The sequence below is a fragment of the Lytechinus variegatus genome, chromosome 5 (genome assembly GCF_018143015.1).
Source record: "Lytechinus variegatus isolate NC3 chromosome 5, Lvar_3.0, whole genome shotgun sequence".
In the NCBI taxonomy this organism is placed as follows: Eukaryota; Metazoa; Echinodermata; class Echinoidea; order Temnopleuroida; family Toxopneustidae; genus Lytechinus; species Lytechinus variegatus.
Window position 1 is genome coordinate 14,097,007 of NC_054744.1, and position 257,517 is coordinate 14,354,523.

Below are 257,517 nucleotides of genomic sequence, written 5' to 3' on the forward strand. Positions count from 1 at the left end.
TGTCTATTTTCAATTTATAATGCACATATATGGCCAGTGATGACTCGGAAGTATGATTATTGCTGAACTGGTCTGAATTTTAAAAGCATCACAAAAAAAGGTTTATGCATACCTTAATAAACAAAACCCTTTTTAATATGGCATCATCATATTTACTCATACTTTATTGCTGTAATTTAATGATGTGACAAAACATGCACTTCATTACTTTTCTAAAAAAATTAAACTTCAAAGAGAAGCAAAAATTGAATCAACACAATGAAATGATTGTAGACATGTTCATATTATTCTCAACTTATCAAAAACAGAAGATGATTTTTCACCCAATTGTGCCATGCAGAATCACTTGAATTATGCTAATTGTACAGGAACTACCCAACCCTAACAGGCAATCAATTAGAATAAGTTTTACATGATTTTAGCTTCTTATATTCCAAGCAAAGAATAATAAGTCAAATCAAGTAGAAATTACTCCCCTAGTACTGAAATGATCTTGATAATAACAATGATAATCTGCTTGGAGGCAAGAATGGTATTGACTAAAAAAAAATCATGGGTGAGCTTTTAGAAATAGTCAATCAAATATCAAAATTTCAAAATCTGATAAAAATATATATTGCATGGAACCACATTATTCCTTTGATTACCAATACTGGAATAATTTGGTGCTTGTTTGCACGGAAGTAGTCAAGGCCGGTACTTTCGGGTCATGATGCGGCTGGAGAAAACCTTTTCCCCATAGACATTGTATACACAAGACTTAGGCCGAGGCCAACGCAAAGGCCGGCAAAATCTGTCCTTGACTACATCCCTGCTTATTTTGAATCCATACCAATCATTCAATTTTAGCATTCAGCAACATGACAGAAAGAGATAAAAAAAAAAGAAAAACTTTATCATGTTCTTCTTTCTTCAAATCCTGAGCAACCCCATCGATCTTTCAATTTTCTAATCAAAATACTGTTGAGTTTTAAGAGTGTACCTTTGCTCTCTCCAAAGCTTGATCAGTCATCCATGTCTCCATAGAGCACGTAGTCTATTGTGACATCATTGTCTGTGACAGGTATACTCTCGCAAATCTGTTCCTTGAAAGCCAAGGCAATTGTAACCGGTTTGATTCCAGATTCCTCCAAACATCGCTTCTGGTAGATGTCATAGTATCCCTTTCCTCTCCCAAGACGATGACCCTCTTTGCTGAATCCAAGGCCAGGGACAATAATCAAATCCAGACCTCCTAAAAAGAAGAATGAAATTAATCAAAGATTTCAATATAGAAGGCTATTCATTGGATGTAAAGTTAATGTAGTTAACACTTTCTTAGGAATGGAAGACAGGAATTATTATTATTAACATTCTATAACTATGAAAATAAGGTTTCACCATCCATACAAGATCTTGAGGCTATTCAACATTATATTTATTTAGCCAAAATACTATAAAACTAAAAATCACTTTACCAATGATCTGGTGGATGATACAAGCCACAAAAATGATGCATATTTTTTAGTGAAATTAATAATCAAATTATAAAGAAATGGCGAGATCCTGAAATCTTCAAAATGATAATATCAGATATGTGTTTGGACAGACATTCACTTGCCAATCCTGGAAGCCTCTAAAACAGAGATCAAGGGATATATCCTAATGGAAAATTCCAGAACTTCATAACATGTTCTAAAGACAGACTTTAATAAAGAATATGGCAACACATAATTCAAAGGATATCAGTTTCTCTTCCCAATCCTGTCCTGTATGTAAAATCAGGAATTAGAGATAAAACAATACCATAGGACAGGCAGACAATAATCATAAACTTCCAAACTTCCGCAATGTTTCTTGTCTCTCCACTTTCAAAAGTTTTCTGAAAACTTGGTTATTCACACAAGCTTTTAGGTAATCGTATCCCCCCCCCCCCCTTTTTAGTAGGTTTTCTATCTTCCTTCTTTTCTTTTCTTTATTGCGCCATGTGCATCTTTTTATGATGGATATCAGCGCATTACATATGTTCATATTATTTTGATTATTATTATATCAATTTTCACAGGAACAAAATGCTATGTGAAATTATGATTTTTTTCTGAGGGTAAGGAATTCATATTTTGATCAAAACAAATGCAGGAAGGTTCTTAATTTGTTTTAAAAAGAGATGAACCAACCTGTTTTTAGAGCATCTTCCCTCTCATCATCATCAGCCGGCTGCTTGATCTTCCATTTTGTTTCTGGCAGAGCTTCATAATCCTCCATAGAGGTCATCCTCAGCATATTCATCTTGGGACCAATGTACTGAGGAATGTAGCAGGATTTATTCTGGGTGAACATGTTCTGAAGGATACCAGTCGTGTCCACTTCTTCTTTCTTCATGGCCAGGTAGACTGATATCCGCTGGCTTTTCTGGTAGGCAGGGTGTGACATTAGCTGCATCGAAGAACATAATGTGTAAGATATGTCAACAAAACTAAGGTTAGATTACAATGAATTCTCGCAGGTAAATAATCCTTTCGTCTATGGTCAATCATCAGAGTGATTAAAAGGAAATGAGCTCAGCTAGATTATACAGACCCTATGTAGTATACTAGTATATTCACTATGATGGTGAGTTCATGGCCTATAGAAGAGGGGATTTTAAATATTACATATTTAACTTAGACTTTTCACAAAATTCACCAAAAAGTGCACAAAATCCTTCAAATTGATTTTTTTTACATGCCAAAGTGCCCCATTAGAAGCTTGGTCGTTCCACAAAAGGCCCACTTTCGAATTTTTTTCTGTATAATTCATTCTCCCTATTGCGGCTGAAATCACTCAAAAATATGTCCCTGCAGTGTTTTGCTCTCATTTTATAACATAGGGAAAATATCATGAAAAGTTGTACTAAGATATCAGGTAAAGTATGTAATCTAATGTATCTAGTGTGGTGGGGAATTGCTTTAAAGAATGTCATTCATTTATTCAGAGATGATTCTTCTTCTAGTATGAGTAGTGCTTCATCCAATCGAAACTCCTCAATACATTCTGAGGAGTAGTCATGCACAGTGCTGCCTTGAATTTGAGGAAAACACTGGCGACATAGAAATTCATGTCTACTGAGACAAGGGCTTGGGTAAATGGGGAAATAGTAAATCATACTTGATTATCATCTAACATTCCAAATTTTAAATGTGAAGTGATCATTGAATCTTTCTTTGGGAGTCCAGAACATTCAATATGCAGTGTTTTCATGTTTCTGACATGGTGTCAAGTCTTGGTCTGCTGGTAGATTTAATGGCAGCTGGGGCAGGCATAATATCAAGTTTGGTAAAAAAAAAATGAAGACCTTAGCATATCACCTAGATCAACATAAGGTCTAGGCAAAAAATTGTTGGCACAAAACTTAGTGAACTTTTGCATAAGGCAATGAAATTTCAGTTACATGGAGCATCGATCAGGAATGGCTCCTTCTTACTACTACTTAGGATACTTAGGGAATATACTGAACAAAGTCATTCTCTGTATTCAGTTCCAAATTCCTTCTTCTTCTTCTTCTTCTTCCTCAGCTGATCTCGGAGATCTACAGACGCTATCGTTGGCGAAGAACAATAAGAAGCAAGATGGCGGCGTAAACATCAAGCAAGTTTCCCCGTCTTTTCATAATATTTTCTTGTTTTTTTAATGAATTCTTGTTTAAAAATGAAATATCATAGAAATGTCAGGAATAAAGATGTACGAAATTTACATAATTTAGGGCTAGATTCATTTATTTCGATTCAATAGATCTTAAGTTTTAGAAGAAAGTAGAAATCGGGGGCGATAGTTCTTGTTTTTTCGTGGCACACACACATGAATGGGACGCAATCCCTGGCTCCGTGGAGAGTAAGCCTACGTTAGTAAATAATTTTTACTCTCCAGGCACTCATTCTATGAACAAGGTTATGATATAACTCTATAGCTCTCCAGGAGCCTCCTGAAGAGTCGTTGCACGTTGGAGAATAAATTCAGACAAAAATTAACATGAATTATAAGATGGCTAAATAATATGCAGCTTGCTGATTGGTCAAAGCGTACCACGTAATCATTCGTGAAAAGTATCCCTGCACACCCATGGGATTTTCGCGCACCCAAATTGTCTAACCCACGGTTCAGGCGCATGCACCCAAATTTGATTTAGATCTATTTCATTATTTCTTTCTCATATAAGGTGCTTAATTGCGTTCGAAATTACTTAGCCATCTTATAAAAGGAATAACGCATTTTCCCGTCATTGTTCAGCGATATGGAGTGCACTTGAGGTTTCTTCTACATGCTCAAAGAAACCTCTCGTGCACTGCATACTCGCTAAGTAAACTCCACAGAATGCGTTATTCCTATTGAGAGGTGAAATTTATTAGTTTGTTATCACTTTTATCAGTGATATCATCGCCGGGTGCAAATTGCACTACTGCCCAATTGTCGATCACATTTCTACATTCATATGATGCTTAGAAAGGACAGGACGAACCTACAATAGTCAATATAACATGTGAATGGCATAGTCATAGCATAGACACGACATGAATTGCAGCATCTGGGACCGATAATAAATGCGTCGTCTGCTAGTACAATCTCAGGTAAAATATTTGTCTTTTCCCTACAGAATTGAACATGTTTTATCGCTTCACTAACCTTTTGTGTTATGTAAAGAGACTGCCTGACCTTCTCTGGCTCAGAAAGAGCTTTCAGTCTCTTCTTTAGCTCTTGTCGAAGAAGATTTTTCGCTTGATGGATAGCCTCCATGACTTAAACCGGATGTCACTCAGTCTCAGAAAAGTGCATGATGGGATCGTTAAACCTGTAGATGGCGCTAGACCAATGTTTTCATGGTGCGAACTTGCATCAGGCTTTTTGCGAACACAAAATCATCATAGACCCATTCCAATAAATAAAATGTTCTTATCTTTTAAAATTATAACCATATGAAAGCGTTGGATTTTGATGAAATGTATCTATACCACAAAAAAAATGAAGATTCATAAAACTTCAAGGCTATATGTGCAAGAAGAAATTCATCTTCACCACTGTTTTGCAAAGAGTTATTAATAGGCATTGCATATTATGAGTTGAGAATGTGACTCCTCTTTAATCTCTTGTAATTTGATAACAGGAAGAGTTTTTTGCGTGGAAAGAATTATTTCTGTCTCCTCTGCCTTTTCCCCCTTTATGGTGTTCTCAAAATCACAATATTTTTAGTAATCAATGTTTGTAATACAGCAAAGCTAGTTCTTTGACTGGCCACCGGTAAATGTAATACGAGAGAAACGTTTTCTTTCCATACATCACCCCCGTGTTTGGTATATGGATGGATAAATAGAGGGGCAGCACACTGATCCCCCGGTCTACCCACCCCCGTAAATCAGCGGCCTCTGACATAGAGTGAGAGGGAAGGAATGAAGTCCGCAAAAAAAAGTTAGGCCTACATTAAAAACTTTAAGTGCAAGTACGTCCTTTTTCAGTTATAGACAAACAACACTTTCTCTGAATGAGAAACTGTGAAAAGGGAATTATATTTTAAATATTTTTATAATTTTTATATTCAAATTTTTTGTCCCTTTTCTTTGTTGAATAATTTAGCTTTTGACTAATTCCATTTTACCTTCGTTTCCCGCTATTGTTTGCCACCTTGTCATCTTTTAATTAATTTCCCATCATGCTATTGCATTATACTAGGCTTAAGTTTCGAACTGATTTGTTCTTTCTTAAATGTTCTCTTCCGTTCCTCTTCCCGCTTTCCTTTCTTTTCCATTTAAAAAAATATTCGTTTTCTCATCATTTTTCCCTTTCCCTTTCATCCTTTCTTTTTTCCCTTTCCCATTCTTTCTCCCTCCCTTTTCTCTTTTCCCCGTTTTTTTTATTTTCCCGGTGCCGCCGCAGGGCCGGCAGCTTGCCCCCTGCCCCTTCCGCCTGTTACGCCACTGACTGCAGCCTCCGCCTAGATAGGCTACCCCATACCCAGAATACAATTCCCAAATACAACTTCATTGACACAAAATACACATTAACACGTTATGGCATAATTACATAATACAACAATCTTTGTATTTTCCTATTTCAAGATTCAAGTGTGACAATTTTATAATAGTGGTGAATACGTTGACGACTTATCATGTTCAACTAAATCATGGCAAAATACCACTCAATGTCTTTTTCTGTTAAAATGGTCCTAATTTGATAATATAGGCCTATACCAAGGGCCTAAACTCAAGATGATTTCAACACTGATCTTTATGAGAGGTGCTTCACCACGCAAGCTGCGCCCCTGCTTCCGGCTAGAGAAAGGAAAAAAATGCGCGGGGGATTGTGCCCGCTGATATGGATCCGGTATCGTACCAGATCCATATTGGTATGAATCCCATCTGAAGAAGTATTGGCTCATTAAGACACCTTTTTTGAACAATTGTCCTATTTGATAAAGTCACTCTTACATGTGGAAATTTACAAAAGTTTTACAGTCCATATGAATCATCGTATTTCGCAATCAAAATCCAGTGCAGTTCTACGCCGCCCGGGTTAGCCCCGGGGTTAGCCTTACCTACTGAAAAAAAATGAAGGAAAAACTAGCTCTGATATAGGCTTACTCATGCGCTTCTGTAATAATTTTTATTTCAATTATTTAATCTTTAAATTTTCTTTATTTCTGCACGAATGCCACAGATTTCTTTCTGTCTGGTTAACTTCCGAATCACCCCCCCCCCCCAAAAAAAAAGTTAATTCTCGCTCGATCGTTGAGGGCGCATCACATCGAGTTATTTATAGAATCGACGAAGGTGAGGGTGGGAACGGAAAAGATTGTCAAAAATATTGACAACATACTTATCAGAAATACTATTTGTACATGGCAACAATATATGGTCTCCCCGAAATGCAGGTGAGTTCACGATGTACTGAATAAGTTGATTGATATGACTTTTTGTAGTAAAATTTATATTTTTTTATGACTCCAGTTTCGGTACTCGTCGATTATGCTTCCCGGCCTCCACCGTACCTGGTACCGCTCACCATGTTCACGGGTTTAACTCGGCCGACCGCTCTGGCTGATGTTCATGCCAAAACTGGTGTACCGTAATGTACGTTAGGCAGGCCTAGTGTACGGACGAATGCGTGTTCTATCTATGCCCTGCGTGGAATGTCGCTGGATCAGTGCATGGATGTGCATAGTAGTAATAGTATGGTGATTTTCATTTGGCAGGGTTTGCCTTTATTTATTTTTTAAAAGTCTGAATTATGTCCTTGAAAACAATAGGCCTAGACTAGACAGATGTCGGAAAGACTTCCTTATTAATTATGTCTAACTTATGACTCACCTAGGCCAAGGAGCTCCGGCCCACTTCAACTTGAAGTTCAAGGGCTGGAGCCCAGGAGTAGGAGTCGAATGTGGAAAACGAGGGAGACACTGTGGTAGATTGGGGTAGATGTGGAAACAGAATATGCACTTACCACAATTATATGGATGAAGGTCTATTGTGTCACAAATCCCAATCCTGACATCAAGGCACAGACTGGAAGCCCGGGGGGGGGGGGTGGGCCACTTATATTGACGAATGTATACCATGCGCGACCAAAAAACATGTAAAAAGGATGTCTTTTTCACGATAGGCCACGTAACATGCTAAGGGTGTCAAAAACACAAAAATAATGAAAAAAGGTTATCTATTTTGCTAGGAAAATTACGTGTTTACGGTCGAATTTGCGGGGATGATAAAACAAAATTAAAAGGTTTTGATGTTCTTTTTGCCCCAACACTCCATGTTTAGAGTCCGATTTGCGCGAGGTGTAGAAGGTGGGGTCGTATTAAACCAAATAAGTTAAAGCCGACGACCAAAGGACCCGTAACAATAAAATATTCCTGTACTTGTTTAGGGGTTCATTTCAGGGAATATTTGTCAAGAGTATCGTTTTTGTTTCCAATACTATTAAGGGTATGGTTTCACACGCCAATACTTGTTGAGGGATGCATTTTCGGAATATAGAAATTACGTGTTTAGGGTGCTTTTCGAGACCCCATGGTCACGCATGGTATCCACTCGTGAATGGAAGTGGCCCCCCCGGGACTGGAAGTTACCTAAAAAAAACAAAGAAAAAGTTATATCGCAAATTCGCGATACTTATCCTTTCAAAATTCAAAACAAAATGGCCGATCGAGACCGAGGCTATATTTTGTTTTTTTGAGGTTCCAGTCTGTGCCTCGATGTCAGGATTTGTGTGTCATTCTATTAAATTAATACTTACCTCGCAATACGTGTGAGTGTGTCATGATAGACCTTCATCTATATATTCCTGTAAGTGCATAATTTCTGTTCCACTTTTTATTAAGATCACTATTGAGACCCCGATCTACCCCAGTCCCGTGTCTCCCTCGTTTTGCACGGTCGACTCCTGGGCTCCGGCCTGCTTCGCGGGCCTGACCTCCCTGGGTTACCTTATGACTGTCCCCTCCAGGCCAGGCTCCAGTAATTTTTGCTTCACCTGCATAGCAGAATGAGACTATAGGCGCCGCTTTTCCGACGGCGGCCACGTCAACATCATATCTTAACCTAAGGTTAAGTTTTTAAAATGACATCATAGCTTAGAAAGTATGTGGACCTAGTTCATGAAATTTAGCCATAAGGTTGATCAAGTATTACTGAACATCCTAATAAAGTTTCATGTCGCATGACCAAGGTCAAAGGTCATTTAGGGTCAATGAACTTAGACCATGTTAGGGGAATCAACATCAAAATCTTAACCTGAGGTTAAGTTTTTGAAATGTCATCATAACTTAGAAAATATATGGACTTAGTTCATTAAACTTGGACATAAGGTTAATTAAGTATCACCAAACATCCTGCATGAGTTTCACGTCACATGACCACGGTCAAAGGTCATTTAGGGTCAATGAACTTTGGCTGATTCGGGGGTATCTGTTGAATTACAATCAAAACTTTAAAAGTTTTTGGAACTGATTCATGAAACTTGAACATAATAGTAATCAAGTATCACTGAATATCCTGTGCAAGTTTCAGGTCACATGATCAAGGTCAGAGGTCATTTAATGTCAATGAACTTTAGCCGCATTGGGGGTATTTGTTGAATTACCATCATAACTTTGGAAGTATGTTGGTCTAGTTCATAAAACTTGGACATAAGAGTAATCAGGTATCACTGAACATCCTGTGCGCATTTTATGTCACATGACCAAGGTCAAAGGACAATGAACTTTGGCCATAATTGGGGTATCTATTGAATTACCATCATAACTTTGCAAGGTTATTGATTTGACTTTTGAAACTTGGACATAAGAGTAATCAAGTATCACTGAATATCCTGTGCAAGTTTCAGGTCACATGATCAAGGTCAAAGGTCATGTGAGATCAATTAACTTTGGCCGCATTGGGGGTATTTGTTGAATTACCATCCTATCTCTGTAAAGTGTATTGGTCTAATTCATAAAACGTGGAAATAAGAGTAACCAAGTATCACTGAACATCTTGTGTGAGTTATAGTAGTTTTCAAGTCAGCACTGCTGCTATGTTGGATCGCATGAGCAGGTGAGACGGCCAGAGGCAATCCACTTGTTAAAAATAAATACGTCTCCAATTTCAAAAAACCCCTTTCTAATTCTAGCTGTCGTTCTCTTTTTCGTTCTTTTTCTTCTTCCGGTTAGAACTTGAATTCGAACCTCTCACTGCAGAACGAAGGCATCTCCAGTCTTGCATTACTGAGCTAGCTGGAATTGTTGAAAACCATGGGTTTCAGAACAGTTTATATCAGTGTGTATGTGTGTTTGAGTTTTGTCAGATGTGTATCAATCAGATATGATTATTTACGTCTGGGACCGACCTTTAACGTCACCATCCAAAAGACTTGACCAGGGCTCGAACCTCTGCATCAATTTGTAACTTCCCCACATATCTTGGATTACAATACAGGTGCATGCCACAATGCCCAGTAAACCAATATTATGACTAGTCTTCTCTCCAAGACTATTGGGTATTTATTTTTCTGACTAAATAAACCGATGCTATTGTGATTGAACATACTCGAGATTTTGACGGAATAAAGCCATATTTTGGTATGGGTATCCAACTTTTCCTTCCTAAATTCTGTGTTAGATAATTCTTGATAAACCTCCTCCATATTTTTTTTTTCAATTTAGTGGAGGCTGGAGGGGACATATGAAACTGGAATCCTTGCCCAATAGTCTAAGGGTTAGAGTGAAAAAGGGAAAAGTTCAAAAGTTTCATAACTTCTAGATCTAGATCCAATTTGTTTTTGTTAGGCTTAGACTAGAGTTTAACTTTATCTAGATCTAGGCCTAGATCTAGTTTAGACTGAGGCTGAGACCACTCAAGCACCCTGCACAGAAAAGTGCAAGGCTCAACACCTGCAAAACTTTCATGGAATATTTTGTCATGTAGACATAAGTCAGATTAGACATCCCTTTTTTTTTTTTTTAATGCTTTTTAGCCTTTATTCAGATAATATCACATTTTTCATACATACGAGGGTAATAATATAATATACAAAATAAAGTGATGTACATTTTAGTATACTATACAGCAAGATAACAAATGAAAATATTATACATTAGGATAAAACATTTTTGAAGAAAGATTATCACAACCCATGATACAGACAATGAGACAAAGAAAACAGCTATTTTCACTTGCATTTACTGTATAATAATGCGATATTGTATGACGAAAAATCCAAAAATGAAGACTAAGTTCTGAGCAAACAATAAAATTGATATATATTATAATTTGTTTAATAAAGATGTGAATAGGCTATCCCATAATAAAAAAACATATATTTTTATCTCCATATTTTGTAAGACAATATAAAACAAGTAAATGAATAAATAAGTCTCTACGTTTATACTTAGAAAGTGTTCTACAATATGAATAAAGATTTTATATATGAAACACACAAAAACAAAACAAAAATGTGAAGGGAGAGCAGCCAAACTGAAACCCATCTCATTTATCTTTTACCCATAATGGCATCATGATATATTTTATAATAATGAATTACTATTATTCCAATGCTATACTATAAATCATTTTAAGCTTTGTAGGAAGATAATTGATTTTTATATATGGGTAAGGATCAGTGGGAGAAAGAGTTTGAAGAAAGAAGAAGAAGAAAAAGTAAATAAACACTTGAGTGTAATTGACTTAAACTGACAACTGGGAAAAATTTCCCCATTTTGTATGGTGTAGAGTCATTTTATCCTTTCTTTTTGCCTTTTCATATTCGATCTGTTTTGACCTTTTAATTCACTGCATAATTCTTTACATGTAGGGACCCTTCCCAGTTTACGGTTGTTGTAAATCATATATTTGACCAAAATTATTACATGATTTAATATAGCATTGTGTTTTATAACTCTAAGTAATACTTCAAGCCATTGTATATCAAGGAATTAGAAAAAAAAGGTTATTTATTTCCTATTTCAGTCCAAATCTTAGACACTTCAGCACATTTATAAAATACATGATAATATGTTTCTATCTATTTTCTAGTGAAAAATTTTTTTTTGCTATGCTGCCCTCTATATGCATCTTGTAGCTTAGTTACTAACAGAGAACAAGATGTGAAAAATTTCCATTTCTACCACATATGTACTGTAGTTTAAAAGTCAAGTAGTTAGTGCTTGATATAAAATCATTGTCATTAAAAATGAAACATGATCACCGAAACTATTAAATGTACTTCCACTAATCTTTAATCTTTAATTTGTTCTTTCTGTCTCCTCCTTTTTTCTTTCTGTAGATCTATTGCTTTTTTCTTTTTTTGTCTTTAAGGCCTATCTTTTCATACTGTTGCATTTATTTTTATTTTCATTTTCTCAAAGAAAAGAATGAATATTTGTATATTATTCAACTCTGTAGGGATAGGGGTGAGCACATAACAACTACCCTGCCCACAACCTTTACAAGCAAAAAAAGTTACTCACTCTCGGACTCCACCTTGATGCAGCTGGGGGGACAACATTTTAATACACTTTTCTATTGTCTCCTTTAAACAAAAATGCTGGGGGATGCTGGATCTACCACTGGAGGATACCATAACACATTGCCAGAACAGACGATCCATGGCCATGCATCTCTGAATAGAATTTTAGTGGGTCTTTTTTTTTTTTTTTTGCATGCACTGAGATCCAGTAAATGAAAGTAGGAAAACTCTCAATTGTGATAATGTAGATCAAGGAATTGTGATACTCTGAGCAGCTACCAAGTAAAAGTTGTTGTAAAATCTTACATTTTTTTAAGGCAAAGATGGCAAGGAGTAAGGACTACATTTTTTTTTAATTAGATAAGTTTCATTGAGTGGAGCGTTGTGGCCCAGTGGATTAGTCTCCGGACTTTGAAACAGGGTCGTGAGTTCAAATCCCAGCCATGGAGTAATTTCCTTCGACAAGAAATTATCCACATTGTGCTGCACTCAACCCAGGTGAGGTGAATGGGTGCCCGGTAGGATTTTTCCTTGAACGCTTTAGCGCCTATTAATATGGCGGCTTAGCTACAGCCGGGGTAATAATATGATACCAAGTATCAAAGCCCAGTTGAGTATATGCACATACTAACTGCGCTATAAAATGGACATATTAATATTATTATTATTGACAAAAATTGGTACATTTTAACATTTGATATTAGGCCTACTCCTCAAGAATTCTAGTTCTAGGGAATTGGAAGTTTGGACCTTATCATGCATACCTTTTTCATGGGGTAGTCCCGGACATGTGATGATTGTGATGAACAAAATCAAAGACGATAAAATTAGGTTGCATTTACGCTGTAGGGGACAAATTGGGGTTTGTCCAATACATTTTCTTTGAAGCAGAAAAATAATAGATTTTGATTTGGTTGCGTGTTTCATGACACATTGCTCATCTCTATGTTGTTTTGTGTTTGTCTTTGTTGTACAGGGGGAGGCCCCTGGAACTACCCGGATCTTGAAAGTGAGAGTAATAGAAGGAAAAGACCTGGCTAAGAAGGATATATTTGGTGCAAGGTATGTTTGAATTGATTCTCATCATGCATCACGTTCCTAGGAATCATCCAAGTACTTTTGATTAGTTAGTGGTACATGTGTATGGTTTATGAAGTAAAAAATGATTTTAAGTATTGCAAGTCAGTCCAGGATGGGAATGAAAATTTAATGCCAGTTAAACTTACATTTGTAGTATTAACCCATCTTTTTTGTGTGTGTGGTGAGTGCTGAGAAGCATTCATCATATTAAAGCTACATGTATTTTAAATTTGTGAATCATCTGTGTGTGTATAATGTACTCTAAAAAGAACTCACAGATCTTAGTATATATACATCACATACTACATAAACACATGGATTGTTTTATCGTTCTGATGCTGCAAAAAGAAATGATCTAATTTGCTCTAACATTAATAGGCTACCAACATGTGCATGTATGTTCAGAAGCAAAGATCTTCATGCATGAAACCTTTAATAAATGTCCAAATGTTTCAAAGAGTGTGGTAAAAAAAGAAATCGACAATGTTTGCCAGTGTAAATGTAAAAAACTAAAATTTCTCCTGATGGATTTGACAAAACTACATCTCTAGCTGAAATTGAGAGATGAGAGTAAACTACATGTAGGTGAAAGTCTGTGAAGATGGAGACTATTCTTTGACTGATCAATAATTTCTGAAGTCTCAGTGAATTCTAATTGGTAGTCCTGCCTGGTTGGGTTTGAGGAAGAGAGAGGATCACTGTTGTGAGAACGAAACACCAATTTATCTCTGGTTCTTTGACTTATGACCATATTGGAAGCCAAAACAACTTCTGTACCTGGTACACTTATAAAGAAAAATGCAAATTTATTGTATTTTCATCGCTTTAGCTGGGAATGCAACCCAAATAAAAACTTGTTTTTAGAGGAAAAGGAAAAATCAGACAAGTTGATAGGTGAAAGTTGAACAATATCGGACGAGTAATAAGGAAGTTACTAATTTTTAAATGTTATAAAAATTGGTTAATCACTATATCCATGGAGACTTCAAATTGGCTGCATATGTGATGTAAAGGACAAGGACCACTTTTCCATTTACTCCCATACTTGAAATGGGTAAAATGTAATTTTTTTCAAAAGTTTAACTTCAAATTATATTTTTCTTTCATGAGGACATAAAACAATATGGATGTATTATCTTGGTAATATTTATATTACTGCCCCAGGGTAAGGGGTACTTGGTAGAAAGCCACAAATCCCTGATAATTAAGTACATGGCCTATGAGAAAGTTAGCCTTGCCTCTTGTCATGATTTACTTACACAGTTGCCAATTTGAAATCTACATCTAGTCTTTAATAGGGATCTTGATTTTAAAGTAGCCATAACTTTAATATTGCTTGTCCGATTTCTTTCAAACTTTCACCATTCTGTTTTATTTATATTTCTCCTTTCCAGCACAACATTTATGACCAAGGCTTGATTCCCCTTTAATATCAGATTAAACACTCAAATTTGTGATTCTTTACAATGGGTTTATTGTGCTACTCAATAGCCTGTTGTATAACAGTACAGATTTTATTATTTTACACTTCATGTTTAACATCAGAAAACTTGGTGCAGAAGGATGAAAATACAATCATGTACATGTGTTCAGGATACATGTACATGTATCTTTTTACAGTAAAATGTTATTTGCTGTCATAAATCTCTTCAACTCTTTTCTTCATAAAGTAAACCTATTATGAATATGCCCCATTTCAGACCCACCATAGCCTACATGTACAGTATGAAAATGCAGCAGTTTGGTAATTAATGATGATGTCATCAGTGAACGTATGAGCCACATTTACTAAACTTCTTAATATGTTTTAAGGTAAATGCTAGTTTTGGTAACGATATCAAAATTAGTTCGTGCAGAATCCAATGAAATGACCACCAAAATGTCTGTATAAATAAAACACATGTGCCAAAGGATTCTGGAAGAAATTGTGTAATTGCTGAGAAATCAGCAAATAAGCACAGGATTCGGGTAGAGCGTCGGGCCCGACGCTCTAAGCAATAATTATACATTGTCCCACGTGTGCTTATCTGTGTTGGGGATCTTCGGTGTGAACATTTTTCAGCGTAGATTTCAAGATTTCACAAAGTTCAGTTAATGTAACTGTACCAGATCTAGATCCTCGATGATATACTGACAATTACGCCTTGTTCAGTGTTTACTGCAACTACTGGAATTTCTCTTTAAGAATACCATGAACTTACGCGAGTCACATTTGCTGCGGCCGCCGTAGATTCTAAACTTTCTATGGCAAGTAGCAATTCTGCGGTCACCGGAGAATTTCCACGACCGCTTATGTCAGCTGCAGATTTGTTAGGGTTGCCGCGCAGCTTACATATGTCCTTGAAATGATGACGTACGGTCGCCGAGGCGACCCTGCAGCAGCCGTAGGTTTTTTTACAAATATAGCGGCAGATGCAAGGTGGCCACAATGCGCAGTGAGTATACAATGAGTGGTTTGTCACACTCATGATTTTCTGCAATAGACATTTCAGAAAGTTCCAAAAGTGTCACACTATGCCTCCCAAGCAGAGAAAACAAAAGGAGAAGGGGAGAGGAGAGGGAAGAAGAATATCATTCAAGTCAACGGCCACTGTAAGCTCGACATACAGCTGCTGTAGACCGTTCTATGCCACGGCTAGTCTAATTTCTACAGCAAGAAATGAAAAAATGTTATAACTCCGCGCAATAATGCTACGGCCTGTAAAAATAGGAATCCGCCCAACATCGATCCTGCAGCCGTTGCGGATATTTACAGCCACCGTACACCCATTGTAGAGCTAATGTGACTATTTTATTTTTATATCAGAGTAATGTTTTAATTGATCATTCAGACATTTTAGGTCAAAAGCCAAAGGCAAAAAAACTAAGTTGGTTAAGACTCCAATCTGATGTATGTACAATTTTGTGATCACTTCTCTGGTTCAATATTCAACAAACTGTACAAATATACATGTGTCATGTTATATATTTTTTTATAATCTGTGAAATACCACATTTGTATTTAAAAATAAGACAAAAGTATATCTGATATTATTTATGATTTATTCCTATCCTATGTAGTGATCCATATGTGAGGATAAAGCTTTTCAGGGGAGATAGGGAAGAAGGAGTTATATCAACTGTTCAAACAAGGACAATTAAGAGGGTAAGTTCTTAGTAGAGGATTTCCTTATTAGATCCACTTTGATGTGTCTCAAATATGGAATGGAATAGCACTCGTATTGGCAAGTAAATGAAAATGAAATGACGAATGTTTCCAGCTTGAGTTTCATTGCAAGTATCCTGGTTGCCTTGCTGTGTTCACAAGTGGAAATATGGTATGTTTTGCATTTTGAATTTCCAGACAGGGAAAATACAATAAAGGATTTGAAAGAAAATACCGTACCAGTAAATGCCAGGCACAGGAACAGAGTGATAAAAAGGGGAAGTACTGGAATCATTTTCTTTACCATGTATCGTATCAAGTCATACTGTTCTTACAAACCGCAGGGATTTGGAGTTCTAAAAAAAATGATGCTGAATTACATGAAACCCACTTCAAAGGTATTTAAGTGTTGTGGTGATATACATGTACATCAAAATGAGAATGGTTGTTAATGGGTCTTAGAGTTGTAATGGTCTCGGTTTTGTTGGCATATTTTCAGAAAATATTCCAGGTAGAAATACTTGTTGGTTATCCTTTCAATGGTGTAGGAAAAAAACAGGTGGATGTTGTACCATTTCAAAGATTTTTTCTTTCACTCTAAAACTTAAATATGTTGTTTGAAAGTTTTGCTCTATGTTAAAATATGTTTGTCTAGGATGACATTTTATATTGAAGAGATACCCTTAAGCATTAAAATTTCATTGTTAAAGGACTAGTCCACGCCAACAAAAAGTTGATGTGAATAAAAGATAAAAATTCAACAAGCATAATACTGAAAATTCCATCAAAATCAGATGTAAAATTATGACATTTCAAAATTTCGCTTAATTTCACACAAGAGATGTGTGCACATCCTGGTCAGTATGCAAATGAGGGGACTGATGACGCATCCACTCACTTTTTCTTTTGTATTCTATTATATGAAATATGAAATATTCTGAATTTCTTCATCTTGTCATGTGACATTGAGTTTTATTCCTCCCTGAACATGTGGAATTAACATTGTTTGACATTATGTGGTATGTGTAAAAATTGAAATATTGTATAATTCAAACAATGAAACACAAGAAAAAGTGAGTGATGAACATCATCGACAGACTCATTTGCATATCACTGAGTTGTGCATATAACTGTTTTGAAAAAATAAGCGCAACTTTAAAATGTCATAACTTTCTTAATACTTTACATCTGATTTTGATAAAATTTTCAGCGTTATGCTTGTTAGATTTTTCTCTTTTTGATTCAAATCAACATTTTTCTGGGGTGGACTTGACCTTTAAGTTGTTTACATGTATCTTTATTCCATGAAATTAAAACAATTTTCGGAAAGATACTCTTCACCCCAGAATGGGTAAAGAGGAATGATTAGATCTGTTTCATGCTGCAATATCACTCTTTACATGTACTTCCCTGATATTTAATATGACCGAGTGGGGCTTTTATTCCAATGTATGCATGTATGCGGCAGATAATGTACATGGAGTTTGTCTGTGTGGTGTGTGTGATTTATGAATTACCAATACTTTTATTTGTTCAGAAACCAAACCCAAGTATTTTGTGAGTAATTTAGGCATTACATGTCTCGGCACTCTCCAAGATGTAACAAAAGATTATAATTTTTGTGGGACACTTTAAGATTCTGGCCCCTGAGGGACGTTTGCTTGTTTCTGAAAATATCTTCATGCATGCATTTTTAGGATGTCAAATTTATACCAGACATTACATGTACAATGTATGTATTCCCACTAGTTTTCTTTGAGAATTTTTCTTTAAAACGTTCCACTTTTCATCATGCTATATCAGAATGAAATCTCTATTACTTTTTAAATATATCATTATCCCAGATATTGGATTCTGGCTCGCTCACATAAAGTGTATGCACTCCACTCCCTGTGGAGTGTTCTAACAATGATCAGTCTATATGAAGCTATTAAAAAACATTGGTATTCGCATCCTAATTGATACCAAGTTAAGACCTGGGTGGAGAGTGGCAAAGTGTGAATTAATGTCTTGCAAGGATGGTACATGATGATGTAGACCTCAATGGTAAAGGGATCTTTAAGGTTGTCCAATTATCGATAGTGATGTACTAAAGGCAAAGGATGTACCTTTAATTAATAATTCAAAAATATGTACTCCTTGTGAGATTTTTAATGATTTTAATCACTTGTATCAACCAATTAAACTACTCCCTTTCATCTTTTTTTAAAACTTGGCAACAATCTTAGAGCCCCCTCCCCCTCTCTCTCTCTCTCTTTCGCCCTGCTTTGGGGCCTGTCTTTTGCAAGATTGAGTGAATAATCAAAAGTTCATGAATTACATTTTCATCTGGATTGATATAAATTAGTCTTCCTGCATTCAACAATAAGGAGAAAGAGAACTCTAGGTACATATGTGTTTTTTAAAGTATTTTCATGATAGAATATATATGTGCATTCATGTACATTTATTGTTCATGAGATTTTTAACGAAATGAATGAAATGTACATATTTTTTCCTATTTGTTTTCTTTTCATACAGACTCTAAACCCCAAATGGTATGAGGACTTCCTTTTTAGGGTGAGTATATATCACATGCAAATTTGTAATCATTGGAGAAATTAAATGTACATTCATGCTCATGCTGTGTTGGTCATTGTTGATTTAATTGTACTCCATTGTATGTATTTGCCTGTATAAAATGCATGTTACAGTTTTCCTTTATTAAACTATCATCATCCCATTCCCCCACCCCACCCCCCCCCCCCCCCATGATTTTAAGTTCTAAACTGAATGATTCGAAGTAAAATTGTTTTTTTTTTACATTCAAGAGAGAATGTTTCTGTTTTATGTGGACCTATATTAGAGAGGGTTTCCTATAATTATTCAGATATTGTGCTTCTTTTAGAATCCATTATTTATTACTAAACATACTGTAATTCCACTTAAATTTATTATCCTCGTGAAATGACTACTTTAAAAAAGAAATCGAAAACCATTTATTACCCTTAACCATAACCGTTGAATGTCAATGCAAATACTTTGAGACATTGTGAGTTTGTAGAGTGATTTGATGTTCAGACATTGTTTATCTTCCATGACCTTTCAGTGTCTGTCTCGGCCCAGATCTCAGTGTTCTGTAGCGATGAATGTGGCTCTTGGTGATAGTGACCTTGTTGATTATCTTAGGGCTGTCCTCCCCAGATGCTCATTAGTAGCAATCTCATTGTAGCTACAGTATCTTAGGGAAATTTAATTTACTTGCTACTCTGAAGATGCTCATGGGCAGCATGTCTGAATACAGTACACATCTTGTGAGAGTTTTGATTTGCGAACAGATTTGAGAGGAATAATATATCAAACTTTTCATCACCTGGCAAGCAGAAGGGCGTACTCACGTATACACTACACAAGAAGTGTAGGAGATGCCCTTTCCAATGCCCTTCTGCGTGTAACAGCCAGGCTTGCAAGCAAGGAGGTGAACATCCTCATTGTAGAGTACATGTTGTAGCTTTGAATTGTGCAATCCCATGCGGAGTGCTAGGGTCAAGCATACATGTATCTTAGGCCCCCATCTCACTAGGATGGCGATCATGGCGACCATGGCGACCATGGCGATCTGTCTAAATCCCGCAAAGCGTAGCAGAATCGTCCTCGAATTCTATTTTTAGCCTGCGAGGCGATTGCACTACAACTTCACTGCGACGGACATGCGCTGAAGGCGATGGTAATACGCTGGTAGTGCGACGCTGCCACTCTCTTGCCACGATTTGAGGCAGATGTGATGCGCTGCTTCTGCGATCAAAGCGACCGTACAACGAGGCCCATACGCTAATTAGGACCTCGGTACGGTGGTGCTACGAATGGAACGATTGTGTTACGTTCATGATGGGCTCTTGAAACGATTTCAAGCAATCGGCATATTGATCGCGGCACATGAGACATTTTTCAGTCGATTGCCAACCTCCGACCAAGATGGATGTCCAGAATTTGGTTAGAATTATACATCTTAGCATTATACAACAACTTCAATTAGAAGTTGAATACGAGGACCTATACGAGGACAGTAGAACGAGGAGGCCAAAAAGATACTGGGTCCGATCCTGGCTGTCACTTAAGTCATAATATACAATATATATTAAAATTTCACTCAAAAGATGTCGATGAGCCTAATAGTTAATATGAGGGATGCATCCAGAATTTCATAAAAGAGCATAAAAATGTTTTATATTTTGTTTATTTTTTCCACAAAAGTTTGTCACTCAAAATTGTTAGGTAAATTCCTTTCAAATTTGCTTTCAAGAAGTAGTCTACTGATGTGAGAGCACTCATAAGGGGGGGGGGCACAATGCCAGAATCCCCATAAAGTGTGCTTTCCCAATCAATACATCAGTGATCGAATCATTAAAATTTTAATATTGTTTACTGTCACTGTAGTTAGAATTCATTCTATTTTTAAAACGTATTCAATTTACATATTTTTACGGAGGTAACCCATTTCGTCATCAAAACATGCGAGCGTCTTATTTTTTCTCTCTTTCAAGCTGGCTCAGCAGTTAGATTTTCATCCTCCTACTATACCTCCTCCTCCTCTTCCTCCTCCTCCTCTACCACCACCATAACCTCTTGTTCGCTTCCTCTTGGACCGCCGGCATAACAGATTGGGCAGCTTCCCTTTTTGGTCCTTTTTCTGGGAAGTATATTTGAAAACGTCGTGGTGTCGCCTCGTAATCTGTTGAAAATGTGATAATCCGCTACCATCGGCACGTTGTTTCATAGCAGCGCAGACGGTCGCTGCTCAATCGCTGGCCAGTCATCAGCGGCGCAGCAAAAGCGCAACGCGAATGCCTGCAGCGGGCTGAGAACGTGTGCCACATGCCACCCAAAGGGAAAGCGTCGTGGTGGAAACGGTGTGAAGCGTGTCGAGCGCAAGGCAGTCGCCTCGTAAACGGAAGCAGCGTAGCAGAATTGTCTTGGGAACGGGCCTGAAAAACACGGGCGATCGGTGCCGCTTTTAATGCGCTTCTACTACGCTTTGTGCGTTGGAGCTTCGTTACAGCTACGAATATGTCGTTTGTAATACGCTCTTGACTCGATTATGATGCGCTTTAGCACCTCCGCGATCTCGCTACGTAAGTTTTGAACATGTTCAAAATTTTGTGGCGACCAGGAAGATGGTGGCGATCCTTGCCGCTTCAGAAAAGATCAAGGTACGACGGAGAAGATTGAAAAGATCAAGCCACGTTCAAGCTACGATATACCACGCTTTGTCGATTTTTGACGATCGCAGCGGAATCGCCATCTAGTGAGATGGGGTATTACTTTGATCAGTATGACCATGTTGATAATTCATTTATCAAATTTGTATTCATGTTTTCCATCCTTTATAATAGTAGTTGTTTGCTTTTGAATTGTTTCCTACATTCTCTGGGACATTGATGACTTCGATTGGGGTTTTGAGGATAATGGGTTTGTTTGTTTGTTTTTAGGATTTCATAATTTTTTGTGTGAAACATAAATCGTAATTACAATTTCAATCAATAACAATATTGTGAGAGGCGATATATCATGGGCCAAATATCACGAAGGCACACATTTATGCCTAACGCTAATTACATAACATACATGTAGGGAGTATGAATCTGGGGCTGCTGAACTATTTTGAAAGTTGGAGGGCTGAACATGTACATGTATGAAATCACAATTTGACTGTCATGTTACTTCTTTGTATACATACATGTAAGCTGGAAAAATTGGGAGGGGGCTGAGTCTTGTCAATGCACCTCCCCCCCCTCCACCTCTTCTCCCATGATGAACGGTCCGATGCCATGACCCCTGAAAATTCTACAAATCTCAATTTTCATTGAAAAATTCTGTTGGTATGATATGTAATAGCTTGAACCCAGATCACTTTAGGGCACTCCGGTGGTCTAGTGATTATGACACTGGTCTAGTAATTCAGAGGTCATGGGTTCAAATCCCACCTGGTCTGCCTGTGAATTTTTTTTCACATGCTGACTTCACACAGCAGTTGTGTGTGTCACCCTTGTGATGTTGTTGGAGACGAAATGAATTATTATTTGTCTCTATCGCCCAACGTATAATTATTTGTTTAATGTTTGCGATGGTTTGACAAAGATTCATCAAAGAATCTGAGGGATATGGGTTTCATTCCCAGCCATGGCATGTTTTTCTTCAGCAAGAAATTTACCCATATTATGCTGCACTGAACCCAGGTAAGGTAAATGGGTACCGGTAAGAAGTAATTCCTCAAAAAGCTGTGAGCATTGGAATCGATAGACTAACTTAGCCGGGTATATAGGAGCACCTTGAGCAAGGTGGATACTTGCGCTATACAAGTCCTAGAATTATTATTTATTTTATTTATTGACTGCACAGGCAAAACTCCCATTATTTCATGGAATTATATAGCATGAGGTACATTTGTTGGCTGATCATATGTTACGTTACAAAATTAAATCTATTTTATACTTGGTTATTCTTTGAATTATTTGTGTCAAATCCTCATTATTACGTATCTTTTAACTTTCTGCTTTAGCTGTATGTCATGGTGAACTTCCCCTTTAATCTTAAGATTCAAGAAACCCCCATGTCCATCAGCCCAGGTAGAGAAGCCTGGAATGTAACCTTTGGTCAATGAGCATACATCTTTTTTCTCTTCTACTTGTGTCAACTTTCTTTTAGTGGAAAGCATGCATTTAGTTTGTATCATTTTTTTCTTAGTATCATCTTTATTCAATATATTAAAAACAAAGGGAAATCACATACAATGAAAATAAGTCCAGTTTACTCGTTTTTTTTTAGAACGAAGTACAGTACTGATGATTCTAAAAAAAAGAATGACAGATACACAATATAACAATAAGGATTATACATCAGTGAGTGCAGATTATACCAAACAGAAAAACCAAGACATACATCTTTACTTTAAAGTTTGCTGGACATTTCCAAATAATACACTATTTTGAGAAAAAAAATTGACCAAGGTGTATGTCATCTCAAAATGAAACCTATAAAATAGCCTGCTTCTTACAAATTACATAAATGTCAAGATTATTTTAATCAAAATAATTTCTAGTTTGCCGGAACAGACTTAGTGGATAATTTGAAATCACGGCTCAAAGGGGTTGGACCTGAAGAGGATGAGTGTGGCTGACGATCATTTCTAGCAGTCTATTATGCTTTTCACACTGCACTTTTTTTCCTTAACCCTGGAAAATTGGTGGGGCTAAGGGGGGGTCTTAGCCCCACCAATTTCCCAGGGTTAAGCTTAGCCCACTTCGTTTTCACACTACATTTTAACAAAGTGGGCTAGTACAGTAAATAGTACGGGACTATCTGGCCCTGCAAAAAAGCAGGGTTAGCTGGCGTATTGTGGTGCTAGCACCACAATTACGGTGCTAAGAGATGAAGTGTGAAAACAAAACAGGGCTAAGGAAAGTGGGGCTATGCATTAGCCAATCACAGAAGTTGAATTGCATGTTAATCACGGTCTGTATTGTAAAATCATCAATATTCATGAGCTGACGGGATAGTCCGGGGTTAAGGCATTAACCCAGGCTGAGCAGATAATATGGGGTTAGGAAAGACAGTGTGAATCGTAAAAAAGATAGTATGGGGTTAATCATAGTCAGGGGGGGTTAAGGAGAGTATTGGATTAAGCATAGAGCTAGGAAATACTGTGTGAAAGCATACATGGGGATATCAAGATGCAGGAGGTCAGAAAGTGATAGTCTGTAGTATCAGACTCCATATGACATCTGAACCTGACCATTTTTTATCATTAGCAGAACTCAGCTCTATCAGTCCCTTTTAACTGTCTGTTTCTATGCGTAGGGCAGCTAAAACAGAGAAATGATGGTATGGTGTAGATTTTGTGGTCATTGCATTCTTGTTCTTCAGGTCATATAAAGTTGCAATGACTGACATAGGTCTGAACAAGTCTACTACCAAAGGAATTTTCACTGTATAGAAAGCAATAGAGATGCTATTAATAATATGATGTATTGGAGATTCCATGGCTGTCATCCCATTCATAACTCAGCATCCCATTTGGTAATAGGACAATTTTCTATGCAACATGAGTACCATAAGGTTTCCATTGACTGATGCATCATCTTGTGAAATAACCCATGTCTTGAGATTTCATAATGATGAATTTATCGGTTCATGATGTTACATACATGCAGGTTTTGTTTTCATTTCTGCTGGTGGCCACCAAGCACAAAATCATCAATTTTGGTCAAATTTGAATCTAGAGCAAATAAAAAGATATACAGCCATGCAAAAATTTAAGTTTGTTTAATCAGGAGTAATGATTCAGGATTCTGCAGACAATGTGATGATGATGTTGATGATGGTGATGATGATGATGATGATGTTGATGATGATGATGATGGTGATGATGATGATGAAGATGATGGTGATGGTGATGATGTTGATGATGGTGATGATGATAGTTGTGGTGATGGTGGTGGTGGTGATGATGATGATGATGATCGTGGTGGTGGTGGTGATGATGATGACGACGACAATGATGATCATGATGATGGTGGTGGTGGTGATGATGATGATAGGGGAAGATAAAATGTTTTCTATTGTTTAAGGTCCACCATAATATGAAATTAATGATTTTGTCAGAATGAGCCTTGATTATTGTAACCTAAAATTTAAGTTTGTTTAATCTGGAATAATGATTCAGGATTTTGCAGACAATGTGATGATGATGTTGATGATAGTGATGATGATGATGTTGGTGATGATGGTGATGATGATGATGATGATGATGATGGTGATGATGATGATGATGATGATGATGGTGGTGATGATGATGATGATGATGGTGGTGATTATGATGATGGTGATGATGATGGTAGTGGTGATGATGATGATGATGATGGTGATGATGGTGATGATAGGGGAAGATAAAATGTTTTCTATTGTTTAAGGTCCACCATAATATGAAATTTATGATTTTGTCAGAATGAGCCTTGATTATTGTTACCTAAAATTTAAGTTTGTTTAATCTGGAATAATGATTCAGGATTCTGCAGACAATGTGATGATGATGTTGATGATGGTGATGATGATGATGTTGGTGATGTTGGTGATGATGGTGATGGTGATGATGGTAGTGATGATGGTAGTGGTGATGGTGATGATGGTGATGATGATGATGATGATGGTAGTGGTGATGGTGATGATGGTGATGATAGGGAATGTAAAATATTTTCTATTGTTTAAGGTCCACCAAAATATGAAATTAATGATTTTGTCAGAATGAGCCTTGATTATTGTAACCTAAAATTTAAGTTTGTTTAATCTGGAATAATGATTCAGGATTCTGCAGACAATGTTATGATGATGTTGATGATGGTGATGATGATGATGTTGGTGATGATGGTGATGATGATGATGATGATGATGTTGGTGATGATGATGATGATGATGGTGGTGGTGATTATGATGATGATGGTGGTGATTATGATGATGGTGATGATGATGATGATGGTAGTGGTGATGTTGATGATGCTGATGATGGTGATGATGATGATGTTGGTGATGTTGGTGATGATGGTGATGATGATGATGATGATGATGATGGTAGTGGTGATGTTGATGATGGTGATGATGGTGATGATGATGATGATAATGGTAGTGGTGATGGTGATGATAGGGGAAGGTTAAATGTTTTCTATTGTTTAAGGTCCACAAAAATATGAAATTAATGATTTTGTCAGAATGAGCTTTGATTATTGTAACCTAAAATTTAAGTTTGTTTAATCTGGAATAATGATTCAGGATTTTGCAGACAATGTGATGATGATGTTGATGATGGTGATGATGATGATGTTGGTGATGATGGTGATGATGATGATGATGATGTTGGTGATGATGATGATGATGATGGTGGTGGTGATTATGATGATGATGATGATGATGGTGGTGATTATGATGATGGTGATGATGATGATGATGATGATGGTAGTGGTGATGGTGATGGTGATGATGGTGATGATAGGGGAAGATAAAATGTTTTCTATTGTTTAAGGTCCACCATGATATGAAATTAATGATTTTGTCAGAATGAGCCTTGATTATTGTTACCTAAAATTTAAGTTTGTTTAATCTGGAATAATGATTCAGGATTCTGCAGACAATGTGATGATGATGTTGATGTTGATGATGGTGATGATGGTGATGATGATGATGTTGGTGATGTTGGTGATGATGGTGATGATGATGATGATGATGATGGTAGTGGTGATGTTGATGATGGTGATGATGGTGATGATGATGATAATGGTAGTGGTGATGGTGATGATAGGGGAAGGTAAAATGTTTTCTATTGTTTAAGGTCCACCATGATATGAAATTAATGGTTTTGTCAGAATGAGCATTGATTGTTGTAACCTAGCATGAATGGTGGCTCCATGATATCTGTTCCGGCGACAATTTCTCTACTGAGAATTTCCAATAATCAGATGACTAGTAACCTCAAACCTGGATTTAAACACTATGCCTTACCCTAAAACCTAAACCTAACATACATGTAAAACCCTATTTCAAGCCCAATCCTAACCCTACGTAGACAAAATAAAGCCCTTGTCGCAGGAGCAAATGTTGTGTCATGACATGGTAACATGGCTAGCAGCCAATCATAATCAAGGTTTGGAGCCTAAGAAATATAATAGTGGCAGTTTTTTTAACTAGGCCCCTGTACCAGTAGGTGATTTCAAACCGCCTCGATCATAAGAACCCCCGTTAATTACAAGAACCTTTCAAAGCTAAAAACTACCCATTCATTATTCCTGCATTCACATCGTTCCGAAACATACCCTTTGGGATAAGTCCCTGAAGTTAGAAGCATGCGCAGTATAGTATGATAAGCAAGCAAGGCGCGAAATTCAAAATTACTAGCTCAGCAGCCACCCACGCATGTCGCTTGTGCTCAACTACACGCTGGGCTAAGAGTTCCCATAATTTGCTTTCACACTGCCAAAATACCTGCGACCTTGGAAAATCCCTGCTATAGTTCTTATAATTTTGACAAGTACCTACTATTTAGTGGTTGAACATTGTCTTTCATGGAGATTACACGTAATTTGCTTCACATTGCTAATATTACCTGGTATTTTCTGATCTGAGTAAATTTCCTGATCAAAAATACCTGGAACTGACAAACTTCAAGGCGGTCTGAAACCACCTAGTGTGATCATGGTAAAATTCCTCTTCAGGTGTCATTGAGTGGGAATATCAAGGAGCAAGCTTCTTGGGAATATTAACTGACTTGTCCCTCATTTTACACTTGATACCTCCATGGCAAATGAACTTATTTGTTGACTGTCTTGACAATATTTTGGAATACTACCTCAAGGCTTTTTTTATGTGAACTTTGAAAATATAATATTACTGAAACTCATTCTGGAATATGAACATGCTTTTATAAAAAAAAATACAATGATTATCAGCCTATCAGGTACAGAAGTTCATGAGCTAAATAAAGACTTGATGATTTTGATTGCTTTCATTTTTCACAATTTGTACACAGAATCACTGTGTTCATACAATGTTTACTGGATGGTTTAGCAATAGGGTGAATGTGTCTGTATGAACAGCACTTTGAGGAAAGAAAATGTCAGGTACATGTAGGGAAAGGCAAAGTGAACTTTGGTCTCAAAATAGAACTTTACAAATTGCTGCTGGGCTCAGCTGTAAAAATGTAAGTGGACTATTAAAACAGAGGTTTAGAGATACATGTAGCACAATACAGGACACAGAATGTCATCCCCTCCTCCCCCCCCCCCTTGTTTTGGAGTGGTTTGGCTAGTCGTGTGGAGCGTTGTGGCCCAGTAGATAAGTCTCCTGACTTTGGAACAAAGGGTCGTGGGTTCGAATCCCAGCCATGGCGTAATTTCCTTCGGCAAGAAATTTATCCACATTGTGCTGGACCCGACCCAGGTGAGGTGAATGGGTACCCGGTAGGATGTATTCCTTGAACACTCTAGCCTATTAATATGGCGGCTTAGCTACAGCGGGGGTAATAATATGATACCAAGTATCAAAGCGCACTGTGCGATAGGATATATTAGTATTTATATAGGTAGTGAGGAAATTCCCATACAAGTACAGATAATAAAATTGCTGGACTGAGTATCTTTCTACTAGCAGAAGATAGGTGAATCTGCTCATGAAGTGGCTCAGATTCCACTGAACTTGATAAACCGCTATGGACTGCAGCAGCTGTTGTCTATGTGTGTTACAGAATTTTCAGGCGACTCCTTGATAATGATTTATTGCATTTGACATTTGAAAATGCTATACTACCTTCCATTTTTCCTTGTTGAATGTAGGCCTACAATGTAGTGTAAATTGTCTGTTTGAAAAGATGTCCACCAATTGACCTCAGAGAGGCTAATTCATACTTTTTTTTATTTGTTTTAACTTGTTTGAAGTTAAAATGGCCTTATAGGTTTTTGTTCCGCCCCCCCCCCAAAAAAAAAAGGTGATGAATTTAAGGATAATTATTATTACTGTAAATGCCAGCTTACATACATGTATACATGCATGTTATGGAACATGAGATTCCACCTCCTATTATAGCATTAATTGAATATGATGCATCTGTTCCATTGATTTTGACTAGAACTTCTATTGTATTATTGTCCTTGAAGTTTTATCTTGTATAAATATGCTATGATCAGACAGAGGCATGAAAGTGTGAACCAATGAATCATTCATTACCTCAGAGATGGGGGGGGGGCTTGGGGTAAAAAAAAAATCTATGAATAAAAAAAAGAGGAAAGGAAAATAGTGAAATATCATGTTGTTGTCAAAATCTAAAATTATTCTTTTGTATTAATAAACTTTTTGCTTGGTCGCTCACGACTTGCCCCATACACAATATTTGGGCCCCTGAAATTTGTTTTGACTCATTATGCCTCTGTAATCATTTATCTGTAGGTCATATTTCTTCCAAGACAAGTTGATTCCATCGTTTTTGTGTTCTGTATAAAAGGCAGAGGACAACAAATGACCACAAGACCGTCACATTACCAAGCCTCAACCAATCTTCACAATCATGTGACGATGTAGTGAGGCATGAACGTAAAAAGGAAATGATATATTTGTGATTCATGATATGTATTCTCGTAACTATTTTCCTGCTGCTGCATAAAAACAGTTATACTGAATAATGAAGATCTTTTTCTGCCGATGAATGTATTCACCCTGCAGATTTCATCAGGGAAGAGATTAAGGGTTTCATAATCATAAAATGTGGTGTTTTACAAAAGGTTGCAGAGCAGATAATAGTTTTAGAAAGGGTCCGCTGCCCCCCACCCCCGACCCAAATTCTCATGGAATACCTTCCTATGGTACCAGATTAACATGCACTCTATTTGATTGGAGTATAGTGACATCCTAACCAGGGTTGGGTTGCAATGTACTTGCAAATCATTATTTTTTAATTAAATTTATACACAGCAAAAACTGTGGTGTTAACTGTTGTACATAGAGGACCACACCAGTTATTTTACACCGGTGTTAAATTGATGGTGTTAGTTTTACACCTAATGTTATTGCAACACCTATGGTTGTTACATTTACACTCTTTGGTGTTATGTTCAATCTCTAGGGTGTAATTTTAACACCTCAAGGTGTGTTCCTCAATTGGTGTCAGTTTTAACATCACAGTTTTTACAGTGTATAGTGACTATAGTCCAAGCTTAATCAAAAAAACTTAATGTACAATAACATGTACATTGTAGGTCTGCATGGAATATTAAAGCATGGACCTACATGTACTACTAGTCCATGATTATTAGAAAGCCACATTAGCTTTGTGATTTGACTATCTGTAAATCCAGTGACAAATATTATCAAATTTTGTGTCATTTAACTGAAGTGTCATGTAAATATTGAAGCTCAATTAAAATCACATACGCTTGCTTAGATGATGTGCAGTCTACTGTGTGGGTGTAGAAATTCAGTTACTACAGTATTAATGTTAACCATTTAAACCAAATATAATGCTGATATACATGTACATTGTACTGTACATGTTCTATCTTTGCTATGAAGAGGAAATAGGAGCAATGTATTAAAAGGTTGATATACTTTTACAGTATAGATACATACATGTGATGTGTACTGTGTGCCCACATGTACCTATTTGTACCGCCTATCATCCAATTAAGAGAGACATTCTAAGCAATAATAATAACAGATTTTTTAATGGCAAGTTCAATTTGTACTTGAATTACATGTAGGCCTACGTGTTCTTAATTTTGAAGAAAAAAAATGATTGCAAAATTTGTGAAATTGATATAGAGACAAATTGTATCACTATTTTTCTTTGAATGTATATTAACTTCTTTTATAGCATCATGAATAATCTTTTTACATGTACACATTGTGATATAATGTACATGTCCTGTAAATTTATTCTATAGTTTGTACATCATTGTATTGCACTCACTCTGACTCTATAGATAATGAAGTTGTGAAGATGTGATGAAATTACAAGAAAATTCACGATTATGTTCAGTTGAAACTTGAAAGATTCTCACCTGAATATATACACTGTAGGCCTATTACTTTTTTATTTCATGGAAAATATTCTTGAACATTTGTAACTTCATTGCGCTAAATCTGTATACCCTACACTGATATTTTTTTATTTGAGTAAATATTGCACTTTGACATTGTGTTCTGCTGTTTATATCCACCAGACAGTTTTGTTGGTTGATGATTAAGTTTCTCTATTAGATTTTATATTTGCGCACTATTGTCATTGCCAAATATAAACTTTTTTAATCAGGGAGGGGGTGGATTGGTAAATTAGTAAAACTGTTTTATGGTTACATGTACAGTCAGATTTATACTTATTGCATTACAATTTATGATAAACATACAGGGGTGTATAATGGGAATAAATATCAACAACAGATTAATTGCTGAAATGTTCATACCATGATAATTCAAAATATTGTTATAATGTTAGGAGCTCCTACATGTACAAGTAACTTGTGAATTTCATGAATTTATTGCTCTACACATTGTGTGTAAATCGATTATTGAATAACTTCAATATGCTCAAATTTAGAGTTATTTTAACTAACCATTTTACTCTCTTCTCTGCATCTACCCACCCCCCCCCCCTTCCCCTTGTCCTCCGTTTCTCTTCTTTATCCATTCTATCCTCTTTATCTGTCTCTCTCCTATTTTATTGTTTTAACAGGTAAATCCAAGAGACAACAAGCTACTATTTGAAGTATTTGATGAAAACAGACTGGTATGTAAAGAGTTATATTTATTTTTTTATGCATTCAAGTGATGTATTATGTCCTCTCTAGTTGCTATATAAATTACAAATTTAGCTCATATCACTTACATTTTCCATTATTCCATCATAAAGGGAAGTAATCAGAGGATATTTCCAAAGAAGCATGAATATTTCAGTTGATGAAAAGAAGGAAGATGGTTTAATTGGCAGACAGTCTGAATGCTATCTTAGTTGATTTTCCTGGAAACACCCCATCATATCCAATGACATGGGACTACAGGTTCAAACCATTATAATAGGTACTCAGTATTGACTCATGCAAGGGGTGTCTAAAGCCCGTTTCAGACAAACTAAAACTATTGTACATGCAGGTATGACTACATGTACATGTGTAGGCTATGTAACTCTATATTTTCCTAGTCTTTTTTAAGTATATATAAGACTATGTATACATGTAGATCACAGAACATTGGTTAGTAAGTTCTAATCCTGCCAAAGTGCAAACATCCCTCAGGTAATATTGATCTAATTATATGTCATATTTGCCACTTTCTACCCTGGTATTGAATTTAATACTCTAGTCTGTATTGAAGATAGGGCAGAGACAAAACATTTAACCACTGTTAAAATAACTGCTAACAATTTTGTCATCATATGAAAAGAAAACTTACAAAAGTTGCTGAATAATCACATTTCACATTTTTACGTCTATGAAATGCCCAATTATTGTCCACATTTAAATGAAAGTATTTTGGAAATTTCAGTCGATATTCATGTGACATCAATGTGTACATGAGGGGTCAATGCTGGACTGTATCACATTCTGGCAAAACCAATAAAAATTGTCATTCTTATAAGAATAGGAATGCTTTTAATACCATATAATTTATGAAATCATTTATTTTTATCTGAATCATGTTTTGGGGCTCCTTTTCTGGACTTGAAATAAAAAGATCAAACCATTGTGGGTAAAGCAAAAGTAAATCGATTTGCCCTTTGACTATGTCTTGAAAGTTGATTTGATATCCTTTGTCACTTTCCAGCGTAGACTTACTGGTAATTAATTATTTATTCATTTGGTTACTTTAAACTGCATGTATGTAATTACATGAATTACTAGATAATCTATAATTATTTGGTAACGAATAACCTTCAGTAGAAATACATTCTGTTGATATTTGTGATATTCACTGCTGACTTTTCCAGTTTAGGTTTAATCACACAGTTTTTTGTCTTGTCAACTATCAATTTCCATTTTTTCAATGTACAAATTGTGATTCCTAATAGTGACTCTACCCCTGTTGTATTGTTTTTACTTTGATGTTGCTTCAAAGTATTGTGAACATTTTCTCCTGTCTAAAAGCTCCAAAGCAATTGATTGAATAGAGTATGAATGTTGAAAAGAGAAATCTGTGTCCAGGGGGGTTGAATTTCTCAAGCTATTCACTCATTCGAGTTTATTTGACTTTGAAGGAAAGAGCAATGAAGAACATTATGTGCAATGATGCAAAAGAAGCTTGAATTGAAATTCAAAGCATGATTCTCCTTTGGGGCGTTAATGGTAACCGTCTGTGCTCACGTTAGGTTTGCAGTGTTGTCTTGCGCATGCAAACGCACTTTAAGGCTTTCACACTGGCTTTTTTTTTCTCAATAGCCAAATACTGGTCTGACATCTTAATTTATAAGATTGTCTGTTTTTATTATGTCCAATTTTTCCTCCATATTGTACACGCATTTCCCACATTCTTCTCTCCTACAGTTTTATCCATTCACTTTTATAATAAACAATAAAGTATTATTTGCAAGTACCTCTCTATACCTTATGAATGTCACATTTTTACATAATATGCTATTGTTATTAACTTTATATTTCCATAGAATGATCATGCATCTTGATGCATGCCTCTCATAATAATGCTTATTATGAAATCTGAACTGAAATTTAATAGTTTAATAGGTAGCAGTGCTCTCAGGGATAGACTAATCGGCATTTGATGATTAAGTTATCATTTTCCCTGTATTTTCACTTTGCTTTTTTTTCTAATTTCAGACAAGAGATGACTTCCTTGGTGTGGTTGAGATCCCTCTTCAAAGTCTCCCTGTAAGTTGGTGTTTTTTTTTGCCTCTATTAGAGGATTTATTCACATCCAAATCGGGGGGTTACACAGGAAATCACATTCAAATCAAGGGTTACACAATTCATAAATCATGCAACATATAAGTATTATTACAGTAATTACAAAATCATATTTAAATTACATAGATTGTTCTTACACGAATCGTAGCAAGCCCTTGGGCAGTTCTCCCTGTAAGTTACAGATAAAAACAACCTACAGTACATTTTTTGTGGTTTTTTTTTGTACTTTTGTTACGAATACTGCAAGGAGTATCTAGACCAAGAATTAGTACTTAACACATGAAAATCAGCATGATTAGACACATCACAAAATGAAAATACTTTTTGGAAGTTTATCTATGTGACCTTGTAGATAACATCACCGGTGATATGCATGTCATTTTAGGCATGATCACATGGTCCACAATTGTAATCTCAAGGAGAGGGGGATTGAACTCCCCTCCCCCCCCCCCCCTTTCAATATTTCACAGTCACAGAAGAGCAAAAAGATATCCTAATGGAAAGGAAAAGGCTCAGCTTAATTTTTTTAAAGAGTCAATTGGATATCATTATAATGTGACACATTACATGATAATGTAATCATTATGGTATCAGTATTACATGAATCACAGTACCTTATTGGAATCATCATTATTTTTTTTTAGATATTGTTGAAGTAATTGTTATAATAATTATTTACAATTCTCATATGATAAATGTATGATAATTTTCATTACAATATATATTTTGTATTTGACTTTATTGAAATAAAGAGGTGTCATGATGCTTTCTTTTATTGACCTACTGTATGGTCACTGGATTTATGGATTCTTTTCAATCTTTTCTGTCCACAGACAGTCGGACCAGGTCAGGAACTATTGGAAAAGGGCTTCCTCCTGCGACCAAGGAGGTAGATTTCTTCTGTGTTTTTGTATATGAACAGAGTTTAGATTTATTTTGATGACTCAATCATAGGTTTCCTTATGAGAAAGTCAAGAATTTGTATCTTGATAGTGAAATGATGATGAGTAATGTGTGAGGTAGTTTAAAATGCAATAAACAAAATTACATTTTTTAAAGCATGAGTTACTTGCTTCCAGGTATTAACACAGTGTATGTATACTTAAGATTCACATTGCTGATTGAAACCATTACAAAAACTGGCTGTATTTTGACATTTTTCTTTAAATTCTTCCTGTTAATTGAAAACTTAAATATCAGTAATAGATACATGTACAAGTGCTACTTATACCCTAAGATTTTTGTGTGAGGATTGGTGTGAGTCAAAGTGGAGCAGTTTATCTGGAAACTAAATCGTCAAATGATTTCCTCTCCTTGTGTTTCAGTCCCCGGTCGAGGGTACGTGGTAGTCTACGGATGGCCATAGGCTTTGTACATGAGGAAAATCTTCCAGATATGGAGGTCCAGCAAGAAGATGAAGAGGTATGGTCATCTCATTTGTTCTATTACCTGAGATTCTAAAGGGCACTTTGGAAGATTGAGACACTCTATTGATATGGTAATCGTCAGTAAATAACAACTTGACAGTAAGACGACTGTCCCTGATAGAGAGGGTGAAACAAAGCTGGAAGATCTGATGGTGTTAACTAAGCACTGCCAATTTTTAAATAACTCTCAGCAGTTCTGAGATAAGGGAGAGGATTGATATAACTCAAGAAATCTTGAAAAGATCATTGATATGAGGGCCCCAATGCTCAATTTTAGTCAGTCGTAAATAGATTAATATGGAATGCTTTGGCTGCTGAGTATTTATTGGGTCTGATTGGAGATATTCGAAAACTCATTCGGAGCCCAATGCAGAAAGAATTGCAATCAAAATCCACAACTCTAGAAATCTAAGCAAAGATCTTCAGGAGATGGTCCAAAATCTTGGAGGGCTATCTTCAAGATCAACTTGATATGCTGAGAGAATTACTTCACAAACCTGAAATAATTTTGAAAGATTTCAATGAACAAGTTTAAAATAAAATGAAAATGATGAAGACCATTGAGGTAACAAGAGATGAAAAAAAAACCAATTTCATTCATTCAAAGAGTTTTCTTCTGAATTAATTCATGCTTCATTATAGTTCAGTGCTTCTTTTAATTTGCATTCTAAATCCCAAGAATAAGCATCTGTCTTTATTCTATTCATGTAGAATTCAACTCAAGAGACTTTAAGCCCTAATAGGCATTGATACATTATTGTTTATCACATCTTGTAAGTACTTGGGAAGCATACATTGAGATGCTTTATGCAGACATACATGTATCTAATCAAATTTAATGTCATATTTCACAAGTAAGAGATATAAGGTATCTTTTTTTATGATAATACTGTATATCGTTACATTTTTTTTTTTGGGGGGGGCGACTGATTACATAGCTTTGGTAGTTATGTATTACATACCTACTGAACAGCAACTACACAACTTTGTTAATTTTCCATGTTTCAAAACTTTATCAAAACTCTTTTTTTTTTAGATCAGCTTACATCGTGAATCCCCTCAAAACATCGGCCTTACTCGGGTTGGTTATATCCTACCTATTATTTTCATTTGCTATCATGCTGTTCATGTGACATGCTGAATATTGTTTGCTGTCATTTCAGCTAATTCAAGAATGTACATTTAATGTGGGATTTCACTTTGTATTTATAACACAATCATGATTTTGAATGGTTTTGTGCATGTAAGGGCTGAGTACTACTTAATACTAATTATTATTTTGTTGATGTCTCTTGGTTTTTAATAGCATCGTTATATGCTTATGATATTATGAGATTGAATAGCAAAGCAACCTCCTCCCTTCCTCATTTCCTCTTTCTATCTATTAACTATCAACTTAACACCTTTCCAATTTTCTATTGTCTGTCTGTGTGACAATATCTTTATAAAATATAATTTAACGTAAATATGAAACTTCACACATGCATTTGCTTGAAAGTACAGGAAAAAAAAAACTAATGCCCATTGCAAGTATGAAAAATGTATTCATCTATAGAATTTGTCTGACTTTTCACAGCATAAAAGTTTCTTGTATTTTTTTTCTGGGAAGAGTAAGGTACAAGCAGTCAAAACTTGATTGAATATAATGTGAATCTCATACACTTTTTATCACTCATTTTTTTAATCATATTATTTACATTTTTTAGTATTAGATATTCATTTAAGAATGAACTTTGCCTGATTTAACTTTGAGACTCATATTGTTTTCTTTCAAGTCTGAATAACACAAGATATACATGTATGTGCTGTTAAATCATTAGAGGCAGTCATGTCATTTTATGAATTTTGCATAGGATTTTTCCTTTCTATTTTGTCATTTGGTGTTATGTATAAACCAAAGTTAAAACATTTGTTAACAACTTTCATGCCACCTAGTTTTGGGAAAATATCATATTACTATACCAGGAATCTGATTGTAAATTATGGAATATTGTGATGATGATGATGATGTTGATGATGGAATAGAAGCTGGTAGTATAAATTCAAAGAGGAGGAAGAAGGTGATAATGTTTATGATGATGTGATGATAATGATTATATTGATGATAGTGATGATGATAACACTAAAATGACAAAAAGAATGGTGATGTTGATGATGATGATGATGATGATGATGGTGAAGGCGATGACGATTATTATTGAACTCTTTCAGAGCAATGATACCAGTTCAAACTATGACCACTACAGTATTAATGTTGCAGTTCAAACAAGTCTGTTGTGAAAGGCCATTACATATAGCTATTTCCATAACCTTTCTGGGGTTGGTTTCATAAAATTTGTTATGATAATAAATTTATGATAACAGTTAAAAGCTACTGAAATCCTTCATTGTGATTGGCTGATAGTGAATTAATTCAAGAAAATATGCATTTGTTATATTCTTTATGAAAGAAGACTCTGTGTTGAGTGTGGCAAATGTACATAAGCAATTTTTTCCACAAAATAAATGTGTGAGAATTGTGATACAGGATGTTTTTAAAATCATAATCTCAAGATTTTGTTGGGGAAAAGGGAATGTTTAATATTGACATTTCTATTGATATGTTGCATTCTGTAGAGAGATTGGGAGATGGTAGAAGCGAATGCAGAGAACGATGCCTCATCCAGAGAACAGGGTCAGAGCCGATCCCAAGGTCCTACCGTTCCTCAGGGATGGGAGGAGAGAGTAGATGCCAATGGGAGAGTCTACTATGTAGATCATATCAATAGAAGAACACAGTGGGAGATGCCTACAGCACCGTAAGTCAATGCATTTTAGTTTTAACCTGATGTCTACTGGCTTATATCATTGTCGTTGCATTTGGACTGGTGGGATCCACTTTTTAAGCCCCCACAGTCGAAGTCCGGAGAGGGCATTAAGCGTTGCCCTTGTCTGTCCATCCTTTCGTCCCTCTGTCCGTCCCCTCACTTGATTTCCGCGTAATAACTTGAAAAATATTCAACAGATTGTTTGGAAAATTTGATGTATGGGTAGATGACACCCAAATACAGGCTAAGTTCAAATTCAGAGTCTGCAAGTCAAAGGTCACAGCTCATTAGATATGCAAGTTGGTTTCCGCATGATAATTATGAAATATTAAACAGATTAAAAAAAATTTTGGTGTGTAGGTAGATGACACAAAAATACAGGCTAAGTTCGAAATATTAAACGGATTTGAAATTTTTTGATATGTAGGTAGATGACCCCAAAATACAGGCTAAGTTGGAATGTGGAGTCTGCAAGTCAAAGGTCACAGATCATTATATTTGCAAGTTGGTTTCCACATGATAACTTTGGAAATATTCACCAGATATTAAAAATGTTTGGTGTCTGGGTAGATGACACCAAAATACAGTCAGGTCACATCAAATGACCTGTCTGTCATATCTTCTGTCAGAGTTTATTATGGAAAGGGCGAGTCTTTAGGTCAAAGGTCTAAATTTGTTCATTATATATATATGCATATTGGTTTCTGCACGATATTAAGTTCAATCATATTGAATGAATATTTGATCACATTAAGCGGTGGCATCTGTGTCCATTGGACATGTCAAATTTCTAGTCTTTTCACTTGTGGCTTAGGGATGTATTCAAAAACTAGACGAGCCATATCCTTCTTGCCACTTGATAGCTTTCAGCATTTTTCCAAAACTTCACATACTGTAGCTGTAGCATGTCCATTGAATTAAGTAATACTATGTTGTGTGTATTTAGTTTCTAGATTTTTGTTGAAATAAAATGCGTAAGTACATGATATCCAAGAGGGAAAACATACAATAGGCAGTAAAGCACTATGATAGCTATCCCTACGGCCTGAATAAAACAGTAGTTTACTGCAAAAAGAACAATGGAATGCAGGCATGAACAGATGGAGGAATGCATCATAATATAAGTTAGTAATGAGCCATATCATTTGCATAATTGAATTTGAAAGAAAGACCCTCATTTATATCAAACATTTTATTTTCTATCATTTGCTAGGAGTAGCAGCACCACCCCGACCAGAGCTGGTTCTCAGAACGACCAAGCACGAGCTCAGTTCCTTGCGAGGAGAGTAATCAGCATTGAAGATACCATAGAAGGTGTTGGTGATGACGATACTGGAGCTGTAAGTACTTTCCGTATGAGTATTTTTATGTATTGTGGTCATGCAATTTTTATCATATGTTTTTCATTGCTATAATTTTGTAATTTATTGTATATTAGTTATTGTATTTTGTGTATAAACAGCAATAACACTATTTCTCTGACATTGTTGCTTTTTTTTAAACTTGTACATGACAATAAACTTAGATTATCTTGAATGTGTTGAGTTAAAAGGAAAGGTACTTTCTGATAAATACAAGTGTATGAGGTGGACCCGCCGAGGCCCTTTCGCAATGACCAATATTAAAAATATTTACCAGAGTCTTTACCTTCATAACATAGAAGTAGGGATTAATTACAAGAGTTTCTGTGACCATTCAAATTCATTATTGAATGCACAGTTTTTTTCAAACGACTCGGCAGTAACCAATCAGGACTGTTTGTCCAAATTTGCAATTGATTGCCTACATTATTAATTTTTAGGCACTGTTGCACTAAACTTACTGTTGGATGATGATTAAGCCATTAATAGTAAACACCTTTCTTCATTTGCTTGACAGCCAATCTACATTACAATTGCTCACAGTCAGAAGTTTTATAAGTTATCCAATTTTGAGCAGTTGTCCTTATTCTGACTCTATTAAACTACTGTCTGAACTTTGCAATTCAAAAAATGAGAATTTAGAAAGTTTTACAAAAAGGCTGTCACACATTGTTTTCAGAGCTTTCGTGTAAACTATCACATACTGTGCAATGAGTATTGTAATAGGATATTCCTTTCCCCTTTATTTCATATAGGCTCCAACACAACCGGCACAACCAGTAAGTTCTGCATATTAAATATTAATTTATGGGGAGGGGTGGTACCGTGGTTGTATATTTTGGGAAAGTTTATCGTGCATTATATTGAAAAGTACCATAACATTTTAAAGTTGTTTGTACTTTTATCCATAGCAGAATAGTTGTCTATCATATGATAATCATTTTTTTGTTGTGTGGGTAGGTACATCCTTTTGCATGTAAGAGGATTTTCTACATTTTGAAAAGCCAATTTCCTATCGTAATTTGAATCGCCTCTGTGGTGTACTTCTCCCAGTCATATGGAGTATGAAAAAAAAATCTTTCATGTAAAAAAAAGATTGTCTCACGTTATCATATTCAAATCACATCGAATTGGAGGACAAAATAAATATGTAAACTACAATATTTGAATTAGATATGAAAGCTAGAACTCAATATCCTATTAAATGTCCTACATGGTATGAAATGTCCTACATGGTATGAAATGAAATTTTGAAATGTGTAAATCTGGTCCGAGGTGAAATAGTGCATCTGTATCATAATTTTAGGTCCTGACAAGGAAAATTAATTGTTAGAAATGTCAACTTGTGCCCCAAATTCATTCAGTTTGTTCTTGTGCCCTTAACGTGGTATCATATTGATATTCTATTCTTGTTTATGTATTGATGATAGGTCAGTGCTCCTCAGGCAGTCCAAGTTGCTGAAGATGATCCTCTTGGACCGCTTCCATCAGGATGGCAGATTCAGATAGCCCCTAATGGGAAGAAGTTCTACATTGACCATAACACCAGAACTACTTCATGGGTCAGTAATTCTGTCAATATTCATCGTCTAAGTACATATGGATAGTGGTACTAATAGTTGTTGTTGTGGCGGTGGTGGTGATGGTGGGGGTGGTGGTAGAAGTAATAGTTGTAGTGATGATGATTTTAGTGGCAATGACAGCAGCAGCAGAAGAGGTTGTGGTAGTAGTAGTAGTAGTAAAGTAGTGGTGATGGCGGCCGTGGCTGTACCACTACAAGAGAAATTCCAGGTGAACAGGAATCTATCCATTTTGCCCTAGACACCTGGACATGTACATGGAGGTGCATGTGCTATGATCTAAAGTAAATATAGGCTATTTACAGTGTTAAAGGGAAGCTGTTAGAAGTGATGTATGGAAGGACTGATAAGTGGCACAGTAGAGACACTATTGAATCTAAATCTGTTTACAACCTATTAACATAAGCATTAACTTGTAAACCCTTTTGTATGCTTCATTATACCAAGTTGTTTGGTAGAAGAAGAGTAGGTTAGATTAGGTTTAAGATGGAGGAAACATTGAATCTCCTACCACAGTGGAAGGAGTTAGTTTGGGACATTACTGTAAGTAAAACCGGATTCAGAACTATTGATTATTGCTAGTTTGTAAACTGTGCTGTTTTTTTATTTTATTAAAACTTAGAAAATCCTTAAGGAAATATGTTACAGCATTTTGACTATTGTATGTCATAAAATAATAACTTTGTTGATATCAGTAATTTGATGATTTTGACATCATTTGTTGAATATTTTTCCTCTTTTTCACCCATTTATTCAGGAGGATCCCAGAAGGCAGAGACAGCAAGATGAACTAGGTCCATTACCGGTAAAATCATCAAGTTTATCTTTATTTTGCTTGAAAGCTTGTGATATTTTCTCAGAGATGCCAAGTTCAAAGACCAGCTATGCGTGAGATTTTCTGTGAATCTGAGTGAGATCGCAAACATTGTGTAAAATGTATATGGGGATAGGCTGTGATAGTTGCGTGAGACAGAGATATGAGGGGATGAACAAGAGTCCAAAATGCTTGATTCTCACGCATAATGTGTGAGACTTTGTAGCTCTGTTTTCTTCATTCTACGATAATGATGATGGCAGTACTTTGCTTTTGTATAGCACTTATTACGTCAATGTGACATCTTGTAGCCCTTATCATATACATGTATAAGCAATGTCCACAACAATAAAAAATAAGGTTCTTTATTATTGAATATTGAAATCAAATTTAAGTAAATATATGGTTCTTGAGCACTGCTATGTAACTGAATGTAATCATTCTGGAAGGGGATAAAGTGATATTTTTGGGGATGTCTTTTTTTATTCAGTGGATAATTTTGTTGATAAATGTATTACGTTTTTTCTATGTTTAATTACAGTCTGGTTGGGAGATGCGTGTTTATACTGATGGACGAGTGTTCTTCGTTGATCACAGTAAGTTGATGGTACTTTCTTTCCTCTATCTTTTTCTTGAGAGATCTATTATGTAGTTAATTGTTTCATAAGGTTTAATAGTAAAGCCTCTTTCTCACTATTGTCTGTGGTTCCTGTACTAAAATTATCATGGATTGAACTATTTGTGAATTGAAGTAAAACGGGAAATAAGACAAAGGAATATAGGCTTGGATGTTCGAAAAATGTTATTTATGTATGTATGTGTTGGAACATGAACAAGAAAGTTTTTGAATGAATTGCTCACTTATGATATTAGTGTAATATACACTATAAGTAATTTGAAAGTACACTAGAAGTCATTTGTCATTTTAATGATATCTTTGTTTCAGCAACCCATTCTACACAGTGGGAAGATCCCAGATTGCAGAATCCAGCTATTGCAGGACCAGTGAGTATATTGTTACATTTACTTTCATAAAAGGCATGTGATATTTATTGCACACTTCAAAAGTATAAAGAATTTTCTAAGAATAACTTTTGCAGACAAATGAGAGGAACTTTATTTCTGTAGTCTTTAGCAATTGTTCAGAATTATTACTATTTACTACTGTGGTGTTATATATTCCATCAATATTATAATCTTATTTTATTGTAATTATTTTCATCATAATTATTTCAGTTTTGTTTAATTTAGGGCTCTTTTATTCATGCAACTTGGTATCCATGAAAATACGAGAGTTGTATATAAGATTTGTTCTCCGTCAAAAGAATATTGTACCTTTACGTGAAGTTATGTATATAGCTATTCATGAAAATTGGTATGAATTATTACAGTTCTCAGATTATAGATAGATAAATATTATTATCATGAAATCATGTTCTTATCATCAGGCTGTGCCATATTCTAGAGACTACAAGAGGAAATATGACTTCTTAAAGATGCATCTGAAGAAACCGGTAAGTTAAAATACCCTCCCCCCCCCCCTCCTCCCAGCCAACTTTCTATATTCCTTACATTTTCCATTGTGTATGGTATTGAGTTAGGGTCTTAGGGATGCAACTTTTCAGAAGGAATGTTGAATAACAGTTTCAGATGTAGATATCACCTTCATTGTGTACCAAAGTATCTATACACTTTTTTTTATAAATTCAAAAGGTATCACCATTAAGTGTACAAAGTCCTGCTGTGTGTAACTGGGTCCAAGTGCTACTTGAATTTGAACATAACTTTTATTTCAACTGATAAAAGCTATTAGAATTTAAATGTATCATCACATTGTCTAATGTGTATTTGTGGTAAGTATTCTAAATATCATCACTGGGGAAGAAAATAGCACAAACTACATTAAAATGAAAACCCTGCTGTCAACAGACTTGTTTTGCTGCTCTTTTTCATGCACTCGATTTCTCATGTCAAGTAATGGCATTTCCGAGATCCATATTATCATGGGAATATAGAAAAAATTAAAGAATAGAACTCCAAAACTGCGAAAAATTACTGTATTTTTTTTCTCTGCATTTTTCAATTTATTGCAATCACAATTTCTTTCATCTTACTGCAGTCACATTCTAACTCATAGAGTGTGTGTATTTTACCATTGGAATTGCAATGATTAAAATGTAGCTTTAAGACCTGCATAGCTTTAGGATGCATTTCAATACACGTAGGACTGTACGTTTTATGTGAATCTCAACCTTTGTCCTTTGCAGAACAACATACCAAACAGATTTGAGCTGAAAGTTCACAGGAATAACCTATTAGAGGACTCCTACCGTGGAATCAGTAGTATTAGGAATGCAGACCTGCTCAAGGCTAGACTATGGATAGAATTCACTGGAGAAACCGGTCTAGATTATGGTGGGGTAGCTAGGTAGGTAGAACCTTGATTCTTTCGTTTGAAAAAAATATTCAGTAGGATCGAGATATGTTGTATTTTTGTCACTTTTTTAGAGAGAAAGAATGTGGTAGATACTTCAAGAAAAAAAATGTCTAGAATGTATCAATCTAGTACAACTATTTGCTTTCATATAATACCAAAGACAGTTTATCTGAAAGTGGAAAAAAATTACCAGTCCTATTTTAAACGCTAGTTTTACCAGCACTTGATATTCAATGGTGTTTCTTAAAACATTTATGCATATCTATCCTTTTTTATATGATTGTATGTTTCTTTTCTTGCCCTTTTTTAACAGGGAATGGTTCTTTCTTCTTTCCAAAGAGATGTTCAATCCATATTATGGTCTATTTGAATATTCTGCCATGTAAGTAAACCTCTTGTAAATACAGGCATACACCTTTGTACAACGTAGATAGTATGCATTGTTTCCTTTGCAATTGTCATATGTCGCACGTGTGTACATTACTTGTGCTTACTTTTCTACATATGGTGTAGAATGGGAGTTGAAATGATACTTTATTTTTCATTCAAATATAATGGATGATTGAATTCTCACTTTACATGAATGCATAAAAGTCGACGGAATCTAAATAAATAAAAGCAAATTATCAACAAGTTCTGTTACTGCCTTTCATTTCATCAAATTGTACAAAGTACCAAAAATATTCAATTTCTTTGTGATCATCATAAAATTCATTATCCTTATGGTCAACATAGAGAATTTGCTCTGTGTTGTCTGGTTTGTTTTGTGTGGAAACTGTCTGAAGCTTGTTGTAACCCACTATATTGTTGAACTTGTACATATAGACTTACAAAATGAAAAATATAAAGAGCCAGCTCAGGGTCACTGAAAAATTAATGGCAGTGCACAAGTAGATTTCAGTAGACTGCATTATCCAGCATTTCAAAATTTTGATGTACATAGGGACAACTACACGCTGCAAATCAACCCAGACTCTGGCATCTGTAACGAGGATCACATTTCATACTTCAAGTTTATTGGTAGAGTAGCAGGAATGGCAGTATTCCATGGGAAACTTCTAGATGGTAAGTCACTTAACAGTATGGTAGCTCAAAATTGAAAGCAAAAATGTAATACCAGTATAGAAGTTAGGGAATGGAGGTGTTCCATGGAAGTACTTCATAGCCGATTTTATGGTAGCTCAAAAAATGCAAGGAAAAAATGCAGGATCATAATGGGAATGGACATATGTCTCAAGAAGGTACTGCTAGATTCAATTCTGCTGGACAATAAATAGTCTAGTCTGTGATTTCTATTTTGTAAACATCTCTAGTAGTTGAGGGTTGATATTAGTAAGCTAATAATTAGAGATTGCTCTTTTCTTTTTGAATGCCCAACAAACCTACATTTAATGATTACCCAATGGTAAGATTTTCTGTTATCTACACTGTTGAACACCCACTCCCCCTCCCCCTTCAAAAAAGGACTTGCAATGATATTGTTATGTATCATAAAATTTATTTACTTGAACATTTTATTATTTCATATTGTGATTTCTTCCCCGACAGCATTCTTCATTAGACCTTTCTACAAGATGATGGCTGGCAAACCAATTACATTACAAGACATGGAGTCGGTGGTATGTACACCTGTCTTGATTTTCTTGCATACATATTTTGTTTTCTAATATGTATTGTTTGTTTTCATAGTCTATTGATTGGGATCAATATATTGTTTAGTCTGGTCAGCATTAGCGTACCTAAGGGGGCAGACTGCCCCCCACCCCCCCCCCCCCCCGCCCCCCGGACGGGGGTCAACGAGTCTTAACTGATCCCTGGCGAGCCACAAGTGACCCCCTCCTTTGAACTTGAAGATTTTTTTTTTGCTTGTCAAATTTTTTAGTGGACGGCTTTGCCCCCCCCCCTTGGAAAATCCTAGGTACGCCACTGCTGGTCAGTGTCCCTGAAATGATACTACAGATTCCGTAATATAATGCTCCGACAAACCCAGTCTCTCTCTTATTACCTGTTTGTTGTAAGAATGGTATGCATGTCATGCAATGTGTTGGTTGTATTAGAAGTGAAAAGGCACTTTTGAAGATGTTAAAAGGGAGAGTACAATAAGAATAATCTGTCTAGTTTATGAGCTATACTGGGTGCTATGTCAGGCAAGCTAGAAGCAAATATTTAGAGCTGTCAATATTGACACTTAATTTTGAATACTAATCTGGACTCATTGGCCCGTATTCTGAAGTCGGGTTTAACTTAGTCCATGGTCTAACTCTGTGCTGAAATTATGGGAAGCCAAACGTTTCAAAAAAAAATTGTTGTTTACAATGAATGCTTCTCATGTTAACTGCTCTTCACTAACTATTTGAATGTGAAGACAATTGTCATACTGATCCTTTCCAGGTAGTAAATAATGTTTTAGGAGTCAAATGAGCTGATACATTGAACATCTACTGTTGAAGATTTATGTAACAACTGGCTATCCATAGTTAAACCTCAACTTGAAACCAGAGTTTGAATTAAACCCGACTTCAGAAAAAGGGCCATTGTGAAAAAGTTTGAAAGCAACAGACTAGGTGGATCAGTGGAAGAATGCCTGCCTTGTGAAGAAGGGGGAGGGATTGTAGGTTTGATCCATGGCTGAGCCATACCAAAAACTAAAAATGGGACTTTCTACCTTCTAGCCAGGCACTTGGCTTGTGAGAAGGGTAATAGTAACATATTATTACATGCAGGACCTGCTTGGAGAACAGTCTTATAACTTAAGTAGCTAGCCTGGGTAAATAAGACATTTGTTTAGTTCATAAGTTTCGTAAAACACTCCATTATGATATAAGCATAGGTTTCAGTGATATTGTTTTATTTATTCTTGTTTATTTTATTTTCATTTTAGGATTCTGAGTATCACAGCTCATTACAGTGGATTACAGACAATGACCCTGTTGACCTTGATCTCACCTTTGCTGTGGATGAAGAAAGCTTTGGAACGGTAAAATTCAAATCTATATCTATGTATTTGCATATATCCACCCTTTATCTTACATTGTCTCTATCATAGAAATGGGAATAAAAAGTTTATTAGCATGTTTATTTATGGAATTCCATAAAATAATCAGCCTTTTTTAATGTCTGATCCCCATTTTTTCCTTCCTGACTTCACTTCATGAACTAATAAATTGAAAGCGTTACACCCTTTCAGATTAACTATAAAGTATACAACTGTTTTCATGAAGCAACAATTTCTGTAGGATTTGAAATATCTTGAACCAAGGAACCTATCTGACGCCTCTTCCTATCTGTAACTTCTAATTTATTTTTTTTATTTTAAGACCAAAACAACAGAATTGAAGAGGAATGGTGCCAATATACCACTGACCAATGATAACAAGGGAGAGTACATCCAGTAAGTTGACATTCAGTTATTCTTTGATAAGAGGCTATTGCTCAAAATAAATGGCTCCCTCAATGTTAGTATAGATTCAAATTAGTTTCTACATTATATGAATCTATATTTCTTAAAACTATTATGGTGTGAATGGTATGAAATAAGATTATGTTTGAGAACTAGAGAATATATTTTGGATATTACCTGATAATTTATATTGGTCGGGATCCCAACCTAAATATACTTTGTATGTTTTTTTTTTCATATAACCATGGTTCAAAGAGTGGAATGAACTGCAAAATTTCAGGATGTAATGTTTGTAGCTTTCTGATATCCAATCACTAACTCTTTCAGATAAGTCTTCAAAGAGGCCATATTTTAAAAACATTAGTGTAAGTGCTGATATAAAAAACTGAACAGTCACTACACATTTTTTAATTTGGATTGTTGGATGATACTTTGTATAATTTATATAATTGAACCTTGACAATTCTTTAGACAGGCCCTAAATGCACAGATCATGTGTCGTTTATCATTATTGGACATACTGTACCTTCTTTGGTGCTCCTAGTGTCTCTCTTCATCCACATTCATAGTAGCCCAGTTTGTTTGGTGATCATAGTAGTAGTTCAGAACGAAATTAAATCTTAGTTCTTCTCTTACTTTTGAAACTTTCAGACTTGTAATTGAGTGGCGGTTTGTCAACAGGGTTAGAAAACAAATGGATGCCTTCATGGATGTAAGTAACTTTTAAGAACGATAATCAGAATTTTTTTTATTTTTCATTTTTTATTGAAGAATTAAAATCTCAGATGTAAATGTGATCTGAGATGAATCTATATCAAGTCAAATTAAAAAAGACAAAAAAGTGAAAGAAAAACAACAAATCGTCTGGGGGCCTTATGAAGTGTTATGATTTTGTTTTCAATTTTTTTTAGTTTAGATTTATCTTAAGTGATGGAATTTGATTTTTAAAGATAAAGAAGTATACACTGATATTTTAATGATGTTGTTTTTTTTTATATTTTACAGGGCTTCACTAGTTTAGTGCCAAGAGAACTGCTCACAATGTTTGATGAAAATGAGATTGAGGTAAGCAGATTAAATGTAATTTAATAGTTTCACTCATCCGTATTGGATTCTTAAACTTCATATAGTGTTCCCTTTCTCTGTTCACATTTTGTACTAATTTCTTTGTGATTATTTGGTTAAGCGTTTGTATCAACGTGTTGGATCAGTTTGAGCATCGGCTTCACAACCGAAAGGTCGGAGTCCAAGCCCCGGCTGCGTCAGACCAAGGGCCCGTTGCAGAAAGAGTTACAATCAATCGCAACTGTAAAAATCTCTGTAACTTGATTTTCAACCAATCAACAACGTGCATTTGGGACTTGCGATTGATTTTTTTACTTGCGTTTAAACGCAACTCTTTCTGCAACGGACCCCAATAGACGTTAAAAGATTGGAATTGCTCCTACCCTGTTGGGATAGAGCAACATTGATCTGTTGCTGCACAGTGGCCGTAGGGCCCACTATCAATTTTTAGAGTATTTCTATTTCAAAAAGTAAATTATGGATTTTCTTTTTTTTATATGTGAGTTTGCTGTTATCGATGATTGCTTACTTTACAGGTCAGCAGCTATGAGATGTCTCAATGGACGATTCTTGCATTCATTGGTAGTTTTGTAAAGTTATCAAGTCTCTTGGTTATCCCTGAAGATATTTATAATTTTAATTTGCGAAAACTATAAAATTTAATGTCACCTTGACTTTCATTCATTACCTCCACAAACGTATGTAATCAAGTAAGATTTTGCTTATTCAGCTCTGTAAATTCTATCGAATTTAGGAAGATTCATTATATTGATTTATCTCCTACAAAGTCTTCTAGGTGAATATTATTTCCCTCCATGTTGATAAAATATTAAAATGCTTTTATAAAATCATATTTTTGTCAATTAAGCTTCTTTCTATTCCATGTTGATATGATAATATTGTATTGAAATTGCTGTATTTTTTTATTACATTTTGAATCAAATTAGCTTCTGCTGAGTGGTCTAGGTGATATCAATGTCAATGACTGGAGATCTAATACAGCATACAGAGGAAGTTACCATGCCAACCACATTGTCATTCAATGGTTCTGGAAGGTATGTCGATATAATCAATATAGATTGTGATTTGTTTGTTTTGTTTCTTTATTACACATAAAAAAAGTTAGCCCAATCACTGTTATATTCCTGATACCTTTGATTGTTTTTTATTCATCTGTGTAAAATGCACCTACTCATGTAATATAACTATTCTTTACATTCTGTTCAATTTCAAATATTACTAATGTAATTGTGCACAGCCGAAGGCATCATGTATTTGGGCTGCCCCTTCCATCTACCCAATTTAATTAAAGATCCGTTCTAGAAATCAACTTCAAAATTGATCCAGTCATACAACTATCTTATTAGGTTTGAAGGATATCAAGATCTAAGAGGTCACTATTTAATTAGCTAATCCCTGCTAAAATGAGAATTCATTGAGTTCTACGTTTCATTTTTCAAAACTTGAATTAAAACACAAATCGTTTGGGAACTAAAATTACTTGTTTGGCAAATCTTTACATTACATTAGGAAGTATCAATAAGTCGTTAGGAAGCTTGGTCAAAAAAGAGTGTTGCTACTTTGAAAATTGAAAAAGCAATCAATGAAAATATAAAATATGAATCTCTTAGCTATACCACCCATGAACCATGTATGTAGCTATAAAAATATCATTGATGTCCATTAGAACCTATTGAGACCCTTTCATTACTGATTAATGAGGTTTCAGTTTAGTAGCTAATAGTGTCTACTTTTTCAGTTTAGAAGTTTTGTAGCAGTGCATATTTGAATTCTATAGATATCATTTCAACACACTGTTTTCAAGTTCCTGTTCAAGATTGTTGAAGGGGGGAATTGTTAAAGTTGTAAGTTTATGTACATGTACAAGATTGTGATGAAAGCCATTGCGAAGGGGGTCAAATTTTTCCTTTTCCCAAAGTTTTGGCCATTTTAGTGATAAGAGATTTTAAAAGTATCCTAAAATTAAGATGTTTTCTGATGAATATTCCAGTTCATTCCTCTATTTTGTCTATGATGTCTCGATTTTTCCTCGAGAAAATGATTCTTAATTTAGATTAAGTGGTTCTGTCTCTCACCTTTCCATCAAAGGGTTTTCGGCTTAAATCCCATCCATGATGTAACATGCTTTGGGCCATTCTGGGAAAAGCACTTTATAAAAATTGGCTTTTATTATTATTTCCTTCAGAAAGAAATAGATCCAAATTGTGCTGCACTCAACCCAGGTGACATGGCAAGAATTCATTTTTTTTAATGCAGAAGTGCATAACAGTTACTCTGCTAAAGCAATTATGCTACAAAGTTGTAGAGCACTTAGAAATTTGATAAGCACTTTATTAAGTGAGAATGCTAACTATACCTTTATATTTTTTCTGTACCATCAGGCTGTACTTGCTATGGGTGCTGAGATGCGAGCCAGGTTACTTCAGTTTGTCACTGGTACATCTCGTGTTCCAATGAATGGCTTTGCTCACCTCTATGGTAGCAATGGACCACAGCTCTTTACTATTGAGAAGTGGGGCAGTCCCAATGCACTCCCCAGAGCTCATACGTGGTAAGGGTTCCCTTTTTTTTGTCAGCCATAAAACTTCTTCTTTTCCTCCTACTTTTATTTCATCTTAATTCTTCCCTTTGTATTTTGATGGAATTATCCTCAGCTTTAGTTCCTGTGTAATGGTTTGTTTAATTTTTGTATTATCTGAAATATATACATATTCAGGTACAAAGTAAAACTGTAAAGCAGACACAATGTAGCCTTTTGGCTGCTATGCATTCTTCTTCTCTTTCCCCTCTTTTAATCATCTCTTTCTTCGCTTGTTCTGGGAAGGTTCGCTGCTGGCTTATTATCGTTCCTTGATCTAGTCAAGTAACAATTGCACAGTGCAAGTGAATAATTCCACTGATAGCTGCATTTGTTTATCTCAGCACAGACCCTAATGTACTTTACCTAATATATTCATTTTTTGTTTTGTTGCTTACAGTTTCAACCGTCTAGATCTGCCAACCTATGAATCCTACCACGTCCTCCGCTCCAAGCTACGAACTGCTGTAGAAAATACTCAAGGTTTCGAGGGTGTCGATTAAAGCTGCGTGGATGGGTTCACCCTTCCCATTTTCTATGTTTGCAGTGACGTTAAAGTCATTGAATATATGTATATCTATTATATTGTATAATTATGAGTTAGAACTCCCTGCATAATTTCCTGTCTGTGACATAGTCATTGGATATGATTATGCATTCACTATATAAATGTACATTTCTTTAGCTACTTTGTGTCTTTCATAAAAGCAATGATGAGACTGAGAGTTTTCAAATAAGTTTCTTCTGATTTTATAACTTCTCAGATGTAGCTTTTCTTCTTGCAAATGATTACATAATCCAAATATTGAACCATTATTCAGAATATGTTAAAATCAATTTTGATCAAATGAGAGTGGGAATGTATATCCCCATTGAGAACCAACAAAAATACTAGTAGACACTTGTAATCAGCACCCCATCAGCAAATGCATCAAAGTTTCTCATCGTGACATTGATAGATGTATGCATCACGTGCATATTGCCCATTACAATTCCAAACGCTCCACTTGCATTGTACTTATGAAAGAACAATGGCTGCCAACTCAGCGGGTGAGTATTCTTTTTATGGAACAACATCCTGCCTGGTGTAAGTTCAAGTCACCTGGGTAGTGTGAGGCGAATACAGACTATTGTCTTTCCAAAGGAAATAAAGGATGCTTGTACATGGGTGTAGATATATTGGAGGTCCTAGAGTTCTGACTTGCTGGCTGTGAAATTATCAACTTCCCAATATTTATATTATATTGGATGGCTCATAATGGAATACCAGAAATATTCCAAGAGTTTGGGCTAATATTATATTATAATATGGATTGCAGATGAGTAGAACATTGGCCCTAACGAGTGGAATATTTCTGGTATTCCATGAAATAAAGCCATCCAGTATAATAATTATCATCTATTCCACCCCCCCCCCAAAAAAAGGGAGAAATTTTATTGAACAAGCCATATCACTTACTACATTCTGGCATCATCACTTCTCTAAGAATATATTTGGTTGTTAACATGCGACTAACATGTTGTTCACTATGACATCATTGAGTGTCATTGTGCTCTATGCTGCGCATCGCATTGCTTTCATTGTTATACCCGTTGAATATTACACACATTTGCGCATGCGTTCTAGACTGTTGAATACAGTCTCATATTCAATGGCAAAGTTTTGCACAGGAGCCTATGGGATATTCAGTCGGATTTCTGTCCTTTTGGGGATATGCTCTGATACTGCACGGGCGATTGATGCAGACCAAAATATGCATTTTTACTGGAGCAATACTTCCAGGCTGAATTCAGATGTGATCCAGAAAATATTTTGAAATTTAAATATTACCTATCAGAGATTACATGCTGTCATGTTTTAAGCAAACCTCTGAAAAGCTTGAATATCTCATTACAATTAAATTACATTATTCATCTATCAATTCATATTTCAGCAAGCATTCAATCATGTCTTACAATGAAATCTGCCTTGGTCGAGTGAGAGTATAGGGTACCTGGGAATATGACACATAGGTCATAATGATTGAGATTCCAATTAATGAGGTGTATTTCATATTTGTTTGCCAACCGTCAGTAGTTATTACTGATAGATGTGCATCTTATTATCATTTAACACTGGTGTATTACGGCCACCACACACCTTACGATTGTTTTGCGATCTGATTTTGGAACAAATCGCATTTTGCTCATTTTCTGAAAATGTGAATGGAACATATCATTTTATTTGAGGTTAAAATCAATTGAAAGAATTCTAGTATAACCATTTTGAAAGATTGCAAGCGTTTATTTTGGAGTAAAGGCCAAATTAGTTTCAAATCGTAGCCAATCGTACGACTGCTATGACGTTGTTACGACTGGATATGAAATTTGCTTTTTTTTAAGAAGGATGATAGCATAGTCACAGATTAGAACATAGGTTTTCGTACAATGATTTCGAACGTTACATTTTATGATATTCCAAGTCTCAATCAATATTAGCATCAAATTCTACTACGTTTTATTCCAAAATTTAGTCGCAGACCAATCGTAAGGTGTGCGGTCGCCTTTACACTTAGAGTTATATTATACGTGGGCCTTGTATCATACAACTTACTGTCAATGTCAACTGCAGTTTGATGTCATTTTTCTACAGCCAATAAAAATCAGGTATTGTGAGTCAGAGCACAATTAGCCACCAATTTTACATGCTGGTTCCAACTTAGTGTAGGTACTGTATTTACATGCAATAGCGGCCACCGTATTCCATTGTGGCCACTGTGCATATGAAAAATCATTCAATGCATCAATTACATTATACTCATTGAGACATTTGAGTTCTAAATGCAAACTGAGTTCATTTTTTTTCTCCTTTGTTTTTGTTTTTTAAATGCATCAGTCAAATATTGTTAGTAAAGTAGACCACTTATGATTAAGTTATTTCATTTTGATTGTCACCCTCATCACTTGTACTCTCTACAAGATCTGTATAATTTCTGAAATTTTCAACTGACATACTTAAACCAAGAATCCTATGAATTATTCAACAATTAGATTGAATGGAATATGCAATGGTTCTGTGTACACACTGTATATATGATTGAGATACGTACTTGTGTACATTTCATATGTATGTACCATGTAGATTTCCTTATGCTCTGTAGAGAAATAAAGTATACATAGTTTGTAATATATCCAAGATAATGTATTGTGGGTGACATTATGTTCCATCATTATAGTGCCTATGGTGAATATTTCTTTTTTCATTTTCTTATAGTTGTATGATAGTGATAGGTGTAATTCTTAATATCATGTATAGAATAACATTTGCATTGTATAGAAATTCAATAAACATGCATTATGCAAAGCAGCATTTATATACCTTAATATGATAATGATATTTGCGTATTAATGTGAAATTATGATTAATCTTCATTCTTCAGAGATCCATCGTTTATTTTTTGTCTTATAGATAATACAATATTGGTACATATGTATTTTATAACTAACATTTAAAAAACTTAAGGAAAAGAACTTATACAGCCTGTATCAGAAATTGCAAAAGAATATGTCAATTATGTTGAAGTTTTCATTTGAACATTAAATTCATATTAATTGTGAAACCATACATTTGTATACAGTTAAGATAGCTAGGATGTAATTTTGTACAATTATTGGCCTTCCTTTTCAAATTAAAATAAACAATACCATTAACTTTTCTACCATATTGTTTAATTGAATGTACTCTGAATTTCACATTTTGTTCTATCAGTTGGGCTGTAATGTAAAAGACACAGTCAAAATTGTAAGTCTGTACTCACCTAATAATGTATGCAGCAGTGTACTGCTTAATTGATCACAAACATATCTCGATGTTGGGATTTTGACATACAAATGACTTTGTCAAAGGCAAATCTTTTGGGACCACAGAATCTGTTCCACTTTGAAACTTTTGTATTTCTTGAAATATCAATTTCAGTTATAATTTAAGTAGATCTGTCTCCAGAATAGTGTACTAGACCATTTTAATGTCTCTTATTTTGAATGTATTTTCTTCCAATCCATGATATATATATATACTCAAATTTATTATTTTACAATTGCTAAATATTATTGTTCAGAATGAAAAAAAAATCATTTGTAAAGCATCATAAACTTTATGTAGGTAAGACTGATTTTTTAAAGATATTTATTTTTTATATTCTGATAAAATTTGGTTGCTTTATTTAGCTTACATGCCGGCTCCTTCCTTTCTTTCTCTCACTTTCTCCATCTTTCCTATTTTTTTTAAAGCTCATTATTCCTGGAGTAGAAATGAGATTAATGTTAACTGACCTGATGTACCCCAGATAGCATCACATTATTTCAAACCTTCATTTTCATTGGGTATTTCTTAAAGCTGTTCATAAGATTGCAAAGAACAGCTGATATGGAGAGCCAAATTGCTTTTAAGGCATCAGCAAAATAGAAATAAACATATGCTGATGAACATTCTTACATCAACATGAATTTTTGCTGTAAAGTATTGGGGTATTTTCAACATCAATATTTGAAATACAGTGCTACATGTTTGTAGGTCTAGTAAATGCTTTAGCACTTCATATGTCAACCATTCATGAAAATATGCATAATCTTATGAACAGCTTTATAGCTCTAATCTCTTAATCCATCTCAATAATATGTCAAACCTGAACAAATCCCTTAGAATACTTCTATCCTTCCCTCATCTATTTCACGCCTCTTTATTACAATGCATGTGTTGATTTTCTTTGTCCGCTATTCTACCATATATGTTAAATTCTGACTGCTCTTTTTAATTATGTAGATTTGATGTACATACGCAAGCACTATACAAATTTTGAATGAGATTCTTGTGTTGACATTAATCATGATATTTTCACTGTCCTGGATATAAATATCATGTTTCTATGCTGACATTTTTAATACATCAATTTTCCAGTGTGGATTGTATGTTCAATGATTATGGTATGTGGCTGCAAAGTAAATACTTTGTATTGGGGAAAAGAATTCTATAAAAAATTGAAATAAGTCTAATGTATTGAATATGGGATCAAAACAAATAAATGTGAGATCCATGATGTGTGTAATGATATACCGGTATCTATTGTTTACTTTAATGCAAATAAAAGCAAGATTACTGTATTTCATAAAGCAACATATTAAAAGAAGTGTTTATTTAGATGTGTGTGTTTGTATGAGTGTTAATTTTCAAAATGCTGTGTAATTTTTATGTAATATTAAGTTAATGCTTTGTAAAAACCTCTTTTACACCTTCAAGGATGCAGCAGGGATCATCACTGATCTCAGTCCATGATGATCCAATATTTTTTTAGCATTATCAGAGTGAATATTGCTTTTTCTGGGTATTTACATGGAAATGTACGGGAAAGTATGGTTTCTTCAAGGATTGACAAGGTAGCACTGGGCAGTAGCGGACCGTGACCCGGAGGAGACAATTGATTGGAGGGGCACTGTATTGTTTGTGAACAATGCTGTGCCCCTCCATTGCTTTGTCTCCTCCGGGTCACGGTTCGCCACTGGCACTAGGGATCTGCTTGATGAGCTATCGGGAGTCAACACGGAATACACGGATGTTACTGGGTCCTTACACGGAACTTCACAGATGCTTACATTCTCTACTGGGATATCTCTAGAGCATTGGCCAAGATGAAGTTTCTTTCCTTTTTGAACAACTGGTGGGTGTTTCATAAAGCTGTTTGTAAAGTTACGGACAGCTTTACGCATGACTGGAACATGTTCTTAGGTCATTACTCAATTACATACGGATATCACATAGCACAAGAAAGGATCACCATTCGTGCATAAATTCAGTTGTGCATAAATTCATTCGTATCTGACCAACAGCTTTATGAAACACCCACTTGGAGCATACACATACCTGGTGGGTGTTTCATAAAGCCGTTTGTAAGTGAAGAACAACTTTAAGAATGACTGGAGAACCTTTCCTACGTGCGTAACCATCGCCAATGAACATACCATTTACCAGAATAAAGGATCACCAGTTCTTCTTAAAGTCGCTCTTAACTTACGAACAGCTTTATGAAACGGCCCCCTGGCCATGAACACAGACTAATGTTCATGTATGCAAACAATGGAAAAATTTAGATCCTGGATAAAGCCGGTATTAACAAGGACCTCCCGGTTCCTCTCTAGTGAGCTTCCCAGATGCATTCTGTAGCTACACAGATGTACAAGGTGGCTACAAGAATGAACATGGATGATTATCCCTCCATCTACTCCGGGATGGAAAATTGAATATGTTCGATTTTTCTCCCGGATATGCCGGTACATCGAGGATGGCGCTGCATGAGTATTTGGTGTGTACATGGTAATCCTGGACGGTACATTGTTGACCCTGGATTGGCAATCCAGGATGATCTGTGTTGCTTCTGAGAGGGTGTAAAAGGGGCTTCATGGAATTGTCTTCCATGGAGCTCAGTCATACTATCCTACAAAAGGCACATGTGATTTAATGAAGTCTTGATACATAGACCTTTTCATGAACACTTTGAAATGTATTGCAAGATTATTTTTAAATTTCATTATCTTCATTTGATCTTGATTGAAAGGCTTACATTCATTTGGTCTACACACAGTTGGCCTATTTCTCAGATAGCATAATACCACATGGGCTACTAAACCAGTTTGGTATTTTGGTCCAATTGCCATGATTTGGTCTACACTTTACTGTGGCAAGTAACAACTTAATCTGATTCTGATTTAGTCTAATGTCCGGTTGGTCTAATTTTCAATTGTCTACTCATTGTTTTATTTACAATGACAAATGTGAATTTGGTTCATCATTACTTCTCACCATATATACTAACTTGTACTAGACCAAGTGGATAGGAGACAAAATTGGTATCGCCTAAAGGAAATGTATTGTAAAATGTTCAAGGAGCTAAACTACAATTAGACCAAGTGGTTTGATGTGAACTGAATATAGAAGAACTAAGATTAGACCAAGTGAGATGAGATAAGTATGCAGATTGGCAATTTACCTATCGAACACAGGCATGCTGGGTAGTTTATTGTACTCACTGTTTCTTGGAAAAATATTGTAGTAGGAATGTTGCAAAAGAGTAGCTGCTAATTATCTATCATTCTTGTGGGCACATATTGTAAGACTACATAGTTAGAATGATGCATACTGGGTAATTATCCAGGAACGACATGAGTACTTTATGCCTTAGTGAGCAGTGCTGTTCAAAATGGTTGTGGCCGGGGGTTGTGGCAAAGTGGCTTAGAAAGAGAATTAACTGTTTTACTACTCAGCAACATCAACCTATTCAACCTTTCCTATTTCAAAAATTCACCAGTTAAATATAATTATCTCCCACAAGGAGAATAAACTTGGGTATTAAAGGGGAAGTTCACCTTGACAAAGGGTTGAAAACATTTGTGAAGGTTTGAAGAAAATCCAATAAAGATAAGAATTTTTTAAGAATTTAAAGTTTTTTATTTGTGATGTCACACTCTATACACGCAGCTGCCCCATGTTATATATATTATCAAAAGCATGAAGTTCAATTTTCAATGTTTCATGAGTGAAATTTGTTTCTTTTAGGAGGGGGTGTGAAATTATTAGTCTGTTATTTACTTAAGGCACTATAAACCCAATTTTCAATTTTTAAAGAAAATGATATTGATTTTTGTTTTACGACATGATATTTGAATAAGCTGCTCACATACGACATCACAAATCAAAAATTTAAAATTCTATTAACTTTTTTCATCTTTGATAGATTTTCTTCAATCCTTCACCAATATTTTTTATCATTCTATTTTTATAATTAACTTTTCTCGGGTTGAACTTCTTCTTTAAACAGCAGCAAAAAGGTGTCTGGGATGTTATTGATATGCTTATGTTTGTGCTCTATACATATATGCCATGATTGTGGGTGCAAGGGGGCATGCACCCTTCCTCTCCACCCCTTCATTTTCCTTCTTCCATTCCACCTCAAATCAACATGAATATCTACTTGCAGCCAGTCATGATGTATCTAGTCATCTAAAAGAATGTCTCCCTCTATTGTTCAAATGTTGCCACTTTTGAGGATACATCCCATACCCTTTGCACAACAATGAGGATTCTTCATTTCTTCCTAATAGTTTAGTTTAAATATTACATCTAGTGCATATCATGTTCTGGGGCCATTCATTAAGCTGTTTGTTAATGGCTATTGGTCCTTTTTTTTTGGAGGGGGGATACTTAATCAGATTCTCCATAATGATTCCCATTAGCTTAATTTCAGATGTGATCTTTGTCATTATTTTTGATAAGCATCGGAATAAAAAAAATCAATATTTTTCCAAATTTGTCCGGGTTTGTAGGAAATGCACCTCCCTCATCTTAATATAGAGAATTTTTTTTGTTAAACACGAAAAGGGTCTAGAGTCTTGACTTAAGTCGAGCATAACTTACGAAGAGCTTTATGAAACATCAAGTTCATCTTCAATATCATAACATGCCATTTTCATTCTGGTATATATATGTAAATATATATATCAAGAGTTATAGGACTATCCTGTCTGTCTGAAGTCTGGTTCTTGTCTAGGTATTCTAACCCTTTTCAAACTTAGCGACATGTCTGATGTGTGGAGCTAAACAATGAAACAGCAATGACTTTAACCACAACCTCTGCCCTGATGAAGTGCTACACAAGAACTGGCGCTTGCTGTAGATTTTTGACATCAGCAAAATAATACTTTTGGCATAATTCTGCATACAGGCACCACAAATACGACAGACAAAATGGCAAGCCAGACTATTTCACTTTTTTTTTTTGGGGGGGGTTATCATTTAATGTGAGGGCATTTGAAGTCAAACCTTTGGCTTCACCCTTACCAGTTTTCTATATTCTCCCTAAATCTCACAAAAGTGAAATACAACAACCTTTTTAAACCATTCCTACAACTGTAATATCACTCAATACAAATTATAAAATAGGTGTATTATTTCAAGCATCGCGATTGGCCAATACGCGTCACACGACATCCAACTTTTTTGTACATGCACGGCAGTGCAAAAGGTGCGCAATGAAATTTGACATTGCATGCTCAAGCAGACCAGTGCGGTAGAAGTCCCATGAGAAGTCCAACAAAACTGTAATGTAACTTTTGAAGAATTTGTTTGTTTTGCTATCTTATAAAACAAATAATGCACTTACTCTGTTGTGCGTAAAAGTACAAGCAGAGAAAGCTTGGTTTCTTCAGATGGTGCAGTGTGGCACCTATCTAAAGAAACCTTGCATGCTCTGCATTTCCACTAATGCACTCAGCTATATGCATTATTTGTATAATATTGCAGACAGTATTCTAATAAGGACACTTGTGTAAAATTTGATTTTTATTTCTCTTTTATTAATTTCTTTTCAGGACATGTGAGTGGCATCCGAATTGTACTACACAAAAAAAAGAAAAGAGAAAAATCATATTACAATCAACAAAAACTTCCCTTGCTACAGAAATCCTTTTCTTCCCAAAAATAATTTAAGCAAAGTCCATAGCGACGCTAAGTATCTACACAAAAATCAATTTATTGATCAGATAAACAGATCACATATACTTTTTCAGAAAATATTCTTGATAAGATCGCACAATGTCATGGTTAACCAACGACTACAGGGCAGCCTTTTGGCAGTGCCATCAAATTCATTTGATTTCAACAATATAAATTTCTCAATGATTATACTAACACCTAGTGGACATATCATCATTATCATCATCATCGTCATCATCATATACAATATAGTAATTGAAACAACCAATGGAGAAAGTGGACCATATACATGTACAAGTAGCCACAGTCACAATAGACAAGCATTATATAATGACAAAATGAAGAAAAATAATACATCTTATAAACAATCTTACAGATTCCACATAGTTTTCATCCTCCTCCTCCTCATCAGTGAATCGTCCTCAATATCACATTGTTAGTATAGGTAATCAAATACAAACATCAGCATCATCTGAAGTAACTTTTGTCAAGTCTTACAGTGCAATGATACAAATTTAATTTTCATTGACAAAAGCTAGCACTGCTTATATAAATCTTTATAATGAAGTACATTTCAATTCCTATTTCCTTTAGCTTTGGCTCTATAAAAAAATATGCACAAAAAACACGGAAACCAAAACAAAACTGAAATTGAAACCAACTTTTGCCTTTATGGCAAAATTCTTGAAAATGTTCAATTTATGACCTTTGCATACTCTTAATATCATCAGTATGATGACTAATCACAAGGGTTTAGGTTAGTTAAACCATGCTGTTTATATCATGGATTTTGCATGCTAGGAAAAAGGGTGTGGTCCTATATGCTATACAAGCTTCATGAATCTTTAAAGATCAAAAAATAGGGATTACTCCATGACATTATATTTAATATGAAATTCTATGTTGAAATTTAAACTGATAGCACATGAACATCTGTAAGTGTTCTGGGATTTTGCACTCGGAAATAGCTTTCTAGGTTATCTGATCTCATTATTTTGTGTGCATTCTGCCATACTCCATGGTAAAAATATGTTTAAAATCCTTACAGCAAGAATATAACAATTAATACATGCTTACAGCAAGTCATCCAATCGGTCATCTTATTCATTTTATAATCAATATATTGCATTTTCTATTCACTTATGACATGAAATGTGAATCATGTCGATATCCAACCAGGAGAGAAAATCCCCATAAAAATTGTTTTGGTAACATTGTCATTTATACATATTGATTTAATGTTGCATAAATATATATAAAATAAAGTCAGACTATATTCCCTGGGAGAAACATACATGTAAGTTATACCCATTAACTGTGTTAGACAGAGACCATCTTAACTCCTGAATTATCTCACATAACTGGAGTCACTGGACATATATTTCCATTTTTTCCCTTAATATGCTTGGTTTACATTAAACTCCACAAGAACATACACTTGGACAAAATAAGATTTCAACCAATACAGACTCCCTAACATGCAATGCTGGCAAGCAGTAGGGAATGCATGTAAATAATGAACAAACTTTGGAGGTATCGCAAGAAATTCATTTACAACTGGTTGCAAATTTCAGTTTCCATATCAATATATCACAGCAAAATGAAATACACTCTCTTGTGAAAAGCATTTTAGCAACCAATTGCAAAACTTGCAATTAATTACTTGAGCTTTTTTTTTTTTTTGGGGGGGGCTAAAATTACCATTCAAATAATTTTCATGTTTCTTGCAATTCCCATTCGTTACATGTAGGATATTACTGAATGAAGGATGAGAACAGTATTTTGGCCAACCTAGCCAAATAATTCTACAATATGAACATCATTTAACCCCCTTCTTGATTCCATTCCCACTTCAGTGATTTTCACCATATATGGGTTCACACACTATTCTTACACTGAATTGGCTTTCAACTCTTCAAGGTATAATATATATTGGGTCAATCATGCAATGAAGATACATTCACTTATTTACCAAATCGGTAAATAATGTAAACACATTAAAGCAAGCTAAAGATTGCACAATACTAATTAATATACTAAGGATCAATAGAGCATGACAACCATTGCAGTAATAAAAGCCAGTAAGAGAGCAAGGCAATTTTCTGAAAAATCAGAGGAGTAACCATGTCAGTAAGAGAAATTTGGGGGACAGCACAGCAAGAGGACGGTACCAAGGAAAATTGGCTGTCATCAGGGGCTAACAAGAAGGCTGAAGCAAATTAAGTTGCAACCGTATCTTGAATTAACCATTACGCTTAATTGGTCCATATGAATAAAGGCCATCGCACACCTTACGACTGTTCGCGATCCGATTTTGGAACAAATCATATTTTTCTCATTTTCTAAAAATATGAGAACATATCCTTTTATTTGAGGTTGAAATTAATTAAAATACTACTAATATAATCATTTTTGAAAGATTGCAAGCTTTTATTTTGGAGTAAAGGCCAAATTAGTTTCAAATCCTAGCCAATCGTACGACTGCTTTGACGTCATTATGACTAGATATTAAATTCGCTTTTATTCTAAGGATGATAGCATAGTCACAGATTTAAACATGGGTATTTGTACAATGATTTTGAACATTACACAGTAAGATATTCCAAGTCTCAATATTAGCATCAAATTCTACAACATTTTATTCTGAAATCGGGTCGCAGACCAGTCGTGAGATGTGTGATCGCCTTAACACATCTGAACACATAGAGAAATTACACAGCAATCATAGGAGATGAGTGGAATTGGGGAGGGGGTACACAAATTACACTGTTTGGGGGAATCAAAACAAACAAAAACTCAAAATGGATTAAATCGTAAACAAAAGGCCTTGCTATAATAATATCAATATAGAAATTTTTTTTTAACCAGACATAATTTGCAAATTTGAGAAGACATGGGAATAAGATGTGATGCTGTGGTTAGGTTCAAGAAAGCATAATGCAAACACTTATAGGGTGTATCCTTATACCAATTCTTTCCATCAAATCAGTAGCATCTATTTTTTTTCAATCGGGTTGACCTATTATCCAATGGATGGAACTGGCAGAGGATGCTAGCTGAATTCACACATGCCAAATACTGAATACCCTAAAATGAACAAATTAATCTGCAAGGAAACAGTTATGGCGAACACAACATCAATAAAATGTGGAACAAGGAAAGAACTCTTTTTAAAGGGTGAAGAATTATTCTAAAGATGTTATAGACTGTACTACATGGAGCCATATCGTTGATCTGGGGTGGGTGAAACAGGGAGAGGGAATCTACGGTCTCTGAGATTTCTCATCGTTTCCATATGACAGAGTTCTGTGGATGACCAAGTCCCTTGGATGGGATCATGTCCAGTAGGTATTCCCGTTGCCGCTCGGTAGGGGGGCGATGAGGAGCTACCATGTGCTGCTTCGGGATGATCTGAATCTGAGGCTAGAAGTTAGAGATAAAAACAAGATATGTATTAAACAGTCATTGTGATTTTGTATTCACCATGTTAAGATGATGCCAGTTATATAGCATGTGTTATTGTCACAAACTGATGCTCAGAGATGTCAATGTACACTATGTTTTTGCTCTGGGATGGATATATTGATATTGTATTAACCCTATCTAGGCCAGGGTATTTTGGGAGATCATATGGCCGGGGGTGGGGGACCTCCCAGGCCCCCCCCCCCACCCATCTCAGCCATCGATAACATGATTTACAAAATTCTGTATTAATTTACTTCATGCAAATTGCTATTAATTATGCTAATTTATGAGTAATTAGTATGCAAAATAAAGCTCCAAATGTTCTAATTTTTGGTGTAGAAACTCTTTGTGGTGTTCTCAGCAAATGAACATGAAAAAAATTGCGATATTAGAACAATTGCAGAGATAATCCATACCCAGCCTAGATAGGGTTAAGGGCACATAACGGTTCAGGTTAACTGTTTCTTATCAATATTTTTGCAAATGGCAGAAACCGAGGAAGACAGTCCGTGTTTGAGATCACTAATCTTATTACCTCTTACAAGACTAGACCAGATTACATTTTAAATACATCATAATCAGACTAAATAAAACACCCAAACCATCTATGGTTGTCAGAATGGAAGACAATTAAAAAAAACTCACTGCAGACACAGGAAAGTTGGGTATATAGGCATAATGGATTGGTTGCTGTACAACCCGCTGGCTTGGAGCTGGATTCATCACCCTCTGCCTATGTGCCTGACTAGATGACGATGACGATGATGACGAGGACGATGAGTGGTGAATGTTGCTAGCTTGACTGCGATGAACCACGTTTTGAGTCTGATACAGAAAATATTGTTTAAATGTATTGAAAGACAGCTGAACTTATTACAAATAAACTTCAGAGGCCTATTTCAATCAATAGTGTTCTTGTATGTGTGCAAAGTGCTACAAAAATAGATTAATATCTTGTTTAGATGGGAACTTGAAAGATGAAGAAATCAGAGTACAGATGTATAGCCAGCAAAGGGGAATACATTTCACATCGATATGTGAAACACAGCAAAATTCACAGCTCGTATTGTTGGTCATACACAGCAAATAATGTTCCATTCATATTTCACAATGGTAGGCTAACTAAATACAGACCTGTGTAAATTAATATAACCAGAGAAATATTTTCCATACTTGTAAACCCGCTTGAAAGGAAAGACTTGAACAATTTTGAAATGAGCATTCTTGGACAGTATGTGTGCTAAAAATCAATTTTCACTTTTGTTATTATTGTCATAATCATAATAATAACAATTTTATGTACCGCAAATTCGCTAATTGCCTTTAAGTGGTTAAAAGTAAGGAAATATGAAGCATAAAAGAAATAGAAATAGAAATACTTTGTCATGACAAAAACATGGCTATTTCTACATTCTTATTCAAGGTGCATGTAAATATTGTCAATAAGTAGTAATTGAATGTGTATATGTATTCAAGATAAATTTAGTTGAATGTCTTAGTTACTGACCCTGTGTCTTTGTGAACTGCTGCTGCTGCTAACCCTGCTAGTAGATGGTTGTTGAGTTGTACTCTGACTCTGCTGGATGCGTTGCTCAATCTCTTGCTCCTGCTGTAATGCTTTGACAAAGGCCGTCTTTAGACGATTGGTATGTTCTGCTTTCAGGGCCTTCTTCTGGTTGGACACGATGCAAGACTCGCACATGATGCCTTGTTTTGGATCCTAAACGCACACAGATAACAGTCAAAATCAGGGAGGTCAAATTTACAGTACATTACTTAGTATAAACCAACCATTAAGCAATGCTTAATTTGTGAATTATCATTAACATATTTTCATTATTTCATAGAACTCGACTTTTTAAAACTAGTGTATTACTGCTCAAAATATTTCTTTATGAAAAAAGATGGATGAATTTTCAGAAAGGCCATCTCTGCAACAGCCTTGCCAAATGATACATCCAAAAAAAATTTTTTTTAAAGATTGAAGAAAAATTATTTATTACAGGTACAATGCCATGCAAACAATCTGACAAACAAGACACGACACAGAAAAGATTAAAATTGGGTTCTATAATTACCATCTTTACCTGCTTCCATATAGTAGTGAAGTCAGTGTTGCACTGCGCACACTTGTATGGTTGTACAAATCCTTTGGACTGATTTTTATCCTTTTTATCAAGATCAAGTATCGTGTTCACCACTTCTTCCAGCCCAACAAGAATGATAAATTCATTGTTGGCCGCACTGGGCAAGAAGTGCAATTCAGGTGGAGGAGGTTTAGGTGGAGGGATCTGGAGGAGAGTTTTCTCTAGCTGTTTCCTAAGAGCCAACTTTGCAGCTGCTTGTCTGCTAGCTGCCGACTGGCCATCATTGGCCATCTGATTCTGCCTGCTACTTGACTGCTGTTGATGTTGCATCTGGCGTGAAACACTGTGAGTTGAAGTGGTCGATGCTGATGATGATGTGGAAATTCTTACCACAGGAGCACGCACCATCTGACCTGACTGAGATGTAGACGATGATGATGAGGACGATCTGCTTGTCTGTGCCATGATCAAGGGTGGTGGTCCCGAGTGGCCCTTCTGGTAGTTGTGTAACTGCCGCTGTATATGGGTGCCACGCATCATTTGGGGCATGTCAGGTCGATTGGAGGAGGAATTAGATTGTGGCTGAATACTAGCATGTGGCTTTGTTCCTGTCATAGAGGAATGAGCCATATTTTGTGGCAGTCCAGTTCTATGGATTTGAACAGGTCCTGTACCATTGGTACCAGCTCCTGCTGCTGAGGCTGCTCCATCTGGTTTAGTCGGTACTGATACAGGCTGTTGCTGATTCAATCTTAGTTTTTTCAAAAGTAGCAATTTTGTCTCCTCATTTCTCAATTCTTCTTGCAGTTTTTTCATGATGATTGAGCGAGCTTCATGTTGTTCTTCAGAAAGCAAATGAAGACAATCCATCAAGATATCTTCTTTGTTCTCCTTATTATCTTCACCGATTTCCATTGCATCACTTGTAGAGTCTTCCATAGTTTTCCTGTGAAAACCAAAGAGAGAAATATTTATTCATTCGCTCATGTCAACTGATAAATATAAATCTAACCAAAAACAGTACGTGATCTCCAGAAATAATCATACATAAAACAAAAACATAAAGCCAAAATATACCCCTTTTCCGTCCCCCCCCCAAAAAAAAAAAAATATGCATACACACACAAATCTTATCCACATGGACAGACCAGGATTCTTTTGATTACATTACTTATGAGGTTCAATATACATCTATAATGACAAACTTCAGTTTGATGGAAAATCAGAAGGCCTAGTGGAATTGCAAGCAATTTAGTTTCACAACTGTATTTGTGAAACCGAAAGTTGCATAAAATTAATACAAATACCCACATCCAAGACATAGTGCTGGACCTCCTACAATTAACATTTGCTGATGTACATATACATGTACATGTATAACATGGCAAATTAAGTGTGCATGCATGATTAACAGCTTGTTCACACACACACTTCAATGTAATATACTTTGTAATTCTACTTAAATAGATATTTACATGTAACTCAACTTTAAAGTATGCCTCCTCCATTTCCAGACCAGAGTTATTACACAGCTAACTTCTAAAAAAAATTCAAATGACCTCGATGGGTGTGTTCAGACTGACTTGATCACAAGAAAACTGTTATATTATGAGAACTTGTTCAGGTCTGAAAGCACCCAATGGTTATTTTCAGCATTCACACCTACTGACACAGACACTTTTGAGATAATTTCTCAAAGTTACAAGCATCTGCAGTTTGGTCTGATTAGCAGGCAGGCAAGGCGCGCGAGCAGCCCACAGTACCAGAACCCAACTACCTTTACTCACTAAAGTAGGTTGAGAATGTTCTTGTGATTTACTTTCACACAGCCAAAATACATGTACATGTACCTACGACCTTGAAAAAATCCCTGCGAAAGTTCTTGAATCTTCAGCAAGTACATGTATTCATGGATATTCTCTTTTGGGGATTAATTACGAGTATTTTGCTTTGGTTATTTCTGATCGGGTAGATCAGTGTAAATTTCCAGAAGTTCGAAGAGGTCTGCACTCTGAATACGCAATACGAGCTTTGACTTTTGACCTTGTGACCAAAAGTCTTATCAGATTGTTCTCACTTACGCATACATGTAAGTACATGTACATGAACAGGGTTTGAAAATTATCCCTCAAACAGTTTTTCATTTATCGCAGGACAGGAGTGATATTTTCAGGTATATACCATTGTGATCTTTGACCATTGACTTCATGGCCCAGTAATCTATTCAAATCATCATGTTCACATGGACTAAAAGGCTTGTATAACAGCCATACAAATTTACGATGTACAGTACAACTACATGTAATAAAGTACAACTACTGTACTGAACCCTATGGACAATCCCATTCAAGAAAGCATGTGCAATTACATGTACTGTACATACATGTATACATGTAGGGACAGTGATTTTCCGTTTCAAAAAATGACCTTTTCCGTTTCAGAAAATCTCAAATTCCGTTTCAGCATGTCAGAAAACGGAAATTCCGTTTCCCCATAGACTTTGTACACACGGAAAAGTGACAATTCCGTTTACACATTGAATAGCAAAATCACAGCGCGTACACGCACTGACCAAAATTTGTATCTGCTACTGTACCAACAACACAATAAAATCTGTTCTAATCGGATCTATGCGGGTGCATTTAATAATTTTTCGATCACATTTAGCATGCATACATCCTCACCTTTCACATAATTAGCATTATTTTGCAGTGAAATTAAATTTCATCGATAATTTTGGGGTTTTTTTTACATCGTTATCATCAGACAACGACTTTCGCCAATCCGCCATCTTGGATTTTAAGACCACGATATCGTGCTGTTACATCTTCAAACGTAGAGGGCAGCAACACACGACCGTGCAGTTGAGCGATATGAAGCGATATGAAGCTCAACCCGGCCGGCCGGGTACGGGAGCGGGGTACTATCGAGTGTGCTGATGTCAAGAGCAGTCACGATGTGTGAATTGTCATGATTGTAGCGAAGTGAGATCGTGTTTTCTGGGGTTTTGTGGCCATTTAATACTCTCATTTTGTTGTTATTTTGGAGTAATTTCTGTTGCTATTCTGTGTATTTTGAGGGAAAATACGTTTTCCGTGATTTTCCGTTTGAAATGGCACTTTCCGTTTCAAAAGGCCTTTTCCGTGAATTCCGTCCGTCTTCCGCGATCACGGAAAATCACTGTCCCTATACATGCACTATTTGTAGTACAAGTACATCATCACGGTTTTTCGATGGGTATCATGTATCAAGTATACAGTAAACTTACAAGCTGTTTGGCATACAAGTACATGTACTTCTTTTATTCAATTGCTTTATACATTACTCAAATTTGTACACTGTAGGTATCAATCCGTAATTTCAAACAAAATCTACATGTATTCATGACTACAATTGAGAATGAACGGTAGTCAAAAAAGCAGGAGATTTTGACTGATTAAAAACAATCACATGAAATTAGGGCTGTTATCGATATTAACCTCTTTATCGTTAGTCTTGTCATTATTCGCTTGTTTTTTGCCACTTACATGTAGCGATATTTTTTTTTTTTTGTCTCGTTATTGATAATACCTGCTATTATGTACAGCAGGGACATGACACAGATTTTTCCACGATTTCAAAAAATTCATGGAAACAGCCTTTTGGAAGTGGCTTTTCAAAATGGAAATTCATGAAAACCTATTTTTCCTCAAAATGCACTGAACAGCAACAGAAATTACTCCAAAATCTAAACAAACTACGAATATTTACTAGCCACAAAACACGATCTCACTTTGCTATAATCATGACAACCCAAACATCGTGACTGCTCTCGACTCGATTCGATCAATGTATCAAAAACATTCACAAGCGCAAGCTCAATTTTAGCAAAGTACATGTACCAACGGAGAAGGCAGCACACGGTCGTGTGTTGCTGCCCTGTACGTTCGAAGATGTACAGCACGAAATCAAAATGGCCGATAGGCAAAAGACGTTGACTGCTCAGAACAATGTCCAAAAAGCCCCAAAATTATCAATAAAACTTCATCCAACCCTGAAATAATGCTAATCAAACATGAATTTATGTTAAATATGTTTGTTATAAAAAAGATGTTATGTAATCTTTAACATCCGATGAACGCGGATTTTAAAGCGTTCTTGGTACATTGGCAGATACAAATTTTGACCAACACAAGTATTGTGTCATCGCAATAATGCATGAAATGTCAGACATCTAGGGGGAAAAATCCTATTTAGTGTGACTTTCCCCTTAAAAGTCTTACTAAATAGGATAAAATCCTACTAGCTCATGCGTGCAGCCAACATTAATATACACCATTGCAAAGTACATGTACATGCATGTAGTTTTTGAAAATTAGGATATTCTTCCTGATTGCGGTTCAGTATATTCTACAAATAGCAATCATGAAATGGAAGGTTAAATGTATTTAAAAGTCACAAGATTACACTTAATTAGTTTAAGTTGAGTGGCAGGTATGTAATTGATCTGAGAGTACTGAAAAGGTAGAACTACATGTAGAAGCTTGTAAAACCTAGCATGCATGTAACATGCAATGACATCAAAGAGATGTTTGCAGAGGTGCATACTGGCCTTTAAAATCTGACAGCAATTCTAACGACTAGAAAACTTGAATCAAAATAAATGTCATGTTATTCCCTTTTGTTACAAGTAAATACATGTACATGTATACTCACTGTTCTGAATTTTCTGTTTCTCCTTTCTCCTTGTCCTTCAGCCGATTTTCATCATGCTTTTCACCATCATTGTCTTTTTCATCAGAGTTTATTTCAATTTTGTCATTAGAATCACTGTCTTTAGCACTGTTTTGTAAGTCAATATCCTCTTCTACAGGATGTTCACTGGTAGAATTGTCAACAGAATCTTTTGAAGCACCTGAGCTGTCCTTTGGCACACTGGTGTCACTTACACTGTGAGGATCGGAGGTACTGGTTGTCTCTGACTTCAGTTTAGCATTGTCCAAGCTGGTCCCTGCCGATTCTAATGAGTCGTTTTCAACGTCCACCTCCATTGCTTCACTATCACTTTCTGCACCATTGACCTTTTCATCTTGAGACTTATCCTTCTCACTACTAAGTACAGGTTCCTTTCTATTGTCTGATGCCTCCTTGTTATCTTCACCATTGCAACTCCCTGAGCTTTCTGTCCTATCTGGATTTATATCACTCACATTCACACTTTTTAATTTGTCCTCATGGGAATCAGACTGGTCTGTATCCTTCTCACTTTGAAGATCCTCTCCTGCCTTTCCATCACTCTTGTCACTCTTATCACTGTTCGAGTTGCACGGTGCAGGCTCACCAGAGTTTGTTTCAGAAGCAAGAGCAGTATCCTCACCCTTTCCATTTGCTTCTGGCTGTGGTGAAGATTCTGCCTCCATTACGTACTTTGGCAGAGCTTCCGCTTGGTCCTCTTGATTGCTACCATCTTCCGGCTCATGTCTGTCCTCTCCCCCATTGCTTGTAGGGGAGTCGAGTCCTCCATTACTGATTGCATTGTGTGATTTTGGTGAATTTACTTTGTTGTTTTCATCAATTATTTTGATCCTGAAAATTAAAACAAACCATAAGGATTTATCAAATGAACGGCTTGTAAGGAACGCATTCATATTTCCAGCATATTAAATCACAACTGTCTTTGTGAAAACATGGGAAGATGGGATTCTTACATGTACATTGTGTCTCGAGAGAAAAAATAATCTTGGTAATTGGAGAGTAATATGATTCATGAATTGAAAATAATATTAATAACCTAAGACTGAAATGATTTCAGTAAGTGGACTTGAAGGGGAAGACCACAATAAAATGAATAACATGTAATAATTATTAATTTTCTAGATCCATTAAAAAAAAAAAGATAATTAGATGTGCCAGGCGTACATGTACAATAGCAAAGACTTTTGAAGAAAATTGTTTTAATGTACTTTTGTTGTTTTCATTGAATTGCCAATTTTTTTAGTGATTGGCTTTCAAAGGTAAATGATTCACACTATTTAGGTACATGTATGGCATCAGCGCACTGGAAATGGTATACATTTTTTCACTTCATGTACACTCGCAGTGTACACTTTCTTTCCTCATTATGTACCATTGTACATGTAGTTATCATAAATTGCAAGTTCAAATAAGCTTTTAATCAGTATTATAATCCGCAACTCTTTTACATTTCGACAACTTTATAGGGCTGGATATGCAGAACATACAATGTATTCTATCTAACCTTTTAGGGGCTATTGATGAGTCATCTGAATCAGGGTTGATATCTGAAGATAATTCCAGAGGTCTTTTACCAGGTGCAGACCCTGTTGTAATGTCGGATGTCTCCTCGGACATAGTGAAGTCTAGATCTGTATAAAACATAAAATTACAAGCAATATCAAAGTATCATTTCTGTCAGAGTATGCAGCTTGCTGGCAGGTTTCAAGTTCAACATTCAAAAGATGTCAAGTAATATCTCTTTCAATGTACTTAAACGAATGGATTAACTCAAGTGGAAGGACCTCTAAGACCTCTTTGAGTATTCCTACATGCATTCATTAATGTGAATGTCTGACATTTATAAAACAGTGGGTGATTAATGCTGATCTCAGGACACCCACACAACCACTGTGTCAATCTAATAAACATGTACATGTAGTTATTAATACCAAAACCCATCACATGATTAACATACATTATTGTAGGCATGAATATACATGTAGTCCAAAAATTAAAGATACACATACATGTATGTACAATGTACTGTATTTTAAGCTGTTATTTTCCTGTACATAATTTTTTGCGAATTGCAAGGGTCCCACATTTTTCCGGGTTGTTGAATTCGCAATCAGAAGATGTACCAAACACTTCCAAAGCATTTCAGAGAAGCAAAAAATAGTGCAAAAATATGCTACTCAAAACCCCCATGATGTGTCTTTTATACATTAATATGTCCCTGTATTAACAGTTAGAAAGTGTGAAAAAAGTGTCATCTTTTTTTTGTACCGTTAGATCTGAAAATTCATCATGTCACAGTTTGATCTATAAAAGCAATCTTTGGAAGTTGGTTTTGTTAGATAATGTTGAATTTTGTGAACAGAATCTTACACCTCTAAAACCTCTGGTTATGACTGTGACCTATGAATATTAATGAGTATGCAAATAGCTGCCAATGTAAGTCTGTGCATAGTCAATCAGATGAGATGACAATAAAATCACATTATTTCATGGAAAATATACAGTGAGTGAATAAATATTGATAAGAATAAATTAGGAAATACACGTATGTACTGTAATTTAGGGTCTGATTTTGTTTGAGAAATGAAAAAGTTAAAAAAAAAACTTTTTTTATTAGTAACTGTAGTTTCTCAACCTTATTTTTTGTACATGATACATGTATGTATACTGTACGTGCATATCTCCATTTTTTCATCAAACAGGATGTTTGCAATAGCAAAGCTTTACTGGGGGGGGGGGGGGACATTGGCACTTACATGTAAATGTATTACTAAATGTACCAATATTTTCACCTGTGTTAAATTAGCAGCCGATCTGCAATTCGTGAAAATAAAAAAAACCCTGAAAATAACAGCTTATACAGTCCGGTGGTACAAATCATAATGTGCAGCGTTAATGCAGGCCACTATAATCAATGATATTGCATGGATCTATACACCGTAAATACTTGCATTCACATCAAGGGCCAGCTCTGCACAAAGTGACATACAGTAAAGACCAAAGTCACATGTAAAAAATTATCATTTGATTCACATACATTGTACAAGACTAGTATACATGTACATGAATATTTGTGGCTACAATCTGAACATTTTTTAATATCAAACCACCCCCCCCCCCCACACACACACACAAAAATAATAAGGTAAGTTTACATAAGTCATGAGGCCAGTTGGCATTCATGAAAAAACATACTGGTCAGTAAGTAAAAGCAAAATACTTGAATATCCATATTACAACAAATTGTAGTATACATGCAGCAGTGAACTTACATGTACAATGTACCACCCCAACCTCCCCCCCCCCCAAAAAAAAAATGCAAGCAAATAGTATTACACATGTGCATGTACAGTGTTTTCATGTTTGTTTGTTTTTGTTGTGGTTGCTTTCCTTCTATTTCACTATACTGTCATTGGTTGAAGAAAGACAAAATTCATGAGTCTATTGCACATAGGCCTACATGTACATGTAGTACTGTATTTCTAGATAAAGTCATACAGTGCAGGAATTGTTTTTAAAAAAACATGTGAATCTTTGAGCATGATAATACACAGAATATCTACAATACACAGTGAATGTCCAGCAGATAGAAATTGAATAAAACACAAAGAATAAGCTCAAACCTCAAATGTACACTGTACATGTACCTCATTGAATGGGTGGAACTCAAAGAGTGGCCAGGGTCAACTATGGGGTATTGAATCATTAACTGCATGGACACAAAGAGAGAAGAGGACAAAGGGAATTTTCTTTTGAAGGCAGAATCACTGGAAAAGCCTTGAGTGCAAATAGGCTATGTACACCTACATGTACATGTACCCTATACAGTGCTTATACATGTATGTATATCAGTATATTTGTCGTCACATACAAAGAGATGCTTGCAACTATTTGTCTCATCCTTAAGAATTACCGGTATGTAATAAAAGGCAATGGAAATCACACACACACACCTTCAGGAATTGTTATTAAAGTTCCATTTCACTCTTGGCACGTTTGTCAGATAGAAGCTACACAGGTACAGTGCATCTGTAAAGTCCTCAGCATACGCACACATTGTCAGCACTTACACACACACACCCTAGCACCAGTGACAGCACTGACTTTAGCACATACATTGTACGCACACAGAAACATAAACTAGATGCAAGACTACATGTAGTTAATCTATGTTGGTGCATAAAATCAGGAATGCTACTTTAAGGTGACGTCATCAACCTACATGTAAGTCACCTTGGGAACACAGTTTAGGTCAATAATTGATCACGTACACAGAGCATGATCAGTCATGGTTCAATGGGCTTTGAGATGTTCAATTCATTGCAGTAATGTAGAAAAAAACAAAGATGTGGACACGTAAAAGTGTGCTCTCATCATCTGCACTAATATTCAGTATGCATGCTAACATCATCAATCATCTGACAAAGATTCTAAAAGATATTCACATGCATTAACACTGTAGATTTTCATCTACAGAGACATACAAACATACTGTAGTATTGATTAAAGACAACTTGAAGAAACTTTTCATTCAGTCATTCCTGTTTGATTTACAAGGTACATGTATGATGTATCTGACTTGAAGAGATGGGGACATGCATCTAATCTACTAAATCTGAATATCCAACTTCCTGGAGCTATTTATAAATCAGCCATCATGAACGTCATATGATAATTAATGTCTGGCCTTATTTGACTACATGCAATAATGTACAGAAACAAGTATATATATATCACACACAAGTAGGCCTACATGTACATGTATAAAATTTGTTTCATCATCATCATCATGTTCATTATCATTATTGACGAGTGTACAAACATGTAACTCTGGTATGTGTTTAATAAAGCTGACCCTGTTCGTAAAGTTGCGCACAACTTTACGCATGACTGGAACATGTTCTTATGTCCTAAGTTAATGACATAGGGATGTATCTAGCACAAGAAGGGGTCACCAGTCGTGCGTTAAGTCATTCCTATCTTACGAACAGCTTTATGAAACACCCACCAGGACATATTTTTGAAGGATAAACCTGAAAGCTGTATGTGTATTTTCATTTTCAACCTTGGGCAACCCTCCCTGAATATATATTATAACATGTCGAACAAATAATTTAAGCTTATTCCAATACAAACAAAAGAACAAAGAAAGTTGTGGATATTAAACTAGACAAATACAAGTACTCTAAAAACAGATCTTGCAATTTGCTCTATTTTAAGAAATTTATAAAATGGCATCTTTCAAGAAATAATGCTAAAGTTGCAGAAAATTGGATTTGATTTTTTTTTATTTTTATCTTTTCTCAGAGAAATGACAGAATACATTGTAGGTATTTTAGTGACGTTATAACTTTTGTCATCAAAATAATTGTCAAATTTTGTTTCTTCTCTAAAGCGCGCACAAAAATATGTGAATTCATAAAAGTACATTTAATCTCTTTACAATCAAAATTTATGAAATCGTCTGATTCATGATTTTTTCATTTCCTTTCACATCAAAAAATTTTTCTGATACCATGCCGAGTCTTGCCAACTGTTTGTCAAGTGCACAATAATATTGTTTAGATTACACTGTGTAAGTTCAACTTATCATCCACGACTATTTTCAATAAAATTTAAAAGCATTTTTTCATGCTCTATTTAAGTGGACAGGCCCTACATAGTTATACATAATGTACAAATTCCTCTTTCTTCTCTGTTTTTTATTCTTTAATTTTTATTAACTCTCTCTCTCTTCTAAAAAAAACCTTTCAATTTTCTGCCTCCAAATTTTCCCAGTCTTCCTATTGGTACAGTAAGGGCTCCAACTCGAAACTTTATCACTGTTACTGTACATGGATATGACAGAGAAAAGGTAATGTTCAGAATACAAATTTGTGACAATCATAGCAGTGTCATATCTCAGGGAGAAATAACAAATTTGAAGGCAGAAGTTATTGTTCCAGAATAAAACCTAGGTACCCAGCCCAGGCTTAGTTCACAAATTTCTGTAAATTTCTTAATTTGAAATTCTTGTTAACTTTATAAAGGCCAGACACACAAATAATGGCCAACCTATAGGGAGAAAGAATCGGGAGCTGAATACAGAGGCTTAAAGGAGAATGAAACCTTTATAACAAGTAATCTTGTGTGAAAACAGAAAAATAAAACAGATCAATGAAAGTTTGAGATGAATTGGACAAAAAATGAGGTGGTTATGAGCATTTGAATATTGCGATCAATAATGCTATGGAGATCCTCACATTGGCAATGCGACAAAGATGTGTGATGTCACTTGTGAACAACTCTCCCCATAACATTAGTATGTATTTCACTTAAATTACCTCTTTAATCATATCAGTATATCATGTATTCTTTCTATAGGAGAGCATGTAATACAGATTTTTAAAGAATACATCATGGATAAAGAGTTTGTATCACCATAAGAAAAAGCAAAAAGGGACATTTTGGGGGCATTTTATAGTCCATCAAAGGGAAAGTTGTTCACGTGACATCACACTTCCTTGTCGCATTGCCAATCTCCACAGCATTAGGGAATGCAATATTCAAATGCTCATAACTTTCTTAATGTTTGTCCGATTTTTCTAAAACTTTCGTTGATCTGTTTCTTTGATTTTTCTGTTTTGATACAAGCCTACTTATTCCAAAGGTTTCATTCCCCTTTAAGTCTGCATTCAGAAGCATCCATAGGTAGGTATAAATGTTATCATTACCATGGTTACTTCCACTTCTCATTTCTTGTACTGCTCATAAAAATTATTCCTAGCAAATACATGTACATAGCAATGTCCCCTAAGTCTGTCTGTGCACACATCGTCGGCGTTCATCCAAACTGGTTTATCAGTCAATTTTGGTTTTAAAAAAAATTGATTTTGAGATTTTTGCATAAAATGAATGTACAACTACAAGTCCTTTACTATTCATAAATGAATTTCTAGGCAGCAATTTATTTTAGTTTCTGAGATACGAGCAGGGTGACCAGACGTCCCGTATTTCCCGGGATTGTCCCGTATTTTGCTTCTTTGTCCCGGCGTCCCGACAAACCCTTCCCGGGACGCCTATTTGTCCCGTATTTCAGAATATTGAACAAAATGTATTTAAAAGTGACGAATTTTCATCAAAATAACCAAGAGATGACGAAGCAGAGATAACAATAAAATCGATTTGCAAGTTCTACGGTGATTTTCTTGCTAACCCAATACATCGTAAACTAACTGGCCTCCTGCCATTGTGTGGCATGCTACTAGCTAGGCATGTAGGATCTGAGCAGATTCTCTCCACCAAACATGCCAAAATAATCACAAAATCGGCGGTAAATTTGTATGACTACATTATGGGTTCTCAGATTACTGATTTGGAGATGTAATCTCAGAGGAACAAGTTATTGAGTTTTCATAACTAGATCTAGTTGTTTCAGCTTTCGTTTTGAGTCTTGTTGTGTATGATACCGCGATGTTTCATCTAATTTTTAAGTAAAAAATCTCTTTGAAATTTTATTCATTTCTAAAACATTATTTTTAATCCTAAAATTATATTTGAAAAACACCAAATATCATTATGATTTTTGTTAGATGATTGGATTTTTTTTGCTTGAAGTTTGAACTTTTTTCCTCTTTCTTTCTTTCAATCCTTCTTTCTTCATCCTTCTATCCTTCCTGCTTGCCCGTTTTTTTTCCATCTATCTTTATTTCCTATTTGTCTTTCCTGATCCTTTCTCTCTCTGTCGGTTCATTTTTCTTTCTTTCCCCCTTTTTCTTACCCGTCTTCTTTATCAAATTTCCCTTTTTATATTTTTTCTTTCTTAAAACTTTTTTTTCTCCTCCCCCCTCCCTTCCTCTCCTTTTTCTTTTAATTCTTTCTCTTCTTCCATTGTGTTTTCATTCCCTCCTCACTTAAATTCTTTCTCCCTCTCTTTCCTCCTTTCTTTCATTCTTCATTTGACTTTTCCTTCTAATTCTTTCCCTTATTCTTTATCTCCCTCCCTCTCTTAATTCCTTCCTTCCCTCCTCCCTTCTTTCTCTGTTTGCTTCTTTTTTTCAAAGAATGAAGGAAACATTTTTCTTTCCTTCATTCTTTCTTTCCTCCTCATTTTTCTTACTTTTTTCTTTCTCTCCTTTATGTTGTCTTTCACACATTGTATTCTTCTTCCATTCCTTTCTTTTTCTTTCTTTCTGCATTCAATTCAAAGAATGACGACGGTAACATTTTTCGCTCTTTTATTCTAACTTTTTTTTATTTTTTTTTCATTTTTCCTTCATTTTCCCCTTAATTTTTTCTTTCTTTCTTCTTAATTCATCTCTTTTCTTTCGTCTTTTCTTTCTCTCCTTCATTCTTTCGTTCACCCACCCTTCCAATTCTTTATAATTTTTCACAGGTGTAACCAGTGGCGTAACTACGGGGGGCATGGGGGGCACGTGCCCCCAATCGGCTGGCCAAAAAAAAAAACGGGGGAAAAAGAGAAGAGGGAGAAAGTGAGAGAAACGTAGTGATAAGGAAAAATTTTTGTTAATTATGTTATATTATATTATAATTATGTTATATTATACATAAAAATAAAAAAGATATCATAACTTTATGAAACATAATTTGCTCAGGGCCTATGTCTTCATTGTGCCTGATGCTCGCATTGTCTGTTTAACGAGATATATAATCCTGTTGTCTAAAACACCCCGTTTTCAATTCAATATACACCAAATATATTTCCTCGCACTTCGAATTATTATTGTTTTATGCAGTGACATATCATTTTAATGTCTTAATATCAAACATTTCACGTCCGCGCTTACGTTCGCATTATTGGATTAATGAGATATGTCCGCTCTTCATGAATTCCTAAAATCAGTCTCTAAAATGTCCCTTTTTCTGATCTGAATATAAAAAATTTCAGCTTGCGCTCGCATCATTTGGTTAGTGAAATACGCATGGTCTACGTGAATTCCTACAAACAAGCCTTAGAATGCCCCTCTTCAGGTGTGAATTTCCTAATTTTTAACTCGCGCTTCTCGCTCGCAATATTTGATTAGTGAGAAGTGCATTTTAATCATGATTACAATGACTACAGGTGCTTTATGTGTTTGGATGCATATAATTCTAAAAAAAAATCAGCAAGCGCTTGGTACTCGCATTAGATTACTATGGTGAGATATGTATACTCTTAATAGATTCCTACAATATAGTCATTAAAATGTCCGTTTGGGGTCAATATATACAAAAATTTCAGCTCGCGCTTCGCGCTCGCATTATGTGATCAGTAACATACATATTCGTTTAATGACACTGTCCTTAAAATGTCTCTATAGGTCAGTATACCTAGCAACTGAGCGCGCTTCGCGCGCTCACTAGGTGAATCAAAATTTTTGCTGGTGCCCCCCCAATGCCGTGACTCACGGTACGCCACTGGGTGTAACACTGTGTAGCCTTCTTTGTTGATCTTTTTTGTCGATTGTCCCGTATTTCATTTTGTGAAATCTGGTCACCCTGGATACGAGATGAATTTTCACAGCAATGCCCTACAAATTTATAATAAAATGCGCAAATCCCATAGGAAACGTGTACTGTAGCAGAGCAACACAACTTTTTTACTGACTGCGATTTCAGTGCGCGCGGTCAACCAAACTGTCGTATCGACAATCTGCACTGCATGACTTTGCACGTAAAAAGCGATACGTTTTGATTGACTGTGCGCATTGAATTCAGGGTTGTGTTCCCTGTGGCGTTTTTGTACAGGGAAAATTTAAACCGCTCAAACCGAAATTAAGCACGGAGCTCTTTTGCGATATTTTCATTAATACTTGTTTTTTTGTAAAAATAAGGATACCGTATTTAAGCAATTGTCTTGGTTTTCCAACCATGTATTTTTCTAGCAATTTGTAAGGCTGGAGAAGTATGAAAATTACAGTAAACTTTGAAGTCGATTTTCTCTGAAATGGGTTTTCAACCGTCATATGTGGATATGATGGTTCGGATGACCACTGACATGTACAATGTATAGTACGATTCGAGTAAAAGAAGATACGCCATGAGTCCCATGACCACAAATTTTCTGCAATCTACATAGAAAAATCTTATTTAAAAAATCTGACTAAAAATGGCGGGAATTTGGGGAATATAATGTGTACAGCCTTCATCATCAAAATCCCTGAATTCGTGTAGTGAATCATGCATGGGTGCGCAGACAAAAATAATGGGAAACCATTCTTTTTTTCAGTCTGAAAAGGACTGGCACACTTAGATCTGCATATAGATCTAGTCTTATAAGGTACATAATCAACTAAATTTTTTAGTGAAATAAAAAACAAATGATTGATCTTAACTTGTTGTTGTGCAGATATGGGGCCCCTTCAATTCATACCGTTTCATTGCACACATGCTTGTTCACACGCTCCAAAAATAAAAAATCCCCGAATACACACACGCATTATCCTCATAGACTTTACATGTATGAGTAAAACGTGGCGCGCGATAAACCCAACACACAATACACACAAAAAAAGACGCTTGTCGGGAAAGCATTTATCTATTCAACAAGCGATTTCTCTTTAAATTTAAAAAATACAAGAAAATCAAACAATGATATGAGTTAACATAGTTTATAGAATTCAAAACATCGGACAGTGTTAGTGATATCAACTCGAATTTTCAAAATATCGAACATTTTTGGAAGTTGTTCGTACTTTCATTCAAACTCCGATGTTCATTTTCGAAGGGGTTACCGTACCGCATCGCCACTTCCAATGAGAGCTGGAGGGGAAACACGTCATGAATTTTGAGATATCTGTAGATCTATATTTCTGATATTTATAGGTTACACTGCCATTTACAAAATATTCATACAGTTTTAATTCCAAAAAGAAAATATACAACGTTACAATTTTTCATATTATGATTATTACCTGGTCAAAACATGAAAATGCGCAGGGGTTACAAATGACCTCGGAGTCCCCGTGATATTCAAATCTCCGGCCAATAGTGGAGGATCCCGTGAACGAGGGGTCGTCAAAATGGAAAGTTGACAATATCAAGTGCAACACGATAGGAAAAGAAAATCATATCCCATATTAGTTTCCAGAGATATCATGCATTAAAATGAGGGTAATAACAAAGTATTATACGACAGAACTACTCAGAGCAACTTTCCCATTCCTCGCATTGTCCGCATCGACCTCAATTTCCGTAAAAAATGGCGAAGGTTCAGATTGTTGTTTACCGTAGGGGTCGCCCGCACTGGTGCTCAGGGCTAACCAAAACAAATTGTTTACTAGTAAACAATCTTCCTAGTACACATCCGCCCGATCCGTCACGTGACTGTCCACCTGGCCAACAGAGACTACACTGTGTATAAACATTTCTCAAAGTACCCCTGATGGGGCGTCGGCTTACCCAATTTGACCAAAACTTGTAACTTTGAAAAAAAATTAAGTAAACAAATTTGTTTACGGCGGTGACATAAGAATCCCAGATGTGATAAGTGAAAAGTGATCACAAGTTCACTGTATCATACATATGCGACTGCGGATGTAGACTATATCATTGATGATATTATGACTTGATACTCACTACCAATTATCACTCATTGTGGCAGAGATCAGTAAGGATGATATGTAAATGGCAAAATTTCTATAAAGTTGGAATTAATATATTACGTCATTACCTTATTATGACTAATGAGTTATCACACTTTAGAGACGGTATCTATCCTCGATAATATCCCTTTTTCGAATAGTAAAATGTTAACATGTTACATGATTTGTTTTTCTCTGCCTCTAAATTCAAGGTAGATTATTATTGGTCCTAAAGGCTTTAAATGCATGCATGAAGTTTAGTTGGCCCTTTACGGTAAAAACTAGGTTAGGACGTGCACCTGCCGAGCCTATACAGCCACCTGGTTTAGCTATGAATAAAAATTGTATAGTCCTTAAATTTAAGATTTTTCATCATTATTAGCGTTCATAATGTAATTAATCATTTCCTGCCAAGTAGGTTTGGCACTCTTTACCCAGGGGATAAAACGGGTGCCCGACCTGCGCACAGTGAAACCAAGCCTTGATCTACAGCAATTAGGGGGTCGGGTATTATTTTGTCAATAATCCTTATATATATTAACAAAGTCCTTCGGATGGGACTTATTGCATCTGTGGCATTCAAGGCATAATTCCGAATTATAATGATAGCCGGCTGATAGGCAAAATGATAAACCTAAACAAAAGTCAGTCAAATTCATATTCGACTTTATCATTTTCATGCTTTGAGCTCATTATTTGAAGAAAATGCAGATTTGATGATTAATATCGAAGCCAGTATACGGGAATGACTTTCGAATGTATAGTCCTAGAAGCTCTTATATAAGGCCTATGTTTTACCAGGTATATATTATGCCATTGATTGTCTCTTCTCTATCTCCAAAAGCTGTTTCGTCATTATTTTCATGATGTAGGCCCATGCAAGGAAATCATAAGTTATCTTCCCTGAAGTACCTAGAAAACCGGCATATTATTTTGTTTCTTTCGGGGGGTCTATAGACATGATCTGTATATAGGCGAGTGCAAGTTTTTAAGTTATCAAGAACGAATTTGTCACAGACAGTAGCAAACAAAGAAAAATAAGTGGAAATTTGTCAGTATTGCATACTCTTTTAAGGGGGAGGGTGTTGCCGCAAAAGTCGGATATATATATCATGCAGAAGCCGGGGAAGATATAGAAACGCCCATCAAAGTGAGAAAATAGAAACGGGGAAAGATTTATGAAAAATGAAAGTACATAATAAACCCGTTACCCAACAGAATAACACACATCTGGGCCCTGTTGTACAAAGACTTACGATTGATCCGATCAATCGCAACTATGGACGGCCAGCAACGTCAACATCTATTATGCATGTTTGTTCAAAATATTTTCTAGTTGTGATGTATATTCATGCATTCATTGTTTTCTTGAAAATTCACTGCGTTTCTCTTTGCATAAAAAGGACATTGTGCAATTTTTTTGTAGAAAAAATTATGACACTGATGTATTTCCATCGAGTTATACTATTGGTCAGATCAATGGTAACTCTTTGTATAACAGGACCCAGAGCTGTAATGTTGATCCAGGTCGATCCAGAATAATGCATCATCGTTGCTACGTCAGGTAATTATCGATAAGAAATATTTCATTAAATCTTAAGCATGAAATTTCGAAACTAAAATCTCTACAAAGGTGTATAGACTATATCTGATCAAAGCCAGTTTGGCTATAGCTCCTGCATACTCTTTTTTGGCAGGCTCTTAATTTGACTGTCGCATGATTTGAAATCATAATGAAGATCTTTATAATACAATTATCCACGCTCATTAACCACTATTAATGCTATGTCAGACCTCAATAGCGTGATCAGCTGTCCAAACAATGGTCATCGAAACAACAGAAAAGTAAATGGCACCCATATTTTTATGCCCGCATGCTCATAATGTTTCTGATATGTTGGGCAATCCTCTGACAAATTGAATGCATGTCATCATGAATGCAGAGAGCATATATGGCTTCGGACAAAATCTTCTCATGATTTGAGCACAGGACCTCGATGTGGTCAAAGCAAAATCTTCACAAATAAGATTTGAGCGTGTGCATGCCATAATGAATAGGTACGTCGGACTAACTTCCCGCCAAATTTTCAAAGTCTAGATTTATGCACTATGATTATTCATGAAGTTCGAAGCATTTCACACAGATGGCATGCAAGTAACTTTACATGGATATTTATCCCATGGATGGGATGATTTTTTGATCTTTTATATTCACCTATACCAAAGAAATGTTTCCAGTGGATGGATCTTCTACATACTGGGGCTCTGTTCTCATGGCTCTGATGCTGCCGGAATAATCATAATAGGGTCCAAATACTTCGAAATCAATCAACAGAAATGATTGGGTTTTATATGAACACATTTTCATGCATAAACTTCAGTCATACTGAAGTAAAAAACGATTGAATACTTGAATGTATTTATCTGCACATTTTTCCCCCGGATAACTATGTATAGGTATTTATACAGCATGGCGAGTGTCAAGTCCCGTCAAACAAGCTGACACCGATTTTGTTCAACTTCGTGGTTAATCAATCATATATATCTTCATAATCAACTTAATATCATAATACAATGAAATACATTGCACATGCACAGGGACAAAATATGGTGATGATTGCAAAGATTAACGAAAATATCTTGAACTGAAGGAAGGTGTTGCTTTTCAATTTCAAGAGTGTTATATGCCTAGCATAGGTATGTACATGTTTGTAGGTTAAGGGTCAATGACCTTTAAGTCATATTTATCATCATAGATATCCAATTTCTAAAAACTTTATTTGAAATATAATTTAAGAGTGGAAAATGAACAAGAAATGGTAGACTTAACGTTATTAAAGATAATCTGAGCATTAAAGGGCAATATTAATCACCATTCATAATTATCTTCATAACTTATCCCAATGAACGTTCAATACACACAATAGACATATAATGTGCAATATGAACGTGAGCGGTGGGAAGATGTAAAAAGTGAAAAATAAGTTATGGCATCACCCGGGTTACTCAATCGAGCATCCCTGATGAGCTAGTCGTGATGAAAAGATCCAACTGAACTTGAAATCATATAGTTCCCTTGCGGAGTAACATTGTTTTGGCTGCATGCCAAGTGCCTCTTCACACACTCGGGGGTTATGAAGACACACTTCATAATTGGTCGAGTCAGCAGGAAAACAACAAACATTCATGAATTATGCATGATCGATTTTGTCCAGAGTGATAATGGTGATATGGTTACAAATACACGTATGCATGCTCAAATAAAATGATCGTCCTCAGAAATTTTGATTGTTTATTCCGGGCACACCCTGCAGTATGCAAAGTAGTCACGTGATGGTATTTTACGCCTGCATCTATATTTGTAACATGAAGGTTTAAATACCTGTAAAACAGGTGCGTTTAAGCAAGGAGCTTTTAACACAGCTTCTTGGTTTAAGATAGCAGGGTAAGCGGATCGGGCGGGGGAAGGGTAGGGGTTGGGTTGGGGAAAAAGGGAGGGCCAGACCGGAAACGACAAAAGGTTATATTCCGGGGTATGTTCAGACCAAATTAGAAAATGACAAATGTAATTTTTAAGTTTAAATGGGAGAGGGCGGGAATGGGGAAAACCGGGAAAGGGGGTATAGGCATAGCTATTCGAGGAAGATAATGAAACGATAATTCTTTTAATCGACTCTGTTGTTTAAAACTCAATCGTTATTTCTTTCCCGGTATTGTTAATAAATTATGTTTATGTATATACAAAAACTGGTTTACTTAATTGTCTTAAATTATCAACATATAATTTATACCGCAGTCACATTTCCCTTCGGCGGCCGCCGATGACATGACGAAATCAGCCGTTTTATTCATTTTTATTCAAACCACCTTTTGTGAAGCTATATAGTAGAACAAATGTTAAAACGGCTGTTTTCTACTCGCCAGATGAGAACTGTGACTGAGGAATTTATTAATGTGGATTGTGCTCGATCCCTTCACAAAAACACCTTCTATTTACCTCGTATTGTGAAGAGATTGATTATGTGTAGGACATATTTGGAAAAAGGGAAATAACAAAAGAACATTTAATGCTATAATAGTTGGTCTTCATGGGGCTTGAATTTGTGATGGGGGTCAGCCAGTTTTATTTATTCAAGAAAAATAGGAGTGCACAGGGAACAGGCCACTGAATTTATTACGTCATAACTTTTTTTGTTTATTTTAATTCATCAAACAATAAATGAATAATGCAATGCAAGACATGCCCTGGGCTCTTTCAATGTACACTCCATTGTACAACTTAAAGTAAATCCAAGGATGAAATCAAGTTTTCTAGAGTTATAGATTTCGGATTTTTTTTTTCATGCAGTTGTTGAATATAATTGAAGTTTGTTATTTTGTGGAGTGCATATTATGGTCAACCAGAATGTTATTTCCAGTGAACAAAAAGAACAGAAAATAGCTGAGCACAGAGAGTTTCAATATTTTGTATAGGGTTTCAACAATAAATTAAAAAATATTACATTTTCCATTTGAAATTGATAAAACTTCTGGCCTCTCCTCATATAAGATTTCTAAGAGTAAATGAGATTCATTCAGGGTGAAGGATAATTCTCCAAATTAAAATGGTTTTGTATTATATTATTTTAATATGGTCACACGGAATAGGGCAGAACAATTTGCTGTCTTGCTATTATTTGATCATCTTGTAAGCCCTTTTCTCTGTACCTTTTATTGCACAAATTTCTTTCTTGATATCATCATAAGAAAAGCTAAACTCTAGCATTGTTCTTAATTAATGTTTGATTTTCTTTCAAATATGGTCAAGGAGAGTTATGTCAAACAAAATGTTTAAGGCTTTATGCACCGGGCGCCTGGTTCCAAGGTGAGTTTTCACAAAACAATGTTTACAAATTAAACAATACACTGATTTATTTTTCCATATTTTCATATTTCTTTTCATCCCTTTTATTTTACATACATGTACTGTACACAAAAAACTAACAAATACGTAAATAAATAATTATAAGAATGAAAATGTCCTACCTTTCAGATGCTAAAAAAACATTTCATTTTTTTTTTCAATTCTGATATACATATCATACCCCCTGGCAAAATAACAAACAAGATGAACAAAACACTAAATAATGGGGTGAACAGTTAGAACAAAAATAAAGTAAAGCATTTGGTAAGCTGAAATGCATTAAAACTAATGCCTTTCATCAAATATGCCTAATTCAATCACTCAATTTTAAATAGCTGTCAGTACACACTTTTCTGTAGATTAGCAGCTGGCATATTACTAATTTCATAATAAAAATTCCTTACTTATATTTTCGTAATACACACATTTATTTTGATCAAAGTGTAGAGAATCAATTTTATCCTTGTTTTGATATAAATAACAGTATACAAATCTTGTTTCAGTTGTACCTGTGATAATATTAAAACTGTATATTTTATCATTATGTTCATTACATAATTTGGTAAATCCTATAAAAATGTTATAATCCAAAAGTTAGTAATATCTTCATATAAAAAATGGATGTGTCTTTAATTTGAAAAAAAAAAAACAATCCATCAGCAGTCACGGTGAAAATGAGAAAAAGTGATGAATCAGTGAATGAAAAATGGGGGGGGTGTCATAAACAGGTAAAAGATGGAACTAAACTTTAGTTTAGCTTTAACAAATAAAATGCATTTAGTCTACTTTTTCTTCAAATTATGTATCCCTAATTTCCATAATCAAATATGAATGAGAGACAAGTAACACCCCTCTGATATATGTGTCTGATTACTTACAAAAAGATATCCCCTCTTTTGGGCAAGAATACCAATCCCAACAATCCTCTTGGTTAATTGACAAGATTTTTTTCCCAATTACTGTACAACAAACAGTGGAGCTGAGCTGAGCAATATCATAATCAGTAATTAAGTGACACTGTAAGTCTATGAAAACCATACACCAAAAGTTATGTTAGATTGTAAACATTGATCTTATATCTTTATCTTACAGGGCCATGATGTAAAATCTCTTCTTTTTTATAATAACTGAAGTTTTATGCCCTAACAGTATTCCTATGTACATCTTTTTTTTTGTAATTCCCATTATGGCAACTTGCTTGGAGCCTTTGATTTCAAATGAGCTATATCGGTCTGTTTATCTCAGTAGTTACCATTGATACCAAAGGAGCATAATTGTAACTTTAAAGGGATGGTCCAGGCTGAAAATATTTATATATATATATATATAAATACATAGGGTAGAATTCACTGTGCAAAATGCCAAAAATTTCATCAAAATCGGATAACAAATAATAAAGTTATTGAAGATTAAATTTTAGCAATATTTTGTGAAAACAGTCATGAATATTCATTAGGTGGGCTGATGATGTCACATCTCCACTTTCCGTTTTCTTATGTGATTACATAAAATCATAATTTTTTCATTATTATGAACAATTTGTCTCCCTTAAAATGAAATAAGTTGCAGCAATAAATATCTAATGCACTAAATTAGTTGTCAATCCAATTTTCTAGTTCTGGGAGGAAAAAAAAATGTGAATAAACCCGATTTCATATAATAAAATATAAAAGAACAAGTGGAGATGTGACATCATCAGCCCCACCTAATGAATATTCATGACTGTTTTCATAAAATATTGCTAAACTTTAAAATTCAATAACTTTGTTATTTGTCATCCGATTTTGATGAAATTTTCGGCATTTTGCTCAGTGAATACTACTCTGTTTATTAAGCTATAAATACTTTCAGCCTGGACCATCCCTTTAATGCAACAGGGTCTCTAAATTCATTGTATTTGTAAGTTCTATATTCTGTACGTTGTAGAGAAGTTGTCAAAATATAACAAGCGTCACACATCATCAACATAATATTCAGAATTCATCTATGATTTGAATTAAAATTTATCAGCTACATTTCATATTCATTCCAAAACCATAGGTATTCTTTAAATGTCAGAAATAAACTGTCAAGGTGGTACACACTTAAATTAGACAATAAAAAACAACAACATATAATTGGCAAAAAAGAAAAAAATGTGTAACAACTAACATCCAAAGAGTAAATAATTCTCCCAATTGAATTTTTAATAAGTGACATTCATCTTCTTCATTACTAAAGGCAGGATTTTGTCTCAAAATTAGAATGACTAAACCTCAGTCTTATCTATGCATTAATCAAGGACATATAAAAATCTTATCAATTAATACTTTTTAAAAATTCACAATTCATTTGGAGTCCAAACATTTACAAGCAGAAAGAGGGAAAATTTCTCCAGGAAATGGGTGTGTCAAAAAACTTTGAGGAATGAGATTTTAAATACCTCAATTTGCATCCACTGCAAAGTCAATGTGATTATTTAGATTTCTGTATACTTATCCAAAACATTTCTAACCAAATATTTATTGATTTATAATGTTGCAACAAAAAAAGGGATACTCTGGCTACGAGTTTCTGCAAAATGTATAATCGATTGAAGCCCAAAACATAAACCAATAAAAGTGATATTTTTCATTTTTTGCAAATATTATTGTTTGTAAATGGATATTGACCAACTGCAAGTTTTCAACACTGATAATACAAAGTCAAACATGCATCTGATTTCTCATGCCTTCTCAAGAAAATGCTGAACCCGACACTGCTGCATTGTAATGTACTCATAACCATCATTTAAATAATTACAAATAAATAGAAACTTACACTTCATTTATCTTGATTTCAAATATAAGATGAAATTAGGATCACATCACCTACAGGTATTTAATATAAGCAATGAAATCACAAGGAAAGCTTACTCTGAATAGGCATTTTGAATCTATTACAATGTATTCAGTACGGCTTCATCGATATATAGCAATATATTTAAAACTATTGGACTCTGTTAGTACATTATTTTAAGTAAAGTGTGATGGACAAACTGTTTCTCACTGCGTCAAGAAAAGAAAAATCATTAATGAGTTAGTAATCAACTCTGGGGAGCATTTCATGAAGAGATTTGTCAGTTACTTTCACCGACTAATTTGCTCTCGGCCAATCAGATGCTCAGATTTCTAGTAGCTTATAACAACAGTCATTGCAAATTGTTGGCAAAAATCTTCATGAAACACACCACATGCCTGCAGCAGATTGAAAAAATGTGTCTTATGGCAAAATTACTAAAAAAAAAATTAATCACTTTGTAGAAGCTTCATCTAAAATAACTTGCTGATTTTGGAAGTTTATTCTTTATCATAATAAAATGAATAATGGTCCAGTGTCTCTTTCGGTTCTATCATATATTGTTTTGCTCTAGCGTTCTAGTCATTCATGCGACTTTAGTCCTGTGAGTGCATGTCAAAAAGCTTCAGTATGTCTGTTTTTAAGGCTAATTTTTGCAATTTATGCGGAGATTTCCATCCAGGTATCTAAATGATGACAACAAAGTATATTAATATAGTGCACATTTTGACCAAGAATAGTACTTAAAATGATCCACTATTTCCACTGCTAGTTGCATTTATCCCTGCTGGTACAAATTCACATAGCCCAAGTCGACAGAAGAAAAGGTATATCGGTGTTGTAAGAACAAATACAGCCATGATTCATTAATAGGGTCCATATCAGGGCTTCCCTTCTAAAACATACTGCATACACCAATATTATTATACTCAGATTGTAGCAAACCTCCACAAAGTGAACAACTATCTTCAATAATTACTCTTGTGACTGATAGACTACATATTCTAATTTATTTTGTATCTATGCAGCACCTTTTTTCAAAACATCTCAAATCAAATGAACTCTTGTCTTTCATGAATGAACTATATCTTTCATGACATGAGTTTACTGTTAAATTTCAGTGTTGGTGTCTTCAAAGACTGACCAGGGGCCCGTTGCAGAAAGAGTCGCATTTAAACGCAAGTCAAAAAATCAATCGCAAGTCCAAAATGCGCGCTGTTGATTGGTTGAAAATCAAGTTGCGCGTGATTTTTAGAGTTGCGTTTGATTGCAACTCTTTCTGCAACAGGCCTCAGGTTCTTAATAAAATAATTTGTTCAAATGTTGTAAACAATACATGTATGTAGCCTCAAAGAATGTTCCCCCACAACAAAAATAGTTGGCACAAATTATATCTGCATGATTGTACACATGCACACACATACTGACACGCACAATAATAACTTCTGACAGACTTAAATTCCATATTTAACATAATCCAATAATTTGTAAAGACACTCAAACTGAAAAAAAACAATGCAAAAATGATAGTATGAATAGACTTACAGACAACATATAAACCAATTATCAACAAGGAATGATTTTTTCTCTCTCGCTCTCTCTCTAAATCCTCTAAAGTTAACAATGACCAAAAAATTGCTCCTGTTTAAATATAAAAAAGAAGCAAAGACAAGATTCAGATCTGTTAATTATTTACATAATATACAAGTATTTACACAATATATACAGAATACTATAACCACCTTGGAGTCATTGCAAACATACACATTCCAAGAGGCAATTTTTAATTTTTGATTTTTTTTTCTTTAATTTCTAGAGGTATTAACATACCCAGTGATATACAAAAATGGTACAAAATTTGAAATATTTCAAAAGCAATGCTTTCTTTCAATAATCAAAAAGCTTAGAAAATAATTATTTGTTTTGTACATTTCACGCTTCAGCTTTACAAACACATAAGTGAAGGCTTGGCTCCCTTCTCTATTTCAACAGGCATAGCAATAAGAAGAAATATATATGATATGTTAGATGTATCAATCTCTTTGCTATTGACAACGTCTCATACGAAAATGAAAGAAAAGAATTGAGATAGACATAGATATTTCTATAATTAGGTACAAAAAAAACTTTTATAGCTGGGAATTGTAGAGACACTTTGCGAAATGTTATGTCATCCGCTGCTTGTAATGTCGAAAACCTTGCTGCATAAACTCATGGTACTTCTGCTTTTAAGGAACCATGTAGATACTAGAAAACTTGTTTCTAACTGGCTATTAAGTCGTGTTCCAATGATACATACTACTGATAGGCTGAAGTTGTTATCAATAACATGATTTATGCAACATGAAACTGGTGTGCTGATAAATACTCCTTACGCTGCATAAACCAATGGCATTGCTATCATAATGCTCAAGTATAGGAGGGCCTGGTTTCTTTCTTTAATATCATGTTTGATTCAAAGGTGATGTTGTTATAATAAGAATATTTTGCATATATTCCTGACAATGAATGATCATATTGGAATTCATAATTTCATTCTTTATTACACTATGCTTAGTATGTTTGAACACCTTCAAATAAATTCTAAATAATTATTTTTTCATCTGATCACTTAGAGAAACCTTGTGAGATAATTGCTCAATATTAATGGTTTATGATATGCTATTCCAATCAACTATATTTATGGATTTTGGAATCTCATTTATTTTTATATTTTTCATCCTTTTCTCATAGATTGCACTCACTTTTAGCCACCAGTCAATCCTAATATTTCTTTTCCCCATACCCATTATCCATGACATATTGGTGTTATCACCAAAGGAAGATAAGAAACAATTTTAATCCTAGATGTGTTGCATAGATTGCAGTCATTAAAAATGCATGTTTTCTTACAAGCAAGGACAATTTGGGGTTTAACATGAAGTGGTTCCTAAATATTTGCAGAAAATTGAGTTTCCTGAAATAAAATTGTTATTGTTACATGCAACAATATCAAGATAAGAATCAATCCTAGAAAAATGTGAGTGCATGCAACCTTGCAAATCGCAATGCAATGTTGAACTTCATTGAGTGCCATCATAACAGGTTGAAGTTTATTCACATAAACATAAATTACCTGGCATCAATATTCTGAGCAAAAATCCTTTGCTGCCCTCTCTTGTCAACTACGGGAGAGTGACTGATCTTGGTCCTCCCTCATACATAGGACACATAGCCAAAATAACTACAAGCTACCAGTAAATTCCAAACACCTTGCCAGTTCTTGGCCAGTATTGGGTAATACAATATGCAATTGTATGTCGAGTAGAGGAATAGACACTGCAATACATAGTGATAAACCAGAGATCTTCTCTCTATTGCTCTTTGCATATGATAGATCACAGAGTTATCATTTTTCCTCCTTTTAAAACAAATAGTCTTCATCATAACTGTCACCTTTGTTCAGCTTTCCACCTGATACACTGGAATGAGCTTGTGATGTTGGTCAAGCAACAGGCGGAAGAAGGGATGACCTCCTGAGTACCTTCTTTGCACTACTGCAGGTTTCTCTGGGTAACCCACTGCCCCTTCAGAAATCAAAGGGCTTCAGCAACAATCACCTTACGATCTATGGCGCACATCGCAAGAGACGGCAACATCTTGAACCAACCAGAACAAGTCTGCTATGCCACGAGTCTATTGTCTCATTAACACAGTCCACTATCTGCTATGGTAAAGACAGACACGATTCCGGTGATCAAAGACTCGATAGGGGTTGAAGACCTCCCTCTGGAGTTTGGAATGCTACAAGATACTGGTACTTGCACCTTCTGACTGCAGGAGGTGAGGTGGAATAGGGCCATCTGTCCACTGATATGAGATATTAATAAATCAAAAAGAAATATTTAAAGAAAGATAAGGCTTTGCAATAGATTAAGATGTATCATCTTCGTTATTATTCACATTTGTAATATAAATAAACTTCTTCATATGTAATAAAATGGTGATGGAAATATGCCCAGAGCGAGCACAAATATACAAAAAATATGTGGGACAGTACGATGGTTGGTAAAAGGACACTTGTATGGCATTGGTACAGTTTACACAGAGAATGCAAATTAATCACATGCATGAGATTGCACTGTTGTCAAGACAGTATGAACTCAGCAATTGTGGTATGCTCACATGAATGAGGTTGTGTCAAAGTTATTTTAAGTCATTGTGTGGTTGTAAGTTTGTGTGCAAAGCAACGCTATTAATGTGGGCATATTTTTATCTCATAATAGATGTTGAAGCTAGGAAGGCAATTTGAAATAGCTTCCTAAGTTAACTCTAACACAAACATTAAATTTTCAATCACCCACTACATAAAATCATACTCACATGTATGAGATAGTCTTTAGGTTGTTATGAGGCCATTGTAAACTTCAGAAATTATAGAATACTTACTTGTAAAAGATTGTATTCAGGTTGTTGTGAATACATGGCTTTAGTGATTTGTGCATTTACTTTTATGTATGAGATTATATTGAGATTGTGTTCAGGATGTTGTGAGGACAAGTGAATTCAGATATTGAAGTATACATGTAGTTACATGTATGAGAGTGTGTTTGGGTTGTTGTGAGGACATTATGAATTCAGAGTGTTATACTCACATGTATGAGAGTGTGTTTGGGTTGTTGTGAGGACATTATGAATTCAGAGTGTTATACCCACATGTATGAGATTGTGTTCGGGTTGTTGTGAGGACATTATGAATTCAGAGAGTGTTATACTCACATGTATGAGATTGTGTTCAGGTTGTTGTGAGGACATTATGAATTCAGAGAGTGTTATACTCACATGTATGAGATTGTGTTCGGGTTGTTGTGAGGACATTATGAATTCAGAGAGTGTTATACTCACATGTATGAGATTGTGTTCGGGTTGTTGTGAGGACATTATGAATTCAGAGAGTGTTATACTCACATGTATGAGAGTGTGTTCGGGTTGTTGTGAGGACATTATGAATTCAGAGAGTGTTATACTCACATGTATGAGATTGTGTTCAGGTTGTTGTGAGGACATTATGAATTCAGAGAGTGTTATACTCACATGTATGAGATTGTGTTCAGGTTGTTGTGAGGACTGGAAGTGATCTGAGAGGAGTTGCTGTGAAAATGAACTGTGCATCTGATACCCTTCACTCTGCCTGACTGGATCCCCTGACATGTGGTACAGATCTGTAATGAAAACAAGAATGATGTGAAATAAATATACCCCCAATCACCTATATCATGTTCATTGTAACTATCAACATGGACTCAATAGCAATATGATTTTTGAGCACTTAAGGAAGGATATGTACAATCATCATCATAATCATCATCACCATCATCTTCATCAATATCATCATCTTCATCATCGTCATCATCATCATCATCCTCATCTTCATCATCATCGTCACCATCACCATACTTGCCAACATTTGAAATCTAAAAAGAGGGACAAATTTGGCCGGGGGTCCAGGGGGCCGCTTAGGCTCCCAACTTGGTTCAGGGGCAGCGCCCCAATTGGGGTCTCAAGGGGGCGTTGCCCCCTTGAAGCTGAAAGAAAAATAGCACTATGGAGGGCCATTAGATGCTTAAAATGATACCAGAATCACATAATATATATATTAATAGACACTCTACACACATGCCCCAGTTCTGTAGTTCAGTATCCATGATCTTGAAAATATTCTCCCCTGTTGATCTGTCAGAGCACTGTTGCAGTGACAAAAGTTCACATGCTACCTGACCAATATTATCGTCATAAGTTTTCAGGAGTATTGGGTACAGTTTCACGGCTCCTTGATCGGTACTGCCATCTGTAGCGATACTGTAAGGCTGATGCTTGACTTTACTGACCAAAGCTTTCGCATCACTGTCCGCTAGGGTACAAAGGATGTTACTTGTTTTTGTCCGAGCAGCACTGTAACCCTTAGCAATTTTTGAGTCGGGAAACATTTGTCTGAACAAATCACCAGCATGGTCAGAAACATCAATTGCAATGTTATGTTCCACCAAAAATCAGTAAATCTTACCTCGGCTCCAATGACAGAGGTATCCTCTTTGGGCATAAAGGAAGATATTTTGGACATGCGAGTCGCATCGAGATCCGCCTTTTCATTGTCGATGTGTTTTTTCTTCTCGGCGTGCCTTCTTATATTATATCATTAGCTCCTCCACTTGAGATTTTTATGTCCTGCCGGCAACACATGCAAAATGCAAATTCAACAGCTTTCGTGCTTGGCTTTATGGAATCGTTGTTTGTACTCTCCTTTAAATTTCTGCAACCATTTTCCACTCATTTTGATCAAATCCTCTCTAGTTTTGCGAAATAATCCCGTTAAATCCACGATCGTCACATACCCCGTGCACAGCTCAGCAAGCGTTAATACATGTCCCACATATAGAGATCGGTGCGTTGTGCACAAGTACATGGGCACTCCGCATCGCATGCAAACAAACCACGTTTTCGCAGTCTAGTCAGTCGCATGTGTACACCGGTCACACAGCAGAAAATCGACTTGGGAGAGCGATCGAAACTTGACATACCGTACACATGACCGTACATGTACCATCGGTCAGTTTCGTTGGTGGGACTGTAACATTACGTGTATCGATAGCTCAAACCCGGAAGTCATAGACAATACTGTACATTTCGTATATATTGAACACGCGCAAACACTTTTTTCTCTTGTTTTCTTTATTGATTTTTTTTTTGTCTAGGCTAAAAAATCGGAACATTCCGATTTTTCTGCTCTAAAAAATTTTAAAAACGGGACAATTCCGATAAAAACGGGACAGTTGGCAAGTATGCATCTTCATCATCGTCATCATTATAATCATCATCATCTTCATCATTATCATCATCTTCATCATTATCATCATCTTCATCATTATCATCTTCATCATCTTCAGCCTCATCATCATCATCATCATCATCATCAATCATCATCATCATTGTCAATCATCACATCTTTTTACTCCGTTATCAGGTGTACTCCTCCCACCCCCTTCCCTTGATCAAATCTTCCCATCTCCAAACCATCCAGTCTGTGGGGAACCAGACACTTCTATCTAGACAATCCACTCGAAATTAAATTGCAATAAACAGCAATTGCATTTCTTCTCTCTTTTCTGCATGTCAATATCCCTAGTTATCCTTATTCTTGAGGTTAAAATTCACAAATCACCTAAATAGAAGAAGGGGAATCCCTCCGTCTCTTGTAATATCATTACTAAGAAGAATAAATTTCAGCATGAAAAGTAAAATCAATGTTTTCCTCAGTTTAAACTTTCAAGCAACCATAGCACGTGAACATTCCATACCTCTTAGTAATGCTGATGCCCAGAGCTGTATATGCATGTCTGGAATCTTGCCTGCTAACTGCATCGCTGGCAACACCATGTTTTGACTTTCCTGTGTAACAAGAAGAAAATCATAAACATGAAATCTATCACATGTACATTTTGATCAAGCTAATACAGACATTTTATTATTAGAAAAACCTCAATTTATTTCTCCTTTATATAATTTGTTCCATATCTTTTACATATAAAAGAAATGGTAAAGTTCTTGTCATGAGATTGAATTGTGGTAGAAACTATACCAACTGATTAAACCTAACCAGACCGGGCTTTTTGGGGTGTTCTATGACCAGGGGGGTTGAATCAACCAACCCCCCCCCCTTGAGATATCGGCAGCCAATCATGCAAACGCTGTGGAAATTAGCATGATAATGGTGTGGGATGTTATCTAAAAGGCAGTATGGTTAATTTTTCCAAAATCATTAGATATTATTTTATATTAATTAATTATGCTCATTTAAGCATAAATCATACTTTTTGCTCTACTGCATTATAAAAAGCTCATAGAATGCCAATTTTTGGTGTAAATATTTTTTATACCATTGCTAACAATTACAAATAAAAAAAACCCTGGTTTGAAAATGAATTTCATATGAATTTCATTTTTTTATGAATTTCTTAAATATTTCTTTGGTTTTTGGACCTTTTGTTTTATTTGATTTTCACCAAATTTATATCAGAACCCTTTTAAAGCAGAGTTATGCTAAAATCAATTAATTTCAGCTCAAGAAAGTAAAAATAATCCTATCATTATGAATACTTTTTCAACACACATTTCTCCCTCAATATTATTCCAAAATAACATGGAATAAAAGTTTACGATCATACTTTGACTTTTCTCATAACTTGAGTTCCTCTCTAATACTAAAAATTGTCTATCTGATCAAATATGCCAAAATTTGGGCATGGCATGGCATCGCATTGCATAATATTGTATTGTAAGTACTGTAAACTATACAGACAGCTATGGCTGGAATTGAAAAAGTAGAGTCAATTCAACCCCCTTCATTCTTTTCAATGTGCATGAACACTCAATCTAATCAACATTTTTTTTCTCGAGATGCACAAATTCACAATGTGCACTTACGTACAAGTCATTTCAGTACACTTAAAAAACCTAGATGGGGGTTTAATCTCCCTCAATGGTTTAACCCTAAACAGGCCGGGGGGGGGGTTTACTCAACATATTCTGCGATCATTCCGCCATGCAAAATTTTTTTTACCACGCCACTCACAGAGTTTATACTTTTAAGTCTCGCACATCTTTTGAGACCAAATTTACGATGCCCAGGTACGTGATTCCGAAATTAAGCAACATTTAGTAAGTGCATGTCAGACCAAAAATTGTTCAAAAACATGATTTTGTGTACTAAGTCAATGCAAATTGAGTTTCAAACAACATCCAAAATTGAGTTTTCTCATCTTATTCATAAGGATATGATTATTTTTACTTTAAACAGCTGAAATCAATTGATTTTAGCATAATTATGCTTCAAAAACGTTGTGCAATAAATCTGGTGAAAAAGATAAAGAAAAACCTGAGGTTGAAAAACAAAGAAATACATAAGAAATTCATAAAACAATAAAATACATAAGAAATTGATCTCCAAACCGAATTTTTTTTCAACTGCGATTGTTAAGAATGCTACAATGAATATTTTTACCAAAAATTAGCATTCTAGGAGCTTCATTTAGTGAATTAGAGGAAAAAGTATGATTTATGCATAAATTAGCATACTTAATTCCTATAAAATAAAATCTCATTATTTTGGAAAATTTAACCATACAGCCTTGTAGATTACATCGCATACTACCAGTGTGCAAATTTTTGCGGCCACAGAACAGCCAAAAAAGCCCGGCCTAACTAGGGTTAAAACTCTTTATAGTTAAACATTTGGAATATATCTATCATACATGCAGACAAGTGCATCTACAGAGACAGATTGTAGTAAAAGTATGAGTGATATGGTCGGTTTCTAGCAATGGAATCTTACCCTATTGTTTCCTAATGACAAGAATATGTGGCCAAGGAGTACCAGGGAACATGCTGTCAGTCTGTTCAGATCTTCTTCATTTGCCATCTTCAGCGTCTCTCTAAGGTATCTCCTGCAGAAGACAATGGGTATATTATTTACATAACGGATGCATAGAGCTTAAACAAATGATTGGCTTTGAGCCGGCAACATGAAATGCATTATTCAAACTCTTGTATTGACCAAGCATTTTGCACATGAAAATCCATTATTTATTTATTGAAAATCCATTATTTATTGTTCGAAATAGACATGAAATGAAATACTCCGAAAATTTGCTTTGCCCAATTGATCGTGGGCCCAACAGCCGCTCAAGTGCAGCTCCAGATCGACGAGGCTCTATCCCTTTAATCGTTGAACGCCAGCAACTCCCATCTTTTAACGTCTTTTGGTCTGACGCGGCCGGGGTTTTAACCCGCGACTTCCCGGTTGTGAGACGGACGCTCTACCAACTGAGCCAACACACCAGTTACATAAACAGGAGCTTCAATGTTTATCACTGATATCAATTTGAGATGTCCCTAAAGAAGCAGCGCATTTTCCCTGTGCCTGTATTTGAAAGACATGATCAACATTATTGCGCTGGTTGGCAGCAAATCTAGACTTACATTACATTAAGATTTCACTGATTTAGGTAATCAATTCATACAGATTTGAAACTGCTACTTACAGGGGTATATTTCTATATTTCATTAAAATTGCAGTATTGCACCTAGTCCTTTGTTTCTCTTTATGGTCACTCAGGTCAGTTGGGTGATCTCAAGGAAGAGACCTAGGCCATTATACCTTTTATAAAGATTAGTGAGCACTTGGACTAACCTCTCCTATCACCCGAGTAATGTTCATTTATCAATGTCACCCAGGAGTTGTGTTCAGTTGTTTGATCTTTTTTTTTTTGGGGGGGGGTAGGGACTTCACGGGGACTTCCATATGCACCAAGGAATTTATCCTTGATGGTTTGAGTGAATAATTTTACAAACATCTAACTTTCAACCAGTGAAAGCCTTCTAAACACTAGGAAGGCTTGAGGACAAGTGGGGTAATATCCTCATTACAGTAACTAGCATTGCGCAACTGCACTCATCAATGCACTAAAAGATAAATACCAGGAGTATGAACAGAATCAACTGAAATTACCACCAAAGTGTTTGTATGTATAAATAAAAGATATGTGCCAAATGGCTCTGGAAGAAAATGTGCATTTGTTGAAAAATGAGGAAAATAAGCACGGAATTCAATCAAATGTATTTTCCCAAGCAGCAATATTAACACAATGTCCTCCATATGCTCTTTTGTGTTAATGAACATCAGAATTATCGGCTTTCAGCTAAGATTTCATCCAGGGTTCCCACAGAAATTTGAAAACGGAATTCCATGACTTTTCCATGACTAAATTGCTGCTTTCCATGACTTGCTTTCTGGCATCGTTTCCAAAATCAGACACATTATGATGGCCTCCATAACCTCCCCTCACAGCGATCCATTCCACCCACTACCTTACTCATGACATGTACATCTACATGTATTATCATTGGTATATGGTCTGTTTCTGACCTGGGTACAGTACCATTTTTGTTTCAGCAAAATCAAGATTCAAAATTGTCTTGAACACAAACTCATGTAATTTCTTGAACTGACAGATTTCCATGAACAAATTTCCAAATTTTCAGAGCATAGCATGCAGATATTGTCACAAAAGTGAACTATACAATACATGTACATGTAAATGTCAAATTTTCCAGGCATATTGAAATTCGGATCCTGAATTCACCTTTACTACAAAACTTCCACACAAAAAAATGGAATTCTTTTTTCAAATTTCTGGGGGAACCCTGAACTATATGAAGATGAAACACTTAAATATGTCACACATGAGCCAATTATTACAAAAGAGTGACATTTAAGTTTTACAATAAGGTGACATGAAAAAAAGGCTAACAAAGACATCCTCATCCTAAAATTCTCAACATAGTGCTGCATTTCACTGTACATTACAAAAAAATGAGGCCATTTGTGATACAACTTGAGAACACCAGCTAAATTAACAAGTGTATTTTTCTATATGCTCCAAAAATAATGAGGATATCTTGAAAATTGGACATTTGATGCATATTTTGGTATTTCATTAAACTTCATTTTCAAGTAACTTTTCCAGAGAGGACACATTATTTGACGCTAAAATAGCAATTGAAACATCTTGTGTAACTAAGAGATTCAGAACCTTTTGAAGGTATTGTGTTCTGATAGTCATGCTGGCAGTGCTTGATCAGTTGTGACTTGATATGTCAACTAATTGCCATGAATTTACAAAACTTGAAATTTAAATTCTCTAAAAACAACTAAGAATGCAAAACTGGTTACAAAATGTGACATATTAAAAATACATTGACTGATTGGCATCTTATATCATTGCAAATAAGATGAAATTTTCTGTAGTCTGGTTGTCCGAATTTAATGTCAGGAGCAATCAATTTATTCATGGCCATGAGTATTTTGAGTGAGGAATGTGGATTGTGGCTGTGTTATACATGTATTCACAAAAACCTTTTTTATTAAATGTTATTTCAACCTTGCTAGCCCTAACACTAAGTCATCTTGGATTTTTGAACATACAGACAACTGACTGGTCTTGTAACTAACCCTAGTGTATTACTTGACCCTGTAAACCATGGTTTAGACACCAAACTTATATTCCTCAGACAGATATTGAACAAACTATGTCCTTAAAGAAGTAACATCAGACATTTTGTACCCCATTTTTGGAAGCCATCTTGGAATTTTGAACATACTAGACCAATGAGTGTCATTGTAACTTGTCCTTATATATAATTTGACCCTTGAAACCATAGTTTAGACACCAAAATCATATATCACTGGTGGATATAATTAAGTATGAGAGAACTTTGCGACATGACAAAATGGAAAGCTGCCATAGCCATGAGGTAAATGCAATTCCATGACTTTTCCATGACTTTTCACAAATTTTCCAAATTCCCTCACTTTTCCCTGACTTTCCAGGATCACAAATTTTTCCAGGATTTTCCATGACTGTGGGAACCCTGTTGTCATCATTACGACAATATACCAGATTTAGATCTAATCTACGGTAATATGGTGACATTTAATCTCGATTTATAAGGCTTTCTCATTAAATAATAGTTTGCTGCAACTACTTTCTTTTACCTTTAATTACATCAGAGAGCTGAGGACTTTGTACAGGAGAAAAGAAAGTGGAAAAACAGACAACAAAACACTTTCATGACTGCAAGATCACCCCGTTGTACCAGGTACATTAATGTGAAAACAACCATGAAGGATATAACTTACTTTGCTTCACTATATCTTGCTTGGAAGAAAGCTTGAAGACCCTTGACATAGAAACCTGCTGCTTTGAGACTGTGTGCATGTATGTGTGTTGTCTCTGGATTCACTCTCTCTAATAGTGATAATAACTGGGTAAAGATAAGACAAGGAATAGATGTACAATTCATGATTACTGTAAAAATTACAACACAAGTTAGGTTTTAAAAGATCTCATATAATCCTGAACATTGCATCATTGTATTGCATGTATCTCATTTTCTTTAATCTGGTATAATAAAATCCTTGCAATAGCAAGGAAATATTCTGTACCCACAGGACTTAGTATATCAAGTTTCAATTAAAACTGCATGCTTGCGCATTACTTCCAATAACTGCTGCTTCAAATCGAGTCTACTCTATGACAAGAAATCATACTGCTTTCCAAATCAAACTTTACATGAACAATAAATACAAGATATGAGTGTCCATGTACCCATCACAGCTTTACCAGTTGCTTTTCACAATTGCTTCTCAAAATTTGAACATAATTCAAGAAGAGGGTTTTCATAAGCCCGAATTCACAAAAGGGGTTTTGAAAACCATCAGTTGAACCCTTGGTTTATGCAGATTTCCTGTATAAATTACACCTATTTACCGTGCATATTACAAAATGTTCAATGCTGATGCAAGCTATTGTCACAGTGCGCCAAACTGAATCCTGTTGCCATGGTTAAGTGCACTATTTTAGTGATGAGTCCACTGTTTTGAATTAATGAGTCCACTCTTCAAAACAGTGGACTCATGAATAAAATAGCATACTTAACCATGGCAACGGGCATCAATTTGGCGAAATGTGACAAAGCGTGCATCAGCACTGGACATTTTGTTTATAAAGCATATGTGGCATCTATAAGCATAATTTATGCAGGAAATCTAAATAAAACATAGGTTAAACTAATGGTTTTCAAAACCACCTTTGTGAATTCGGGCCATTTTGTTTACATGTATAGAGGCAAAAATTTGCAAGCAAACTACAATACATGGTCTAATAGGTATAACTCACCCTCACCTTTTCAAAATAAATAATGCAGGGTGGAAAGTTTTGGGAGTTTAAACATCCACCTTATAGCAATGATTACGGTTATTCATTAAACAAGCGGAGCGCCTTTGGCAGTCTCACCTGCATCATGCGATTCAATGTAGCAGCAGTGCTGACTTTAACTACTATGAAATAATTATTCACAATAAACACCATTCATATGATACAATACTACGTTCATTGAAAATGAATGACATTTGACCTTGATCATGCGACCTGAGACTTGTCAGTGATACTTGATTACCCCTACATTCACATTTTATAAACTACAAACTTTGAAAGTTATGACAGCAATCTAATAATTACCTCCAAAATGACCTTTGACTTTGGTCATGTTGCCCGAAACTCGCATGAGATGTTCATTGATACTTGATTACTCTTCTGTCCAAGTTTTATGAACTAGATCCATACACTTTTATGAGTTATGATGGTAATTCAACATGGCTAAAGTTCACTGACCTTTGACCTTGGTCATGTGACCTGAAATTCGCACAGGATCTTCAGTGATACTTGATTACTCTTATGTCCATGTTTTATGAACTAGACCAAAAAACTTTCAAAGTGATGATGGAAATTCAACAAATACCCCCAATTTGGCCAAAGGTCATTGACCCTAAATGACCCTTGACCTTGGTTATGTGACTTGAAACTCCGGCAGGATGTTCAGTAATACCCGAATGACCTTATGTCCAAGTTTCATGAACTACGTCCATACATTTTCTAAGTTATGATGACATTTCAAAAACTTAACCTTAGGTTAAGATTATGATGTTGATTCCCCCAACATGGATTAAGTTACACTGAAGTTATCGCGTTTACAAGGACTGCAGCAGGCTAAGATGAAAACATGTCACTATGACCGTGACCTTTGGACCTTAAAATCAATAGGCTTCCTGGGATCCATGCTAATATCATACACACCAAATTATATGAGCTTACGTTAATTCAAACTTAAGTTATCACGTTGACAAGGACTGCAGAAGGGTAAGATGAAAACATGTCACTGCCTTTGGACCTCAAATTCAATAGGCACCTGGGATCCATGATAATATCATACATACCAAATTATATGAGCCTACGTTAATTTAAACTGAAGTTATCGCGTTTACAAGGAAAAGTTAATGGAGAGACAGACGGACGGACACCGAGCGTGATACCATAATACCTCCCGACTACGACAGGCATATGAAAACAGACGACAAAACACTTTCATGACTGCAAGATCATTCAACAGATACCCCAACTTGGCCAAAGTTCATTGACCCTAAATGACCCTTGACCTTGGCCATGTGACTTAAAACTCCGGCAGGATGTTCAGTAATACTTGATTGACCTTATGTCCAAGTTTCATGAACTACAACCATATGTTCTAAGTTATGATGACATTTCAAAAACTTAAACTTAGATTTAAGTTCATTGACCCTAAATGACCTTTGACCTTAATCATGTGACGTGAAACTCAAGCAGGATGTTCAGTAATACTTGATTAACCTTATGGCCAAGTTTCATGAACTAGGTCCATATACTTTCTAAGTTATGCTGTCATTTCTAAAACTTAACCTTCAGTTAAGATTTGGTGTTGAAAAGTTCTTCATGTGTCAACATCAAAGTAAACCTAAAAATAAGATCTTGATTTTACCTCTTGTTGCCTGTTACCAGACCGGAGGTAGACTATTGCCAGGTTGAGTGAGATAAACTGCCACAGTTCTGTTTGCGTAGTTAATTGCTTCGGTGGGAAAAAAAAAAAGACAAATCCATTTTATCATCTGGTCACACAAATAATCCTATGCTTTTTAGCTGATAATGCATATACAGGCTGAGGGGTGATTATACATACCTGCTAATCTAAGAGCCAAAGAAATACATACATATGTGATTTTTAAATCCAACGATATTGTTTTAGGGTAAATGAGGAAAAATCCTTATTACATACAGTAGGTATAGCAGAGAAGTGACAACTATGTGAGAACTTGTTTAATGGTGTACTGACAAATTACTGGCACATCAAGACTAGGAGGTTAAAACATTTCAATAGATAAAACCTACTTTACTTACCCGCAATGCTGTATTGAATTGCGCCTCTGCACTTTCCATACAGTTCATTGACATTGAATAGAGACCTAATAACGTATGCAGCTGTGCTCTATGTAGGTTGAATAATCTAGGGTTTTGGGAACAGACTTGACATGCTTGTGAAATCTGTTAAAAAGGAAGACACAACAGTGGGAATGAAAACTAATTAGCCCAGTACATTTTCTTTTTATTTCAAAGGTGAACTATTTTTAAGATGAATTGCAAAACACTATGAACAAACATCCAACTTCTACTCCACATGACTATTGTCAAGTCTCTGTAGCCTGATGGCAAAATATCACATTGATTGAAAGTGTTGTTGTGACTAAAAAAAATAAAACCAACAACCTCCCTTTTATGAGGTGGTTGCACAACCAAAGAACCATTTTTTGGGGCAAGTAAATGAAGGACTTTCGATCGATAAAAACAGATAATACATCACTTAGTACATTGACTAAGGGGTCACATATCTATGAATCGAATAAAATATTCCAGATAACCATTAAAACATATAACATTGAATAATAACATATGAGATTAATTGCACTGAGCACAAGCCCAGAATGTCTGCATTAATTGTTTCTTTTATATAGGTTATGGTATATTATACAATAACATTTATAATTACACATTTTCATTTTCTCGTTTCAATCCTCAGAAGGAGAGGTCTTTTGACAGGCATCACAATGTCTTGGTTGGGTATGGGGGGAAGGCTAGACAGTGCTTGCTTTTTTATTAGCAATCACGCGCATGCTGAGAAGCTCGTTCAAATTACTGAACCAGGTTGGCCAGAAAATACTATCCAAACAATTAATGATTTGTGATGAGCCGCCTTTCACAATCTCATACAAATTGTCTTAAGGCAGCGCTGATCCATAATGCATCAAATTATATAACCATAAAAATAAGACAAATTAATCATATTCATATCTAAATGGTATGTGCCTCAAAACCCAAGATAACAACAACAACAACTTAATACTACTACTAATAATATATGAATTATTCAGAATGACACCTCCAAGCAATTCACAGATATGATATAGTCCTGAGGCCCATTTCATACAATTTGTTATAACAACAAAATTTGCAATTCCAAATTTGGGTTTGACATCCTACCATGTTCCATGTAACCATTAAACATGTGAGTAGAGAGTGACAAAATGTAGACTGATGTCTCACCAAAGGACACTAAGCTGCAGAGGGATCAAATAGACCTTATGCATAATCTTATAGCATCTTATAGCACCCTCCCTCAGGAATTCAAGGAAACAACAGTGCCAGCTGCAGACCACTTATGGCGCAGTCACATTTTCCCTACGGCGGCTGTGCGGCGAGTCGAAAACAGCCGATTTAACATTTTTTTTACCGGTTACATATAGGTGGTTTGAATAGAAGGGAATAAATGGCTGTTTTTTACTAGCCATACGGCCAACGTAGGGGAAATGCAACTGCAGCATAACTGTTCATACACATGTAAGGCAATGGCTACAGCCTGCAAGGTAGAGGTCCGATGACGTCAATGCACAAGGTCTATACACATCTCTCTGATTTAAAAGAAATAGAATAAGACTCAAAAGAAGACAACGCTTCCCCTTTACAAGACAACATTCAATTCTTTCATTATTGAAGGTGTTATAGATCTGTTGATAATTTCTTGGACTCTAAACCAGAAAGTCTAAGATTTCATGCCCACTGGCCACTGCAAGACAAATAGCATTTGGCAAGAATTTATTTTCTAATTTCCACTCCCTTCCCAGGTCTTAAATCGGTACCCTCTAGGATGTTATGTGTGGTACTATCCAGAGAGTGGGAATTGAGCATACATTGTGTGCAGGCAAGCCAATATACGATGACCTGTACAGTTCTTAGGAGGATCCCCGATGAATAATATATTCTGTAGGATCCAAGTATTCTAATCATCATTCTTATCATCCATGCTTACCTCTTGTACTGCAAGTGACTTCTGGCCCATGACTAATCTACACATGATGATATGTTCTAACAGCATGAGTTGAAAAGATGATAGGATCGGATGGGAGTCAAGGATCTTGAGTTTACTGATCTGTAAGAGGGCCTTGTCTGTATATTTCTGAGCCTTATCCATGTAGCCTGCTTGCATTGAATGCATTACGGTGACCTAGGAACAGAGATGGAAAGAATAATGTTAAGATCATTGCGAAGACAGGGATACATTGCAAATAATCCATTACTGGCAAATCTCTGCACACCCCTCACGTTGCTTTGGCAACCAAGTATGCAATTATGAATAATCAATTGAGATGATTTTAGCACTTGAGTGAATCCAACAGAAATTTCTTAAAGATTTTGGAAAATGCCCATTAAATTGAAAATAAAACTGTACTAGACCCTGTATTCAATTGGTGTTCCCAGTGATAAGGAACACCAATTATAAGAGGGTCTGGTTTGATCTAGATCTCAGTCCACCTCATGCACTACAATATGAAAAGAAACGGACACTCTCAGATTTTAGTAAAGGTTTGTTTGATAAATTCACTCTTGACCAACTGTGATTTAAACATCATATTTAAAATGCTGACCCTTCAAGATATTCACTCAATACCTGACTCAATATACATAAATATATATATATATATAAGTAAACAATTTTTAGTTTGCAAGGAAATTAAATTTTAACAAAAAAAGAGCACTGCCTAATATTGTTGGAAAATAGGTTCGTCATTAATTTAGTATCTGAATATAAAAACGGCCCAAGTCCAATTTTTGGCAAATTTGATTTGAATATGGGATATTGTTCGCTTATACAATGACTCATCTTGCGTATATATGATAAATCTGAAATCATCTCAGAAATGCCTTAAATGAAGTAGAAAGATCTGTTATGAGTGTAAGAAAAGGCCATGTCTAGGACTTGGGCAGGACTTAGACTTTTCTTACATTCATATAATAGTGCCCTCTTTCATTACTTCTTACTACCATGTATATAAATGTAAGAATGACCAAAGTCCATATGATTCTAAAAACGACCAGAGTCCATCAGACAAAAGGCCCCGCCCAAAAGTAACATGAATATTAAGGTTCATAAGAAATGTACACTTAAATTTGTTTTATGATGTTCATTGACATCTTCTGGCCAAATATACTGTAATTGCCCAAATTTAGAAAGCATCCATTTTTTTCTTCGATTTTCTCGAAATAACCTCCTACGGACTTGAGCCTTTTTTATATTCATATACTCAGTTGAAAGGAAAGTGTTAGTATTATTTTGTAACCTTACCAGATAGACTAAGATACACATGTGTTCCTTTGGTAACCAGTGAAACTGATCGGCTGGATTACTAGCTTCCTCTGGCAAAAAGAAATAGATAACAAGAATAAACTGATAAAGAACACAATAATAAACACTATAAACACAGATTAAGCTAAACAAAAATTGTCATTTCACTGCAGGTTAATGACTAAAGTTGATTTACCTGTGCCTTATAAGCATTCAAAATACAATGGATTGAATAAGTATGAGCAATCATGAAGAATACACTTATTATTTTATTATTAATATAGACCATAATGAAGGATATTGCAGAAGTATGCATAACAATAATCATGACAGCATTGATGAACATGCCCTAGGACAATGTTCTGATTTTATTTCCCTACATCATTGGATTTATTATTTGGGGTTTTTTTTATTGCGTACAAGACAAAGTTGTTAGTAACTGACAAACGTTTTCTGAAACATCTCCAAAGATTTCGACTTATTAAATGACAATGACATGATAACAATTCCATTCAATTACCAAATATCTTATGAATAGATATGATGAAAGCAATAATTTCTTTGTGTATGTATACCCCCCCAAAAAAATAAATAAAACAAAATAAAACAAAATAAATAATATACCACAGAGGGAGTTTCTAGGGGATTTTCATTTAAACAGCATGATTATTCTTACTTTAGCAGAGTAGAAAGGATTAAAGTAAGGTTGAATCACAATAGAATTATCTTTCAATAACCTACCTTCTTCCGTATGTAATACAGTGATACTTTGTATTGCTTGTTGTAGTTGCTTGAGAGCTGGCTTCACACTTTTGACCTGGCAAAAAACAAAAACAATAAAGAAAGGTTTAACATATTCTATTTCACAAATTGAATGAATTAGCTAACACCTGTATTTATATTTACTTTTACTACAACAGATAACCAGGGTCATGATTCATTATTTTAAAAATATCACAAATTCAGCTTTTAACACATAAAAAGAAATTGCAAAACTCATTTAAACTGATCCCTTAACAAACTCTAAGAAACCAAAAAAAAAGCAGATGAGCAAACAATTTAAAATACGAGTACTAGAAGTGCATCATGAATTAATAAAGTGGAATGATGTGTACATACATAGCTAACATCAAGAGAGTGAACGTTATGTGCCATTTGAAAATCATCATAAGGCGAGCAAATTAAATTCTGCTGGTAAATATAGCTGGAAACATGAAAATACAAAGCTACAATTTTAATATTGGTATATTCATTATGTTAAATGCTACAGAAAAACAGGCTATCATCATAGACTGCAATACTTTACTGCAAACAGTAATTCTGTAAATATAACGTATGTTTGAAGAAACGTCTTGAACTCTTCTTCAATATATATGCTAATAGCATAACATGTACATTTACATTAAATTCAAAACAGTGGTCTCAGTAATGCTTTAATAATAGCGAGTTTTCAATTTGCACATCGACTAGTGGACTGCGACGAAAGTGCGTCATAATAGTCTGCTTTGTGTTTACGGTATACAGAACCGCTGGAGTAAATCACCACGTGGCTTCAATCAATGGGCAAGGACTTGATTGCTCGTTTACTACATTTCGAACGAGCGTGATTTGAGCGAAATCCACGGTCGTCATCATGAAGTTGACGTGTCAGGAATGACTTGCACATGCTCAGTGTCTTCCAATCATGTGCTCAACTGACTTTATATAACATCAACACAAAGAAGACTATTATGACGTACTTTCGTCCCAGTCCACTAGTCGACGTGCAAATCAAAAACTCCCTATTAGTAACAAGACTCTTTCTCAATATATAGTCTCAATTAACCACTGATTAAAAAACACCTGTGTATTCTGGTCATAGAGTTTTATCATTTTTTTTTGGATCAAGTATTGTTTCAATGCATGTATACTTACTTGTCCTGCCATGAGGTAATGACAGACTTGTAGTACCAAGAAATAGACCTTGAGAGATTCCTTATTGGTAGGCGTACCCTGGTAGGATCCTATCACTGTACCACATGATGTCAGCACTGGATCTACCTCGCCATACTTCTTGTCTACTAATAATAACTGCAAGATAAATATAGAATAACAGAAGTGTTACAATAATGGATCCTCCTACTGCAAGAATTTCCACATCCTCCATTAAACAAATATACTTCTGTATCTCGGGTTTTAGGATTATAAATCTCCAGAATTTGAAGAAGTCATTTCTGCAGAGGTACTCCATAACTATCCATTTGCCTCACCTGGGTCAAGTGTGGCAAATTAAAGCAAACTACTGCCAAAGGATGCTGGTGCAATAGGGATCCAAAATTACAAATCATAGTTCAGTGCCTCAGACCACAATCATCAAAGATATTTAGAATGAAGAAGTTATTTTCAAAGTCTACATGAAGCAGTTCTGAAATAATTGGAATAAAATTAAAAAAAATTGATGTTTATTCAAGCCTAAAATTATAATATTTTTTCGGGCAAGACCTCTTTCCCACAGGGCACATTTCTATATTATAGTTTAAATGAAGTTTTCTGTTTAAATGGCAATGGGACATGGCCTTCAATGGGCATCAAATAATTCATGATCTGCTCATTTTGATTTCATTTCTTTGAATATTCAATTACATGATGGGGAGGGCTTAATTTGAATAATTTCATCTTGTGATATTCTCCACAAATGATATTTTAAGAACAATTATGGAGATTCCTTATCAATATACTTACCACTCCTTGACTAAGGAGAAAGAGAGCTTGTGTATAGACTGAACCTACAACTACAGCATAGTCAGCTCCTACTCTTAACAAATCACATGCTGATACAAAGTCCTTCTCATGTGCATGAATTTGCTGGGGAAGCAATGAAAAATGAAAATAGACATAAATCAAAAGAAATGCGTAATATAATTGAAAAAGAGATAGTGAAAGAGCTCTAAAAACATACACCTGGGGAATCAACAGCATTTCATTGTTGTTGCATAATGGCATAAAAGCAAAAAAAAGACCTGCAGTACTTCTTTTCATGTTTCTACCATCAAATGCTGATATCAATTTCTGTAATGGTAGAACATACAAGACTGTGTCATAATATCATGAATAAAAGCTGGGTAAAATTCAAGTCAATGACGGCAAAACAACTATTGGTAATTCTTCACCAATCAACATATGTTTTTCACTAACTAAACAAATCTAACAACAAAAAACATCAAGTATACATGTATTAACATTAAAAAAAACTGTCAAAAGGAATTACCTAACATCTTTAACCAATGTTCCTGAAATCAAATTTAAGTCTTCAGAAAATTAGCATATTACTATATTCTCTTTATCTTAAAGAATAACATTTCAGACTTAAATATACTGAATGCCTACTTTCAATCCCTATAATTAATGACACTCTTTCATTAATTAATTTTTTTTTTAAATCCACATCATGAAGCCACAATCGAAACATTATAGTTGTCTATAAACTTACTGCTAATTGAAAGAGTAATCTACATCGCCAGAATGCAGCTTGCTGAGAGATGCTGATTGCTTTACGTAAGATCTGCTTTGCTGGGTGTAGCTGTGTCTACAGAAACAAAAGATAAATAGCAAAATATTAATATGATTAAGGTTATATACATGAATCTGTGGGCACTGAGCAGAATAGACAATTTCATGACAATCCTGTCACTTTATAAAAAAAAACATTCAAAAGAGGTTTTCTGACCTGCTTCTGGCTACATGTACTATACATGTATGTATGGTAAAAAAAAAACAAGTTCTGTACATATTACAGATCTTCCAGAAAAGGAATCTGTCATGCACAGAATCATTTGAAAGTTTGTTTTCTGTCTGTTTTACATTATATTATTGTATTACAGAATGCACATGTACCTAGAGTGCAAATAATATACATGTAGGCAGGCATATGAAGAAAGGGAAAACACATTGTTTATATTTTCAGTACATGCATACATGTTTTTTTTTACATCTGTTAATTACAAATTGAATTGGTATAAACTCAAGAGCAATTTTAGGGGGCTATTTTGCAATTTGCATGACATTTGGGGATATACATGTATTGTCCCAGCACAATGTCCCCAGTATGTAAACAATTTACTTCCATATAAAATAACGCCTAAACTAAAGCAGAGCTTACATTTCATAAAATTTCCAAAAACATTCATTGGATGAACGTTAGGTCATGTTCAATTTAGGGAAATCTAATATTTGTTTTCCCATATTGCTTCAGGTTTTTTTTTTTTTCTTCTTATTTACATACCTGTTGTTCATGTATACTAGCAAGGAGACTGGCTGCTTCAAACTTAACTTCATCAAAGTTTGGAATCTGTCACAGTACTGTCAAGGAAACTCAATACACAAACTTAACATACAAATTTTCTCATAAAGTTCACTAGAAATGTGTTTCTAAAATGATAAGGATTGTTCTCAATTACCCATAATGCAGAATAATTTAGGATATTTGGAGATAAATTATTTGAATTCACAATATTGATTTTAGCATATGTGGGCGGTAAAACATTTACAGGAATCCATGTGACTAAAATATGTCAACTCAAACACTTAACATGTACATGTTACTAAGCATACCTTTTTACAAACCAATTATTAAAAGCATGTATAAAGCTTTAAAACCTAAATCTAAAAACATGTATTCCTGTATTATCTAAATCATATAAATTCATCAAGTAAATGAAATAATTTGTATATTTGTGCACAATCAATAACCCAATTCATTTTGATTAAAATGTCTAATATGAAACAATTTGTTATGCACCCTGTGTAATCAAAGCAGAAAATATGGGTAAATTAAAGCGGAATCCAGCCTTGGTCATAAAATGTTGTGTTAAAAGGCAAAAATAAATAAAACAGAATGGTGAAAGATTGAAAGAAATCCACTTTAAAATCAAGATTCCTAAGACTATGTGGATTTCAAATTGGCAACTGGGTAAGTAAATTATGACAAGGGGAAAGGACAACTTTCCCATACAAAGTAGGCCATGTACTTAATTAACATGGATTTGTGGTTTTCTCCCAAGTACCCATTCCCCTGTAATAATCTAAATATATCCCAGGTAGTATGTTGTTTTATGTCCTCACAAAAGAAAAATGTAATTTTGAAGTAAAACTTTTGAAAAATAAAATTTGATCCATTTTATGTTTTGGAGTACATGTAAGTTTTTATTTGGGTAGGATTCCCCTTTAAATGAAATTAAACATTATTTGCTGTGCAATGTATTTTGACCATGAACACACTAATTATAATCTTATATCTGCCCCTTTTATTGTAATGTTTCATGATTTTATGCTTTTCCATCATGCTAATCATTTGTAAATATTGTGATTGTTATGATTTATTTCAATAAAAAGTTGAATATATAACATAAAAAAAACTTGTGAAGTCCTACATGTATAAAGTACCAGTACCAAAAGTTACCACCTTCTATCCCTCAAAATCACAATCAAAACCAATTGTTAATAAGTGCCATGTGACTGAACCATTTTAAAAAAATAAAGAAAATTTACCTGTCACCAAAAAAAAATAGTTTTGTTTATCCTATTAGGCTATTACAGACACATCACCGTATATATAGTACTGGTACCTGGCCTAAAAGCATTTGAATGTTGCTTTGAACAGCAATTGAAAAAAATCCCTACCAGATATAGAAAATTCATTTACAACGTAGTAAAATTTAACTTCCATAATTAAAAGTACCGGTACATAAACGTCCATTCATTTCAGTGGCCCATAACAGATTTGAAAGTGGGGTTGGTGGTTTTTAAGCCCAAACTAAGGGGGCTGAACATGATGATAAAATCACAATATGATGGTCATTTTCAGGTTTTGTCACTTGTTCACTGCTACCATTCTGCCTGTGGAGAATCTACAGGTAGGACTATGTTATGCCAATGCTGTATTGAGCACACACTTTAAAAACTCATTAAAATATCACTTTTGTGACCAAAAATATTTATTTCCATACAGTTGCAATTCAATTTTCATTAGTAAAAAAAAAAAAACTTGAATTTTGGGCATATTTTTGTGTATGCCCTCTATTGGTGGAAAGTAATATGGCAAGAAATTTTTCATTTTTCAAGCTCTATTTTTAATAAAGAAAAAATAATTTAAAGAATCAAATTTACTTAAGAGCCAAGTTACAGTATATATTATGAAAAGCTGTAATGGAAACTGACAGTGTAAAAAAATCAAGCATTTGTCCAAAAGAAAAAGATAAAATAATTCAAACATTGTCAACCTTATTTTGCCACACATAGAGATGTAATTGTGAACAAGGTTATATCTGACCTTGTTCATTAAATGAGTGGGTTTTGTAAATGGTCAGTGAAAAAAAAGTTAAGGGTTAAGCCGTGACCCCTGCATTTCATCTTCACAAGGGATTTTTTTTTTACAATAACTCCAGATAATGAAAAGCATATCCCTCTATTGTAAGTAAACTTGAATAAGGAGCTATAAATAATTACGGTAATTGGAGAGAAACTCTCCCTGTTCCCAGTCCAGAAGTGTTTAAAAAGAAACTGAATGTAAAGTTTGTAATGTTGAACAAATAAATGTGAATTATGAACACATGTAAAATTTGTAATCATGAACAAACAAAAGTATATTTTTTAATGACAAAATAAATTTAAATTTCGTACTGATGAAAGAACTAATGAACATTTTGTAAGATGAAAAAATGTAATTTGGAGATAAAATGATGAAATAAATTTTTTGACATAAAAAATTGTAAATTTTGTAAGATGAATATAATTCATTCATTATAGTCATACAGTATATCATCATCATACATGTTGAAATTAGTCAAGTTTAATATAGTTTCAGGTTATTTTTAATGCATCATTTCATTTTCAAATTGAATGCAAAGCTTTGCTTTCAAATTCAATTTAACAAACATGTTGCCAATTTGTATGATCACATTGTATTTACCAGTATAGACATCTAGACTAGTCTACTTTAGTTTTTATTATATATTCAAATCAATTTTCAATCACTGAATTTCAAAACACAACATGATTTGTAAATGTCTCATCAAACCATTTGTAAAAACTTGACCTAGAATCAATAATCCTGAGATTAGGTCGAGTTCATGTAGTACACACATATCATTACGGGCACACAAAATGACTTGACCCCAAATGCACTAAAGCACCATTGACTCACGCATATCATCATCTGTGCACGACAACGCACTGCACTGCACATTAGCAAGAGCAGTCATTGGAAAACGACTGCGTCCCATACATACACACATATTGCTATGGAAAGGATACACTCTGTGCCATGGCCCACTGCAGAAAAGATGTAAAAACAAACAAATTTCAAAATTAAATTTTGAAAGAATGAAATATGTCAAAGAGAAAAAAACAATACGAATACACTCAATATAAACAAAAATTGTAAACTATAATAAAACTTAAGGTTTAAATTGTCCATTAATGTCAGAATATGAAATTTAGTCAAATATTCTACTCACCGCCTTCTCTAAATGAGTCCGCGCTAAATCCATATTCTTCGTATGCGTGAACAATAAGCTGCCCATCTGTAGATGCGTCCTGGCTTCGATATGAGGCGGTGGCTTAAATTGTAATATTGACTGTAAACAGTGAATGCAATGCTTGATTTTAGGTGGGCTAGCTGTCCTAAAGCTTTCACTAAGACCCAGTAAAGCGATGTACCAAGAATCGGTTTTCGGATGCTGAGTGGTCGCCATTTTCTCCGCTCACTGACCTTCGTTCTTTCACCGTTTTTCTTCGTCAAATTTGAGCTTGTGGTCGAGCGCCACCTCCTGTTGACGTCATGGAAAAATAGGGGTTTCCTGTATTCGCTTTGCGTGCATGGAGTGCAATATTGTGCCAAGCATATAAATATAGCGTAGGTCGATACTAGTATTCGTTTGTTGTTCGTATAGCGCATCACTCAACTCAAATTCGAGGCTTGGCCTATATTATGATACCACCACACACAGCTCCGGTTCATCCAATCACCATCTTCAGAGTCATGGCGCGAAGTTCCGCTACGTAGCAAGGTGCAAATACATATTTTCACCGACATTACTACTATTTAGCTTGAAATATGTTCATCAAATTCACTAAATATTGATTTCTCCAATAACCAAAACACTTGATTACGCAGCTCGATTTTGAAAATAAAGAATTTTGTTTTAATTTTTTTTTATATTTTTGTAATCTATCCAGCCATTCAAACTACTTCCAGATATTTTATAGCCGAATCCAGGGACCGAAAGCCCCCCCCCCCCTCGAGCCGAAAGTATTGGAAGCAAACATACCGATTTGCTCCATCAATTGTTTTGATAACTTGAACATTTCATGATAAGCAATGCAAATCATGTTTTAAATATAATTGTAAAGCACTTTAAAACCCTACAAAATGTCAATTTTCCGTCCCGCGTACAAAATTCTTATCACCACCCCCCTAAAACATGATTGCTTGATTGATTGATTGATTGATTGATTGATTGATTGATGGATTGATGAGATATGTTTTGGTTGATTGATTGATGGATTGATGAGATATGTTTTTTATTCGTCAAGAATATCACAGGTAATTATATGAGATAGTGAGATACAATGAAGTTAAAGAATACCTTGACAGGATAACCCATGAAAGCCAAAAGGCTTATAGTCTAATGGGGTCCTATTGATAGTATAAAGCATTAATATACATGTATATTATATACAAAAAGTATAAACTATGACAAATACCTACTGGAACATGGTCAAAAGAGACATATTCATCAATCAAATAATTTGCAAACCTGAAGCAAACAATAATCTACCTTATATGAAACAAGATTATATTTTAACATACCCATCATTATTTAAAATACTAAAAACCAAATATGCAAAATTTCTACAAGTTAACAAAAATCAATTTTTGTGACAGATTTTGACGTAGGTCCTATTATTCAGAAAATAACATCATATTCTACACTTTTTTCTTTCCTTTTCATTCTTTTTTTTTCTTTTTTTCTGGGTTGTCATTATTTTCCCAATGACTTCAGTTCGTGAATGAATGACATATATGATATGAGCATGATAAACATTCTACCATGATATACGAGTAGATTAACTTCTAAACCTACACACTCTCAAAATAGGGTCTTTGCAAATTGATGTATCTGTTTACGGCGGATGATTATCGGGGTTTTTTTAAGTGACAATAAAGCTTCAGCATTTACCTGCATTATCTTTATAGACTAATTCTCACAATATCTTTATGGACTAATTCATTTTTATTCAATGTTTTTTTTATAACAATGATCACCATTGTTAATGTTATCTTATGATGCTTTTTTTCAATTGTTTAATTGGGTTTCACTTTCTTCTTTCGCAATTGTGTTAGGCATATTTCGAAACGAAATAAGGTTCGTTGATCATTTAGTTTTCGGACTAACGAACCTTTGAAATTACGAACCTCATTTTGTTTTCAGACAGTAAAGAACCTTCGTCGAATTACGAACCTGGGGTCAAAAGACTTGGATGATGCATTAACAACGATATAGTAAATTTGTCATGATTTTATCCATTATTTCACCCTTAGAGACCTCTTTTCCGTTACCATGGTTACGTTACTACACTTCTGATTTGAACTAATTGAAACCGTTGAACTTAATACCCCCATCTCACTAGATGGCGATTCCGCTGCGATCGTCAAAAATCGACATAGCGTGGTATTTCGTAGCTTGTTCGTGGCTTGATCTTTTTAATCTTCTCGGTCGTACCTTGATCTTTTCTGAAACGGCAAGGATCGCCACCACCTTCCTGGTCGCCAGACAAATTTGAACATGTTCAAAACTTACGTAGCGAGATCGCGGAACACTCCAGTGAGAAAGCACCTGTCGCCGTTACTTTCTCCAAAGCTTGCGACGCCTCCTCATTGGTCAATTCACTAATCAATCAATTACCTAGTTTTAACCAATCAGAATGCCCGACAGAAACACGCCTCCGAGTGCGCATTTCTTGTGCGCAATAATAAGGCGCAGGTGCGCTCTTATTATTTTGGACGCGCGTTTATACCGCAAATTGTATTTTTTATTGTGTGTGATGAAGCGAGGAATCAATGCATAGAATCTATAGCCTTTAGTTTGACTCAAGCATATTTCAATAATATATATTTTTGACAAGCTTTTAATAACGAGTTTATTTTTTTTTTCTTCTTCATCTTCCAAACATCCATTGACAAGCGAAGATGGGAAAGAGCAACGAAGATTCTAACAATAGTAAGACATTCAGCGACCTTACACCACTCGCGGAGATATTTAGATCGAAGATTATTGAAGACTTCCATCTTCTCGAGAGCTTTGATGACCATGGTCACTCAGAGGCACCAAAATTCTACTCAAAGGATTTTGCTGGTATGTTTGTTTGTTTGTATTTTTTTTAAATCCCGAAACATGTTATTTTTGAAATGGACCAAAGAAAGCAAGAAAGGAATCGAGAGAAATAAATGAATCTATGAATAAAGGCAGCCAGAAAGAAAGGAAGAAAGAAAGAAAAAGAGAAGGAAAGAATTTTTTCTAAAGAAAGAAAGAAATAGAAAGGAAGGAGGAAGGAAGGAAGGAAGAAAGAAAGAAAGAAAGAAAGAAAGCCGGAAGGAAGGAAGAAAGAAAGAATGCGAAGAAAGGCAGATGGGTGAAAATCTGAAGTAGGGGTAAAAGGGGAAAAAATGAGGAGCTAGGAAAGAGCATATGAAAATGAAGGAGATGTGGGATAAAAGTGACATTTTCTTTTTTATTAAGCTAGCTAGGTCTACTGTATAGATCTAGACGTATCTTTAATTATAAATAAATCGATAGGTAAACGGATAGAAATAGGTAATGCCAATATGTCTGTTTTTTTTTCTCAGATGAGGAAACACTGAATAAGATGATGTTGACTAATCCACATGGACTGGTCAAGTTCCAGGCCTATACTCGCAAGGACAAGGCGGAGAATGTTAGTAGGATTGACAGAAGAAAGAACCGTGTCCGAAACAAAAACTCAAAGAATCCTCCTCTGGACATGTGGGCTAATTACGTGCTTGAAAGTATCCTTTCCAAAACAATTATTGGAAATCAGGATGTGCATTTCATGAAAGGATTTGTCAGACGTTTTATCCGACAAGTCCCATTTTATCCGACAGTTACCATAGGAACAGTGCCTCTCAGCCAATCAAAGTCATGGAAAGATGTCAGATCTGACAACTTGTCGGATGAAAATATTGATGAAACGCTCCTCAGGATGTGACTTTCGGGATCAAACATTACCCGAAAGTTGGGCCGGCAAGTTAGGAAATTTGCTGAGTTGGCTGCCTATTAGTATGGATTGAGTATGTCCGATTACTCAACAAATACTTATTTGAACCCCATTCTTATGACTTTAAACCCAGGGGCAGCGATCCGGGGGGTGGGGGCACGGTGCCCCCACACTTTTTGAAGCACTGAAAAGTGCCCCTTTTTAGGCAAGAAAAATGCCCCCTCACGAACCTGACGAGGACCCGTTTTAGGTGTTACCAAGTGCCCTCTCTCGCAGAAGTGCCATGTTTTTAAAGCAAAAATGCCTCGAACGTGTTCTGTTCCCCTTTCACCTGAGAAGGACCCGATTTACGTGATAGCAATTAAGTGTCAATTCTTGTATCATTGCCAATTCTTACCAAAAAAAATGTTGTTACTACAAATCTTGTAAGGATAATCCTACGTGCCTTAAGCTTCATGAGTGATGTGAGTGGGGTGGATAAGCAGGGACGTACAGATGGGGGTGGGGGGCTCTTGCCCCCAATTTAAAAAAAATAATAATTAAACAAAAAATCAAAAGAAAGAAATATGATGATTTTAATTATTTTCATGAAAAAAGTCTTTCGAGAATATTCATTTTTTCTCATCGAAATTCCCTTTGTTAACTGAATGGGTGCACCATCTTGGGATGCCATTCACTATTACAGCTCACTGTATCCCCCTGAGATATCTAATTTTCAGAAAATAGAGAATGCCATAAAACTACATATATTTTTTGTGAAAAGTAGATTAGTAATTCAAGTCAGAGTTTTTAGTGCATATCGTTTCCCTATTTGCACCTCCATTTTGCTATATACATTATGTCCTTATATTAATGTAACACAATAACATGTAGTGCTTACATTGTACATGTACATTCTAAATTCATGCATGGGTAATCGTTATCATACGTAGCATATTTCATTTTTAGGATCATTTTTCTTGACTTTCATATAAACAGCATCATTTTTTCAGAACTTCATGTTGATACTTATCCTGTCAAATTCTCTTTCTCTTGGATTACAATCAGGTGAGTTTTTATTTCATCCAACATTCTTGAGTGACACGTTACTTGTTTGTGTTTCGTTTTTATTTCATTTTTTTTTTGAGAGAGAGAGGAGAGAGGTGGGAGTATTCTCAGTCATATGCAAGCCTTATTCTTATCCATCCAGATTCAATGAGTATTTCAGAGTAGTAAACAATAACTCTGCATGGAGTAACACTATAGCGTTTTTTCTTACAAAGAGCTTTACAATTTCCTCCACAAGATATGCATAATTATACCTATGTCTTCTATTTTTTTTGGGGGGGGGGACGGGGGAAATAGTAGTAAGAAGAAGGTGATAAACCGACTCCTGAATTATAGGAAAATGGAAAGGGGCGACGTCGAGTGGACAGGTGTGATTCACCGCAGAGTTTTTGTGTAATCAAAGGATTAAAAAAGGGGGGGAGTGGGAATCAGGACAGATGAACAATGAAAACTTTTCTGTCTCAAAGTAACATAATAGTGTAGAGCCTTTCCATACTGCATGTGCTTTACATGTACATTATGAAATAAAATTGTTGTGTATGGTACAGAAATTTGTGTGCATAGGGGTTAATATCTTTTATTCCGAAGTAGAAAAGAGATTGAATAGAAGGGCCACATAATCTATATGTCAGCATTCACAATATTAAAAAAAAAATTGTGCTCGCGTAGAGGAAAAATATTTTAAAAGAATTTTCATCATCATCATCTGTTCTTTTTAACCCTATACTAACAGAGGTAACGGATAGAACTGATCCCGGTCTCGTTGGGATCCGTCGATTTCTTGAGATCTTTGATTACTGTGCACTCTTTCTCTTCATGGTTGAAATCCTTCTCAAATGGTTGGATAACTTTCCATTATTCTGGAAGAACGGGTGGAATATATTCGATTTCGTTGTCACAGTTGCTGTAAGTTTTTTTGTCAATTTAGATTTCAAAATATCAATGAATTATAATAATTATTATTATTTTATTATTATGATTATTATTATAATTATTATTATTTTCATTATTATTCATAATTATTATTATTTGTTATTATTAATATTATCATTATTATCATCATATTGCTTTTGTTGATGCTGTTGTTATTATCATTATTATTGTTATGGCACTGCTTTGACATTTTCTACAAGGGAAAAAAGAATATCATCATAATCTGTTTGGTTGAAAAATAAATATTTCCTTCCAAAATTAATTAAAAGTACTAAATATGTATAGATAAACCAGGCCAATAATACATATATCAATCAATAAATAAATTTTATATTTGATTAAGTTGACCATCAATCGATCGATCAGCAACACAAATAAGGTTAAACCAACTTGTATATCTCTTATTTTTACCTTCATATATATTTATTGTCGATTCTGGGATTTGGAGAAGACACTCTCATTTCACATTTTTAATTTGCAATTTAAGAGTTTATCAACGAGTTATAATGAATGAACGAATCCCAGCTTATACAACCAATCGCAAAATGATATTGCGATTCGTAGAGAAATAGGTGAGCTCTAAACCAATCACATTTCCTTTATTTTTTTTTACTAATTTGTAGTCTTTCATACCAGAGATCATCGCCTCAGCAGCGGGGGACCTCAAGGATCTGAAGGTCATAGTCAGTAATATAAGAGTTTTCCGAATCTTCAGGGCTCTCAAGATGGTATCCAGATTCAGACAAGCTCGTCTCATCGCCCTGGCAATCACCAAAGCATTCAATGTAAGATCCAAAATCAGTTCAACATCATCCCTGAAATATTTGACAAAAATAAGTTAATCGCTCGCTCGTTTTATACGGTGTGCGCAATTACCTCATTTTCAATTTTTTAATTACGAAATTAATGCATGTAACATACTGGACCATTAGATTTTAAAATTTTACGGGGTGCACCAGCACCCCCCCCCCCCCTATATCACCGCCTGTAGTGTATAGGTGTTGGGATATGGATGAGGAAATTTAAATTCACAAAATTCTTGTGAAAGCAGGATCTCGAGCTTACATCGAAAGCCTTCGATGTAACATCAGCCTGGATAAGATTATAGCTCTCGCGAATCTTGAGTATTACGAGATGTATGACATCGAGACTTGAATTCGAGAGCTTTGCTGGAAAGGAGTACGGGGCGAATTCCTTACCCAAAAAAAGAAATACATTGGCGGATCCAGCCTTCGCCAATAGGGGGGGGGCGGCGGAATTTTTTTCAGCCATATTTTCCCCGATCGGTCGCTCGAAGATGATTTTTTTTTTATTTTAAGGGGGAGTCCTAATAGTCACTTCTCAGCTTTATTCTTATGATATATAATATCATAATCCTTATTTATATAATGCGAAGCGCGAGCTGAATTATTTTGGAAATCCTATGTACTTTTTTCCTAAAATTTTAAACATTCTGGGCAATGTGAACAGGATAGGTATAACGAAACAATTGTGATGCGAGCGCGAAGCGCGCGCGGAAAAAGAATCGACATTTAGACCTAAAAAACGGGACATTCTATTCATGTTTTGTAAATCATGAAAAAGAATGGGTAATATGGATCTTTCCAGGGGACAAACACCTTTAACCAACCTTTATGGAAAATAAAAAAGTGCCCCTGTGGGAGGAAAGCCTTCCTCCTTGTGACCCTCAGTCATTCGATTGACACTTGTCTGTAAGGAGAAAGATCCTTCAAACATGAAATCCAGTAAATACAAAAAGGTTAAGTGTCAATACACATGGATGGTTATTTAATCATTTTCAATTTGTTTCTATTATTTTTTGTCATAACTATTAAAATATCCTTCCTTCTCTCCCTCTTTTGCAAAGAAAAAAAGAAAGAAAGAAACCCCAGCAAGGACAAGGAGATAAAACGTATTCTATCATATTGCATAATATTGACAGTTTAGTAAATATTATAGTGTGGGATGCTTTGCGACCAAACATCCAAGGTTAGTTGCAAGATATTGTGGGCGGTTATAGATGACAAAATGTCTCAAGTATTATAACACAATCGTGTGTACATCCAACGCGCGACTGAATAAGTTAATGAGGAATAATTGCAATAGTTATATAACTTCCAATAGCTGATTCTTGCTGAAGGAAATAACGCCATGGCTGGGATTCGAACCCACGACCCTCTGTTTCAAAGTCAGAAGACTTATCCACTGGGCTACAACGCTCCACGCAACCATTACCATTAATGCGAGCGCAAATCGCGAGCCAAATGTTCTTATAAACTGTCATGAAAAGGGGATTTTATGTAGTTTGTTGTATAATCATCTTGAGACATACATAATTCACCAATAAAAATGCGAGCGCGCAGCGCTAGCTGATACGTTTTGACAATCAGACCTGAAAAGGGATATTTTGAAAACTTTATGGAATACACAAAAATAATAGGTACCTGATAAATCAAATTTTCGAGCGCGCAGCGCGAGCAGAAATTGCTAATATTCAGACCATAAAACTGACATTTTTTACAGAGCACTTTTTTAAAAATCAATTTGTAAATCACAAAAAATAATGAAAGTTCGATTTCCGAGGTGATATGTGTTTTGTATATTGACTCCCAAACTTGATATTTAAACTCCATAATGAACAAGATATGAAAATCACCAAACAGGCAATGCGAGCGCAAGCGAAAATTTTATATAGTGACATGAAAGATTATTTTCATTTTCCAAGTCTTTCCCTCATCTTATTTTATTCATTCGTCTTCTTCCTCTTCTTTTTTTCTCCTCTCTTTTCCCTCCTCTTCCCTCTTTTTTCTTCTTTTCCCTTTTTCCCTTTTTTTTGCTCCGCCAATGGGGGGGGGGGCGAGCCTTTCGCCCCCCTGGATCCGCCTATGAAATGAATACGGAAGATCCCCTCGTCATACCATCCAAGACGCGAGTTAGCTTTTAACATCAAGTCTGTCCTGGGAATTACGGCATGCTAAGTCTGGTTTGAGTGGGATAATTATAAAGAATATGAACCAGGGCGCGATATCATAAAGTTGGCATGGTCGTAACGACTTTGCGCACGACGAGTGGCCTTCTGTTACGCGCCCTAAATTTACCCTCTGTTTAACATAACCATGATGATGGGAGTGAACTAATTCTTATCAAGTTTTGAGTAATACATCTGTATACATGTAACTTTCAAAAGTTTGTTAATAACAAGAATGTGGTAAATGATGGCGATTTTAACTTGATTGCTAAGAAAGCATGAATGCTTATACGCAAGCAGCCACAGGACCGACGGCTTATATAAGGTCCTCTCCGAGGGACCTGATAATGATTATTAAATGCTTTACTAAAGGGCACTAGCACACTCACCAAGTGGGAATCGAACCAGGATTACCGGATTCCGAATCCCCGCGCTAGGCCTTCCGACTGAGCTAACGTGCCTCATATTTAATCTGAAAATATTGAATTTATACAAATTATTGCGACCAATAAATCAGTGTAGCACAAAATCTGAAAAGATCGAATTCATACAAGTCATGTAGCGCAAGATAGATTCACTACAGTGAAAAGTAGTGCCTAACCTACGAACAGCTTCAATAAACACAATCCACTTATCCCATAAATTACTTTTAATAGGCCATATTGCAAACTATAATTCTTGTGATAATTTCATAGATTTAAATCACTTTATAATACAGTATGCCGCCTAATATGCTTTCCAAGAACAATACTATAGCTATGAATAAGTAAATAGATTCTGTTCTAAATGTTGTAAGACTCCTTTTTCTCTTTCATATCTTATAGAATGATGAAAAACAATCGTGACGACTAAAATCTGAAATAGATAATAGATGAGCTGCTTTGTCAAAAAAAGGGGGGGGGGCGAAGAATGTACAAATTAAGTGTACGTAAATTGATACACATGAAAATGGATCGAATAAATAGTTGAATGACAAACTGGTTGGTTGATCGTCTTTCTTCATTAACCAAGGACGAAACAAAATAGATTTACTTGGAATTGATTGAACAAACAAAAAAATTAAGTCCTTTAATGGTATTTGCTCTGGGGGGCCTTTAGAAACACTTTAATCTAGGCTTATATTAGGGCCTGATTATTTATTTTTTCTTTGTTTTGTTTTATCTCAGGCGATGTCGTTCATCCTCGTCCTCTTCCTCCTCTTCCTCTACATCTTCGCCATCACTGGTATCATTTTCTTCGATAGTTACTCGAGATCAGTGAGAGATGACCTCATCTATCAATATAGCTTCGAGTATGTGATCCACAGTGCCGCAGCCACACTAACTAAACCCATTCCAAACCGAGCGACGGTCTGTCATTCGTAATAACGTCATAGCTTTTGTTGGTGAAGAGTCGGTTTGTTAAGTGTGACTGATGCAGCATTACGGCTTTAAAGGTGAAGTCCACCCCAGAAAAAGTTGATTTTGATATATAGAGAAAAATCAAACATGAATAACGCCGAAAACTTCATCAAAATCGGATGTAAAATGAGAAAGTTGTGACATGTTAAAGTTTCGCTTATTTTTCACAAAACAGTTCTATGCTCAACTCAGTGATATGCAAATGAGAGACAATTAGGACCCCCTTGCTTGAACCACAAAATGTTAAAATAATTGAATTACATGTGTTCAGGGAGGAATGAAACAAAGTTTCACATGACAATGACAAGAAAATCAAAATATTTCATATAATAAAATACAAAAGAAATAGTGAGTGGAGGATGTCATCGGTCCCCTCATTTGCATGCCGACCAGGATGTGGAGCGTTTCATCAATATTTTTTCCGACAAGTTGTCAGATCTGACATCTTTCTCTGACTCTGATTGGCTGTGAGGCACTGTTTCTATGGTAACTGTCGGATAAAATGGGACTTGTCTGACAAAACGTCTGACAAGTCCTTTCATGAAACACTCCCAGATGTGCAAATTAACGTTTTGAAAAATTAAGCAAAACTTTAAAATGTTATAACTTTCTTATTTTACATCCGATTTTGATGAAATTTTCAGTGTTATGTTTGTTTGATTTTTCTCTTTCTATTCAAAGCAGCTTTTTGTTGGGGTGGACTTGTCCTTTAATGACACCCTTAGTGTGGTTAAGGGGCAGGTGGCGGTTACTTGGTAACAATGTTTTCATGCAATGTGATGAAGTACTCATCTCAAAAGTAAATAATGAAAGATAGGAGTGGTAAAGAATTATACTCTCTCTCCGACCAGTTCCACTTCTTCATTTTTTTCTCCCAAATTATTTATTTATCTAATTGTTTATTTATTTATCTATTCATTTATTTGTTTATTCATTTATTTACTTATTTATTTATTTATTTATTCATTTATTCATCTTTCTATCTATTCATTTGACTTATTTATCTATTCATAAATTCATTCGATTTTTATTCGGTCAGGTTTTAATCTATTAATTTATTCATCCATTTCTTAATTAAGAAAAAACCAAATATTCATTTGGTTTTGTATTCATTATCACCCTAAGTAATTTAGATAATGCAATGATCATCCTCTAATTCATTCCTTGGTATGTTAATTCATGCATATTTATTTATTTATTTATTTACAAGATCTATCAATTTTCATATTCGTAAATCCCTCAGTAATTTAGGTAACGCGATGATCAACCTCTAATTCATTCTTTAGTATGTAAATCCATGCATATTCATCAATTTTCGTATTCATTAATCCCTCAGTAATTTAGGTAACGCGATGATCAACCTCTAATTCATTCTTTAGTATGTAAATTCATGCATATTCATCAATTTTCGTATTCATTAATCCCTCAGTAATTTAGGTAACGCGATGATCAACCTCTAATTCATTCTTTAGTATGTAAATTCATGCATATTCATCAATTTTCTTATTCATTAACCCCTCAGTAATTTAGGTAACGCGATGATCACCCTCTTCCAATTGTTTACCTTGGATCAATGGTATAAGATCTTGAAGGATATGTGGAAAGTGATGGGGAGTGTTGCTCCTACATTCTATATCATGCTGTGGATCTGCATCGGCTCATTCATCTTCAGAAACATCTTTGTCGGGATAATGGGTATGTGTCGTTCGATGCCCCCACCTTCATTCACCCCCACTCTATATATCTCTTCTCATTTCCCAATTCCCCCTTTTACATCCATGGCATGCTCCACCCACTCTGTTATCGTTTCGTTATAAGTATCTTCTAATTTCGAGACATTTATGTACACGTACATGATGATTATTCCCGTGAGCGAAATCTCACAAAAGTGATATGCATGATTATTTCTAAATGAGCTTCTTCTTTTTTTTCTTTTTACTTAATGATATTAGTAAATAAGTTGAACGACTCAAAGGGGTTATTTCTCCTCCTTCTTTCAGTTTGTCACTACGTATATCAAGAAGCTCATAGTTGCACCCCTGTTTCTGTCGTCCCTTGTGATAAACGGTTCCTATAATGCATCCAGATTGTTTATTGCACATTAAATTCATTTTTTTTCGATTCACACCCCCTTAATGCTTGAATACATCGTTTAAGTGAACAACTTTCAGAACATTCGTAATGAGTTGTTCGTTGAAGTGAAAGAACACGAGGTAATGGTTCAAATGCAGCTAGATGCTGAGAAGTTCAACGAGGAGCTTGAAAGACAAGACCAAGAACTCAACGCAGGAAGGTACGTGATCCTCGACAGTGTGGAGTGAATTCGCACGCAGTGGCAGATTTGGTAGGGGTCCAGTCATTCCCACCCCTCCCCCTAAAAAAGGGAAAATTTTAAATTAAAATGTAATGGCAATGGAAAACAAAATTTTATCCACCGGAATTCTTAGTCCAGTGATCACAATAAAATATTTCATGGCCATCTGTGTTCAAGAAATTACAGCAATGTCAGAGCTGATTTTAATTGTAAATAAGAAAATACATAGCAAATCCCCCGCCCTGCCCAAAGTTTTCACGATAATGCATCTTAGCGGATAGAGTGATTTTATCATTGTCTGTATTTGTCGTTTACCCTCTGTTTCTTCTGTCATTTTGCATTTATTCTTTTGGAAAATATTTTGTTCTTTCTAAAAATAAAAAAAATCTTTTTACAGTAAGACGAATCAAGATAAATGCGTATTTTTTTTCTTTTATGATCGATTTTCAACTCGCCCATTTCGCTCTCTCACGAAGCCAAAAACGGGTTGATCGACTTTTATCGCTATGCCATCAGTCTCCCTTTTAGTAATTACTTAATTGTGTGACTTTGAGAAACTCATTATACATGACTGTGTAACAGTTCTCATCGGAAACCATTTTAATCACTGCAATACAACATCTAAGATTCGAGCGAGTCATCACCGATAAAGATATGAAAAATAAGAAAATTTAGTTCTTAAAATTGAAATTTCATTAATCACCTCCAGAACACACTCAAAAATAATATTTATATTCCATGTGCTACTCTCAGGTTGGTGAAGTCACTATGTTTTTTATTTGTTTTCAGAGTACTAGATAATAAACTATTTTATCTACTTTTAAGAATACTTAATTAACCTTTTAAACTTGCTTTCATCCTTTCCCATGTTGACCATAATACAGGCGTGCTTCTAGTTCGAGAGGACTCGAGGTCGAGTCAGTAATGGAAACCATTCAAGAGGAGCCATCAAGGTAATTATTGCTCATACAAACAAACCTTCAATCATAATCATTTATAGTTCACGTTCTCTTGTTTGTCGATTATTGAAAGAAATTATATTGAATAGAACTTTCCCTTTTCACTGGCAAAACCTTTTTTGTTTAATGTTTCTTTGTTTACCTTTTCTGTAGAACAAAAAAAAAGATATATTGGGTATCATCATCCGTATCTTGACACAAAATAAGCGGGAAATTCAATATTGTATGATGATTGCGGATGTAATGAGATGTTGCGCGAAAATGGGAGTGTATTAGAACATGATGAAGACACAAAGGAAAGGAAAGAAAAGAAAGATTAATGAGAGACGAGAAGAAGGGATATAAAGAAAGCAGGAGATAATGAAAAGGGGTGGAGAAAGGAAGAGAGAGGGGAGAGGGAAATGATGCAGAAAGATGGTAAGGAATGCCTCTAACAAGTGGGTAGAGGATTCGATGAAGTATAGAAAATGAAGATGGGAGAGTCGAGAAAACCAAGAGAAGCGAAGATGAAAATAAAATTTCGCTATCAAATACATTGTAGTAAGACAAAAGTAGAATGGTAGTGGTACTAAAGGCAGGGTTAAATGGACCATTTTATTCACCAAGATGATCATCATGATCATTATGGTAGTTTTCAGCTGTGATTGATTAGATGCTGTGATCCCTGTATCATTTTGTACATCGATATCGCGTAATATAAAGCTTAGCGATTGATAGGGATGCTGATTTTTATAATTGATTGCATTGCGTACAAAATTATTACCTGTTATTAATTAATCGCATTACTTTCAATGAATTTCAGTGACGACGAGGAAGCATCGACCGAGAAGAGAAGCAAGGAAGGGGAAGAGAAGGCCAAAGAAGCTGAAGAGACTGAGAAAGGACAAGAAAGCAAAGCCGGGCCGCCTCGGAAATCTGGACTTCTTGAAAAACAAAGGTATATACCAAGCCAGGCGCGCCGGAACACTTTCAGTTTTGGGGGGCAAAATCCTGAAGGGGGCACAATATTTTTGACAGCGTGAGATACCGAAGCGATCGAGCGGGAGAGGCTATGGGACCCCCCCCCCCACGGTAAGGATTTTGTGTAAAAATGGAGTATAAAAGTTGCGTTTCTAAGTGCATTCAAAAATAAATGTCTTGAGAATTAAACAGTCTTGGATTTCTTTTTGCTCCTTCTGTTTCCTCCCTTCTGACCCAGCCTGGTGTTTCTTCATGACCAGGGTCGCAGTTCCAGCAAAATTACGAGCCTTATTGCAAACGAAATTGTTTCAAACCAATGTAATATAGGCCTTTTAAAGACTTTAAGATGACAAACATGACCGTACGCAGCCGGGGCCGCCGATCGAGAGGGCAAAATTCACAAAATTCACCAGAAGTGTGCATGAAATCCTTCAATTTTATTCTAGAAAATGCAAAAGCTCCCCCATCACAAATCCCCTCGCTCTTACGTTTCTTCGAAAACTTAGGTCTTGCAGCCCCACCCACTCCCGGGTTTTTTATTTTTTATTTTTGCAAACGTCCATGAATAACAAAAGCTGGGATGAACCAGAGAACATAGCTGCCATCTCGATCTGATTAGTAACAGGTAATGGGAAGAAGTTTTGGAATCTAAAATACATAAGTGCTATATATGAGCTGAAATAGTATCAGACAAAACGCCTTCCAATCATGCCAATGAAAAGGAATAGAGGAAAATACGGGGCTGTGAAAATATCTTAAGATTTTTTTTTTATAGTAGAGCAGTATACTGTGACGCTTATTTTTTTCTTTTATATTCTTTACATTTTTATTCATATCTCGGATAATATGAGTCCGGTCAAGAAGACACTTTCACCGATGATTTTATTGTTTACATGCTAAACATTATCTCTAAGTTGCTTTCGAGTGGGATTCACCATTTTTACAAATCATAAATTATAATCCTCTACACATGATTATTCTGAGTGTAATTTTCTGATAACATGTCTATATTGAGTTGAAATAACCTTGGTAGTTTCTTTAGGGCACTGAATTGTTATTATCATTTGTTTGGCGTCACCTGTGCCTGGGAGGCGAAAAGCGAACTGAATCACTATGATCCACAGGTCTCTCCTCCCGATATAACTGATTGGGGGGGGGGGATACAGGTGGACCTCGACACCGGGGTTTCCCCCTACTCTTATACGAATAGTGCAGTGGGTTCTTAACGTGCAAAGGTGGTGACTTTCCTCTACACGGGGCCTCCATTTAACGTCCTATCCGAGGGACGGAGTGTTTTCCATTGAAACATAGCCTGCATCTATGAAACATGGGAGAGACGTTTACACACAACGCACTGACTTCAGTCATCCGCCCAGGGTGGACTCGAACCTACGATCTTTGGTTCGACTTCGACGGGCAGACGCGTTACCGACTGAGCCATCACCGCTCTCTTGTTATCACTGTATTAACTCAATTTATATTTAGTTGAAAATGAAATAATTGAAACAAGTTTCTCGAGATGTTATGGTTTCTGGGCTTGACAGCTATGACATAGATTCCATATCTTGCTCGAGTAACTAGTGTTCACGCGCGTTAGTGATATCGTGTCCGGTACGGTCTGAGCGTTTCTGGGCGACCGCGCGTTTGTTAGACGACACAGCCAGCATCATAGAATTATAAACCTATATCATTGGTGGACCACTATCAATTTGCCATTCGCTTTTAGTCTGAAATGTATTCATTAAAATGTTAAACGTTATCACACTGTAATAAGATGGAAAAGGTGCTTATCAAAGCTATGTTTCACAGAGGAACTGTTCGTCAAAAGATGCGAGGCTTACTATGATAATGTATTTGCCCCGTCAGGGGCAAAATTTTTTCATTTTTGACAATGGAAATGACAATTTTCAGGCAGAAAAGTGCCTTCATTTACTTTTGTCATTAAATAATTTATCATTTTTCATCTTTCAGGGGGGCAAGTTGGGGGGGCAAAATCTCGTTTTGCCCCCCCAAAATTTTATTTGGGGGGCAAGTGCCCCCCCCCTGCCCCCCCCCCCCCGCTTCCGGCGCCCTTGTACCAAGCTCTATATGATGATTTATTGGACTTCAGGAAATTTAGAATACTTCAGTGGAAAAATCAATATGCTTACCAACCTGGGGCCCAGACTTACAACAATATTGTAACTACCACGAAAACTCAGATGATTGGCGGCTACGCCCTGTTAGTTGCCATCATGGCAAAGTTACAATAGTTGAAAGTGGTTATGAAACGGGCCCCATGGGTCGTGGGGGCCTATATTTCATAGGACCTGCTTTAATGATAAATTTTCAATAACACTTTCAATGTTCTGAAATCATTCGATCTGATCATTTTGATTAACTGATAGTGAATTTGTTATAGAATTGTGTGCATTTTGTTATAGCAAGTATTTATGAAACAGCCAATCTGCAACACAGGGGGAGGGGGTAGCAGGGGTGATTGCTCCCATGATACTTTCAAATAATGAGAGAAAGGGGGAGAATGAAAGGAGAAATCGTAGTTTAAAAAAAGGTGTCCGTTTGAGTCTTGTGACTTGTAAAATAGACGTCCTCTTCAAGATCTTTCAGTCGTCTTCCCCCAACGACGCCTTCCTTGTTTCCGACACACCAACATCTAGTCCATGCATGGTTATAAGGTATTCGGTTTTGATACGACTCTTCATTTAGTTGTTTTGGTGATACATCAATCTCTTTGCATAAATTCATAAGGAAAAGTGTCGCTAGGATTGAAGTAAGCAAGAAACATACGTGTGTAGAATGATCCAGTTGAACTTCATAAATGATATTTGCCTTAATATCGTTCTGCAATGCGTATTAGATATTCTTGCATTAAAGAATAATTAAGAAAAGAAAAACAGATCCCTGCGGCACGCCAAAAGGATAGTCTGGCAAATGAAATCATAATTTACCAACCATCATGTTGATGTTGCGGTTTTCTCGCCCACAGAGATCGTAAAAGCCACAAGAGTGTAGCAAGCTCCGATGCCCTCTTCCGCCGTGTAAGCCGAATGATGGGTGAAACCACCAAGAAATCTGGAGGTAAGATTTTTTTTTCCCTTTTCCCAACTGGCCATTAATTACACAATTTTCATACTTTCCAAGCAACTGTTCGATAGGCTTACAAAAATCAGTGAAATAATTAAATTCAATTGAATTTAGGACTTTTATGAAAGTACAGGCCCTCATTAAAATCCGTTTTACAACTCAAACAAATGCAAGGCTCCATGACATGACATGATTAATTATTATTATTAATAATTACTATAGTAACGGTAGTAGTAGTAGTAGTAGTAGTAGTAGTTGTAGTAGTAGTAGTAGTAGTAGTAGTAGTAGTAGTAGTAGTAGTAGTAGTAGTAGTAGTAGTAGTAGTAGTAGTAGTAGTAGTAGTAGTAGAAGCAGCAGCACATGCGGCGATTTCGTGAGATTTTTTTACCAGGGTGGAGACGATTCTCTCCCTTTAAGATCCTGTACAAAAAACATCGAATGTTGAGGTGCACGCCCCCCCCCCCCCCCCGGCAAAGCCGGCAGTGAGCAAATGGTGGTATGACGTGATTATTCGCCGTTTCATCCATTCATTAATTCGTTCGTTTGATAATTCATGTGTCACGTGTCATTTCAATCATTTGCCAATATTCATTCATTCCTCCTTTCATTCCTTCCTTTCTTCATTCTTCCATTTATTCATCTTCCTTCCCCTCTATGTAAGACTGGGAGAAGATGGTTCATGATAATCTTGAACTGCTAATGAACTCCCCGACCGAGACCATCTGGCCTCGTGATACTCTATTCAAGTATTTTCAGCTCATGGAAGCTTTACAGGAAAACCTACAAGAGCGTCAGGATCTACAGAACTTGACATGTGAGTATCCGATCACTTGAAAAAAAGAAGGATCTACTCAGGGCTGGGCGGCGCTTTGAGATTGGGGGCAGCAAGACGAGGGCTGACCGCCGGTGTGATTTTTAAAGTACCACATTATTGAAAAGGAGGGAGAAAGAAGAAGAAGAGGAGGGATAAAGAAGAGAAATGAAATTGAGATCTGTATCGCGTCAAATTATTGACAATGTCTATTGAGAAAAATTAAGTGACGTCACCATTATGTCGTCTTGCACTGCACTCCTATAAAAACACCCGGGCACCACCCCTATCTGTCATATTGTATAAGGGAGAATGAATTTCACATTTCAAAATATTCTACATCACGTAGTGTTTAGGCATCAGTTCGGCTATAGTTCTTTTCTTTAATTAAGTGTGGAAAATATTGGTTCCTTAATAAATGTTGACATCAAAATAATGCAACATTGAAAATTTTCTGAGATCGAAAATACAATATGACTACTTAAGCATCGGAGAAAAGTAGTAACCTATTTTTTTTGTTTTGTTTAATGTTATTTGTCAAGAGTTTTTCGAAGGGTACTATATAGTAATAGCAAGGTCAATATGATAAAAGGCAAAATAAAATGTACATTTTAATGATGCAAAACATAAGGCCAATAAAGCGTTTTCTTCAAATACAATCGGAAAACAACAAGAGGCGATATTAGATGAAAAACCATCATCTTGCGCATTGCTTGCGATGAATACCGTTATCCATTAATGTATATTCTCGTAATCGTTCTATTTATTCCATATTTCTTACTCCCATAAGTATTATAAACATCATATATTCCCGCGGTGTGTGTTCATCGATCGATGATTACCCTGGATTATCACCGCTCGACAAAGCTGTCACCCTGCCGATATATAGCGTATGATGATGGTTACAAAAATCAGCTCAGCGAAAGTTAAATCCCCATGTCCTCATTCACCCACGTATCAAACACGCTAAAATGCAAAAAGAAAATGAAATAAAAATAAAAATAACAATAAAAATAAAAAATGTGACGTCGTCACCCCGACTTAATATATTTACCCATACAAAAACTTGTAAAGCCCGTTGCGATAATGATCTTGTCTTCGAATCAACATCGATAATCAAACACTCGAACAAATACATGACTTTAATTCAAAATAATATTCGTATCATAGAGTCTATTTGCTGCTTATTTTGTCTGTATAGTCTTTAAAGGTCAAGTCCACCCCAGAAAAATGTTAAATTGAATAAGTCGAGAAAAATCAAACTAGCATAACGCTGAAAATTTCATCAAAATCGGATGTAAAATAACAAAGTTATGACATTTAAAGTTTCGCTTATTTAAAACAAAACGGTGATATGTATAACTCAGTGACATGCAAATATGAGAAAATTGATAATGTCCCTCACTCACTCACTATTTATTTTATTTATTAATGTTTGAAATATATAATATTTCATTCTTTACAGATTTGACAACAAAGACAAATTTGACTGAACAATATAGTATTAAACAATGCTAATTCAACATGTTCGGGGGGATAAAACTTTGTTTGACATGACAGTGAGGATAAAATTTGACTATTTCATATTTCACATAATAAAATACAGAAGAAACAGTGAGTGGATGACGTCATCAGTCTATTCATTTGCATACCGACCAGGATGTGCATATAATAGTTTTGTAAAATTAAGCGAAAAATATCGTCCTACAGTCTTTAATATTTTACATCCGATTTTGATGAAATTTTCAGTGTCATGCTTGTTGGATTTTTATCTTTTTATTCAAATCAACTTTTTGTTGGAGTGGATTTTCCTTTTATAAGTTGCACATCACACACGTAAAAATATATATTGTTCTTTTGACGAAAAAAAAGGTAAATTGACTTATGAAACGTGAGTATATATCCCGGGTATATATATACGTTTAAGATGTATGCAGGTTAACTGTCTTCTGGAGGCTCCAATGTTGTATAAATGTAGAATCACGATTTCCCCCCTTTTTTCAATTCCTAGATCACGCTCTTATCAACATCTTTGACTCGTGAATGCGACACTTGGGAGAGTTCCCGGGAGAGTCTTCTTGAAGAGGAACGAAATGTTTGAATGCCACTTGACGGAGGTTCATCAAAGGAGCCGACATTGCGACGCTGCAGTCACTTCAACGATACCAAATCCAATCCGATCGATAATATGTCATTGGAAATAAACATATGTTTGATCGGCCTGGAATCGGTTTCGTTGGTGTAACTGCCCCAGTAGTTGGTTCATTGAAACATCTATCGTCCACTAAATGCATCAGAAACATTTTAACCGTTCAAGAGCACCCTGCGTATATTATAGTCCAGATTATTTTTTATCTCGTTGATAAAGTTTATGCTGATTTTTGTTTGGCTTGGAAATATAGGACTCGTACATAATCGTTGTTGCCATTCAGCCGCAGATTGAACTTTCACATGTTTAATTGAAAAACGTAAGATTATTACTGCTACTGGAGTTGAGAAAATATTGGAAATTACTTTAAAAAGGTCTGACATTGAACGAAATAGTTTTCTTTAATAGTATGTTTGTCTCGATAATGTCAATAATGGAGGTTGCCTATACATCTGAAAGTAGCTCTTTATCTGAAAAAGTGGTTCGATGAAATTGGTTTAAATTCATATCATTCTACTTTTTTATTCTCCGTCTACGTGCTTGTATAGATTCTTCATTTTAAAATGTCATAGATGCATCTCCGACTTCAGATCATACTGCAACTAATATGGCGGCCATAACTAAGGGGGGGGGGGCTTCCAAAGAAAAATAAATAATTTTCAATAAGCCATGAGCGTTGCTATGTCAATACATACATTATATTTTTATTATAGGCCTAGGTTTTACTTGGAGCCCCCCCCCCCCCTCTCCAATTTAGAAATTACCATGAAAAAAAAACAGCATCAGAAGCGAATGGATTTTTATTTAATTATTCATCCATCATCCTTCCATTAACCTTTTTTCCTTTTCAGTATTAATGCATCGATCTATTTTCCACCTTGTTCTTCATTATCAACATAAAACATGGGAATGTGCTCTGCTCATTGAGGACTGCGATAATTCGTTTAACTTATGTTTAAATTGGGATAACAAGCTTGGTCTTTTTGATAAGCCGCACCCCCTTCCCAAATTTAATTCAAAATCTGTAATTCAATATTGTCACGATCATACAAAGACAAACTATTATTTCAACACTTATACAGTATACTGATCACTTTTGACAAAACTCATTGAAATATTCTTCATGTTTGCTATGTTATTGTATACTACATTTTAGTTATAATAATAATATAGGGTATTTATATTGCGCACATATCCACCTTGTTAGGTGCTCAAGGCGCTCCTATATTACCCAGCTAAGCTAGGCGTTCACAGCGCACACAGCTTCTTGAGGCATTGCTTCCTACCGATACCCATTCACCTCACCTGGGTGCAGCACATAGTGGATACATTTCTTGCTGAAGGAAATTACGCCATGGCTGGGATTCGAACCCACGACCCTCTGTTTCAAAGACAGAAGACTAATCCACTGGGCCACAACGCTCCATCGTGGTGATTGTTTATAAATCAATGTAGGATTATGAATTAAATTGAAATCTCGCTTGAATTGAATTACTCTGTATATTCATGTAGGTTAATGACAATTGCGGATTATTGTGAAATACTACTCATGGCATTATCGCCTGCATTGCATACGACAGTTCAATGTTAGCAGCCGTGCAAAGTTGACTTTGTGACATTCAATTGAAATATTCTCTCCTTTTTAAAACTTCCCTTTGAATATAACCAAATTCGCATGAGACAACATATATTTTTTAAACATATACTTGACACATTTTCTTGTATGTTAATATGACGGATTTAATGATCTATTTTTGAAATATAGATTCTAGTCAAGTTTTGTTTTTACCTGAAATGATTATCTTGAATTGACAAACTGACTGTAAATTTTTACTTACATAATATCTGATACTTGATAACTTGATCTTCAAATTTCAAGGAAAAGGGACTTATGATAATTTCAAAATTGATTTTGATATCACATCACGGTCAAATTTCATTGATATCAGGTACCTTGATTCTATGACCTGAAATTCATACCAAATGAACCGTGACTTTTGATTACCGTTCATGCTGGCGGGGCAAAATTAAATGTTTCTTAAATGAAGAAAGTACAGCTACTTTGCATGGACCGCGGAACGGATTAGAAAATGGGGAGGGGGTTACCTTGCAAAAAAATCGCAATGGTAAATTTTACTTTTTATATACGGTTTTGGAAAAAAAGTAGGGGAGCCCCGCCCCCCCCAGTTCCGTCGGCACATAAAACAGAATAAAATGTACACATTGCGCATGGTACTTGTATCAGAATACAAGTACCGTGAAAGTACTAAAAAAAAATGATAATTTCTCGACAAGAAAATGCAGTTCTAAATTGCGAGGTTTTGTGCTGACATCTACTATTACAAGGAAATCCAAATACATAAAACAAGGTAGGATGATTGTATATAGAACGTGCACCTTGCTTCATGGCTTATGACGTCAACACATTGTTTCATTTCAAAATAGCACCGCAGGGATTTTAGTTTTAATAGAATTGGCGCATTTCAAATTCACTTTATTTCTATCCATATATTCTGAAACCCGACATCCTACACTGACAGAGGTCTGCTAAAAAAAAATGTTTATAATACAAATCATTATTTGTTCATGAGTGATTACGAATAAACAAGGCGGCACCAGAACAGTTTGAAGGGGTAGGGGCGTCATTTTTTCCTTTCAATTCAAGGCTTCCTTCCTTTTTACAACCGTATTCCTTATATCTCCCCTTTACCTCCCTTTCCCTTTAACTTTTTTCTTTTTTATTCCCTACTTGAAAAATCATAAGGACCGTTGCCCCTCCCACTCCCTTTAGGGTTGACCTTGAAGTGAAAACCAGTTAAACTGGAGAAAGAAATAATTATATTCGGGATTTGATACATGGAGGAAGGAAAACGGGTGTGCGTTTCATAATGCTGTAAATAAATATTACGAACAACTCAACAAACGATTGGTGAACCTTTTTCAGGAACTAAACCAACACCAATAATAGTCTCGTATATTATAATTTTCTACAAGAAAGGGTACTCGTCAGTTAACGTAAAGTCGCTTGTAACAGCTTTATGAAAACACTCTTTTCCACTGAATAAATCTTTGTGCATTACAGAGCTTAGTTTTGTGGTAGCTATCTCCACAGTCTCCCTGATGGTTAGAAGGGATCCCTTTCCAAAAAGCATTTTCATCCTTACCTGCACAACCTATCTACAAAAAAAAAAAAAAAAAATGCCCAGAAAATAAAAATATTGAAGTTTCTGTAGCATGTAAGATTAATGTATTTATATTGGGAACAGGATTTATAAAATAAGGTTCAGATTTGTGACAAAAATAATTATCGATATTAAATAATTTAAAGAGATATTTCTGTGTGTGTACGTGGTGCTTATGGTGGCTAGAATATCTGAATACATTATGGTGACAATGCCAATGAAAATATTATACCACACAAATAACAAAATAGGGATTTTCCATTTCAAATTTGCCAATTTTAATTTTTGTTTTCACTTGCAAAACCACAGACTTTGCCAGTCATTATCTGACACATCACAGCAATTAAAATCGATGACTGATTTTGGTTTGCATATTATACAGGTTCATACATACTGCACTAAAATATATATTCACTATAATTTTTACATGCATATCTACAAGGGCATTACCCCTAAATATATACCTTACATGAAATAATCATGCAAGAATACATTGCACTTAACAATGTTCAAAGAAAAAGCAAGATAATTGTATCTCCTTTCTAATAGACATTGCAAATAATTATATGAATACAATATACCATGAAAGTAGGCTATAAATATGGACGGTTTACTTGTACAAGAAAGAGAAGTTGCAATGTTGCATTAAGCAAATAACAAATGTACTGTCATAGATAATAGATAACTACATGTGCAAGTGAGCTGTAAAGACAAGACCTAAAGAAATTATTAGATGTAACAACAGACTGCAATTTAAAATAGGATTAACTCAACACAACAAAATGACATTTTCTGAATGAAAAACTATTTACCAAACAAGAAGTAAAAGATATTAACATGCAAGACACTCCTACTAGATTTATAGATCTATTAATAACATATCATTGCAAACATCTCTAAATCAACTTCTTTATCAACAATGTTTTTGAAAATTCTATGTTTTTTTTTATTTCTTGGTTGACTATATTTCTACAATAATGTACTTGAAAAAAGAGGAAGAAATAAGAAAAACTTCATTTTCATTTAAAAAACGTTGAAAGAACAATGACAATCATTATAGGGACAAACAATGTACAATCTGTCTCAAAAAAGTTGTCTAATAATACATATTTTAATACATTATCCTAGGTGTTCTTTAGAGACATGTTCCCTGTACTTTTTAACAGACATACAATCTACAACACTTTCCTGTGAAATATATATATCTAAAACATAAAATAAATTGTGAATGCTTGGCTAGAATAAAACGCACAAAAATAAAGACATGATTGTCAAACATTATGACTGGATCTTTGTAAGTTTAAAATATTTATAAAAAAACCAACTAACAAAAATATTAAGGATCAAGGTTTCACAAGCCTAATTCATTCCCCATAGACTCATGTGTTAAATTGGCACTTTAAAAAATTCATAAAAAATAAGGATGAAATTTGGGGGTCGAATGTTTACTACCAGTGGATAGGATATATATCTGGCAATCCATATCTGACCAGAAAAGGGTCCCTCGACCGGCTCATTTTAAAAATAAATTGGCGTGTTTGAAGACACCTTCGGGGGAGCAGATTCATCACCTCAAATAGCAAAATAGCCCTAATCCTTCCACCAGTCAAAATATAGTCCAAAATTGGTGATATTTCTTCCCAATTTGGGAAAAGGAAGTTCGGTAATTACCAAAAATAGAATCAGTGTTAGATGGACAATCATATGCATACACTTTGTCAATCAGCCATATCAAAATAAAAAAAATAGCAATGGGTTGGCTCGAATGAATATATATGGCCTGCCACTAGTGATTAGGCCCGTGTAACCTCAAAGCCTTGTAAACAGTGTCTCATTATTAGAAAGGATGAAATGTATTATTTAGGTAAATATTTTTAATGTGTAGTAGACTTGGTTGGAATTGCCACTTATGAAACAATATTATTCAATCTGAAACACAATTATTTTTTTTTTCAAGTGGGGCAAAGGTATTAATATATGTAAAATACAAAGTTTGCCTGACTTAATTGAATATAACCCTAAGAACCTAATGGTTCTATCATACATAATCTTGCATTTCAACTAAGGCATTAACTAAATTGGAAACGATACACATCTGTTCGACAATTCTCTATGGATGAGGAAAAACAACCAAGATTTAGAAAGTAAAATGTCCACAGCTTGATAATTCCCCAAATTTGCAGTTCATATACGGCATGATTTTAATATACAAAAAGCATCAGTGATGCATAAATCATTTGCAGGTATGATTTTTTAGAAAAATGAACATGCTATCCATATAAAGGAACTAGAAATATCCTTTTAAGAAACCTGAGGTATACATTCAATTTGAAGTTAACTTCAAATTTTTTTGGGTAAAAATTCTTACCAAAGCACATCAAGATGATAAACCCTCCACCTAGGCACTTCAATCTGTATTATATCATTAAAAAATTCACAATTAATCATATTGGTCCACTTGGAAAATTATCAAGTTAATGAATGGAATGGCCCATTATACATAATGTCAGAAGGGTGATATAAATGTGTTTGCAAAAAGAAGTATGCCAATTTTCCATTGTCTACAATGGCCGAGCATAAAACACATTGCAATTTACAAAAGGATAATTAGTGTCCTAATTTATACACCTGGATGGAGAGTATGCATGTGTGGAATGATGCCTTTCTAAAGTAGGCTCTAGGGGGATTTGAACATGTAACCCTCTGAAAACAAGGTAATAATCATGAGCACTACACCATAGTACTTAACAAGTTTGCCTGAAGGATACCCCAATGAATCTCATGAAAGATGTCATATCGAGACCAATATTTTTTTTTATTTCTAGAGGAATTTTATACGGTGGCAAAAAGAAGCTGATGAAAACTGCTTATAAAAAAAAGAGCCAATGGAGTAAATTAGAGAGTCAAAAGGGGCCTACATGTAAGCTTTCGATCCTAGCAGAATCTTCTTCGGAGGCAAAACGGCTCCGAAGAAGATTCTGCTAGGATCGAAAGCTTAAGCCCCTTTTGACTCTCGAATTTTATACAGGAAAGCATAATTTTGTAACTTTGAATAATGCTTAATGTTTCATCATTATACAACCTTACAATTTATTTTAATATGTTAAAAAAATGAGATAAACTAACTGAATTTGAAAGCAAAAGAGCCATTCACTAGTTTCTCTCCCTATTAGCCTATCTATACTTTTTCTTCCATTAATCTACATTCATTTTTTTTTAAAAATTCAACTAAAACTTAATAAATAGCATTAACAAGTGGAAAGCCTCTGGCAGTCTCGCCTGCATTACGCGATTTTATATAGCAGCAGTGCTGGCTTTGAAAACCACTATTGAATAATTATTCACAAAAGAAAACTTCATATGATAATAAATAATGTCCATTGACCCAAAATGACATTTGACCATGATCATGTGATCTACGATATGTGCAAAACAATCATTTATACTTCATTACCATTTTGTCAATGTTTCATGAACTAGATCCATAAACTTTCTATGTTATGATGCCATATACCCCCAACACGACCAAAATTTTTTTTTAACCCTTAATGACCTTTGACCTTAGTCATGTGACCTGAAACTCGCAAAGGATGTTCAGGGATACTTGATTACTCTTATGTCCAAGTTTTATGAACTAGATCCATAAACTTTCAAGTAATGATAATATTTCAACAAATATCCCAACATGGCAAAAGTTAATTGACCCTAAATGACCTTTGACCTTGTTCATGTGACCTGAAACTCAGGCAGGCAGAATGTTCAGTAATACTTGATTACCCTTATGTATAAGTTTTATGAACTTGGTCCACATACTGTCTGAGATATGATGACATTTCAAAAACTTAACCTTAGGTTAAGATTTTGATATTGATTTCCCCAACTTGGTCTAAGTTCATTGACTCTAAATGACTGTCTTTGGAAAAGCTGCTATGCAGGCGAGACAAAAACAGCTTTATTTACAATTCAAATATTTCTGCTAAGTACACAATATAAAAAAACAGATATTTCAGATCAGTATTAAATCAACCACAAAGTTACTTCTTACATTATATCCTTGTTTCAAGCATATGGTTTTTAAAGGCAAACAGAGGGACGGACACAAACCAGGAAATTGTCTAAAGAGAGTCAGCACAATATTATTTTCATACTTGTTGCTTGGACCTATAAGTTTTTTCAACTAATTATTGACTTCTAAAATTCAGTTTTGCATAGAAATGTCAAACTAATGCAATTTAAGATAATCTTCAATTTGTAGTGATAGATTTATTAAAACTTTAAAAATAGGAAATTCAAAGCCTCTTTTAAGTTTTTAAACTCAAAATATTAATTTTCAAGGTCTGAATTCACTGTTATATAGAATGGAAGAGTTAAGCATGAAAGACTTGTTATGTGAAGGATGTGATAAAAATAAAATATTCATGGGGAAATTTGACGATGAAAATATTAAAATTGTACATGTCTGGTCCTGACAATTTCTTTAATGTATAAAACCAATCATCAAGCAGGGAAAGAGATGAAAATATCACCACACTATCTTTAGAAAAATATATTTGTATAACAATAACTTAATAAATAAGATAGGTGTTTTAAAGTCTAAGAGCTCTTGATATATTTATCTGGCATATTCAAATTAAAAAAAAATATTGATGTAAAACTATATAACAGTCACAAACTTTTTCTTTTTTTTATGATTGCAATTTTTGTAAAATTCACATAATTGAACCCTAACCAAAATTTTAGACATGCAGGTTTTGCTAAAAGTCCAATTATAAAAAAGAAATCCTAGGCATGCATGTCAATATCAACAATCATTTAATCTAAATAATGTCTAGCTCGTAGCACACTATTGTAACCTAATATCATAAGTAGTAAAACTTAACAATTATTCAAACCATTAATCGTGGCATACTAGTTAGAGCTCACATTGTATCACAAATTGTTGCAATTGATTCACATGAGCATAATTTTGAGATTGAAATGGAATGTGTATAATACAACAGAAGTGGAATGTGTATGTTGAGATAGAAGTGAATATAATTTCAAAATTGAGTCTGATTTGAATCATTAAATGGAGCCTCGAGATTATTTCATGGAGAATCTTTGATTTTCATTGACAAAGTCAATTTTGACTCATCATATGCAAGGATTACAATAATTTATATAAGGTTGATCACTGAAAATCACTGACACTCTTTTAGACAACATCTAGATCCCTTAGGATCTTGCTACATCAGTTTTCTTTCTAGCGTAAGAAAAGGAAAGGATATAATCTAAAGCATTCAAGAACCTATCACTTGCCAAATAGTCCAGTTTTAACAACCTTGACTAGTAAATTGTCAAACACTTATATTGTTAATACAGGGATTACCAAGGCACTTAAACTTAGCAAGGTGGCTACGGTCATCGCAGATCATCACTACTACACATATGGGTCCCATTGCAAAAAGAGATAATAAAACTGAAGTCCAGAAATCCAATGCAACTTGATTCTAAAAGCAATCACAAGTGCAAATTGTAAATCTGCACTTCATTATTTTTCCCCCTTTTTTTAGTTGTATTTAATCTGGAACTGGGTTCAAGTATTTTACTTTCAAATCTCTGAAAAATTTGGAATTAGGACCAAGATCAGTCTGACTTCCAAGAGAAAATGGACAAATCATTTGATATCTGCATGATTATTACTGCATCCACTGGCCATTGCATCATTAATACACACTAGAAGTGAGTTCAAGTGAGGTACTTCTCTCTGTCTACTCCCCAGTCCCCAAGACTCAAATTAATAGTTCTCCGAGATAATTCAGAGTCCTATTTCCATTCCATCTGGGGGTGGTTCATCAAATGCCTTCTGCTGACAATTGTCGGAGCTGACTAAATTCGAGATCGTTGGCTAGCTGAGAAGCACTGGCCTCTGACTGTTACTGTGGCAACTGTCAGAGAATGACCATTAGTCGATGCTGACAGCTTTCATGGAATGGTCTTCAGGAATACTGCTAGGTTTCAGCAGATTGTCTCATCCACCATCTCGAGCATCAAGAACATGGGTAGTTGTAACCTGCGTGGGTTGCATCGAAGAGCAAGGTATTCTTGTCTAGCTAGTCTCCAATGCAGCATCGGTCACCACCAGGTCTCGATGATGTGTACCATAGATCTCCAGCAGAAGACCAGCTTTACTACAATATTGGTACACAAGGGAGACGGACCTTCCCTAGACTGACTCGTACTCTTTCTGCCATTTTAAGTATTTATCCTTGAGTAGTTTAGCTGATGGTTTCGTGTGAGCCAGCGCTGCCTCCACATCGGCTGTCGTGATGGGGTTAAGGGTCAGATCAGGCATGGTGTCCTCTGCAATAACAAAGATGGGAACTTCATTAAAATCATATCAATATTCATTTGAAAACCTAACATCTTGGGACCCCAAAAGAACAAAGGGCAAATAAACCCCAAACAATCAATTTTACAACAATATTAGATTTTAAAACAATGATTAGAAGAGGTGCAGAAATAAATGAAATGTACCATTATTGAATTCCTGACCTCTTCCTTCAGTACAAGACACCAGGAGATAAAATCCCAGAAATCAGTCATACAAAGAGTTCTACTTACTGCTATGTTTATCACATTTCTATAGGATACCTATTGATGACTATGTTTATATACTGGTTTGTTCTTCATCATGTTTTCACTCACTTCAAACAAGCTCAGAGACAAAGTTCATAACAATGCATATATGAAGAGTTTAGTTGCAAAAGGAGTTAGGTCCACTCCAAGAAAATCACTTTTTTTATTCTCCCATATTGCAGTATTCTTACGCGAAACTAAATTTTTGTGATACCCTACCATGAGAACATAAAATCGAGTATAAAAGAAATCCACCTGTCTTCATATTTTTGTAAATATTCTTTTCCAAAAAAATGCTGTGTGGACCTAACCCGTTTTGCAACTTAACTGAAATGGACCTAACCCCTTTAAAAAAAGTGATTTTTCTTTGCCATTCTAGATCACTTTTTAATGGGAATTTCAACTTTTCTTTGGTATCATCTCATAGAGCTACTAAAAATCTATACATTGAGACAAAAAAAATCAAATTTGATGAAAAATGGACCTAACCCCTTTTGCAAGTGAGCTCTTCATATGTAATACGTAAAAATTGAAATTCATCATGACAGTCGGAGTTAATGTCAGATTCTAGAAAGAAAATTGAATGTATCTATGCTATACTCTGATTAATGAAGACAAGAGAACACATGGGCCCCGTCTTACAAAGACTTGGGATAGAGATAGGAATTTTAGGTTAATTGCACTTTGAGTTTGATTTTAAATCTAAACGCAACTCTTCTTAAGACGGGGCCCTAGTCTTTATATGCACGTTCAAATGCAATGCCAATTGCTAAACCATTTTCCCATGGTAATCAAGTAGTGTCTTTGTTGACCAATGATCTACATGTCTTGCTACAGTAGGGCCCCGTTTCATAAAATCTGGTCATGAATAACTCATTCTACTCTATGAAAATTTTGCAACAGGTCAATATGATATATTATCACCCGTATCAGACATCTGAGCTGGTCATTTACAAATCCGTATTGCCCTACATTTTCTGAATATCGGGAATGGTAGGTATATTGTCTGTATTTCCCTCGGTCTCAATGCGCGTATTTACTTTGCATGCAGAGACGACACAAAATATACCTTTGTTTTTTCCCTGGTCTCACATCCGGGCATTTAAGGATGCGTATAAAGAGATACGCTTCATAAGGATCCGCGAACCAACAATATACGTCATAATAAAGACAACGCTGGATCCGAGCGCTTGCAAGTGCGTCATAATGGTAAAGTGCAGAGCCTAGACCGATATTAACATGACACAATATAACTCTATTTTTAGAAGAAATATCCCCATTATTATGATTTTCGCTCTAGATATCTGATTTGGATGATAATAAAAATATTGACTAGCTCTTCTTTCGGGGAACATCAAATATATTGCCCTTAAATGACCCATATTGCCCTCGTCTAAAGACTTGGGCCAATATGAGTCATTTGCTGGCAATATATTTGATGTTCCCCTCAAGGCTAGTCAATATTATATAAATATTTTCAGTAACATATGACCATTATTTTGGGGCGATATCCATTTTAGAAATAGGGCTTTAGTTCTACTACAAGATTTCCATGGTTTAAGACATTAATGCTTTATAAAATGGTATTATACTTTTAAATTGAATCATGAATCTATAACAGAATACACATCAACTACAGATTAATTTGATCTAGGTGTGAGATAGCTAAAGAAAATGCATTTTGTGTATGAATAGAGTAATATGAAATTACACAATTGCAAATCAAAGCAGTAATCAAATTCTTTCATCAGCAATATCACACTGAAATTTTTCCAAAGCCCTCAGCTATTTCTTATATTTTCCTAAATCTAAAAATTGTGAGTAAATTCATAAAAGTTGCATTACTGGTAATCAATTTCAAAGAAAACAAAACAAGAAGACACACACCCTAATGAGTAAAGATAAGATACATAATCTAAGAGAAGATAATGGTGGAATAAAGTATGATTGTGAGAGAGGGCAATAAATTCATCTACTGATGTGCATTCAAATATTCCCTATCATATAGCTATTGACATTGCCTCGATCACTGTCTCATTTTAAACATTTTTTTAAAATCAGTAATTCCAAGGATTATCACACCATGAAAAAGATTTCAACTCTGCAATCTGTTTCACCACAAATGTCTAGAAACTGTGAAAATAAGAAGTGAGTTTTAATGCATGAGGATAAGCACACTGATCACTATGGCCCCAATTCACGAAAGGTGGACTAAAGTTATACCGGGGTTAAGTATACATGTAGCTATGGGTTAACTAATACCTGGGTATAAGGTTAGTAAAGTGGACTAACTGAGCTATGGGTTAACTTTAGCACCCGGGTTAAATTAAACCCATGGCTGAGTTATTCCCCGGTATTAACTTTAGTCCACCTTTGTGAATTCGGGCCTATGGTTTCTGAAAGAGATGATAATGTCTGGCTGTTATCATGCCGGGAAAGTTAGAAACATTTTGAAAATAAAAATGTATTTTTCAAGAGAGTGCAAGTGAAGAAATCATTATGCAAGCACTTTACAAGAAATGAATTGGTTATAAATGTATACAGTACAGTACAGTTAAATTTAATATAAGAACTATATGGTGTAAGTTGTTGAGTGAGTTGGTTTACCACTTTATCAATATCAACTGATTAGAGATAGAATATATGCAAATGCTTCATAGCAACCAAATGACTGATGACAAAATATCATCTCCAAGGAAATTCTTATTAAGCAGCATATTTAATGGGATTTGCATTTCAACTTGAGTGCAAACTTGGCCATTATGTATTAAGACAAAAAAAATAGAATGTGTAGTAATGTTACTCCAGATAATAAATGACTTCGATAACGAATGCCTCCTCCTGAAATGTGAAAGTGAAAAGATCTTGGACCATATCCTTCAATGCTAGATGGTGGGGGTTATTTGATGTGCACAACATGCAATGTCAGTGTAATATTTACTTACTGTGCCAAACAAGATTAGGGTTTTCTTCTGAAGATCTGCCAGCTGAGGCCATGCAAAATGAGGTAGATTAATACTTAATAAGTCATGCAGTAACATACACAGATTCAATTACAGATCATAGGTTTAAAATTTTCATTCTTTTTTTTCCTTTTTTAATATCAATTTATTTTTTTTCAAAGGCAATTTGAACCACTCTCTGTAAAATGGTGATACAAGTCAATGCTAAGGAAATGTAGGCATAAAAAACATGTATTCAAATTTTTCTTGAGAACATATTTAGAATTTTACCAATGTCAACTTTTACAAACAATCCATAGACTTTAATGATCTAAGTTGATTTGAATCTATAATAGATACAAAGTAAGATCTTTCACTGAAATACATCACAGCCCTTATTCTAAAATCTGATTGAACTAAATCGGCAGTCGGGTCTGTGCTAAAATTATTGGAAGTTTAGAATTCAAATCAAACAGTACTAAGCACCTTTTGTTTCTAATATTAGCTGTGTTCATTTCTCATACTATTTCCTTTAAAAGTTGGTAAATTCAAATTTGAAGCTGATTAATTGCATCATCATCCAACTAACCCAATGTAACCAAACTATATTGATTCATAATGGATGGGGATGTATGTTTTGTGTTTGCTTGTATATTGTTTTTCTTTTTAAATTCCACATGAATCAATAAAGGAAAGTCATTAGAATGAAACAGGGAGTTATGATATATATACTCTACTGATATTTTTGGAGGAATCAACGCTATAAAATAATCTATTTCAGAAGTAGAATCATGAAAGGTGAAAATAAAGACAACATGGGCTGCAAAACACAAGGGGGGAGGGGTTCAGCCCTCACTCTTTTCAATAGACATGAACAAAAACAGAATGACATCTGATTTATTTTTTTGGCATGATCAGCCCTATCTCACTGTTGGCTCAGCCCCCTACCCCACTTTCAAAACCATTCCCCTGCCCCTGGACAATTCTTCAGCAGTATGGGGGAAAAGCATAATATGGAAGGGGGTTATGATGTCAATAAATTCACAAAGCTTCAAATAAAAAATATTGGGATAAACCATGTAAGGGCACATTTGATTTAAATGAACTTCCTCAATCATAAATGTATAAAGATGGAGAAAAAAAATCCTATTCAATAGTTCATCAATGACTAATATGGTAACCATTACTCAATTAATAACATATCAAGGCTTATCTTATAGAAAATAAAGGTGAAGTTTATGTTACACCACAGAAAGGTTAACAATGAAGGCAATAAGCAGAGAAAAGCAGAAGTACATATTCCTTTTGCATTAAAGTGAGAAATCGCATAACAAAAATAGAGTCAATGGAAGGTAAATAATATAATATCTGTGTGAGCATTTCAATAGACCGTCACCATCATATACTTGATCACCCATTAACAAATATTCTTAGAAGTTAAAAGTATGAAAATACAAAATACAATAACAAATATGAAATATATGCATGATTTTTATGGACTAAAATGAATTTCAGTTGGAGTTAATTTTTAGTTCTGGTCATCATCTTATTAAGAAAAAGGTCAACAAATCTCAGAGAGATTTTCTTTTTGAAATTGAAAGAAAATAAAAGTGTTCAATTCTCTGTAAGGGAGAGTGGATGACTGATTTGGGTTCTTGTTTTTATCATTTCTTTAATGTAGTCAAAAACAGGTTTGGTTGCTAGATTTTTATCTAATTACCGGTAAAAAAAAAACTATTAAATGCTTGTTGGAGAAAAAAAATCATATTTTTTGTGATTCACATTAAAAGAGAATCCAATTTCGATAGCAAAATAATTTGTGTGAAAGGAGAAAAATTAAACAAAAGTGAATTAAAATTCACTTTACCTAACCTGAAAATTACAGTTCGCTGCTACAAAGCTCTGACAACTGCCGAACTTTAAAATGTAGCCATTAAGTAATCATATAGCCAATGGACTGCAACAAAGCACGATAAAGTCTGTTCATGGATAAATAAAACCACACTTTCCCAAATGAATTAGATATTATGGAGCTGAAAATGATGATGAATTTTAGAATGGCAAATTATTCCAAGCAATACCTGTTTTGTCTGTCCCTTTTTCTGAATAAGCAAACATACATGTAAGCAATTGTGAGCACTGGTAAAATACATGCAATATATTCAATGCAATGACATCAGATATAATACAACCTTTTTATCTAAATATTTCTACAAATAGTAAATACCTAAGGGGGAGTGCAGTTATGAGTGACATGTGCATCATGAATTCTCTTATTGTAGAATATACACAGGAATAAATATAAGTGGAAATCAATTTGACAATAGTCTGCAAAGTGTAATGAAAACACATACTGACATGAATATCACCATTCATTATATCTAATTACTGGATATTCGTCCTTATTTCTCTAATGCATCCATGTAAATATGACTACTTTCTCAATATAAAGTGAACCATCCATTAATTGCTCAGAATTCTTACAAACTGGTCAGCTTTTAATCACAATGACATGAATACCACCACCGCCCCTCTAAGGACCATAGTCAGTGCCCAATCAAAAATTCAAGATTGTCATTTCACTGATTAAGCAACTGAAACTCTTTGGCCAGAATTCACAAAGGTGGTTTTGAAAACGGCCGATCGAGTCCATGGTTTATGTAGACTTCTTGTATAAATTACAGGTACGCTTAATTTAGCACGTATCGGGCGCGTGTATAAAAATGTCCAATGCTGATGCGCGCTTTTGTCAGTGCGCCAATTTGACGCCTGTTGCCGTGGTTATCCACGCTATTTTATTCATGAGTCCACTGTTTTTATTCATGAGTCCAATCTTCAAACAGTGGACTCATGAATAAAATAGAGTATCTAACCATGGTAACAGGCATCAATTTGGCGCATTGTGACATAAGCGTGCATCAGCATTGGACAGTTCTTATACACGCGCCCGATACGCGCTTAATTAAGCGTAATCTATACAGGAAATCTGCATAAACCATGGACTCTAACGTCGGTTTTCAAAACCACCTTTGTGAATTCGGGCCTTTATTACTACATGATTTTCTCAAACTTCAAAACAATGAAAAAAAAAATTCTAAGATTCCTATTTTTCCAAGGGGGGGGAGGGGCTTGAATTTATCGGTGACAGCAATGTCTCATGATTACTGGATGTTGTCATAATGAATACCCTTTAATTGCAGAATGTATCATGATCTTAAATGAATTAAGTAAAGAGTGCAATCTGATTGCTATAGAGATTGCGGGTACCTTCAGCAGCAAAAAAATATGCCTTATGGTGGCCTCAAACAATCATGAGACATCCGAGACACTGATAAATCTAAGCATGGAAATTAAGAAATAACCAATGGTAGTAGTCAGTCTACAGTGGACTATCATTCTAACGCAAGCTTACCCACCCCCACGCCCCCAACAAACAACAATAATAGTGTCATTTTTAAATCATAAAGCACAATAATATAACTTGAATAATTAATGAATGAATGAAAATGTAAGATTAAATTGACTAAACTATACATGCAAACCTAACGATTTCTACAAAAAAAAAAAATCATGCTACATAAAACCTGTAGGTGAGGATGGGGGAGGGGAGGCATCATTGATAAGTAATAAGTTTTGTGAGGTGTAGCTAGCTATTCTTACCTGATGTTGATTCTAAGATATCAAAGATCTTTCTGACCGGTCTCATGGCAGCCTCCTTACAAACCAATCTCAGATCAGACCCGGAGTACCCTTCAGTTTTCTGTATGTCAAAATATGCAAATAACAAGGGGCATGGAAACGAGTCATGAAATCAATATCATCATCGCCGTTGTCGTCATCATTGTCATATCATCATCATCATCATTATCACCGTTGTCATCACCATTGTCACATGATCACCATCACAATCATATTCATCATCATCGTCACATCATCACCATGACCACCATCATATTCATCATCATCACCGTTGTCATCATCATCATTGTGACATCATCATCATTGTGACATCACCATCACCTTCATCGCCTTCATCACCCTCATCACCATCATCAACATCATTGTCATCATCATCGTTGTCGTCATCGTCATCACCACCATTTATGTCATAATCAGTAATCTAGAATTTGGACTATGGCTCACATAAAAAAGTTTTTACACAAAAATTACAGAATCCAAAAGATGGTTCAAAACCACATCTCAGTTTATACATTCTTTGTGAATTCAGTCCTTTATAACACACTGGTCATACCTCTGCTAAATAATCATAGTCAATATCTGTATTGATGGACAAGGCACAGTCTGGATTGAGAACACTAGGGAGGTAGTACTCTATCATAGCTCTCCTTGCTTCTAGTACAGGTAGGTCAACTAATATTCTTTTCTCAAGTCTTCTCAACATTGCATGGTCCAGTTCCCTGAGAGAAAGATAAGGGGAATAGAACTTAGAATTTCCATCAAACCAACATTTTAAAATGAAATTTGTAATAGTTTATTAGTAATTCATAATCATTATCACATATTCAAAACATAACGGATGTTGGTTTCATCATCACATAGCATTGTGACAGTGTCCAATCTGGCAGATCGAAGTCAAACATACAAATGCATATAAAAAGATCTTACATGACTTGGACTAAGATCAAGGCTACGGCGGTTTAAACATGGCAATGAGACCAGTCAAGACTTATACTTTTCTGATGTATAAGGAATTAATTTGAAATTGAACAAATTCATTCATATTTGCCAATGTAAAATTCTGTAATCCACTGGTTTAAATAAAAAGTAAGCCTTTTATTGCTCATTTTTTTCAGTTAATACTTTTTGACCAGAAAACATGTGGTGCTTATACACCCTGACATGGCAAATCCTTAGGTGTTCAGCCTAAACGATACTGAATAGCGGAAAATGTGAAACTTTGCATATTTAGGTACTTTGTCAAATAGAATGAAAGTGGACATGTGTACAGATGCTAGATTGTACATTACAGGCCTCTTATCTTACCAAGGTAGATTAGATGCTGCCAATAAAAAGACAAGGTCATCTGTTTTGGCAAGTCCATCCATCTGTACTAGAAGCTCAGTCTTCATTCTTCTGCTCCCTTCATGCTCGCTATACAAAGTATGATAAACATGATTGGGTATTACATTAACATTCAAGGCAAAGTATTTCTTCAGAATTGTTTCCCAGCACCACCTACCATACTATCCACTTAGAACACAATTCCGTTCTAGAATCACAATTTCCAGTTGATTCAATTGAGGTATTATAAATCACATGCTTGAACAATTGAAATACTAATTTTACTCTCAAGAAAACTTTCAAGCTCATCAGATGACAATGTAAATATCTTATCACACAGCAATAGAACACAGAAAAAACTAACTATATATGATTTCAATACAGAGTAAATTAAGGTAAAATATGCAAGGACACGCAGATGACACAATATAATTCATAGCTCTACTAACTCATCGTTACATTGTCTTGATTTGTTCAAACTTTCAATGACAAGGCCCCTGTTTCATAATCCTTGTTATCAGTGACAAACTACAGCTACTGTAATAGTCTCCTGAAATCCAGCAATATGATTGGTCTATCACTAATATGTCAAAGATAACGTTTAGCATTCAATATTGACAAGAAAATTTGTGAAAAAAAGGGTCATATTCATCTCACTCCTCTTCTTCAGGAAACTTCTATCACCTACTATAGAGGCTTTATGACATCACTTCAAAATATTTGAGACAGAAAATGAAAGATAATGAACTTACTTTCCTCCTCCCATCATGCCTCTCTGTCCCATCACTGATTCTATCTCATCTAAGAATATTGTTGATGGTGCATGGAATCTAGCAAGCTCAAATAATACCTATCAAGAAAATATTAGCAGTAGTATATTGAATATCTACTGTAAAGTCTCCAGTTTTCAAAGTTATAGAACCTAGCTTCAGTGTTCTTCATTGTTTTGACCAGGGAAGTGGGTCTTACTGACTCCCACTTCTCTGTTCTGGGGCCCGTTGCAGAAAGAGTTAAAATCAAACGCAACTCTAAAAACCACGCGCAATTTGATTTTCAAGTTCAACCAATCAACAATGGGAATTTTGGACTTGCGATTCATTTTTTTACTTTCGTTTAAACGCAACTCTTTCTGCAACAGACCCCTGACCTTCTAGTTCTGCTTTCTTCAGAGACATAAGATAAAGCACTCAAGCAATATTGTAAATAGTAAAAATCTTGTTCAAAAGTTAGTAATAGCATCCATTATATATACACTTACTGCAGTATACAAACAATACTTCTTGAACACATGCTAGACACTGTGAACAGGTTTTATCAGTGAATTTCCATTGATCCACTGTTTTTTTTTCTTTATTGGATTGTGCATTGATTTTCATTGCATTTTTAAAAATTCATTTTTGGGGGTCTGAAAACTTGTAATTTCTTCAAAATTCTGTGATGTTCTTGAATTCTGAGAAATATTTCAATTTTCCATTTTTCCATTTTTTACATCATGGAACACTGGAAACTTCAATTTACTATTGGCAAAAGTAATTTTGACAAAACATATTTCGCATCAATTTTCATACCACTATATTTAAGTGTAAAGCTGAGGAACGTATGACTCTTGTGAGTAAATTTTGACACAGCTCTCTCTCCACTACAAAGAAGAGGAAAGATGCCATATGTGATTTCTTTCTGAAGATGTTCGCCATCACTGAGAATTCAATAGAGTTGATTGATCAGTTGTCTCGTGAAGCAGTTGAAACTGTAAGAGAGTTCACGACGTTTCATTGGCTGCTGCTCAACTTTGTCAAGTGATGGAGACTTTGTAATTTCTTTATTTATGCATTATTTCAATACACATTACGCGAATCCTGTGTTTAAAAAATACCCCAGCAGCTTATAACACAGGAACTCCATTGCCTTGCGTGTTGTGTCAATGGGAGCTCAGGTGGGGTATTTGAAACCCCAATTTCAGATTTTGGGAGAGCTCTCGTTTAAACTGGGGTGGGGTTCATCTGACTGCTGATAATGCCTTGCGTGTTAGTCAACGGGAGCTCAAGTGGGGTATTGACACCCCAATTTCAGTTGCATTTCTCGCGTTAAAACTGGGGTGGGGTCGATTCAGTGACTGCTGCTGCTTTTTAAAGCTAATAACACCGATGCCTGCCACAACAGGCTGATGAACAGCATGGAGTGGGATTGCAGCTGTCCTTGTTACGTAATAGTATAAACAAACTCTTCAGAGCTTCCTGGCTGACATTAATCTTGAAAGAATGAATTTGTATTCTATTTGTTTTAGGACATTAGCATATCTAAAAACGATTCGGAATTTAGATGAAGATCGACATGAAATTTTGAACGATGCAAAATGACCCACAATTGCCGAAATAACAATAAGTTTAAAAAAATCACCCTCTCTCTCTCTGCCAGGCCTTATGAAGGTCACTTCTCCTTGGGGGAAGGTGGATTATCTGGGAGAGTGCGTGGTTGTTTACTTAAGGATAACCATTCCTTGTTGATATCGGGGATGGGGGGGGCGAGTGAAAGTAGCTTGGAATTTGAAATTGGGGTGTCAGATGAGATCCATTTTTAAACACAAAGTTTCCTAATGATATGTTTCGAAAAGATGTTTTAGAAATAAAATGCATGATCATAATCAAGAGTTTTCAACTGACAGGAGAATATAAATAGAAATGACATCTTACTCTGACTAATTTCTCTGAGTCTCCCCTCCACTTGCTGACTATACTAGAAGCAGAGATATTGAAGAAGGTTGTATTGCATTCTGTTGCTACTGCTTTGGCTAGTAGAGTCTTACCAGTACCCGGAGGTCCGTACAGTAACAGTCCTTTCCATGGCGAGAGGATACCAGTGAATAGTTGGGGGTACTGAGCGATGGAAGGATTAAAATCAAGAATTAAAATTAAAGTATATTTCCTTTCAAGAATGTCCTTACCCATTAAGGGGAGGTAAATTGATACACAATACAGGAATTTGTTCCATGGAATGCTGAAGGGCCTTATTAGCTTGGCAGCTATTTGAAAATTGCAGCAGGTAAATTGAGTGTTATATCTGGAGATATGAGCACTAAATTGGTATATTCTACCATTATCATTATCTATATTATTGTTATGAAATACTGAGATCAACTCCAAGTTAAAATCATATTGGTAATTCGTATATCTATTCTTGCATTCCAGGTGGGTGTTTTATAAAGCTGTTTGTAAGATATGAATGACTTTACGCACAATTGTGACCCCTTTTTTTTTTAGCTATGTGTTATCCCTATATCTGATTTATGACCTAAGAACATGTTCCAGTAGTGCGTAAAGTTGTGTGTAACTTTACGAACAGCTTTATGAAACACCCACCTGTACTTTTCATCAATATAAACCAAAGTGTGGGCTATAGCTATTTTCATCTTCAATGAAAGTACAAAAACATACCAAGCAATTACGTACAGAACATCGATTTCAATTTCAGATACACACGTGTACATCTTGAAATGGAAAATTGCCTCATACTTTTTAATCAGAATCAATTCATACCGAATCGAACTTGCAGACAAAGCAGAGAGTATTACAAATCTTAACATGGATAGTCACATGTATATTTGGCCATTACATCATGTACTATCAGTAATTTCATAATTATTTTAAATGACGTTGATACCAGGTTCACTTCACCTAGAATTCAATACAATACAGAGAAAAATTACACGGGGGCATGGGGCGATATCACCCCCTAAATGGCCAGAAGAGCTCTGGAAATCATTCATTGCCATGCTAAAGCTTGTCCAATTTTGCAGATTGAGGCAGTAGGTTGTGAAAAGTAGCCCCAGAAAAAAAGGGGGCACATTTTTCCAAGGAATAAAAGGAATTATTTGACAAGCCCCCCCCAAAAAAAAGGTCTTCACTTTCAAAGGGGGGGGGGGGCACACTTCTGTTTTAATGGCATTTTTACATAACAAATTATAATTGTGCATCTCAAAGGGGGGGGGCATGGGCCGGCTGTGCACCCCCCCCCCCCCCCCCGATCAGCCAGTGATTTGCCTGATACTAACTTTATTCTTTGAACAAATTCTTTGTTCCTTCATCAGAATGATATCATACTCACCTTAATTGGATATACTACAGCCTCCTTGACTAATCTCTTAGCAGCATCTAAACCTATAATATCATCCCACCTTACATCAGGGTTGTGCAGGTAGATATCTTTACTAATACTCTGCGCTAACTCTCTCCACTCTAACGAGTAACCTGCATAGCCTCCGAGTGGCTTTAATAACCTATCCTGTATTGGAAAAGAAATTGAAATAAAATTGTGTGATACAGTGCATAACAAATTCAATTTCAAGACACACCTATTTAAGACTTATGACAGCTGTTCCCCTCCCCCCCCTCTTTAGGACACAATGAATGATCAGCCTTGGACATGCATTCTTTGGAAGCTCCTCTGATTGTGTTATTTAACATGGTTCTTTTATAAATGATAGGACCCCCACCCCTCAGATTTACTGAATGGTCAACATCTCCCATTTACTCCTGTGTAGCTCCTTTAATTGCATTATTTAACATGGCTCTCACATCAATGACTGGACCCACTCCCCTCCCCCACCCCCATGACTTACTGAACGATCAGCATCTCCCATGTACTCCTGCATAGCTCCTTTGATTGCATTATTTTTAACATGGCTCTCATATCGACAATAGGACACCCCTCCCCTCCCTCCCCCACCCCCATGACTAACTGAATGATCAGCATCTCCGTTTTACTCCTGCGTAGCTCCTTTGATTGCATTATTTAACATGGCTCTCATATCCACGATAGGACCCCCTCCCTCCCCACCCCCATGACTTACTGAATGATCAACATCTCCCCTGTACTCCTGCATAGCTCCTTTGATTGGATTATTTAACATGGCTCTCATATCCATGATAGGACCCCCTCCCTCCCACCCCCATGACTTACTGAATGATCAGCGTCTCCCATGTACTCCTGCATAGATCCTTTGATAGCATTATTTAACATGGTTCTCATATCAATGATAGGACCCCCTCCCCCACCCCCATGACTTAGTGAATGATCAACATCTCCCATGTACTCCTGCATAGCTCCTTTGATTGCATTATTTAACATGGCTCTCATATCCATGATAGGACCCCCTCCCTCCCCACCCCCATGAATTACTGAATGATCAGCGTCTCCCATGTACTCCTGCGTAGATCCTTTGATAGCATTATTTAACATGGTTCTCATATCAATGATAGGACCCCCTCCCACCCCCATGACTTAGTGAATGATCAACATCTCCCATGTACTCCTGCGTAGCTCCTTTGATTGCATTATTTAACATGGCTCTCATATCCACGATAGGACCCCCTCCCTCCCCACGACTTACTGAATGATCAACATCTCCCCTGTACTCCTGCATAGCTCCTTTGATTGCATTATTTAACATGGCTCTCATATCCATGATAGGACCCCCTCCCTCCCCACCCCCATGACTTACTGAATGATCAGCGTCTCCCATGTACTCCTGCGTAGATCCTTTGATAGCATTATTTAACATGGTTCTCATATCAATGATAGGACCCCTCCCCCACCCCCAAGACTTAGTGAATGATCAACATCTCCCCTGTACTCCTGCATAGCTCCTTTGATTGCATTATTTAACATGGCTCTCATATCCATGATAGGACCCCTCCCTCCCACCCCCATGACTTACTGAATGATCAGCGTCTCCCATGTACTCCTGCGTAGATCCTTTGATAGCATTATTTAACATGGTTCTCATATCAATGATAGGACCCCCTCCCCCACCCCCATGACTTAGTGAATGATCAACATCTCCCATGTACTCCTGCATAGCTCCTTTGATTGCATTATTTAACATGGCTCTCATATCCACGATAGGACCCCTCCCTCCCCCACCCTCATGACTTAATGAATGATCAGCATCTCCCATGTACTCCTGCATAGCTCCTTTGATTGCATTATTTTTAACATGGCTCTCATATCCACAATAGGACACCCCTCCCCTCCCTCCCCCACGACTAACTGAATGATCAGCATCTCTGTTTTACTCCTGCATAGCTCCTTTGATTGCATTATTTAACATGGCTCTCATATCCACGATAGGACCCCTCCCTCCCCACCCCCATGACTTACTGAATGATCAACATCTCCCCTGTACTCCTGCATAGCTCCTTTGATTGCATTATTTAACATGGCTCTCATATCCATGATAGGACCCCCCTCCCCTCCCCCACCCTCATGACTTACTGAATGATCAGCATCTCCCATGTACTCCTGCATAGCTCCTTTGATTGAATTATTCAACATGGCTCTCATATCCACGATAGGACCCCCTCCCCTCCCCCACCCCCATGACTTAGTGAATGATCAGCATCTCCCATGTACTCCTGCATAGCTCCTTTGATTGCATTATTTAACGTGGCTCTCATATCCACGATAGGACCCCCTCCCTCCCCCACCCTCATGACTTAATGAATGATCAGCATCTCCCATGTACTCCTGCATAGCTCCTTTGATTGCATTATTTAACATGGCTCTCATATCAATGATAGGACCCCCCCTCCCCCACCCCCAGACTTAGTGAATGATCAGCATTTCCCATGTACTCCTGCGTAGATCCTTTGATAGCATTATTTAACATGGCTCTCATATCCACGATAGGACCCCCTCCCCACCCCCATGACTTAGTGAATGATCAACATCTCCCATGTACTCCTGCATAGCTCCTTTGATTGCATTATTTAACATGGCTCTCATATCCACGATAGGACCCCCTCCCTCCCCCACCCTCATGACTTAATGAATGATCAGCATCTCCCATGTACTCCTGCATAGCTCCTTTGATTGCATTATTTTTAACATGGCTCTCATATCCACAATAGGACACCCCTCCCCTCCCTCCCCCACCCCCACGACTAACTGAATGATCAGCATCTCTGTTTTACTCCTGCATAGCTCCTTTGATTGCATTATTTAACATGGCTCTCATATCCACGATAGGACCCCTCCCTCCCCACCCCCATGACTTACTGAATGATCAACATCTCCCCTGTACTCCTGCATAGCTCCTTTGATTGCATTATTTAACATGGCTCTCATATCCATGATAGGACCCCCCTCCCCTCCCCCACCCTCATGACTTACTGAATGATCAGCATCTCCCATGTACTCCTGCATAGCTCCTTTGATTGAATTATTCAACATGGCTCTCATATCCACGATAGGACCCCCTCCCCTCCCCCACCCCCATGACTTAGTGAATGATCAGCATCTCCCATGTACTCCTGCATAGCTCCTTTGATTGCATTATTTAACGTGGCTCTCATATCCACGATAGGACCCCCTCCCTCCCCCACCCTCATGACTTAATGAATGATCAGCATCTCCCATGTACTCCTGCATAGCTCCTTTGATTGCATTATTTAACATGGCTCTCATATCAATGATAGGACCCCCCCTCCCCCACCCCCAGACTTAGTGAATGATCAGCATTTCCCATGTACTCCTGCGTAGATCCTTTGATAGCATTATTTAACATGGCTCTCATATCCACGATAGGACCCCCTCCCCACCCTCAGGACTTACTGAATGATCAGCATCTCCCATGTACTCCTGCGTAGCTCCTTTGATTGCATTATTTAACATGGCTCTCATATCGATGATAGGACCTCTCTTGGGAGGAAGCTTGCCTCCTGTTGCTCCATTCTCTTGACTCTTGCTGACCATTGACCCCGATACGGAAAGGTCAGATAGCGGGTCACCATGCCCATTGACCTGTGGTGACTGAATAAGTAAAACAATGGAAACAAGACATCAACATTGAATTATCAGTCTTTTTTTTAACGTGTAGTATATTATAGACTGTAAAGATATACTACAAATTTACAAATTACAAAATTTATTTATGACATCTTATTCATTAGTGACTGTAATAAGACTGCTCATGGAAAGCTATATGCTCCAATGAAAATAATTCACAATATACCTCAAATAAAAAAGATGGTAAGTTTTAGAACACTAATCATTTGTATTTCCAAGTTCCTACATAGTTCTCTATCTGGCTCAGATATGAAGGGGCATGCATGTTTGATACAATTAAATAAAACAACTGTATAAAATGTCCTTAAACTTGCACATGAGTGCAGTTCTGAACAAAATAACTAAACAGCCATGGGCAGAGTTTCATAAAACAAAAAGGCAAGATCCTTTTTTTATTCATAGATAATACAATCAATGTAAATTTTAATGGGACATCCATAAATCAATCATTTCGGCCCTATACCAAATTACTGTGTTTATTATCATTATTTAAGATAGTACAATTGCAAATAATAGCCATTCTGGGAATCAACAGATTGCTGTAACCAGCAATCCCTCCATAAAGAATCCAAAATAGAAGGGTCAGAATGGATTGCTAAAGCTCAGATATAGTAAAAGAAATCATTTCTATTGAAATCAATTAAAAAAAGCATACTTGTTTATTGCCTTCTGTGCTTTTTCTTGGTCCATTACCGGACTGCCTCCTCTGTGATACCGTGCTAGAGTTTGGTCTTCTTCTTCCCGATGTATTAGCTGATGAACTACCGGAGTGGTCTGGGGCATGGGGTATCCTGGGTAACGTCGGTGTGCTGCTCATTCTGGAGTTTCTATCAAGCACAGAATGAAAACAACAAAAAATGACTTGTTATTTCTAATTCAATTCAACATGCTTTTGATGTTATGTTGGAAAGATCAAGCAAACAAGATATAATCCTGATGAGAGCATAGCATCATGCAGCATTACATTTAAAGCAAATTAGTAAGTAGTTTGATGAAGGAAAGCAAGAATAACAACAAAGACCAGAAAAAGAGAAATTTTGCAAAAAGCAAAAAATAGCAGCTCTAAGAGTCATTACATGTATTTGCGCACTTTGAAATTAAAACAGAAAATATTATACAGTAAACTGCACTATTTATTCATATAAGTAGAAGGTCAATAGTAGACTTGGTATTTAAGTGTCCATCAATAAGTAATAAAAATGTAATTACGAGGGTTTATTGTCTTTTATCTATTCTCATTTTTTTGTTTACCTCATTTATATTTATCTATCTAAAATAGAATACATTCATTTCATCTAGGAGGTATCAATGAAGTATAGCTTTTACTAATTTCTTTTAGGATATATATTCATATTATGTAGGATGTATCCATTTCATCTTCTATTGGTCTCATATAGAATAGGTTCATATCACCTATTCATCACCTATAAAAGTATAATCTCCTTTTCCATATAGGACACACTAGGATCATCACATTCAAGCAAATAGTGGGTATTATTTTCCACATTATTGTTAAATATGTTTGCTACTCTACTTTTTTATATATCACACTAAATGTCATACTTTGAAGAGAAAATTAATATGATGTCAAACATAATGTATTTCTTTTTTTACATGTACTTCCTTTGTACTATAGATTTTATTACTGATTGTAAGTATTAAGCTAAATGTTTTTTATTGTGTATTTACTATATCTATGTAATAATAATGATAATACATAGCAGTCATACAGCATATTTTCCATTTGATTAAAAGGCGCTTATCAAACAGCAAAAGAAGTAATGAGATACATGTAAGTAGAAGAAAAAGCACATTAGAATAGAGGGAAAATGTCTGTCTTCAAACATGTTACCTGCTGGTGAATAAATGCAATTTAAAATTAACATCTACAATTATTTGTAATTATGTTCACAATTTTAATAAAACATCATTGTTAAAATAATAGCACATCACTATTTTCTATTTGTACATGATATTAGCTATGGAGATAGATCATACACGAACACATGCACATCTAAGCAATTTAGAATAATGGATAATTTACAAAAAAATTACGATGCCAACAATGAGGCCATGATATTGCAAGAGAATGAAAATAAATTTTGCCAGACGAACCAACACAATGGTTTTGAAAAATATATATGATTAATATTTCTAAAATGGACAAATGAACACAAGGACAAAACAACACCATGAATACCACAAACAAAACAATACAGCATTTTGACAAAAATGACAAAAGACAATTTTTCACTATTATTATCAATATTAATGAATGTAACAATAATTGCGCAAGCATTGGAATATAAATGCTTCAAGCACATGCGTATTACTATAATCAAATAATTAGTAATGAAGTACCAGTTCACGAATTCATACTTACATGTAATGATTGAAATAGGAGAAAATGGAAGAATAGATTATTTAAGCAATATCATTTTGAGGTCGATTTCTTTTGAAAAGTCCAAATAGAATCATCAACTTGTAAATTTGATATTGTATTGGTGAATGAGTGAAAATTACAACAAACATGTGTGGTTTACATACAATCCACATACAATATACAGAAAGTGCATAACTTTCAATCATGAGAAATCATGATCTTGAACATACACAATTAAAACACATGACATTTTCAGAATCTCTGTATAAACATGTAGTGTGAATGCTAGCCGTTTATACAAACTAGATGGTTTCTCAAGTTTCGCAATGTGTAACTGATATTCATTCTTCTGCCATTTGCAGATCTGAATTATACAGCAAACATAACTTTTATCATTTTTGAAAACTTTCATAATCTCATTGTCACCCCAATGAATATATGAACCAAGTTTAATTCTGAATTATCTAATGGATTTGTATATGTTATCGAGAAAACAAGCCATGACTGTTAAGACATTTGACCTTGTGACCTCCAAATCACATCAGCCAACTTTGAATTTGATCTATCAAATGATTCTTTAGTTATGAAGACGAGATATTTTCATTAATGACATCTACATATAATCTTTGCTCTTATCAACCCAAAATCTGCTCAGACCATTGTCACTCCCATATGCTCACATGGGTCATATTTTTTAAAAACAGATTACGTAAATAGTTCTGTATGCATCAAGAGAAAGAGCAATTTATATTCTATAACTTCTGCAAACTCTGACATGGTGACCCAGATTTGGATTTAAGCTTCTCCAACTAACAGAATCTGCAAAGCAATTGAAAGTCTGATTTGAATTAGTTTACAACTATAAGATTTAAAGCATATATATTGCGAGGTGGTATATATTCCGAGGATATTACATTATTCTGATGCTAATTTACGAAGTACTTTGAATACACATTTTAAAAAAAGCTTACATGTAGTATACTGTTCCATGGGGAACCAGTATAGTTCATTAAATTAGAGAAAATGTGACATCTCAACCCAAGGCCAAAAAAAAATCATATGAAAATAACCATGAACATTAATATATCAACATGAATATGAATAAATGAATACGAAAACCCACACAAAAATATGGAAGTGAAAAGTGTAATAATTAAAATAAATTAAGAATGACAATGAATATGTGGAATCTCACCATGGTGTATTTTTTCTACCTTTACCAAGAGTCAGTCAAATATAAGCGTACATAACAAATCAATAACAATGCCAAGCTTCATGTCATTTGAGGAGCCCTTGCCCACTTCTGATCAATATGAATGTATGATTAAGTTAAACCATTCTCCTTCAGCTTACTTGTCCCTTTTCTTCTCCTCTTTCTGTTTCTGTCTCTCTGCAAAGTCTTTACCTTCACAACATTTTACCATTTATATGATCTATTTAATGTATACTTTTCAAGTCCAACACTCTGAATTATTTGTTTCTTCTGTTATTTCCAAGAGGAGATAGCTAGGGGCACTGTCATTAGAAGGAGTCAAACCATGCTCGTACACATGACTTTCAAAATGGACTCTGAACAAGTAATCATCCTTACATCTCTGAGGTTCCTAATCAAGTGTTTTTCACATTCTCCTTACCTTCACAACAGAGAAAAATATATATTTGGGTCATTCTTTTAACTGTTTTTAAGAGAAAAGGGAGGGAGGAAGCACAAATATCGGTATCATCTGCAATGGATCCAATGTACTACGTTTAGAACCCATGATGGGAGGTAACAAATGAGGACAGGAGATAATTATGATATGTATAGATCATTATATAATGTCAAGCAGGGAAGGAATTATAGGAGCTAAGGGATGGGGAGAAACAAAAATAAGTAGAAATGGAGAGGAGAGAGAGAGAGTCGGAGATAGAGAACATACTCACTTTTTATTCTTGTTATTCTTATTAACAGCTGCAAGAAGAAATAGAAATTCAGAGATTATTATATAATCATTGCAATGCAATGGACCAAGTAACATTGCAGATAAAACAATATTTACCAGCCCCCCAAGACAATCGGTGTGAGGGTATTTCTGTCCACCTTCAAATTACATTATCTATATGTATTATGATAAATGGAATTAAACATCAAACTGAGCGCATATGGACATATTTGGCAGTGATATGCACTATATATTAAGCATGTTGGTATTATTATAATTATTATTGAATTGCCCTTTTCCATTTTAACAGAATTATCAACATGCTTCAAGATAATCGTAACCTGAAGAAAATAAAATAATAAACATTTCTTACAAAGATAAATACTGCTACTGTATATGCTAGTTATAAGATTCTCTCTATAAAAAAATACACATATCAACTTATAATGTTACTTTCAAGTAATTGGAGTATACATTGTCATCCTAAAATTCCCAGAGGATTTATACTGTCCCAAAATGGAACTGAACAAATGTTTAATCAACATATGCACATTAGTCTTATCCAAGTCAATAACATAATCAAACAGATATACTCACCTTCTGCAGATATCTTTTTAGTCACCTTTGGGTATTTCTGAAATTTCACATAATAGTAACTCTCATATTCCTATTAACACAGAGGAAAATGACAGAGAGTAAGTTAAAAGTGCTTAAATAATGATATTCAGCACAGTTTATATGATTTTGTCAATATCAACAAAGCTTTGTTTACATATAGATGAGCAATCTGTATTTGAGATACATTCCATAACTTTATGATCATTGTTTTCAGATAGTCCATTTCATACAATTTCACATCATTTACCCCGTACACCTCAATTCAAACATTCACTTTCCTCAAAATGATAATATAAAAAAAAATCAAATTTCTTAACATTCATTAAGTATCAATGTTCAAGTATTAAAGTGTTGTGCAATCTGACAATCAATCTAGTGTGCTATTCCTCACCATAAGTATGGTTTCCAAATCCACATTGTCACAAACTTCAAACTTATTAAAACACAAGTTGCTCTCTGCTTCTAGTGCCTTTGCTGACTCTGAGTAGCCTTCTTCGAGCAGGTGATGCAGCATCAATATTAATAGATTCTTTTTCCGCTGCTCAGACTTTTGCTCTTCCTAATGACAAAAAAAAGAAAGACAAAAGACAAAAAATAAAATTGATACAAACAATTCAATTCAATTCCAGTAAAAAATGGATAATTAAAACAAGCCTTGCAGCCAAAGGCTGAATAAAAAACATGTGTACAATTCACAATAACAGAATGATATTTAAACAAGAAATGAAATAAATTGAATTACTTCCTATTATAATGGCAAGGTCTTAGAAAGCAAACTCACATAATTAGCGTATTGTCTTACCCTCCAAATGCGTGCCTCCTAGGCCCACTCACACTAACATGAGGTTGCCAGATTGTTATATTCAGACCTCGCATACCTAGTAACATCATGTTGCATGGGTTTTGAAAAAGTCTAGTCAGCAACATCGCTTCATAATAGAACAGAAATAACATTTGCAGACTATCGTCAGTACAGTCTAAAATATATTTCTATTTCTAACATTTTATTTCTAATATTCTAAAGTTAAACATTATCTTAACTGATTTTTTTCCATCAGTGAATAAAGAAAACAAGTGGAATGCCTCTGGCGGTCTCACCTGCATCACGCGATTCAATATAGCAGCAGTGCTGACTTTGACAACTACTATAACTCGCACAAGACTTTCAGTGATACTTGTTTATTCTTATGTCCATGTTTTATGAACTAGACGAATACACACATGTATGATGTTAATTCAACAAATACCCCCACTTTGGCCAAAGCTCATTGACCCTAGATGACCTTTGACCTTGATCATGTGACCTGAAACTTGCACAGGATATTCAGTGATACTTGATTATTATCATGTCCAAGTTTCATGAATCAGATCCATAAATTTTTAAAGTTATGATGGTAATTCAACAGATACCCCCAATTCTGCCAAAGTTCATTGACCCTAAATAACCTCTGACCTTGGTCATGTGACATGAAACTCATGCAGGATGTTTGGTGATACATGATTGACCTTATGTCCAAGTTTCATGAACTAGGTCCATATATTTTCTAAGTTATGATGACATTTCAAAAACTTAACCTCAGGTTAAGATTTTGATGTTGATTACCCCAACATGGTCCAAGATCATTGACCCTAAAAGACCTTTGACCTTGGTCATGTGACATGAAACTCAGGCACGATGTTCAGTAGCACCTGATTAACCTTATGGCCATGTTTCGTGAACTAGTTCCATATTCTTTCTCTAAGGCCGTGTTTATGCTTCCACTTTTCAGGCCAGAATCAGCGTTTCCAAACGTGATTAGTCCAAAACACGGTTGCGTCCATGCTTACTTTCATTTAAACGCTGTTTCAAAACGCCGATTGTAAACTCACAAAAAGGTGCGTTTGTAAACGTCGTTTGACCAGAATCAGGCTTTCTGGGGAAGTATAAACAGAACCACGATCGTAAACGTGTTTAAATGACGTCATTTGGTACATGCTTCCGGTGAGATGAAAATCCGCGGGCAAATATAGTCGTATTGCTCCTTGTTATCTCTACGTAAAAACAACAATTGGAAAAAAACTTTCGAAAAAAGGCGTGCCCAATTTGACCTCGCTTAACGATGCGAAGCCAGCTGGAGATCATGATTTGCTCTGAAAAGTTAAGCATAAACAGCACTCCCAGAACCACGTTTACGATCGGCGTTTTGAATCGACGTTTGAAATCGCTGATTCTGTCCTCGCAATGGAAGCATAAACACACCCTAAGTTATGATGTTATTTCAAAAACTTAACCTTAGGTTAAGATTTGATGTTGACGCCACTGCCGTCGCCGGAAAAGCGGTGCCTATTATAATCTCACTCTGCTATGCAGGTGAGACAAAAATGGAATCAAGCTGGTCAATTGATCAGTATACTATGAAAATGGAAACATGCTTGTCAGTTTACCATATATTTCAGTCTATAATGAAAATGGAAACATGACGGTCAATTGACTATATGCTTCAGTGTATAATGAAAATAGAAACATGCCAGTCAATTAGCTATATCAAATATGCATTGTGTAAAATTTTGAGTTGCGAGAAATTAATAGTCAAACTCAGATTTCCAAACTTTTTTTGAGGGTTTACTTAAAATTCCCTTTTCAAGAAAGTTCATCAAAAATTTTGGCTCGCGATTTGCGCTCGCATTAATGGTTAATGATTAATGGTTGCGTGGAGCGTTGTGGCCCAGTGGATTAGTCTTCTGACTTTGAAACAGAAACTTTGTGTAAAGTAAGAATATTAGTTTTGTTTTTAAAGAATGTGATGTTGCATGAATTTCATATTTTCCCCCCATAAAATCCCACCTTTGTCAATCCGAATATCAGATCGAGTTCACGGCCTCGAAGTTCGGGTAGGTGGAGCGTAGTGTAGCGGTAGTCAAGTGTAGTGGAGCCTGTACGAACTTCGCTCGAGGTAGGTTTTGTAGTATGGATCGATATCATGATGAAGCCCACTTGTCCACTGCAACCATCCTGCCTGTGGGGAATCTACAGGTAGGACTATGGTATGCCAATGCTGTACATAGCACACACTTTAAAAAAATATCACTTTTGTGACCAAAATTACTAATTTCCAAACAGTTGCAATTTATTTTTCATTAGTAAGTTTGGAATAATTTTTGTATTCACCAGAGCGCTCAAAAACTAGAATTTGGGCATATTTTTGTGTACGCCCTCTATTGATGAAAAGTAATATGGCAAGAAAATTTTCATTTTTCATTCTCTATTTTTAATTCAGAAAAAATAATTTAAAGAATTAAATTTACATAAGAGCCAAGCTATATGATGAAAAGCTGTAATGAAAACTGACAGTGTGAGAAAATCAAGCATTTAGAGAAATAAGCCAAATATTTGCCACCCTTATTTTGCCACACATGGAGTTGTAACTGAGAACAAGGTTATATCATAACCTTGTTCATTGAATGAGTGAAGCCCATATCTCACGCATGCGCACGCCTTTTTGAAACATACAAGTGAAAGTACTGGCCGTGCGCGCGCAGAGACGCCAAGTCATGAAAATCTCGATCTATCTTTGTTTCTCATCATTTCCTAGAATTCCTTTCTGTGTTCATTTATTTTCTTCATTCTTTCCGTCTTTAAGACCCTCATTGTTTTTTTTCTTTCCTCCCTTCTTTTCCTACTTTCTTTCTTTTTTTAATTTCCTTCATTCTTTCTTTCTTTAATTTTTTTTCTTTGCTCCCTCTTCTCCCTTTACTTTTTGATCTTTCTCTTGTTCCATTATTTTCTTTTTCATTCTTTCCTCCCTCTCTTTCATCCTTTCTTTCTTTCATTCTTTATTTTTGCTATTCCTTCCTTCCTGTTTTTTCATTCATTCTTTCATCATATTTTTTCTTACTCTATTTTTCTTTTCAAACATTCATTCATCTTTGGATCTTCCCCCCCCCCTTCTTTTCTTTTTCTTTCCCTTTTCTCTATTTATTTCACACAACGAACAATTGTGAACAACGGATAACGGAGCGTGAACGTAGCGGTCGTGTACAGTTTTGCTTATTACATGACGTCATCCAGCCCTTGCCGAGAACCAATTTATGAATGAAAATATAGTAAGCATGCGCAGTGCAAGCCTTTTAATTCCCCACACAGAATTCCACCAAAACAAGTGTGCAATTCTCTATCACCTCGTACCAAAATCGACCTAGAATTTCACTTTCCCGTATTTTATATGAATTATGAAAGGTATTCTCGGAGGATCTATTTTCTCACCGATACTGCACAGGTAAGCAAATTTCGATTACTTCTTGCTTTTCCGTCAAAATCTTACGAATTAGCGTCTATATGTCATCGTGTTCGTTGGAATTTGTAGAGTCTATCGCAACGTGCACAAAGTCAATTGGCTTCCGGGTTTCGGAGCGTCGCGTGAATATGCATGAAATTGCAGAGTTTCGATAATTTTTGATCGATACCGGAGCGATCCGATCACGAACCAAAACCATTTACGGCGTACACAACGTGACCGGATATCGTTATCGCTATCGATACTTCCGCACCCAGTACGAAGGAATTATTTTTGGGACCACGTGGTCATGACGTGATCTGCGCGATTGACCAATCAGCGGTCTTCGAATCGCTGTGCGGAGACGATCTATCCGTTGTACACAGTCTATGGACAATTGTTCGTTGTGTTTCAAAGTATGAAGGAGACCTTTTTTCTTTCCATTATTATTTCTTTCATCCTCCTTTAAACTTTTTTCCCCTTCATTTTTCCCTTTCATTTTTTTTTTCTTCTCCATTCATCTCTTTTCTCCCCTTCAATTTTTTTCTTTTGACCCATTTATTCACACTCCCTTCCTTTTCTTTCTATTTCCCTTTTTTTTTTTTTCTTTCTTTCTTTTTCTTTTTTTTCTTTTATTCTTTCTTTCTTTATTTCTTGCTTTCTTTCCTTCCGTCTGGCTAGGCTGCCCCAGGCCGGGCGCCACCTGGTTGAAGTGAAACTGAGTTACCCACGTAACCGGCATCCAGCAAGAGCCGTTTAACCAGCCAGGCCAGGCGCGCTGGCGCTGGCTAAGCGTTAAGTTAGCTACCGCCGCCGGGCGGTAGACCAGGAAAAAATAACCATCTATTTTCTTGTCAGGAAAATGCAACTTACCGCTTCTCTAACTTGACTTGATGTCTTAATAGCTGCGTAACTTAATGATTCCATTTTAAGCCGATTTCTGGTTTAGTAGAAGTACAAAGTTCTATCTAATGAATATTTCATGCATCTTTTCTGCGTCTTTCGTTGCCTAGTTTGACATGAATTTGAGGATAAGATATTATGAGTGAAATAATTGGATCACTATAATTACAAATAAAGTAATAACAAATTAAGTAACTTATTTTGATTTATTTAAAGATTTTAAACAAAATAAAGTTTTTGTTATGTGCATGAATTCATGATTTTGTATCTAAAAAATATATTGCAATGTTTGAACGAAGAATTATTCGATCGAGGATAAGTGGGATTTCTTGAAGCGCATGCGCAATCGCTGGACGATAAATCGTTTATTGTGTTCGAGAATGGCGGACTACGACGATTTAAAGGTGATTATGTTTATTAATTAAATGTTAGGTACTACTGTGTTGGTGGTGAAATTGTAGATGAAGTGACCAGTGTATTCTTTTCTCTCTTTGGTCTTTTTTAGGCACCTGAATATGATTATTTTTTGTTCCGAATGCTTGTTGACGTTTGTTGTTGCAGCTGATCATCATGGTTCCACAGCCGGCAGCCACAGTCCCATTCCCAGTTCGTGCACGGAGAGCGCCCGGGTAGCGGCTGGCCGAGGCCGAGTTGTGATCATGACATGACGATGAGCTGAGCCTGAGTGAGAATTAGACTGAGCCTGAGTGAGAATTAGACTTAGCGACTGAGTGAGAATGAGACTTAGCGATGTTCCGACATTTCTATGCTATTGAATTCATTTTTAAACAAGAATTCATCAAAAATGAGAGAAATATTAGGCAAAAGATGGAGACTTTCTCAATCAACGTCTACGCTGCTTGCTGGTCGCTGCCATCTTGCACTCAATGAACAAGGTTATCACCTCTCATTCAATAAACAAGGTTATGATATAACCTTGTTCTCAGTTATAATATCTTTATGTGTGGCAAAATAAGGGTGGCAATGTTTGGCTTATTTTCTCTTTTTCTTTGGGGCAAATGCTTGATTTTTTTACACTGACAGTTTCCATTAGACCTGTTATTCATACAACTTGGCTCTTATTTAAATTTGATTCTTTATATCATTTTTTTCTTAATTAAAAATAGAGATCAAAAAATGAAAATGTTCTTGCCATATTACTTTTCACCAATAGAGGGCGTACACAAAAATATGCCCAAAATTCAAGTTTTTGAGCGCTCTGGTGAATACAAAAATTATTCCCACGTTACTAATGATAAATAAATTAAAACTATGGAAATTAGTAATTTTGGTCACAAAAGTAATATTTTAATGATTTTTTAAAGTGTGTGCTCAATACAGTATTGGCATACCATAGTCCTACCTGTAGACTCTCCACAGGTCAGATGGTAGCAGTGAACAAGTGGTTATGACCTTGTACTCAGTTACATCTCCATGTGTGGCTAAATAAGGGTGGCAATATTTGGCTTATTTTCCCCTCTTCTATGGGAGAAATGCTTGATCAGTTATTAAAGCTATTCATAAACTTGGCTCTTTTGTAAATTTGATTCTTTTAAATTATTTTTTCTTAATTAAGAATAGACATAAAAAAATCAAAATTTTCTTGCCATATTACTTTCAACCAATACAGGGCGTACACAAAAATATGCCCAAAATTTTAAGTTTTTGAGCGCTCTGCCTCTGGTGAATACAAAAATTATTCCCAAATTACTAATGAAAAATAAATTGCAACTGTATGGAAATTAATAACTTTGGTCACAAAAGTGATATTTGAATTATTTTTTTAAAGTGTGTGCTAATATGTACAGCATTGGCATACCATAGTCCTACCTATAGATTCCCCACAGGTAGGGTGGTTGCAGTGAACAAGTGCCATCTTGTTTGACTCTTAATTTCTCATTGTTCTTTGCCATTAACGTTACGGACGCATGTTTGGAGTATGAGAAAGAAATAAGTTGGGTCTAAAAGAGAAAAAAGATGAATGAAAGAGACTGGGTGAAAAAAGAAATGGAGAGAAAAAAGAAAGAAAGAAAAGTTAAAAGGAACGAAAAGAAGAAAATAGAAATGGTGAGGAAAAAAAGCAGGAGTTCTAAAAAGAAAACAAAATCAAAAGACCAAAGAAACGCAGGAAAAAGAAGAGAAAAGGAAACAAGTGTGATAGTTGCCAAAATTTGTGTGCTTTTTTCTACACACAGACACACAAAATCGACATACACTGAAACTAGTAGAAAAAATCCCAGCCAGACCTATTGCATCAGAAGTCAGTAAGGTGTGGCCTCTGCTGTTGCTTTGTTAGGTATTTCGTCTTGAACAAGTCCACCCCAACATAAAATTGATTTGAATATAAAAAAAGAGAAAAATCCAACAAGCCTAACACTGAAAATTTCATTGAAATTGGATGTAAAATAAAGTTATGACATTTTAATGTTTTGCTTAATTTCACAAAACAGTGAGCACTCTTACAATATATTATCATTTCACAGTGCTATATAACAGTTATATGCACATCCTGGTCGGTATGCAAATGAGACTGATGACGTCATCCATACGTCATCCACTCACTATTTTGTATTTTATTACATGAAATATTCTAATTTTCTCCTCATTGTCATTGTCAGTGACTAATTCCTCCCTGAACATGTGGAATTAGCATTGTTTAATACTATATGGTTCAGTCAAGTCGGTCCCTATGGTCAAATCTGTAAAAAAGATGAAACAATAAAAAACAAAAGAAATAGTGAGTGATGGACATCGTCGACTGACTCATTTGCATGTCACTGAGTGGTGCATATCACTATTTTTTGAAAAAATAAGCGAAATCTAGAACGTCATAACTTTCTTTTTTACATCCGATTTTGATGAAATTTTCAGCGTTATGCTATTTTTATTTTTCTCTATTTATTCAAATAAACATTTTGCTGGGGCAGTCTTGATTTTTAAAGTACATGTAGATCTATATTAACATTGCCTGCTCGTCGATGGTAGCTACAACCAACCCTGTAAAAATAAATGCAACATAACCATTCCAAGCAATTTGATAAAATGATTTCATGGAAATCTGACTTCCCTTCATGAAATAACTAGACCTTTAATGTTTTGAAGAACAGTGAGAGGAAAAGTGACTGAGTGGTTATGCCATCATCCTAGATTTGTCCTGCAAAGCAATTGCGCAATTATGGAGAGACGGTCTCATTAAATGAATCAGCCAACAACCATTGCTCATACAACATGTAGGATGGAATTCTGTTTTTAACTTTATTACAAAGTTAAGTGGTTGGTCTAGCACAGTTTTGGCCAATATAAAGCACATCAGAAGCTTTGATGGTAAAAAAGTTGTGAATTATACTCCAGTATCATCTGACATGGCAATCTTGAAACGTGTGGAATCTGTTTTCTGTTTTTATACTGCAACAATAAGCAAAGTACAAGCTAATTTCCCTTGAAACAGCATTTTTACTGTCACGGCATGCAAAAGCAACCATAAAAAAAACACAGTTCCATTAAAAATTGTCTTGTACCTTCCATTTTGTTTTTAATATAAACATGTTTCTTCTTTCTATTTATGCAGCATATGGTGATGAGCTTCAGGGTCACTGAGCTCCAGGTTTTGCTAGGGTATGCCGGACGAAACAAAAGTGGGCGTAAACATGAACTCCAGGCACGAGCATTGTCTCTCCTTAAAAACAACTGCAGTACCCCTGTGCAAATCAAGATAAAGGACTTGTACCGTAGGAGGTTTCCTCGAAGACTAGTAGCTCCTCCTCCTTACCTTTCCTCGATATCTTCTGAACAGCCGTCAAAACTGCCTAACCACTCTTTGAACTCGAGTTCTATGTACTCGCAGCAGCATGGACATTCACAGACACAGCATTCTCCGCCATCGTCTGGTCATCACCATACCTCCTCCTCTCATGGACTTTCTCATCCGTCGCATAATTCACACAACTCTCACAGCTCACATTCTTCCCACTCGTCACATGGAGGATCGCAAACCAATCTGCACAGTAGCTCACACAGTAGTTCGCACAGTAGTTCGCATAGTTCGGTATCTCCTCTGGGTTCATCTGTCCACGCTACGCAAGCATATCATCCAGATGTAAAGCTCAAAGTTTTACCCTTCTTTGACATTCTGGCAGAACTCGTCAAACCATCAGCACTTAGTAAGTTTTTATGAAAGTTGGGATGTGGATACACTGTACATGAAGGTGGTTGAGCGTTTGAGAGTAAGAGATTCAATTTGCCAATGGGAACAAAATTTTAAAAAAAGTATGATGTCATCAAATTCTCTTTGTGCATTTCAATATTTTCATCATTTACCTAGAACATTATGTAGAATCTCCACACATCCAATTTAACATGGATTAGTTTGTGATGGCACAAGGTCAGATAAACGCCCAATAAGCCCTGTTGAAATCATTGTACATGTAAGATAGCCTGCACCATAACTGTTCATGGAACCAGGCCAATTTACATTGCTCTCAATGAAGCTATGACAGTATTATCTGGCAATATTTGGGGCCCCCATGGACCGATGCCACCCAATTTTGGGTTGTGGATTTTTATCAGAAATGCCCAAAAAAGCTTTTGTGACATCATTGTTTTAGTTCTCTATTGTGATTTGTAAAAGTTTTTCTTCTTCTGATAAAGTACTGGCTACCTGGTCAATGTTTCTTGTGTTTGCCATAGCTCTACAGACTTGAATAGTAAGAACCATCTGGGTATATTTTTACCATTTATCCTTAACATTACTTACAAAAAGCATTAAATACTGTACTTAGCAGACTTTGTATGAAATAATGGTAGTCAAAATTATTCAGTCAAATTGATGAAGACTGAAAGAAGAACAAATTACTTTTATGGAAACCTTATACTTCTTGTGCATAAATCATGGTTGCAAGTTTATGGAAGAAAATTAACAATTTTTTTTTATTGTTGCCCCATTTTTGCAAAATTTTCCATACAAGACAAGACTATGTACAGCCCTCTTGCAAGATCTGGTATTAAGATTATAAAGGATACCTGAATCGACTAGGAGTTCATATTATTCAAATCAATTTATATTGAGCTTGATATCAATTTGTACTTCAGAGATAGAAGTTGAGTCCAGTCTTGTTGATAGCTCACTTTTTTATAACTTGAGATCTTTATTATTTGGTCAAAGTAAAAAGAAACAATATATCTGGAAGCAATGAAAAGCTTGTAGTGGAGTAGTAGTTCATACATCATACTAGTTTCTTACAGTGGCTATGTGTATAGAACTGTATCCTTTTCTATTAATCTACCAGTTTTGGTCTTAGAAATGAATATAACTGCACTACATGTGTAGTTGCCACTTTAATACTGAATGTCTGTTTAACATTCCATCCAAGGGACCAATTATTTTCGTCTAATAAGTTTCCTCCATCATTGAGCATGGTAGGGTATTTGTTTACAGAACATTACAATAATAACTTTTGTTGTTCTTTTAGTGGTTTCTGGGAAATACCGAGATGCACAGCAGTCGACACTCTTCCACCTTACACCTGCCCAGATCCAACAAATCTTAGAATCACAGGATCCAAGAACACGCAGCTTTGCAGTACAAGTTCAGCTCAGGTGAGGTTTTGTTTTAATGTAATGCAGATTTTAAAAGTTGTATTGATGATATTAATGTTTGTTCATTATTAATGATATCCATGCTTGTATTAATGAAATGTGCCAATTTGTATGAATTAAAATTGTATTTTGTGAATTATTATACAGTGTGTATAAAAATAAGGAAACCCGTTTTTAGAGGTCTATTGGTCAAGAACTTAATGAGTTATAGAAATCAAATTTACATTGACAGGGAAGAATAATTCCTCAGTTCTCCAGTGAAATTGTAATTGAACCTCTGATCTCCTAAATGACCAAATAAATTGAATTGAAAGACAACAGATACAGATTCCTTCCCCCCCCCCCTAGTTTCAGGAAATGGATGAAGGGTGTATTATGAGTAAGATTTTTCATTTGTGCCTAAGCTGACTTCTTTGTCATTAGACATGGCAACTTTGCAAAGGATGACTTGTTTTTTCTGACAGAAGATTAAACCTCTCATTTTCTTGTCATTTGACTATTGGCAAAATGGTTTGACTTGCAACTCGACAATATTGCTTTGTGGTAGCCACTTTTCCACAAACGCACACTTTGCAGAAGACCTGCATGTACATGTAAGAAGTATTCAGGGAACATTCCAAGAAACAGACTTCATTAATTGAGCAAACTTAATAAAAAATATTGTGATCATGGCAACTCTGAGAGAAGATGCACTTGGTGTTCAGAAGAGAAAAATGAAATTGTAAGGCAATAACATCCAAGCGACATTAGCCCTAGGTCAAATTGAGTTGGACTTGGAATGTCTTCAGTTACCTTTACAGAATTATGAAACAGGATCTTTACATGCTTCTGTACCAAATATCTTGTGGTATCATTTTCTGCCAGCAGACCTTCCTCAAAGAGATCAAAATTTGTCATTGGCCATGAGGCAACCGAGAAGGGTGGGGTGGGGGGGAGATGGAGAGCAAAATGACAATTTCATATTGAACCTAATTGTGGGTGTCAAAGTTGTGTTTGCCATTTACAGCAAGGTAAATATGCCTAAATCTTGATAATGTTGTGGAATTTGCATTTGGTGAGACATCCACTAGAAGTCAACTTTGAAGTCAATATTGCATATCAGACATTGGTTTTGAGGTAAAGATGTGCAAGACACATTTTTCACATTTGTCTAAAATTGTGTTGCCACACATATTTTGGCAAAAAGTCCAGGAAAACTCATAGTGGATCAAACCACTTTCACAGATTTTAGCTATTGCTCATGAAAACTGGTACAAATATTCATCTTGTGGTAGAGACATGCAAGCTTCATTTTCTAAATGTTTTTTAAACTGCATTACCCTGGTAGCTGCATCAGGTGGGATATTAATCACCTTCATTGATATATCTAGTTATTCATGCATTTATAATTATTTAAAGGGCAAGACCAGCCAACAAAAATCAATGTGAATGAAGAGAGAAATTCAAACATGCTTCACACTGAAAATTTAATCATAATCAGATGAAAAAATTTATAAGAAAATTATGACATTCAAAAATTTCAGTGAATTTCACAAAACAGTTACATGCACATCCTGCTGGATATATAATTGATTTTATCATCTAGAGTGTTTTAGCGATGCATTAAAAATGCATATTTTTAACATGCATCAATTGCTTGTTCAATACGAGAGCGTATCCTTAAAATCCTACGAAAATCCTAATCCCATATAGGCTCCTGTACAAAAACTTGTTGTTCAATACAAGACTGTACAGTCTAAAGCGCATTCGCATATATGTGCGAAATATACAACGCATACAACAATGAATGCAATGCGATATGCAACTTAGAGCCCAATGATAATCAATGACATCATAATGACTACATTTAAGTTGCATTTCTACATGTACATGCAACTATGACCTTATGAAGCGAGGGGATATAAGTGACATAATGTGCTCAAAAATTTTCTCTCTTTTTTTTTTTTTGGGGGGGGGGGGGTGATGGATGATAATAATTACATTATATTGGATGGCTTTATTTTTATGGAATACCATGGAATAGTTGCTCTTGCTCTTTGAATATTTCTGGTATTCCATTCTGAGCCATCCAATATATATCACCCACTGACTAAGTGTATTTCATAGCATGAAATATCTCATTTTTTTCCTGTACTGTATATAATGTGAAAGAACTACCTCAACGTGGAAGTGCAATTATACAATATACATGTATTGTGATTTGATGAAGAGTCCATTTATTTTCATTATTAAATAATGAAAATAATAAAATACGACAGAAATAGTGAGTGACCTCACTGATCCTCTGATGTGTAGGGGAAGGCGGGGTAAGTTGTGACAGTTTTTGCTTTTTGCATGTTAGAATTGATATGATTAATAATCTTGTCGAAATAAGTACCTTGCCTTGAAATTTCATTCTTCTGAAATATTTTCCACCTATATATAACTTTCTACCCCAACACTGAAAGTCATCGTGACCTTTGAAAAAACCGATGTCAAATGGCTCAACTTGCCCCATATATGGGGTAAGTTTGAGCCACCTTCTGGGGTAAGTTGAGCCACAAAAACTATGTACAAAATGTTTGGGGGAGAACTAGCATGTCAATTTTTTGTTTAAAGTCTTTTCACTTGCTAATTCTCTATAAATACTAACATCCTGTAAAAGGAAAAGAGCAGTCATGTATATTTGCTCCTTTCAGCCTGCATTTCAATCTATTTTTATGGTTTGTTTGTTTTTTAAGATACATTACCATAGGAATTACCATGGCTCAACTTGCCCCATGCTGTTTGGCTCAACTTACCCCAGTCCGAACTTAGTGCGATAATTTTGTATCCACAAATTTATTATACATCCATCATATAAAAGACTATGACAAGAATGAAGATCCATACCTGGACTAATAATATTGTTATCATGTCTTTATTATATTCAAAGACGTGTGTGTTTATAAAGCACTTATCTATTTCACACTCTTTTTTACTTTTTTGGCTGAAATTCATATTTTTCCCTCTAAAAAACTACTTTTTGTTTCAAAGTTGGAAACAATGTGGTGGGGTTAGGGGTTATGCTATGGGTCATCAATACATGACACCACCACAATGTCTGACTCATTCATTATTGGCCTGGGGCTGGTGGCTCAACTTGCCCCTATGCTCAACTTACCCCGCCTTCCCCTATCTATCTATTTTGTGAAAAATATGTGAAATTTAAATGCCAATCTATAGTGTACACCCAATTTTGTTGAAATTTTTGGTTTTATACTGTTATGCTTTTTCTCTGTTTTACATGTACATGTAATATTCAAATCAATTTTTTGTTTGAGTGGACTTTGCCCTTTTCAGTAACTGAATTCATTGTTTTGACTCGGGACTTGTATTATATGTGAAGCCCAGGTTGAAAGGTTGGAGAAGAAGTTTCTGGAAGCATAGAGTACTTAACATGATACATGTGCAGTGTACCATCGTATGTGTGGGTTATTTTTCTTTTGAGAAAGAGGAAGGAATATACTTCCAAGTTACAACTTTATACAGGATGTTTAGAGATAAATTGATAAAGTATTGTTTTACACCAAAAAAAAAGAAATCTAAGGGAATATAAGGAGGGGGGCTTAGTCTGCTATGCAGACTCTGAATGGCTCGTGAGGTGGGATCTGCTACTGGTTTGCGAGACTCGTTGAATCAGCTGAGGTACACACACTGCAGATGTGGGTCTACATTTGTAGACTGGGGGGGGGGGGGGCTGGAGGAAGGGTACACAAGAGACACCATGTAATGTGTGCATGATGATTTATTCTTTAATAATTTACTCATTGGCAGACACTTAATCCTTTTACAGTGGAGGCCAAGGCTGTTTTTTTTTTTGGGGGGGGGATGGTCAGGGGTTATTCTATCTTTCATTGAGTCCTGTGTATCAGTTGCATTTATGAATACACATGGAAAAGTTTTTTTCATTTTCACTTTATCACATTAAGGTTTTGAGAGTGTTAATGTAAACTCTGCAATATTTGTCACTTTTGGTGACAGGTTTAGTTGAGGATACATGACATGAGCATAGGCCTACAGTACCGGTACATGAAATTTTGTATTTTGAAATGTGGTAGGCGAAGAACACTACTTTCAATTTAAGACTATTAAAAGGGGTACTCCTGGCTGAAAGTGATGTGATTGGAACAGATAAAGTAAAATCAGACAAACAAAATAATGAAAATCTTTATAAAATTTGAACAAGGAATAATAAAGTTATGATTGACACTTTTTTTAATTGAATTATACATGTACATTATATTATATTGGTGAAACAGTTCTATGGATGTCTTCTTGAGTACTAGTATGCAATGAGCAAGCAGATGTCATATGATATCCCCACTTACATGTACATGTATGTATTCTAAATATAAAAATGAAATTAATTTTGTCATCCAATAACAGATTTATTTTGGGACAGTGATTTTCCGTTTAAAAAAATTGCCTTTTCCGTTTTCAGAAAATCTCAAATTCCGTTTCAGCATGTCAGAAAACAGAAATTCCGTTTCCCCATAGACTTTGTACACACGGAAAAGTGACAATTCCGTTTCCACATTGAATAGCAAAATTACACGTACCGTACACTCGGCACTCGCACTGGTCAAAATTGTATCTGCTACTGTACCAACAACACAATAGAATCCGTTCTAATCGGATCTATGCGGGTATACAGTGTATATGATATTTTTACAAAGAAATTTAGCATGCATACATCCTCACCTTTCACATTACATGTATTAGCATTATTTCACGGTGAAATGATATTTCATCGATAATTTTGGGGGATTTTTGACATCGTTATCATCAGTCAACGGCATTTGCCAATCCGCCATCTTGGATTTTAAGACCACGATATCGTACTGTTACATCTTCAAACGTAGAGGGCAGCAACACACGACCGTGTAGTTGAACGATATGATATGTGTACTAACAGTGCAGTGAAGCCCAACCCGGCCGGCCGGCTGGGTACGGGCGCGGGGTACAATCGAGTGTGCTGATGTCGAGTGCAGTCACGATGTGTGAATTGTCATGATTGTAGCGAAGTGAGATCGTGTTTTCTGGGGTTTTGTGGCCATTTAATATTCTCATTTTGTTGTGATTTTGGAGTAATTTGTGTTGCTATTCTGTGTATTTTGAGGGAAAATACGTTTTCCGTGATTTTCCGTTTGAAATGCCACTTTCCGTTTCAAAAGGCCCTTTCCGTGAATTCCGTCCGTTTTCCGCGATCGCGGAAAATCACTGTCCCTATTTATTGTGTATGAAAATCATTGTTACAACTTTTATTGTTACATGTACTCAGGAGAGCCCAGCAATTGTATTTTTTTTTGTTTTCACCAAATATTGCTTAACTTTGAAATTCAATAATAACTCAATCATTTATTTAATTTCAGCCTTGAATGCCTTGAATGTTCTTCGCATTGAATTCAAATGAATAGGATGTTAAAATGCAATTTTGGCTCATGTGTACATGTGTATTTCACTGTGTAAATTATACTGTTTCAGTTGCATACACTGTAACTCTTTCTCTTTGTATTCATTATGATCAGATAAGAAATGATTGTTTGTGCTTGAAGACCAAGATAACAATCATCGATTTCTAGCCTTCTGATAAATGTTGCTTGTGTCAACATAGTTTCTATTCTTTTCAAATTTTCATTATTTCAAAACTTATTCCATGCAACAATATGTTCTTTTATCTTCTTTGTGTTTTTATTTTCTGAAATATGTTTTTGTTATGGTAAGAAGCATTTTCAATCTTGCCAATTGAATTTAGAATAGATTATTTCCTTCTTATGAGGTTCCTCTTACTGGCAATATTTGTTTTGCTACAGACCCTGTTTGGTTTGTCAGAACCAGGGTTGGTTTAGATCTTACTAATACATTTCATATTTTCATATAAAGATTCCAACCTTATAGCATGCTGCAGGCTTGAATTAAAGGGGAAGTTCACCCTGACAAAAAGTAAAAATAGAAAAAAATATTGTCGAAGGTTTGAGATAAATCCAAATAAAAAGATATTAGAATTTTAATTACATGTATTTGATTTATGATGTCATATGCGAGCAGTATTCCTACATAGTGAATGGAAAAAATCAATGAAATATCAGGAACCATTAAAAAAATGAAATTCATGCATTTTATATTAAATAAAATATGGGACAGCTGCTAGTTTACTGTATAACGTCACATCCAAAACTTAAAATTCAAATAACTTTCTTATTCTTTAATGGATTTTCCTTAAACCTTCACTGGTATTTTTTATTACTTTTTTCTGCTATTTTTATAACAAACATTTTTTCAGGGTGAACTTCTTTAAGAAATCAAAGGAGCAAGGCCATTTTGTGAAAGGGCACTTAAAGGTCAAGTCCACCTCAGAAAAATGTTGATTTGAATCAATAGAGAAAAATCAGACAAGCACAATGCTGAAAATTTCATCAAAATCGGATGTAAAATTTATAAGAAAGTTATGACATTTCAAAGTTTCGCTTATTTTTAACAAAATAGTAAATATGAACGAGCCAGTTACATCCAAATGAGAGAGTCGATGATGTCACTCACTCACTATTTTTTTGTTCTTTATTGTTTGAATTATACAATATTTCGATTTTTACGAATTTGACGATTAGGACCTCCTTCAGCCCCTCCATTTTTTTCCAAAATATGTGTACAAAAACGTAAAAAAATTACCACCTCTTAATTGACTTGTGATGTTTTGCATGGTCATAACCATTCCGCTGCCCCTGCAATTCTTGTTCATAATAGAATGATTAGAAGCAAATATTACTTTTCATTTTTCCTATAGATTTTGCCTAGCAGAAACCAGCTGTGAACAAGATGATCGCATTCCAACTAGTGTTACAGTCAAAATCAATGGCAAGCTATGCACCCTACCTGTAAGTATATCAGTTGTGAAATAATTTGGCAATTCAAGCAGTATGTACACATGTATGATGCTCGTGTACATTTCCAGAAGTGAATCAGAAGAAAAAAAATAGAAATTAACGATTTATGTATTTTCTCACATCTGGAAAAAAAGTAGAAATAAAAAAAAAAGAATGATATTGATGACTTCCACAAAACTAAAAAAAAAGTGTACCAAACAAATAGAGAGTTGTCCTCACAATCTCCTACTTTAAAGAATGCTTCATGTACATGTAGTGCATGGCTTTTCAAAATTCATTAATACACTCGTTATAGTTAATCCAATAAGATTGATTCTTTTCTTGGGTTTTGAGGTCCTTTTACGAGTTAAGTATTTGTACAATAAGGTTCTCTGATGTTTGATAGCATTTATAGGAGGGGTAACTTTGGAATTTGGCTGGCCAGCATTTCAAAGCTGATCAGTGGTCTTGCTACATTTCTTAAATGGGATTCGTTATGATATTATTTATTTGAAGGAAATTTCCAAAATTAATGTAGGCTCTCTGTTTCCTGCTGCAACGCAGTCATGCCACATGTACTTACTGCAAAATGGATTCTACATGTATGTTTGACTGCAATGTTGTTTTTGTAGGGATGCTTAAACAGAAGGGGAAAATATGCAAGAATGTGACTTTAGTAGTCGTGACTATTTTTGTACAGATTCATGTCATGTGGTGCTGTACCAGACTAGTGTCTTGCATTCTTTATGTGAGTTCACGATAAGTGGCGTGAAATATTCATTATTTGTCTAGATGAGGTTCTCTGTTTACCAGGTTTATGTGATAGTGTGATTTATGCATGATCATCTCTCCTCTACTAGTTAACTATATTTTCTATCCATGAGGCTTGGGGTATCCTCTTACATACACTGTACATGCATCTCCGTTGCTTCTATCATTTATGCATTCCTCTCTTTAAAGATGAAAGGCAAATTATTTATTGACGAGTCACAACCCATGCAAGGGACGTATCCCTGCCCCCCCCCCCCTGACGAGTCACAACTGAACCTTGACCCAGTCTTTTGAAAAATTGAAGACCTTTATTTATTTATTTTTTTTTTTTCTTTTTGCTTGTCAAATTTTTATCTCGTACAAACTCCTTTATTTGTGGTTGAAGACCTTTTTTTTTTGCTTTAAAAATTTTCTGGTACGAAATCCTTTATTTCTTTTTTTTACTTGTCAAATTTTTTGGCGGACGAATTTGCCCCCCCCCCCCCGTGGAAAATCCTAGGTACGCCACTGAAGTTGATATAGATTAAAGACATGTAACAATACTATTTGTATCAATTTCTTACCCTTTCATGCTATCTTTGCACCCCTCCTCCCCCCCCCCCCCCGCCTATTTCCTGTTATCTCTCTGTCTCTCATTCTCTATCTTTCAGTCATTTCACTGATTGTGATTAAAAATATTGTAAGTGCATGAAAATAATGAATTTGGTGTACCATGTGTGCCTAGTACCTCGTACATTTACTTAATGCATGGCTGTTTGTTTTATGTTGTCAAAGCATTTGATATTTTAGAGATTCCAAAACATTGTTACAGTGACACAGTGTAGATACATGTATACTCAACTGGACTGATAAAACATTACATTTCCTTTTGATAATATCTGGGATTGCAATCATTACAAGCAATACTGTTTAAAATCACTGTCCACCTTGCAACCCCTCAAAGGTCAAGTCCAACCCATTAAAAAGTTGATTTGAATAAAAAAAAAATCAAAGAAGTATTTAACACTGAAATTTCATCAAGATTGGATGAGAAATACGAAAGTTATGACATTTGAAAGTTTCACTTAATTTCACAAAACAGTATTTGTCCAGGTTTTGTTCAAATGAGGGGAATGATGGCATCATCCACTCACTCTTTGTTTTGTATTTCATTATATCAAATCTGAAATATTTAAAGGAGAAATATATTGAATATGAATGTGGTCTTATTATATATCAATGGAAAGGTAATGATGTGGGGATCATCAGTGGGTCATTCAAAAATACCGAAAATAATACAAAAAGGTGAAAATCGCCGATTAAAAAACGCTAAAATGCCCCTCCGAAATATGCCTCGCATCGGTCTCTGAATTGACTGGAATTTGATGACGTCACTGTCTGTACGAGAGGCGTGATTGGCTCTCCCACGTGAAGCTCCACTTGCATGCAAAACCTGTTGCGTGGGTACGTTTTCTCCACACTGTCACTGAATACTTCTATCACGAAATGAAAGAAAACCAGAATTTTATCTAGATTTGGATTTTCAAATTGATGATTTGAGGTAGTTGGAGGTAAATAATGGGGGAACAATGCCGATGATTATGATGAAAATTCAACTTGCCTGACGATCACAAGTAAAGTCATGTACATGCCGATTCGCTACCAACTCATGCAGCTGCTGCTACAAGTGGTAGCTATACGTACACCGCGCGGGCCCAATTTAATCCATGAAAATGAATAACCACATCCAGAGAGAGTCTATCATAAGAAGGAAAATAATGATATAACTGTACTTACAAACAAGTGAATAATCCGAATTAACCTGAAAGCAAATCAACTCAACGAATAGCAGCAGACGATATGCACCGACGATAAACTTCATGTGGCTGGGATAGATTGTCACTCGTTCTGTTAGATGTAATTTGTAACTCATTAATTTGACAAAATTACGAAACTCGGGGAATTATTTATATATAAAAAAATATAGTAACATCTCTTATTATTTTTTGTATTACGATAAAACCTCTTTTGAAGGAAAACGTTGAGATAAACTAAAATTACTTTTAAACCCCCCCCAACATGCGTAGCTTGTATGTCATTGCAAACAAACCATCGCAAACATGCACGTATTCCTTCCTTGCTGATTGAGAGCTGTGCAACACGTGCATAGATCTATTCTCTCAGTCTCAGCAAAGGCGAGCAAACAATACGGCATGTGTTGTTGTGATGGTTTGTTTACGATGACATAATGCTACATTGTACGCATGATGGGATGATCTTTTACATCTAATTTTAATTTACCTCAACGTTTTCCTTCAAAACAGGTTTTATCGTAATTCAAAAAATGATAAGAGATGTTACTATATTTTTATATAGAATAATAATTCCCCGAGTTTCATAATTTTGTCAAATTAATGAGATAAAAGTTACATCTAACAGAACGAGTGACAATCTATCCAGCCACATGAAGTTTATCGTCAGTGCATATGCCATATCGTCTGGTACTATTCGTTGAGTTGATTTGCCTTCAGGTTCGGATTATTCACTTGTTTGTAAGTACAGTTATATCATTTTCCTTCTTATGATAGACTGTCTGGATGTGGTTATTCATGTTCAGCATGAATTCAGTTTGGCCCGCGCGGTGTAGCTAGCACTTCCAGCAGCATGAATGGGTAGCGAATCGGTATGTACATGACTTTACTTGTGATTGTGTTGCAAGTTGAATTTTCATCATCATCATCATCGGCGTAATTCCCCCAATTTACCTCCAACTACGTCACTGTGTTGTTTCACTTCATCATCATTCTCTTCATCTCAAAATCATCAATTTGAAAATCCAAATCTAGATAAAATTCTGGGTTTTCTTTCGATCATTTCGGGATCGAAGTATTCAGTGACAATGTGGAGAAAATGTACCCTTGCAACAGGTTTTGCCTGCAAGTGGAGCTTCACGTGGGAGAGCCAATCACGCCTCTCGTACAGACAGTGACGTCATAAAAAAATCCCCAATTTCGCGGACGTAATTCTGCGTGTTTGAAGCATTCAGAGAGAGAACTTTAAACTATCAATTAACTGAGTTTCATCCGTCTCCATGATAAATGATGTACACCATCGTGTTCTCCTTATTTTCTCCTTTATTGTGATATATGATTCTCCAGTTTTACGATTTTCAATATATTTCTACTTTAAATGTTCTCCTCTTTCTCATGTGAAACAATACAGATTCAAATTAAAAACAGAAATTTTCCCTCCACTGGCAATATATAGTAGGGAAGTTAGATACTCTGCATCGTGATTCTGAAATCAAGGCAGTATTAGTATGAGCCGTATGGCCTTTAAACACCAGTAAAGATTCATAAATAAAAAAAAATACTTCAGCAGGAGTTGTTGAGCACACTTTCTTGCCAGTAAAATCACAGAATCAAACAAAATAGCACAGTAAAAATGAGCAAAAATGCGGTTATGAAACCTCTTAGTCTTTGATAACTATGTGGCACCACTTAAAGTGGCCTGCCATTGAAAAATCATGGGGAAATTGAATCAATACGAAATTTGCAAAAGGCCCTTTGTTTCCAACAATCCCAATTCCTAGACTCTTTAGGTCTCTTGATTGCTAAATGAAAATTTCCCAATGATTTGTTAATGGAAGGTCACTTTAAAGCTACCTAATTTGTGGCACGCACCACGAACCGTCCTCTCTGCGCACTTCGATGCGATAGTTAAGCGCACTGTATCTGTTCCACAAACCGTCCTCTGTTACGTTGCCCACTGTGGCGTAAATGATTTAACTTCAAGAAAATATAAAGATACGGGATGAAACTTTTGAACCTGAACTTTTTAACGAAGACACTGGTAAATAATTTGCTCTCCTTGTAGTTGCACTTACTGCTGGTTTTAAAAAAACGTTTCTTTAAATGCGTTTTCTGCAAAGGTAACTTTCGCATCGAAGTGTGCAGAAAGGACGGTTCGTGGTGCGTGCGACGATTTGATAAATCTCCAGTATGATCATGCTCACACCGTGCCATTCACAAATACACAAACTGTATCCATGCGCGTGGAATCTTCACTACCCCACTGCTTTGTGTATACTTCTGCGAGAAAAAAAAATAGTTCCAAATTTTGCTGTTTTATCTTTAACAAACTTTTGGGGGGTAATCCCAATATCTAAAGATATATGCCTAAAACTTTTCACCAAATTTGGAGGAAAGTATGCCCAGGATCATGTTTAGATAATATTCAAATTTGCTTATTTTATTTCATTTCCCTTTTTTTCTTTGTAATTGTTTGTTACCATAGCAACAGTTCCTCATTTACTTTTTTTTACTGTATCACTGATTTGTGCTTATAAACTGTTTTGTGAAAAATAAGCAAAACTTTATAATGTCATAACTTGCCCATTTTACATCCCACTTTGATAGAATTTTCAGTATTATGCTTGTTTTATTTTGCTCTATAAATGATCCACGCTGGAGATATTTATATCTCAATAAATTGAGTAAAATTCACACAGCAAAATGCTGAAAATTTGATCAAAATCGGATAACAAAGTTATTTGATTTTAAAGATCTGCCACATTCATGTTATTCCGGTGAAACAGTTCTAGGCATGTCTTCAAGAATATTCATTAGGTGGACTGATGATGTCATATCCCCACTTGTTCGTTTGTATCTTATGTAATAGGTTTATTCAAAATTTTTCTACCAAGAACGATTGTATTGACAACTGATTAAAATGTGATTTCATGTAATAACATAAGAAAGGGAAAGTGGGGATATGACATCATCAGCCCACCTAATGAATATTCATGATAATGTGCATATATGATCTGTTTTCACAGAATATTGATAAACTTTAAAATTCGATAATTTCGTTATTTGTTATCCAATTTTGATGAAATTTTCAGCCTGGACCATCCCTTTAATATCAAATCAACTTTTTTCTTGGGTAGACTAAACCTTTATTTCTAAATGACCATACTAATATACAGGAAATATACAAGGTGTGAAAAAATTGATACCAGAAAAAATCTAGCAAGCTAGGAAAAGGGGAAAGTCATCAAATTTTCACTGCCAGGATGCCATGATAATCACAAACTTTAGTAGTGCTTGACCGGTCCTGGAATTCATACTCTTTCATATATTCTACAAACACAGTAATAAACTTTTTTTTCTACTCGATATTAATATTGAAAATGTAATTTTATCTCTTATTTCAGGTCATTTTTAAAGTTCTGCCAAACTTGATTTTGTGTTGATTTTTACCTTTGAAATTTTTAAGTCCATTTTGTGAAAACATATTGGCCCGTATTCTGAAGTCGGGTTTAACTTAAACTCAGGTTTAAAGTTGTGGTTTAAGTATGGAGAGCCAATTGTTACATTATTCACTTACAGTAGAGATATCATATGTCAGCTCATTTGGCTATCAAATCATTCATAATTGTCTAGGAAGTATAAATAGATGATTGTCTTCACCATCGATGAATCAGGAAAGAGCATAGTAAACTTAAGAAACATGCAACTTAATAAAAAAATTTGATACTTTTGGCTTCCCATACTTAGACCACAACTTTTAACCTGAGTTTAAGTTAAACCTGACTTCAGAATACGGGCCATGGACTGGAAGCATATTATGCCTGCCAGAGAGAGAGAGACTAAACAGAAAAAGACATGTAAACCATTGTGCAGTATGCTTACATGTAGACCCTATGCAGGATATACTTCATGATATATATAAACAAAAATTACTTTCAAATGATATTAAGACGTATTAAAGGTGGGCATGCTCCTAGTTGGTAAAGTACCTTATTTGAGAAAGCTAGTTTTTACTTTGTTACTACATGTAATAGATATGAAACTTCAAAAAGTGAATAAAACTCTGCATTACATTTTTTTATTACCATAATTATACACATTTCAACATTTCATTGCATTCGCTGACTGTATGGAATGATGATATTGAGATTTTCAAAGTTAAAGTTGAATAATAAGTGATCAGCCATGCAACGAATGGGCTAAATTTGACTTTTTGATGAGATTGTATAGATTTTCTTTTGAGTCATGTCTCCCTTTAAGGGTGAAAAACAATAATCCAAATGGCCTTTGAAGCCAATACTTGTTACACACAGAACGAAACCATGCATGCACAATACACGGACACACAAATTATACACAATTCATACACACATACATCCATGCTATATCGTACATTAAATGTGGGCACACACAAACTTACACACAAAACATACACACTGTGTGTATGCCTAGGATTCCAATGCAATTTATGCATCTTGCTTGCATCCTGTATGTAGCCTATACCAATGGGACATTCTATAAATAGAATCTTGTCAACATACATGAGATATCTATTTACTCAATGCTCCTTATCTTTCTCTCCTTATTGCTCTGGGTAATTTTATGACAAATTTTCTTCCATCAAATTATTGTAAGCATGATTTTCAGTAATGATTTGACAAAGTTTTACTGTACTGTTCATACAGACATGCTGCAGGAGTGAGCCTATATGTATTTTGAATGCCTCAGTGGAAAGGTCATATTATTAAAGGTGCTGTTCAGCAAAGTGGTCTTTAAATATTTTACAAGAAATATGTTGGGGGGGGGTTCAAGAAGATGAGGCACCTTTTCTTTTACAGTAATAGCCAAAAATACAGTGAGAGCAGATATTTGATTTTTTATAAACTGTTCATGGGAATATTGATCAGTCAATTGAATAAATATGTTGAACGTGACAAACATTGTTCAATCCATTCCTATCGACATCATACATGTACACCAAAATCAAACCCTTTTTTCTTTGATGATCATTTGTGAAAAAAATCTATAAAGAAACTTTCCAAATTTAAACTACTTGTACCAATATCATTATACTTTTCTTTGACCTTCAGTTTTTAAGGAATCTTTCTCCAGCTTATTTTTGTAAATTATGTAAAGGAGAACTATAATTGGAACTGTATTCGAATGTTTAGATCGGTTTTAAGGATGTAGCCATTAGCCAACATGAAAGTGTATTCAAGTCATTTGTTAATGAGCTTTTTACATCCATGCTCCAGCCATTACTTCACCTCTCGTACTTTGATGTGCCCATTCAGCTACATACATACACTAGCCATGTCATTATTCTAATGATTGGAAAATTGAAAGGACCTGAATTGTAATTGAATTTTATGTTTCAGGTCATTTTTAAAGTTCTGCCAAACTTAAATTTTGTGTTGATTTTACAATAACTGCCATGCACATGCTACAAATATAAACACAAAGGAAAGCAGATGATGATTTCTTCAGTACAATCCATTAGAACTTTAGGGGTTTTTTTTACAATGGTATAAAATCATGTTTGCAGATGCATTTTATAAAACAAATAATGCACAGATTCTAGTTTACTAGCTGTCGTGCATAAGCATTTGGCATTTTGCTTGTCACCCATGAATGTAGTGTATCGATACTCTCACCTGTACCAGTCTATTAGTATTATGGGTAAACTATTATACTGGGAAGGGATGTATCTTTATTGTCATTGAAGTTTCTGAGAAATTTTTTTAAGAACTTGTCATATTTTTTCATACCCCTTTTCCATTGTACCTATGCACGTGTATTTAGATTTGTTTACATGCATCTTTCTACTTTTTCATCATTTCATTTCTTCTAAAAAAAAAACAACAAATAGTATGTAGGGCGAAATCATCTCATCCATTATTCTATTTGAAGCATTAACAACTTTGCTTTCTTGTGCAGCACTGCTGCAATGAATGGGAAGGACTGCCTCTTGAAAGTAGGAAAAGTTGTGTGTACACTGCTGTTTGATGCTGATGTTTGATTCATTTTTTTTGTATAAGCAGTTAGCTTTCATTTTACAAGAACCATTTCTTTCTTTTTTTTTATCTAGCCATGTCATCCACAGAACAAGCCAGGGGTAGAGGTCAAACGACCTGGTCGACCTATCAACATTACTCAGCTGACAAGACTCAATGCAACCATGCCTAACTACATTGAAATCCAATGGATACCAGAATTAGGACGGGTGAGAGAGATGTTTGACTTGATGAAATGTGCTGGTACATTCGTTACGTTCTAGGCATCCCAATATATGATAATTTAGTGCCGTTATCGGGAAAGAATCGTGTCTAAAGTTACATCAAGATTCCGGGTAACGTGGTCATTGCAAAATCATGGGGTGGTATTCTGGAACACTCTCATAACTTTTGTCATTTCTCTCCGAGATGTGACACTGCTATGATTGTCACAAATCTGTATTCTGAACATGTCTTTTCCTTGTCATATCCCTCTAAGTTCCCGCCCATCTTTTTGGAAGCAAACCAATCATAATCATTGTTGGTTCACAGTGGGATCCCTTCTAACCAATAGGAAGGCCCTGTGGCCAGTAGGGCGTATCCTTAGCTGGCATCGCGCAGCTACAGGTATATTGATGCGCTTAATTACGAAGAGAGACGGAGCTGTGAAGTATTTTAGAAGAGAATAGAAAAAGAAGGAAAACAGCGAAAAAAGGAGGAATGAATATGTAAGGCCTAACTAATTGTAGCTACATGTAGGGGTCCACGCTGGATAACCTCCCGCAGGGGTTATAGCATCTGCTATCAGGGGGTGAGATAATAAACTAAGGGCAGTTTAAGGGGAAGTCCATCCCCCTAAGAAAGTCAATGAAAGATGAAATTAAAAAGAAAATAATTGAACAAGCATGGTGCTGAAAAGAAAAGGAATATAGAAACTTAATTGGAGAATGCACCTGAATGCAAAATAGGGATAGGAGAATGATTTTTTTTGTCAAATAATTAATATATATATATGCTTGAAATGATTGAAAAGTATGCATTTCAGCTGGATGATTTTGCCATCTGAAATTTATTAAGTAAATATTTAGCTAGATGCACGTAAGAATCTATTTGGTTTGGTGTGGTGCAACAACCCAAAATCCTGACAGCTGGATGCCACTTTATAGTTGTGGATAGGTCACTTTATTGTTCATTTCATAGACCGAGCCAAGCTTGGGTCCTGACAATCACAGTGAAACTTTGCTGGGGTGGTTTAGGATGGGATTTTTTTCTTTTTAACTAACAAAACAGACATTGTGATTGTTACAGAAGTACATTGTACCGAAAGGCTCTTTGATCATGTTATTTTTTGTGTGTGTTCATCTTCATGTAGTCGTACTGCTTGTCTGTATACCTGGTCCGTCAACTCAATTCTGAGGTCTTACTTACGAGGTTACGAAGTAGAAGCGTCAGAAACCCAGATCACTCAAGAGCGCTTAGTAAGTACATTTCTGAAAGGTTGAGACTGATTGATATATACTATAACTCTCAAGATGAGAATATTGTCAATATTGAGTTTCTGATAGTAACTAATGTTTCATTTCTAAGTTGACATTCTGGCCCGTATTCTGATAACAGGTTTAACTTAAACTCAGGTTTAAAGTTGTGGTTTAGGTATGGACAGCCAATTGTTACATAAATCACTAACAGTAGAAACATCATATTTCAGCTCATTTGGTTCTCAAATCATTCATAATTGTCTAGGAAGTATAGATAGATTATTGTCTTCACCATCAATGAATCAGGAAAGAGCACAGTAAATATAAGAAACATTCAACTTATAAAAAAAATTGATACTTTTGGCTTCCCATACTTAAACCACAACTTTAAACCTGAGTTTAAGTTAAACCTGACTTCAGAATACGAGCCTCTTTGATTAAGAGAGTTGACTGAACAGCTTTCATAATATTTGTTGAATGGAATATATGTTCTTGTAATCTTAGGAGGCTTGACCACTCATTCATGGTCACTCTTCTCCAAACCGACTCCAAACTGACCAATGGTATGTCATTTGAAATAATGTTGACGCTTTGGTGAGTCTGGAGTCAGTTTCATCGGTGTGAATGTGGCAGAACAACTGATATGTTTCCATTTCTAGCATGAAGAGTTTGAATATATTCTAAATCTTGTCATATATTTCAGCGTGTAGACCTAGGGTAGTCTTACCACTGATACATGTAGCTTACTTCCAAGAGTTGAGAGAGTTTGGAAGAGTTTCAATATTCCTGTAACATGAATCTTGTTACATATTTCATAGTTAATACCACCACTGAATCACTGATTCATGCATAGTATGTATTGTAACTTGCTTCCATATCTATTTTGAGGAGTTGATTTAAATGTGAATGTTGTCATATCTTTTGTAGTCAAGGAGAAGCTAACGCATGATCCAGACAGTGAGATAGCGACTACCAGTCTTCGAGTGTCTCTCATTTGCCCTCTTGGTAAGATGAGGATGTCTGTACCATGCAGACCCATCACCTGTTGTCATCTTCAGTGCTTTGATGCATCCCTCTATATCCAGATGAATGAAAGGTAAACATACAACCAACAAAAATAGACAAATTGGGGCTGATTGCACCAAAGGGTCTTCGTATTGCTGATCTATCGTGATGAGCTATATGAGACTCCATACATGCATATTTTGTTCAATTACATGTATGAGTGAAAATCATTGCTTATAAATGAAATGATATTGTATTATGTAATTAAATATAAATCAAATTAAATATGAGCTTTATTATCTTAATGCAATAGGCTATAGGGATTTTAAAATCTGTGTCATACTGCACATCATAAATTATGAGTGTTGCAAAAGACAGTCATTGCCAAGACAGTCAGTCCTGGTATGAATGATAATGATGATGTTCATAAAACAATGAATTTTAGAATGATGAGGAATAAAAGGGTAATGGCTGATGGTGGTAATGATGATTATGGTTAAGTGCTTTTGATTTATTTTTATTGAATTATAACTGTACCCAAGAATGATTTAAAACAGATAATCATAGGCTTATTTAGACCATTTCAATCAATAAGCATGTTTCGCTATATATGTCTGTATGGTATCTGATAAATTATTTCATCAATTAATGTTATTGCTAGTATTTTATCAAAAATAATTGACCAGTTAAGCAGCAACGTAGCAATGTATTCACTTGTTATATATTTTGTCATACAGGAAACCAACTTGGATATGTCCGGTTTGTGACAAGAAAGCTCCTTTCGACTCACTGGTCATTGATGGGTATGTATCCCTCACATTTACTGTCAATGCTCTTGCATCAGAATTTGTTATGAAGCCCCTTAAATAAGACTTAGTTTATTAAATATATTGAGCAAAAGATATTAGGCCAACATACAGAACAAGTTGGAATTTATGAAGGAATAGGCTCTAAGTATCTCCAAATTTAATATTTCATTAAAAAATGGGCATTATTTATATTCTAAATCACTTTTTTTAATGACATACAGGATATAACATTGTATATATTATTTGTAAAATTATAGCCACTCTACTGAGTAGTATGATGACCGAGCTATTCTTCCATACTGCCATATATCTGTGACTTACGGAAATGACAAAATGGAAATTCATGCTTACATATCGGTGAAAACATTGAGCTTAATGTTATACAGTATGTAAACTAAATAAAGTGACAGTAAAAAAAAATTGTGATGATAATGTTTTAAAACATTTTACTATTAATTTCTGTATCAAAATAATATATCCTAAATTGCTTTTAACAGCATTCATATTATGGCTGTAACCTAAACTTTCTTACTGTTTAATATTGGAACGTTGTGTCTCACCCTAGCCTCTTCCTTGAGATCTTACGGAACCCACCAGAGAGCAATGAGATCATCTTTGTTGAAGATGGTTCCTGGACACCGCTTGGTCCTAAGCAAGACAAACCTTCTCACGTTCTTTCATCACCTTGTACTGCATCATCATCAGCAGCATCGTCATCTCACTCCAGTTCTTCGGCAGCTGCACCAAGCTCCTCTAATGGTATGCATTTGATACCTCAGTGTAATTCATGTTTGAGCAGGCCTAACTTTCCCGCTATTTTATCTTATTTGATTGTAATATAATTGAATTGTTTGTATTTTTCTTTCCTTTAGATGATGTTTTTTAAGATTGTGTGTGCATTGAAAGTGATATACAGGGGTGACTTGATTTTGTTAAACTTGTCTGTACACATGCTCGAAAGGCTTTAATAATTGCACTCATTTTGGCATTATTCTAAATAATATGAAACATGTTTTGGAGTAGCATGTATTTTTCTAGGCAGATTTCCTACCAGTTGATTGTAAAAATTACACACAGATAAGTACCAAGTTAGATCCAAAGTGCTTTGAAACATTTGAAATATTAAAGATTTTTTTGTTGTCTTGTACTGTGCAGCTCAATCAGCAGGCAGTCCCAAACCTAAAGAAGTGGTCATTGACCTGACATTGAGCAGTTCTGATGAAGACGATGACGACGATGATGAGGAGGATGATGTGCCCCTTGTACCTGCCACTTCCAGGGAGTCAGAACCACAGAAGGTTGACAGTGACAAGGAGGGCGATGTTGTAGAAGGCATGGAAGAGGAAGAAGAGGACGATGATGACGATAGGACAATCGTACAAGAATACACCACACGGGAGCAGCAGATTCAAGATGACGACGACGATGACGACATTAGGGAGGCACCGGTGACGTCGTCAAGCACGGACCAGGCGAGCGGCCGTGTGGAGAGAGGCCGGGAGACGCCGCATATGCCTCCCTTGCCCATGCTGCCTACGCCAACGTCCAAAGGGTGCGTTGATCTTTCTTTCGATCTTTCAAGTAGGTCAGAACAGTCTAGGAACTGGCACTATGAGTATGAGACTGGACGGGCCTTGCCACCATTACCGTCCGGTCTTCTTTCCCTCGGAGATTCAGATATTTCCTATATTGGCAATTACGATGACCAGCTCTCATTCAGTTACTCTCCTCATAGACAGAGGTCCTCCAGTAATAGTAGATATAGTCCTTATCATAACTGAGTGGATCTCATTAGAATAGTGATTGTTCATAAGTGAATGGCATCTTGAAGCAATTTAAATACTCCTGAAGAAAATGAAGACCCATTTGTGAACAAAACTCTTTGTGCTGTACAATAGGAAATCTTTTGATTTTCTCTGCCAAGGGGACCTTCATCAACACATCTTGTTTTAATCGCTGCCATCATGGAATTGGAACATGTTTGTGCGGTGTGCTATTTTAGACCATGTATAATGATACTTTTCCAAATTACAAAGGGCAGTTCATATCTCTATCGAATATCATATCTTGGATTTATATCAACTAACGGCTAATTTGAGGTGTGTTTTAATCATTCACCAAATTTCTAACAGTTTAACACCAGCTTTAAATGATCTAATTGCTTTCCACATACTTCAGGAAAATTCATTCTTGATGATGTCAAGCTGCCTTTCAGTGCATGTTTTAGACTAATGAAAGTAGTTTTGCATGTTTTTTGTTTTCATGTTGCTTGTCTGCATGTTGCTTGTTTGCATTTTTGTAGAAAACTTTTTTGTGTTTAGAAGATTGATTTTTATTCCACTATGACCTATAAAATGGTGTATGATATTGGGCATGTGATCTTTTATAGGAACTCCCAGGCAAACAGAGCATTCTCGTCCGTATTTGGTTTTGTTAACTTAGTTTAATATTCATTTATCAACATTACATCATCTACATTGACTCGTATCCATGCAATATCTTTATCTTCACTAAATATATTCCTCTTTTTTTTTTTGTTGAGCCCCAACTCCGGTCGAAGGAATATATACTCTTACAAAAAAATACTGACTAGAAATTCATAATCTGTGCTACATGCTCCAATTTCAGACTTTCAAATTTTGAAATATCCAAGGATGTCACAAGGTCAAAGGTCACCAGAGGTGAACAATCTTATTGAGCCTAATGTTTGATTTGTGGGGCAAGTTTTATTCTTCCCATTTTAGGAAGCTGAATGGCATGAAAATGTCAAAAGGTCATAAATAGTGGTTAAAATGCTTTTGGAGCCAAGTGTTGGCAAGGATTATTTTTGCCATTTTCCCAGAAACACATTTAGATATTGCTTTGTTGCTCGAAAGTCCTCACTCTAACCGTCAATACCATGCATTCAGTAGGAGGGAGCTATGGGTGTTTTTGTTTTTTTTTGTTTTTCTATGTTGAGTTTTGCTTACCTTTGATACAGAAAATAACATTAGAAAGAATAAGTTTATAATTATCTAGCACCCACTAATGAATGTATTACTAGTTTCTCATGTTTTTTTGTGTTTTGATTATCATTTTGTATTGCTTTTCCTTTGTTAAGTTAGGTTTCTTTGGGTGATCTATATGCCTTCTGAATTGTGTGTCAGTGTGTCATCTTTCTGTTCTGTTGTATTTGTTTTGCTTGGGTTGGAAGGATCATGTGTCTTTTGTTTGGTTGTTTGCGTGTTTTCTTTGGTTTATTTCCCTTGGTTTGGTGAACATGCTTGGGGCATTGAATTTTCCTGTTCTGAAAAGAAAAACACACATTGGAGCTATATGGGTATCTCCTATCCTTTTCAGTACACTTGGCCTTTTCATAACAGGTGCAATGGTGTATCTTTGGTTTTACGAACAAATTTTGGACAATTTTTGAAGATTGTATCATAAAACTTATAATTAATTGATCCAGATGTGTAGTATAGTATGGATGATATTCTTGTTTTGGCAAAAAGTGTATTAATGTTTTAAGTTTGAAAAATGTGAGAAAAGTTGCAAACACATGCAAAATTATATTTAGAAATGTATCAGAATACATATTTTTTTAGAAATTGGAAAGTAGGTATATGTTTTGTACAGTTTTGTATATAGTATTCTGTAATTAATGTTCTTGTTTGATTTTACGCTTTAAAGTTGATTAATCTGTTTGAAATACTGTTTTTAGGTTTGATAATTTGATTGTACAATAAGAGCATGGGGTCAGTGTTCATTTGACCAATCAAAATGATCCAATGAAATAATTAATCATGATAGTGAAATGGAAATGGCAAAAAAACATTAAAATTCTTACGTTTCACAATAAATATCAACTTGTGGGATGCATGACTAGAAATACTCTATAGATACCTGATCAATGATGATCCCATGAGCTGTTTAATTTCACAACTCACAGTATGAAATTTTATTAGATATCTTTACCAATATTTGTGTTTTTATCTAAACTGCCTGTACATTTCGTAGAAGAGTCAGTTTGGCCTTTACTGCATTAAATTCGAACACATTTCTGGATTACTTAAAAAAAAACCAGATTAACCCTAACCAGGCCAGGCTTTTTGGGGTGTTAGAAAACTGGGAGGGGGTGAATCAACTCCCCCCTTAAAATGATTGCATGAACGCCGTGAAAATTGGCATTATAATAGATTGGTATGTAATCTACAAGGCTGTATGGTTTTTTCCAAAATAATTAGATTTTTTTATGGGAATTAATTACCTGTTATGCTTATTTATGCGTAAATCATAATTTCAACTCATAATTTTAATTCAATAAAAACGCTCCTAGAATGCTATTTTTTTTAATATTCTTAATACCATTGCTAACAATTACAAATGAAAAAAAATCTTAGTTCGAACATGAATTTCCTATGTATTTCTTTGTTTTTCGATCTTCTGTTTTTCTTTCACCAGATTTATAGCACAACCTTTTTGGAGCATAATTATGCTAAAATCAATTAATTTTAGCTAATGAAAGAAAAATATTCATATCTGTATGAATAAGATGAGAAATCTCATTTACATTGACTTTGTACACAAAATCACGTTTTGGAGCTATTTGGGGTCTGAATTAAACTTTCATAATGTTGCAGAATTTTTCAACCGCATACCCGCGCATCGTAAATTTGGTCTCAAAAGATACACGAGACTTCAACAAAGTAAAAAGTCAGCTAGCGGCTCTGTCAAAATTTTTTCGCAAAGCGGAATTGCCGCAAAAAAGGTTGAGTGGGGTTGATTCAAACACCCCCCCCCCCCCCCGCGCTGTTTTAGGGTTAATGGATGAGTGTAGTAAACTAAAATATAAGAATGTTGATCTCTTTGTGTTGTATGTTGATTGTTTGAACCATAAACAACAGTACATTTCCTGCTCTTCTGAATCATTTATATGTCTATGATGTGGGTTTTTTTAAAGAAAAATGGAGAGAAGTTCTGGTTGAAGATGAAAAAATTTGTTTGGCTTTTTTTTCTTTGTTCAGAGGTGGGGCATGTTAAATTATTAGTAAGATAAAGTAAAATATTAAAATTATTTTTCAATTTGATTCAACACTTCACCAATCTTAGTGCAATGAATCATTTACCAATGATAGTTTTGTTGCTTTTTTTTAATACCTTGTTGCACAAAAAACATTGATATATACCGTAACATCCCATGAAGTTACATTTGCATTTCTACATTTTGGGCAGTGAAGTTGATGTTGTAGCTTTTTTCAACTTATTAAATGCAAATGATGTTTATCACATACCTTCAAGGAGAATACAATTATTTGTGAGTGGAAAAACTCTTCTTAATGGAATTGTTGATGCAATATTGTCATAGAAAATGTAATGCTTTTGTGTCAGGGTTCACATTATGTGTACACAAGGGAACTAACTTGAATTTTTAATAAAAAAGTAATTACCTTTTCTTGTTAAGCAAAGAAATTGTGATTCAAATAGCAAGGAATAAAATTGAATGTCCAGAGATTGGCCCTGATTCAAAAAGCTAGATTGACACAATTACAAAGGTATCAATTATTTATAATTATGTGCTGTTCATCACTGGACAGGATAAAAAGTCACTTCAATAATTGCAATCACATGCACAATACTCAGCAAATTATCACAATTCTAAAGAGAAACAAACGCAAGAACTATGATGTCTATTGTGAGTTTTTTATACTGTTTCGTCCACTCACAGAAAAAGAAATTGCATCACGATTGATTTTTCAAATTTCTTGGTGTGTGAGCACCACTATCGCCCCAAATTTAGTCTAATACATAAGTTATGATGATGGAGCTATCAGCTGATCTATCATTGGTATGTACAGGTTTCAGGTACCATACAAGTATAAATACAACTTAATATTTAGATGGTATATACCATATGTTAGCATACAATTTTATTTCTGTCATTATTTTATTATTGTCTTATTTCTTGTTATTTCAGGGGGGTTTTTTTACCATTCACTCAGCATGAATTTTTGACCAATCCAGCTTTCCACTTGAAAATGTGTAAAAGTGGTTCACTATAATATAGATTTTTTTTCTTTTGTATTATTGAATTGATCATTTCCTGAATTGATTATTCGTAGAGTTTTTCAGTAATGATTGCTTTTTAAAAATATTTTTTCTGGCATTTTTTTACTTCTTTGTTGCCTTTCACATTATTGGACCACATCAGGATGCGGTAAGAATGAGATTAAAATAAGAGAAAAGGTTCTCAATGTCTGCATGGATAATAATTACCCCCTTGCCTTGCTGTGGTTATTGGTGTGTCGGTGTCATGTATGTGTGTGTGTGTTGTGTGTCACACATGTTTGTCTGTCTTAACATTTTCATCAGTCCATCAGTGCATGTATTAGTGAAGTGTAAAGAGAGAGAGTAGAATAGAACAAGCATGAGTTAGTGTGCATGTTAGTCTTTAACACAAGCTAATGCTACGGGCGGTTTCAAACATGATGGATCACCAGGGCTCCGTAACACAAAGGTATGCAATGAATTGCAAGTTTGAAAGAACCGCACTGATTGGTTCCCGGTCAGTATTTTAAACAGAGTGCTCGTGCAAAGACAATCTTGATTGGTCATTGGTATTTAGCGATTGATTGCAAACTTTTGTGTTACGGAGCACAGGTGGGCGTTTCATAGGGGAGTTGGTAAAGTTACAAGTGACTTTAAGCATGTTTGTTCGCATGACTGAAACATGTTCTTAGGTGCAAGGTCTTCTTCACAGAGATATGTATCATATAGCATGAGAAAGGGTCACCATTCGTGCATAAAATCGTTTGTAACTTACAGCTTTAAAAACACCAAACATTGGTGATCAAGAACGTGTCATTCAGACGTTATCTCCACTTGCAATGGAACATGTTTAACGCTCTGCATCGGCAACATTGTGACATTTGATGCGTCACAATACACTATGCACATTGTACATACATGTATGTCACTTCACAAATAATAGCTCACTGTATTACATGCGATCCAAGGAAAATTTAGTGGTGATCGGTAAACACCATTTAGATGTTATTGCAACATATTATCCATAGCACACACATGGATGCTAGTGGTGACCAGTCACTATAAAGGAGCATCCAGATATTTAAATCTATCACCACTAGTAGTTGATGCTGTCTTTATTCTGATTTGCGATTACGTCTTAAATTTGTATCCAGAAAACTGCATACTCTTGGGCTGTTCAAACTTCATATATCAAAACTTTAAATAAATTTGAGACAATTCAAAAAGGCTAGATTTTAAGGGTTATTCCATGAGTAGCGACCTCTTTTTGCTGAGTAACAGATCTCCACAGGAACTAGGAACTGTTTTAGACATATACAGCATACATTTATCTGCTTACAATATTACTTGACACTATACCAATTGAAACCTTGATTATGATTAATACCATGAGTGACGGACAGAGAAGGGGAGAGAGAAAGAGAGAGAGAAAATGGAAGATAGAAAAAGACAAGTGTAACAAATTTTAAAAGAAGAGTGCACTTAGAGTGAAATTCATAGGTTGGGAGTATGAAAGGAAAAACCTTAATTTTATGTTTCTAACATCTCAAAAACCTTAATTATGAGTTTCTAACATCTCAAAAACCTTAATTCTGAGTTTCTAACATCTCAATAACCTGCTTTTCCCATAATTCTTATAAGTAGCTTCATGCTGCCTGCTATAAAGGATTATGCTTGCTTTGAGTCACCAGTGATGATTTAGTTTTTTCAGCATTTATTTACATTTTTCTAATATTTACTTTTTTGTTTCTACATGTACTCAAAGGAAAAGTTAAAAAGTATTAGAATTATTGATAGTAATAACGTCATCTTCCCTATCATCAACATTTTATGAACACGCTTCAGTTAAGTTAAGTATATCATCACAATCTTCATCATGTTTATTTATTGGTATGTAAGACTTCCAATAAAGCTATAGACAATTATAATTAGCGTCATGTACATGTATTGGACTACCAATGTACCTTTAGAGAAGGTGTTGGATAAATTCATGGTCTTCCTGCATAAAATACTACTATTATGGTAATTTTACCCTTGTATAAATTGCCTTGGAAGCCTTGATTTTGACCCCAGGGGGGGCACTTACATTGACGAGTGGATACCATGCGTGCCCAAAGAATCATGTAAAAAGGATGTGTTTTTTTTCAAGATATAAGGGTGTCAAAAACACTAAAATAATGAAAAAAGGGTATCTATTTCGCTAGGAAAGTTACTTGTTAGGGTCAAATTTGGGAGGGTATACCCTCCCAAATTTGACCCTAACAAGTAACAATCGGGCAAGTAGCACCCTGCAAGGTGTCTGAGTGGTATGGAGGATTGGTACTCTACCCTTTGGGGAATTATGTGTATGATATGACACACTGCCCTGATGTACTTATTCCCTTCAGTAATACACAAATTTTCTCTGCCAAATCCTTATGATAAGTTTAAAGCTAATTTCACCTGGGTTGCTTACACATGAATACCCTTCAGCCTTCTTCGATTTAAGCATACATTCAGTTAAACCAAGATCACTTGCCTATAAGAATGGCTAGTTGCTTGAATTTTTAAACATTTATAAATAAACGATAAATCCATATCTGAGAATAGAAATATTCCGAAATTTTATTTTGCCCAATTGATTGTGGGCCCGGCAGCCACTGTGCAGTGCCAGATCGACGAGACTTTATCCCTCGAATGTTGAACCCCATACAGGGTAGCAGCAACTCCCATCTTTTTTACCTCTTTTGGTCTGACAGGGCAGGGGTTTGAACTCCCAACCTCCCGGTTGTGAGATGGATGCTCTGCCAACTGAGCCAACACATGGGTTAAAACATGATTACTTGTGTGTAAGCATGCAATCAAAGGACAAACAGTTTTCAATCTTATCTTAGGGACTTGGACCCATTCCATACAACTTTTTTACAAATGAAAGGTTATAAACTTCTGTTATAAGCTAATGTAATATTGCTTGATTATCAGAAAAGAGCATTGTCATAGATTTCTAGCATTTATGAAGAGGCTCTGGTAATGATGATGAATGTCATATCCTTAGGCTGTATCATATTGACTGGATTGCAATACCAATAGAGTTATTGTATCAATTTTACGACTGATGTCAGAACATATACAATAAAACAAAATTCAATTGATTGTAAATACAGGTAAATCTGCCAAAGATAAATCTCTTGGGACCACACTGTTGAGGAGAATATCGATATAGAATAAACAAAGAATGCATTTTGTGCATTCACAGGTCTGAAAAGGTCCCCGGGGGGGGGGGGGGCACTCAACTATATTGCTGTACAGCTGTACGCACACATGACCACAGGTTTTACAAACCCACCCAAACAAGCTTTATCCGTTGGTTGAATCTCTACCATATTACAAGTATTTACATGTGAATTTTTTACAATTTTGCCCCCTAAACAAGTATAATCCGTAAAAAATATATTGTTTTTTTTACCCCACAGCTATACCACTTTTGCCCGATTTGGGCGCTTTTAACTCCCTGAATGCATAATGCACATGACTTGCCATGATCAGCAAAAGTACCCTTTTTATGCCTTTTGGGGGTCGCATGTGTGTACAGCAATGTAGTTGAGTGCCCCCTATGCCCCCCCCCCCCTCCCGGGAAAAAGTGCCTTTACTTGGATGATTATTCTACTTAAAAATGGAAGATCAACTTGAGCAAACTTAAATGTAGTATCTCTTTATGTTACAGTGCCTGAAAAATGTTGTCATAAAAATTTATTAGTTTCATGGTAATCTTAATTGTTGGTGTGTTCTGTTTCTTTTGCCTGTGTAGGTCAACCTTCATGGAGAGTGGCTCTCATTCCTTGGTGCCTCCTGTATCAGCAATGGGCCATCGTATGATGCCAGGGATAGATCTGCCAGGACCAGGACCTCTCTCTATGTTCCCAGACTACTCCTCACTCCTAGGACTGCATTCCCTCCCTGCTAACTCCTCAGAATACCAAGGTAGGCCTACCATGTGACATAGACCATTTCATGCATCTCTACATTCACTGACACAGCTTTCGCTCCTGTGACAATTTCTTTGGTCTTTAATAATATCTCAGAGTGTCCCGGGGGGGGGGGGGGCCCACTTCCATTGACGAGTGGATACCATGCGCGACCATGGGGTCTCGAAAAGCACCCTAAACACGTATTTTCCATATTCTGAAAATGCACCCCTTAACAAGTATTGGCGTCTGAAACCCTACCCTTAACAAGTATTCGAAACAAAACGATACCCTTGGCAAGCGTTCCCTGAATTGACCCTTGAAACAAGTCATGGACATTGGTCGTCGGTTTTACCTTCATTGGGTTTAGTACAGCCCCACTAACCTACATCTCGCGCAAATCATACTCTAAAACACGTAATGTTGACTCTTGGAGCAAAAAAGTACATCCTTTATAAAACATTTTAGTCTTAATTTTTTACACCCTCGCAAACTCGACCCTAAACACGTAGCTTTCCTAGCGAAAATAGATACCCTTTTTTCAATTTTTTAGTGTTATTGACACCCTTATAACGTTACGTACATAACGTGCCCTAACTTGAAAAAGACATCCTTTTTACGTGTTTTGTTGGTCGTGCGTGGTATCCACTCGTCAATGTAAGTGGCCCCCGGGCAGAGTTTCGAAATTTTGGATTGTAATAGAGTTTATTTTTATTCAGAAGAGTGTATGGGGATTAGGGTTTATTTAGTTTTGGAAGTTAGATTTTATGTTTGGCGTAATGTGTAGATTTTCCATTTGAGCAATTGTCGCCAGAGCGAATGTCATGGAACCCTACATTCATTTGTACTTGTAGGTGATGGACGTATAAAAAAAGAAGTACACTGCCTTACCTTACCAAAAGGAAGCAAGTTACAAAAGTGTTTTTTCCTGTAAAAGAGCAATTGTGTCCATCATTTACATATGTACCAATACATTTTTCCATTGACTAGACATGTCATATATTAAAGGATCAGTGTTTTTATACAAAACCGTGTGGTTGACCCCACACATTTGGATTTTTTTTATTGGGGGTGGCGGGCAGCTTTCTTAATAGAATATGAATGTTTGGAAGTGCATGCTTAAGTTTCTGATGTTTATCATTACTTCCATCTCATTTCAGACTTGGACCTTTATTCTTTGCTTCAGAGTGATAGAATCCAGGTAAGAATTGGAAATAAGATTTAATTTCCTATAGAACTCTGATTATGTTTGTTCCTTCACCAGGTGGGGGGGGGGGGCTGTGGGTCGTCCAGTGTGGCCAAAAGAAGTCAGTTTTGAACAGACTTATGAACGCATATGGGTGTTTTCAGAGTCACAGAGATGACGGCATTAGAAAGGCACCTCATTTTTTGCATAAACCATTGAATGGTTCTTTATCTGTTAAAACCTGCAACTATGGCCAATAGTGTTTGCATTGTTTTGAAACTGATCTTCTTTGTGCATATCATATCCACTCTCATTCCTAAATTAATTGGGGAAACATTGAAGTTCTAGTATCAGCAAGTCATTCTTAGACATCTATTTTCTTTGAGGAGGCCATGGACTTTTGCATCCATTTTATCTTGGGGGCATGAAAAAAAAAGATGAGAGTATACCTTATTGCGGGATATATTAGGGGTATCTGATGAGACTTTGAATTGTTCTCTTTCTATTTTTAATCTCAGTACCCACCCCCTCCCTACTACATTGATCAGCAAGGAGCAAGCCGTAGCAGCAGCGTGGCCACCAGTTCTACAACAAGCAGAGCTGGTAGCACAGGCAGCGGTCATGGCATAGGACCTCCTGACGTCATCCCTCTGGACTAGACTCTTCTACAGACTTGGTTCCCTTCACATCCTGTTTACATTTGCTGTAAGCTGTGTGCATGTAGCGGTACAATGGTTACATCATTGTTCCTCCTGTTGTGATCTGTCTGGACTCTGGACTACTCTTCTGCCGTAGTCCCCTCCATATTATGTACATGTCCATCACTAGCAGGACAAGTGCTGAAGTTGATCCTCTGAACCAGGCCATGTCCAACTCCAAACCCTCAAGTAATACAATCATGTTAATGCTCAAGACTTGATCAAGACTCCTTAAAGAAGTACTGCATAGGTCCATTACCTCGCCCACAGACCTTTGACCGTTAGAGCAGCAGCAGCTCACCAAGGCAATATGTTCAAGACATTTTGCCTCGTCTCTGGACAAGTGCGTCTTCACTCGCCTCATTCTTTGATCAGCAGAGTCACGGCTTAGACAGTACAGACAGTGGGTGCGTCGTGGTCTAGTTGTTCCAACTCTCGCCTTTGAAACAGAGGGTCGTGGGTTCGAATCCTAGCCATGGCGTGTTTTCCTTCAGCAGGAAATTTATCCACACTGTGCTTCACTCGACCCAGGTGAGGTGAATGGGTACCTGGCAGGAGTAATTCCTTGCATGCACTGAGCGCCGGTGATGGTAGCTCGAGCTAAAGCCGGGGTAATAATAGCAGCGCTTTGTATCCTCAGGCAGAAATCACTTTATAAATCCAGCTATTATTATTATTATTACAGTGGCACCTACGTAATAGTCCTAGACTAGTCTTGGACCACTAGTGCTTCAAACATGTCCAACAGGTCTTATCAACTTCTATCCATTTAGTGTCTTGTTGTGAGAGAGATAAATATGTGAAGTTGATCAAATCAATCTTAATAAACGGAAACTATTTGACAGCCTTATTGGAGCATCTACAGTCAGAGGGTATAAAGGCTGTACTGTCGAGATGTTTTGCACAATGCACATGATTTCATACCCATAGTCATCCCATGGGCATTGATGTGAGAGCGAATGCTTGCTTAATCCGTACTCTTTCTATAATCACCTTTATTATCAGTTCAGTTCAATATTACTGACAGAACGGTCAGGCTGGTTCCTGCTGGCATTCAACATTAGGCATTTTCCAGAGATTTCAGTTAATTAGATCTAATAAAGATTTATTACTTGCACACTTATCAGAAATTGATTCTTTTCATAGAAGAAAGATTTATTGTAGAAGCCAGATTATTGCAAATATCCTCGTCTGTTTGGCATTTCTACGATGGAAGTCAAAACCTCAAATTATGCTTAAATATGTTCATAATTGTAATTATGTTTAGGATAGTTTGTGTGATATTTTTATGATGCAAATAATGGCTTAACAAAAGAAAACTTACTCTTCATGTATTTTCATGCATTTTTGCTCTATGGGCAGCCAGAATAATCATGAAATCTCAAACATAAAATATTTGGTTTGTCATGATTTTTTTTAACCCGATATTAATTAATCACTTTGAGATATGTGGACCAGATTGCTTTACCTTCAATATTGTTTACAATAATTCTATTGAACATAGAGAATATAATATTGTCAGAATCATGATTAAGAAAATTAATAATAATAATAATACTCGTGGCTACTAAGAGATATTTAAGCTATATAAATGTTATAATCTGTTTAGAATATCTCGCTTCTGAGTTAGTTTATGAACAGACATTATATTAAATTTGTCTGAATGAGCTTTGTAAAACCATTGATGTTGTTTGAATATCTGTGATATTTTATGTTTGTTGTGCCTTTTATTTTATTGCTTTTACTGTAAACAGATAGAATGGTCATTATATTACATTGCTTTATGAAAAAGTAAATGTTCAGAAATACCACTGTGTAGTTCAGTAGCTATCAGGGTTTTTTTTCAATAATCAAGAGAATTTAGTTTTATTTCCAAAGATTTTTAAAATGATTGTTTCCACTTTGCCCTATATTAGCTTTAAGACAAAGGTCTGTGATTTTCAAACTAAAATTGTACAGATAATTAATATGCCAAATTAATAATTGAGTTGAACTGTATCTTTTAAAGTTTTGATAATGATAAAGCATTTTAATCACAGCCATCTAACAAGAATATTATTTCATATCAGTTTCAGTAAGATTCATGCATTTCTACATTAAGTTTGTAGCATATTTGCCTCACTACTTTTTCTCCTAAAAAAAGAATTATAATGTGCAATGTAAGATTAAATGATATAATGAATGAAATAATTCAAGTTCAAAGTCGTGATGTTTATATGTTTAATCTCAGTTTGGCAGAAATATTGACTTTAAGAGAAATTGTAGTGCTGTAGAAGTATTACAAATGCAATATATTTGATAAATGCCTTAAATGTTGATTGTTAAAGGTCAAGTCCTCCCCAGAAAATTGTTGATTTGAATAAATATAGAAAAATCAAACTAGCATAACACTGAAAATTTCATCAGAATCGGATGTAAAATAAGAAAGTTATGACATTTTAAACTTTCCTTTATTTTTCACAAACAGTGATTATGCACAACTCAGTGACATGCAAATGACATGGTCAATCATGTCCCTCACTCACTATTTCTTTTGTTTTCTATTGTTTGAATTATACAGTGTTTCATTTTTTACAGATTTGACAATAAGGAACAACTTGACTGAACCATATAATATTAAACAATGCTAATTCCACATGTTCATGGAGGAATTAATCATTGTTTCCCTTGACATTTAGGAGAAAATTAGAATATTTCATATAATAAAATACAAAAGAAACAGTGAGTGGATGATGTCATCAGTCTCCTTGTTTGCATAACAAACAGGATGTGCATATAACTGTTTTATGAAATTAAGTGGAACTTTAAAATGTCATAACTTTCTTATTTTACATCCGATTTTGATGAAATTTTCAGTGTTACGCTTGTTGGAATGTTTCTCTTTTTATTCAAATCAAATTTTTGTGGGGATGAACTTGTCCTTAAATTCCCAAGATAGCAAATGTTTCTGTCTTATGCCATTTCTTGAAATTGCAGGTAGTTCTTGTCATCGTTTTTTGAAGGAAAGACTGGAAAATCTGAGGGCATGATACTTGTAAAAGTGATCAATAAGTTAGAAATCCAATCAATTTTTTAGTGATTGCCTTGGTTTTTGTTGATATTTCTCGTGTGTTGAGAGTAATGAACTGTTGTCTAACATGTTGTGTATTTCATTTACCCGGTATTTGTATATTTGCATTTTGAACATTGCCTTTGTTTTTTTTTTTTTTAAGCCACGGTGAGAGGATTCTTTTAAAAAAAGAGAATCATTAGCTGTAAGTGTGCTTTAAGTTGTTAAAATGAAAGTATGGAAGAATTGAGCATTATTAATCATGTCACAACCCACTTTATCATCCCACATCAAGAAACCGGATTTTGGTATTGACGTTTCTTTTCCCTTTACATTTGCCATATGCTCTGAATGTCGTAAAGTTTAGATATGTAAATTATGTCTATATTACTTTTTAATGTCCAATGTATGAAGAGTTCTTACATTTTAACATCTATATCATTGGTATTAAGAATATTTATTATTTCTTGCATTAGTAAAGGAAAGGAGCTGCAATAAATATAAGTACCTCATTTTATCTTTTGTCATGTAAACATTGCAGTGTTTTGACCCATTGATAACTGGAGTTAAGCACAACTATTTTTGTGTAAATAGTATTTATTATAAGAGAATAGTGCATTGTGGTAAAGTGTTGAATTTTGGTCGTAAAAGTAATAGGATATGATTGTGTCAGTCTCTAAACCCTTTGTAAATATTGTTTTTTAAGTGATTATGCATTATCCCCCCCCCCCCCTTGTGTACCATTCTTCCTCAAATTCTCTCTTATATTCACAATTTAGGATTTCTGGGGGGCGATTCATGAAAGGGCTTGTCAGAAGTTTTATCCGACAAGTCCCATTTTATCCGACATTTACCATAGGAACAGTGCCTATCAGCCAATCAAAATCTTGGAAAGATGTCAGATCTGACAACTTGTCGGATGAAAATATTAATGAAACGCTCCTCTGCTCTCTCTATTGCTCTTCCCGTCTCTTATTCTTTATCTTTTGTTTTCTTTACCATTCTGTATTTCCTCATCTTTCCTCTAATATCTTTCTTTCTTCCTCTCCATCTGTACCCATCATTTCCTCTCTCACTCTCTTTCCCCCTCTCTTCCTTGCTCTCCCTTTTCTCTTCCATAGGAGGGGGGGGTGAACAAACAAAACAAAAGTATACATGTATAGCATGTAGTAGGCCAACATGTTTTGGTTCATTTAAAGGTCGTAATCAAGTATTCTGTGAAATCTTGCTTGCTCTCTCTCTCTCTCTTTAGAGTTTTCCAGTAACCTTCCTTCTGACATAATCCACCTATGTTAGCAGTTGGGCAACAATTTGTTCTTACATGAATTTTTTTTTTTTGCACGTTGAACGGTTTGTATAGTGTTGAAGTTGCACGAATGCTCAAATTTTTAATCATGAGAGAATTACTGTATCTTTTTGTATTATCCATCAAAAAAAGTGCACAGTTTGACCAGATGAATAGTTCTGGTCTGCTGGATGATTTATTCAAATGAAATAAAAGTAGAGCAAATGGCATACATATTATAACATGACCTTGCGCATGTTATATATAGATTTAAAAAATGGTACACAAATATGTAAAACACAAATGTATATCTTAAGTTGATTACATCAACACTTATATTTTGGAGATACTTTATTCTTGGAATTATGCACATGTTGAATTTCAAATGATTTAAGTCAATGAAACTTCCACATATCTTGAAAGTACCCAATTGATTACGGTATGCTCATGAATATCTATTAGAATTGTCTTTGAATTAGAGCATCTTTGTTAGTAACGTGTGATTTCAGTTACACTCATGACGTCTGTAATGTGTACATTGGTATCCTCTTTGAAATTGGATGATTTCCCTCATTTTTTTTCCAGTTAAAAAACCTCTTTGAAACATCATAACCATATCTGATATTTTACCTTTATGAAAGCTGTGATTTTTCCTTTTTGTTCCTGAATTAATTGATCTTCAGAACTCTTCGATTTAAATTTCACCATTTTTCCTGTTTAACACTAAAATTATTTCCAATTTGGGAGACTTTGTGGCAATATTAAATTGCAATTTTCAAGTTGACCGGCTATATCAAAGTTCTTACAGGATAACTGCATATTATGCAGACCATTTTTTTTTGTTCCCATTTGGAAATATGAAGTTTCAAATAAACCAAATGTATATTTGAAATTTAAACTATGTTAATATAACAATCTGAAGAAGATTGGTTATCCAAGCTTTGAAGATGTAATCAGTTGTATGTTTTTATGTATTTTATAGATGGGATATTTGTACATGTAATTCAATCAACATTTTGTTGGGCAATTATTCAAGATGATAAATATTAATTGGATTTGTACAGGTATGTAACAGATATCTTCTTCTTTTTTTGGCAATTGGAGAAAAAAAATATATCAAAGCAGATGTAATATAAGAATGTAGATAGACAGAAGCAATAGAAATGTGGTCAGCCATGATTATTTTTATCCTAAATATTGCAAATGGGTCTGGCTTTATAGTAAATGTTCACAATTGCCATCTTTTATGATTTGTCAACAACAAAAGATTGGTTAACTAAACTGCTTCCAAGGAAATCTGTGTTTTTGCAAACAGGCATGAATAAAATATTTTTCTGAGCATCTGCTAAAACGAGATAAATGTGATGCATTTGATCTCTTTTGTCATCATTTTACCTCTTTGTATTATGACTGAAACCTCAAGGGCTCCTAATACAGTTACATTTATCCGATGTATGAGCAAAAAAATAATAAAATTTCATGCATTAACAGTGATACAATGAGAAACAAATACTTGAAATCAGTTTAAAAGGCTATGTTATGGGTTTTTAATGATATGAAGTGGTATTGTTGTGGATTTTCGATTGTTGAAGGTCTTGTTATGTATATATACATAAATGTTTACTAATTGGCAGGAAGTTGATATACATAATGTATGTAACTGCTGAGTGTTGAATGGTCAAGAGAAAGTAGTAAATTTCAATCTATGTGGTACATCAGTTGTAATTGTGTCTTTATTAACGTGATGGTAGTTTTACATACGATGATAGCAAATAGTGGTGGTAAAATTAGAGCTGTGATTGGCTGGATTGGTACCACATGACCCCCTTTCAAAAAGTTATATACGTGCAATATAACTTCCGATATTTGGAGGGTAAAACCCGTGTTAAATGAATGGAGAGAATATTGATTAATAGCAATGCACATTTAGCCAGTCAGTCCTGTGCATCTGTATTTACTAAGTGCTTGCAATATATTGAATCTTCATTTTTATAGTGACGTCACCTTTTTCCCCCGACTTGTGCAACTTTACATTAAGGACGGTACATTTTGGATGGTACATGTGCAACGGTATGAATGTTTGACATTCAGCCTCCCATTTGCTTGTGTACGACATGCTAAGTAGGCATTGTACAATTTACTATAATTAATAGTGAACGTTCTATCATACAATATTACTCGACTATATGGACTCCAAATATAAAATTATCCGAGTGCAGGTCTATTTCACCGAGGCCAAATAATACAGTATATTGTACAATAGATTGTACACTATTTATATAATATAGACATTCAGGAAAGCAACATTTTGAACAATATTTTTGTGGACTGACTGGAAAGGGGTATTTGGGTACTTAGTAAAGCCCATTTTTCACCCATTACTGCACAGGAGACATCCATAATCCTTGATCCTTTTGGAAAAGAAACACAGGACCTGTAATAAATTATTGATATCTGTATTCTCTTATCACTCAATGGTGAATATACACATACTATAAAACACTATCAATGTTCTCATTTTGGTCAATGTTGGAGAAATAAAGGAACATCAACTACATAGCATCTTGGTCATGAATTTTAGACTTTAATTTTACATTTTTCTTTCATATCAAAGAGAACAAAAAAACGATAAAATGGCATAAAGGGGGAAAACTGTTCATGTCATGCAACAATGTGAGCAACAATACAATTGAAAATTGAATTCTGGCATACATGCCAGTAATGACAAATATCAGCTATATACAATTCATTACACACATTCAAAAATTATTTCAAAAATGCATCCAAATCAAATCAAATTTGACAAAAATAGACATCAATATTGAGTTGGACTGTCTGGCATAAGGTGACTTCACAAAGGTGTTTGTGTGTTAGGGATGTTATCGTTAACTCGAGCATGTCTTGAGAAATCGAGATGAAAATGAAATTGATGTGGTACAGCATTCAATTAACATTTTGATGGAATGTAAATAGAAATTAAGACAAAATCATCTCTCTTCAAGTCACTAAAGATTATATGATTGGTAGAGCTTTGGAAAAGAAATCATTTTTTTTTTAAGTACATTTGTAAATATGTGATAATTGAACATTCATTGCTAGAGACAGGTAAATACAGACACCTTAACAAATGTGTATGTGCCGCTTCTTACAGCAGGAATCCTGTACAGAATCTATCACAACACCCCCCCCCTACATATCCCATTATCTAGTCTGTGCTGAAATGTAAACAAGATGCAACGTATGATTTCTGCTAAAAAAATGCAGACTGGGCTTTGTTATACATGTAGTGCCCAACATGTTAATCATTAATCAATAGAGAAAAATCAGACTAACAATATGCTGAAAATCTCATCAAAATCGGATGTGAAATAAAGAAAGTTATGACATTTTAAAGTTTCACTTATTTTTCACAAAATAGTTATATGCACAATTTAGTGATATGGAAATGAGAGAACCGATGATGTCCCTCACTATTTTTTTTTTATTGTTTGAATTAAACATTATTTCAATTTTTACAGATATGACAATAAGGACAAACTTGACTGACCCATAAAATGTTAAACAATGGTGATTCCACATGTTCAGGGAGAAATAAAAATTTGTTTCACAGGACAATGGGGAGAAAATAAGAATATTTCATATTTCCTATTATATAATAAAATACAAAAGAAATAGTGAGTGAGTGATGTCATCAGTACCCTCATTTGCATACCGACCAGGATGTGCAGAGAACTATTTTGTGAAATTAAGCGAAACTTAAAAATGTCATAACTTTCTTTTTATTTTACATCCGATTTTTGATGAAATTTTCAGCATTATGCTAGTTGGATTTTTCTTTTTTTATTCAAATCAACTTTTTGTTGGGGTGGACTTGATCAGCATTCTCAACAATCTTCAGAACAAACTGACAGAAATGCATCATATTTCCAATGTCTATCAACATTAAATTAAGTGTTGGTTTTTCCATTACATTCATCAAATTTTTGTGAATTGTTAAGCGAGATAATGAAAGCAAGTGAGAGAGGGGGATGTATGGGTGAGATGACTGACTTCATAGAAAGTGGGTGAGAATGATTGAAAATAAAGCTGAAAAGGAAACTATAAATCAAAATGAAAGGAAAACTTTGGCCAAGACAGTAAAAATTAATACTTGGAATACTAAAGCTAAAATTGTCCAATAATGTTTACACCAGCAGTCCCTTTGAACTATTTCGTAGTAGTTTTTTTTCACAGACAGATACCGCTTTCAGACCTAACTTTGCCAACATGCTAACTACCATGTAAACCTTGATTGTGATAGTCTCTTTGAGCCCTCTTACCATGTTAGTTAACATAATGGCAAAGTTGCTATAATTGTAATTCTTTAAGAACAGGCCCATTATCTTGAAGCTCATGGCTGCTCCCTGTTGCATAAAAATTACTATTACGGTAACACTGCCATCAAATTGCAACTTTCAGGAAATCCTCGATTTTGATTGGCTGTTGTGCATCATTAGCATGGTAGTTACCATTGGATACCAAAGTTGCAAATAACAGTTACTTTTACAAAACAGGGCTCAGGGCCCCATTGCATAAAAATTACTATTATGGTAACTTTGCCATCCAATGGTAACTACCATGGTAACAATGATCATCAGCCAATCAAAATCAGGAATTCCATGAAAGCTACCGTTGGATGGCAAAGTTACCATAATAGTAATTTTTTTCTGCAACAAGCCCCAGATGTCACAGATCGTCTCCTACTCTCCAGGGGCCTGTTGCAGAAAGAGTTGCGTTTAACCGCAAGTCCCGATTACGGGTGCTTCATTGGCTAAAAATCAAGTTGCGCAAGATTTTTTGAGTTGCGTTTGATCGCAACTCTTTCTGCAATGGGCCCCAGGACAGAGAGAAAGTTTGCTCATGCTCGTCAGGTCACAAGAAAATACTACAACCCTTGATGCATATTTATAGCATCATGGATCTCCTTGTGAGAAGCTGATAAACATTGGCTTGGCTACATGTTAATGTATAATTCAACCTATTTCATGTTCAGTCTTGGGGATTGAACTTTGGACAGACATGCATTGAAACGTGTCTATGAAAATGAACAGTATACACACACTGATTATTGTTTGTTATCCATTGTCAAACATATCTATACTATCCTTCTTCTCTTTACCTCTCCTGCTTGACTGCCGCGTCCTTCTTGTTGAAGTCCCCTCTCCATTGTTCTCAGAGAAAGACCTTGATGCTGCCAGAGGCGTCTTTCCTGAATCTCCTTTAGAGTTCATTCTCGGTGGGATGACAAACCTGATGGGTTTCTTAGCTGCTTCTCTCTCTGCAGGAACTTCAACTGATTTCTGTTCATCTTTGGAGCGTGTCCTTGACTGGTCTTTCGCCTCGGTCTTACCACTCATCGACTCTTCCTGGGATTGTTCACTATCTTTTCCATCCAACTGATTCAGCGGTTCTTTGGACATTGATTCTGATTCTGTATTATTCATATTTTCAGTTAAGTCATTCCTCATAGTCACATCGCTTGAGGATGTAGGTATAGTCTTTGAACTGCCTTCAGAAGCTGGAGGCAATCCCTCCAACGATTCACATGTCTTTTTCTCCGCACATATTCCGTTCTTTGACAACCCTTTTTCAGTTGACGAATCCTCCTGTTTGGCACCATCGTTCTTCTCTGCCTCATCCATATCTACATCACACACTCTATCCTTGGTAACCGCATTTTTCCTTGCCTCCCCATCCTCCATAGCAACCACCTCAGCAATGAGCTCAACATCATCATCCTGTGGGGCGGAAGAAGTCTGGTCCTCAGGCACCCGAGTTGTTCCCTTCACCCATTTGATCTCCTGCGATCTTGTGGATTGTTGACTGGTGCTGGCACCACTGGTATTTCCTTGGTCCAAGTAGTGATACCGGTCTCTTGCCCTCTCCCAGTTGTCACTCTTTCTCTTGCCGATGAGACCTAGACTGTCCATTGACTTCTGGTTGCCAGCTCCAAGCCCTGACTTCTTTCCATGGAGGAACACCTGAATCTGGAGGAGGGAAAGAATACATACAGATAACTATAATCCATTATGGTGATAGTTGTTGCTAAGTCAGTAGTGTAGTGACAAACTTTGTTAATTGTACGTCAGCATTGGAAATACCTGTAATAGAGACATCTCCAGGAGAAGCAAACTTGAAGTTCCAGCCAGAAATTCAGTTAGCCCTGAGCAATTCTTAGGCCGAGGAAAATGAGATACTGACTTTACAACAAGGCATTTTCAAGTGGCATTACATTTACCATGGTTCAACAGAGTATAAGTCATATCCACGTGGTGTCAATTCCCTATCAAAACAGACAACGATCCATCTTTAAAAGAAAGGTTGGCAGTTTTATAGTAAATTGTGGCGACACCTTATGTACATGGAAACAACTATAGAATATAAAGCATGATTTATAATAGCTTCAAGTAAAGTTTCAAACCTTCCTCCATAGGGCTTGGCTGTGTGAACTGAGCCTTGCCACAATCACAAACACATTTACATTCATATTAACCCATACCCTGCACATAAACATGAACCCTAACAAAGTTACCACCCAGTTATCAAACCTCATTATATAACAGTATAATAGGAGGGTCTATACGAGTGATGCTAAGTATTTGCTAACCTTATTATTATTCATTATTATTACTATGACTGATTATTCCACATAAAAAGAGGATCATGATGAAACATACTTGTTCTTTTTAACCCATTCTTGTGTAAATTCACTTGACTACAGACTACTTTACCACATACGACACTAAATAGATGTTTTATTCCAGAGGCCCCAGTAACAAAGTACGACATGATCTCATGTCTAGCAAATACACTCTAATAATAATAGTAATACTCTGCTTGAGATAAATACATGATATGTGAATATATTGCATAACATTAAGAAAGATCAAGAATCTGTTGAAGGGTTGACTTACTGGTTCTTTGATACCACTCTCATTCTTGCCTAGTGATTGTCCTTCTTTCCATCCCATCTTCTTCAGCATCTTATGACCCATGTTGCTATCAGATATAGCTCTGTAAAACAAACACAATATGGAATATCATATTTATTACATTGGGAAGATTTAAAGAGAATATCTCCATTCCGTTCCCTGTTCTAATTTTATAATAATTATATAGGATTTGTATAGCGCACGTATCCCCTTTGCTAGGTGCTCAAGGCACTCCCTATATTACCCCGGCTAAGCTAGTCTACCGATTCCGGCGCGGACAGCTTTTTAAGGAATTACTTCCTGCTGGTACTCATTTACCTCACCTGGGTTGAGTGCAGCACAAAGAGTTGCAATTGATCAGATCAATCGCAACTATGGAAAGCCAGCAAAGTCAACACATGAAATACATGTTTGTGAATTTTTTTTTAGATATGAACGTATATCCATAAATTCACTGATTTCTTGACAATTTGGTGTGTTCTCCTTTGTTTACAAAGGACATTTTGCAAATTTCCTGTAGAAAAAAATTATGACACTGACATATTTCCAAAGAGTTACGATTGATCGGATCAATCGTAACTCTTTGTAAGATTGGGCCCTGGTATTCATGTTTTAAGTATCCACATCTAATCTGGTAATTGCTCACCATGCAAAAAGTCTTTATCAAAACTATAGACAAGAATTAAACATAGAGATACCCCTACCTATCAACCGATGCAGGTATGTCATTGGGTAGGTATGGATTGTCACTTCCTACTGTAACACGTCTTTCTTCAGCTCTGTCCTTGTACCCAGGATGACCTCTAGAGGGCTCCCTTTGACTGTAATCAGCACCTACAAGGAGATACTTCTTCTTGATCTTCCGAAGCTCTTTCCGTCTCTGTTGCTCTTTGTCTGCTTGGCTCAAAACGGGAGTGACTATGAGAGAAGAACAACAAATGTGACTGTAATATTTCAATATTGTTCTTCAATCCATATCAGACAAAATACAACAAAGAAAGAAAAGAGAGATGATCATTAATACTTGAGAAAAATAATATGTAATAATCAGGCGTTATTCAGATACCATGAAGCCCTGCAGCAAACAAAACTTAGAAACATATCAATACTTTAGGCAACTGAAGATTTAAAGAATTTCGTTTGAAGAAACATACTTCATAAGATATCACAGAATTATAGCATCACAATACCTAACATAGTGTCAAGTAATTCATTACGTACCTGAAATTCATGGCAACATGACTGCATACAAAAAGTGACACCTCCTCAAAAAAAAAATGAAACTCACAAAGGTTGCCCAATCAATACCTTATGCAAGCAAATTGATTGGGTTTGTTTAGTGATCATCTGACAATAAAGGTCATATATCCAATTCACCCAGAACAATGTCTGTCTTTTTTATTTGCGAAACAGAGTAAACGTTTTTCATATGCAGCAATTTCCTATATATCACTTTTCCTATCTACCTTATGAAGTTTCACACACAGGTTTCACCGTACCAGCAAACCACCTGCACACCCAACGTGAACAAGGCCATTCTTAGGAGCTTACCTTCCATTGCCTTTTGATGCCTAAACGTAGCTTGAACCTGGCCTGGTTCACATTCGTCACACGTCTCGTCTCCTCTGTGGATGTGTATCCTCAGCGTGGTGGTGCCAAAGGTCAAGTAATCCTTGTGACTCAGAGGCTGAGGGTCACTCTTCACACGAGACTAAAAACAATTATAATAATAATAATAAACATTAATTTGTATAGCGCAGCTTTTATATGGATATATTCAGCTGCGCTTGTTCAGAGCTCTTTTTACTTATGTCTACACAGCATATTTTCTTAAACCAAAGAGACATGTTTTTATTTTGATTTGAAGAGAGCCAAGGGTAGAGAGCTTCTTATATCCATTGGCAGGCTATTCCATAGTTTGGGGGCAGCAAGTGCAAATACACGATCACCAAGTGTGACTTTTGTTTTGTGAAATGGGATCTGAAACAATAATTTATCTGTGGAACTTCGCAGGCTTCGACTGTGTGATATAAAAATATATTGACCATCTTGAATAGCAATGGTGAACAGAAGAAGAAAATATATTGAATTTGAAAGTTTGTGTTTTGAGACTATCATTCGCTTTAAGATATTGATTGTCATATACAACCATGATGCATATTATGACACAAATATAAACTTAATTACATTTTACTCTGGAAATGGTGGTTATATCATTCATCAATGTTTTTGGCTTTCACAAATTGTGCTTCTCAATGTTGAAATTCATGTCAGTGCATAATGTAAGTAAATAATACTGATTCAGTCATTGTTTATACACACACTCAAGAAAGGAGCACTTATACTAAGACAATATAATATTATAAATTTCATTGCATGCCTTCAACTGGCATGGAAATCTGAATAAAAAGTTGGGCAAACAAAACAAATCTGCAGGTGAATCTGCCTAAGGGGTTTTGCAAGAAAATATTTGCAATCAATTAAAAATTTCTGTGGCAAATTTACGATTGATAGATCAACTTCAACTGAAGCCAATCAATTCTTGTTTTAAGAAGCTGATCAGCAGATGAGTGCAATATGCAATCAATTGCAATACTTATGATTGATTTTCAGGATAACACATTAACGTGCAATTGATTTCAAGTTTTTTCCAACACCCCATAAGTCAAGTCTCTTAGGACCATAGAAATCAATTTGAATTAGGCAAAATTCCACTTAGAAGATGCAAATAATGCATGTTCTGCATATTCTGGGGGATGTTTCACAAAGACTTAAGGATGACTTAGAGTTGCATTTAAAAAAATAATAATTATGATAATAGTCAGTTCTTGTGTAGCGCATAACACATAATGGATAACGTCTCTATGCGCTTCCAAAGGACTTGGATATTATTACCCTGAATGTAGCTCCAGCAGCTTTTACGCGCTCAGCATTTCAAGGAATAAATTCCCGCCAAGTACCCATTCACCTCAACTGGGTTGAGTGCAGCACAATGTGGATTAATTTCTTGCTGAAATAAAATACGCCTTGGCTGGGATTTGAACGCACGACCCTCTGTTTCAAAGTCTGGAGACTAATCCACTGGGCCACAACGTTCCACATGCCTATTTGCATGCAGTTTAAACGACATGAGCACATTGGTAAGACCATGCCAAGAGGATGCGCACTACTGCGTATTGATCAATAAAATTGTGCGTTGCATATCATGTATGCGTCAGCATTTAAGTGCGACTCTAAGTCATACTTGATCTTTGTAAAACACCACCTAATCTGAAAAAAAATGCTTAGATTTTTTCAGCTAATGGTTAAGTTAATGAACACGGTCTACTGTATGTGAACATAGTAGGTTTGTTTTCATCACTCACCAATGTCAGTCTATGTTTATGAGGCGTTGCAAGAAGCTTGCAATCAAGTCTATTTTTGGTCAATAAATCAATCAAATTTCTTGCATTTAATTGTAACTTTGTGACTGATTGCTAATCTGCTCCTTAAAAACAAGGAGTGTAATCTGATTTGATACAGCTAAAATGGATATATTGATTTTGAAATTGCAACAGAAAATTTGCGATTGATTGCAAATATTTTCTTGCAACTCGCCCTTCTTTGACTCACTTACCTTGCGTGTAAGAGGAACCCCATTGAGAACAGTTCCATTCTGACTCCCAAGGTCTGTGATTGTGTAACCTCTCCTTTCAGTATCGTATGACATTTGTGCATGGGTCTTACTAACGCCTAGCTCTGGAACCAATAATATATGGTTGGATCCTTCCCTGTTTAAGGAAAGAAAAATGATTTCTTAAACACTCAAGACAAAATTATACATTTCAAATTGAATTATTAGCTCAATTCTTTATTTGATTTTTTTACTTGGCTAAGTATTTATCTAAATACAAGATCAACATAAAAATTAATTTTCTGAGATGCTTGTAGAATGTAAAGAAAGCCATATGCATTATTTCATGCAACTAATAATCAGTTAAATTTGTCACATTTTTTTTTGAATAAGCTAATTATTAACATGAAAGTATAGTTTGTTAAATGGAACAAATTAAGCAGCATACAGCAGCATGTACAACCTTTGTGTACTATAGGCCCCTAACTTAGGCTGAATCTTTTAATAAGCTGCAATTTTTGCACATCAATCTTAAACATGGAAAGCCAGCGATGCCATAATTGTTCATCTAGAACATGTATGACACACTGCAGTATTAATTAATTTACTCCTTTGTAAACAACACAAACTCATAGATGTAGCATTACTAGCTTTCTGTAGTTAAGAATGCATATATCAATCAAGTTCAACTCTACATAGAATGAAGATGCAATGCGCTCTATTACCTGCCAATGGTACCTCCAGTACAGGTGACAATGGATAGAGAGCCAAGCTTCATTGATTCAGATCTCACAACTATCATTCTGATGCATGGTGGATAATCAACTTTTGTGGCTGTGAGGGTGAACAGAAGAGAAAGAAAATAATAACATATCAACTAAAAGAATAATATGGTATCGGTACAAAAAACTGTAACTTTTGCCACACACACGTTGCATTTACTTTCTTTTTCTTGAACCTTTAATAAACATGTTCTTTAAATGTCAGATATGGAAAAATAAAATAAAAGGGATGCCTGGAATATCTAAAATATCTGGTGATCTTTATAAGACCAAATAGAAAAACAGCAATTTTCATTCAATTTAGAAAGTGCTTATTCACAAATGAAGAGAAAGTAAATAGTAACATTTCAACGAAAAGAATATTATAGTAGACATAACAGTGTAACTTTCATTACACACAACCTTAAAATAGTTTTGTTTTTCTTTAAACTCGAATAAACAGATTATTTAAATGTCAGATATATGAAAATACATAAAGGGGTGCCGGACATGGCCAAAACATTTGGTGATCTTCATCAGATAAAATATAATCGGGTTCACATTCATGTAAGAAAAAGAGCAAATTTCATTCTATTTAAAAGTGCTTACATATTTATCCTAAGACCAAGATTTATTACCATATATAAGTATATCAATCAAATCATTCAATTTGTTAGATAACAAACCAACAACAATGACAAACAAACATCCCGGTTGGCCAACAAACCTTCCACACTCTGTACATCATCATCATCATCATCAATGACCATGGATTCCTCACTGACATCTTCATCATCCATTGACTCTCCCTTCGAAGATCCACCACTCTCAGATGAACTGTCCGAACACTCTCCTTCTTCCATGTCCGACTCATCAGAGTCTATCACAATTACATCCGGTAACTCCTCTCCGTTTTCCTTCCTTCCCTCGTCATCGACCGCCTTTCTCCGTTTCCTTCTGGAATGCGAGTATTTCAATCGTTTTCTGTGACGACGTCTTGAGGAGTCATCGACATCCACGATCTCGACGACATCGACGGCTTCGGTTTGGTCCTGCTGTGGTTCTTGGGGTCTGGTGGTTGTGGCGGTTGCGGTGGATGTCACATCGGTGCCATTTTCAGGGTAATCTTCGGCAGGGCTGGTGATATCGATGACCTCACAATCAGGATTTATTACTCTAGATGTAGAAGCTCTATCATTGCTTCCTGACTGCTGATCGATAGAAGGCAGGATGGACATTTCACCCGACAAGAAGAGCCCCAGAGATTGATGAATGGTTAAACAGAGATAAAGATGGACAGAAACAGACATACAGAAGACAGGACACAAGTCGAGGAGAACAGAGAAAAGGAATGTAGATGATATCGGACAAGAAGAACAATATTTTAGAGAAATGTGTGTATATGAAAGGACAGTAAGAGATATAATAATGAGACAGAATATAAAGACAGAAAGGCAGCCAGACAAGAAAGTAAAAAACAAGAGAGTGGGACAAAACAGAAGAAGTAAAACAATTTTAATATAAAGTAATACCTGTTTTTTGAGGGCTGGAATAGTAGTAAGTTTGTTTGCCAGTGATTGTATAACCTTGCTCATTTAAGGAAAGGCTTGTCATGCCAGCTATCAGTTGTCCCTCCTGCAAAATGAGAATGCAGAATAGAGGGATATCAGACCAAATAATTGTCATCTTTTGAATTGACAATAGCGAACAGGCTTAATTCAGAAGTCAAAGAGCCAAATAATGTTTCATTCAAACAGATTCATAAGTCTGTTGTTTAGTTTTATGTTTTTCTTGAGACTTTCCCGCTAACAAAAACAACCAGCTTTCTTTTTTCTCAACATAGCGGTGCCAATTTTCTTTCAAAGCAAAGCAATATTGTCGGCAACAATAATGTTAAAGCTCTCTGTAGGTTCAGTTTTACCCAATGACATGACAAGCTTATCTCCCCTTATAAGCAAAAGAGAATGATAATTGAGCTTACACCTATCAACCATTTTATATACCTTAGTAAAGCAAATCTTACCATTTACATTGAAGGATGGGATACCTTATCAACTTAATGAACTACGTCCAAAATTCTAGCTTGTTTTAACACACCTCTTGACATATTTGTTTGATTCATCATGAATAGCCTTAAGATATGTTACTTTAAAATCATTGGCACATATTCTGAAGTCAGGCTTAACTTAGACTACGGTCTAACTCTGTAAATTATGGGGAGACAAATATTCAAAAATTCTGTTTACCGGTATATTGTAGACTTTTTTATGTTTACTATTTTGTTTCCCTTTGCTTTCATAATAAGGAAATAAGGAAAAATACTTCAAAATAATTCAGTTATCATTCCCAAACAATTATGAACAATTTTAGTGTCATATGAGTTAATAAATTGGATGTGCAGTGTTAGGGATTGTGCCCCAATTGGCTATCTATAGTTAAACCATAATTTTAACCAGGGTTTAATTTAAACCTGAGTTCAGAATACAGGTCATTGTCTCAAACATTTCAACTATCACGATTGATAACAAACTTTCAATATCATTCAGGTTGTCAGTGGACAATCCAAGGAACCATGCCTTTCATGACTGTATAATGAATGTTTTTTCATCCATTGAATCAAAGCATTGTACCCTCTATCAAAACATCAACAAATTATGCTTTCAAAAACAATGATTGATTGAAAGCTCTTTTTCCTCCATCAAGGATCTCTCAAAGAATTCCATGACAATTGCCCCAGCGACAATTGATCCGCTATCAATACCATGCAACAATCGACTGACAAACTACAACCCTGGATTCAACCATATACCCTACCCTTAACTAAAACCTCAACCTAACATAACACCCTATTGCAATCCTGACCCTAACCCAACATCTTTAATAGACAAAATAAAACCCAAAGAAATAAGCCTGTTCACGGTTGTAAACTGCGCACAAGCAAAAAAGGTCATTTGAGATAAAACCATGAAGGTGGCTTTCAAATTCAACGACATAGGCATTTGTGATTTGATGATTATTCATGTATTCCTTTCAAAATATTCATTTTATTACATCCAAGCTGAAGAGTAATAAATAGAGCCTTCATAATCACTGGTATTTGACAGTAGCCTAAACAATAGTCAAATGTGCCAAAGGCAGACAATAAAACAGATTTCCAAACTTTATCCCTGATATACTATTCTAGTCAACTGGTCTATACAATGCCTTTTGTTCTTAGAATTTGAATACTCTACCGGTAAAGCTTACGCAACATCTACATTTGAAAATGATAGTGCTTATCCTAATGAAAAATCACAAAGGTCATTTGAGAAAAGTTGATCATGAGCTAACCGTGAACTGGCGTATTGTTGCAGGAGCAAAAGTCATGTCACCCTCTTAAAGATACCATAGAATCTCACCTCATCTCTGCTCTGACCCTGATGGTTTCTCCTCCTCCGAGATCTATCTCCCTTCTGACGATCTCTCTCCTGTCTTCTCCTATCCGGCTGGCCCCGGCTACTTCCTGTCCCACCGACGGTAACCCCTGGCAGGTCAATCTTGGAATGAAACTGGTAGGATTGTGTCTGCTCATCGTAGAAGTAGTAAATCCCTCGAGCAGGATCATAGTGAAGGTGGTTGTTCTAAGGAGGAACAGACCAGTCAAACACATACAAATTATTTAAATGTTTTAAATTGTAAGATAGCAGGTGTTTATATATTACTTTAATTCCTCTGGAAATGAGTACTATTTCTTCTACGACTGAAACTGCAGAGCACATTAGCAATCTCACTCCCCACTTATAATCAAGTTCTCTAAACAATAACATATAAAAGATCATGTTGTACATAGAATGTGTATTTGTGTAATACCAACAATACAAATACTGCAAAATAATACCTCAAAATTAATGTAAACATAATGCTCAAGTAAATAAGCCCTTTATCTTTTCAAGGACAATTTTTGTAATTTTTTTTAATCAGTTTCTTGGTACATGAATTATGACCAGCAGTGTGTGAATATGAATTGCTACATAACAATTAGAACGCAAAGCAATGTCATTCTATAGTTGACAGTAATGTACCATTTGTAAATACAGCATATTCCTACCAAATGTCCATCTTATCATAGACTTTGATAAATATTCTGTGGTCTATGGAAGGGACACTTTTGAGAAACAATCTGAGAACTAAAATATAAATCTTTCACCAACATGATTAGTGCATTTTGCAAAAATTTCCAGTTATCTACATATGTCTTTGAATTTTCTTCTGAAAGGGAACAAAAATATATCATTAAGTAGCACCACAAATCATAAATATTTGGGGGAAAAATTCATTGTTTTCTATATGATAACTTCCAATATACTTCAAAGGATTGATAATATTGCTTTGTAGACTGTAATCATCATTGAATTATCAAATCAAGGAATATTCTAAATCAGAACTTAAAATTAAAAGGGAAATGAAACCTTTGGAACAAGTAGGCTTGTGTCGAAACAGAAAAATCAGAGAATCAGAACAAAGAAAGTTTGAGAAAAATCGGACAAATAATGAGAAAGTTATGAGCATTTGAATATTGCAATCACTAATGCTATGGAGATCCTCCCGTTGGCAATGTGACAAGAATGTGTGTCACATGTGAACAATTTTCCCTTTGATGGACTATAAAATACCCTAAATATGTCTCTTTTGCTTTTTCTTATGGTGATACAAACTCTTTATTCATATATATTCTTTAAAAATCTGTATTACATGCCCTCCTTTAGAAAGAACACATTATCTACTGATAGATGTGATAAAAGAGGCAATTTAAGTGCAATATATCCTAAAGTAATGGGGAGAGTTGTTCACAAGTGACATCACACATCTTTGCTGCATTGCCCATTTAAGGATCTCCATAGCATTAGAGATCACAATATTCAAATGCTCATAACTTTCTCATTATTTGTCCAATCTTTCTCAAACTTTCGTTGATCTGTTTCTTTGATTTTTCTGTTTTCACACAAGCTATCTTGTTCCAAAGGTTTCATTCTCCTTTAAGAAAAACTCACAGGATCGTAGTAGTAACCAGAGTTATAATCATAGTACATCCCACTATATTCATCTAGTACCACGTTGGTTCGAGCTAAGGCATATTCGGCAGTGGCTCTTAAACTCTCTGCTATAGACTGAGACCCTGTTGATGATGACGCCTGTAAAGGAAAAAAAAAAACAGGAACACAAGCTTAAAGTGACGACAATTACAAATTACATTATACACCGCTTGTAGTTCAGTTTGGAGTCTGATGACAGCTCTGATACATCACATTCAAGAAAAAATATAAATGGGAAGGGGTGGTTCTCAAGCACTTCTAAAATTCAAAATAGAATTAAAGGGTATGAATGAACAACTTGCTATACATTGATCCAGGGAAAGAAAGTTCATGAGGGGTCATGTTCATCATTTTAACCCAAGGACTACCTAATTCTATCATTCCCTCAGGGTCTACCCAGGGACCACTCGGTCACAACAGGCAATGGGTTTATATGAAATCTCACCTGTGCCTGTGTGCTAGCAGGCCAAGGAGTTGAACTTGCTGTAGATGATCCTTGTTGAGCTGTGCTTGAACTATCAACAACCTGATAGACTTCAGCTTGGGGGTTGGAAGTTTGCTCATCGTAGATCTGAATGCACTCTGGCTCCGTCTGCACGGCAACATTCTGGGTCTCAAGACCACTCCCTCCTTTCAACTTGTGCAACTCCTTACTCAGAGATCTCACCTTTGAAAAAAAAGATAGGGTTGGAATTTTAATATCGGTCTCCTAGTCTATAAGCACATTCTGTAATTTTTTTTTTTTAATCAATTTGATACAGCTAATCTAATCAAACTTAGTATCTTAACACAGACTTTGACAACACAGTTCATGTACACCATTAAGATCATATCAATATTCCAAACTGTCAAATAATACTTTACAAATGATATTTTTTTCCAGGGGATGAAACATGTTAGGCACATATTGCTCTAAAGCAACATATGGAACACAAAATTACCTTTGGAGTCTACAGATGGATTATATTAAAAACTTATCTGCACCTAAAAAAGTAAACCATTACTCTACCTGTTTCATAAGATCAGTTCTGTGCTTGACTTCTGTCTTTATCCTCTCCTCTAATGCTGCAATTCTCTCTTTGGCTTCATTAAATGTTTTTATCTCCACAAATTCTTCATCGATAGGCTCCTCTTCCAGGGAAATTTCCACCTGACTAGTAGAAACATCCTGGGATGTACTCGGTTGACTAACCTCGACTATCTCACCGTCTTCAGGGGCATCAGGATATTCCTCACAGATATCTTTCATTTCAATCTCATCCGGTTCATCTGAATGTTTGTCCTCTGTTTTTTCATTCTTTCTACATTCACCTACTGGCTCCTCAATTACTTGGTTTTCATCCACAGCCTCATCATTCATCACAGTTTCAGCTACCATTTCTATCTTATGTTCCTCCCCATGGATTTCATCGTTTCCAGTTGACGGAATGTTACTTTCCGTTTTGTCGGCAACTTTGTCCATCGCCACGTCAATGACCTCATTTCCATCCACGAGGGCTTCATCTTCATTTGTTTCATCTTTTGGCTGAATACCAACACCATCATCCTCTTTGACACCTTCACATCCACTTGGTCCTGGTTCAAGTCCTGGTCCTGGATGAAGTCCAGGTCCTGGTTCTAGTCCATGCTCTTTTTCATCACTTTTGGATTCATTTTCCATCTGCTTCACTTGTTCATCTGCTTGATCTATCTCCTGATCCAATTCATTCTGGTCTGAGTTGGTACAAGGGCCTTTTTCCTTCGCATCATCATAAACCTGGAAAGACAAATAAAGCACAAGATGTTTAGGTCTAATCTTTTGGTAGAATGTAATTGCGTAACCAGAAGTGTACTCACTGACCCAGAAAAGCACTGGAGTGGTATTCTGAGGTCATTTCATCTTTAAGATATGATCTTTTCAAATCAAATTGGTATCCTGAGATTACATTTCATCTCTCGGATAAAATTTCATCTGTGATAAATGATATGTGACAGAGCAGTGCTTGCATAGACATATCCAATGCTTATTTAACCACTGCGACAAGGTAATCTTCCCTTGATTCCAACTACAATGAAGGAAGATGATAAGGTGAGTTTACATATATGTACACAGAGCTGCCCATTGGTAGAATGCTCTCCTTATTTCACAGGATTTCTTTTATAAGTGGCGATTGGACATTTGAATACATTAGGTAAGAATAGGATTTTTTTTTTAGATAAAAGGCCTCTCCTTGGAAATCCACAAGATATGACAAAGTGGTGGCAGCTCTGTGTATTTTAGCTGCTTCCTTGTTTGCTTGCTTTTTTTGCACATTGCACATTTCAATCATCCTGCACCACACTGCCATTTCATTTCATCTCCATGCTCTATTCTCATGTCAATGTGTAATTCTAACAAAAAATGAACAAATGCACTATATGCATGTTTTTTTCAAAAATCACATGCCTTTTATTTTCATGATTAACTTTATTTTTTCTCTCTCTCTTTTTTGATTTTCACATGCCCTCCATCTGTAATTTTCATTATGATATTCATATTATTTTGAATTGGCAATCTGTTTTTGTTTTGCTTAATTACACTTACTCATTGCTTTTGTATACTTTATGCCGCAATTTTCATTTAAATTATTATTATATTTCCATGTATCTTCCTGTATCTACACTGTCCTGTATACTTTCCTTTTCTCTCTTATCAATTATATATTTTATTTTTATGAATGACTTCATGCACATACAATGTATACTATAGTTTGGAGGGAATTTTTCCCCCAAGTGAAAAAAAAGGCATGCCAGGTAGAGAAAAGTATCGGAGTTAGAGTCAGGACCAGATGGTTGTAGCATATGATGAAGTTACCAAAAGGCGTTACCAATAGCCACTGCAGTGAGAGACCATGGTGTCCCCCGAAGGTCACTTGGGGACAGGGTCAATGGTAAGGTTCCACTCAACGCCAAAATTGGTCAACCAACCAAGCTTTCTGAACCCCTTGAAAAAGATCTTCTCATGATTATTAGGTACATGGCTGCCAAGGCAGTTCCTCTAACGATTTCTAAAGTCAACATGTATGCGTGGATATTGGACAAGAAATGTGGAGAGAACAAGTTTGGACCAAATAGTCCAAGCTACAACTGGTGGCTCCGGTTCAGACAAGCATATCCAAATGAAGAAATAAAGACGCGAAGAGCCGACAAACTTGACCGCTGCCGAGTTATGACATCAACTGCAGATAATATTAGAGAATATTTTCAGTTGTTAAGAGGAATCTATGACAGGTATGATCTCCATAATAATCCGGAGAGGATCTACAACATGGATGAGACCATGATTGACTTGAACAAATCAATGCAAAGAGTGGTTGTACTAAAGAGGCAAAAGCATGCCCACTCTGTCACCGTCAGTGGCAGCCAGCATGTGTCATTGCTGTGTTGTGCATCAGCTTCTGGTGCTGTGATGCCTCCCTTTGTCATATTCAAGGAGGCTTTTCCTGGCAGGGACTACACCCGTGGGGGGCCAGATGGTTGCTTGTAATATGGTAAATCTCCCAGTGGATTCGTAGATGGCGACCTCATGCTGGCGTGGTTTGAGAAGATATTCTTGAAATCGTGTCCACAAGATCGGACCGAAGAGAATCCTGTGCTGCTTATATTGGATGGTCATGCTTCCCATGAAGATCCTCGGCTCATCTTTAAAGGTCAAGTCCACCTCAGAAAAATGTTGATTTGAATCAATAGAGAAAAATCAGACAAGCACAATGCTGAAAATTTCATCAAAATCGGATGTAAAATAAGAAAGTTATGACATTTCAAAGTTTCACTTATTTTCAACAAAATAGTTATATGAACGAGCCAGTTACATCCAAATGAGAGAGTTGATGATGTCACTCACTCACTATTTCTTTTGTTTTTTATTGTTTGAATTATACAATATTTCAATTTTTACGAATTTGACAATTAGGACCTCTTTGCCTGAAGCACAAAATGTTAAAATAATGGAATTCCACATGTTTAGGAAGGAATGAAACTTCATTTTACATGACAATGACGAGAAAATAAAAATATTTCATATTTCATATAATAAAATACAAAAGAAATAGTGAGTGAGTGATGTCATCAACTCTCTCATTTGGATGTAACTGGCTCGTTCATATAACTATTTTGCTGAAAATAAGCGAAAATTTAAAATGCCATAACTTTCTTATTTTACATCCGATTTTGATGAAATTTTCAGTGTTGTGCTTGTTGAATTTTTCTCTTTTTATTCAAATCAAGTTTTTGTTGGGGTGGACTTGTCCTTTAAGGCCATGGAAGAGCATACATGTGGTAGTGCTGGAGCTTATTCCACACACAATACATCTTTGTTAGCCCCTTGACGTAGCTGTGTACAAATCTCTGAAGAGTCACATTGGGAGATTCGTAAAGACGGGTCAAGCCCTACGGACATCACTTTGGATAGCGAAAAAGGAGGTGCCCAGGATCCTAAAAATCCCTTTCGAATCCTATATGACAATACAAAATCTTGCTTCACGGAAGACTGGAATATTCCTGCTGAATCCTAATGCTATAAAAAAGAGCAGCTAGTCCTGTCCAGGATAATCCCATCAGTCAATCTTGATCTTTCCTTGCCACCGCAATATCGATTTGCAGATGTCATTACTCAAACCAAGGTAGATGAGATGACCAATGACCAAGACGAAGAAGAGGAAATGATCGAGGAACTAGTACAAGAGAGAGAAATTGAAGCCAATGGCACTCAACCAGATGCGGAGGAAACTAGCGTCAGAGAAAGAGATATCAAAACCGATTTCAGAAAGAATCCTATCATGCAGTTTGGCGTTGTCCCTGAAGAAGAAGCCTCCGTGTTCTACCGAGACAAAGAGTACATACCACCAGGGTGGCAGGGTGGAGGATGCCTGCGCCTGCAAGAGGACGTAGCAGTGCAAGAGTACTAACGGCGAGCGAGGCAAAAAGGGGTACCTGAAAGACCTTGAATTAAAAGATTGAAAATGACAGAAAGAAAAAGAAGAAAAGAAAAATCAAGAAGAAAAGAAGAAAAAACAGGAAGAAAAGAAGAAAAACTCAGAAGAAAATAAGGCAGGAAATCAGAAGTCTCTATCGAAGACAAAGAAAACTTCTTTCCTTTTTCTTCCTGTTACTACAGGCAAACTCCTCAATCGGGATATAATTGCTGCAGGCGTGTGTGGCTAGTGATAAATTCAGAGCTACCAAGTCTCATGCATTGTGCGTGAGACTCACGCATTCAGGGTCCGTCTCACGATCTCACGCATGGCACCCATTTTTCTCACGCATCGGGACCCAACAGAAAAAAAGAGAAAAAGTAGCATTATTCGCTAGATTATACGACTGGCCGACCGCCTTCGCGTCTAGCCTGGCACGCGAGACGAATCGAGAGTGCAGTCAGCGCACAGCTAGTACGTGATACGATGAATCGTGCGCGTGCATCGCATGGTTTTGTAGTATGGATCGATATCATGAATATGTTATATGTGCTGATCATTTATATGATATGTATGATAACTGTTCTAACCGTTTCATCTTCTTGTTTTTATATACAGCATACAAGAGTTGGAAATGATAAGTGACCAAAATTTACAGCTTACATAGCAGCTTACAAGAGTTAAAAATGATAAGTGACCTAAATTTTTGATGTCAACTTCAAAATATATATTCACTGTTCACAGGAACCAGAGTATTGTAAGGCATGGTATTATCTGTAGTATTACTTTTAATTCCGTTGATTTCAAAAGCTCCTCACACATTCTATTATGCATGTGATTTAGGGAATGATGTGAAAAACAAACTGCATTGGTATACGGTAGTTAAATAGTAATGTAGAATAAAGTAACAACTGATTTTTAGTAGTGATAAGTAGTCAGTAATCACTTGCAACTGTGATTAATGAGTTATTGATTAAATATGTATCTGTGCACAAGTCTCCCATGAGTTCTCCTATATGACTAATTTGTGAGCAGACCTTCGCTTCCTTTTCAATACCGGGAGAAACTCATTTTTCTGGTGAGCGGACCTTCGCTTCCTTTTCAATACCGGGAGAAACTCATTTTTCTGGTGAGCATACCTTCACTTCCTTTTCAATACCGGGAGAAACTTGTTTTACTGGTGAGCGGATCTTCGCTTCCTTTTCAATACCGGGAGAAATGTAGTACGCACGTCTGTGCAACTCATAAGCTATATTGTGAGCAAGTAGCATCGGAAAGAGCGCCAGCTACGGCAGTGGACCGACCAGAGCAGTTGTTTTTCATGGCTTCGAATCATTCAGACGTACCTCTGGAATCATCGGAAATCCTGAATCCCGTTGAGTAATCCGGATGTTTTGGATCGATATTTGGGCAGCGTGTGTTCGAGTGATCACCACCTGGTCAACCTTTGGCACGTTTTGGGGAGTTTCGAGCTACGGAAAGAACCTTATTTTCATCTTACTTTTTCGTCTCTGCACATTCATATTTCACGGAGCATTACATAATACATGGGCCCAATGGCTGAAACATGGCTTCAGGGGTCAATATTCTCATGTGAACTTTTATTACCGTCATCATATCAAGTATATCGCCGTGATCGTAACTCTGACACTAATGGAGGAGGAATATTAATAGCAGTGCGTTCAGACTTAATTGCAAAGGAGGAGCACACTTTTTCACAGCATGCCTCCTGTGAAATGTTATGGGCTAGTATTCATGTTAAAGGCCGCCCTACTCTATTTATAGGCGCATTTTATAGAAAACACTTTGGTTCATTGGCTTTAGACCAGGACCAGCTAAATGACCTCGAGACAGCAATTACTAAACTTCCTCCAAACAGCCAAATTTTCCTAGCTGGAGACTTTAACCTTCCCGATGTCGATTGGTCAAAAAATTGTTTTATAAGCGGAGGAAGATATCCTGCTACTAGTAAACAGATGATAAGCATAGCCGAAGAACAAAATTTACATCAAATTGTGGATAAAGCGACAAGAAATGAAAACATTTTAGACTTGGTATTCACAAATGTTCCATCTTTACTTCAAAAGATAGAGGTACTCCCAGGCATTTCAGACCATGATGTCGTCTCTGTTCTGGTGGAATGGCCCCACAAGAAGATCAAAGTAAAGCGTAGAGAAATTTATTTGTTGAAAAGGGGAAACTTTGCTAAAATAAGTGATGATATGGACGAGTACGCAGATTCACTTTCTGACGAGGTTATAAGAAGTTCGAGTGTTAATGATCTGTGGATAGGTTTTAAGAACTCCCTATCTTCTTCAATGAAACAGCACATACCAACAAAGTTGATTTCGTCAAACAACGACTTGCCTTGGCTCAAACATACTCACAAAAAACTCATTAATCAAAAGAGGAAAGCATATGATAAAGCTAAATGCACTAAATCTGCAGACGACTGGACTATTTTCCGACACCTACGCCGAAATCTGGATAGAAGTCTAAGGAAAGCACGCAGTATATATCTGCGCGAAATGGGGGAAAATCTAACTACAGAAAACAAAAAGTCCTTCTGGAAATTCATAAAGAGCTTAAGACAGTGTTCTACTGGAGTAGCCTCTCTGAACACTTCAAGAAGTATTGCCGTAACTCCGCAGGAGAGGGCAAATGTCCTCAACTGCCAGTTCGAGTCTGTGTTCACTCAAGAGGACTGTCACAGCCTACCTACACATGTAACTTCTTCTTCTCCATGTACATGTATAACTAAAATTGTAATAACAAGCCAGGGAATTGTAAAACTCTTGAAAGAACTCAAACCACAAAAGGCACCAGGCCCAGATGGAATCCTACCATCAGTTCTAAAAGAATGTGCAGACAGCATTGCTCCAATTCTAAAACAGATCTACCAAAAGTCAATAGATACTGGAGAACTTCCTGAGGACTGGTTAAGGGCAAATATCTCTCCTATATACAAAAAGGGGGATCGCTCCGAAGCAAGCAATTATAGACCTGTCTCGTTGACGTCTATTCCGTGTAAAGTGTTAGAACATATCATCCACTCAAACATTATGAATCACCTTGAGAAACATGGAATACTAAATAAAGAACAACATGGCTTCCGGAAAGGTCACTCCTGTGAAACTCAACTTGCAGAAGCTGTCAACGACCTGGCGGAGACTTTGAATCACCAGGGCCAAGTAGATGTTATCATAACTGACTTCAGCAAGGCCTTTGACACCGTCCCTCACCAGAGACTTCTTCTAAAGCTGAGACAATCAGGCATCACAGGACCCCTCCATATATGGATTAGAAACTTCCTTACTAAGCGGTCTCAGAGGGTAGTACTAGAAGGCGAAGCATCAGCCTCTGTTCCAGTAAGATCGGGCGTCCCCCAGGGTACAGTTTTAGGGCCTTTGCTATTCTTACTGTACGTCAACGATCTTCCCAAAGATATACAGTCACACGTTCGACTCTTTGCAGATGACTGTATACTTTACCGTGAGATAAAATCACAGGATGATGGGAAAGTTCTACAACAGGACATAAATACTCTGTGTAATTGGGAAGCTACATGGCAAATGAGATTTAACACCGATAAGTGTCATGTTATGCACATCACTCATAAAAGGAAACCCCTTCTAATCACCTACGATATGAATGGGAAACGTCTAAATGTTGTCACAAGTCACAATTACTTAGGTGTCGAGATAAATAGCAACTTAACCTGGTCGGACCATGTTAATACTACCATATTTAAAGCGAATAGGGTTTTAGGCCTCCTTCGAAGAAACTTGTATACTTGCCCCCGAAATGTAAAAGAAACAGCCTATAAAGTGTTAGTACGTCCAAAGTTGGAGTATTGTGCTTCTGTGTGGGACCCATACACGAAAGACCAGATAAGTAGACTAGAAGCAGTTCAGCGAAGAGCCGCTAGATTTGTCTGTAAAGATCACAGGAGAACCAGTAGTGTTTCCCAGATGCTGAAGTTACTTGAATGGAAATCTCTCGAAGATAGAAGGGCTATCTCAAGACTTACACTTTTATATAAATCTATAAATCATAGTGCTTCGGTCGACGTAGGTCGATACTTAACAGCTCCCTCTCAAGATTCTGTTAGGACACGGAAATCATCGTCAATCTCTTTTTCCCGACCAACAACAAAAAAAGATTGCTTTAAGTACTCTTTCCTTCCAAGGACCATGGCAGAATGGAATCTGCTACCAGTAGACATACGTGAAGCTAAATCGGTCGATGGTTTTAAGACAAGGCTTAACAAAATTCAAATGTCTACTTTCATCCGGGGGGCACATCATTAATTCAAATTCACCACTAGCCACACACGCCTGCAGCAATTATATCCCAATTGAGGAGTTTGCCTGCAGTAACAGGAAGAAGAAGAAGAAGAAGGCCCATGACTCGTTCTCGGTCACGCTGTATAGCCGTGGACATTGACTTTCACATACACGTACGTAATCGCCGTACAGACTTCATCTTTCGCGTACGTCCATCCGCGGAGCTGAGCCACTGCGCGGTCGGTTGGCCGCAACGCTTCCACCCTGGATTGACTGCGGAGCTGAGCCCTCAAGATTCACCTCAGACTTTGCTACGGAGCTTCCACTTCGCGCACCCCGGTCCCGTCGGCGTGCCTCCTATCCTTTCCCCACATAAAGCCTAGAGCAAGTCAGGACTCAACAGCTCTGTCAGCCAGTGGACTTGCTCGAAGCCGTTTCTCCCCAATATCCAGGTAAGACTCAGTTATCTGAGAACTTACTGCTTTATCAGTTTATGCTCTCTGCTCACACAGATTCTTCTTTTGTATAATGGTTGCCGACTATTCATTCGGTCATGTCACTTGTCAGTGCAACGTAGGATTCTTATGATACTTTTTCTATCCTTACTGTAAAATATTATCATTTATAAATTATCGTAGACTTAGCCCAAACTGCGGTCTACGTATACAATGATGAAGCCCATATCTCATGTGGGCGCGCCTTTTTGCAACGTACGAGTGTAAGTACTGGCCGCTCGCGCGCAGAGAAGAGAGTCATGAAAATCTCATGCATAACATTTTTTTAACTTGGCATCTCTGTAAATTTGAATTAATGATGTGCCCCCCCCCCCCCCGGATGAAAGTAGACATTGGGTGATCTCAAGTTCAGTGTTGACCTTTTGGTGTTGGGTCAATTTTTACACGATTATACCAATTGTTCACTGCTACCACCCTGCCTGTGGGGAATCTACAGGAAGGACTATGGTTTGCCAATGTTGTACAGAGCACACACTTTAAAAAATCATTAAAATATCACTTTTGTGACCAAAATTACTAATTTCCCTACAGTTGCAATTCATTTTTCATTAGTAACTTGGGAATAATTTTTGTATTCACCAGAGCGCTCAAAAACTTGAATTTGGGGCATATTTTTTGTACGCCCTCTATTGGTGGAAAGTCATATGGCAAAAAAATTTTCATTTTTTTATCTATATTTTTAATTAAGAAAAAAATGATTTAAAGAATCAAATTTAAATAAGAGTCAAGTTGTATTAATAATAGGTGTAATTGAAATTGTCATTGCAAAAAAATCAAGCATTTGGCCAAAAGAAAAAAAGAAAATAAGCCAAACATTGCCACCCTTATTTTGCCACACATGGAGATATAAGTGAGAACAAGGTTATATACCATAACCTTGTTCATTGAATGAGTGGATTATACAGAGTTACCAAGTCTCACGCATTATACGTGAGACTCAAGCAAGTCTCACGCATTATGCGGGAGACTCAAGCATTTTGAACTCTTGTTCATCCCCTCAGATCTCTGTCTCACGCAACTATCACAGCCTATCCCCATATACATTGTACACAATGTCTATGATCTCACTCAGATTCACAGAAAATCTCACACATAGTTGGTCTTTGATCTTGGCATCTCTGGATTATAACACCTAACATAAAATGAGGATGGTCCCAAAAAGTCACTCACTAGTTGTTGAGATGTCAATAATGTGATCTGGATCAATTTTACAAGCTTTGAATAAGCTTTGGAGCTAAGCCTGGGGAAGCAACCGAAATTTCAACACTAACAACAACACGAAGGCCAACACCGAACTTGAAATCACCCATTTATTTGAGAATTTTACCCGGGGGGGGCACTCGACCAAAAAAGTGGTGGGGGTGTGCCGCGGGCGAGACAAAAAACGGGGGCCTTGGAGCGAGCTTAATGTAAAAAGGAGGGTCCTCGGAACGGGCTTCAGAACGACAAATGTTTGTGAAAACGGGGGTCCTTGGAACGGATCGCCAGCGTGTGAGTGTGTATGCATCCCTATGGAACGGTCATGCGTGCATGATGCAGCTAGCGCGGCCTCCGCCGGGGAGCTCTGCGGCCACTTTTCACCAAAATTGTTGCTTATTCAATGCGATCGGAGCGGCGTAACGAAAAATTTGCGAAGCTTTGGAGCGGATTTCTCTCTTCTTTTTTCTCGATAAGAAGAAAATGCTATGCCTTGGAGCGGCTTTCTTTGTTCTTTTTCTCAACAAGGCAAAAATGCTATGCCTTGGAACGGAAATTTGAGTGTGAAAATGGGGGTCCCCTCCGCGGCACATACCCACTATGCATTATATACTGAGTGCCCCCCCCCCCCCCCCCGGGGAATTTTAGCCTGGCCCTTGTCTTAATCATCGACCGATTTAGTTTCATGTAGATCTATGTGAAGCTAAATCTGGTCAAAGAGAGTCAGAAACATCAAAGCCTGCATGACAAAGTTAGCTGGTTAAAATTTCATTGGTAAACACAAACGAAGGCGCGCTCTGAGTCTGACTCTGCCGGTGTAAAAAGTGCAAGTTTGAACTTTCGGACAAAAGTCCAGTCCCACCTGTTCAAAATCGTGTCACAAATAATTTCCCTTAAATAAGTAGAATAACGCAGCAAAACATACACATTTTCTATCTTGATACGATTTCATCCATAATCTTATCTCTTAAGCACTTTCTTAAATAAATTTCATTGCTTCATAAATATAAAGTATGTACATACTGGTGAATTCCTGCCAGGTTCTTTCCCTTCGTTGTCCTCCGATTCATCCATTTTTGGTGAAAACGTTATACGATAATCGACGCAAGCTGGCGCTAGACCACTTTGAAATACAGCGGGGGTCACAGCTCGGAGGTGAATCTAGCCATGGGGCCCGTTGCATAAAACTTTTTACCTGAGAAAACTCAGGTTGATTTTACCGGAGTTTTTGTCCTGTGTTAAACTCAATGGCAGAAATCAGACTAACCTTAGTTTTCAGTTCTTACCAGAGTTTTCTCAGGTAAAAAGTTTTATGCAACACATAAAGTACATGAAGTACTGTAACGTTTCGTTTTGTTTTGTTTTGTGTTTCGATTTACGATTAACCATTGATTTTTGAAAAAAAAATGGTCAAATGTGATGCAGAAAGTTGGTTATTCGTTATAAATTATGACAGTTATCTTTTGAATCTCCACAATAATGGGTGTCTAACTACTTATTTTATCATTATTATTAATAGTAGGCCTATGTTTAAAATATGTGATATAGGCCTGATTGTTAATCCTTCATACAATGGTTAATCAAAGGGAGATTCAATGCTAGTGGAAACTTTTTTTTTAAGAAAAAGAAAACTTAGACAAGCAGTAAGTGAAAGTTTGAACAATATCCGGCAACGTGATGATGTTTTTATGATGTGATCATGAAACATAATATTATAGAGACTTTAAATTCTATGAGTTGAGGTCGTGTGGGCCTAAATTATAGTCCAGATTACATTTATGTAAAGTGGTCTGATCTAATTCTCTCTCCGCCAAAATGCACTCCATCCCCCCCCCCTGCCTCTGAGAATTCTTAGATGCCGTTGGCCCAAAAAGAGGGGATGTGTTTGGTAGATTGACAACAACCAGACTCTAATTGTAGATTGATTAAAGCCAATATCTAACATGTCTAATGGCATTAAATAATTCACAGCCAGCATCTTATTACAGATTGAACACAGTCTAGATCTCTACTGAAGATTGATCCAAATCAGGCTCTTGAATGTGGATTTTTTACAATTAAGATCTATATTGTAGTTTGATCACTACTAGATCTTGATGTGATGAATTATCCTTATTGATTGTTCACAACCAAGATCTTTATTGTAGTTTAATCACAACTAAGATCTAAAATACTTGGTTCACAACCTGGAGTTTATTTAGATGCACTATAAAGATGGTTCACAACCAAGATCTTTATTGTAGTTTGATCACAACTAAGATCTAAAATACTTGGTTCACAACCTGGAGTTTATTTAGATGCATTATATAGATGGTTCACAACCAAGATCTTTTCGAGATTTTCTGTAAATTTTCCACAGCCAATATGTAATTGAGAAATATCTTGGATTGTCCACAATCAAGTTCAATTGAAATATATCGTATGATTTGTGGCGTTCTCATTGTAGTCCTGGATGTACTTTAATATTATAATTTGATGCCTTTTTGGACTAAGATAACATAAATCCAATCAGCATTTTAAATGCATTGTACATGTCATAGATGCCATAGAAAATATTGCATTTGCTTGTCAGCATTATCATGTTTTACTCATGCTTAAATCTATTCACGAATTCACTTGTCATGCTTGTGAACACAATGCGTGACGTATTCAGGAATCTAAAATAAATTCTTTGCTCTGTTTTTACAGCTTTAATTATTATTAATATATTCCGTCTCATTGAGTGACCAAATGTCTAATTAGAATCAAATATGTACGATCATCTGAATTTTTTTTGAATAGTTAATTACAGAGTACCAACCCCCCTTCCAAACACAAATAAATGTGTATGTCATTATGACTCTAATCACGCTTCCCCAAACTTAATTTTATTTGCTTGCATAGATACTGAGTAGGCCATTACATTTTTTTGAATAGCATTTCTCGTGACATCATACTCATCTAATTTCTATTTCTGGCTCTTTGTTTACAATTTTGTTCAAGCAGGTTCCTACTAATTATGCAGAATAATACCAAAGGGAACTTCTAAATTAGCTTAGTCTATACAAACAGGGGTTAACCACCGCCGTTTCACAATTTCGCTTATCTCAAACATGCTCTACTTAAATTTTATGTTTTCATTTCATGTCATGTTTTCTTTTATTTCTTTTTCCCATATCATTGTCTCCTTCTCATCACTTAGTTATATCTCACTACACACATGCATTGCACTATCTAGTCCCTATTTCCAAATGTTGGGATCATTATCTGGCTTGCTCAATTTGAATTTGAAAGTATTTATAACTAAAAATATTTATGTAGTATTGGGATTCGTTCCTCAGTCTCTCCTGCGTTAGCAACAGAATTTCCTTTCAATTCTATTGACGACGACGAGTTTTTGCTCCAGCTTCATGCAGATAGGAAAATCACTAGAGCTATACATAATCCCGAATACGACAACAGCATCTCTTATGATTTAAACACAAACTCAGAAGAGTTGTCCCTTAACTTTGATGACAATGACCCAGTACAACAGTTTGCTTCATCTAAATACTATACGGTAAATGAATACAAATCAAATAGTTTGAACAATGTAAATGAAAACACGTTTCTTTTACATTTAAATATAAGGAGCCTGAACAAGAATTTTGATCAGCTTGATCTACTTCTAGAACATTTTAATTCACATAATAGCCCTATTATTGGTCTGACTGAAACGTGGCTCCAACACTCTAGTAACTCTCTTTTGAATATTGATGATTATTATTTACTCACAAACAACAGACATAATAGACCAGGAGGCGGTGTTGGTATGTATATACCGAACCGACTAGATTACTCTTGTTTAAAAAATCTTACCCACATGAATGACAGTCTTGAATCACTTTTTATAGAGGTTAAAAATAAACACAGTAGGAATGTAATAATAGGGGTGATTTATCGTCCTCCTCAATGTCCCCATGATGATTTCTTAAGAGATATCCAAAACATTTTACAAAGTCCAATTATTCAAAATAAACACTGTTTCTTAATGGGTGACTTCAATGCCAATTTGTTGCAGTCCAATGCTCAAGGATTTCCTCACGATTTTCTTGAAATGATTCTTTCGGCTTCTTTTTTACCTACCATAACTAAACCTACGAGAGTAACAGATCGATCTTCCACATTAATTGATAACATTTTTACTAATATGCAAGATATGCCTTTAGAATCAGGAATCGTTATTTCTGATATATCTGACCATTACCCTATTTTCTGTAGAACTACTCTTTTAAACACACGAGATGAAAGTCGTAATTCTAAAATAAAAACTCGATGTTTAAATGCCAGAAATTTAGAGCGCCTGAATGAAAATTTAAGTACAGTTAACTGGCAACAAATTTATGATTCTGAAGACGTGAATGAGGCTTACAATAATTTTATTGATATTTTAAAGGATAAATTTGATATTTGTATACCATTTAGAGAACGAGTGAATAACTATAAAAAATACCCTAGATCTCCATGGGTGACTAAATCTATCTTAAGATCGATAAACCGGAAAAATAATCTGTTTTATAAATACAAAACTAATCCAAATAATAAGACTCGTGAAAAATACACTCGATATAAAAATATTTTGACCAATTTACTACGACAAGCGAAAAAACATTATTATGCAATGCAATTTGAGCTTAATAAAAATAACATGAGAAACACGTGGAAAATAATTAACAGAACATTAAACAGAAACAGTAAAACGCAAAATATTATCAAAATTAAATCAGAGACTAACGATCTTATTGAAGAACCTCAAGCGATAGCTGAGATTTTTAACTCGTACTTCTCTCAAATTGGAGAAAAACTTGCTGAAAATATTCCGACAACTGGCAGTAAATTTGATAATTATCTGGGGAATAATAACCAATCTTCTTTGTTTTTTGTCCCTACTGACCGTGAGGAAATTATCGGTATAGTGAATAGGTTAGAAGGAAAGAAAAGCTCAGGACACGACGAAATTGATAACTGTCTCCTCAAATCCATAATCTTAACAATAGCGACTCCGCTGGCCCACATTTTTAACCTATCACTCACTAGTGGCATTGTACCAAATAACATTAAAATTGCGAAAGTAATCCCGATATTCAAAAAAGGAGACACATCTGAAACAAAAAACTACAGACCAATATCACTGTTACCATCCTTATCCAAAGTTTTGGAAAGGATCGTATTTATTAGAGTAACAGACTTCTTAAACAAACATAATATTTTTTGCGAATCACAGTTTGGCTTTCGAGCAAATCACAATACAACTCAAGCGGTATTGAAATGCATCGATACATTATCACATGCCGTTGATCAACATTTACATACAATTGCAATATTCCTGGACTTTTCCAAGGCTTTCGATACAATTAACCATGATATCCTATTAGTAAAGTTGTCACACTATGGTGTTAGAGGGAAAGCCTTGGAATGGTTCAGGAATTATTTATCGAATAGAAAACAATTTGTACAAATAGATAATCACAGTTCTGCATTGCGACCAATAAATTGTGGAGTTCCACAGGGTAGTATACTAGGTCCCTTGTTATTTATAATATACATAAATGACTTTTATAAATCCTCAGATGTTCTATCTTTCATTTTATTTGCAGACGATTCGACCTTATTTTATTCCCATGCGAACCAAAATACACTATTGTCTACTATAAATCGTGAACTGAGACATGTAGTTGAATGGGTTAAAGCAAACAAATTATCCCTTAACATCCTGAAGACAAACTTTATGTTATTTAGTAACACTTTGCAAAATCTACTTGGAGACATCCTTTTGGACGATACTGCTCTAAATAGGGTCTCTTCTACTAAATTTTTAGGCCTCATGATAGACGATAAATTGAAATGGAACATTCATATTCAAAATATATCCAAAACTATATCAAGGAACATTGGTATAATGAATAAAATAAGACACTTTTTTCCAAAATCAACACTTTTTACACTATATTCCTCCCTAATACTTCCCTATCTGAATTATGGAATAATGACATGGGGTAACGCCAACAAATATCTTACAGACAAAATTCTCATCTTACAAAAGAACATTATAAGAATTATACATAATGCTCCTCATCGTTCTCATACTAACAATTTATTTTACAAGTCCAATATTTTAAAACTTCCAGATCTATTTCTTTTTCAAACAGGGCAATTTATGTACAAATTGAATTCAAACGAACTCCCAAACATATTAATTAACATGTTTACAAAAAATAACGCCATTCACAATTACCCAACAAGACAATCACTCCGTTTTCACCTTCCCCGTACCCGCACTCAACTCGCACAAAAAACAATTTCCTTTTACGGTCCTAAATACTGGAATACACTCAGTCACGACATCATTAACTCCGTTAGTCTGAACTGTTTTAAAATCAAGCTAAAAAAGCACATTCTCGAATCTTATAGAGTAAGTCCAAATTGAGCGCTCAGGACCCAACTTCTCTCTTTCTCTCTCTCTTCTTTCCTCTATGTCCTTCCCTTTCATCTGCCATCACCCTCATTCCCCCCCCCCTTCATTCTCTTTCATCCACACAGGTGCACCAGTCTTTCTTCTCGGTTATCTATCTTTTCACTTTCATCCATCATTTCCGTACTCCATCCATCACAATAGCTTTCTTACGATTTTTTTTCTCGTTCTTGCATTTATACTTATACCTACAAACGTGTCTTTTAACTTATTCTTTGAGGAATCCACACTCAACAAGCCCTGCTTTTTAGTGGATCCCTCCATTTCCTCAACATTTATTTAAATAGTAAAGATGAATAAAATAAATCATATGCAAAACTCTTTAACATGAATAGTCTGCAGATTATCTAGTTCATCGTAAATATCATTATTATTATGATTATATTGTTTCGTGTCTATTGTATATATTTACTTATATATGCTACATTGTCATACTGTATATACTTGCATATTCACTTATATCTTTGTAATGATTTCTTTTGCTGTTAAAATTGATTTGAGTTGAAATGAAATAAACCAAACTGAACTGAACTGAATAGCAAGGGGAGAGAAAAATATAAATGCATATGAAGAAAAATAATTAAAAAGAGTGAAACGTACAAATATTTAACTATTTCCCTGTCTTTTCTTTCTCTCGTGGTCTTTTACTTTCATTGACGGTCCTTTATATAAGTATTCGTTGTAATTAATTATAATTATTCTGCCTCTATTTTCCCCATATACCCCAATAGTAACATGAGAAAAAATAACGTATAAGACTCATTTGCGTTTTTTTTTAAACAGTGTCACTTATTTCTAATTTCATTCTCTTACAGTGAAATAGAGTCTGCGTTACATGGATCTTTTATTTTCCATTTATTTGATTGACTGTAAAATTTCAGCTCGGTCCATAAATCGTACTTCTCTCAAGACCAAATAATAAGAATTGCGATTTTCAAGACCTATAATAGTGAATATATTATCATCTAATGGTTGAAAAACCTATGACCAAGAACAACGTGTTCTGGTCATAAGTATATGTGCTGGTCATGAGTATCTCAACTCATTACATTATATACCCCACCAGTGGCGTAACAACGGGGGGCATGGGGGCACGTGCCCCCCCCCAATCGGCTGACCAAAAAAAAAAAAAACGGGGAAAAGGAGAAAAAGAGGGAGAAAGGAAGAGAAACGTGGTGGGAAAGAAGACATTATTGTTCATTATAATGTTATATTATATCATAATTATGTTATGTTATATTATATAAGAAACATTTTTTCATAACTTTATGAAACATAATTTGCTCAGGGCCTATGTTTTTTTAATGTATCTGGTGCTCGCATTGTCTGTTAACCGAGAAATATAATCATGTTATTAAAAACCTCCCGTTTGCAAGTCAACATACACCAAACTGCCAAATATATTTCCTCGCACTTCGAGTTATTATTGTTTTATGTACAATAGTATGCTTCTTTTTTCATTACTACTTTGCCCCATTTTAAGGTCTTAATATAAAACATTTCCTGTCCGTGCTCACGTTCGCAGAAGTGGATTGGTGAAATATGTCTGCTCTCCATGCATGAATTCCTAGAATCAGTCCTTAAAATGTCCCTTTTTCTAATCTGAATATCGAAAATTTTCAGCTCGCGCTTCGCGCTCGCATCATTTGGTTAGTGAACTATGTATGGTCTTCGTAAATTCCTACAAACAAGCCTTAAAATGCCCCTCTTCAGGTCTGAATTTCCTAAAATTTTTAGCTCGCGCTTCGCGCTCGCAAGATTTGATTAGTGAGATGGGTATGTTAATCATGATTACAAGTGCTTTATGTGCATGTTTAGATGTAATTCTGACAAAATCAGCAAGCGCTTATTGGCACTCGCATTAGATTACTACGGTGAGATGTGTATAATCTTAATAGATTCCTAAAATAAAGTCCTTAAAATCTTCCTATTTGGGGGTCAATACTTTCAGCTCGCGCTTCGCGCTCGCATTATTTAGCGTGACAGGTACGTATCATGATTGCAAATGATTGATTACAATGTCCCTTTTTAGGTCTGAATATCAAAAATTTTTAAGCTCGCGCTTCGCGCTCGCATTATTTGACCATGCAGTGTGAGACATTTCCGTTTAGTGGCACTGTCTTTAAAATGTCTCTTGTAGGTCAGTATACCCAGCAACTGAGCACGCTTCGCGCGCTCACTTAATGACTAAATTTTTTTGCTGGTTCATGAGCCACGGTACGCCACTGTACCCCACCCCTAAAAATACCACTTTAATATTTATTGTTTGCTCTTGATTCGATCGCACAGGATTACTTGTTTATAATAATATGTACTAAATAATTTCATATGCAATGCATTAGACGACGCATGGGCGGAAATCCGGGGAGGGGGGGGGGTAGGAGGACGCATCCCCCTGCCCAAAATAGGGGACACAATATCAAATGCTCCCCTACTATTTGTGGTCTTTTATAATGGAATGAAATACATCATTCAAAATCGAAATAAAACATAAATATTGGTTCTTAGCCCTAATATATTATTGTAATCATCAACAATGTTCGAAATCTTCGCTTACAATATTCTTTCAGTATCTATTTTCAAATTATATACATGCATGGTGAAAATAATCATATGGATTTATGCCAATGTCGTTGTTCATTTATTTTTATATTCCCAATATGAAAAGAGATGGTTACTTTAATCATGCTACATTGCCCAGTTTCGAAGAAGAAAACAATAAACTATAATAGATATTTTCTCTTTCTGAAAATGTGCTTTCTCACAGTTCAAAGCACATTTTCTTGCTCGGTCGCTAAGCCTTTCTTGCAGACAAAAAGCTATAACATTCATTTTGAGAGGGATGCAAAAACTCCTTATTTATTTATTTATTCATTTATTTATTTATTTATTCATTTATTTATTTATATATATATTTATTTATTTATTCATTTACTTATTCATTTATTTATTTATTCATTTATTTATTTATTTATCTATTTATTCTTATTTATTTATTTAATCTATTTATTATTTATTTTTTTATCTATCAATTTATTTATCATTATTATTATCATTATTACTCTTTCTTTTTTTTTTTTTTTTTTTTTGGGGGGGGAGTGTACACCCTATCCCAACCCGGATCTGCTTCCCCTGCAGAAACGAAATAACTGCTGAGTTCATCATTTTTTTAAAGTTTTTGTACAACCTGCTCTCATTTCTTCATTTCTGCATCATTTTTTTTGTATTACACTTGGTTCAAGGGATCCTCGGGTAATACCACACGTGTGTTGTTGAGGATGATGGGTCAAAGGTCATCTAGGGTCAAAAGATATGAGGTCATGTCCATCCTTTTTTGAAGTTTTTGTGCAACTTCTTCTCATTTCAATTTCAATTCAATTCAATTTCAATTTATTTCATTCATGAAAACACATAAATATACATAGTAATATACAAAAATATCAATATAAGAATGTGGAGACAGCTTAGAAGAACCAAGTCTTATACAGTGCTGCCACCATTTCTGCATCAATTTTGATCACACTTGGTTCAAAATTAATGATCATTGGGTTTTGTTGAGGATGATGGGGTCAAAGGTCATGTAAGTATCAAAAGGTAATTTTTTTTTTCAAATTGCTCTGATTTTCTTTATTTCTTCAATTATGTTCATACTTGCTATATTGATCCTTGAGTAATACCATTTGTGTTTTTGATGATGATGGGATCAAAGGTCATCTTAGGGTCAAAAGGTCAAGTTCTTATTCAAACTGTTCTCATTTCTTTATTTCTGCATCACTTATGTTTACACTTGGTCAAATGATACCTGGGTAATACCACATGAGTGTTCATGAGAGTGATGGGGTCAAAGGTCAACTAAGGATAAAAAGGTCAAATGACATGAGGTCATGTCCATCCTTTTACAAGTTTTTGTTCATCAAATCTGCATCAAATGCGTTTATACTTGGTTGGCCTACAAATAATCATTGGGTAATACCACAAAGGTCATCTAGGGGTCAAAAGATCATATTGCATATTGTATTGATCGCAAAATCAGGCAAGACTCGTGGATTGTGAACCACCTTGTTCAATTTAAAGATGCACAGAAGGGAACAAAAACCAGGAAAGAAAGCGGGTGCTGATCGGGCATAAAAAGAGCAGTTTTCAGAAGGGCAAATAATAATAATAATAATGTTTTATTTACCCAGGGTAGCCACTTCAGTTAGGAAACTGCTCTACCAGCGGGCCCTGCATAACATTATATGTTATTATTACCCTTCTCCAATCTAAATGCTGAGCGCCTAGCAAGAAGGCAGAAGGTCCCATTTTTATAAGTCTATGGAATGACTAGGCCGAGGATCGAATCCAGGACCTCCCGTTCATGAGGCAGACGCTCTACCACCGAGTCACCATGTCATTATCCGATATGAAAATGGGCACTTATAAGAAGGCAAAGGGGCACTTGTTACAGAGAAAACGTGTCCTTTTAAGATGAAATGGGCAATGAACAAGTTTGTAAGGGAGCATTTTTCTTTGGGAAAAAGGGGCACTTTTAGTTGGTTAAATAAGTGAGGGGCGGGGAGGCCGGCGGCACTGTGCCCCAGGCTTGCTATCCCTGAAAAAAGACTAATTGTTTTCTTGTTCAGGTGTATGTGAAGTCAGTCTGATATGCTGTTTGTAGTTTCCTAATCTATGGTCCCATTAGGTTCATGGTATAATCTATGGCTATTTGTTAAAAGAGCTCTATTTTATAGAAGTAATCCTTTGGATGGTTGTATATGAAAGAGGGCCAGTGAAATTAATGAATTAACAGTATATCATGCACTTTTACTTTTGAACCCTTATTTTGAAGATAGACAAAACAGAGCATTGCCATAATATTGTACTCAAGCAAACTCATACTCTAATCATATACAGCATATCACAAATGATGCATCTAATTATTACATAAATCATCTCCTCTCTGACATTGATGAATGATACTTCAGCTTATTGGAGATGAACACTCACTGTGTATTAGCCCCTGTTCATATACATCTTAGTCAGTATTCTAGAGCACATATGCCAGGGTCCTGGAAGGTGCCAACTGATGTGAATTGGTAATACCGGAGGGGGGGGGGGGGGGGCACTTGACAAGTGGATACCATGCATGACCCCCAAAACACATAAAAAGGATGTCTTTTTTGAGAAAGGGCATGTTACGTACGTAACATAATAAGGGTGTCAAAAACACTAAAATAATGAAAAAAGGGTATCTATTTTGGTGGGAAAGCTTTGTGTTTAGGGTAATATTTGCGAGGATATAAAAAATCAAGACTAAAATGTTTTATAAAGGATGTACTTTTGCCCCAGGAGTCAACACTGTGTTAAGAGTACGATTTGCGCGAGTTGGGCTGTACTAAATCCAATGATGTAGGTAAAGGTAAAAACGACGTCCCTAACATAACATTGAAATATTATACTTCTTTAGGTGTTCTATTCAGGGAATACTTGCCAATAGTATCGTTTTGTTTCCAATACTTGTTAAGGGTAGGGTGTCACACGCCAATACTTGTAAAGGAGTGCATTTTCAGAATATGGAAAATACGTGTTTAGGTTGCTTTTTGAGATCTCATGGTTGCGCATGGTATCCACTCGTGAATGGAAGTGGCCCCCCCCTCCCCCGGGGTATTATCACCAGAATATTGTGGTGTTTCTGTATAAGAGCGGGGTATTTTGTTTTCAGCTGGTTAGAAATAAGGAAAAATGATAAAAAGAAAAAGAAAGGAAGGACAAGTTTCAAAAAGATGATGGAGAGAGAGAGAGAGAGAGAAGAGTATCAGATATAGAGAGACAAAGTGAGAGTAAAAGGAGGATTACATGTCAATTAACTGTAAATTTGATAAGCCACACAGACAAAGGAAGACATATAAACTGGAGCTTTTTATAATTTCTACATATTTTATTCACATTTTCTTTCATGGCTTCTTCTTTCTCTCAAGTATTTAATCTTGAAATGATTAGAGTGAAACATTTCAAATAGTGTACAAATAGCATTTAAGAAGAAGAGACAACACGCGCTGGAGATAATAGCATAAAATGGTTTCATTTCTGTTTGATCAATCCACATTACGGTACTGAAAACAGTAAATTGAAATAATCCCCGTCGGTGATCTGCATAACGGTTCTCAGACATATGTTGTAATGCTGATACATCATTTTGAATCAAGGAAATATCAGCCATATTCTAATAGAAACATTATAAATGGAAATATGGCATATTCGGGATTAATACAATGTAAATATGACATTCATAGGAACACTCAAAAAGAATTTCATTGGTAAATGCAACGTTTTACATTGCAGTTTTGGTTTTGAATTTGTACCTCCTTTGTTGAGAGTCAATAATAAGGCCAATTTCAGAAAAATAAAATTTCAGGCTGGATTGTAAATGGTTTACAGACCTGGGAAGGGTTGACACCATTAGCTGAGTGCAAGAATGACATAAACTCTGGGAGATAAACACAGACAGAAAAACGTGAATTTATGTCATTCTGGCCCTCTTACAATAGAGGTGAATTTCTAGGAACATTATGAACCCATGGAGTAATACTCTAACAAACTTTATGAACATTTTGGACATGGATGTAGACTATTGATACATTACAATGTGTGTATGAGTGGCTCCTACAAACGGTGGTTATAATTAAACTCTTCTTACTATAGCCTTTGTTGAAATCACGTAGAAAAAACATTTAGGTTACATCTCACATATACATCGCATCTTGCATCATTTCTAAACCTTTTTTTTATTTCATAGAAAAAGAAATTTAATGGAATAAAAATTAATGTTACATCATTCCAAGGTATGCCCTATGGAGAACATCAATATACATGTAACATGTTGTTTGATTTCATAATATTGTACTTTGTTTAAAATGGTGGAACTTCCAATATCTACAAGTCATGGCCTTCACTCTTTCTGGCATGACACAGGGAAAACACAGATGTAAAGAAATAAAACTACAAACTGCATGAAAGAAGCGGTTTTCACCTGAATAAGACAATTAAAAACTGATAATGCATTTAGGTATACGTGATCTTCATGAAATCATGAGCTTACCTCAATAAGAAGTTTACAAAATGTACAGTTATATTATGCTTTCTCATTTTCTTAATAACAAATCATAAAGACAATAAAAATTGTTTTCATATATACCAACTTATTGTTCACTTGCATTAGCAGTACCATTTACAACGCATTGTGTTAGACTCTCTCACTCTCACACACTCTCGCACTCAATTTATAATGGAATGATGCTCAGAACAATGCGTCATACATGACTAGAAAATAAAAATGACCAAAGACTTGAGGCAAGAACGATAAAGATTAAAGTTAAGGAAGTAGTCTGACAAAAAAAAAATTGATTTGTGTGTGCTGATGGTTTAATGACATAACATTTCCTTGTATTTTTAGTAAATACATGCCTACTGCCACGCCAATGCCCAAAAGACAGAACACACATCTGTGTACATTAGTCTTCTAATTTACACAAGGTGCAGTTTTGTAGTTGTAAAGTTGCAAATTTTGAAGAAAAAAGGAAAATTATATGAATATTTCTACATAGTATATATATAAAATGACACACAGAGGAAAACGGCGATGGCAATGACATATGAATCTAGTTTGAATTCTAGTAAGAGCGGACAAGTGTTTTCTGTTACATAACCTAAGGTTATCAATATGCCTGGTTAAACCAAAATATAGCTACAACATTGCCACAAATTAAAACAGACGGCATAATTTCACCTTTCAATTGTATTTTCAACAATTACTTGAATGAAAAAATGTACAGTTATATAAGGCAATTGTGGGTGACAATTAATTTTTTGTTATATAAATACAACAGCATATGAAACCAAAACTAAACATCTCCATCCCAAATCTTTGCGTTTTTCATTGCAACTTTGAAATTTCACAGACTAAACGATTCCACTTGAAAGAATTATACAGAAAAACGGTTTGTGAGGTTTCCCTGTTCTCAGCACCTCGTCCAAGTCAATTTACAAATTGATTTATAAAAATAACATAACACTATTTTACAACTTGCACTTTGTATTCAATGAATTGACATTACTCAGATTCGTTCAGAACTGGTAATGGCGCAGATTCTCTTGTTTATAGTAGCGACAAAAGAAAAAGACAATTTAAACACACACACATATACAATGAAAAGACAAGGAGGAATAAAGTGACTCTTTCAATGAGGAGATATTATGGGAAAAAAGAAGAAAATATATGGTTCTCCTCAGAAGGATGTTGCATTCAAATAAAACTTTGAGATTGTTCAGAGACATGTTTCTTCAGATGGATTTAGATAAATAATGATACACCACACTGCAACACAGCCCTTGAAGTCTGACTAAACATATTCCTTGAATAGAAGTTTGTCTTTACAGCAATTATTTCTACTCTCAAATACAGATTTCTGATTCACCTAAATTGTTCAGTCCACAAACGTGTGATACATAATAAATATATCACTATCCTTTCATCATTACAGTCCAACCTTGTTATCCAGCTGTCTTTGGACCGGTCCTCATTTGTATGAATGAAATGACTGGATACAAGAGGAATGTAGTGGGATATCATTTAAAAGGCAACTCAAAGGGTAGACAAATCTACTGCAGAATAAGCCTTCTTTGAGTTTGTGAAAAAGTCTAAATTATTGATCATGTCATTTTGTTAGTACAAGATGAACATTACATGAAATAAAAACAGGAAAATTGCTAATGCTACCATTTTTTTTCTGAATGTGTAAAGAGGTCAAATTTGCTGGGGACCATGACCAATTAAAAGAGCAGGCCAGATCAAAGAATAAACAAGGTTGAACTGTACTCGAGACAAAAATCGGATCTCTCTTTTTATTTCCAGAATGAAAAAAGGAGGTTGTTGTCAATTGGTTGGTCATATTGCGCAAGGTCTTTATGAAAACTAATCATAAAAATATAACATTTATCTAAAAAACATGACATCTGTATATTCACTCTGGGCGGCATTTGTTGAAGTCCTTATGAAAATACTGAAATAGTGTGAAATGAGATGATATTATGCAATATTTAACTTCAGTCTCCTCGTCTAACATATGCCTAAAGAGACTATATTTTTGCCCAGAGAGTATAAGATGCGATCAGCAATGCAATCCACTTTTAATATACAGCAAGAGTTTTAAAACCTTTGTAAAGTATTCATTCAAAATATGTTCCATCAAACAAGGGCCTTGTCAAATAAAGAGATGATATTGATTTAAATCACTTTAGACTATGACAAGCCAACTACACCATTTTTCATCATCAAGAAATATACACGTGACATTTTGTACAAAAGAATCACACTGATTTGTCCGATCAATAACACATGTATTAAGTGTCTGCCTGGATATAAGCCTACTTGTTGATAATCATTTTGGTGCTGGCTTTCCATAATTTAGAATGATATGAATCAACTGAATGTTTTATGTAAAATGGTTCTACACAATCTACGGGTGTTTTTAAGTACCTTCTTTAAATACGAGAAATAGCATCCTCATGTTCACAGCAGGTGAGAAAATTAATATTTCCCCCCAAAAAAAGGAAAGAAAGAAGAAACATGTATGCTTATAAATGAAACTAAGAGTGCAAAAAAAAAAAAATCTACGCAAATTGCACATAAACTTCATGTTTTCTATACAACACATACTATGAATGTTTAAAACCCTCAAAGTTATAGTTTATGGAACATTTACCATGTGTGAACAGCTTTGATTTGACAAGCCACACAAATATTTGACATGGAAAAATATTCATTGATACAATACTAACGTAATATTCTTGGTTGTATTGATCATGGCATAAAACACTGCTGAATATCAGCATAAATTTGATTTAAAAATGGTAATATTCATCAAAATCAATTTTCATGGACTGCATAAATGTATTGTTATTTGCAATGGACAATTTGTGGACTAAGATGGCAAGTCACATGAATGCGTGTGATCTTTTTCCTGATAATTTGCGAATAATGAGCATAAGCCAAAAATACAATTTAACTGAACGATGATGGGTCGTTGGTGGTTTAAGGCTTCTAAATATCTGGGCGACATAAAAACCTGAAATTTACATCCATATATGACAAAGACTTTTCCATGAAAATGAGCTTGTACTGGCATTTCTGGAGATAGATTTCTCATGGAAAGTGACAATGCAACATGAAGTACAACAAACTTTGAAGTAAATAAAAAAGTATATATTCAACATTGTAATCAAGACAAGTCAAAGCTA

At 35.5% G+C, this 257,517-nt stretch overlaps 8 protein-coding genes and 1 long non-coding RNA gene across 20 annotated transcripts; 4 read left to right on the forward strand and 5 right to left on the reverse strand.

The window, feature by feature from the left end:
- Positions 1 to 887: 887 nt before the first annotated feature.
- On the reverse strand, positions 888 to 4,796 carry LOC121415509 (5-formyltetrahydrofolate cyclo-ligase-like). The gene is made up of 3 exons (XM_041608722.1): positions 4,639 to 4,796; positions 2,157 to 2,415; positions 888 to 1,234 (listed from the first exon to the last, which is right to left on the reverse strand). The coding sequence occupies exons 1-3, from the start codon at positions 4,747 to 4,749 to the stop codon at positions 1,005 to 1,007; spliced, it is 600 nt and encodes a 199-aa protein (XP_041464656.1). The 5' UTR covers positions 4,750 to 4,796; the 3' UTR covers positions 888 to 1,004.
- Positions 4,797 to 6,742: 1,946 nt separating this feature from the next.
- Positions 6,743 to 56,232, forward strand: LOC121415510 (E3 ubiquitin-protein ligase NEDD4-like). Of its 2 annotated transcripts, XM_041608723.1 has the most exons (28): positions 6,743 to 6,877; positions 12,923 to 13,008; positions 16,087 to 16,171; positions 18,692 to 18,730; positions 31,413 to 31,466; positions 33,508 to 33,558; positions 34,428 to 34,483; positions 34,920 to 35,016; positions 36,058 to 36,102; positions 37,638 to 37,819; positions 39,042 to 39,168; positions 39,945 to 39,968; positions 40,620 to 40,751; positions 41,527 to 41,574; positions 42,125 to 42,179; positions 42,530 to 42,588; positions 43,032 to 43,097; positions 43,851 to 44,011; positions 44,334 to 44,402; positions 44,964 to 45,085; positions 45,569 to 45,639; positions 46,902 to 46,997; positions 47,338 to 47,411; positions 48,072 to 48,132; positions 48,426 to 48,485; positions 49,433 to 49,540; positions 50,888 to 51,057; positions 51,485 to 56,232. In XM_041608723.1, the coding sequence occupies exons 1-28, from the start codon at positions 6,845 to 6,847 to the stop codon at positions 51,585 to 51,587; spliced, it is 2,334 nt and encodes a 777-aa protein (XP_041464657.1). In that variant the 5' UTR covers positions 6,743 to 6,844; the 3' UTR covers positions 51,588 to 56,232. The 2 variants fall into 2 exon arrangements, with proteins under 2 accessions (XP_041464657.1, XP_041464658.1); XM_041608724.1 differs by lacking the exon at positions 36,058 to 36,102.
- Positions 56,233 to 63,122: 6,890 nt separating this feature from the next.
- On the reverse strand, positions 63,123 to 81,627 carry LOC121415511 (transcriptional repressor p66-beta-like). 4 transcript variants are annotated; one of them, XM_041608727.1, is made up of 7 exons: positions 81,564 to 81,627; positions 72,395 to 72,521; positions 70,852 to 71,721; positions 66,148 to 67,102; positions 65,577 to 65,789; positions 64,715 to 64,894; positions 63,123 to 64,027 (listed from the first exon to the last, which is right to left on the reverse strand). In XM_041608727.1, exons 1-7 carry the CDS (start codon positions 81,610 to 81,612, stop codon positions 63,887 to 63,889), a joined length of 2,535 nt encoding a protein of 844 aa, XP_041464661.1. In that variant the 5' UTR covers positions 81,613 to 81,627; the 3' UTR covers positions 63,123 to 63,886. The 4 variants fall into 4 exon arrangements, with proteins under 4 accessions (XP_041464661.1, XP_041464662.1, XP_041464660.1 ...); XM_041608728.1 differs by lacking the exon at positions 81,564 to 81,627 and adding an exon at positions 81,204 to 81,497 and having other exon boundaries at positions 66,157 to 67,102; XM_041608726.1 differs by lacking the exon at positions 81,564 to 81,627 and adding an exon at positions 81,204 to 81,495.
- Positions 81,628 to 87,388: 5,761 nt separating this feature from the next.
- On the forward strand, positions 87,389 to 90,593 carry LOC121415513. Its single transcript, XR_005970016.1, has 2 exons — positions 87,389 to 88,647; positions 89,232 to 90,593. It is a non-coding gene; the product is annotated as an uncharacterized LOC121415513 (long non-coding RNA).
- Positions 90,594 to 93,578: 2,985 nt separating this feature from the next.
- Positions 93,579 to 117,147, reverse strand: LOC121415512 (MAU2 chromatid cohesion factor homolog). The gene is made up of 16 exons (XM_041608730.1): positions 116,805 to 117,147; positions 116,602 to 116,619; positions 113,573 to 113,638; positions 112,781 to 112,876; positions 112,033 to 112,155; positions 111,226 to 111,381; positions 110,053 to 110,128; positions 109,312 to 109,382; positions 107,998 to 108,192; positions 106,035 to 106,178; positions 105,619 to 105,705; positions 102,905 to 103,029; positions 99,539 to 99,650; positions 97,506 to 97,596; positions 95,245 to 95,372; positions 93,579 to 94,020 (listed from the first exon to the last, which is right to left on the reverse strand). Exons 1-16 carry the CDS (start codon positions 117,039 to 117,041, stop codon positions 93,955 to 93,957), a joined length of 1,791 nt encoding a protein of 596 aa, XP_041464664.1. The 5' UTR covers positions 117,042 to 117,147; the 3' UTR covers positions 93,579 to 93,954.
- Positions 117,148 to 119,539: 2,392 nt separating this feature from the next.
- On the forward strand, positions 119,540 to 135,084 carry LOC121414896 (cation channel sperm-associated protein 2-like). Its single transcript, XM_041607945.1, has 13 exons — positions 119,540 to 119,705; positions 120,197 to 120,376; positions 121,564 to 121,632; positions 122,366 to 122,538; positions 123,189 to 123,350; positions 126,700 to 126,824; positions 128,456 to 128,628; positions 129,091 to 129,226; positions 130,132 to 130,200; positions 131,009 to 131,143; positions 134,153 to 134,204; positions 134,549 to 134,622; positions 134,910 to 135,084. The coding sequence occupies exons 1-13, from the start codon at positions 119,540 to 119,542 to the stop codon at positions 135,082 to 135,084; spliced, it is 1,689 nt and encodes a 562-aa protein (XP_041463879.1).
- Positions 135,085 to 144,115: 9,031 nt separating this feature from the next.
- LOC121415514 (katanin p60 ATPase-containing subunit A-like 2) lies at positions 144,116 to 173,038 on the reverse strand. 5 transcript variants are annotated; one of them, XM_041608731.1, is made up of 15 exons: positions 172,866 to 173,038; positions 168,131 to 168,298; positions 167,719 to 167,788; positions 167,123 to 167,150; positions 163,472 to 163,643; positions 162,583 to 162,780; positions 159,076 to 159,252; positions 157,665 to 157,847; positions 155,727 to 155,824; positions 154,957 to 155,064; positions 154,205 to 154,370; positions 153,613 to 153,712; positions 152,034 to 152,054; positions 149,956 to 149,997; positions 144,116 to 146,734 (listed from the first exon to the last, which is right to left on the reverse strand). In XM_041608731.1, exons 1-15 carry the CDS (start codon positions 172,917 to 172,919, stop codon positions 146,598 to 146,600), a joined length of 1,722 nt encoding a protein of 573 aa, XP_041464665.1. In that variant the 5' UTR covers positions 172,920 to 173,038; the 3' UTR covers positions 144,116 to 146,597. The 5 variants fall into 5 exon arrangements, with proteins under 5 accessions (XP_041464665.1, XP_041464666.1, XP_041464667.1 ...); XM_041608732.1 differs by having other exon boundaries at positions 163,472 to 163,634; positions 172,866 to 173,037; XM_041608733.1 differs by lacking the exon at positions 152,034 to 152,054.
- Positions 173,039 to 173,196: 158 nt separating this feature from the next.
- LOC121415515 (E3 SUMO-protein ligase PIAS2-like) lies at positions 173,197 to 209,551 on the forward strand. Of its 2 annotated transcripts, XM_041608737.1 has the most exons (14): positions 173,197 to 173,299; positions 176,464 to 177,055; positions 178,364 to 178,490; positions 185,296 to 185,386; positions 194,024 to 194,158; positions 195,301 to 195,406; positions 196,334 to 196,502; positions 197,149 to 197,214; positions 197,786 to 197,979; positions 198,376 to 198,772; positions 203,408 to 203,413; positions 207,032 to 207,204; positions 208,349 to 208,389; positions 208,893 to 209,551. In XM_041608737.1, exons 1-14 carry the CDS (start codon positions 173,234 to 173,236, stop codon positions 209,031 to 209,033), a joined length of 2,304 nt encoding a protein of 767 aa, XP_041464671.1. In that variant the 5' UTR covers positions 173,197 to 173,233; the 3' UTR covers positions 209,034 to 209,551. The 2 variants fall into 2 exon arrangements, with proteins under 2 accessions (XP_041464671.1, XP_041464672.1); XM_041608738.1 differs by lacking the exon at positions 203,408 to 203,413.
- Positions 209,552 to 217,353: 7,802 nt separating this feature from the next.
- LOC121415516 (angiogenic factor with G patch and FHA domains 1-like) lies at positions 217,354 to 241,877 on the reverse strand. 3 transcript variants are annotated; one of them, XM_041608740.1, is made up of 12 exons: positions 241,776 to 241,877; positions 230,833 to 231,579; positions 230,269 to 230,490; positions 229,782 to 229,922; positions 228,150 to 228,371; positions 225,479 to 225,959; positions 224,716 to 224,824; positions 223,994 to 224,147; positions 221,929 to 222,088; positions 221,082 to 221,295; positions 220,360 to 220,459; positions 217,354 to 219,432 (listed from the first exon to the last, which is right to left on the reverse strand). In XM_041608740.1, the coding sequence occupies exons 1-12, from the start codon at positions 241,824 to 241,826 to the stop codon at positions 218,521 to 218,523; spliced, it is 3,513 nt and encodes a 1,170-aa protein (XP_041464674.1). In that variant the 5' UTR covers positions 241,827 to 241,877; the 3' UTR covers positions 217,354 to 218,520. The 3 variants fall into 3 exon arrangements, with proteins under 3 accessions (XP_041464674.1, XP_041464673.1, XP_041464675.1); XM_041608739.1 differs by having other exon boundaries at positions 225,479 to 225,962; XM_041608741.1 differs by lacking the exon at positions 225,479 to 225,959 and adding an exon at positions 226,284 to 226,386.
- Between the last annotated feature and the right edge of the window lie 15,640 nt (positions 241,878 to 257,517).

What these genes read in the sequence shown, in the direction of transcription:
- LOC121415509 (XM_041608722.1), bottom strand. Translation starts at nt 4,749, where the DNA reads ATGGAGGCTATCCATCAAGCGAAAAATCTTCTTCGACAAGAGCTAAAG. An exon ending in CTCTTTACATAACACAAAAG is followed by an intron (nt 2,416 to 4,638) that starts GTTAGTGAAGCG and finishes TCTTCGATGCAG; the next exon opens with CTAATGTCACACCCTGCCTA. An exon ending in GGAAGATGCTCTAAAAACAG is followed by an intron (nt 1,235 to 2,156) that starts GTTGGTTCATCT and finishes TCTTCTTTTTAG; the next exon opens with GAGGTCTGGATTTGATTATT.
- LOC121415510 (XM_041608723.1), top strand. Translation starts at nt 6,845, where the DNA reads ATGGCAACAATATATGGTCTCCCCGAAATGCAG. An exon ending in TCCCTCTTCAAAGTCTCCCT is followed by an intron (nt 33,559 to 34,427) that starts GTAAGTTGGTGT and finishes TTCTGTCCACAG; the next exon opens with ACAGTCGGACCAGGTCAGGA. An exon ending in AACAAGGGAGAGTACATCCA is followed by an intron (nt 47,412 to 48,071) that starts GTAAGTTGACAT and finishes TGAAACTTTCAG; the next exon opens with ACTTGTAATTGAGTGGCGGT.
- LOC121415511 (XM_041608726.1), bottom strand. Translation starts at nt 81,258, where the DNA reads ATGTGTGCAATGAAACGGTATGAATTGAAGGGGCCCCATATCTGCACA. An exon ending in GCAGTTCACAAAGACACAGG is followed by an intron (nt 64,895 to 65,576) that starts GTCAGTAACTAA and finishes TTTCTGTATCAG; the next exon opens with ACTCAAAACGTGGTTCATCG. An exon ending in CCAACTTTCCTGTGTCTGCA is followed by an intron (nt 64,028 to 64,714) that starts GTGAGTTTTTTT and finishes TCTAACTTCTAG; the next exon opens with CCTCAGATTCAGATCATCCC.
- LOC121415512 (XM_041608730.1), bottom strand. Translation starts at nt 117,041, where the DNA reads ATGGCGACCACTCAGCATCCGAAAACCGATTCTTGGTACATCGCTTTA. An exon ending in TTCTCCTTAGTCAAGGAGTG is followed by an intron (nt 111,382 to 112,032) that starts GTAAGTATATTG and finishes TTTATCTTGCAG; the next exon opens with TTATTATTAGTAGACAAGAA. An exon ending in AATTCAATACAGCATTGCGG is followed by an intron (nt 105,706 to 106,034) that starts GTAAGTAAAGTA and finishes TTCCCACCGAAG; the next exon opens with CAATTAACTACGCAAACAGA.
- LOC121414896 (XM_041607945.1), top strand. Translation starts at nt 119,540, where the DNA reads ATGGGAAAGAGCAACGAAGATTCTAACAATAGTAAGACATTCAGCGAC. An exon ending in GGCTAATTACGTGCTTGAAA is followed by an intron (nt 120,377 to 121,563) that starts GTATCCTTTCCA and finishes TCATATAAACAG; the next exon opens with CATCATTTTTTCAGAACTTC. An exon ending in CATCTTTGTCGGGATAATGG is followed by an intron (nt 128,629 to 129,090) that starts GTATGTGTCGTT and finishes ACATCGTTTAAG; the next exon opens with TGAACAACTTTCAGAACATT.
- LOC121415514 (XM_041608731.1), bottom strand. Translation starts at nt 172,919, where the DNA reads ATGGAATCATTAAGTTACGCAGCTATTAAGACATCAAGTCAAGTTAGA. An exon ending in AAGAATAACAAGAATAAAAA is followed by an intron (nt 163,644 to 167,122) that starts GTGAGTATGTTC and finishes TGTGCTTGATAG; the next exon opens with AAACTCCAGAATGAGCAGCA. An exon ending in TATCTTAGAATCAACATCAG is followed by an intron (nt 152,055 to 153,612) that starts GTAAGAATAGCT and finishes TTGCTTATTCAG; the next exon opens with AAAAAGGGACAGACAAAACA.
- LOC121415515 (XM_041608737.1), top strand. Translation starts at nt 173,234, where the DNA reads ATGCGCAATCGCTGGACGATAAATCGTTTATTGTGTTCGAGAATGGCG. An exon ending in CGGACTACGACGATTTAAAG is followed by an intron (nt 173,300 to 176,463) that starts GTGATTATGTTT and finishes CTATTTATGCAG; the next exon opens with CATATGGTGATGAGCTTCAG. An exon ending in GGATACCAGAATTAGGACGG is followed by an intron (nt 194,159 to 195,300) that starts GTGAGAGAGATG and finishes ATCTTCATGTAG; the next exon opens with TCGTACTGCTTGTCTGTATA.
- LOC121415516 (XM_041608739.1), bottom strand. Translation starts at nt 241,826, where the DNA reads ATGGATGAATCGGAGGACAACGAAGGGAAAGAACCTGGCAGGAATTCA. An exon ending in AGGGTCAGAGCAGAGATGAG is followed by an intron (nt 225,963 to 228,149) that starts GTGAGATTCTAT and finishes TCTATCGATCAG; the next exon opens with CAGTCAGGAAGCAATGATAG. An exon ending in ACTGGAGGTACCATTGGCAG is followed by an intron (nt 224,148 to 224,715) that starts GTAATAGAGCGC and finishes TTCCTTAAACAG; the next exon opens with GGAAGGATCCAACCATATAT.